The following is a 231,895-nucleotide window of genomic DNA, read 5'->3' as shown; positions in this document are numbered from 1 at the left end:
AAGTCTTGCAGTCTATCACAGTTGTAAGAGCAACAAATAATAACTTGACTTCTGGTTTATTATTTGGTAAAGTGGCAGAAGGTAGATTTTTCTGATGAATCTTCTGTTGAGTTGCATCCCAATCATCACAAATACTGCAGAAGACCTATTGGAACGTACATGGACCCAAGATTCTCACACAAATCAGTCGAGTTTGGTGAAGGAAAAATCATGGGGTTACATTCAGTATGGAGGTGTCCGAGAGATCAGCAGAGTGGATGGCAACATCAACAGCCTGAGGTATCAAGACATTTGTGCTGCCAGTTACATTACAAACCACAGAAGAGGGCAAATTCTTCAGCAGGATAGCGCTCCTCCTCATACTTCAGCCTCCACAGCAAAGTTCCTGAAAGCAAAAAGGTCAAGGTGCTCCAGGATTGGCCAGCCCAGTCACCAGACATGAACATTATTGAGCATGTCTGGGATAAGATGAAGGAGAAGGCATTGAAGATGAACCCTAAGAATCCTGATGAACTCTGGGAGTCCTGCAAGAACACTTTCTATGCCATTCCAGATGACTTTATTAATACAGTAAGTTATTTGAGCCATTGCAGAGATGTACTGTATGGATGTAGTCCTCCAAGTTCTTGGGAGTCATACAAAATATTCATTCATTTTCCACTGCACCATGACTTTATATTCTATACTGGACATTATTTCTGTTAAGTGACAAGACTTTTGCCTAAGTAAAGTCAAACCTTACCATCCTAATATAATTATTAATAATCAAGGCATGATCATATTTTATTTTAAGATAATAAGCGTAATTTAGAGGCCTTTGCCTTTCATATGAGCCACTTCTGATACCAAATGATCAACTAGAAGTCAAGTTATTATTTGCTGTTCCTAAAACTTGAATAGGCAAGACTTTTGTCTGGTAGTGTATGCTAATAATAGTGTATAGAATAGTCTTCAGATGTTCAATAATATTCAAACATATACATCACAGTGCTGTGCAAAACTGAGTAGCAATAAAAATAAAACTATCCTTATAAGCATAGATTCACCACACCTTTTCTGTGCTGAGAGAGGAGGGCGATGAATCATACATCTGTTAAAAACACTCACACATACACACATGCTAGAGAGGAAAGTTTTCTCACTATGTGACACACATTCATATATTTGTGAGAGTTTCTCCCAGGGCTCTTCAAATGTGTGCATGGAGAGTACGGTGAATGAATCCGTCTAATCTGGGCATTGGTATTCGCGGCTGTTTGTGCCGGCTGTGTGGCAGGATTTGGGAATGGCTGGAGGGGACGGAGCCCGTGAGAAGCTGCGGGTATTGTGTTGTCTTGAGGATAGCAGGCTGGAGAAGTGGTCTCCTCTGAGGAACTATAGAGAGCGAGGCAGTTCCCATGCTCCAATGCTCTGTGGAACACTGCGATGTGTGGCCCCTACTTCAGGCCAGCGATAAAGCCTCTCCAGACCTCTAATTACCCACAATTCTCTATCCCCTTCTGTTTGTCTCACCCCATTTAATTTGAACCAGTATCTCATCAGAAAGCCATTTTGAGAGCGAAGCATTGACACGTCGAGGTTTCAGACAGTGCGCGATTATTCAACTGAATACACAGGCTGAATATTTCCTCAGCGTATTTGGAGGACTGCCTTATTCACAAATGATTTGTTTATTTCTGGGTGAACGTGGGAATATTTGCTAAACGTGAAGTGAGCTTTTGATCCAGCATAATTCTAGCCAATGAATGCCATTACGCCACAGCCATATCAACCTGCAGCCCAAGACCGGTTACTTACTGAAGCTAAGTAGAGCTTAGCCTGGTCATTACCTGGATGGGAGACCACATGGGAAAACTAGGTTGCTATTGGAAGTGGTGCTAGTGAGGCCAGCAGGGGACGGTCAATCTACAGTCCTAATGCCCCATTATAGTGAAGGGGACACTATACGGCTAGTAAGCGCCGTCATTTGGATGAGACGTTAAACTAAGGTTCTGACTTACCATGGTAAATAGAAAAATCCCATGGCACTTCTTGTAAAGAGTAGGTGTGTAACCTCGGTGTCCCACTGCAAAAAAATGCTTTTCTTGCTTAGATTTTTTGTCTTGTTTCTAGTCTAAACATCTAAAATTTCTTATATCAAGAAGCATTTTCTAGACAAGCAAAACATATTATCCTGTTTTGAGAAATAATATACCAATATTAAGTGAGTTTTTCCTTTAAACAAGCAAAATAATCTGCCAATGGGGTAAGCAAAATAATCTTGTTTTTTCTTTTAACGTAAGATTATTTAGCTTACCCCATTGGCAGATTATTTTGCTTGTTTTAAGGAAAAAATTACTTAATATTAGCATATTATTTCCTAAAACAAAACAATATGTTTTTCTTGTCTAGAAAATTCTTCTTGATTTAGGAATTTTTAAATATTTGGACTAGAAACAAGACAAAAAATCTAAGTAAGAAAATGATTTTTTGCAGTGTGGTCAAATTCCCTCCATCGGCCAAATTCCCTCCATCAGCCTCCCTCCATGGCCTCCCTATCACCAAAATGGCTTTATCGCTGTCTCTCCCCTCCACCTATAGCTGGTGTATGGTGAGTGCACTGGCGCCATTGTCCTGTGGCTGCCGTCGCATTATCCAAGAAGATACAGCACACTGGTGGTAGTGTGAAGAGACCCCCCCCCCTCATGATTGTGAAGCTCTTTGGGTGTATCGCCATACACAATAAATGCACTATATAAGTACACATTACATTACAATTTTCAGCTTAAATAGAAAAGTCCGCCCCAAGTAAAACTTAGGCTTTTACTGAACTCAAGTCGGCCTAGTGGCAACTTCTTTTGCAAAAACACAATCAGAGTACCCATTTGCTCATTAGCCAACAGTTAATCTCAACTACTCACTAGTCCAGCGTTGCCTAAACCCGTTCCTGGAGGCACACCAACAGTACATATTTTGAATGTCTCCCTTTTGGAGTATCTTGTAATGTTCTGATAATTTGATTTAGGTGTTTTTGAATAGAAAGAGGTTGAAAATGTGTGTCTGTTGGGGTACCGTCAGGAACAGGGTTGGGAAACTTTACTAGTCAACAGACATATTAATCTACTCTAGTCTGTAGGCATCTTCACAGCAAAAAATGCTTTTCTTAGATTTTGTTTTTATCTTGTTTCTAGTCTAAATATGTAGAAATTCTTAAATCAAAAAGCACTTTTTAAGACGAGCAAAACATTGTGTTGTTTCAAGAACTAATGTGCCGAAATTAAGTGAGTTTTTTTTTTTTTTAAACAAGCTAAATAATCTGCCAAGACTTTTGTTTAAGCAAAGTCAGACCTACTGTTCTAATTAAATAATAAAAAAATCAAGGAAAGATCATATTTTGTTTTGGTAAATCTAGATCTAGATCGTAATCTAGATGCCTTTGATATGAGCCATTTCTGATACCAAGTGATCAACTAAGTCAAGTTATTATTTCTTGTGCCTAAAACTTGCACAGGCAACAAGACTTTTGCAAGGTAGTGTATAATTTTACTTATAAATTTAAATACAAGAAACACAAATAAACATGTGACACTGAAGGCTGAATTAATAATGCTAAAATGCAGGAATAAAATACATTTTAAAATATTTTACATTTGAAAAAAATATATATTATAGTAATGCTTTGCAATATTACTGTTTTAATTGCATTTTGTTATTAACTAAATGCAGCATTGAGTGCATTAGAGACATCTAAACCACAAATTAAACACAAACGACAATGTTTTGCTGAATTACCCAACAAAATTAGGATCCTGAATCTTAAAACCGCAAAATACAAGACAAAACACTATCATTATGCAAAAACTTCTCAGCCAAGAAGCTTATTAAGAAACAGAAGGGGAACAAAACAACAGCAGAGATCCAGAAAAACAAGGAGATTCTTCAAAAGTTGAACTAAAGTCTCCAGAGAAAGGCTATCACTGATTTCACATCACAAGTCAGCTTGTCGTGTGATAGCATGAATATTTAATGCGCAGCAGAAAAGATGAGACGTCGTCTTATCAAGAAATATGGATTTCCTTATTGGGCCTAATAAATATTTGACTTAATAAGCAGCTAGACAGATTAATGATTAGCTGAGTTTAAATAGTTAATAGAGGGCAGATATGAAGAGAGAAGTGTCATTATGTGCCCCCACTGCTGTCACTGTGACGTCAGACCAAGAGAACATGATAATGAAACTGCTCATCATACTGTCAGAGACATATTCCCAATGGCAAATCATATCAATACACATGCATTTATTTATGTATTAAATTAAAGCTCAAAATCTATGCAAACCCAAAAGCTACGTCGGTTAAATGTGATCTTTACTTGGAAGAAGTTGGCTGAAGAGCACCACCGTGCACTACATGCCGGCATAAATTAGACAAAAATGCTTAGACGCTTTGCATAAGTCATACAGAAATACTCGCACAGTGAGTCAAAAACAAAAAGGCAAAAATGAGTTTTGTAATCACCAGAGCTGTCTGTGTCACAGTTGGCTTCAGAACAATCATTTAAATCCAAGACATCTAGACAGAAGACAGTAAAAGAGTGATGACGACGGGAAGCTTGATCAAACTTGCTCGAACAAGCCCTCATCTATTTGACAACTTCCTATAACAGTAACAGGAAATTCATTTATTCACAATGACCTTAAAGACTGCTGCCCACATGAAAATTACTTCAGCAGAGCTCAGATACTTCTGTAATTTCTGCTCATGGTTTAATGAAAGCCTGTTTCCAGGAACGTTCAAGCTCTTCTGAAAGATGCATGATCTTTTATAGGCCTATATGTAATGTGCTGTTCTGGGAATTGTGTCCCATTCTTTCATTATCAAGCCTATGTAAACTACTTGTACCGAATACGCTTGTGACAACAGACTTAGATCAGTTGCTATTGAAGTGCTCAGCGGGAATTTAATTCCTTAATTAAAGTCATTGATTTGCAAATACTTGCATTGAGGGAGTTGCAAAGAAAACTCTGTAACTGCATAGCTAGACAGCATTTAAATGTAGGAGTATTCCCAGTGCAAAGTCTGTTCCTGAAGCCCAGTAACCACAAAATCAAAACAATTCAAAGAATTCCCACACTGCCCCTCAAAAATTGCTCCAATTAGTTATCAAAACTTAATATTTTGAGTTAACTTTTGTAGATTGGATGTTTTGACATAACTTAAATAGCATATATTATATCAGTTATATGACTTTAAAAAAAGAGGGTCACAATTTATTTTGATGATCCATTTGTTGAATTTAAGTTACATTGCATCTACATGTCATTATTTTCACAAGATTACAAGTAGACTGTTAGGTTAGGGTTAGTGCAAGTTTCTTAAAGTGGGTTAAATGTCTGTTGAGCAGAATCAACAGATATTAAACAGACAGTCTACTACTAATCAAATGGAGCATCAAAGTGTTACCAAAAAGATTCAGCTGAACACACATTAGTTAACTTAACTGCTTCAAATATCTGAGCTTTAAATAGCACAAATATATGGAGACAAATATATAGAGTGTTTGGAAAACAAGTTTTTGCGTTCCCTTGCAAAGATGTTTTGCATTTCCTTACAAAACAGTTTTTGTTTCCACAAATACTAACTGTTCCCTTCATACATGTCAAACCTTTTTGCTGGGAGTCTCCCGTTTTTTACCATTCTATCCCTCTATCATCCTATCATAAAATATTTTCCCATATTTCTCATATATTTTTTAACTTAAAAGCACACTGAAAATATTATAAAAATGTCTGCATTCACTTTATCTCCATTAAAGCTGTGCATCGATCATCACTCTTCATATGCAACCTCTGAATCTCGAAAGGATGTATAACTGCTGACTGACGAACGCGTTCAGTATAATAAACTGAACCCAGATCAGCTTCTGAACTAGTCGCTATTAATAAATTTGTGAAGAGTAAGCTTCTATTGTATCTTCTACCTCTGTGATTTAATTTGAAGATGAAGTCAAAATTAGCCCTGCTGTGAATTATTTTTTTTTTTTATATTTTCCAAATGATGTTTAAAGGTGCAGTATGTAAGCATGACACCCAGTGGTTGAACTAGGTATTGCATTCCTGAATTAAAACAAATGCAAATGCAGGTTGCCAGATTGAGAACCAAGGAGCGAGTCTGACGATCCAGCCTAAAGGCTGATTTAAATTGTGTTTCATATTAAAAGGAGTTTTGTTCAAACCAACACCTCCAAATGATATATTAGAAATGGCTTCTATTTCTTGCAGCTGAACAACAGAAAACTAACAATGATCACCTCATGTACACCTTGTGTGCTTTACTCAGTGTTAAATACTAACAATGTGAGTTTGAATGTCATTTTATATGACATTTATTTCCATACTACTGAAAAGAGCAGCAGATAGCACCTTGGATCTTAAAAATATAATAGAAACCATTTGAAACTGAACTTTAGAAATGTGACTCAAAACCAACACATATCAGTGATTTAGCATGTAAATTTAATAATGTTAAATAAGTTTAATATGTATTAAATTATAAATCTTATTTCATGAGTGAGTGCATATTCTGTGTTCTGAAAGGCTGTTTTTAAATTTCTGTTGTGTTTCGTCTGATGCACACCCAAATTGCTTGCGTGTTGTTAGGATAAGGGGTTACAATGTAACATGCTCACCCAATGTTTACGCTTGTAATATTTATATTATTTGCTAACTAATAACCTCATGTGGAACTCTGAATCTGCGTCTCATTTTGGAGTCTGCTTTGAGAGCCTTTCTGAATGAATGAAATACGTTGTTTTCCAACAAGGCAACCCAGGGTACTGAAATGTAATTGGCTAAAGTGGCATTAAAATAATTAAAACTACCAAAACAAAGCAAAAACAGCTTTTTCAGCACATAACTCACAATTTCAAAGCAGAATAACTGAGTTCAGCATTGTTTTTCAGATAAACAAGAATGTTCACTTGGCATGTTTCTTAACCTCTTAAGGCCCAAGGTGCTTTTTGACATGCATTTTTTTTATTTCTCTTAGCTATTTGGGCTTATTGGAACCTAATTAGAATAAACCTAAGTATCATCTTTTGATATAATGTGTTTCTAGAAAAAAAAAAAAACAATGTCCAAAAATGTGTACTTTTTTCCCATTTTAGACAGTTAAAAATAGTGTTTGGGACATTTCATATGCTGCAAAACAGTTGCATGATGACACTGTATGTCTGTAACAAAATATAAAAAAATTCTAAGTATTTTAAATAGCCACTTAAGAGCTAAAATGTGCTGTACAGGTATGTGGTCACTAAGCCCTAGAAGGGTAAATATCTGCAAACATATTATGGTATTTTTATGCTTTAGAAGAGTCAAAAACTTAAATACAACACCTTTAACAGAGCAAGGAATTTTTTTATAGTAGTTTCTATAATATTTATTTCTTCTGGAAAAAGTCTTGTGTTATTTCAGCTAGAATAAAAAAAAATTAAAACCATTTTAAGGTCAACATTATTAGCCCCTTTAAACAATATTATATTTTTATTGTTATACAATGACTATATCTACACTGTAAAAAATGTAGGGTTCTAGGGTTCTAGGCAGTTGTTATCACAGAATAAAGCCCAACATGCTTATTGGCAGGTTGTTGAATAAGCCAGTAGAGCTTTAGTGTGCAAAAACAACCACTTGGAAGTACTTTATCCTCTTATTATGCGTCTACTTGCCACAAAATGTTAAAATTATACACAAACATTGTCCTTAACTGTAACAGTAACAAAGCTGACAGAAACAAAAACAGCTGAATGGAGCATACATTAACATTTGTATTCGCCATCCACAAGATGGCACCAAACAGTCAGTAACAGCAGCATGACAGGCAAGCATATAGACAAACAACAATATAGATGTGAACGTATTCACTGACGGATTCAAAGTTCTTGAGATGAGTGATACTAGAAGTAACACAAGCGCAATGTGTTAGCAACTAGGCATAGAGAGAGTGTCTGTACTAGTTGCATATATCTGTGTATGAAAGTAAAACAGTGCAAAAATTCAAAGAAACTGGCCCCTAAATCACCACTTCAGCCAGTCCCCCTGAGATATAACATACAGATGTGTAGTGTTGCACATGAGTTCAGCAGGGTCACCCATGTCCCTCCGGCTGAAGCCCACTTCGGTTTCTGTATGTCAAGTGATGTGTGAGGATGATCCCTGGAGATCAAATGCACCAGAGTGAATGTGTGCATTTATATGTGCGTATAAGAGTGCTTTTTTTCCTCAAAAGAAGCAGCACAAAGACCAATCCACCCAATCTTATACAATCCTGCACTCTCACACACACAAATGCATGTAAGACAAACACACTCTCGCACACACAAACAGGCGAGAGAATGAAAATCAGGGTATGAGTTTCTCTCCTGACTCACTCATCTGCTATCAGTCACTCCCACACTGCTTCCACACAGCCAGAATAGCAGAGGAAGAAGAATAAACAAATATTTAGACATTTTCTGTAGCCAGGACTGCATGAGAAACCCAGAGATAAACTTGAATTGGATAGAGCTGTTATTGGCACACTCAGGCCTATTTTTCACATTTTGTCAATCCTTAAAGGAATAGTTTGCTCAAAATTGAGAATTACGGTAACATTATCCAAAATAAATATTTAAAGTAGCCTACAATGTCCAAACTACTCTATAACATTTCAGAATCATTACTTCAGCCTTCAGTGGAATGGATCTATTAAAATCATTAAAACATGCTGATTTGATGCTTAAAGGGCACCTATGAATCATCTTTTCTAAGCTGTTTGGACAGAACTGTCGGTAGATATAGTGTTAACAGTCAAACTGGTGTGATATAAAGACAATGAGTTCCTTTTTTTTTTCATTTCCTGACGTTAAAATAGGATCCAAATCCCTCCCATTTTGAGGCTGACCTCAACGTGATGTAGTACTGAGGTGTCCCCGCCTATTGAATTGATAGACAGCCACGTATTAAAATGTCTCTGTAGTAACACGTATAATCATATCAACAAGACAGGATGTGCACAAAACAACTAGGATTAAAAGATCTGTTCGACTCTTTGTGGTCGTCAATCATCATCAAATGTGATCAAGAATGAGTTTTACAAGTTTAAAACGTGTTTAAAAGAGTGCTTCTTTGTAATTACAGCGATATTACCATCTTTACTTTATCACCACAGCCGCATGTCAGTACAATTAAAAAAGAAGACGCTTCAATGTATGTTGGCGGACTTCAGACGCTGAAAGAAAAAGCATAGAAGGGTTTCAGAAAGCGGGTAAGACAAAAACAGAAGCCAAAAAATAAAATAAACAAGTAAATAGCAGGGTGAAAATGTGGTAAAATCTGAAAACCTGGTAAAAATCAGACGAGGGCTTTTCTTTTTCTGCATTGCTTTTTAAAACTGTTGGTTGGGTTTAGGGAAGTGAGCGGGTGGGTCAATCAGTGCTTTTTAAAAGACTGTCGGTTGGGTTTAGGGAAGGAGGAGGGTGGGTCAGTTGATTGGTCAGTCATTCAGTCAGTTAGTCAGTCTCTGGTGGATTTACACAAGAACAGCAGGCGTGTATGGCAATCGAAAGAGATATTTGATATCTCAAAAAGCATACACAGTGACCACTGGTGGATTTGCGGAAACAAAAACAAAAAGTAAAAAAAAAAATGCATATACAATTTCAGAATGAACCTGGGTTGCAATGTAACTATAGAATAGTTGAGATTTAAACAGGCAAATTATCAAAACTCTGTTTTGAATGTTATGAGTGAGATGCAAATGGTCTAATCTTATTCAATTATTTATGCTAAGCTAAGCTAAGTGTTCATGCCAGAGCTGGAGATCGGCTGAGTGGATAAAAAAAAAAACGTACATATCAAACATTCTCAGTGCTTTAATGAACAGAATGTTTAAAAAAAAAAACCACCATTTATTGGAAATGTAAACTCTTAGTAACACTGTAAATATCTTTAATGTCACTTGATCTATTTGATGTATCCTTACTGAATAAAAGGGAAAGGAAAAACTGTTCTGACCCCAAATGTTTGAATCTGGAATGACACACGTGTGAGTAAATGATGACAGAATTCGAGCTATTTCAGAAGCTATTTCTGGCTCCAGTACAAGTTAAGCTTTGGCATGGTGGCATAATGCAGATTATACCAGAGAAAATAATTGTGCGTCATCCCTCAATTTCAAAATAAACAAATAAATAAACATCAACAAATACAAGGCTGAAGTGCCGTTCTGCAGAGTTTAAAGGCAGAAATGTCGAAAAAAAAAATTCATGAATTATTCAGCAAAAACCTGTTTATTATTCAAGCTGTAGAGTTGCCTAAATCCTCCTTTTTTGAGGTAGGAATACTTTTCTAGGTGGATGAACTTTCTGGTTATGCGTAACCAATGTAATTTTTACAAGTGCTTTGTGGTCATTGCATCACATGCCTTTTCCTGATATCTTTGCATAAATTGTATGGAAATGAGCACTGAGTTCATGACACTGAAATTGATATATCACATAACTTTGCAGAGACAATATTAGCAGATGATCATCTCACACTAAAACATGTTTAGGTCCTGATTGTATACTTTTGAAAGAATGTGCATTTGTATTGCAATTCATTACCAAGCTTGTGGGCATCATGGTGGCACAGTGGCGGTTGCCTCACAGCAAGAAGGTCACAGGTTCAAGCCTCTGCATTGGCATTTCTGTGTGGAGTTTGCATGTTCTCCCTGTGTTGGTATGGGTTTCCTCCAAGTGCTCCGGTTTCCCCCATAAGTCCAAAGACGTGGTAAAGGTGAATTTGATAGGCAAAATTGTCCGTAGTGTATGAGTGTGAATGAGTGTGTATGGATATTTCCCAGGGATGGGTTGCAGCTGGAAGGCATCCGCAGCGTAAAACATGTGCTGGATAAGTATGCGGATCATTCCGCTGTGGCAACCCCGGATTAATAAAGGGACTAAGCCGAAAAAAAAAAATAATAAATTAATATATGTGTGTGAGTGAGAATATATGAATGCTTCCCAGTGTTGGGTTGCAGCTGGAAGGGCATCCGCAGCGTAAAACACATGCTGGAAAAGCTGGCGGTGCATTGCTCTGTGGCGACCACTGATTAAAAAAGGGACTAAGCCAAAAAAAAAAACGAATAAATGCATACCAGGCTTGTTATAGTATGTCCCTTGTTCTATAGTGTAACTTTTTGATGAGGATCGGTTAAAATAACTTTTGAATGCTGGGCAAATGTGCATTAAAAAAAGAAAAAAAGGAAAGAAAAAAAGAAAAAGACATAAAACGATATAGATATAAAAAATGTTTTAATTTCACTACGTTATTTTACTTATTGTAAATAATTTGTTATTGAAATGACAAAATAAAGCATTTTTTATATTTAAATGTTATAATATGAAAACTGCTCATATAAAAATTGATTGAATAAAATCACTCCATTTCCACAGTTATTTGTTATTTCAACCATAAACAAAATTAAATAAAATAATAAAATATTTGAAGAGTTCCGATGCAAAAACCTATAAATGCCATCTGACATTCTTCTTAAATGAGCATTTTTCTCAATATTTTTGGGCAGCTATTTCACTTTAAAGGCAATGCAAAGAACTATTTTTTTTTTGCCATAAAAGTGGATTTACTGAGCTTGCCAAAAATGCCAATTTTAGAAGAACACTTCAGATAGAGGTTCTTACATCTGAACTCTTCATTAGTTAATATTCAATCAATTAAAATAAATAATTCATATTTTTATATTGTTTTTACTTTCCACTATTTATCATCATTAAACCAACAAATAAGTAAATAAATAAATGTATATATTTTCTTTCGGCTCAGTCCCAGTCCACCACTGAGGGGGTCGGCACAGTGAAATGAACAACCTAACTAAATAAATAAATAAATAAAACATAATTTTTTTTTATTTTTATTAATTAATAAAGTAATTACACAGTATCTAACTGTAATATTAACTGTATTTTATTGTAGGACAGTTCTGCAGTTTTTTCCAAAAGACCTTTTAATTTGAACAGCATCTACGCTTATGTTGGTCTGTTTTTCATTATCTTGAGGTCTCCATAATCCTAGACCAGGCCGTATCATGAGCAGATGCTGTGGCAGTCATGGAGGAGTGGAGAGCATGAAACCAGTACCTAAAAAGTTTCCAGACGAGACAGACGAGTCTACGCATTGATCCCATGGCCCAGTTTGTACACATGACGGTGACCTACTCACACACATACTCTGCACAGAAAGTTGGAGAAATGGTCGTGTTCAACTGAGCTTGATTTTTCTCAAGGTTGTTTCCTTCACTTTCGTCAATCAGTGAAGTTTGTTCCTTGCTGCTGTCCCCACTGGCTTGCTTGGTTTGGGACTTGTGAAGCTGCGCATTCATGGATTTACTCTTAAGAGTTTCAGCAATGAAAATTAGACCCCACTGAACTGAACTAAACTGAACTTTAACTCTGAAAACTGGACTGACACAGTTTTAATTTACTAGAACTTCAATGTTAAGCTGCTTTGATGCAGTCTACATTGTAAAAGCGCTATAGAAATGAAGATGAATTGAATTGACAGCTTTGCAGTGTTACTGTATTTTAAAGCTGCACTGTGTATATTTTTCTGCAAAGCTGTATATTTTACAATAAAGATTTAAGTTCAATTCTGTAAATACATATACAGCAAGATGTAAAATGTCAATACAGTATTTTTGCTGTAATTTATTTACTGGCAAAATTCTGCCAGTTACTGTAGATTTGTGTCACACTGCACACATCAATAATGCAAATGATTCAACAACATTACGATATCCCTCATGCCAATAAAGCACACAAAACTAAACTGCACACAGTGAAATGTGAAATCAATCAATCGAGCGCGAGAAAGAGGGCAGGAGACTAAGATACATAAGAGAGCAGCTTACAGTGAGATAAGAAAAGACAAAGAGCTGCCTCGAAAAGGTGACGGCGTGCGAATGAAAGTGACATGCAGCGAGCCACTGTTCACATTCATGCCTTATTTTCATACCATTCACTCTCGCCCACTGCGGACTTTAAGAGCTGTTAGACCGGCTCTCCTGTGGGCGATTACACAAACACACACATGTCTGCTTATCAGAGGCTCGGTAAGCTTGAAGACACCCTCCACAGGCACATGAATAGATAGAGACTTAAAGTGTGTAGGGCCATGAAGAGATTTGTTGTTTTATACACTCAAGCCTGGCGAAAGCCCCCACGGTGTATTGATTAGTTACACACCCCCACACACACACGCACGCACACACACACTCACTCACTCCTCCCTCCATCCCAAATTCTCCATTATATTTGGGTAAACGCATGAGTGATTTTACTGCGCAGAACTGTATTTTCAGACTCCAACTCATTTCAGAGTCAGAATGACTTGTGAATCAGGGAGAGCGCATGTACCGTGAGTCAAGGCTTTTCATGTGGTGGCTGTCAGAAATTGGATGCTGAGCTGAACTGGACTCACTCAGGAACGAAACTGAAAAAAAAAAAAAAAGGCATCTAAGTGATGAAATGTGGACATGTTCCTTGATCAGCATCCTTAGTGATTCCTGTTTGATATTCCTCTATTAATCAGTCAGATTTAATAAGTTTATGTTTAAGATTTTGAATGGGGGTTCAGTAACTTTTTGATAATTTTCTACAACAAGAATAAAAATACCAATCTTGACCATGACCAATCTCGGGATTTAGTATGTTAATGAATATGTATAAGGCAATGTTGATGTATTGGGTCTTGATGAAATAAATCTGCTACGTTACTGCACTGATTATTATGGCAGAGCAAATACCAACACTCAATATATATATATATATATATATATATATATATATATATATATATATATATATATAATTTTTTTGCTTGTTCAACTTATAACTACTTAAAATGAGCTGAAACACACTTCTTGATATTTCATTGGGACAAGTTAATTCCTCCACATAAATTTGTTAAAAATATTAAGTTAACTTATTCAATTTGTGTTGGGACAACATGAATGAATTGTGTGAAACCCTGCATTTTTAACAGTAAAGACCTGCTACTGCCAGTATACACATAGACATACCGTCAAAGAATATAACACGCTGCTGCTACAAACATAATTTATATATAACCCTCATAGAAGATCTAAACACAGGTGGAGCTGGGGTGGAGGGTCTCCAAAAACAAGCCGCAGCTTAACTGTATAAAATTACGCACAGCATTTAAACTGATGAGGAGCAGGTTCATTGGCTACAAAGGTGACACCAATCTCCTGCAACATGTAGTTAATGACACGGGAGCAGATTAAATGACCTATCAGCCTGCGCACTGACTGAAAAATGCCGTAATTTTTTTTTTATTATAAAGGCATTTATTCATTCATTTCCCTTCAGTTTAGCCACTTATTTATCAGAGGGTGCCACAGCGGACTAAACTTCCAACTACTTCAGCATCTGTTTTTCGCAGCGGATGTCCTTCCAGGCAAAACCCAGTATTGGGAAACACCCATACACACTCATCCACTAATGACATTTTAGATTATTCAATTCACTTCACACATAAATGACAACTGGCCCAGCTGGGAGTTGAACCAGCAATTCTTGCTGTAAGGCAATAGTACTAACCACTGAGCCACTGTGCTGCCCCCTTTACAAAGGCAATTTTGTGGAACTATTACAAAGAACAACAAGCTCATACAGTAATGGGAAAAGACACAAAATATGCCCCCTTTTGAAAATTCATATTTTTTTATTTATTTCTTAATGAATATAATCATTATAGTTTGGTGTATTTTAACAAATCAGTTTTGTTAAACAGTGAATTCTCTTAAAACATAAGTTTGATCACCGAACATTCTTAAGAATATGAAGATATGTTTAAATTCTAATGAGTTAATGCAAAAAAAAAAAAAAAGTCAACAAAATTTTGGATTGTTTTTATGTTTTTCTAGATTTTATTTGTTTGTTAGATTTTTTTTTAATATCATTTAATACGTTTCCCAACATATTAATTTGGGTGTAATAATGTTTGGACTCTGGCGTTATACTTTTTTGTTATATTAGTTCCAGATTTGGCTTTCATTCATTCATGCATTTTCCTTCGGCTTAGTCTCTTTATTCATCAGGGGTCGCTACAGCAGAATGAACCGCCAACTTACTTAGCATACGTTGTACACAGTAAATGCCATTTCAGCTGTAACTCAGTACTGGGAAACAACCATACACATTCACACACACACCACAAACAATTTAGTTAATTCAATTCATCTATAGCATATGTCTTTGGACTGTGGGGAAAACCGGAGCACCAGGAGAAAACTCAAACGAACACAGAGAGAACATGCAAACTTCACACAGAAATGTGTACAGACTCGAACCAGTGACCTTCTTGCTGTAAGGCAAAAAGTGCTAACCACTAAGCCACTGTGTCGAGATTTGGCTTTGGTACAGACTAATCTAATGTACTACATGAACAAATATATTATTGCAAGAATCCTATAGAAAATACTCATTTAAAAGAGAGAGATCTTTGAGGGGTGTATGCTAAGCACTGTATATGTGACATGGTATTTTAGTTACGCACACACACACACAGACACTCACACTGAAAAACCCACAATGGAGTCACAAGTTTGACCATGTTCTAGTGTTTGATGATTGTTTCATACTGTAGCACACTGTAGAGTACATTAATCATGAGATTGAATAAATATATCATTTCCAAGGATACTTTTTTGTGGGTTTTGAGAAAAACTTGTAAGGACAGAAAGATAGAAGTTTAATGAATTAAATAAAAAAAAATAATAATAATAACAATATATATAAGACAAATAATATATAATATTATATATAAGACAAATTACTACTACTTCTACTACTACTACTACTATTAAAATATTATTATTATAATTATTATTATTATTATTATTATAACAATAAATAATATTATTATGACTTTTTAATATTATTATCACTTATATTACAATTATACACTTGTACTTGTATAATTATATTAAATGAAGTAATAATAATAATAATAATAATAATAATTTATTTTATATTATTAGAATATAAATAAATAATATTATTATAACCTTTAAATATTATCATTACTTATAATTTTACAAGTCCAAGTGTAAAATTGTAATATCAAGTAATAATAATAATAATAATAACAATAACAATAATAATTTGTTATTATTATTAGAACAATAATAAATAACATTATTATGACCTTTAAACATTATCATTACTTATATTACAATTATACACTTGGACTTTTATAATAATAATAATAATAATAATAATAATAATAATAAACAACAACAACAACAACAATAATAATGATAAACAAATATTTTTAACAATTATTATTATTATTATTATCATTTTTAAACTTACTAAAATTATGTACTGTATGTCGAAGTAACACTATGGCTCTTTATTTGTGAAAATGACCATTATATCTAAATATATGATAATCTAAAATTTATTTAATCAAACTACTAGCAATACATTAAATCTAATGGTAAATATGAACGCAAATGAGCTGCTGACTGCAGTAAATGAGCATCTATCCATCCATTAATCCATCAATCCATCTGTCCGTCTATTGAATGAATCACCAGGAATTGATCCAGGAACACATCCTGAAAAATCCACTTAGTGTTTATTCGCCCACTTCATCTTTTTTTCAAGCGGTATATTCATAAACGAATGCCATTTACACAACTGATGAGCAAATGGACTTGCAGCTTAAAAGTTTATATATATATAAAAAAAAAAACCAGGCTGTACATCAAGCCAAAATTACAGAACAACGATGGCGTGAAATACTCATAAATCTAAAGCCATCGCATTAATCAGGAAAGCATTTGCAATAAACGCCAAAATAGAGGCCAAGCACAGGCGTCGTAAACACTTCTGATGATCACATTAACCGGCTTTATTAATGGGACATTGAGTTTTGATCTGATTGGCCGTGCATTCCATTTATTTATGTAAATGATCGGCTCATGAGGGAAATGTGCCGTTCCGCAGCTGAATGCCGAGATGATTAATGTATGACGTCCCAGATAACATCACGGAGAGACTTAAGGCCCACTGCGTGCCTCGCGTAGCCGGCAGCGGAAACAGAATTAAACATGAACTAGGATGACAGGGAAACACTGGGGCTGATTGGACACGACAGCATGCTTTGATAGTTTCATTCAGAAACATATTCAACTTAAAGCTAGGACAAAAATAATGACAAAACAAATGCAGCTTGTTGGATGCAATGCATGCAGCCCGGGTCAGTATTTAAAAGGCAGTTTAGCCATAAAATGAAAATGCGCTCCTGATTTAATCACCTTCTGTCAATGCATGAAGGAGGTGACCTTTGTTAAGTAGAACATCAGTAGATTGTGGCTTAAATTGTGGTTCTTAGTAATTTATTATAATTAAAGTCAAAAACTTGTGTTAATTTAAAAGTAATATAAAAAATATATATTATTGCATTTTGTTTGGAAATGAAAACCGGGTTGATGTCAATGTCCAATGTCTAAGCTAAAATCAACCAAATATGTCTAAAGTACAGTTATTTTCTTGTTAGCAGAAAGTTGCTAAAACAGTTGTGCAACATAATAACAAAAACCTTTATTGTTGATGAGTACTGTTGGTATTGCAATATTGAGGTTCATCAACAGAATACATAAATGTTGTTTTTTGGGAGACACAATATTTCATTTTTGTTATAATAATTTAATAATATTACCTAATAAATCTCTAAAGCTGCAAAACAAATCTCTTACATTGTATCTGTACTTCATTGTTTATGATGAGAGGAGATGAAAGCATGCAGGAAAGCATACAAAAGTGGTGGTTTCACGGCTGACGAATCTAAATCAGGGTTTCTGCAGATATCACACTGTCAAATTTAAGACGTTTTAAGACCATTAATTATTAAATTTAAGAGCTATATCACAATACCAAAAACCTGCAAACACAAAGAGAAAATGCAAAAAAAAAAAAAAAAAAAAATCACAAAATTACTGGCAAAATAAATGTATTTAAATTGAACAGTATGAAGGCAGGTTAGATGCATCATTTAACCACATGATAAAACAAACAAACATCTTTAGGCTGATTTATACTCTTGCTTGGCGCCGTATCATGCACCTCCACTGACTGCGCGTGCCCCTCAAACAAACGAGGTTCTTTAAAACGGTAGGGGCAGTCAAAAGAAACCCACCATAAAGCCAGAAGCATAAACAGAGAAGTAGGACGTTTCCGGAACTACCTCATATCATTAAAATCATTCAATATTTTTATAATTATTTTGACTGTTTTTACAATTTATTATAATGATTATAAAGATTTTCATAACTATTCAAGATTTTTTAAAATCAAACTTTGATGCATCACTTGCTTTTGTTCATTTCTCGGACAGTTCTACCTATTAAAGTTAAATATTAATGACTACAGAACATGGGTTGCTCTTATATTATTTATTATGGAAATAATAAAAGCAAAAAAGTACTAAAAAATACTGCTGTTTTTTTTTTTTTTTTTTTTGCCCACTCAATAATTCACACATTACTGGCTGGTTAGTTTCTCTAATTACAAGCTAAAAAAATAATAATGGGCCAACATTCCTGACCATTATCGCCAATAAAGCCTAGAAAAACAGGCATCAGTATATAGTACAGCGATTCAAATTTTCTTTACCTGGGTCTCCACTTTTGCCATGTCCTCTTTTGGCTTTAACAAACTTATTCTTCAGGTTTTTCCTAACTTTAACAAAAACGTTCTTTCTTTCCTGCTGCTGTTGCAATTTCTAGCTAAGATTATTGTTCACCTGGTTATGCCTATGATCACGCATGGACTGATGATAAAGATGTCTGTACAGTCGTACCTGTTTCAGACAAAATCTCTTCAAAGTGATTCATATTCAACTCAAATGAAACATGGTGCTGTGCAAACGGTTTATTTGAGGCCTGGTTTAGTTTTAAAATATTTTGTGTACTCCGCCAGGGAAAATCATGTCGCGCGCACCCAAAGCGAACCTCCGCAAACTCTGCGATGACATCACATTAGCCATGTGCGCTTAGTTCAATGAAAGAAAGCTGATAGGCTATTGCATGTTGGTCTCATTTGTAGTTGTAATACCGCAAATTACATTTGGACTAGTGTAATAAAGAACTACAACACCACGAAAACCAAGCAACAACAGCAAAAAATATTTTAACTGAGCATTAGATGTAGCGTTACTCTGACATCGGAAAAATAAAACCAGTACAAAAATATTTAAGACCTAGAACAGGGAATTTAAGACTTTAAGGCCTAAAATTTAGATTTTTAAATTTATGACTTTAAGACTCTGTGGAAACCCTGTAAAAACAAACCATGCTCATTCTGAAAACGTACCGCTACATACATTTCTGGAAAGCACTAAATATGTCCCAGGGTCTACATTTTTTGCAGTGTACTTTTTTTGAGATCTTAAATATCTCTCTCGAGTGCCGTTTGCGCCTGCTGTTCTCACAAGACCTTTTTCGAGATCTAAAATATCTTTCTCGAATTCTGGTCTCATGTAAATACACCAGAGGCCGTTGTTGACTGACTGACAGATCGACTGACCCCTAAACTCAACCAATAGTGTTTTCAAAAGCAACGATTGACCCGCCCACCCACTTCCCTACACCTAAACGACAATTTCAAAAAAGCAATCCAGAAAATGAAAAGCCTTCGCATGATTTTTTTACCATGTTTTCAGATTTTACCACATTCTAACCCTGTCATTTACTTGTTTATTTAAATTTTTGGCTTTTGTTTTTGTATTAACCGCTTTTTAGAACCATTCGAACCCTGTTGTTGTGGTCAACTCTATGTCTCAAGCCTACATACATGGCAAGCTCCTGGAAGAACAGAAGGAAAGCCGTCCATGCGGAGGTAATCAGTCAGCTGGTATAAGTGCAAAAAGGAACAGCATCATACCGCCCCCATAGTATTTGTTTTAAGGATGAAATGCACCCATAGGTACTTCTAGCTACATAATTCACAATCTCCAGAAATCTAGGTGTACATTTTCAGAATAAGCCTATGTTGTCTAAATACCTGACTGGCCACAGAGTTCATAAGCTTAGCAGAATCGTACGACTGCTAATAAGTCTTTATTCCCACTTTTTTCCAGTTTTGTTCATTCTGGTGACATTCCAGCCACAAGCCCCTGCTAATTTTCAAACCCACATGCGGTGCGCCACACAATCTAAAGGTAAAACCATTTCAGAGACAGACTAGATAAACCGCTAAGACGATAAGCCAGAGGAAGGCCGTTTAAAGCCACTCACGAGTGCTGTATTCTGTTCACACAAGCACATGAATTCTTGTTTTGCCCTTGGCGTATGGTCGCATCACAACGGAAGTCATTGCAAAACAAACGCTCGCATTTTATCTCTAAATGTTTATGTGTGCAAAGTGTCTGTGCAGCCCAGTGTATCTAATCCAGTGTACGGTTTACTTATCTCACTTCTGTAGATCAATAAGTGTCTGAAACCAAAGCATCGCAGCTTTAATCCCGCTGTCTGACTGATTAAAACGACACCGTCACAACAATTAGATGCATTGACTTTTGGTTAGAGTAATAACTTTGACCTTAGCCTGCCTTATACGGTGTTCTGTTCGGAGCGTTTCACCTGCTTTTTCTTTCCCCTCACGTATCAAGTTTGCCTGCGTTAGCTCTTGGAGTTAATACCTGACCTATTTATGATTTTTTTTTTGGGAGATATCTTCAGATGAGATAACACTAATGAAGATTTCTTCCGCATCACAACAGATTTGCTAAACAGATTCTTGAGGACTCTCTTGTTATTTCGCGCTAATTTCAGCTGTGAAATGTTTTTTTTCTGGCAAGGCCGAGAGCGTGTGATTAGAATGTTATTAAATGCTTTTATGTCAGTGCTATTGAACTGACTGCCAAAGGAGACAGTGTGTGCCTTTGGCGTCTCAATCTGCCAGCACAGAACACACAGCCCACGGTTTCAAATGAGCGCCGAGCACTTGGAAAACAGAAGCGGCATCATGATCTGTGCCTCTGTTTCTTATGATTTCAGGAAGTTTTATTGCGGCAAACAATAATTATTCTTGGAGTAACATTTCCTAAACCTTTCAAAGACTTGGAAGACCATTTTTAAGAGCTATTTTAATAGAGATGTATCCTGTTTTTATTAGATATAAATATATGCTGTATTTTTATTATTGCAACCTATGGGAATGATAACTTAAATCATGTGTCTTGTTGAGTAGAGTTATGTCATTACTGTGTTTTAATGAGGTTTGCCTGGCAAAACAAATCCAATAGACTCAAACTGGTAAATAAACCATGACAGACACTAAGACCATGACAGAAAATGAGACGCCTAGGGAATTGAAGCAGCAAATGCTTAAAAAGCAACTACAATGAGCACTTTAACAAAATGTAAATATATAAGCAATCTGACACTGATGCATTTATGTAATATAAAATAATATTTTTACAGTTAAAATCAGAATTATGAAACCACCTTTAAATAATTTTTTTTATTATGATTTTCTATCATTGTTTATAAGCAAGGACATTTTCACAGTATGTCTTTGTGTTTGTGTGTGTGTGTGTGTGTGTGTGTATATATGTATATATATATATGTGTGTGTGTGTGTGTGTGTGTGTGTGTGTGTATGTCATTCATTCATTCATTCATTCATTCATATATATATATGTATGTATGTATATATGTATGTATATACAGTATATATACAGTATATATATATATATGAATGAATGAATGAATGAAATGTATATACAAATTTTTCTAAACTAGTAACCAATTAGTAATGACACACAATGTTTTATGGAAAGTGTTGAAAAAAAATCTAATTTACTAAATAAATAAATACATACATAAGTAAATTTAAATAGTAAGTAAATAAATACATAAAATACAAATAGATAAAAAAAGAGAAAAAAAAACCTTCATACTGATTGTAATTGGGGAAATAAAATGTAAATATAAACAAATAGAAACCAAATTAAATATATTTAAAATCTATAAACCAACAGTAAATAACTTTTAAATATCCTAGCAACAGTGTGGTGGTTCAGTGGTTAGAACTGTCAGCTCACAGCAAGAAGTTCACTGGTTCGAGCCCCGGCTGGGTCAGTTGGCATTTTTGTGTGGAGTTTGCATGTTCTCTCCGTGCTGGCGTGGGTTTTCACCGGGTGCTCTGGTTTGTCCTACAGTCCAAAGAAATGCGTTATTGGTCAATTTAATAAACTAAATTGGTCGTATTGTATGAGTGTTAATGTGAGAGTGTATGGGTATTCCCCAATACTGGGTTGCAGCTAGAAGGGCATTCACTGTGTAAAACATATGTTGGATAAGTTGGTGGTTTATTCCGCTGTGGCAACTTCTCATAAAGAAAGGGACTAAGCGGAAGGACAATGAATGAATGAATAAATGAATATCCTAGCACCTACATTACACCCATATTTTCTTACAACAACTGCAAACATGCATCATTACTATTATAATTGTATAATATTTCCTGCGGGACTTTGTTACCAAATTTGACCTAAGCATCAAATCAAAAGCCAGCTTTAAAAAACAAATCTACTGATCCCAGAACTTTCTCTCAATATAAATTCATTAAAACGTACCAGATCTGGCATTCACTTTCCCTTATCGCAGGAAATGAAAGCTTTCATATCACACGCTAAACCGATAATGAGACTTGGTTAAGTTTTATTAGAAATCAATCACTGTCAACTGTAAATTAATCCTTTACATAAGAAGAAAGATCTGTGTGTGTGTGTGTGTGTGTGTGTGTGTGTGTGTGTGTGTGTGTGTGTGTGTGTGTGTGTGTGTGTGTGTGTGTGTTTTCAAAGGAATGCTGACCACACAATAGTGCACAGCTTTAAACCTCTGTGCTTTAAACCTCTGTGTTTTTGACTGGGCCTATGTATTATAACAAATAAGTGAACAAATATGTGAACAAGCAGTTATCCATCATCCACTTAGAATTTGAGCCACTTTTGAGGGTCCGTTTACCATTATAAAGCCATTACGTCTCAGTCTGTGTGTCTGTGCGCATTTGACGCAGCCATGCAGAGTGTAAGTGGAACATCGAGGAGACATCTCCTGAGGAACAATACTGCTTTCTCTTCTGTGAACCTCCGCAGGGCACTGCTAGAGTCCAGCACTCGGAATTCGGGAGGCAGAGAGAAGGAGGGAATCAGCTTTTTTTCTTCACCTCTCTTCCGCAGTAGAGAGCCTCTTTTCATGGGGAGCAGCTTGACTCCTCACAAAGACATGAGAGGCCAGTGTGTCCGTCTAGAGAGCCTCAGTCTGTGAGTGAGTGTGAGTGTGTGAGTGTGTGTGTGTGTGTGTGTGTGGTGTTCTATAGCAAATAGAAAGTTAGTGCTGCCATGGCTTTGGGCAAAACTTTCTTTGTTGGACAAAATAAAGCCAACTAACAATGTGAAAAATGCCTCACTGTTTTGTTAGCTGCCATTTCTTTTCAACAAACACTGAACAAAATTCAACAATATTGTTTTGTTTTCAGAAATAAAGTCAAAGTTGAGGAAGTTGTTTATTTATTTATTTATTTATTTAATGTTTATGTAATGTCTATCTATCTATCTATCTATCTATCTATCTATCTATCTATCTATCTATCTATCTATCTATCTATCTATCTATCTATCTATCTATCTATCTATCTATCTATCTATCTATTCTTTTAAACCGGAGCACCCTGAGGAAACCAACACAAACACAGGGAGAACATGCAAACTCCACACAGAAATGCCAACTGGCACAGCCGAGGCTCAAACCAGCAACCTTCTTGCTGTGAGGCAACATCGTTACCCATTGCACCACCGTGGTTGGTTTAGTTGGTTTTCAAGAGGTTACACTTAGCTATTGCTTGGCACTCGAGAACCCTGACCTCAGAGATAATTGAGCCTCCCGCCTGGACAATTAGCATGTAAAGAGGTCCGAGATCAGGTGTGTCTCGAGAGCTGCCCCTGGTAAAGGAGGAAAAGGAGGAGATGAGGTTGAAGGGGGATTCTTCCAAAATGAAGATAAGGCAGTAGGGTGAAAGCGGTCTATTTATTTTAGGCTTGGATCAATCTTATTGGATTATTACAGATTACTGATGAGAGACCAAGTGTGATCAATCTTGTGCTTCTCTTGAAATTAGTTTATAAAACTACACTTAAGGACAAAAACCCACTCAGTCTTGACTTATTATTTCCAAAAATAAATCAATATTTTTGACTTTCAGTTGACTTTGTCTATATTAAGAGTTTTTTTTTCTCTTTAAAACGAGCTTAATTATCTGCCATCAAGGTAATATAAACTCAAGATTCCTTTGCTTGTTTTATGGAATTACTTGATTTTGACTTATTTATTCATACTTGTTATGAATCTCTGAAAATAAATGCTGCTTTCACACCAGACGTGGATGAAGCATCAAACATGAGTAATTTACATGTTAAGTCAATGCAAAGACACGAATAGACATCCTGCGGCATGATTCGCGCAAATGAATCGGCACTAGTTGAGCGTTTTGCACGTTTTAAATCGCTCGAGTTGGAAAATCTGAACAGTGGACATTCATGCCACGTAAACCAATCATGAGCTTGAGCTTGTAGAGGAGTATTTATGATGTAGTTCCTGTTGTTGGTGTCCCAAGCGGCTCTGCTGAAAGCTTCCATCATCCAGGTATAGTTTCTGGAGGAGTTGATGAACTTACAGAGCTGGGTCCACCTCTGAAAGGATCATAGTGGACTCGGACACGACGTCGAACAAATCTACGCTGTTTTTCAGCCTTCTTAAATCATAAACACAGCTATTATTTCAATAAAAAAAACATGTTAGCCATTTAACAATAAAGCTAGAGTCACCGGGCACATAGAAGCCCTGCACATGACGTGAATGCATGTGTATTGTGAAAAAAATTCGACACGCAGATGAAGCGAGTTTGACGTGCGAATTAAGCGAGTAAACTCAAAATGTTCACGCGTCTATTTACGTGCAGTTCATTCGTGCGTGCCACGTCTGGTCTGAACACAGCATAACAAATTCTTTTTGATTTAAAGATTGGTTTTGATGTCTGGGTTAAAAAAGGCAAACTTAATTTTGACATTATTTCTTAAAACTTAAAACATTATTTCTGTGTGTTTTTCACACAGTGTGCCTAAGCTTTTGAATGAACTCCCTATCAGCATTAGGAATGCTGCCTCTCTGGATTGTTTTAAAAAAACTTCTTAAGACTCACCTTTTTAGCATTGCTTTTAACTTAGGATGATCATTTTGTTTAACTTATTTTTATCCTATGGTTCATATATTTTTATTGTTTTATTGCATCTTTTATTGTTGTGCTGTTTTGCTTGCATTGTGTTTTAGTATTTTGCCTGTAGCGCTTTGAGTATAAGAAAAGCTCATTACAAATAAAATGTATTATTATTATTATTATTATTAAAACAAGACAATTATTTTCTTGTCTAGAAAATGCGCCTCGATTAAATAAATGTAAGATATTTGAACCATAGAAACAAGCTAAATTATCCAAGTAAGAAAATATATTTTTGCAGTGTTGTTTATGTTGAATGAAACAGAAAAGAGATTTAGGCTTATTCAGAAGGTCAAACTTAAGCTGTCCAACTCAAGAAATCACCATAAAGCTATGATAAAATTAGGTCATAATACATTTTGGACACAATAACAGTAACCATTACTTACTCCCAAGGCCATTTATTTATTTTCATAACATCTAGTTTTTATAAAGGTGAAGTTTACACTATGTGAAGTTTATTTATAAACTAGTTTCGAGAGGATCACGTGCTTATGAATGCTTGTGTTTGGTCCTGCATCATCCGATTTATGATTTACCAATCAGATGGTTCCTAAACCACTATAAATACCTTAAAGTTCCATATCACAGCCATCTTCATTTAAAAAAAATCCCCCCTTCCACCCTTACTCCTCCTCCTATCCTACATGGGTGGCACAGTGGGCCAGTGGTTAGCACTGTTGCCTCACAGCAAGAACGTCACTGGTTCTTGTCCTTACCAAGCCAGTCAACGTTTCTGTGCAGAGTTTACACGTTTTCCCCGTGCTCACGTGGGTTCACGGGTTCCTCTCACAGTCCAAAAACATGCAACTTAAGTTAATTGATTAATCCAAATTTGCACCATAGACATGCTCCTATAAGTAGTTATCTCCTAAGAGCAATCACTTCATTACCTGTTATCTGTTCATTAGTTTCTACACCAGGGGAGTTCTTTTGAGCTCAGGGCTCTCTCCCGGGACAGAATGCTAAACAAGCTTTATAAATCAATCATCAGCTAAGTGTGAACTCTTGAAGAACAATTTAGTTTATTCAATTCCTTTAACACATGGGTTTGGACAGTAGGGGAAACCCGGAGAACCCAGAGGAAACCCACGCAAACACGGGGAGAACATGCAAACTCCACACAGAAATGCCAACTGGTCCAGCAATGGCTGCTGTGAGGTGACAATGCTACCCACTGTGCCACCGTATTGCCCCAAAAGTAACCATTATAGATTTAAAATGAGCATTTTTGCATGTTAAAGTAGGTCCAATATCACGGACAACATCATGCATCACTGCATCTTTCATGAACACCATTAGGTTAAATACATGATCAAATTTTTATTCTGGAATGAACCATTTTATTTTAAATTATTCTTTGGATCACAGCAGGACAGCAGACTTAAAGTAAATAAAAGCACACACATAAACATGCACATAATCATATACTATAACAAACAGATGCTGACAGGCTCATTGGAGCGAACGGTCAACGATCCACCGACGATCCTCTTTCCAAACTTAAACAAACATGAATGCTACTTCACATGTGAAAGTTTTAACTACACAACCGCTCCCCTCCTGAACTGTACGGTGCTAACTTTAGGAGAGTACAATGCCAAGATTATGTTTACACCACAGACAGGCTTGGCACATCTTATTTTGGATGCCATCCGACTGATAAAGATGCCCGAAGATTGCTTAATACCTGAATCCCTAACAGCAGGGCTTGTAGACATAAAGAGTAGAGAACAAGCCAAGTTGGAGGAAGATAAGGAAAAATAAAATGAGTCTATTCTCATCACCATATCTCCAGATCAGCAGAGAGCCTTTCAAAGAGGAACAAGCTGAAACTTTTAGCTAAAGAGTGAGTTGAACGACCCCCCTTTTTCCCTTGAAGGGGAGATAAAGAAAAGGAAGGAGCGGATATGAAACGTCGGCCAGCATGTGAATATCAGAAGGTGAGGTGTATAATAATTAGCCCGTTTAATTAGCCGTCTGTGTCGGACTGTGCGCAAATGTCCCAAATGACAGCAAGCGGCTTTGACGACCGCAGAGTGGACATCTGAGCCCCTGAGAACAGCACCGCATGCTTTCTGACTCTCACATACAAGGACAGGCACACGCTCGCTGAGAATGAGCCATCCAAAAAGAGCTCATCAGCCAAGCCATATGCTTTAGCACACACACTTTAACACTTCTTTGGTCATGACTCCAATTTGAGGCACGCACACAGAAACAAAAAAACTAATGCAATAACAAGTGTATTAGCAGGTTTAAAAAGAATTGTGCATCACTGAAACAATTTAGGACTATAAACTATAATTGAAGTAACAATTATTGGCCCTCCTGTGAATTTCTTTCTTTTTTAAATATTTCCCAAATAATGTTGAACGGAGCAAAGAAATATTCACAGTATTTCTTATTTATATATATATATATATATATATATATATATATATATATATATATATATATATATTTTTTTTTTTTTTTTTTTTTTCTTCTGGAGAAAGTCTTATTTGTTTTATTTCGGCCAAAATAAAAGCTGTTTTTATTTTTTCAAAAATTTTAAGGTACATATTATTAGCCCTCTTAGGCAATATTTTTTTGATTGTCTACAGAACAAACCACTATTAATGACTTGCCTAATTACCCTATAACTTGCCTAATTAACCTAGTTAAGTCTTTAAAATGTGTTTTAAGCTGAATAGTAGTATCTTAAAAAATATCTAGCAAACAATTATGTATTATCATCACGGCAACTATGAAATAAATCCGTTATTAGAAAGGAGTTATTAAAACTATTGTGTTTAGAAATGTGGGGGGAAAAAATCTATCCATTAAACAGAAATTGGGGGGAGGGGGGATCTGGGGCTAATAAATCAGCATGGCTAATGATTCTGACTTCAACGGTATATCCCTTTTAAAAGTAACTTTTAAATTGTGCCCATCTTGTGCCCAATCATAAGCCTGGTGCAATGTGTTAAAATAGCAAAAGTGGATTTGAACATGCCACAGAGTGCACCCGTAACATGCACTTTCGAAAAAAATAAAAAATAAAAATCATTTCAGGACCGATTGGTACCAAACTAGATACTTTTGACAAACCTAGTCTGAAGCACATAGCATCATATGAAACTTGACCTAAAACATAACAAAACAACTATATTACATTGTAATTGTGCACATTATATGTGCACAGTGCACACAGTATTTTGGTAATAGCACAGTACTCTTTGACTCCATATACTTATCGTTTTAAATACCATGCCAAAAAGTGTATGGAAATATTGTCAGTACCCATCTTAATAAACATTTATAATTACTTTTTTTGCATAATTTTAAATTGTATTGACTGATTGTATTGATTCAAAAAACAGTTTAAAAATGTTTACTGTAATATGTCTCTTACATGTAGTAAAGTAACTTAGTTTAAGTACCAATTCCCACTATTAACTACTGGTTTAGTAAAGTACCTGCATGTCTTTTATTCATGTATTGGCTGTTTATTAGTGCTTATAAAGTACATATTTAGCCTGATCCTATTTTACATCATCTTAACCTACCTACAGTCATACCTAAACCTTTTATTTTATTATAAATTGCGATATGAATACAATTTCACCAGATGACCTAATATCTCTATTTGGAAAGAATTTGTGATGTGCAATGTTAATGTTAGAGTGCATCTCCATAAAATCTAATAAACAATCTATAAACTTTTTGGGGTCCCCAGACAAATTTCCATTGTGGTCTGTGCTTTTTGCAGTGCATTTCAGTATTTGCATGTGTTGTAAGTATTTTCATGCATAGCAATATATAAATACAGTCAAGAAAATAAACAATTAAAATAAAGTGTTTAATCATATCTCGTGTCTAACAGTATTCTAGTAAAGTAACTGAATGATAAATAATTCGTTAGGTCATAAATGGTACAATTTCTTATACCTGAATACTTTAGTCATTATTCATTTCAAGATAATAAAAATGCATGCAAATGATAAATTATAATGAAAAATCTACATTGCATATCCTGCAACGTGACAATTGCGAATGATCACATTGCGATATCGATGCTGAAACGATATTTTGTGCATCCCTAGTGAGAACTGTATCTTATAATAAAGTGCAACATAAATTAAAACTAGTGAAACGTTATTACAATTTAAAGTTACACTACTATAGTGTAATAATAGTGTGTATTCTTGTGTGATGCAAAGTTCAGTTTTCAGCAGGTGTTATCCCAGTCTTCAGTGTCACATAATTCAGAAAGAATTGTTTCAGTAATGATTTGAGTAAAAATGTTCATGTGTTTCACTGTATAAATATATGATGATTGTTCTTGCAAAGTTCAAATTTAGAAATGTGTGTGTGTGTGTGTGTGTGTGTGTGTGTGTGTGTGTGTGTGAGTGCATTTGTGTATGGGTGTGTGTTCAAGAGAGATACGAACCAAACACGATTTTTGTGGCACATGAGTCTCTTTGACCCGAGGGAAGCCACCGCAGATGAAATGAATGTGACTGTGTTACAATGAGATAGATGGCATCATAAATGTTGGATCATTTTTTATCAAATCGCTGAATTAAATATTAAAAGGCTGGCTAATGAACTGCGCTATCCCCTGATCGCAGCCCAGAACACTTTTCAACACTTCTGACAGAGAGCAAGTCACCATGACACAATGGAGCTGCCGCAATAATCCTGGCTTCAAACCAATTGCTAAATCTCCCAAACGATATCAACCTTCATTTTCCAGAATCATGTTTTACGGCTTGCGAGGGCTGCCAATGATAAACATAAAAATGTTCATGTTTGTAAAGTTGAATGAGAACTTTGACTTATTTCAGTCAGAGCTTGAAGCTTATATTATAAAACACGCCAGCAGTTCTTTTTATTGCTAACAAAGGCTCGGTAGAGAAGCTGAAAAGAGTCTAGAAGCTTCTTCTCCTGTGTGACATTTTCCCCATTACGGCTATGTCTGTGGCGCGCTATTGAGGTTGTATCTGTGGCACAGATCTTAGGCAGTGCTCACAGAAAGAGAGAAGAGTGACACTATCAAAGAGACGAGGCAGTCAGGAGCCCAACCTGGGGAATTAACTTCCTCTTTCTGACCTACAGGAGAACTCAGAGACATACTCTACACCCACTCAAGCACACACACACACACACACACACACACACACACACACACACACACACACACACACACACACACAAAGCTGTTTCATAACGCTGAGGTAAATGTAACCCTCCAGCTTTATGTTTCTGCTCATATGAGCTTTACAGAAAAACTATGGTTCCACGTTACCGTAATGGTATTAGATCATATAGTACTTTGAGAACTAAAATTTTAAAAGCAATCTTGTTATTTTAATACTACCATGTCCTAAAATTACTTATTACCATTGTATTTTTGTTGGAGGGCTCACAGACAGACAGACAGAAAGATGGATAGACAGATGGATGGACAGAATGACCGATGGATGGATGGACATAACGACTGACATATGCAAAGAATGACAGACCGATCGACGGATGGACAGATGGATGGATTGAACAATGATGATGGATGGATAGAACGTCCGACCAATGGATGGATTGATAGAATGACCAACCAATGGATGCATAGAACGATGGATGGATGGATGGAACGACCAATGGATAGATTGACCAACCAATGGATGGATAGAACAATCGATCGATGATTGGATGGATGGGTGGATAGAATGACCAGCTGATGAATGGATAGAACAACCGACCGATGGATGAATAGAAAGATGGACGGACCGATGGACAGAACTAGATAACAGTATTTAGAACAATAGATAGAATGATATATTGAATAGTAGATAGAAAGATAGACAGATAGATGGATGAATGGATGGAACTAAATAACAGTAGTTAGAACAATTAGTAGAACAATAAAAAACTGACAAAGATAGATTGAATGATAGATAGAAAGACAGACAGATGGGCAGATGGATGGATAGATGGATGGATGGAACATAAAAGACAGATAGATAGATAGATAGATAGATAGATAGATAGATAGATAGATAGATAGATAGATAGATAGATAGATAGATAGATAGATAGATAGATAGATAGATAGATAGATAGATAGATAGATAGATAGATAGATAGAATGAGACAGACAGACAGACAGACAGACAGACAGACAGACAGATATATAGATAGATAGATAGATAGATAGATAGATAGATAGATAGATAGATAGATAGATAGATAGATAGATAGATAGATAGATAGATAGATAGATAGATAGATAGATAGATAGATAGATGGGTGGGTGGATGGATAGAATGAGACAGACAGACAGACAGACAGACAGACAGACAGATAGATGGGCGGGTGGATGGATAGAATGAGACAGACAGACAGACAGACAGATCTAATTAACACATACATTACAGGTTGTGTTAAAGTGAAGAAAAAGAACACAGCCCGGGTGGCAGATGTCTCCTCCATAGGCATCTGAGGAACAGAGGCAGCCGTGCAAACCCAGCAACAGCACACTCTCTCCAGGCTTGAGCATCCAGCGCAGGCCTCCACACTGTGGGTCACCTCCAGAAGTTAATGACCCTCTCTGGGTCTGAACCGCTCCACCACAGGTGGCACATTAACCCTGCGGCACGGAAGAAGTGGCCTGTAAACTCCTCACAGCACGAGGACAAATTCATCAGATCCGTGTGAGCAAAGAACATCGACAAGTTGGACAGCTAGACAAATCTCCTCAATTCAGCCTCAAAGCCCTCCGCTCGTGTTAAGCCAGTCAGCACATCTCTAACTCTTACCTGCAGACAGGTAAGCACGCTCGCATCCCAGCAGAAATCACAAACTCACACCTCTGAGCACTGGCAACCAATCAAAGGAGTTGACTGAATGTCTTTGTGTACATTCTCTCGATGCCTCTCATTGTAGCAGAGCACAGCTGCTGTATCAGAGCTGCTGATTAATCAATAATTCAGTACGGATAGTTAATGTTTGATGAGCAGAGCTCCTGTGGTCAAGTGCTAATGAATGGTGGCCGTGCCGGTTAGCTGGGAAGGATTGTTTCGATCGGGATGAAGCAAAAGACGGAAAACGAACTGCAAACACACACTTACATACTCCTGAAACATATAAAGTACTAGAACCTGTTTTGCAAAACATACATAAAGAGCACAGAGTTTTGAAGTACATCTACATCTTTCTTACGCAAGGCAATTGGGAGTACTGTAAAACACCCGTATTGGCCTATTTTTAACAGTGAAGTATAACTTCTGTTTACAGAATTTAAGAGGATGTTCTCCAACAATGTATCAGCCTTATGGCTATTGTAAGTAATTATCTGAACAGTGCACAGTTGCTTAGTTAATTAAAAGTCCCTATTCTTTTAGTAAACAGAAATAGTTCACCCAAGTGAAATCTTAGTCATCAACTACTCACCCACATGTTGTTTAAAACCCTTATTATTTTATTATGTGGTAAACAAAAGAAAATAATAGACACCTCTTGATTATTCATTCAAACAAAGTCATAAAATTTATTTAGTCTTAAATTACCGAAATTACAATGTATTTAATGTAGATGATGGTCCAGGATCAACACTAGTGAATTTACACTGTATTTAGGTGATGATGATGATGATGGTCCAGGATCAACACTAGTGAATTTACACTGTATTAAATGATGATGAACTAGTGAATTTAAATTGTATTTAGATGATGATGATCATGATGATCATCATCTAAATACAGTGTAAATTCACTAATGTTGATCTTGGACCGGGGCAACGCTGTGGCGAAGTAGGTAGTGCTGTCACCTCATAGCAAGAAGGCTACTGGTTCGAGCCTCGGCTGGGTCACTTGGCGTTTCTGTGTGGAGTTTGCATGTTCTCCCCGCGTTCACGTGGGTTTCCTCTGGGTTCCTCTCGGTTTCCCCCACAGTCCAAAGACATAGTCTATGAGTGTGAATGAGTGTGTATGGATGATTCCCAGAGATGGGTTGCAGCTAGAAGGACATCCGCAGTGTAAAACATATGATGGATAAGTTAGCAGTTCATTCTGCTGTGCCAACCCTAGATTTATAAAGGGACTACGCCGAAAAGAAAATTATTGAATGAATGATCTTGGACCATCTTCATCATCTAAATACAGTGTAATTTCACTAATGTTGATCTTGGACCATCATCATCATCATCATCATCATCATTATCAGGGGTGGACTGGCCATCTGGCAAACCGGGCACTTTCCCGGTGGGCCGATGTACTTTTTAGGCCGGGCTGATCATCGTCTTATGATCTGATCGGCCCATAAAAGGCTTTGCAGCCTATCGTTTTTTTTCTGCCTTATTAATTGACGCTGCTGTGATCTGTGACTCTCTGAAAGTAAGATGCTTTTTTTCCCGGACAGACAGACCGGGCCGGCTCATGTGACACTCTGCAGCCCATTGGTTCTTTTCTTTACTGACATTGGGCTGGCCCAATCACAAACTCCTATTTTGGACTCTGTGTGAGCGTGCGTCGTCTGTGTGTATTTGTCAAAATAGTCGAGAGTCAGAGAGAAGAAACGCAAGGGAGGCGCAGAGAAATCGCGGGAAATACACCGGCGTTTCATTTAGCGATTCTGAAAAGATCTCTGTTCATTCTAGTACACGGCTAAAAGTGCAAATCACGTGACCACACACTCTCTGCCCAGACCTTCTGCCAGTAGTTCAGCGGGTGAGCATAAACCCCAGGTGAGAGTATAGTGCATGTCAGACAGTTCATCTGCTGGATCTGATCTCACTATAGTTGTTAAACATGATATTCATCATGTTGTCTCTATCTAACAACTCTTATGTCTTTTGAATCACTTGTTCTCAGTTAACTGTTTTGGCTGAGTGCAAAGATAAGGTAATATATTAATTTATGTAACCACACACACTGATTCTGCACATTGACTGATTGCTTACCTTTATCGTTTAAATTTAATGTACGTTATACTGTCATAATGGCCATTATTGATTATTAAAACTGATATTCTGCAAAAGAGACGGGGTAAAGTTCATTCTTTTCAATGGAAACGAAAGGAGGCAGTTATATTTAAGCCCTGTTTAGTTATAAATATGCAGAGTGAAGATGACGCTCATATAAATGTGTAGCTACACGCTACAGGCTGTTTGGTGTCTGTTAATCATAATATCAAAATGAAACAAATTTGACTTATATTATGTTTTCATTGTTTAGATAGTGAAACAGCAAGCCGGATGAGGTGAAAGAGGTTATAAAGTACACTGTTCCCTTTGAAGATTTAGCCATGCATTAGCAGGCGGTTTTTGTTATGTTTGTTATTGAATATAGGCTGAGTGAATTGTGTATTGAATAAGCTAAATTGGCTGTAGTGTATGAGTGTGTGTGAATGAGTGTGTATGGGTGATTTGCAATATTGGGTTGTGGCTGGAAAGGCATCTGCTGCATAAAACATGCTGGAATAGTTGGCAGTTCATTCCACTGCGGCAACCCCTGATAAATAAGGGACTTATGCGAAGAAAAATAAATGAATGAATAGTGTATTTTTTAGAACTCAACAAATATCTTTATGGACAGTATACAGAAATTAAATTGAGATTAAAGTTTGCTTTTATGTATTTCATATATATGGCTTTTGTGTTTTATAGAATATGAGTTGATAAAAATATTGGACGTGCATAGATAGATAGCATTTTGATTGAATGTAGTGGGCCGCTCTGGCCCAAAATGCCAGGGCCGATTTTTTGCCCCAGTCCAGCCCTGATCATTATCATCATCATCTAAATACAGTGGAAATTCACTAATGTTAATCCTTGACCCTCATCTTCATCTAAATACAGTGTAAATTCACTAATATTGATCCTGAACCGTCATCATCATCATCATCATTATCATTTAAATACAGTGTAAATTCACTAATGTTGATCCTGGACCATCCTCATCATCATCATCATCATCATCATCATCATTTAAATACAGTATAGATTCACTAATGTTGATCCTGGACCACCATCATCATCATCATCATCATCATCATCATTTAAATACAGTGTAGATTCACTAATATTGATCCTGGACCATTATCATCATCATCATCATCTAAATACAGTATAAATTTACTAATGTTGATTCTGGACCATCATCATCATCATCATTTAAATACAGTATAGATTCACTAATGTTGATCCTGGACCATCATCATCATCATCATCATCATCATCATCATCATCATCTAAATAGTGTAAATTCACTTGTGTTGATCCTGGACCATCATCATCATCTAAATACAATCTCAATATTATCAAAATTTTATCAGTTGTTAGTTCAATTCAATTCACCTTTATTTGTCAATTCACCTTCATTTGTCTAGCGCTTTTACAGTGTAGATTGTGTCAAAGCAGCTTCGCATAAACGATCACATAAGTAAATTGGAACAGTGTAGTTCAGTTTTAAATGTTCAGTTCAGTGTGGTTTAATAATCACTACTGAGAGTCCAAACACTGAAGAGCAAATCCATCGATGCGTAGCTCTATCGATCCCGAACCATGCAAGCTTGTGGCGAGAGCAGCGAGGAGAAAAAAAAAAAGAAAAAAAAAAAACTTCACCAATTGGCGAATTGGCAAAAAAAAAAACTCTGTTGGGCACGATCATTTCAATTTATCATCAAAATTATTATTGTATGCTCTAGGATCCAAATTTAAAAACGCTAATAAATTTACATAAATATAAGTAACAATAATAATAATAATAATAATAATAATAATAATACTTAAATCACATATTGTTCAACAGAATACAAAATTAGCTTTTTTTTATACAAGTTCCTCTAACACTTCTTCTGCTATTCTCATATAAGACTGAGCTGGAGGATTGACATGTCTGACCGGCTTATACTGTGTATATATAGTAGGTGTTTTTGTACATTAACCTGTAAGAGCAGAAAGTACTTCAACGTCAGTGCAATTACACTTCACCTTTTATAATGTTGTTTTAAATGGCATTGCATGAAAGCATATTCTATGCATTCCTGGCAGCGAGCTTCTGAGAGAAGCACAGTATCAGAAGACACAGTTAAGCTGACATCTTAGCTTTTGGCGGAAAGAGGGAAAGAAGGAGAGAGAGAGAGAGAGAGAGAGAGAGAGAGAGAGAGATGCTATGGCACGAAAGACCATATTAACACTCATTGAAGCGTGTCTGGTGGTTCTGTTTAAATGAGGCCCTTCACACTCCACTTCCCCATTTTCAGAAACACTGGAATCACCTTCATTAAAAAGGGAACAACATTCTTTGAATAATCCTAATCCAACTTTGAAGGATTTTGGGACCTTGGATTCAGTCGTGCTTTTATTAAAAAGCAGCCGCGTGGACGACCAGCGACACATAAAGAGGATGTCGCTCTGTTTGCAATGAAAGAACAAAAGTCTTGCTACACATCAAGTGTTATTTTACAGCTTGACAATGACAACTTTCAGTATGATTGCAAGCCATATTCCTATGATTTGCTAAGGTGTTCCAGCAACTATATGTGGCCGATAACTGTGGCCTGCCAATCACCCACAAAACACTTAGTTGCTAGATTGCCAGGCACTGCTATGTGGTTAACGTTATGGTGGGTTGCCCTAGCGAAAACTAAAAAGTGTTTTGTGGAAGATTGTTAATGCATTTCTACAAAGTTGTTTAGGTTATTTTAGTTATTTAATGCATTGCAATGCAGTCCTTAAAGTGTTCTATGTTGATGGGAAAAATACAAAGTGGTTTCTCAAGTGTTTTGGGTGGTTGCCTTAGATATGCCTACACAGATGCCACGTTCAATCATTGATGCATCCGCAGTCAGGATATTCAGGATAATAATAATGATAATGACAACAATAATAACAATATCTTCACAACAAAATCTGTTTGTCTGTCTGTCTATCTGTCTATGTTATAAATGTACATAGAAGTCATGGTTCAGTATGTACCTTGGTTTTGGGGTCACGAGTTTGTTGCTATAGTAATAAGCAACAAAACCCGAGTTTTTGGCAATTTTAGGCAGAAGTGTTGACACTATAAAAGCTACAAAACTGAAAGATAAGAAAGAATAAAATAAATAAAATAATCAAAATAAAACTCAGATTTAGTAGACCATATTAGAAGCCATACACTCTCTTAAACAACAGGAAAAAAAATGCTAATTGTGCGTTATACTAGAAACAATGCAGGCGAAAAAGATGGACATCCACATGCAGGTTTATTTAGTGAATGATCAGGCAGAGAGGGGTCAAAACAGGGATGAAACATAAACAGAAATAGCTATCCAAAAAGAGTAGTCTACGAAACGGGCAAAGGTTGAGGCAGGCAGAAAATTATCACAATCCAAGTCCAAGAATCAAAAATTAGACAGAGCAAACAATAAAGCAAGAAACATGCAACAGCACTGCAAGGAATGAATGTCTGTGTGGTTCTTAAATCTCTAAGTTATTAGTGAGAATGGTAATTTAGTAACCATTCTCGAGTACATGAACCAAACCGTGACAGCTGTACCAGCTCAGGACAAATATGTGTGTTGTTAAACCCCCAAAATCCATCTACCTAGACCTAGTAAAGGTAAAAGACATTAAAATAATGCGACCTGCCTTCCAACTCTGATTAAAACTAAAATCACAATGCAACACAAACAAAATCTGCACTGTAAAATCTAAACTGTTCATTAAGTACACTAATATACTCTGAAAGCTGCTTTACAGGCTCAGTCTGGTGTCCATGCCTTCGTTATAAAAACTAATTATAATTCAGCCCTGCAGTCCTTGCCCTAAAAAGTCCCCAAATTAGCAGACGCACAATGTCTCACCTTCACACACTCCTGTTACTGACAACTAAGCACAGCATGCAACAAGTGTATGTACATGTGATGCTTATGGAGCAGTCTACTCCATTCAGTCATAGTTAAATTGCACCAAAATAGTGTGCATTTTCAGAAACATTACTTCAAAGATCTTATCAAGTCAAGGTGACTCTTGATGTTGTCACCTCTTCAGTTGGCAGGCCATCATGTAACAGTCTTTGGAGAAAAAAAAAAAAAAACGGCACACACTTGAATATTTTGTCAGCATCTTCAAAAGCTATTTACGTCTTTTAGGTTTCTATGACATTGATAGGATAGTTATGCTGGGTCTGATGTTCTGAAGGCCTCAGTGACTGTGTTGGAGCGTATGTGTGTGCATGAACTGAACAGTAATCAATCAGTAGAGCATGGCTGCCATTGTGCAGCTGATAAATGAGCCATTGATAATCGTATTAATACGTGGACTGCGCTGAACATTAAGGCCATGCATGTCTACAGAGGGGGAACAGATGGACTCACCCTATGTGGGGGAAGTGTTAAACTCTCTCCTTCACTGTCTTGCTCTCTCTCTCTCTCTCTCTCTCTCTCTCTCTTTCTCCATTTCTCACACTGACTAACTCACTGCACATCAAAACGTCGGTGAGGTGACGTGTAAAAGGGGTGGGCTTCTCTCTTTCATTTTTCTTCACATCAATTTACCTTCCTTTATATTCTTTAATTGTCTTGCTTCCTATGTTTTATTTTAGCATTCCTCAATTTCCTTTACATAGTCGATTCATTCCATTCTTTTTCCTGTTTTCATTTTTTTTTAAATTTTCCATCTTTCCTGCTTCTTACCTTTCCTTTCGTTTTATTCTTTCCTTTCTTGGTCTTTTTTCTTCATTAAATTATCTCTTTTGTATATTTTTTCTTCATTTTATCACATTTTAAGTTTCCTTTTTTTCCCTTCTTCTTTTGTTCGTTCCTTCATACCTTTCATAACTTTGTTTTCCTTCTACCTTACTTCCTTATAGCTCTTTCTTTTTACTTAACTTCACTTTCCTTCCTATTCCCTGCCTTTATTTCCATCCCTCATTTTATACCATCCTTTTTAGCTTTGCTTTTCTACCTCACTTCATTTCTTTATTCTTTTTTCTATCCTTTCTTTCTTCGTGCATAGATCTGCTTTCCCACTTTTTCCCTTCACATTATTTATTCCTTTTCTCATTCTTCCTGTTTTACATAACTTCTCTATCCTCCCTTCCTCTTTTTATTTCCATTCATTTTTTTCTTTTATATCACTTTTATATGCTTCCTCATATCTTTCCTTCGTTTCCTTTAAACCCTTTTCAATTTTTATTGCTTGCTTCAGTTGATTCTTCCTTTTTATTTGTTTCCATTCTTCATCCTTCATTATATTTTAATGTATATTAAATGTATATTAAATTCTACTTTCCCACTTTTCCCCTCCACTTTGTTTATTCCTTTGCTATTCTTCTTTCCTCCTTTTTATTTCCTTCCTTCCTTTCTTTTCTTCTTTTACACAACTTTGCTTCCTCGCTCCTTTTATTTCCTTCCATCATTTCCCTTTAATCCTCCATTTTATTGCTCGTTTCAGTTGCTCATTCCTTCCCTTTTCCTTTTTATTTGTTTCCATTCTTCATCCTTCAGTATTTTCTCCCTCCTTTCAATTCCCTTTCATTTCTTCATTCATTTTTAAATTCTTTCTGCTTTCACACTTTATCCTTTCATTTCATTCTTTCCTCATTCATCCTGTTTTACATAACTTCATTATCATTTCTTTCTTCTTTTTATTTCCTTTTCTTTTCTTTATTCCCTTTAACATAACTTTTGCTTTATTTCCTCACTCATGTTATTTCCTTCCTTCTTTGCTTTCTTCCTTCCTTTGTGTTTCCATTCTTCATCCTTCATTATATCCTCCCTCCTTTCCATTGCCCTTCATTTCTTTATTAATTTTTAAATTCTCTGTACATAATTCCACTTTCTCGCTCCACTTTATTTAATTCTTTCTTTGTTCATTCTGTTTTACAGAATTTCATTCCTTCCTTTCCTCCTCTTTTTATCTCCTTCCCTTACTTTATTTCCCTTAACATAACTTTTGCTTTATTTCCTCACTCATTTTAATTTCCTTCCTTCCTTCCTTTTTGATTCTCCATCCTTCATTATATTCTTCCTCCTTTCATTTCTACATTCATTTTTAAATTTTTTGTTCATAATTCTTTTTTCACTCTTTCTCCCTCCCCTTCATTTCATTCTTTTTGTCCTTTTATCATGTTTTACATTACTTCATAATCCTTTCTTCCTCATTTATTTTATGTTTACCATAAAATAAATTTATTTTCTTTACCATTCTTTATTTACCTTTACATAACTTTTCCTTTACTTCACTCGTTTTAATTTCGCTAAATTTCTTCAGTTTCATCATTTATGCTCCTTCCTTCCTTCATTCCTTCCTTCCTAATTTAATCTGCCCATTCCTATTCCTAATAAATTTTCCTTTCACATGTTGTCCATTTTTTTCTGTTTTACCCTTTTTTTGCCTTATTTCTATTCCCTAATGTTCTTACCTCCTCCCTTTCCTTCTACTCCATCCCACATTCATTTTCAGTTTATTTTCACTTCCTTTTCTCAACTCTGTTCTCTATATAACTCCTCTCTCTTTCTAATCCCACACACATCACTTTTTACTTCCTCTTCCCTCCTCTCCTTTACCAGCAACTCATCTGGACAATGTGGAGAGGCACTCGGCACAAAAAGATCTGCCTTTACTGTGTATGGGTGTGTGTGTGTGTGTGTGTGTGTGTGTGTGTGTGTGTGTGTGTGTGTGTTTGTGTGTGAGGCATTTGGCCAAACAAAGCAGTTCTGTCCAGCATACATGCATGCAAACGTACAAAGCCTCTATTCTTCAGAGGCCCAGTGTGGAGAGGAGACTGTTGCTTTAGAGGCATCCATCAAAGCTGCGGTACCAGCAGCAGGGCTCTGAGAAACTACACTGGGAAACAGCTTTGATTGACAGGCTGATCATAACACTCCCTCCTATTCAGATGAAGAAAGGAGAGGTCAAGGGCAATCCTGTTAGGAAGTGATTGCTGGGATTTTTTATTTTTTTTTAGATGTTCTGATACTTCCTTTCAACTCTCACTATGTTATGTTTACATCATAAGCAAAATGAAGTGCAAATAATGTTTGTATTAAGAAAATTAGATAATTTTGACCAAATAAGAAAAATAGTAAGTGAAGTTTATTGATAAACTAATTTTGAGAAGATCACATGCTTATGATTGACCACAGCTGGTCCTAAAATATTCATTTTCCGTCGACTTAGTCCCTTATTTATCAGAGGACGCCACAGTGGAACGAATCGCCAGCTATTCCAGCATGTTTTAAAACCCATGCGAACACAGGGAGAACATGCATTTCCACTCAGAAATGCCAACTGGCCCAGCCAGGACTCGAACCAGCAAGCTTTTTGCTGTGAGATGACAGTGCTAACCACTAAGCCACTATGCCACACTCATTCATTCATTTTCCTTTGTCTTAGTCCCTTTATTTATTAGGGGTCGCCACAGAGGAATGAACCACAAACTTATCCAGCATGTTTTACACAGTGGATGCCCTTCCAGCTGCAACCCTGTACTGGGAAACATCCATACACACTCATTCACACACTACAGGAAAGAAAGTTTATTCAGTTCACCTTTAGTGCATGTCTTTGAACTGTTGGGGAAACCGGAGCACCCGAAGAAAATCCACGCCAACATGGGAAAAACATGGAAACTTCAAACAGTAATGCCAACTGAAGCAGCTGGGACTCAAACCAGCAACCTTCTTGCTGTAAGGCGACAGTACTTACCATTGAGCCATCATGCCACAAATACACATACAGTTTAAAAGCATATATTATCTACTTTCAAAATTGTCAACTTCAAGGAGACCACCAGCAAACAGACCCCAAAGCTAATGGACTTTAATTAATGAGCTACAAAAACTCCACATTTAATGTAATGAGGTCTTAGATGAAACATGTTCATTAGTCACAGTAATATGCACTGTGTTATTAGTAATGCTTTGCCCGGAGACCTATTTATAGATCGTTATGCATGTCTCCACATATCCATTTGTATTAAAACAACATATTCCACCTCGGAACACCCAACGAGGACTTATAAAATTGTCGATTACATGCCTCAATAGAGATATTAAGCAATGACAAAGAGGTTACATAATTCACATCGGTAGGCGACTCATAAAAGTCTTCCATCTGGAAGTCACTACTCATTCCCAACAACACGCATCCCCATGCAATAACACTGGCACATTTGTAAATCTCATATGTATAGCTGTAAACGGCCCGCTAGATTATCTGTCACTTTTAGAGGACAGAACCAGAGAATGAAGGATAGAAAAGAGAGAGGGAAATGGAGGGGGTCTCACAGCAAACCCCAGAGGGTCCCTGCTCAAATAATTCCTCTCAACTCTCATTTGTTTAGCGGCAGACCCGACCTGGTATTAATAAATGCTGCCTATTCTCTTTCCCCTTGATGCACATTACTCATCTAAAAAAATACTCTATTGGAGGTCACCATTAAAATGATATAAACCTTGTTTCAAGATTGGACTCCACCTACTTTTATAACATGAAAATGCTATGTATTAATCATGTATGATTATAATGCATGAATGCACACTAGGAAACATCACTAATCAAGTGCATCAAACAGGCATAAAGCTAAAAATGGAAAGCTTTAGAAATATACGGATTCATTCATTCATTTTTTTTCGGCTTAGACCCTTTATTTGTCAGGCGTCATTACAGCGGAATAAAGAGCCAACTTTTCCAGCATATGTTTTACGCAGCGAATGCCCTTCTAGCTGCAACCCATCTCTGTGAAACATCCATAAACAGTCATTCACACATACACTATGAACAACTTAGCCTACCCAATTCACCTATAGCACATGTCACTGGACTGTGGGAGAGAACGGAGGACCCAGAGGAAACACTCGCCAGCACGGGCAGAACATGCATACTCTACACAGAAATGCCATTTGACTCAGCCGAGGCTCGAACTAGTGACCTTCTTGCTGTGAGTCAATTGTGCTACACCCTGCGCCACCATGCTACCCAAATATACTGATTGGTTAATTTAATTATTACAGACAAACATGCTTAAAATAATATTTATGTTATATATGTTAAATTTACTTTTTTCTTTAGGAATCAAACCCACAAACTTAGCAAGTTAGTGACATGCTCTACTTGAGCTGCAGATGTGTAGATAATTTGAAACGTATGCTAAATAACTTACATAGTTAATTTCTCACTATGATTTATAAATATTGATATAAATAGATAAACTTAAAATAAACAAAAATCACAGTATATCATTCAACAATTCTTAAAAGAATTACAATATAAAAGGGTGGGAAATGATGAAATAATTGATATTTCTAATAAAATATACATGTATCTATCTATCTATCTATCTATCTATCTATCTATCTATCTATCTATCTATCTATCTATCTATCTATCTATCCATCCATACATACATACATACATACATACATACAAACTCACTGGCCACTTTATTAGGTCCACCTTTCTAGTACAGCATTGGACCCTCTTTTGCCTTCAGAATTGCCTTAATCCTTTGTGGCACAGATTCAACAAGATACTAGAAATATTCCTCAGAGATTTTGCACCATATTGACATGATAGCATCACCACTAGTCTGAATCGTTGATACAAGACGGGATGGATCTATGCTTTCAAGTTGTTGATGCCAAATTCTGACCCTACCATACAAATGTTGCAGCAGAAATCAAGACTCAGACCAGGCAATTTTTTTCTAATGTTTCATCGTCCAATTTTGGGGATTCTGTGCTAATTGTAGCCTCAGTTGCTAGTTCTTAGGTGATAGGAGTGGCACCTGGCGTGGTCTGCTATGGCTGTAGCCCATCTGCCTCAAGGTTGATCGTGGTGTGCGTTCAGAGATGCTCTTCTACCTTGGTTGTAACGAGTGGCTATTTAAGTTACTGTTGCCTTTTTATCAGTTCGAACCAGTCTGGCCATTCTCCTCTGACCCCTGACATCATCAACAAGGCATTTGGATATTTTCTCTTTTTCTGACCATTCTCTGTTAACCATAGAGACGGTTGTGTGTGAAAATACCAGTAGACCAGCAGTTTCTGAAATACTCAGACCAGCCTGTCTGGCACCAACAACCATGCCACATTTAATGTCATATAAATCATCTTTCTTCCCCATTCTGATGCTTGGTTTGAACTGCAGCAGATCGTCTTGACCGTGTCTACATGCCTAAATGCATTAAGTTGCTGCCATGTGTTTGGCTGATTAGAAATTTGCATTAACGAGCAGTTGGACAGGTGTACCTAATAAAGTGGCCGGTAAGTGTACATGCACATGCAATTATTTATTTTGATATAGTCTAACAATTCATTCTTATTTTTAAAATGTTGTTAAATTAGCAATATCGCTAATTGTGTGTGTGTGTGTGTGTGTGTGTGTGTGTGTGTGTGTTTTGTACATATCCAGTGGTCTGATCCAGAATTATTTGTCTCTATTTAGCTGGTAAATGTGTGTGATCGGTGAGCATTAATGGATCGCAACATTAGTTAAACATCACACTGTGCATACCAACTAGTTTAATACACACACACACACACACAGAAATGAAACACACATTTCTAAAATCCCCTCCACACTTCACCGGCTTAAAAAAAAAGCTTTAAATAATTAAAAGTGAATCAATTATTACCTTCCACCCCCCTGACCACCCCCCGAAAATGAACATTTTGTATATTTCATGCAGTTAAGTGTGTGGACAAAGCAGAGCACCGCACACACACAAGTGCAACCATGCATGCGCCTTTCCTCCGTCCAATTGCAGCCCATTCGAGGGGAACCACAGGCTTAAATACTTGCATTTTAATAACACCCAGCAGACCTGGCGTCGACATCACGTCTGACACAGAATGGATTAGCACTGAAGGACAGGAATCTAACAGCACATCTACCATTGTAAAGCACGAGTGTTTACAAGTATACCCGGACATTTCAATAAAGGTCAGCGTAATGAGACATGAGTACAGCCAAGCACAATAAGGATGACAGATTGTGGATGTTAAATTGGTTATCTAAACAATTACCTTCAATTGAAATGACCATGGTCTCACTGTGCATAATTAATACTCTGGGAGATGTGTTTGTATGCAGAATGAAAATGATCTGGCTGCATATCTAACATTCACTGCGCACTGCTGTCGGTGGGCTGAGCTCATTTCACACTCATAACAGATCAAGGTTTCATTGCGTTTCCATGTGCAATTGAAAAATATGCAACTCATAATGTTGATCTGTGCATTAACACCCCATTATGACTGATGTGACAAGGGATAGAATCGTAGCACACCTGAGACCCTGACCGTGTGCTCCTGAAGGTAATGTTTGAAGATCTCCCTCTCTCTCTCTCCTTCTCTCTCGCTCTCTATACCTCCCACCCTCCCAAATGCATTATCTAGCTAGCTGATCTTTATCCGTTTGAGCGTGCAACTCGTATTAATTGTTTAAAGGTGAGTTTTCTCTCTTTGGCCAATAAAAAATGCATCCTCTCTAGATCGATTGTTGTTGCTAGGAGACAGAAGCATCCTGAGGCGAGGCAGCATCCCGAACGCCAGACGTGTGTGTTTTCTACTACAGCAACGGCACTATTTCTCCCTCTCTCTCCCTTTCTCTCTCTCTCACTTGCTCTCTCTCGGTCGCTCGCTCTCTGATGAGTGAGGGCAGTGTTGTCAGCCGCTTCCCGCGTGTGGACCCACACAAACGGAGTTAAGGAACAGTTTGAAATACGACAAAGAGGAGGAAAAAAATGCAAGATTGCCAACAAAAGGAATATTTACCAGAGGTAATGCATTTTTTTGTACACACTGAATTTTAAATGAGCATTGCTGCCGTTTTATAATACTGAAGAGATGGAATCGGATTGAATGCAGAAAAATAGAACTATTTAAAAATGATACTGTACATGAGGAAAAGTGCAGAGGTGGGCTACATATAATCAAGGCTGACTTGACATCATTTATTTATGATTATACGGCGATGCATAGAAATGTGGGCAAAACAACAAATGTTTCAAACTTACATGTGGGGTTTAAAGGGACACTTCCTCACATGAGGATGGCACGTGTAAACTTTGCATGGTCCTAAACAAATCCTGAGCATGTCTGTGATGGATTTTACTTCACACTAATGCCATTAACATGAGTCATTGAACCACTTTGCATTTCAAAGTAAATCAAAACCTAGTTATTTGCAGGCATATATACAATTAAAGTTAGAATTTTTACCCCCATTTTTTTTTAACATTTGTCAAATGTGTTTAACAGAGCAAGGACACTTTCACAGTATGTCTGATAATATTTTTTCTTCTGAATGAAGTCTTTTGTTTTATTTAGGCTAGAATAAATAATTTTATTCATTTTAAATTCATTTTAAATTTTAAAAGTCAAAATTATTAGCCCCTTTAAGCTATTTTTTTTAATAGTCTACAGACAAACCATTGGTGTAAAATAACTTAATTACCCTAACCTAACCTCATTAACCTAGTTAAGCCTTTAAATGTCACTTTAAGCTGTATAGAAGTGTCTTGAAAAATATCTAGTAAAGTATTATTTATTTTCATCATGGCAAAGATAAAATAAATCAGTTATTAGAAAGGAGTTGTTAAAACTATTATTTTTTAGAAATGTGTTGAAAACTCTTCTCTCTGTTAAACGGAAATTGGGGGAAAAATAAACAGCTGGGCTATTAATTTAGAGTTCAACTGTATGTTTGATTCTACAAATAAAAAAAACTGACCAAGGAAATACCTCAATATTTTAAAAAAGACATGTTAGGAAGTTTTGTAGGACCTCTAAATCTTGCATTTGTTGTTGTAAAAACATTTAATTTACATGCAGTTGTTCAGGAAGCCTGAAAAGAGTGTTGCTGTTTACTAGTGCTTAAAGACTCTCACTTTGATAACTTAAGAAATTGTTGCTGCTGTTGACTGAAAGGTTTCAGGTGAATAATTAAACCTGAATTGTTATGGCTTTGATTAAGACACACAATCGCTGGTGTTATCTACAGGAAAGCAATCCCCCATTAATACACCTGTAAGATTCTTTATAGCCAAAAACATTAAACAACAGACTCATTTGTATATAGTCTCCTTTTTTTTGCATTCTTTCATTCATCGGCTTCAGCACTGGTGTGGCAACTGTGCTTTAGACTTCACCTGGATCTGTAAGATAACCAGAGAAAAGACGAGGATGATTCATAATTTATTGCGTCGGGGGTCTGCGCTGAATTTTAATATCTCTGTTGCGTTAGGGTTGAAGCAATGAATGTTATAGTGAGATGTGAGGTTGTAAAGCCTGATGATAATCCGATATTCTGCACGCAACAGAGGTGTGGCTTTAACTTGTTCAGAATGATAATTAGCAGGAGTTTGTTAACCTAGAGAACACTATAGAATAGAGTACACAAATGTGGAGGGACTTTAAATGTAGCGCAACCACTCAAAAAAGGCAAAGGCGGTCCGTGTCGTACAGGGCAGTGTTAAAAAATGCATTTTTAAAGGGATGTATGAATGTAATGAATGATGCCCGCACAATTCATACAGTACATATTTTGTATCGATATATTGAACAGAAGAATTTAACAAGAAAAACAACAACTTCACTATCTATATATTTACAGTGCTCAGCATATACAAGCACACCCCTCACAGATCTATCTTTTAAATTCATATTTTTTAAAGGAAGCTATACAATATTATATTTGTGCATATGCATTAGATTAGTCTGTATGAAGCCCAAATTACACCCAAATTTATATGTTATAGAAAAATATTAAATACCAATTTTAAAAAAATGGGGGGGGGAGGGGGGGGGGGAGAACCAAAAAATTTGAAAACTTGTTGAATTATGTAGGTTGTCATTTTATTTATTTTATTTGTATATTTTATTATTTTATTTATTTGTATTATCTTTCAATTTCTAAATATGTTTGGTGACTAAATATTATTTTAATAAATATATCTGGTTAATAAATGTGTTTTGTTTAAATGCACCAAAATATATCCACTGAGAAATTGATAAAAAAATATTAATTTTCAAAATGGGGTGTACTCCATTATGCTCAGCACTGTAGATAGTGTAGTTGTTGTTTTATACATACATACATGCATACACACACTGCAAAAATTTGCAGACATAATTTATTCAAACAGTTTGTGTTGAATTTAAACAAACAAATTTCATTTAGTAATTTTCAACTTAATTTGTTTGTTTAAATTCAGCCCAATTAAATTGTTTACAACCACTTAAAAGAATTTAGAAGATCCATGGATCCATGAATCCTATTTGAATCTTTTTTTTTTTTCAGTGCACACAGGGGCTGATTAACCAATAAGCAAGATAAGCGTCCGCTTAGGGCCCCAATAAATCTGAGGGCCCCAGATAAATACCTAGAAGTATAAAGTATACCTATAAACTATATAAAACATCATGTTCTATCATATTTTGTATGAAGAGTGTCTTTAAAAAAAAAGTTTAATGTTTATTACATCTGCGCAAATGTATTCCCCACCCTCAATTATTAAGATTAAGTTTAAAAAACTAAATATTTTATAAATAATTTTTAGTTGTGAATTCATTTTAAGAAAACAAATAATTAAAAAAAAAGTTTTACAAGATGCTCTACATGTTGTTTTTATTATATTGCATCAAGACAAATGTAGAAAAGGAGTGATTGAGTGAAATAAAAAACCATTAAAATAAACATAGGAAAAAATGTGCATTTTAGAACTTTTGGCTGGAATTGTTTAGGGCTCCCAAATAATAAAATCTACCCCTGAACGTACATGTATACATACATACAATTTTCAGTTTTCCTTGATTGTCTATGTTTGAGTTTGATACAAAAGTTAATATTTGTTTAATTATATAAAAAAAGTCTGATTTTTTTTTCCTTCCCATTTTAAATATTATTTAAAAATGTTGTCATTTGAAGCTTTTATTTTTGGGAACTGGTCAAAATGTTTTTATTTGTTGTGATTGAAAATCAGGTTTATTCAACCAAAGATGGATTTCTTAATTAATCTGTAAAAAAAGTGAATATAAACATGTTTATTATATATAATTTTTATTATATAAATAATAAAATAAATAAATAATCAAACATGTTTATATTCATGTACAGTTGAAGTCAGAATTTCCCCCCTTTGAATTTTTTTTCTCTTTTAAATATTCACCAAATTATATTTAACAGAGCAAGGAAATTTTCACAGTATATCTGATAATATTATTTCTTCTTGAGAAAGTCTTATTTGTTTTATTTCAGTTAGAATGAAAGCAGTTTTTATTTTTTTAAAAACCATTTAAAGTCAATTATTAGCCCCTTTAAGCTATATATTTTTTGATATTGTATAACAATGGTTTGTTCTGTAGACTAACTTGCCTAATCACCCTAACCTGCCTAGTTAACCTCAGTAACCTAGTTAATCCTTTAAATGTCACTTTAAGCTGTATAGAAGTCTCTTGAAAAATATCTAGTCAAATATTATTTACTATCATCATGACAAAGATAAAAGGAATCAGTTATCTGAAATGAGTTATTAAAATTATGTTAAGAAATGTGTTATGTTAAAATTTTAATTATGTTAAGAACTATATATATTATAAAATTATATATAATTTTATAAAACAATTCAAAAGGCTCAACCTCAAATTGACAAAATATTCAATATTTATTTAGATTAGAAAGAAATGCCACCAATAATTTACAGTATCAATAAAAATTGTTTCTCAAACACATAACTATTGTAAATTCGTACATACACAAACACGCATGTTCTGCACATACAGTTTAGTGCATTTGCATATTTCTTCAGTACGATCAACATTTTGCGGTATATATTATTCGGATGTTTGGATGTGATGACTGAACATCAGCTGAGTATATGTGGATTGTGTGAAAATGTGGGTGTGCTAAAGAAATCATTGTTATTGGTCTGGAGGAGTTGGCCTTGAACACAGCGGATCAACTAGTTAAAATGCCTCAGAGTGTGCTGTGTGTAAAGATTACACTGCATACGTTCTATGACCATGCATGCGTGTGTGGAATGTACAGCTTATAATAAAACTACACATGTTCATGAGCACATAATAGGGTTTCCTAATTAGCATGCGTCAAAGTTATTATTCAAAGTGTCTGCTGGGACTAGAGCTTTTATGCATGTGTGCACAGGCGCGCATCTTTCCATCAGCATGCATGTTTGTGCATTGGGCCGTTTTGTACACGTGTGCTTGTGTGGGAGTTTGAATTAGTAAGATGCAAGACGACCTTGTATAAGACTGGATGGGCCTACATTTACTGAATATGATGCGGTAAAGTGCTGTGCACTAATAATTAGCCTTTCAACAGTGTGGTCCACTCAGCGCATGTAAATAAGTTCCTCCACAGCTCAGCGCGCTATAACTAGACTTGCACATATGCTGGCTATCAGTCAGCCAGATGAGCGTTAAATGAGACTGAGAGCTCTAGCTCTATTACAAACCCATTAGGAATTACTTTTAAATGATGATGATCATGATGATGATAATGATATAAAAAAGTAGCTACGGATTTCTTGATTTCAGAAGTTTCACCTTTCGGACAATGTCAGCAACAGTATGTATTTCTGAACAACTCACAACACCCAAGGAACAAGTCCAAGTCCAAAACGGCAGCCATGTAAACCACTGCGAACACAGCTGAAGTATTTGTGAGCTCACTGATGCGGATGCTGTTTATCTCCATAAGCGTTAAAGCATCCTGAGTGCTTATATTTTTCTTCCTCCTACGCATGTGTTCTCTCTCCGCTTAGGAAGTCTACCTTTGTTAGACTGCGTTTTTCCCTGCGACGAAGCCCATGGGTGCAGAGCTCTGTTAGAAATTCTGCTTTAGTAAGAGACTCCAAGGCCCCATCAAGCTTTCAAAAGCCTTGCCTTCATATTCATTAATATGGAAAGAGTATGGAGCTGAAAACTAAAGATGGCATCACTGCGCTGTAATATTCATACATATGCATCACAGGTATGCTGCATGGTTGCACATGCTTGCATACATGCATGCAAACGCACTCTTCCAAAGTGCAATGGCATTTGCTTTGAAAAGCGTAATTGTGAAAGAGTAAAAGAGTAGCGTCAGATCATAATGAGAAGAATGAGCATGTCAAAATGCATCACGCGGCGGCTGCCAGAGTGTGGCGTTCCCACTGAAAGTGATTTTATAAAGTAGGCTAGCCTCTTCAGGCTCCATCAAAACAGCAATTCTGTTGCATAAGTCATGCATCAAATCAATAAAGAGATGTTTGAGTGTGTCTGTCTGTGTGCATGCAGAGAGAAAGAGAAAGTGATATGCAGAGATTTCAGCAGTCTGGCAGTCCCACTCGCTGCCAAGTAAATCCATTTCTGAGCAAAAAAGAACAGCTTTGTAGTTTTTTTTTCCTGTTTTGGAGGAGCAGTGTTGCTGCAGAGCACTTCTACACTCTACAGAGCTCTACAATCTCACATTTACAAAGCAAACAGAGTCTCAAACCAGATGCTAACAAATTATTATGATAAAACATTCAAGTACAGAAATGTTTCTTTTTTGCTAGCGCAGCCCAACACTACAGGGTGTCAATTCTGCCAATTAGGTTTAGGCTCAAATTCAGCAACAGGTTATTTTGGTTGAGGGAGGTACAAGGCTGGTATAATAACAAAAAGGTAACAACCTTCAATATAAGAACATTTGATCCTTCCTTTGGGTCAGATTATGTCTTGAAGGGGCAGTTCATCAAAATTTGATTTGAAATTCTTTCATAGTTCACCCACTCTCATGTCTTTCCTCACCTAATTGACAGCCACTTTTCTGAAAACAATAACTACTGGGGATGTCAAGCACCAACAGTAAAAAAAAATGAAAGAAATTGCATTAAAAAGGCCCATTTAACATGTGTCTTGAAAGTCTTAATTCTGTTGGCGCTGATCTTTTAATGAATCAGTTCACTGGGTGAATCTGAATGATTCATTCACAAGTCAGACTGGTCCAGCTCTCAAGTTTAACTCAATGTCTAGCTGCACAGTCATTTCAAATAGTTACTTTTCTATATCATATATTATTTACAATTTGTATTTTTGTCTTACATCAGGGTGGTTAGAGGATAAATCAATGTTTATTTTTGATTGAACAATTATTTTAAGAAAAACAGGTAAAAGAAAAACAGATCATAGTTCTCTGTATTGTAAATAATGTTGAACAAACTAAAACTATATGAACCATAACTAAAGACAGATAGATCTCTGATTATTTACTTACCAATTTGTATTCGTATGATCACCTTATCATCCCTGAAAAAAAAAGAGCCATACGGTTACTCTGTTAAAACAGATAAAATGTTAAGAATTCAATCATTTGTCATGTTTGACGTCATTTACAGATTTAAAAATTTTCACTATGTGTATTGAATTGCAATGAAGTATTACGTAAAGTATTACAATTATGCAGAATCAACACTGAGAATAATTACAGATTAAACTAATAATTAACTAATCAAATATATAAATTAATACATAAAAAATATACCAATAAGACAAATGCCAATTGCAAAAATCTTTAAAGATCACCTTAAACTAAAAATGCACTTGTTCCAAATCTGTTTGGGTTTATGAGTTATGAGTTTTCTTCAAAATATTTTCTCTTGTGTTAAGCAGAAAAAAAGAAAGTCAAAGGTTTGAAACCACTTGAGGCTGAGTAAAATGTAATTTTTGGGTGAACTAGCCCTTTAAGAGATCTAAAAGCAGGCTTCATTACCTTTATAGTTTTTTTTTTTTTCAACAAAATTAAATTAAATTCAATTCAGCTTTATTTGTATAGCGCTTTTACAATGTAGATTGTGTCAACGCAGCTTCACATAAATGGTCCTAGTAACTGGATAGATAACTGGAAAATTAAGACACCTTCACCTTCACCAATTTGTATTCATATTATTACTTTATCATCTCTGAAACAAAAGGAGGCATCCGATAAGTCTGCTTAAGTTTTTATATAAAAGTTTTAAATTATGACTGTTTAAGTAATTTAAAGAATGACTTTTAAATAATGGCTTACACACACACCATTGTTAAAAAAATAAAAAATTTAAAATCTTGTTGCACTACTACACTAGTTTTATTGTGGAAAAAAATGAAAAAGAACATTTTAATTGACAATCTAAAATATTTAACGGCATATATTAAAAAATAAAGATAATTTAGTATTCAAAAATGTTTTATTTTGATTATGTTTTTAAAGTAGGTAGTAGTAGGTAGTTCTGTCGCCTCACAGCAAGAAGGTCGCTGGTTCAAGCCTCTGCATTTCTGTGTGGAGTTTGCATGTTCTCTCTGCGTTTGCGTGGGTTTTCTCCAGGTGCTCCGGTTTCCCCACAGTCCAAAGACATGCGGTACAGGTGAACTAAGTCAGCTAAATTGTCCGTAGTGTGTGTGTGTGTGTGTGTGTGTGTGTGTGTGTGTGTTTCCCAGAGATGGGTTGTGGCTGGAAGGGCATCTGCTGCATAAAAACGCGCTGGATAAGTTGGTGGTTCATTCCACTGTAGCGACCCCGGATTAATAAACGGCTAAGCCGAAAGGAAAATGAATGAATAAATTGGTCACACTTCATATTTTCTGATTTTCATAGTATGTATCATTATTACTTTTTAATTAAGTAATTTTACCATAAACATCTAGTTGGATAATTCATCTAGGTTGATATTTTAAAATAAAAAAAATGCATTGAGTGTGTAAACTACCGACATTAGGAGTTAAGAAAAGCAAAACCCAAACATTTTTGTTTTCGTGGTGGGGCAGTTAGTTAAAGGGATTAAGAAATTCAGAGGTTTGCTCATTTTTTTTGCCTTGCAAAATCACACAGCCCTGATACACTGAAAGTGAAAATCATTATTTTTCTTAAATTAAAAAAAAAAAGTATTAAAGCATTTATCGTGTTGGACTTTACAGGGTTTTTTTATTTTATCAATATTAAATTATTGCAATGACAATAATGCAGAATCAAATGCTGAAAATAATTACAAACTAAACTTGAAATTAACTAAAGGAAATATTTACGTAAATGAATACATTTTAAAAATCAAATGTACATAGTCAACCTGTCAACAAACATCACAAATCAAAAAATCCACCTACAAAGTTCAACTAAAACTGAACATTCACTTGCTCCAAACCTGTTTGGGTTTCATTCTGTTAAACACGAAAGTAGATATTTTGAAGAATGCTGGAAGCCTTCCATAGATTCATTAATCCTACTGTGGAAGTCATGGGTTACAGCCTTCTTCAAAATATCTTATTTTGTGTTTAACAGAATAAAGGAACTCTTGAACCACTTGAGGGTGAGTAGTGAGTGAATTTTCATTTTTGAGTGAACTGTCCCTTTAAAATCATTCATCATTTCCTTTATAGTTTTATTTTAACAAAATTTTGATTCACCAAGTAGGTTCAGGTTCGGGGCACCAATGAACAGATTTGGTGTCTGCCTTAAAATTCCCTTTCAGCATGCGCTGAGTGACTGAAGCGGTCTACATCTGAAACGACTGAGATGTTAAACATAGCGTAACGCACATCTCTCCTAGACTGGAATGAAGACTTTCTAATGATAGTAATTACTGACAGCGACGGAGGCCTGGCAGGAGGGATCACAGTTTGACTGGAAAAGTTTGGGCACGTAGCCCAAAACGAAACTAACTGCTTTGTGTTTTCAGGAGTACACTGCTGATTGTGTCAGTAGATTGATCTATTTTGTGAGTGTGTGTGTGTGACTAAATAAATGATGTGTTTTATCAGCTTTAGTCTATGGCTCCTGACAGCGCTTCTCTAAGTCGCTACTGCAGGGCCACTTTCCCCGCTGAGTCACAGCATCCTGACATACACTTTATCTCTCTGCTCTCTCCAGCTTCTCGAAAATCTTAATCCATAGAATGCGATTAATGGCAAACTCACACAAACCCATTTCATATCTCAGGAAATTGCAAGTTACTTTGGAGTCGAGCAAAAGTCTCAATAAAACACATTGTTGAGGTCACTTTGTCTTGCAGGACTCATCCCCGAGCTTGAATCTTTGGATTTTGCTGCGTTTGTAGTTTTTCCAGCTATACCACAGTGTCGTGTTTATGGATCAGTGGCCTTACAGCTGTTAGAGGAGCACTTTTAATATTTAATTGAGCCTTTCCGCTATAGCTGCTCAAAGGGCTTTCTTTAATCTGCAACACATTTATTATAGTCAAACACTCCTCTGAATCATGGAAATAAAGATGCAGTAATATACTATAGTAGCCTACACAGAATATTGTGTATCAAATTGATGAACTCATTAAATTAAAATAGATTTGTATTTATTTAGATAGTATAATTTCATGGTAAAATAGGGATTTTGTTATTCAAAAAAAAGGCCTTAAACTAGTTAAGAGGGCGACAATGAAATTTGTCCATGCATCTTATGTAATTAATTAAAATCCTGTCATAATACCATACAGCAGACCATAATAAAAAGGTTATCAACTGTTGTGCCATGAAAATGTGATACCCATAAAGAGTATTATGCTTCATATTTATTCGTTAGTAATAAAAAGATAACTAAACTCATATGAAGTTGCATACTTAAAAAAACAACACACATTTAAAACACTACATCAGGAACTTAACCCTTTGCACTACATGGGTCTAAAGTGACCCGTCTAAGTTTTTTTTTTCTACATCTATTTTATAGCTTGTGCATCAAAGTGTTAAATAGTATAAGCCTTAAAATCGTTAGCATTATTCATTAATTTTCTTTTCAGCTCAGTCCCTTTATTAATCTGGGGTCGCCACAGCGGAAAGAACCGCCAACTTATCCAGCATATGTTTTACACAGCAGATGCCCTTCCAGCCGCAACCCTTTTCAGGAAAACATCCATACGCAGCCATTTACACACATACACTACGGACAATTTACCTACACCACATGTCTTTGGACTTGTGGGGGAAACTGGAGCACTGTTAGCATTAAATACATTTCAATTGTGGCTATAGCTATCAAAACATACAAACATTATCCCTTGGCAGATAAATATATACTACATCCAAAAGAACACATACATTTGCCAATATTCGCCATTGTTTTTCTATTCAACAAGAGACAGCTACAGACATTAACGGCTTTGCTGAGGTTTTTTTATGCAAGAAAGAACATTTGCAAAGATACAATATAAACAGAGACAAGAGGCTACATAAATAAAATTCCAGCAATTAAATTTAAATGATTTACACCAAGAAATAGTTTTTACACACAATATAATTGTTAAAGTCTTTTAAGAAGTTGAAATTTAGCACAAAAAAAGCAATAAATTAATAATAAATTTACAATAAGAAGGGTTTACATTCAGAGAGTAACCAAAGAATAACATTTTTTGGAGAAATACAAAAGTTTGGAAATAATTATTTTTTAATGAAATCAAAAAAGTCAACACAAAACACTTTACAGTAAGTGCACTCCCAAAATAAATTATTTAGTGCTTCATCATATTGAGCATTTAGGGGAAATATTGTTATTAAATTTAGCTAGTTTTATATCCATTGGGTAGCAATAATGAATGATTTTGATTGAGGGGGAATGGGGGGGGGGGAATGGGGGGGGGGGGGCAGGAAAAGAAGACTGATGCATAAATTGTTCATATGAGAAAGGGACACCAGAGTCATTAAGAGCTGACTAACTAAAAAGTATATTTTTGTTAAACCAGTTATTTAAAAAAAAAAATAGATTTATTTTTATATCTAATAGTTTTATTATTCCAAATAAAATATAAACATAATTATAAATGTAAGGGACCAACATAATAAAGCTTGTTTATGAAAACTAGAAGTTTTAAAAAAAATTTAAACCTCCAACTGAGCTAAAAATTTAATTTGGAATAAAATTCCGAAATGACTTTGGGTGGTTTAAAAACGTCTTTAACCACTTAATATTAAACAAATTATTAAATGTGGAAAAAAACTAAATCAAATCCTCCCATGGCCCGATCAGTGGCTGAGGACTTGTAAACATTACAGTAGGCAACATGACTTATTGTTCACAAGCTCCTTGCACAATGTCCTCATGCACCTAACATCCACAAGACTATATATTTCGACATACCTTCTGATGTTTATCCAAGTTTGTTTTGAGCCATAATTTGAAGTGAAAAGACATGTCCGCGTGCACTCCACGGGGCTGTCTGCAGATCTGAGACTATGTTGCAGTACTTACACTTCACATTTAAAAGCGCCAAAACGGCTAATTTCGTTATAAAGAAGGCTGCGCCATCTTAGAAGAGAAACTAAACAAAAACAAACAAAAAAAAAAAAACAAGAAAACAAGTAACAAAGCTGACTGAGAGTACTAATAAAAAAAACGTAAAGTTGTTTCATTCATGCTTGTATTAACGGACCTCCATTCCTGATTTCTGCTTCTGGAAGACCTGAATAGGCCTAGTTAGCTTCTACCTAATTAAACACACCTGAACAAGCTAATCAAATGCCAAGAGTAATAATAAAGCTAATTTTCCTCCAAAAATAAATTGTTACTGTACAAGTCTTGAAAGCGGTGTTTTCTTGATAAAGTGGACTTTTTTTTGCAGTTATTCACTTATTGTTTATTTATTTATGCATTTTAGTGATATTTTAAGGACTATTTTTTTGTCTGCATTAGCTTGTCGGATGGTCATTATAAGCACACTTTGTGATGTACCAAAAACATTTCCTAAAGATTTAGAATAAAGAAATATGGGGGGAAAACTTTATAATATTTATTATTTTTAAAATATAAATTTGACACCGCATATATCATTAGGGAAAAATGTATTTTATAATGGACCCATTTCACATTGACGTGTTTAACGGTCATCATCATCTTAAATCCTAGAAAGTTTTTAATGTTTAGATTTTTTTAAAACGTATAAACATTTATATTTATTTATGTATGATATATCATCCTTGCTTCAAATTATAAAAAACAAATTACAGCTTGTGTAAGGTGTTTCTAATGCAGCGTCTATGGAACAGAATAGTAAATTTGACGTTATTCTCTCCTCTGGTTGCCGTCATCAGTCCCACACAATTTTTTTCCTTTTTCTAAAAGTTTTTATAACACATTGTGGAGTTTTTATTTTATTATTTGAGCAAGTAAGATTGTAAAAAATGTATTTGTTGTACTCTCCCATTCACTGCGCTTCCCAACTGTGACGACTTCCGCCACTTAGAAACCCAGAATTGTGAAAAGGCTGTATTAAAATTAAAATAGGAATCTGTTATAGTTTTAAATTGAAACTGTAGTCTAGTGTCATTTATTAAGCAAATAACAAACTGGCCAGCACATTCAACTTCTCTCAGTCAGAATTTGACCATTTAAAAACCAAAAACTAAAACATAAATAATAATAATAATAATAATAATAATAATAATAATAATGTAGAGCTTCCCAATTTTTCTAGCCTCTCTTGTAATTAAATTTGAAAATAACAACTTCAGCCAAAAACAGCCAAAAAATTAACTTTAATGTGCTTCAAAATTAACTTTTGATGCTACACACCTTTTTATTGGTAATTTTTCTTTCAAGAATAAGGTCCAAGATTTAGAATAAAAGTTACTTGTCAAATGTTTTTTTTCTATTTAACGACAATAGTCACGCAGTAGTGAAAGACGACTTGACTTACATCAGATTTCCGTCTTAAAGCATTCATCGATGGGTTATTTTTACTATTTATGTTGGCATAGCAGTCAAAATAGGACAAATGAGCACATGTATGGGACACATTCTGGACATTTGCCTGTGGAGGGTGGGCCTTAATTTTTGCAACAAATATGAGGAGGCTGAGTAGCATTTAATTTGGCATTGTGCATAGACTCAAAAGGTTATCAATTATAATAATCATTGTTTGAATCCCTTCCCACTGTTATGGGAAAATGCATTCATTTTACTGACCATACTTATGAGACAGATGATGAAAACAACACCAGCATGCTTTTATTTTTAAATTAATATTATTATCAAAAATTTGGCATTCAAATACACATACAATATGCCGACAGACAACATGTTTGAATTGAGTTTTTATATTCACAGATTTTAGCAGGAACAGTTTGCACGCCCTGCTGGATATATGTGACTTTTGCTCAATTTTTCTGCATTGCAAAAATCATATAGCCCTGGTAAAAACATTATGTTGACCACTTTGTAAATGTAGCACACTTTTACTCAAGCAGCACCGTTATAAGTATCATTCAAGTCTGTAGCAGATGACAAGCATGACAACTTACATATGGTAATTTGCTAAAGTGATTGAACAAACAATCCCAAAGTTGTTTTAACGCCAGCTTTTAGCCTTGATGTACAAAAATAAAATAATTTACAAATTCTAGAGATCATCCTGCAGACCATTTCACACACCATCTTTAAAAGATTTAAAACTGAACCTGCAGTATTTTAATAAGTAGCCCAGAACCAAGCCACAAACATTGTGAACTAAACAGAGATTGTGTTAAAGAATGGGAAACAAATGAAGAGCTCTCTGGCTTTGAATAGCTTCTTACTTCAGCCGAGGTTGTTGGTCCATCGGGCATGTGTGTGTGTGTGCTGTGGTGCCAGTTCACTACAGAAACAATATCAAACTATGGTATAAACACAGCACTATACATATAAGAGACAGAAAGCGACATATAAAGTCACTTATCTGTTTATAATGATTTGATCAGCTGTAGTTTGAAATTACGCTTAGTTTTTCTCCTCTAAGCACTTATTATGTGGTCTCTGTCGCCATCTTGTGGATGGACAGAATCAACTGTCTTTGCTCTGCAAAGTATGAGAAGCTGATGGATGCAATTTTACAATCTCTGAAATGATAAATATTTAAAATAGGCATTATCGTTATAAATAAATTGCATAGTTGCAATTTAAACAACTACATTCTTGCCTTAAAAAGCCTTGAAAGTACATTCTATTATCCAATAGCTGCAATATTTGTCAAACTGCAGTGAGTTTTGTGTTCTGCTGTCAGTCTGTGTGGGCGGAATAATACAGAAGGGTGAAGAGGCTGTATGAGTGCGGTTATTGCAGAATATTGCATGGCTATCAGCCAATCAGATTTAAAAACCAGACAGAACTGTTGTATATATACTGCTGGTCATACTTTGAATTGAACAAACAATTCCAAGGTTGCTTTAACATCACCTTTTAGCCTTGATGTTTACAGTAAAATCCTTTACAAATTCTAGATTTTCTCTCGCAGACCATTTTATACACCATCTTCAAATGATTTAAAACTGAACCTGCCGTATTTTAATAAGCAGCCCAGAACCATTAAGCCATAAACAATGTAAACACAACAGAGATTGAGTTAAAGAATGGGAAACAAATGAAAAGCTCTCTGGCTCTCAATAGCTTCTTACTTTAGCAGGGGTTGTTGGTCCATCGGGCATGTGTGTGTGTTGTGGTGCCAGTTTTCAAGCTTAGTGCCACCCCCCTCTATGAAGAACTCAAGTGGATCTTTTTAGTCCTTCTTAAAGATACGCTTCAATAGTGGGAAAGCTTTCCTACAGAAACTCTCATAACATACACACTGTGATACGGAGCACAAACACGTACTTGAGAAATGAATAAACTCTGTTTGAACCTAACCTTAATTATTAAACCACTGCGTGTAACTCACACGTTTACCATTCCGTCTGTCAAGTTTAGCTTGGAGAGTGATAAAACAGGTTTTAAAAAATATATCAGTGATGTAGACATCAGAATAGCACATACTTTAACTACCCAGAATAACTAGAAATCATCGTGCCATAGCAACTACCATAGTAACATGATAAAAAGGGAATTAGAATGACTGAGAATATGTTTTAGTGATTTATTTTTCAAAGATCAATATGTATAGATTTTTCATGTGTAAACAGCTTTCATATTGACAGTTTTTTTTGTTGTTTTGTTTTGTTTTTTGCCAAATGTTTGCTTTAAAGCTGCAGTCTTTAAGTTTTTTTCTCTTTGTCGCCATCTCTGTTTGAAACCTGCAATTGCAGTTAATTGAAGAGTTATAGGCCCAATCCCATTTCTAGCCCTTCTCCTTACACCTACCCCTCGTTTGGCACGTTCATGTGAAAGGATAGGGGGTGTCCCAATTCTCTCTAACTTAAAAGTGTAGGGTTAAAGGGAAGGGCTAGATACCCCTTCAAACTGACATTTTTCAGGACCACACTTAAAATCAAGGGGTAAGAAAATTTTTTTCTTGTCATTATTTAAATTTTTTACAACAAACAAGCACGTTTTAAGACATTCATAACCGTGTTGGTGTTTGACTGTCATGCTTAAAAAAATAAATAAATAAAAAACACTAAAAGAAAACCTGCTAAATGTTGCTATCTATAATCCCTAATGTTAACTCCTGTATTGTAGTCCCATAACATTCTGACACACGATGACACTCAAATACCCTGTCAGAAAAGTCTAGTGGCTGTACAATGACTACATTTACATGGACACCAATAATTTGATTTTAATATGATTAAGACATTACTCTTGATTATTGAGTCTACCATGATTAAGATTATGATTAAGAGTCTACCATGTAAACAGCGATTTTCGAAGGTCATAACAGAAATCGAATTAAGATATGTGGAGAATGCTGGTCTTAGTCACATTATTAAAGGGCATCACAGACATGTAAACACCTTAATCAAACTATAACCGTCATGTACTTGTCGCTGCATATTGTGACAGGATAGTTTGACTGAACATTATGAAGCTGCATCCACTAAATCAGTGAAGGACCACAGACACACACATCACGAAATGTGGAGGTTTTATTCTTTCCATTGTGCGTCCAGTATCAAATTCCATTAAAACAACATTCTTCCAGCAGTCCTTACTCCATACTCACATCCAATATCTTGTCACGCAGGGGGATGAGTAAAGGGTTCCCTGAATTAAAGTAAAACTGCAGGACTGCAGTTAAAAGTCGAACAATAAATAATGAAACACCCGAAATTACATGAAACTCCGGAGGAAACGTGGATAGTGCAATAAAACTATGTGTTATAACATGTAAAAAGGGTCATGAAAGGAACATTCAAAAAGCAACTCATGTAATTGCTTAATCATATAATTGTCTTACTCAGATTGACAAATAATTTGATTACTGATGTTCATGTAAACATAGTCAGTGTCTGCTTTAATGTTAATGTTGTTTAATGTATGTTTAAAACACTAAAAACTTAAAAAGTGAACTATTCATTCATTCTCCTTCAGCTTAGTCTTTATTTCAGAGGTTGCCACAGTGGAATGAACCAACAACTACTTTAGCATATGTTTTACACATTGGATGCCCTTCCAGCTGCAACCCAGTATTGAAAAACACATACACATTCATTCAAACACACACACACACACACACACACACACACACACACACACACACACACACACACACACACACACACACACACACACACATACACACATACATCAAGGACAATTTAGTTTATCCAATTAACTTATCCAGCATATATTTGGACTGTGGGGAAAACTGGAGCAGCCGGAGGAAACCCACACGAACACGGGGAAACCACCCAAACTCCACCCAGAAATACCAACTGGCCCAGCCTGGACTCGAACTAGTGACCTTTGTGCTGTGAGGCAACAGTGCTAACCACTGAGCCACTGTGCCACCCTTATTAAATTATATTAGTTGAATTAAATATTGTGGTTTTACTGATGCTTGTTTACTATATATGTATTAAACAAACCTTTTTGATAGTCAATTAATAATTCACACACTGGAAACCACTCAACATACTCTAATGCTAAAAGAACTAAGGTCAAAGGTGAGCCTGAAGAGTCTGCCATGACAATGATGACCATTCAATATCAACCCAGAACCTCTTCAGAAAACGCAGACCTAACAGACAGATTGTATTTGACCTCAGCTAGATCAACACGCCGTGACTTTAAAGAGATTTAGATGAAAACAGAGGTTCTTAATGAGCTGTATCTGGTATCAGACACACCAGCGAGTGATACGTCCTCCATGCGTAATTTGTCTTCCACTCCATTTCTCAAACCATGCGCTAGCTTAATGTAGTGCACCGTGGTAATGTCCTCCCTTGATCTGCTTTGCTGATTGGCAGATGAATCGATTGGCATGCTGGTTAAGACTCTCCGGCGCCTCTTTTGGTGTGTTTCATCATCAGAGGAGTTGCTCACAAAAGAGGAAGAGTCATCAAAGGCTCTACTTCACATTTACAACTTTGCAAATGCAAGTTCTGACGAATGATTGGACCATGTCAAATGTCTCGGCCAATCACAAGCTCTCATTTTGCTGCAGTAAAATGGTTTAGCGTGTACAACATGCTTAAGCGTATGTCTGAAATATATGATTTGATGAGAAAGTCGTGTTTTGTTGGTACAGCTTTGAATTGGTGTTAGTGACATTCTTGGCCTGTAGTTCCAATTTGTACCTGTGTCTTGTTCTTGTGGTTCAGTGAGTGATTGTTAGGAAAGGCACATTGAAAAATAGGACCCAGCTATTCAGAGAAAATAAATATAGACAGTAGCTTTATATGACAGAATAGCATACTACATTCATTCTTTTTCCTTTGGCAGAGTCTTATATTTATCAGGGGTCACCACAGCGGAATGAACTGCCAACTAATCCGGCATTAGTTGGCATGTTTTATGCAGCAGATGCCTTACCAGCCACAACCCAGTACTGGGAAACACCCATACACCCATACACCCATACACTCTCACATTCACACACACACACACACACACACACACACACACACACACACACACACACACACACACACACACACACACACACACACACACACACACACACACACACACACACACACACACACACACATACATACACTATGGACAATTTCATTCATTCATTCATTTTCTTTCCGGCTTAGTCCCTTTATTAATCAAGAGTCATCACAGTTGAATGAACCGCTAACTTATCCAGCATTTGTTTTACGCAGCGGATGCCCTTCCAGCTGCAACCAATCTCTGGGAAACATCCATACACACTCAAACACTATGGACAATTTAGTTTATTCAATTCACTTTCTGTATACTGCATGTCTTTGGACTGTGGGGAAACCGGAGTACCTGAAGGAAACCCACGCCAACAAGGGGAGAACTTGCAAACTTCACACAGAAATGCCAACTGGTCCAACTGGGACTCGAACCGGCAATCTTTCTGCTATGAGGCGATAGTGCTAACCACTGAGCATCCGTGCATACTACATATCAGCATAAATTACATACATATTTTTGCAACTTTAAGAAAAGTCTTATTAGTTCACATTTGTGCCTACATACAGTTGAAGGCAGAATTATTAGCCCCCCTTTGATTTTTTTTTTTTATATATTTCCCAAATTATGTTTAACAGGGCATAGAAATCTTCACAGTATGTCTAATAATATTTTTTATTCTGGAGAAAGTCTTATTTGTTTTATTTTGGCAAGAGTAAAAGCAGTTTTTAATTTTTTTAAAAACCATTTTAAGGTCAAAATTATTAGCCCCTTTAAGCTATATATTTTTTCGATAGTCTACAGAGCAAACCATCATTATACAATAACTTGCCTAATTACCCTAACCTGCCTAGTTAACCTAATTAACCCAGTTAAGCCTTTACATGTCCCTCTAAGCTGTATATAAGTGTCTTGAAAAATATCTAGTCAAATATTATTTACTGTCAGAAAAATGAGCTATCAAAACTACCATGTTTAGAAATTTGTCTCGCTGTTAAACAGAAATTGGGGAAAAAATAAACAGGGGGCCTAATAATTCAAGGGGGCTTCAACTGTATATTTACAACAATGGGAATATTCACAGTATCTCAGTGTCAGAGTTGTTTGGTTTGGGTTTGAGTAAAATGTTAATATTGATTTTTATTCTAGATTTGATAACATTTCTTCCAAAATTAGATTACAAATATTGTCAATGGGAGTTTTTATTTATCAGAAAATGACAATTGGTCAAAATAACAAAGGTGTTTTATTTGATGTAATTAAAAATCAGGGTTATTTCACCAATTATTTTTTATGATTTTTAAACTGTTCTAAAATGAAAACGTTGGTATCATTGTGACCAAAAATGAATTAAAATTGGCATAATTTTAGTCATTTTGACCAATAGTTACTTTATTATATAAATGACAATATTTTTATTTAAATTTGGAGATTTTTTTTCTCTAGTTCCATGCTGTGAAAATACTGGAATAGGCCAAATCTTTACAACTAACTAATCTTCCCTAGTTTCCCAGTGATGGGTTTCAGCTGGAAGGGCATCAGCTGCGTAAAGCATATGTTGGATAAGTTGGCGGTTCATTCCGCTGTGGCGATCCCAGTTTAATAAAAGGACTACGACAAAAAGAAAACAAATGAATGAATAATCTGCCCTAGTCATACAAAACAAAAGTATATAACAAAGCTGCATACATTATTGTTAACTAAAAGTGCATTTAAAACATCATAAAATAATTGACTAAATTTTGTTTGATAAATTAGTTAGCAATTAACCATCGCAGTAACTCAAAAAAAGGAAATGTTTTACATTTACAAACAATTTTTGAGAAAAACTATGGTTTACAGCGGTGTTTTTTAACCCTGTATCTGTCAGCACACCAACAGTACACATTTTCAACCTCTTTCTATTCAAACACACCAATCAAATCATCAGAACATTAGAAGAGACTCAAAAACCTGAAATGAATGGGTAAGATTAAGGGGGGCATCCAAAATATGTACTGTTGGCGTACCAGCAAGCGTTTTTTTTATTTTTTTGTCCTTAAATGATGTCTATCAGATGTCTAATAGTCATCTAAACATAGTCGTCTTGGCTAAAACAAGGCTAAATTTGCAGTCAGTGTTTCCCTGTTTGTCAGTGAAAATTTTATAGACGTCTAAGAACAGGTCAAAACTACACTAGTCATCAAATAAACAGAAATGAATGACTACACATATGAAGTCTGTCTAATCTGTCAATTTGATGACTAATCTAGTTTTGGGCTATTCTTAGATGTCTATTAGATGTTCACTGACAGCCCAAGTTCAGCCTTGTTTTACCCAAGCTTTCTACATTTAGATGTCTATTAGATGACTATTAAACATAAAATTGTTTGCTGGTGTGCCTCCAGGAACAGGCTTGGGAAACACTGGTTTACAGTATATGCATTTAAGAATTTTTAACCCATCCTTCCACTATGTATAGTACCATAAATCATTCTCACAATTTCAACAAAGCCTCATCTGCACAAGCGAGCTGCATAATGTTACAGTGATGCTCAGTGACATATTTAATTTGCCAGAACAATGCTACAATACATCACTGAAAACCAAATGTTTAAGCTTGAAACGAATAAAGCATGCACATAATAAACAAACATAACAGGCAGTGACAACGCAACACTGGCAAGTGACAGTTCTGTCAACTGGTCTGAAACGCTCTTACTCTGGCCCCAGGCCATCCTTACCGCCGAGCCCTGCTGTTATTCCTGAATTCTCATAAAAGCACAAGTATGCAATTTAATAGAAAGTATTCTGTCCCAGGAGGATCCAGTCTCCCTCCAATAAAGACAATTTCCAAATAATTGCACCGTAACAAAAGAGTTCTTCTTTACACTTTGCAACTACTTTCTTTGTGGCCCTTGAAGCAAGAAAAACAAATTTATTCGTTTTCACGGATGAAGAGTATTGTTGTTTGGAAAAAGGGATAACTTTAGTATTATTATTTTTTCTATTCCTTTTTTTTTTGGCACAGGAATTTGGAATTGATTTTTCGAGCTGGCTGTTTGATTTAAGCATGCTGTTAAGGAACTGCCTGCAAGCAAAATCCAATTAATTCCTGAGCCTCTCTGTACCCAAAAACGCCCCGTACCATTATTCCATCCTACCCTTCTTAACTAATTAACATTATTAGCCAAGAGGAACTGCTTAAATATTGGCTACAGTAGGGAAGGAACAAAATACCTGACTTCCCACATTTGAGGGAGATGTGTCAAAATCAGACCAAGCTGGCAGCTTTGATAATGCGCGTCTTCATATAATTATTTTTAAGATATTCAGGGATTGATTTGAACTCCGAGTTTTCTCCGTGTTGAGTTATTACATTTACGGGAGAATAGCCAGATTAAGCACTATTTAAAAATACAATATTTTATTCATTCATTTTCTTTCAGCTTAGTCCCTTTATTCATCAGGAGTTGCCACAACAGAATGAACCGCCAACTTATTCAGTTTTACACAGCGGATGCTCTTCCAGTTGCAACCCAGTTCTGGGAAACATGCATTCACACACATACACTACGGCAGGCCTGGACTGGCTAATCGGGAGCACCGGGAGAATTCCCTGTTTTATGTTGAATCAACACAATTCTTGAGGTTTTATAAGAGTCAACTTACAATTCTTGAGGTTTTATAAGAGTCAACTAATTGTTTTATGTTTAATCTAATTAATATTAATACTAGGTTAATATTAAGTTAATTTAATCGATTTGGTGTTAGGACATCTCATTTTAAATAATCAACGTCTTTCGATAGATTTGCTATTTTAAAGCTTGACCCTTTTGATCTCATTGATTGTCATACATTGTTTCTCCAGTTCCATGCAGTGAAAATATTGGTAGGCCAGGCACAAATCATAAAAATAATTTACTAGAGTTTGTTTGAGAAATTAGTTAGAAATTAACAATTGCAGTAAGTTCTAAAAACAAATGTTTTACAAACAACTTTTGAGAAAAACAGTGGTTTACAGCAGTGGTTCCCAACCCTGTTCCTGATGGCACATCAACAGTACATATTTTCAGCATCTCCCTATTCAAACACACCTGAATAAAATCATCAGAAGTAAATCAATGATGTGCAAAATTATAAAAAGGTAGTCAGCTTAATGGTTGCAATGGGTTTACTTATTACTTAAGAAATACACACCCCTAGAGTTAAAAAAAAGCTGAGTTTTACCAGTATTATCCATTAAGCCAATCTAAGAGTCTAGCTGGGGCCCTTTTACCTTAGCTTAGCATACATCATTAAGTCAGATTAGAACGTTAGCATCACACTCAAAATGACCAATTTGTCTCGATAGTTTTCCTATTTAAAGCTTGACTCTTGATCTGCATAATTTCATTCTGCCTTTTCCAGCCATAATACTGCATCAAAGACTGGAATAAGAGTCTAGCCGTATCAACCTAGAAAATACCAACTTTTCATTTTCCGTTATTATTAGTAAACAATGTAACTACATAAGTGTCAAGCTTCAGTCAGTCATTCATTCTTTTTCCTTCGGATTAGTCTAGGATTTATCAGAGCTTGCCACAGTGGAATGAACCAGCATACAACTCTGTATTGAGAAAAGTGTCCAGCTTTAAATAAAAAAATTATCCAAATTATTTTTTGAGTGAGATGCTAATGGTCTAGTCCGATTCAGTGATCTATGCTACGCTAAGCTAAAAGTGCTCTTGAGGTTGGCTGATGGTTTGAAAAATGGTAAAATGGAGTTGTAAAATGAGCATAGTGTAGTGTTCCTTTAGAAAAAGTCAACTTGTTGCATTTAAGGAAACTGCTCTACTCACTTTCCTAAGAATTTAATGACCTTTTTTTTTTTTTACATTGTAATAAGCAAAACTGTAAATTTAAACTCATTATCTGACTATAATTAAAAAAATAAGATATGAAATGGACTTTTTTTTTTACTTCACATGCTAACACCTGTTCTTTAAATTACATTCCAGCCTTAGCTCAGAATGTAAATAATTCATTAGCACAAATTATGCACAGAGGCTCCCTTTGTAGATACAATAGCATATAGCTGGTTATTAAATTTCCACAGATTAAAGATCTACATATTTATAAGAGCAATACATAATAATGGTTTACCTTCTATGATCTTTCTGAACACTATATGATAAAGTATGCGTGTCATGACTACAAGCATCACAGAGCAAGATTTCAAAGCCGTTTTACCTGTGCAGTCGGATACATTTCTGAGAGAAGCAGGACATTCAAAGAGAAAATAATGCAGGACTTTTATCCATCGGGAATTGATTGAATCATGAAGCTGCTTTCCATATGAGAGGTGGTCTGAGGAAAGGGACTAGGTAAAAAAACAGAGTGACGTCAACCAAAAAGGAACGTTTTTTTCTGAGGCATGCAGACATCATTACATTTTTATGTTTTACTTTGTATTAATGTGCATACTGTATATGAAGCATGCATATGTTCTTATACCTTTGTTGCATTTGTGTATGCTTTTCTGTATTATTTCTTAAATTATGTTTTCTTTATTTCATTTTACCCCCTTTACACATGACAATATAATGATTGTATGCTCTGACATTATTTTCTAGTGTAGCAGAATTGTGTGACTTAATTGCCTTTTAAATTGCAATTCTTAACTGGAGAAAGGTGAAATGGCAATGAATGTAAACTGGTTAAATAAACCTTAAATGTACACAACAAAGACAAGTTTAGTCAAGTTAAGATTTTTAAAGTTGACAGACTGAGGGTTGGATAAAACAATATAAAAATTATAGAATGACGCATGATTGGATGGATGGATGGATGATAGAAAGAGTAATATGGATGGATAAATAAATAGAATAATAGAGGGACAGAAGAAAAAACTGATTAACAATGAATGGATGAAAAGATGGATGAAGCAACAATAAAATAATCCTACATTCTAAATAAATAATTAACACTGGATGGATGAATGGATGGATTGATGTAAAGAACGACAGACAGAATGATAGAGATGAGACAGTTTAAGAACAAATTAATGGATTGATGGTTGGAATGAATAAATGGATCCAAGGATAGAAAAAATGTAGTTTGATAGATTCTATTTGATGGACTGGTGGATGGACGGATGGACAGACGGACGGATGGATGGATGGACAGATGGAAGGATGGAAGGAAGGATGGACGGACGGATGTATGGATGGATGAAAAATTGGAATGATGGAAAGATGGATGGATAGATTGATGGTTGGAATGATAAATGGATAAAACAGATGAATGGATAGATAGATTGATGGTTGGAATGATAAATGGACAGATGGAGGAATAAATGATTATAGAATGGATGGATGGACAGTTAGAACGACAGAACAATACAAAATTGGATGGATGGATGGATGGATGGATAATAGAATGATAGAAAGTAATATGGATGGATAAATAAAAGAATGATAGAATAATAGATGGACAGAAGCAAAACAGATTATATAGAACTGAATAGATGAATGAAAAGATTGATGAACGGATGAAGCAAAAATAAAATAATACTACAGTCTAAAAATGCTAAGTTATTTCTATCCAGGTAAAATATAGATATACCCAAATATTGGGTTAAGTTTGGTCCTATAAATTAAAACTTTTATTGAAAAAAAAATTACTTGGCAGTTGGTTTTGTCCATATTTTACAGAAAACTGAGCTAAAATAGCCCAGAATTTTTAGAGTTTGTATTTGCAAGAATGGATGGATGATAGAAAGAATGTTCAGATAGAAAGGATTAATTGAAAACAATAGAATGACAAAATGATGGATGGATGGATGGATGGATGGATGGATGGATGATAGCACAATTGATAGATAGAAGGAAAGAATGATCTAACAAGTGATAGATGGATGGATGGATAATTATATAACAGTGGACGAATGGTAGATGGATGGATGACTTTAGGATGGATGGTGGTTGGAACAAATAATAATACAATTCTATATAACAATAGACGAAAAGATAGATTGATGAAAGAACGGATGGATGGACAGACAGATCGATAAAACAATATAACATGATAGATGGATGGATGGATTGATGGATGGATGGATGGATGGATGGACGGACAGACGGACGGATGGATGGACCGACGGACGAATGCATGGATGGAAAGATTGACAGAATAATGGATGGATGGCTGGATGCAACAGATTAATGTGTGGATGGATGGAAAGAATGAAAAAAATATTGCTGGACAAATGGATAAAAAAGATGAATGCACAGACAGACAGGATAGATCAAAATCATAGCAAATAGAGATGGATGTATGGATGGTCAGACAGATTGACAGATGCATAGATTCCAAAGAAATCTTCTAATGAGTTTGGCCAATTGAATTCAAATTCCTATTCGGTTCTTGAAAGTACAGCCCTGTTGTCTCCTCGTGGCGTTTGTCAGTTTTAAACTGGTGGATGTTGTCTGACTGCTGGCCGCTCTCACTTTCTCCTCGCATTCTCACTCACTCTGCTCAGCGTCAGGGTGTGAGGGAGGGAAGCGCTCATGAATTTCCTCTCAGCCGGTGTGGCCACAGAGACTCAGTGTGCTAAAACAACACCGGTCCACTTCTGAAGAGTCCAAGAGTCTGTCATCAAAGCAGAAAGCGCTCTCCCTCCCCTCTCCAGATCTCCCGCTGACCCCTCAGGAGAGAGAGGAAGAGTATGAGCAAGCGGCGGCAGCATAGCTTTTGCCCAGCGAGAGCAGGATTGTCGCTGTTCGACTGGCAGACTGACTCACGGTGGAAGAAGATAATGAGAAAAGCTGCCGTCGGTGTGATGCTGCCAGAGGCCTGCGTGTTGTGCTTTGTGTTGCATTGCATGGTGGAGATAGCATCACTGCGGTTGAGTGTTATCCAGCCTTGGAGCCATCTCCGGGCCAGGCTGTGAGCCTTTGTATAGCTGCCAGAGCCGTGGAAACCCAGCAAGCCATCTCGCACACCTCATAAATCCACCCCCCGCCGCCGCCGCCTGCACTCGCCCACCCTTCTGCAAGGAAAAGTGGAAGAGGAAATCAGATTAGGGATGTTTAGTTTTTTTTTTCCCCAAGCCCTAAGATCAAAACCCAGGCTTAGATATCAAGGCTGCCTTTTGCACGGTTTCACCACTTTACTGCAAATGAATACACACACACACACACACACACATGCCATCAAATTGACAATTAGCTCCATTCACTGAGCGTGTCTGACGAGCTATTTATTGGCCAGCTAAATTAGTAGCATTATCGAAGAAGTTGTAGGTTCAGGATTTAATTAGTATTTCATACTTCTGTCATCCAAGCTCCATAAACAAGGCTGAAAAATCAACTCTAAAATAAACATTGAAGCTTATTTGCTTGACTAGGAAAAACAGCATTTTAAGGGATCCAACCCACTCCAGCCATAGTCTGCTCATGCTCATGCCATCAGGCAGGTGGTACTAAAGTCTGAGGAGCAGATCAGATCAGTTTCATGACAGTTTTTATTCTGTTGTAAGACTTTTAACAAACTGTGCAATAAGTATTTGTTCATTCCTTTTTGTGATAAATTGGTTTATACACTACCTGACTAAAGTCTTGTCGTAGATCCCAGTTGTAGGAGCAACAAATAATAACTTGATTCATAGTTAATCATTTGGAAAAGTGGCAGAAATGTATATTAACATGTAAATGTATAATAAATGTATAATAACTGCATCCCAATCATCACAAATACTGCAGATGATCTATTGGAACCTGCATGGACTAACGATTTTCACAGAAATCAGTTTGGTGAAGTCTGATGAAGGAAAAATCATGATTTGGGGTTACATTCAGTATGGAGGCGTGCAAGATATCTGCATTGTTGATGGAAAGATAAACAGCTTGAGGTATCAAGACATCTGTGCTGCCCTTTACATTAAAAACCACAAGTGAGGGCAAATTCCTTAGCAGGATAGCACTCCTCATACTTCGCATGCCTCCACATCAAAGTTCCTGAAAGCAAAGACGGTCAAGGTGCTCCAGGATTGGCCAGCCCAGTCACCATACAATAACATTATTGAGCATGTTTGGGGTAAGATGGAGGAGGTGTTGAAGATGAATCCAAAGAATATTGATGAACTCTGGGAGTCCTGCAAGAACGCTTTCTTTGCCATTCCAGATGACTTTATTAATAAGTTACTTGAGTCATTGCAGAGATGTATGGATGCAGTCCTCCAAGCTCATGGGATACACAATATTTATTATTTTCCCAATGCACCATGACTTTATATTCTATACTGTACATTATTTCTGTTAAGTGACAAGACTTTTTTAGGACCTTACTGTCCGAATTAATTAAAAATTAAAGCATGATCATATTTTATTTTGGTAAAATAAATGTAATCTAGAGGCCTTTGCCTTTCATATAAGCCACTTCTGATACCAAATGATCAACTAGAAGTCAGGTTATTATTGATTATTGAATGTTGATCCTAAAACTTGGAAAGGTTGGATAAACAAGACTTTTCTCAGGTAGTGTATTTCGAAAGATCATGCACCCTTTGGTGTAAATTCTCCATTAGTTAAGCTAGAAAGCAAGTTACTGGCTAAAAGCAAGAAAGCATATGCAGAACATCAAAACACTCGACTGCTCTGGTTGGATTTTATTAACTTTGACTTTTTTATCAGTTTGTGGTCTCATTTTATGTGTAACACTGACATCATCTTTCTTTTTACTACAAAGACATCATTTTTGCATGTAAATAACATAGTAAATGTAAAAAACAGGTCTCCAGCATAAATGGTAACATAAACAAAGAATCAATAATTCAACACTATTATGTCAATGGACTAAACATATTTGATGAGATGATGTTCTGAGGATTCTTAGCTTTCAAAATAAGCCGTGATGTACAGCAAAGAATATGTTTTAACTTTTTATTAAGTATGTTCTCCATATCTAAGCATGTTCTGTACAACTTACACAAATTTAGCAAATACATTCTTTATAAGCTTCCCATTGAAAAACAGCAAGCTACAATAGCTGCTTGAGGGGTGTAGCTTTAGACCGATGTATAGTTTGTCAAGATCACTGGTGTTCTTTTGATGTGATCTGTTCGTAAACATTGAAATGTTAAAAAACACCACCCCAGTGTGTCCATGTCCTGATGCTGGTTAATTAAATAGGCTTAAACTAGGCTGATTAGCAGCTCATGTAAATTTAAATTCAGCAATTTAGCATAAAAATTGTTAAATGGTCTTGAACCAAAACTATGACATCTGCCATATTGATGCAGTTTAAAGGATTGATCCAAACTGAAATGTAAATCTAGTTTGAGACCACAAATTCAAAATTCTGGCTTCTTGTTTAATTTTAGTTCACAAACGTCTGTGAAATTGGGTAAACCCCAAAATGTTTTACTATTATGAATATCTGCTCCAAAGAAAAGCCTGTGTATAGTAATTCAAAATATGCTAATGATTTTATCCAATTGCCAGCTCATTGTGATACATTAAGGTTAAAAAGGAAGACTGATGGAAAAAAATATAACAATTTCAGCAGACACAAAGTTTTTTTTTTCTTTTCATTTCTTGTCAGCTCAACTGTTGCATCTTCTGTCTGAGCTTCTGTGCTGACTAATTTATGTTCCTCATGTGTTTTCCATCCTTGAAAATCTGTTTTGACAAATGCATTTGTAAGAGTACGGAAGGCGCGGAGGAGTTGGCGTTGGGTGAATTTGTTGCTATTTGTTTTTGTGTGTGTGTGACTCTTGTATAACTGGCAGGTTGGTTTTGCAGACAATCTTCTATCAGTTCTAAACAAAACACTGTGATTATAGAGAATGAAATGACCCTGCAAATTGTGCAAAACACAGGAGAGCTCTGAAATGTGTAATGATGAAGTCTGAGTCTCTTCACTCGACTTTCACAAGTCTGTTTAATTCAGCAGAGGGAGAAGCTGTCTCAGTAATGCCGCCGGACAGAGATTTTCTATGCAGGTAACTGAAGTGTTCAGGTGTTACTCCAAACGCCTGGAAGAGAAAAGGCATTTCTGACCCAGAAGTTCCCTAAGGATTTCCTTTGGCTCTTTATAGGGGCTGTTTTGGATTTCTGAGCAAAATAAAGCCTGTGATAACCACTGTGCTAAAGAAGATACCAGGACATTTTGTTCGATGGAAAGTGCACACAGTGCACTCAAACAACACACTCCTTGACAAGATGGACTACTTTTTTTGTATATTTTGGGAACACTTTATTTTTTATTATATTTTTATTACATACAACTGACTATAAGTACTTCAATACCAATTATACTGTAATATAAGAGTAGAGTATTGACCTTGTTCTTCACATACAAGCAGGTGCATGCATTGGAATCTTTTTGGCTCGAGACTTCCGGTCTTATTCACATCGATTGACTTTTAGACATTAAAAATGGCTAACTGTCTTTATATCTTAATGTGAATATCATTATCATTAACTCGTTATTAACACTCATGAACTTCTGTGTTTAAACGTAATGGTCATCAAGTACATTAAAAACCAATAGAAGTGTTCTGTCTACATCAAAATAAACTGTTTAAATAAAGGATTTCATCAGTAGTTAAGAATGAGTTAATAATAATGTGTTCCTTCAAGTCATGACATAAGGGTACATTAACAGCTCATGAGTTCATGTTAGTTACATTTAGCTTAAATGAAAGAGTTAATTAATACATTAATTGACAAACATGAACTGACAATTAAGCTAGCCATTATTCACACATGAATTAATGTGACTCATATTGTAGTGAAAGTTAGTCTTTGATTAGTACATGCCTTAACTCAGGGGCTCGCAACCCTTTTCACTGCGGGGCCCACTTTCTCCAATATGTCTAAAATAAAATTCTCTAAAATAAAATGTGTAAAAATTGCTCATTTAAACCTTTATTTATTAACAAATTATACATTCTATTATATTATTATAACAAAAATATTAAACATTTGTTGTGCCTTCAATTATTTTCTATTATCAGCATTTTATAAAAAATATAATTTATTTAAATGTAATTATATATAAAACTAAAAATATAATATATATAATTTTATTTATTTTTATTTATTTTTTAAATATACACATAGTTTGTGAATGAACAGACATGCAGACAGATGCCTTCATAAGGCTGTTTTTGCACTGAGTTGGAAGTAATCAATCAGAGAACAGGAAAAAAGTAAATTACTTCGATAATTTTAACATATCAAATATTATGTCGCAATCCAAAAATTATAGTATAATATTGAGAGTTAATTTTAATCTCACGGCCCACCTGCAGGATTGCTGAGGCCAGCTAGTGGGCTGTGGCCGAACGATTGAGAATTCCTGCCTTAACTCATTAAGGTCTTAATGAAGTAATGTTTAGTTGTCATATTAGTACCAATTCATACTTCAACCCTGAAAACTGTACTGACACAGCTTCAATGTACTAGAACTTCTGTGTTAAGCTGCCTTACACAATCTGCATTGTAAAAGCGCTATAGAAATAAAGATGAATTGAATTGAATTAAATCAGCATCTTACGTTGCCTCTTTCTCTCCTGTTTGTCTGCAGTTGAACAGCTGAACCCACTGCTGTGGATCTCCATGAGTAACCCGACAGAGCTCCCTGCTGCCCCTTCATGCCTCTCTCGGTTCCTTGACACCTACCCTCTTTCACCCTCGTTCTCCCCGCCCAACCGTAACACGTCCTCAGTCTTCTGTCCTTAAACGATGTGGTCAGCTGTCCGTGCTCTGCTCCTGCTGTCTGCCGGACTCCTGCAGTCCAGAGGAGACTCTCCCCGCAAGGAAATCAAGATCGACGGAGACCTGGTTCTGGGAGGCCTGTTCCCCATTCACGAGAAGGGCATGGGCATGGACGAGTGCGGCCGGATCAATGAAGACCGAGGCATCCAGAGGCTTGAGGCAATGCTCTTCGCTATCGATCAGATCAATCAGGACGTGGCGCTGCTGCCGGGTGTGGTTTTGGGAGTCCATATTTTGGACACGTGCTCGAGGGACACCTATGCTCTCGAACAGGCATTGGAGTTCGTCAGGGCGTCCCTTACGAAAGTGGATGATACGGAGTTCATCTGTCCCGACGGGTCTTACGCTCTTCAGGAGGACAGTCCACTGGCTATAGCAGGAGTCATTGGTGGATCTTTTAGCAGTGTCTCTATACAGGTTAGAAACTGTCGGTTTGATCTTAAATCTAGATAAAGCTTACACAATTTAGCAATATTCATTCATTTATTTTCCTTCGGCTTAGTCCCTTTATTCATCAGGGGTCGCCACACTGGAATGAACCGCAAACTTATCCAGCATAGGTTTTACACAGCAGATTGACCTTCCAGCTGCAACCCAGTACTGGGAAACATCCATACACACTCATTAACACTAATACACTACAGCCAATTAAGTTTATTCAATTCTATATCACATGTGTTTAGACTGTGGGAGAAAACTGGAGCACCCTAAGGAAACCTACGCCAACACGTGAAGAACATGCAAACTCCACACAGAAATGGCAACTGGTCCAGCAGGGACTCGAACCAGCAACCTTCTTGCTGTGGGGCGACAGAGCTAACCACTTAGCCACAGCGTCACCCCGAATTTAATCTAATTTTAAAACATCTGAAATGCTAAGTATATAAATAAATGACCAACCGACTAAACAAACAAACAAAGGAAAGAAATTAGTTATTAATTTTAGCCATTTATTTATTTATTTATTTATTTATTTATTTCTGTTTGATGTTTTTTTATTATTATTATTATTAATTGTTAACAAAACATACAGGCTGAAAAACCTATATAATGAAACATATCAATTAAAAAAAAAGAAAAAAAAACCCACGCTCCTCCCCTGCGGTCTCTTGAAACTGGGCTTTACAATGAATAGAAGTTAAGATAAAAACAAAAACAGAATACAGTATCAAATATCAATTATACAAACCAAGGCAATCATTCTGAATCCTGATCATTTCTTTTTGCAATAAACAAGGAGATTTTGTCAGCAGCTAAAGTCCAGATCTGTAATGTACTCATTTGTACCAAGTTCACTCACGCTGTGGATAACTCCAACATTATAATGTCTTGAAGTTGTACCAACCACTTGTACATGTCCAAATTATGTGGAGGCAGCCAATGTTGGGCTAGTTTGCCATTTGTTTTATAAAGTCTCAACATTTAAATTTGGGTCTCAAACTCAAGATTACTGGAGACTATTAAGCAGGTGAGTAGGAGGTGGTTGGAGCTAAATTATGAAGAGGCGTGGCACTCCAGGAATTGAGTTTGAGACCACTGATTTCAGGTATATAGTTGTGTAATTTATGTAATAAATCCAATTTTCCAAATATCTAAATAAATGAATACATACATACATGCATAAGTAAACAAAGTAAACATGGTAAAGTAATTTAACACAGAAATTATTAGTCAATTTTTGTTGTTGTGCAGAAAATTAACCAGTTACTATAATCATTTTAGTAATAGTTACTAATCAATTATAATTAATTGTGGAAAAATAAAGTTTTTGCAACTTAAAATTCACAGTTAAAATATTATTTAATGTATTATGATCTATCTGTCTATCTATCTATCTATCTATCTATCTATCTATCTATCTATCTATCTATCTATCTATCTATCTATCTATCTATCTATCTATCTATCTATCTATCTATCTATCTATCTATCTATCTATCTATCTATCTGTCTGTCTGTCTGTCTGTCTGTCTGTCTATCTATCTATCTATCTATCTATCTATCTATCTAAATAAAAACAAGCATTAAAAAATATTTTTAAAAATATATAGTAAATAACTATCTTTGGGGTCGCCTACAAAACTATACTGCTATTTGAACATTTATACAGATTATAAACCTTAAAATAAAAACTTCATGAAATAAATTATGGACCAATACAAGAATGTAATGTAAATATAGATAAATAAACAAACAAATAGAAAACAAAACAACTCAATTGGTTTAAACAAATTTAGATTTTACATATTTCAAATGATTGCATGCAATACAGTCGAAATCAGACATTCAAGAGCCGAGTTTAATTAGCCCTATTTAATGAACTACACATGAACGAAGCAGAAAACCCCCTCTTTGTAGTGTAACCTCCCTTGAGATCCTCGAGTACACATTTTCAGCACAGTCACCTAAATAAACCTCTTTTATTAGTGTACAGTTTGGATGAATTCATTATTTCTCACTGAATTATTTGCCGGTTCGTCTTTGTGAATCACAAATTTGTTCTTCACCCTCCAGAAATCTACTTGGCAAAACAACAACACAGCTCTTTTTTCCCTAACAAACTATGAAAAGCCCAATTCATTATTTAAGGCAAGACACTGCAGGTGAATATGAACCAATATATATCACCATACTTCCCCAGCTGATACATTACATTAAGAAACAATACAAGTGTTCTAAAATGTTATGCTTTAATATGAAAATGAGCCTTTATTTAATTCAATATGTGCTAATTTGCATCTATTTTTAGCACAGCAATCTGAACATTGGAAGAAGCCAGCTTCCTTTTTTTCAGAAATATTAAGAGTCAAAGGTTTTTTCTGAAGGGATTTTGAGTATTTATTTTTATTCATTCATTCGTTTTCCTTTCAGAGGTCGCCACAGCAGAATGAACTGCCAACTATTCCGGCATATGTTTTTTGTAGCGAATGCCATCCAGCAGCAACCCAGTACAGGGAAACATCCATACACACGTTCACAAACACACTCATACACTATGGCAAATTCAACTCTACTATAGCACATGTCTTTGGACTGTGGGGAAAACCGGAGCACCTGGAGTAAACCCACACGACCTGCTAGAGAACATGCAAACTCCACACTGAAATGACAACTGGCCCAGCCGGGACTCGAATCAGCAACCTTCGTTCTGTAAGGCGACAGTGCTAACTACTGAGCCACCATGCCACCTGTATCTCTTTTTATCACTCTGTAAATTCTCGCACAATGTTTGAATCACTGGGTGCACATTGCCCTCCAGAATGATTCGCTAGTCCTTTGCAGTGACGTGCTCATCTAGCACAAGTATTAGACTTAGGGAATACCAATATATTGCAGACCAAACCATCACTGATCCACCTCCATGCTTCACTCTGAGCATGCAACAGTATGGGTGGTACACTTCTTTGGGGCTTCTCCACACCATAACTCTCCTGGATGTGGGGAAGACAGTGTAGATGGACTCATCAGAAAACAATACGTTTCACATTGTCCATAGCCCAAGATTTTCATTGCTGGCACTATTGAAACCGACGTTTGGCATTGGCACAAGTAACCAAAGGTTTGGCTATAGCAGCCTGGCCATGTATATTGACACTGTGGAACTCTGCTAATTAAACCTTCAACCTTCATCACGTTTGTGATGTGATTTCGCAGGTCAGAGTTCAACAAAGTTAAAATGCAGTGACAAAATTGTCACATAATCTTGCATTTCTAGTCTGCTGCATCTATATGAATGGAAGTCTATAGAGCGAAAAGTGCAGTGTGGAAGCTGCTTTAGTTGTGGAGTTTGCAATTAGTGAAGATTGGCTACCAGGCTTGTCAAATTTAGCCATGAAACCTCCAACACTAAATTGGTTGTTTCAGTTTTGCAGCATTGCCTAACCCCTATATATTCAGGAAAATTATGTATACATATCCCTCTTTAAAAACCTTCAGAAGATATAAAAAAAACTTTGTGTGGTGCAAGTGTTGCTGAAGTGAATATTTTAAGAAAAAAATAATTTTACAAAAAGTGTATTGATCAAGGCAGCATAGTGGTGCAGTGGGTAGCGCTCTCGCCTCAAAGCAAGAAGGTCGCAGGTTCGAGCCTCGGCTGGGTTAGTTGGCATTTCTCAGTGGAGTTTGCATGTTCTTCCTGTATTCGCATGGGTTCCCTCTGGGTGCTCTGGTTTCCCTGACAAGTCCAAAGACATGCGATAAAGGTGAATTGGGTAGGCTAAATTTTCTGTAGTGTATGAGTATGAATAACAGTGTATGGGTGTTTCCCAGTGATAGGTTGCAGCTGGAAGGGTATTTGCTGTGTAAAACATGTGCTGGATAAGTTGGCGGTTTATTCCGCTGTGGCAACCCTAGATTAATAAAGGGACTAAGCTAAAAAAGAAAATGAATGAATGTATTAAGTGTGACAAATTAAACATTTAATGTCTGTGTGAACTGGAAGTTGCTGAGTCTTTTATTCCAGTATGTTGATGCCCTTCTAACTGAAATGAAATATGAGTAGGGGGCGGAGCTTTTTTTGCAAGCCTTTCCCTCGTTGCAAATTAACAATATGACAGGCTTAGTTAAAAATATTGTGTGAAAACATGCGGAAGCAAAACATCCGACTTTGAATAGTACCAAATAAACATTTTTTTCCAGTGAATTAACTTTGAAGGATTAATTGTTCATCTAAAGCAGGGGTGCCCAAACTTTTATCTAAAGCAAACTTGATTGAGGACTGTTGGCCAAATAAATACCAAACCGTATATATTACATTTGCCATGGGTAATTTTATAATTTATTTGGTAATATTTCAAAATAATTAGAAAACATTGCTTTAATCATATTGACTAATGCAGTATCATTTTTATTCATTCATACATTTTCTTTTCAGCTTAGTCCCTTTATTTATCTGAGGTCTCCACAACGGAATGAACCAATACCATTTTTAACATTTTATAGTGATCTTATTCCGTCACGGTGGCTGGTTCGAGCCTCGGCTGAGTCAGTTGGCATTTCAGTGTGGAGTTTGCATGTTCTCCCCACGTTGTTACTCCAGTTTCCACTACAAGTCCAAAGAGATGTGTCACAGGTGAATTGGGTAGGCTAAATTGTCCAAAGTGTATGTGTGTGAATGGGAGTTTATGGGTGTTTCCCAGTGATCGGGTACGCCTGAAAGGGTATCCGCTGCTTAAAATATATGTTGGATAAGTTGGCAGTTTATTCCGCTGTGGCGACCCCAGATCAATAAAGGGACTAAGCCGAAAAGAAAATGAATGAATGAACTGATTAAAGTAAAACATAAACAGTCCCATTTATAACACAAGTTCGATGCTGAATACACTAATCGAGCTTGCTTCGATTTGCTTGCAGAGGTCTTGTGCAGTTTGCTGACAGTATTTATATTTAAAGTCTGATTTACACTATTTAATTGAATTTCAGTGACTGTTTTTGTAGCTCAGAAATAAAACCAGGGGTTATACGTTAAATTCAAAATGGCGATCACTTTTAAAGGCTTTTGCCCCAACCACCTCCCCATCTTTCCGGATGGGATGGTGGGCCAAATTAAAGGTTACCATTTGCCAACTTTGTCAATTGACCCCTACTTTGTGCATCTCTGATCTAGAAAACCAAATAAACATTGCAAATTTTTTATTTACACTGACTTTAAAAGTGTATTTCAGAGGTTTCCTTTGCATCAGACTGAACTAGAATTGTTTATGAAAAGCCAAAAATCTTAAAAAATGGCAGATGCATGAAAAAATGGCGTTGCCTGCATTGTCTCGTCCTAAACACCTGCCTACATATAAAACTGCGCCACCCCCATTTCCATTCTTCGCCCCTGTAAATCCAGTTTTCTTTTTGCATTCCTCTTGTACGTGCAAGGATTAGCACTGCGGCTATGCTATTGTGTGTTGCGCGTTGTTGCTTTCTAGTAGCACTGGTGACAGAGCCATGGAAATTTGCATAATTTTGCATAACCCTCTATCCATTTGTGGCTCAGTTAAAGCTGACTTCCTCTATCAGTTCCAAAGTCCGTAATCTGTCTAACCCTCCTTCCCTCTCCATCTTTTTCTTGTTCCCCATCAGTCTTTTCCCCCCGTGGTCTCCCTGCAGTTTTATTTAGTGATATTGCCTGTTTCTGCCAAAGAGCTTGGAGAATTGTGACCTCGCTGTGGTCTCTCGTTAGATAACCATTGTTATCCATCGCTCTGCTTTCATCGCCAGCGACTGGCCATTGTTTTTCTGTCACGACACCGGCTGTTGTTTGACAATCCCGCCTCTCTCCCTCTGGCAGAGTCACTCCTGAGAGCCAGTGTACACTTCTGTCCCTCATTCCTGCAGATTCTTTTAAGTTGCATCATATCTCTGCGTTCACAGGGATGCAGGTTTACTCTCCATTGAATGGGGGGAAAACTGTATAAATATTTTTTTTTCTAAAGAAACAAAAAGTTCAGGTATTTTTGTTGCACTCTGAGATATTTAGATACACTTCAACCCATTTCTTGACTCATTTTACTTTTAAAATTTGTTGAATTTTCCACATGAAGTGTCAACAGGGTAGAGAAAAGTCCCATAATGCAATTCATAACTTTAAAATCCTAAAATATGGATACTGTTAATTAAGTTATATTTTTTACAGTGTACAAAGGTCTGATAAACATTTTAACATTATCACTTGTTCTATCTATCAAGTTACAAATGAAAATTAAAAATCATAATGAAGACAGACATAATGCAAACTTGGCAAAACACTACCTAAATAGTTAGTTCTGTATTTGTTAACATTAGCCAATAGCACCCAACAGGCACAGGACGTCAACATGACATCATTGCATTTTGTTTGAAAATGAAAATCGGGTTGACGTAAGAACCCAATGTCAGGCCGACATCAATGTACAGTGTCAGACAGATGTTGTATTTTAGTTACTTTCCAACGCAACCTAAAAACAACAAAATTTATTCATTCATTTTCTTTTCGGCTTCTTCCCTATATTAATCAGCAGTCACCAAAACTAAACTAAAACTAAAAATATCAACGTCGAATGATGTTACAGCTTGACGTTGTGTGGACGTTACCAATATGATGTCTATCAGACTTTGGATTTTGGTTGTCATACCTGATAAATAAATGTCAGTATTTGACATTAATATGACGTTGTTTTAAGATGTTAGCTCGACGTTGGTTTTTGGTCACTTTCCAAAGCAACCTAAAATCAACCAAATATCAACATATGATGTTACAGCTTGACATAGTGCAGACGTTACCAATATGACGTTTATCAGACGTTGAATTTTGGTCGTCGTATACCTGACAAATAAATGTCAGTATCTGATGTCAAGATGTTGGTTTAAGATGTTGGCTCGACGTTGGATTTTGGTCACTTTCTAACACAACCTAAAATCAACCAAATATCAACGTCTAATGATGTTACGGCTTGGCCATGTATGGATGTTAACAATATGATGTTTATCAGACGTTGAATTTTGGTTGCCATACCTGACAAATAAATCAACACAACCTAAAATCACCCAAATCAACGTCTAATGATGTTACAGCTGGGCGATGCAGTGGCACAGTACGTAGTGTTGTCACCTCACAGCAAGAAGGTTGCTGGTTTGAGCCTCGGCTGGGTCAGTTGGCATTTCTGTGTGGAGTTTGCATGTTCTCCCTGTGTTCGCGAGGGTTTCCTCCGGGTGCTCCGGTTTCACCCACAGTACAAAGACATGTGGTATAGGTCAATTGAGTAGACTAAATTGTCCGTAATGTATAAGTGTGATTGAGTGTGTACGGATGTTTTCCAGAGATGGGATTGCAGTTGGCAGTTCATTCCGCTGTGGTGACCCCTGATGAGGGATTTAGCCAAAAAGAAAATGAATGAATGAATGATGTTACAGCTTCACATTGTGCAGACGTTACCACTATAACATTGATCAGACATTGGATTTTGGTTGCCATACCTGACAAATAAATGTCAGTATTTGACATCAATATGTGATATGATATGTTGGTTTAAGACGTTGGTAGGACGTTGAATTTTGATCACTTTTCAACACAACCTAAAATCATCCAAATCAAAGTCATTTGACGGCAAAATAACATTGTCCTTAGATACTGGTGACCTAAATCTAACCTAATATTAGCATCTTATGATGTCGAATGTCTGCTGAGCACAATGTCCTCAGTGACATTTTTTATTTTACATTATTAAAGCAATTTATTCATGAATAGCACACTGATGAACCAGAGTCAAACTTTACAATAGTATGTTATATAATACACACAACATGTAAGCCTTGAAGGAATAGTTCCCCCAAAAGTAACCTCATAATTTACTCTCCCTCATGTGGTTTTAAACCCTTATGGTGTTTCTTTCTTCTGGTAAACACAAAAGAATATATATTGAAGAATGCTGGTTGCTGGCACACATCAACTTCCATATTAGAAATTAAATAACTATGAGTGTTAATGTGTGCCAACAACCAGCAGTATTCAAATTATCTTTGTTTGTGTTCGATAAAAGAGAAGAAACTCAAAATAGGTTTTGAGCAAGGGTGAGTACAGAATTAAAATTTTTGGGTGAACCATCCCTTTAATGTAAATGAGTTGTGTGACATTTACACTGACCCCACAAATACACAAATGTGGATGTTTACCCTAGGATTTTACCATGTGAAACATAAACAAAATGATTACCCTGTATCAATTGTTAAATTTGGCTAAATTGTGTGAAACATGAAGCAGCATTCCTGGTTATCCAGTATTCGGTTTACCTGTGATTTACAATGACCTGATTTAATTTAGTGTAGAAGTCTAAAAACACAGGACGTTCCTAATAGGCTTTTTCCAACTACACATTTTGTTGAATCAATAAAAAGAAGCATGCAAGCAAAAGTTAGATCATCAATTTAGATGTCATGTTGACTTTAAGCTCTTCTTACACCTGAACATCAATATAGCAGCAGGACAATAAGCACTATTGAGAATTCATTACACAAAATAATGATTGCACAATAAAGAAGCTGCAAGCTGTCTTAGCTTTGACGTAAAGACTTGAATCATTGTACGCACCAGTGTCAGTGTTATGCAGGAATGGAGATGTTTTCCTGTGCATTCCTGCGCACTTAGCGTGGGATGTGTGATATGGAGGAGCCAAGCTGCATCTCACCAAAGAGAAACGTTTTCACGCTGCTCAGCCCTGCTGAGACTGCATGCGTCCTCTTAATTGGGCTAATGTGGCTTGATCCAATCAAATGACTAAAAAAAGAATATTTTATGTATCATAGACTCTGGATGATTATTTAATAGGGTGCTGACTTATTGATTAAAACAGAGTTTGTAATGCATCGCTCTATATGTTTGTGTTTTTCTCTCAGGTTGCAAACCTGCTGCGGTTGTTTCAGATCCCTCAGATCAGCTATGCTAGTACCAGTGCCAAACTCAGCGACAAATCCCGCTATGACTACTTTGCACGAACCGTCCCTCCAGATTTCTACCAGGCCAAGGCCATGGCGGAGATCTTACGGGCCTTCAACTGGACCTACGTTTCCACCGTGGCCTCAGAGGGAGACTATGGAGAAACAGGAATCGAAGCCTTCGAGCAACAAGCGCGTTTGAGAAACATCTGCATCGCTACTTCGGAAAAAGTAGGACGATCTAGCGCAAAGCGTTCTTCATATGAGGCCGTGGTCCGCCAGCTCCTCCAGAAGCCCACAGCTCGCGTCGCTGTTCTTTTTCTACGTAGCGACGACGCAAGAGAACTAATCGCCGCTGCCGCCCGCCTCAACGCATCTTTCCTCTGGGTGGCCAGCGACGGATGGGGGGCGCAAGAGAGCATCGTCAAAGGGAACGAATTCACAGCAGATGGTGCAATCACGCTGGAGCTAGCGGCTCATCCCATACCAGATTTCAACCGTTACTTCCAGACCCTCACGCCCCAAATTAACCATCGCAACCCCTGGTTCAAAGACTTCTGGGAGCAAAAGTTTCAGTGTTCATTGGGTGGGACGTCAGCAACAGGGGCAGGAACCCCAAAGCCACCTTGTGACCAGGAACTGGTTATCGACAAGTCCAATTTTGAGCCAGAATCAAAGATTATGTTTGTGGTAAATGCAGTGTATGCCATGGCGCATGCTTTGCATCGCATGCAACGGACTTTGTGTGCCAACACTACACGTTTGTGTGATGCCATGCGCAGTCTTGATGGCAGGAAACTCTACCGGGACTTTCTGCTGCACGTCAACTTTAGAGGTAACCTGCTCTGTTTTGTTTTGTCTTTCTCCTCGCGGTTTTTCTTAGACTAGTACTGTATGAGTTTACGGCATATCTGTGTCAGTCTGTGGTTGTGAAGCGATGGGTTTACAGGCTCTGTAATTAGAGACTCTGTGTGTCTTGATTGCGACTGGGAGAATGAGGCACCTTCTGTCAGCGCCGCTGAGAACTCGGCATTGACTGACAGCTGAAGGAGAGAAAGCCAGGTAAAAATAAACTATGTTAAAGTGCTCAGCATGCTCAGGTTTGCCGCGGCAAGTAGATGGGATTATGCCACACTTATCTGTGACTCTGCACAAACACATTCAAAGGCAAACTCACAGAGGGAGAGAGCAAATGATAGCTAGAAGTTTTGAGAGAGGAAACGATGCAGAAAACTCCAAACGGGGATGATAGAAAAGGCAGCATAATTATAACGAATGCTTTAAGAATAATGTGGAGATGCAAAATAAACCTCGTAAGGGTAATCAAAACCCTCACTTGAAACAGAGAGGTCTTATTTGATACTGGAGGGGCTTATTTTGCAAAAATGACCAACAGACTGTGCATAATTTAGTTGATTACACGAGTACTCATAAAATAAATAAAAAATGCACATTAAATATTGATTTGAGTTGAAATTTTATAATGTAAGAAGAGGCTCCAGAATTATGTAAGTAAATGTCATGATGCATAGTAAAGGACTACTAAGGCTACTAAGTTAGTATCAGGTGGTGATAGAATATATTAGCAATATCACACGAGAAGCAGTGTGATATGGCTGCATATACAAAAATACCCCACTGCTACGAGAGTAATACTGCATTTATACAAAAGTTTAAGGGCATGATCGTGTATATACAAATGAAAATCAAACACGGAGAGTCTCAAAAACCTTTTTTGTAAGAGGAACTACTTTCTTCCACCTCTTATTCACATCTGCAGCTGACGGTCAGAACAGTAGAAACTGTTGCCAGTACACAAACATCACTTTAGAGCTAGAATTTGAATGATTTTCTAGCATAATGTCTAAAAAACAGGTGACTTTGCTCACATTTAAGATTATACGGCTGAAAGGCATGATCAGTCTAGACTCTAGAGATTAGGTTAGGCTGCCCAGTATTTCTCTGTTGCAATCGGGAGATCACATTAATTAACCCCGAAAAAACCAAACTACCAGATTACTGTGGTATAATACAGCACTACAAAAAAAAGAGATCGACTCAGAATGCCATTTACCAGTTCTATAATCATTTGGTCAGCTGTTTGAAATACGAAAACAAAACGCTGAGTTTTTCTCCTCTAAGCACTTATGCAGTCTCTGTCGCCATCTTGCGGCGGTCAAAAACATGCTCTCCAAAATTATAAATATTTTAAAATAGGCACCATACTTATAATTAACTGCAGTTTCAATCGAATTAACTACATTTCCGCCTAAAAAAGGCATTAAAAATACATTACGTTGTCCAACAGTTACAATATTTGTCAAACTGTAATGTTAGTGAGTTTATTGTCGTGTGGGCGGAGTAATACACAAGAGTGAAGAAGCTGTTGGAGAGCTGTTTTGTAGGAAGCTGAGGAGTGCAGAATTTCGCACGGCTATCAGCCAATCAGATTCGATAACCAGACAGAACCGTTGTATATTAATAGTGATAATAATAATAAATCGTTCACTCACTCATTCATTTGCATCCGCTTTTCCGACCGCGTCGTGGTGGCAGCAATCTTAGAAGAGAACCCCAGACTTCCCTCTTCCGGGGGAATCCGGAGGCGTTCCCAGGCCAGTCGAGATACATAGTCCCTTTAATAAATAATAATAATAATAATAATAATACTAGTAATGTTTAATGTTATGCTTGCTATTTAATTGTACAAAATTAAACAGTAATTTTTGCAATTATTATTTATATATATATATATATATATATATATATATATATATATATATATATATATATATATATATATATATATATATATATATATATATTAAAATCTCATTTAATACTGTGAATTTTAAGCATCGTTACATCAGACATAAGTGTTACATTTTTTATAGAATGCATGCATTATTCTAATATGCGACTATTATGCTTGATGAAAACAGCTGCTTAATATTTATAAAATATGTCTACAATAATCTGGTTAATTAAAAAAAATTATATATATATATATATATATATATATATATATATATATATATATATATATATATATATATATATATATATATATATAGTTAAAAATATCCCCACATAGTAAAAACAAGTATAGTAAAAAGTATAGTAAAACAATACTACCTGGGCATATTCTCAGTAAAAAAACTAAATGAAACTTTATGCCACACAACATGTTCTGAATAACAATACCATGGTATCCATACCCACTGTACCACCACAATATTATCTCTAAGCATCATTGTGTGCATGTATATGTATGAAAGACAGAGGAAGATAGAACAAGTTTCACACGCAGAAAAGAGAGAAACAGACACAAAGACAGATGGAAAGAGTGAGCGAGGGAGAAAGATGGGGCAGATAAAATGACGGCAGAGAGGTTGAGTGGGCTGGTTCGCATCAGCAGAAGAACATTCTCTTTGAAGTTCACCATCTTCATTTTTCAAGCGCAGAATCAAAGACGTGTGGGGTTTGCTGTCTGGGGCGATTGAGAGGGAGGCAGGAGGCAAAGCCATGCTGGAGAACAGGAGGGGGGAAAGCGTCATCATCACGCAGAGGGAGGAAATGCTGAGAGAGAGGGAAAGAATTTTAAAAATACATTTTATTACAATCAACATTTTAAACTATTACAATTCTTAAACAAACAAAAAAACTCAGTATGTTCTTATACATAAATATATACAGTAAAAGTCTGAACTATTAGCTCTCCTAAATTATTATTTATATAATATTATAATTATATAATTATATTTTCCCTCAGTTTCTGTTAAATGGAAAAAAGATATATATATTTTTTCTGAACATAATAGTTTTAATAACCCATTTCTAATAACTGATTTCTTTTATGTCTGCCGTGATGACAGTACATAATACTTTCCTTGATATTTTTCAAGATACTAGTATTCAGTTTAAAGTGATATTAAAAGGCTTAACTAGGTATCAAAAAAAGAAAAAGAAATATTGCTAATAATATATGTATATGTAATAATATTGGCTAATAATATTGACCTTAAAATGGTTTTAAAAAAATAAAAACTGCTTTTTTTCTAGCCGAAATAAAATAAGACTTCCTCCAGAAGAAAAAATATTAAAGGAAATACTATGAAAAATTCCTTGCTCTGTTAAACATAATTTGGGAAATATGATAATAATAATAATAATAATAATAATAATAATAATAATAATAATAATAATAATTCCCTACATTTATATAGAGCTTTTCAGGACACTCAAAGCGCTTTACACATTGAGGGAATCTCCCCATCCACCACCACCATATTGCGCCAGACTGCAAAACAGCTGATTGGTGGAGAGGAGAGTGATGAAGCCAATTCTGATGTGGGGATGGTTCGGAGGCCATGATGGCCAGAGACGAGTGGGCAAATTTGGGTTAAACCAGAGTTAAACCCTGACACTTTCCAAAGGACATCCTGGGATTATTAATGACCACAGAGAGTCAGGACCTCCCTGAGCAGTATAAAATCCCCATCAATATACTAGGGTGTTAGGAACCACACAGACCGCATCTGCGATTACCCTAAATTTTATCAAATTTATAAAAACATCAATTTAACAGACTTTATTTTATTTTTTTTATGTTTACATCCCTTTATTTAAATTATTACTTTAAATTATTAAATTATTACTTTAAATTATTAATTAAAACTTCATCAACAGCATACAAAATGTTCTCAGGGTCTGAAAAATAAAAAGCCAAGTTATTCGTCAATTTATAAAAAGTGTGTGTGTGTGTGTGTGTGTGTGTGTGTGTGTGTGTGTGTGTGTGTGTGTGTGAGAGAGAGAGAGAGAGAGAGAGAGAGAGAGAGAATGAAAAGACCAAATTAGATTTCACAAAAACATTTTCATTCATTAATTTTCCTTTGGATTAGTCCCTTCATTCATCAGTGGTCGCCACAGTGGAATGAACTGCCAACTTATCCAGCAAATGTTTTAAACAGCGAATGCCCTTCCAGCTGCAACCCAGGCCAATTAATATTATATTTAAGTCACCCATAGCGCATGTCTTTGGGGGAAACTGGAGCACCCTGAGGAAACCTACGCCAGCACGGGGAGAACATGCAAACTCCACACAGAAATGCCAACTGGTCCAGCCGGGACTCGAACCAGCAACCTTCTTGCTGTGAGGCGACAGTGCTAAACACTGAGCCACCGTGCTGCCCACAAAAACATTTGATCAAATATTTTTTTCCACTTAAAATATAAGTGACCGGATCTGGGGGAAGATCAATCCATTCAAAATTGACCCAAAACAAAGCATTACAATTGACTAAGATTGGCAATGAAAATTCAGAAAACTGGCATACCAAGATCCGCAGAAATTTTAAAAATTACAATAATTGCAAGTGATCAAAATTTTGCAGAACAAAATAAAGAAAATACAAAAACAGCAGCTTATTTCCCATCAAGTAATGACAATAAAACTATTTCCAGACACATTAAAGTACAACCATATAAATCAAGTCCTTGTTTAAAAAAATAAATAAAAAAATTGTTCTCCTTAAAAAACACAACATATCACTTTCTAGGTAACGTCACATATTTCAAAGGTTAACTCATTGGCTAAAGTGCAAAATCAATCAACACTCTTGCTTTAAAAATCATTCAAAACAACAAACCTAAAAATCTTTTTTTTTTCTTCCACTGCTTTTCCAGCTTAAATTGAGTTGAAGTCAAAATTATTAGCCCTCTTGTTAAATTTTAATCCTTTTATATTTTTTCCCAAATGTCTGTTTAGTGGAGAGATTTGTTTCAACATATGTCTAAACATAATAGTTTTATTAACTCATTTCTAATTATTAATTTCTTTTAAATTTGCTATGATGACAGTACATAATGGCTGTTTCTCAATTCCACGAATGCAGAGAACAGACTCGAGTTCTTGTGAAGACCGGTCTTGCCAAGTTACCTCAGAAGAACCGTGGTGCGTGCCCTGCGGGCCTGTCCGCTACGCCACTGCTCTAAACTTTAACAATAAATCTAGTTAAAATGCTGTGTTTCCCTCCCCCTTTATTCAGCCGAAATGACTTCTGGGACTTTTCAAGCGAGCTTTGCACTCAAGTCTGAGTCGATGCGTCCTCAATATCAAGAACACATGCGGGAACTTTCACACGTCCTCCGTTCTTGCAATCTTGAGTTTTGGAACTGAACTTTGATGTTTGATGATGATGTTACATGAGAACATGCTGACGCGAGAACAATGAAGAAAGCATATTGAGAAACAGCCATAATTTTATTTATCAAGACACTAGTATTTAGCATTAAGTGCAATTAAAAGGCTTAACTAGGTTAATTAGGTAAGTTAGGCAAGTCATTGTATAACAGTGGTTTGTTCTGTAGACAATTGAAGAAAAATGCTTATATAATATAATATATTATATTATTATAACTTATAAATATATAATATATATAATATAACTAAATATGACTTTACAATTTTTTTATTATTTCCCAAATTATGTTTAACAAAGGGCGACGCGGTGGCGGAGTAGGTAGTGCTATCGCCTCACAGCAAGAAGGTCACTGGTTCGAGCCTTGGCTGGGTCAGTTGGCATAATATAATATAATATAATATAATATAATATAATATAATATAATATAATATAATATTGATTTTAAAATGTTTTCAAAAAATGTAAAAACTGCTTTTAATCCAGATAAAATAAAGCAAATAAGACTTTCTACAGATGAAAAAATATTAGCATAAATGCTCTAAAAATTTCCTCTCTCCATTAAGTATAACTTAAGAAACAATTGAAAAAATAAATATATTTCAAGGGAGGACTAATAATTTTGCCCTCAACTGTACAGTATATAGACATCTCAGCTTGAAAGCCAGAATGGAGGAGCTTGTGGAGTGATGATGACTGTAGATGTGCTCTGAATCAAAAGAAGGGTGTTGCTACTGTATAGATGATCTGCCATGGAGAAAGAGAGAAAAGATGGAAAAGATGTGAACAAGCCCATGAAGGATTTTCGGTTCACATTCTCCTCCCTCTGGTGGAGAATTAAGTCCCTCTGTGCTTCTAACTCAAAGTTCACACAGCTGCCCCGGCTCTGGCTTTCTCTCTGTCTGTGAAGAGTTTATTATCACTGCAGTCCAGTCTTTTGTCATTTGTTTGCTTGGTTTTCAGAAGACTGCACGTTTTCAGGATTTTTGGATGACCAGTGGCAACTTTCATATTAAGATTTGCTCATTTCAGAAACCTAGTGAGCTTGGGATCTATTCATTTCTTAAAGAGACTACCCTCATTTCTAAAGAGTCAACTACACTGTACTGTGTCAACTTTATCAAATGAAATGAGTGTAGTTAACTCAAATTTGCTGAAAGTTAATTCTACTCATTTGAAGTTTTAAACTCAGTGTTGAAGGTAATGAGTTAAATACCTCATTACTTCAACTAAAATGGAGTAAGTTCACAGTACTCATATAGATTAGTTTTTTTTTAACTCAAATAGTGTGTTGCAATCGGTTTCCTCAAAAGGTTTGGCTTGTCTTAACTTATTGGGTTTAACAGTACTCTGTTGGTTTGAGTTTTTTTTTTTCATTTATTGGGTTTTACAGTACTCAGTTGGTTTGAGTTTTTTTCATTTATTGGGTTTTACAGTACTCAGTTGGTTTAAGTTTTCTTCATTTATTGGGTTTTGCTGTGATCAAATTGCTTTGTTTACTCAAATGGATTAAGTTCACAGCACTCATTAGAGTTAGTTTTTGAACTTAAATGGTTTGTTGCAATCGGTTTCCTCAAGTGTTTGAGTTACCTTAACTTTTTGGGTTTTACAGTATGAACAAACTGCTTCACAAATTAGCATATTATATCACATTATTATATCTTACTTGAGCACTGCAGTTTGCATTATAGTAATACGAATACATTTTTATCTAAATTAAAAAGAAAAGTCCAATAAATTATTAATATTACCAAATTTTTTTATTTACTTCTGATTGTAAATCAGATACATAGATACAAAAAAGTAAATATATATATATATATATATATATATATATATATATATATATATATATATATATATATATATATATATATATATATATATATATATATATATATATATATACTGTGTGGAGTTTACATGCTCTCGCCGCGTTCACGTGGGTTTCCTCCGGGTGCTCCAGTTTCCCCAAAACAGCCCAAAAACATGCGGTACAGGTGAATTGGGTAAGCTAAATTGACCATACTTTATGTGTGTGAATTAGTGTGTATGGTTGTTTCCCAGTGATATGTTGCAGCTGGAAGGGCATCTGCTGCATAAAAACATGCTGGATGAGTTGGCGATTCATTGAGCTGTGGCGACCCCAGTGTTCACACTTCTGCCTTTGGATGTCTCTGGGATAAAAGCAGCTGTATAAATACTTAAGCTTTGAATAAGAGTGAAACCATCAACAAATGCCCGACCCCGATTATGTTTACAAATTATATTAAATTATATTCAAGCACAACCATTTATAGGCCATGGTTAATGATGTTAGAATTTACTGGTATTTTGGAATGGATGTGTGAATGGTCTTTCCTGGAAAAATTCCATAATGTTCTTGCCTGTGTGAACAGCACTTTTTTGAACTTACTGGTAAAGTAACTTCAAAAAGTTTCGGAAATTTTCTGTATATATTCTGGTAAATTTTTTGAATTAGCAATAGAACAAACTACTGTTGTCTAATGAATTGACTAATTAACCTAAATTAAATAGCATAAGGGCATCATGGTGGCACAGTGGGTTCAAGCCTCGACTGGGATAGTTGGCATTTCTGTGTGGAGTTTGCATGTTCTCCCTGTGTTGGCATGGGTTTCCCCTGGGTGCTCCGGTTTCGTCCACAGTCCAAACACATGCGCTATAGGTGAATTGGGTTAGGTAAATTGTCAGTAGTGTATGTGTGCGAATGCAAGAGTGTATGGGTGTTTCCCAGTGTTGGATTGTGGCTGGAAGGACATCAGCTGCGTAAGACATATGCTGGATAAGTTAGAGGTTCATTCTGCTGTGGTGTATGAATAAATGGACTACGCCGAAAAGAAAATGAATGAATGAATAAATAGCATAACATAGTTATTGCACTTTTAGCTGAGCACAAGTATTTTCTAAGAAATTACTAATAAAATATGATGTAATGTAATAACGGAAAATATATTTTAAAAAACGGTTTTTAAAAATATTATGTTTAAAAATGCTTTGAAAAAACAGCACTTGGGAAACGTGGAAAAATAATTAAAATTTCACAGGATAGCTACTAATTTTGCCTTTAACTGTGTGTGAGTGTGTGTGTTTGTGTGTGTGTGTGTGTGTGTGTGTGTGTGTGTGTGTGTGTRTATATATATATATATATATATATATATATATATATATATATATATATATACACATGCATACAGTAGCTATGCATAGTCCCATATTGACTTTCTAATTGAATTATCATGACACTTAATTTTTATGAGCTCTTCTGTCAACATGATATCTGTGAATTGAAAATTGCATGCAAACATATTCATATCACTATAATCAGAAGCTTTCTTTGCCATTTCTCACCATTTTGTCACATATATTTAAATAGTCATCTAAGTGCCACTTTCAGCAGTTGTAGATTGTCTTGATGTTTCTGCTATAGTATTATTCTGCCATTTAAAATGTCAACCTATTTTTACATATTAAAAAAAATAGAAAAGTTTTGTTATGAGTATATGAGACCAATCTAATGAGTTTTTTGTATATTTGTACATTTCAATTACATACAGTATAATGTCAGCCAATATCTAAAGGTGACTTAAATGGATATTTCACCTAAAATTAAAAAAAAATGCCATTCTCTTGTTCCAATACAAAAGAAGATATTCTGATGGAAAAAAGCTGAATACCTGTAACCATTAAATTCCATAGCATTTGTTTTTCTACCATGGAAGTCAATGGTAACAGCTTCCCTAAAAAGATCTCACTTTGTGTTCAACAGAAGAAAGAAACTCATAACGATTTATATTTTTGTGCGAACTATGCCTTAAACATCCAACAGTGTCCCTAATAGCAAGTATTTCTTCATCTCTACATTGCATACATCTACATCTAAATTGTACATCAACTGTAGCCCCATTCAACATCAGTCATACTATCTATTAAAGACTTCCTCCTCCTCACAGATCGTTTCTCCAGCAACAGGAACTGTTCATGGCTCACTGTATGTTAAAAGTGTCAAAAGTGGTTTGTTGGATGTCACAAAGTGCTATTCACAGGCAGCTCTCCGTGTCAGTGGTGTTGTGTTAAAACCTTACCCTCGGCGTCAGAGCGTTTCTGTGCCTGTCACATCTCCAATACCCCCAACACACTGTGCCAACAAGCCGTCGCTATAGCAATCAGGTCGCCACAAGCGGTGAGGTAATCTAGTAGGTTTACATGGAGGGGGGTTTCTGTCAACAGAGAGAAAACGAAAACAAAAAGATAGAAGGATTCAGAGCTTCCATTGAGGCACTCTCATTTACACAACTACACTGCAAACAAATACTGGTTGCCTTAAAGATGCTGTGTTCTTCTTATGCATAAAAATACCATAATATGTTTGCAGATATTTAAGAAACGTGCTAAGTGAACATTCTTGTTTATCTGAAACGCAATGCTGAAGTCAGATGTTCTGCTCTTAAAATGTGCGTTACATGCCGGAATAGCTGTCTTTGTTTTGGTTCTTTTAACCCACCCACTGCCACTTCAGCCAATTATACAGTAGTTCAGCATACCGGGTTGCCTTGCTGGAAAACAGCGTATTTCATTCAGTCAGTCAGGAAGGCTCTCAAAGTATGTGTCTGTGACCAAAGTGAAGTTTATAAACTAATGTGGAGAGGAGCACGTGATATGATTGAGCATGGCTGGATTCTCATCCGTAATTAGTAATAATCCTATCAAATTAATCCAAGTTTACAATAAATAGACCAATTTCACCCTACGTCCTTATCTTTGTTTTGAAAGAATCCCGCCTTCCACCCCATCTCCTCCTTTTCCTCCCTTTTCTATGGGGAGCTTTCAAGACCTACCTTATCTCGGACCCCCTTTAAATGCTTATAGACCAGATGGGAGCCTTGAGCTCAATTATCTCCAAGCTCAGGGTCCTCTTCAGGGACAGACCTGCTATTAATGCCAAGCATATTTAAGTGTGAACTCTTGAAATGCAACCTCCGGTGGACAGTAGCCGAAATTATTTTGATTAAGGTAACTCAAAGGGGTAATCCACAGTGTTTATATATATATATATATATATATATATATATATATATATATATATATATATATATATATATATATATATATATATATAGTTGGTTGTGTTTGTAAGATGCAAAGCAATGTGTGCTCATGCTTGTTGAAAATCACCTTTGTTTTTTCATATATCTTACTTTAATTATATACAGCTACTCAGCTAACATGAAAATGACTGTCATATTTCCCAGTTCCTCAAGAGGTTCTGATTGGTCAGCTAACATAATATGCTGTGATTCGCGTATTAGCTCTATGTCACCACGTCACGCTCCTACAAGCAAACGCTTTGCGCTGTGTAAACAGCTGTATCAGTTGCCTGAATCAGACTGAAAATGAAGAGGACAAAGCTGAACTGAATGTGAAAAGCTGCATGTGTAAGTAAAATGAAACGTATCTTTTGCGAGTTTGTTATTTGAGATGTTTAATGCATGGAAAGCAGCCGCATAGAGAGACACTGAAAGCGTCCGCAAAGAGAGACTGCAGCGCTGCTCAAGATTGTGGGTGTTGTTAGAGGTGCCAAACAGCATTTCCCATTGTTTACATTCTTGCTTATGTCCTCGCTACAACATTCCCGTTAACGCTAGACACTATGCATGTAATTGATCAATTTTAACAAATAAAAACACTTGCAGATTGTGGCTCACAATCCACAGCTGCAGCAGTTGAAGGGGTTTTAGCCAAATCCGGCACGAAACTGGGAGAGATTCTGGACGTTCTCCTTTGTCAAATGCTAGCTATATTGTTTTATAATTCTCTGGAACATAATTAAAATAAAACAGTAAGCTCTTCTCTCTTTGTGTTGTGTCCTTTGGAAGCCCAAATACAGAAACAGAACAAGCTCAGTGGAAATAGCAGCTTTAGGACGGCATTTTAGCTATCTCTACTGCAACATTACAGTGCCTCTGGCCATGCCCCTTTGCTGCATGTGGTAAATACGTGTAACTGGAAACACCTTTGTGATCTCACTAGCCTGGATGTATTTTTTTTTGTAGCCCCCAAAGTTCATTCGTTGTAGGCTTTGCTAAGTTGAACTTTAAACGTATTGCATTTAGAGATGTTGTCACACAGCTACATTACACATCAATTAAAGTTTAACATGTGATATCATAGTGGACCACCCTATTAATGCTTTTTACAACTTTAAGTGGACTTGACACGGAGTTAGGTTGTCCCTAGAAACCCAGACAACTGTGTTGTTTCAGCTTATTTTAAATAGGAAGTTGGAAAGTTTGAACAAGCAGCAAAATATATATTTTTGAGTGTAGTGTATGTTATCCTAAAGAACAGTTTATTTCTTTCCAAAAACGTAACTTTTGAGCTGAAGTACACTCGAAGTACAATTACAATAAATTCAAACAACATAATTTTTCAGTTTTTTGGGGGACAACTTAATAGTGAAACAACTAATAAGTTAACTTAATTCCTTTATGTTGTCCCAACACAAAGTGATTGTGGGGAAGCCAGCATTTTTAACAGTGTACATGCAAATGTAACGGAGGCCAGCTAGTGTGTCCTCTGACCTCTAAAGGTGCTCTAGTGACAGACACTAGAGGCCATGGTCTTTAGCCTCCTTGGTAGAGCACCCGACTCCCATGCGGAAAGTCGCTGGATCAATACCAGCTCGGAGCGGGTTGGGTGGCGTAGGACCGGTGTGGTTACATTGGTGCCATGACCTGGATGGGAGTGAGGTTTAGGGGGGTGAGTGTTACAGAGGCCAGCTAGTCTGTGCTGTGCAGGTAAACCCCACTCCTCTGACCTCTAAAGGTGCTCTAGCGACAGACGCTAGAGGCCAGGGTCTTTAGCCTCCTTGTTAGAGCAACCGACTCCCATGCGGAAGGTCGCCAGTTCGATAGCAGGTTGGGTGGTTGTAGGACTGGTGGGGTTACACATATAGGGCAGCAAATTCTACTTACCTTTTGGAAAAGTCTTCCTCGTTTCGGAAACACCTATGACGCTTCAAAATGCTGTCTAGGTAGGCAGCGCACTAGATTTTGGAAATGAGCAAGACACACAAGTGCACACACACACACACTCATCCACAGAGAGACACAATGGGATATTTGTGTTTTTCCTTTTCTCAGACACTTTCAACCCACACACCATGAAACAAAACAATTGCTCGTCCGCCCACATTCGCCACACAAACACACACATGCACACACACACACACGCGCGCATTGAGAGCTGAGATTTAACAATCGCCTCCATCCGCAGCCACTAGATCACTTACAACTAATTAACCGCCTCTCAAATTCACAGATCTGGAGTAAATATTTATCATGCCTCACAACAATAGATTATTATTTTAGCGATGGCGTATTTTGGGGAGCAGCGAGATGCGTGTGACACTGAGCAGATGCAGAAGAGTTTTCACCTTGCTTACATTCTTAACGCATACACACACACACACACACACACACACACACACACACAGCGAGATTATAATTCACTATGAAACAAAGCGATCGCTCATCCACCCACCATTAGCGCACACACACACACATGCACGCACACACACACACACACACACACACACACACACATTGAACAGGCAGCAAAGAAAGAAGAGTGTGTGTGTGTGTGTGTGTGTGTGTGTGTGTGTGTGTGTGTGTGTGTGTGTGTGTGTGTGTGTGTGTGCATGTGTGTGTGTGTGTGTGTGTGTGTGTGTGTGTGTGTGTGTGTGTGTGTGTGTGTGTGTGTTTGTTGCAGTATGGAAGATTTATTGTCATGTAAACAGCGATGTGGGGAAAGTCAGGCATGGATAGCATCTCTACGCTCATTCGGCACACTGTTTTACAGCACTATCCAAACTGCTGTACATTTATATAGCTGGAAAGAGTTGTGCTTGTGTATCTAGCAGAGGCGGTAAACCAAAAGCGAGCCAGGAGTCTTTACAGTAGTACACTGGGTTTGATTAAGTTAACTTCATTGTTTTTGCTAATTTAAGTGGATTGAACATAAAACAGTTAAGAAAAAAAAAACTAAACAATTGTGTTGATTCAGCTCATTTTAAATAAGTAGTTTGAACAAGCAGCAAAAATCCTTTTTGGAGTGTTCACAAATGTCAAGTCAGTGGCTCATCTTGTGCAGTCACACAAGTCAGGTTATGGTGCAAAAAGGGCTTTATATTACTTATTTATTTCCCTTCAGGAAATGAACTTTTGGATTTATGAATTATAAATATGCGAAGAAGAAAAAAACATGCTTAATCTACATTAATATCTAAAAACTGATTTTGTCAGCTGTAGTTAACCTGGGTTTAAAAAAAAAAAAAAGAGTTTGCAAAAAAATGTAGTAGCCTAAATAGATAACAAATGAATTTATAAAGATTTAGATGGATGCTTATAATCTGAAAAAATATTACAAATATATTTTAAAAATTATTATATTAAAAACGGTTGAAATGTGACCGTAATTACAAAGCAATGAACCAATTGCTCAATACCTCTAATTTTGAACTTTCTATTGCTCAGATTGCTTAAAAATAATAATAATAACACAATAATGTTCACCCACTGAACTGTTATTAATTTTCATATAGATTTATTACTGTTATTATGTTATATATATATATGTGATTCAGGTTTTTTATAGGACCTTAATCTTTCCTCCAAAAGGTTTTGTGGTTAAAAAGTAAAAAAGTGACTTTTATTGACATTTTTAATAGCTTGATGTGACATATTGTTTGATGTTGGTGTTGTATATTATGGTACAAACACGGTACATTACGGTACATTACATCCATATATATATATTGATTTGTGTTTTTGCAAGTGTTTTACGGTTTTGAATTGCATTATGGGATGTTGATCTCTGCTTTGTTGACTTTTGATATTGAAAATTCAACAGAATTAAAAGTGGCTTTTACTGACATTTTAGTTGGTTGAGACAAGATATTGTTTAAGAAATAATATATAGAGAACCTAGTTTGTAAAGTAACAGAAATGTACTGGCAGTTTATTACAAGGATGTTATGTACCGTAATTTACCGTGTTTGTACCATAATATACAACACCAACATCAGACAATATATCACATCAAACTATTAAAAATGTCAATAAAAGTCACTTTTTTGACTTTTTAACCACAAAACCTTTTGGAGGAAAGATTAAGGTCCTATAAAAAACATGAATCACAAAAGAGCAAAACTGTTAATTAAACTGTAAAATATTTTAAATACAAAAAGGTCACTGGTCCCAGCCCCATCATTTCTGTGTGGAGTTTGCATGTTCTCCCTGTGTTGGCGTGGGTTTCCTCCGGGTGCTCCGGTTTCCCCCATATGTCTAAAACATGTGGTATAGGTGAATTGGGTTAGCTAAAATTGTCTGTCGTGTATGAGTGTGAATGACTGTGTGTGGATGTTTCCCAGTGATGGGTTGCAGCTGGAAGGGCATCGGCTGCGTAAAACATGTGCTGGATAAGTTGGTGGTTCATTCCACTGTGGTGACCCTGGATTAATAAAGGGACTAAGCCGAAAAGAAAATGAATGAATGAATGTATACTGTACACTAATACATGATAGGTGTTCAAAACCCAACTTTGGGTCAAATATGGACAAATCCAAGGTTTGGTTAATTTTTCCAATTAATTTGAAATTAAAGTTTTTAACTCAATGGTTTGTCCATATCAGACCAAACGTTAGGTTACCACCCAGCATTTTTTTCAAGTGTACAAACTATCAGTAACATCATGAGTAGAAGACAGAACAGACAGACAGAATCCAGACAGAATCTGCAGACTTTTTTTTTGCTGTTTCTGTGCAGTATTTTGTAAAAAAAAATCTGCAGATTTATGCGGAATGATATTAGGAGAATCGTAACTAAATACATCATATATGAAATAAAAATAATACCTTTTTTAACTTTCTTTAATGTTTAAAATGCAAATCCATATAGATCCACTTATTTGGTAAACTAAGGCAAGTCTCTCATATAATATATCTACCAAAAGACAAAAAATATGACTTTACAAACTGTATTGTAAATAAATCAAATGAACATTTTCATATTAGACAATAATATTACTGAAATTAATTCAAAAACTGAACAATTATAAATTTACACACATTAACACAAGCAAATAAATAGACCCAATGACGGACTAAAAATCTGCTGATTTCTGCACGCTCAAATTCCATCTGGGACTCCTCAGTCATAATTAATTTGGACACTCGATGTATAAGTCAAGTCAAAAATATAAGTGTATTTAAAATTGTAAAATGCCTTTCTGTTAGATGCAGATACTAGCATGTTTTTAATAGACTCTGATCAGCAGTTCTGTGGCTTTCATGTATTGTTATTATAACATTGTTGAGTCATCTGCCACAAGTCTAACAGAGTCCTGCGTCATTATATTCATTTAGTCAAGTCCAAACAAATCCTTAAAAACGCAACTCCAGTGAAATCATTTAACAGTAGTCATCCACCTCTATCTACTCATGACACACCTCTTTATCATGCCTTTCCTCTCTCCTTTTCTCTGCGTAGAAACACAACTGTCAAACTGTGTGTGTGTGTGCATTTTCTTGACTGGGATTCTGTATCTGAATGGCGACTGTCAGTCGAATAGGTGTGCACGGCAGAGATACGTTGTGTTTTATGTCGTGAATGTTTTTTGGAATTGTCTCGGTTGCCAGATTGACATGTTGTGGTACCTCAGAGTCAAGTGGATCATGCGCAGAGGTGATGTCACATCGCCAGCTCTCTGTGTCTCTGTCAGGATGGAAAATAACGCTAACATGAAGCTCAAGCTGGAATTGACAAGCGTGTATCACCTGAGGGACAGACAGAAAAGACAGACTGCACAAGTTACTACAATAAGGAAAACTGAAGCTATTGTGGCATTTTCTGAGCATAAAAGTATTTCACTTACAAGTCAAAAGTGCATGATCCGCATGTGAGATTCCAACAACGCGTTAGAACAATTATACTTTAGACATTAGTTTGTTTGTATTAATTATTTTGTAAATATGCATAAACTTGTGTTTGAGTGAAACTGTTTTTTATTTTATATGGGGTACTAATGATGACATTTCCTTCAAGTTTAATTCTTTTTAAAAAGGTACATTTATTTATATATATATATATATATATATATATATATATATATATATATATATATATATATATATATATATATATATATATATATATATATATATATATATACACATACACACACACACACACACATATATATATATATATATATATATATATATATATATATATATATATATATATATATATATATATATATATATATATATATATATATAAAAAAATATATAAGAATGATATCGCACTGGTGAGAGGTGTGTTGACTCGAGGCCACGGTCCGAGTGCCTTAGTGTCCCACAAGTGATGATATACAGCCATATTGCACTGCTACGAATGTGATATTGCACTTATACGACAGTTTGTACACGGAACTACTTTCTTACGCCATTCATTCACATCTGCAGCTGACGTCAGAACAGCAGAAACTGTTGCTACTTAACAAACATCACTTTAAAGCTAGCGCTTAAATAAATGTCTAGCGTAAAATTAATAATTAAATAATATAAATTATAAAAATAGTACAAAATAATATTTAATAATTTATAATTATATAATAATCATATACTTGAATAATTTCTCTAGCCTTTATCTAAAGTGATGACAAAACCAGTGATTTGGCTGACATTTTAAGATTATAAGGCTGAACGGCATGAAATGTCATCATTCTGCAGAGATTTCCCAGTATTTCCCTTGCAATCGGGATTTCACAATAATTAACCCCACAAAAGTCAAAGCAAAGCAAACACTATCAGACTGCTGTGGTATAAATACAGCACTAAAAATAAATAAATATAGAAAAGCACGCACATAATTTTTAACTGGGTGCTCAGCCAAAACGCAAAAATGCTGTTTCTCCCCTAAGAACTTATTATGCGGTCTCTGTCGCCATCTTGTGGCCGAATGTCAACCGCCTTTGCTCTGCTCAGTATGACAGGTTGGCCACCAACCCGCTGAATGTCTGAAATGATGAATATTTTAAAACAGACTCTCTCCTTATAAATATACTGCATAGTTGCAATCTAAACAACTAAACCCTCACCTAAAAAGCCTCAAAAGTACATTATGTTTTCTAACAGCTACATTATTTGTCAAACTGTAGTCTTCTGCTTGCCACTAGTGTGAGCAGAGTATACACAAGAGGCTGTATGAGTACTGATATTACTTTAAAATCTCACGGGAGTCACGGCTTTCAGCCAATCAGATTCGAGAACAAGACAGAACTGTTCTGTCATATTCAAAACATTATCAGCCATCCCTATAACATTTTGAACCCCTATAAGTGTGGATTATTTGTGTAACCAAAAATGTTTCTATGACATCATTAATGTAATGTAATTTTAGGAGTTTTCATTATACAACAGTGAAAAAACTAATGTAGCATCTTGCATTAAGTACTATTGAGCTATTAAAGGTGTTCTTCTTCAAAAAGTACATTACAGCCCTGACCTGCATTTCCACATTCATAGTCAGCTGCATATAGAGAAATGCTCTTTATGCCTTAATGTGTCATAATATGTAAACAACTTCTCCTACAGTAAAGCGAAAGAGAGGTAAATTATATATTGATGTTCATCCTCAGTTGGCCTGTGAGTGTTGATGTCCCTCCGCTTCACGAGTCTGAGTGATTTGTGTCGAGCTGTAATAGATGGAAGCACTCTCCTCAGGTTAAACTGCTCTTGCTGGATGCTCAGATCAATAGAGTTATTTTAAGGCACTGTCACATACTACAAGCCTGATTTGTTGATTTACTGTACCTGTGTCTAAAGCATCCCATGACAGAACATGCAAACATCTGTCAGGGATCCGCTCCGAGATTTCTGACTGACACTGATAACCTGTTATTTTAATGGTGGCAGGTAAATAATGTGATATAAATACCCTATTGTTTGTGCATGACTGAACATCAGCTGTAGTGAGATAAGGCATGGTTAAAAAAAACTGGTTTGTAGCCTATTAAAAACAACAGATTTTGAAATTGGTTTGAGGATTAAGTCAAAGTTTGACTAATTTAAGCTACTTTTTAAATCAATCTCACATATTTTCTTTAATATATGATCCTCTTATTTCTTAAATACACACTGTAAAAGAACAGCTGTAGCTTTAATAACAAGTATTTTGTGATTCGTGTTTTTATTTTTCCTTTTGTACACTAACTGTAAAATATTGTCGTCAATCTCAGTTGTAAGAGCAACTAATAATAACTTGACTTCTAGTTGATCATTTGGTAGTTCTAGTTGATCAAGTGGCAGAAGGTAGATTTTTCTGATGAATTCTCTGCTGAGCTGCATCCCAATCATCACAAATACTGCAGAAGACCTACTGGAACCTGCATGAACCAAGATTTTCACAAAAATCAATCAAGTTTGGTAAATGAAAAATCATAGTTTGGGGTTACATTCAGTATGGGGGCATGTGAGAAATCTGCAGAGCAGATGGCAACATCGACAACCTAAGGTATCTAGACATTTGTGCTGCCCTTTACATTACAAAACAGAGGAGAGGCAAATTCTTCAGCTGGATAAAGCTCCTTCTCATACTTCAGCCTCCACATCAAAGCTCCTGAAAGCAAAGAAGGTCAAGGTGCTTCAGAATTGGCCAGCTCAGTCACCAGATAGGAACATCATTGAGCATGTCTGGGATAGGATGAAGGAGAAGTCATTGAATACAAAGAATCTTGATGAACTCATAATTTGCCATTCCATTGACTCAAAATATCTGAGACACTGCAAAGATGTATGGATGCAGTCATCCAAGCACATTAGAGTCATACACAAAATTGCCTCTTTTCCCACTGCACCATCACTTTATATTTTATACTGGACATTATTTCTGTTAAGTGACAAGGCTTTTGTCTAAGCAAAGTCAGACCTTACTGTCTTAATTAAATAATTAAAAATCAAGGCATGATCATATTTTATTTTGGTAAAATAAGCATAATCTAGAGGTCTTTGCCTTTCATATAAGCCACTACTACTGACATCAAATGATCAAATAAAAGTCAAGTTATTTGTTTTTTCTAAAACCTGGATAGGTGACAAACTTTTGTCAGGTAGCGTATATAGTCTTTTGAATTGCATTATGTGATCTTGATCTTTCTTCCAACATTTTATAACCTTTAAAAGTTTGAAAAAGTGATATATATTTACGTTTTTATTAGTTTGAAGTAATATATTGTCTGGGTGGGTGTTGTATATAATGTTACAAAAAGCTTGTAATAAACTGCCAGTATTTTTTTTTTTCAAATTTATTTCTTTATATATTATTTCTTATACATTATATTATTTCAGATTACTAAAATGTCAACAAAAGTCACTTTGTTAAACTGTAGAGTTGAATTTTCAACATCAAAAATCGACAGAGCACAGACCTAACTTTTTTTTTTACATAACACTTGTGAATCACAAAATGTGGAAACTGTTAATCAACAAATACTTTTTTACAGTGCATCTGCACAAAAATCTATGATATATTGTTAGAAAAATAGAGCAATATGCAGAAAAAATGATAAAACAGTGGACAGACAGACACAGATAGACAAACAGGATAGATAGATAGATAGATAGATAGATAGATAGATAGATAGATAGATAGATAGATAGATAGATAGACAGACAGACAGACAGACAGACAGACAGACAGACAGACAGACAGACAGACTAGATAAAACAATATATATATCCATTCATACATCCATCGGACTGTCTCTGTCCACTGAACCGCATGGAAAGCATTTACCCAAAACGTATGTCCATATCCTTGGAGTCTCAGCGCAAAGCTAATTAACTGCAATTAGTGTTTGTAACGGGTAATTATATTACAGTTAATTATCCTGTTACCAGATGCTGATTATTTAATACAGGGGTGTGTTTGGCATCTGCTGCCAATGAGGGATGATTACACGCTATAGAGCGTTGCATGCCATCAAATCGCTGGACGAACAGACGAGCTCTGAAAAAAATGAACTACGGGGCACAGAAGGTTAATTTGATCCAGCACACGATGAAGTTCTCCGATTCAACAAGACCGGTGTGCATTTCTTTGCACCTCAGCTGCATACATATGTGTGTGTGTGAAGTGGGTGTGTGAGTGCATGGGTGTTGACATTGACGTTATTTTTGTGAATGATGGGGTTCATAACTTCTAACCTGCTTTCCTTATCTGATGAATCATCATCCAGCAGCGAGCTCCCAGAGACCCTCTGAGCAATTACACTGTCAGCAGAAAACGCACCGCTCCAGGTTTGGATGTAGCATACTGCTTGTGTGTCTGCATGTAGTTAACATGGCCAAAATAAGTAAATACTTAACATGCAAATTCCTGACAGTACAGAGTGACTATGTGTATGTGATCAGAAAAATAAAACAACGCTATTTTATACGGATGGATTAAACAATGCTATTTTCAGAGATAGATTGATGAATGGATGGATAGACAGAACAACAGATGCAGATGGATGGATGGATGGATAGATGGATAGATAGATAGATAGATAGATAGATAGATAGATAGATAGATAGATAGATAGATAGATAGATAGATAGATAGATAGATAGATAGATAGATAGATAGATAGATAGATAGATAGATAGATAGATAGATAGATGGACTGAACAAATGATAGAACAATAGACAGACGAATTGATGGATGGGTGGATATATTGATGGACTGAACAAACATTAGAATGATAAAACGATAGATGATTGACGGATGGACGGACACACAGATAGATAGAACAATTGACAAACAGATGGACGGACGGAAAGACAGACAGACAGACAGACAGACAGACAGACAGAGAGACAGACAGACAGACAGACAGACAGATAGATAGATAGATAGATAGATAGATAGACAGATAGATAGATAGATAGATGATAGATAGATAGATAGATAGATAGATAGATAGATAGATAGATAGATAGATAGATAGATAGATAGATAGATAGATGATAGATAGATAGATAGATAGATAGATAGATAGATAGATAGATAGATAGATAGATAGATAGATAGATAGATAGATAGATAGATAGATAGATAGATAGATAGATAGATAGATAGACTGAACAAATGATTGAACAATAGACAGACGGATTGATGGATGGGTGGATATATTGATGGACTTAACAAACATTAGAATGATAAAACGATAGATGATTGACGGATGGACAGACAGACAGATAGATAGAACAATTGACAAACAGATGGACGGATGGACGGACGGAAAGACAGACAGACAGACAGACAGACAGACAGACAGACAGACAGACAGACAGACAGACAGACAGACAGACAGACAGACAGATAGATAGATAGATAGATAGATAGATAGATAGATAGATAGATAGATAGATAGATAGATAGATAGATAGATAGATAGATAGGCAAAACAATGTGAATTTCATATTAAAAAATTTTCCTAATACATTTTCCTGCCAACTCATCAACAACCCTGCACCTTCAATTCGCACTCTTTCTCTCGCCACTATAGAAAAATAATCACTTGCACAAACAGTAGTGACAGTTTCACCATCATCCCTAGAGGGACATTTTCTTCTCGTCTTTTCTCTCGGTTCACAATATATCATTCTCCCTTAGGCCAAAATGAGAGACAGAAGCATCAGCTCCTCTGTGCTCATTTGCCCGTGTCTTATTTTTGCAATGTGCTGACCAAGGACGCTTACTCCCAGAGCCCCGAGCTACAGTACAGAAGTGTGTGGGAGACTTCATATGAGCGATAAAACCAATACCTAGCACATAAACTCTGACAGAAAGACGCCCGATTCCTCATCACACACTCAGTACGTTCTCCGCTCCGATGCCATTGTGTAGTCATTCTGTTTAGAGGCTTGATGATACTTTTCTTTACCTACCATAATTGCTTCATGAGCCCGCTGCCGTTTACTTTCTTACTGATAACAACCAAAGACAGTCATAAAGGGAACTATCTGTTCTTGAGTTAATAATGTGTTTCGTCCCGCTTGAAATGTGTGAATTAACTTCTCCCCCCTCTTTCTCGTACTCTCTCCAGCTCCATTCTCCCCTGCCGGCTTAGAGAGTCAAGTCAAGTTTGATGCGTATGGAGATGGAGTGGGCCGCTACAACATCTTCAATTACCAGAGCGTGCCAGGAAGTGACAAGTTTGCTTATGTACAAGTAGGAGAATGGGCAGAGAGTCTATCCCTAAATGAAGGCTTGATTGGCTGGCCAAGGGGAGCTGATGTGCCCACTTCTCAATGCAGCGACCCTTGTGCTCCAAACGAAATGAAGAAGATGCAAGCAGGTGAATACTGTTGCTGGATTTGTACTCCCTGCGAGCCTTACGAATACCTTCCGGATGAGTTTACCTGCATGCCCTGTGCACCAGGTCAGTGGCCCCGTCCTGATCTGACTGGGTGCTATGACCTTCCGGAGGACTACATCATGTGGGAGGATGCTTGGGCCATTGGACCAATCTCGATTGCATGCGTTGGCTTCATCTGTACTTTAATGGTGTTCATCGTCTTCATTCGGCACAATGACACACCACTGGTCAAGGCGTCCGGTCGTGAACTGTGCTATATCCTTCTGCTGGGAGTCTTCATGTCCTACGTCATGACTTTCATATTCATTGCAAAGCCATCACCTATTGTGTGCACATTGCGAAGGTTAGGCCTCGGTACCTCATTTGCAGTGTGTTACTCTGCCTTGCTTACGAAAACCAATCGAATCGCTCGAATCTTCAGCGGTGTGAAGGAGGGTGGGGCTCAGCGACCACGCTTCATCAGTCCCAGCTCACAGGTTTTCATCTGTCTGTCGCTGATATCTGTTCAGCTCCTGCTGGTGTCGGTATGGCTGCTGGTGGAAGTGCCCGGTACGCGGCGGTTCACCACGCCAGAGAAACGCCAGACTGTCATTTTGAAGTGCAATGTAAGGGACTCTAGCATGCTGATGTCGCTGAGCTACGATGTGGTTCTGGTGGTACTCTGCACAGTCTATGCCTTCAAGACCCGCAAGTGTCCGGAGAACTTCAATGAGGCTAAGTTCATCGGGTTCACCATGTACACCACATGCATCATCTGGCTGGCCTTCCTGCCAATCTTCTACGTCACGTCCAGTGACTACAGGGTACGTCTGACACTATAAATTAAATTTATTTTTGGCATTATTTACAGAGAGGGGGGCCAAGGTGGGGAAAGGGCCAGGAGCCAGGTTCACATATTACACCTTTTGCATGCTCAATTTCATTAATTCTAATGAAAACTTGTGGCAATGATGCACACTCACTTTTTCAGACTCAACTTTTTAGATATTTAGAAGCACACCACACATCATGACAAGAACCAATCAATCAGCTTCACATTTTGTATGAAAAATACACATCTCAGTAATGATGGTAAACAAATTACCTAAACGCAGAGCATCTAAACACTGGAAGCGTAGTACCTTCCACACACGTGATATGTGAATGGCCTCCAATAGTATTTAGATGCAGACTTGGTTTTGTTATCTCAGACATGTAATGTCAGACACAATTCACTAAATGGAATTAGTGACCTCACTGTGAGGGGTAGGATTAGGGGCGGGGTTGTGTGTGCATTAAAGCATTACATGCAGTTCACCTTGCAACTGCACTTGGTCTGCATCTAGACCCCTCTCCAATGGCCCCTTAAAAAGTTCATATAATTGCAATTCAAGAGTTCAAACTTAGTTGATGATTGATTATAAAGCATGTTTGGCATGCTGTCCTGGGAAAGTGCCCTGATCTCATAAGATCCTCGAGGCCAGGGCTCCCTCCCGTTGCAGAGCGAGAGGGGAGTTTGAGCTCAGGTTGATCTTGAAACTCCCCTGCTGTTGTAGTTAATGAAAAAATAGGGATTGCTATAAAGAGATAACTACTTACTAGTAGCATGCTTATGGTGCTCATTTGAATTAGTCAATTAGCTTAAGTTGCATGTTTCTGGACGGTGGGAGGAAGCCGGGGTACCCGGGGGAAACCCGTGCGAGCATTGGGAGAATATGTAAACTCTGCACAGAAACGTTGACTAGCTTGAACCAGTGACGTTCTTGCTGTAAGGCAACAGTGCTAACCACTGGGCCACTATGCCATCCGTCTAGGAAAGGAGGAGGAGTAGGGGTGGAAGGGGGGATTCTTCAAAACGAAGATGGCTGTGGTATGGGTCGTCTGATTGGTGAATCATGAATTGGCTAATGCCGGTCCAGCTGCGTTCAATTAAAAGCATGTGATCCTCTCAAAATTAGTTTATAAATAAACTTCACTAAGTGTAACTTTAAAAAGATATTAACTACCCCAAAATACAATTCCTTCACCATTTTCAAACCTTCATGTTGTTCCAAACTTGTATGACCTACACTTTCTGTCAAACACAAAAGAAGGTCATTTGAAAATTGTTTCAGTGTTTTGTTTGTCTGTTTTTTGGTCTATACACTGAAGTCAGAGGGTTCAAATATAGTTTAGGCAACAGTTCTTCAGATTTTAGCTCTAACCAGCTCCAAAACTCTTTCCTCTAAGGGTGCACCCACACTATGCTATCCGAACCATGCCCAGGCACATTTCCTGGTTAGATTGAAAAGTGTGAGAGTGAATTGGGCCCGGGCACGGTTCAGTTGGATGAAGTGTGGCAAAGCGCGGTTCGGTTGGGCTTTGGCACGGTACGATTGTAGTGTGAGTGGAAAGTGCGCCTAAGCCTGAAACTGAAAATGCAACGTCACTATTAAGGGACAGTTTGCTGTGGACTTATTAATCATACTTACTTTTCAATGAAGACAAGCTGTCAGTTTATTATAGACGCAAACCGCTCGCTGTACATCAGCTGCACCTTCAGCAAAGCATCCTAATACATGCAGCACGATGACTTATGATAATTTATAAGCGTCAAAAGTTGTGGATCTGTTCTGCAAAATATTTAAATGTGTGTCACTGCATCCCAAATGACTAAAACGTTATAAAGCAATCCCCACTGTGCTGAGCGAGATCGCTTCTCATCCACCTAAACTGAACAGTCGATGGAGCGTGCTCAGGGTCAGAAGGAAAATGCAGTGTGAGTGCAGGCCATCAGAGGAGAGGGAAGGGGATACAATTGTGCATCAGCATGGTTCATGGCAACTAAACCTAGTGTGAATACACCTAAGGATCTAGTGATTAACTGGCTCAAGTTTGTACGATTAGGGTTGAATTAGCTAAATGCAAAAAAAGGGTCTAGTCACTTCGGGTTTTCCTAGAGGCACACCAACACTACACATTTCCCAGCTCCTCCTTTTCAAAACATCTGAATCAACTCATCAGTTTATTATTAGATATTCCAAGACCAGACATAAATGGGTCAGATAAAGAGAAAAACCTAAATGTCGACATTAATGTGTTCTGCAGTGAAATAATGCCAGAATTTACCTAATAATACTTGTCACTGTACAAATTATTATGAATGAGTCTCCCTTTGGGGTGTGGATAAATCAATAAAACTTCCAACTCTTGTAACCAGTTCTTCACAATTTTGCCCAGTACTGTTTGACGTAAACAGAAACACCGCTCAGATCAAATTACAGTACCTGAAGCTAAATGAAGATTTAATCTATTTGTGCGAAAACGAATCAAAGTGATCTGAGCTGAAGAGTGGAACCAGAAAAAAAGCCATTAACATGCAAAACAGACAATGTTGTCTTGTATCCGTGCTTGTGGGAATGCGAGACGCCTGCTGTTCGGATAGCTGTTACGTGTATTAGGAATTACACCAAGTAAGCAGAACTGTCAGATAGAAATCTGTTGACAAATTTAAATCTTCAGCAAACACATAGCCTCAACAGACAACTTCTCAATAGCTCATTGATGCAGCAAATATATCGCATAGAGTGATTCAGTGTGACAGTGCCTGAGCATCTCTTTAACTGAGTTTGTCATTCACCACACCCAGCGAATCCATCTCAAAGCTGAAGTACTCAAACAGCGCTGTAGGACCAGACTGGTTAGAGGCACATACATGGCCCGCTGACGCAAGGAGGAATTCTTGCCGGGAGAGTGACGAAAATGAGTCTTACCAGGCCACAGTCAATGAAGTGCGAACAGAGGCTCTTTGCTCAAGAGACCCGGCCCTCAGAGACCACTCGCTCAGAATGCTGATGCCTGTAGAACCGCAGGATAGTGGAAAGATATAGAAACCCAAGTGAAACGCTTGCAGAGCCACGAACCAACCAAGCAGAACACAATTGAATAAGGACAGCTTTGTAGATGGCTCACACTGATTCCATTGCAGAAATATATGAGCAAGACTAATAGAAAAGCTTATCAGTCTGCATATTTTTATCAGTACATGTGCATACACACGGGAAACTTATTTAAACCTGACGATAAAGCATAATGGGATAAAGGTCTGAAACTGATCACACGGTTAATTTGGCTCTCTGTGAAATCATGCTTTAAGCGGATCATCCTTGAGTTGTTTGTAAAGGTCTAGGTTCCCTTGGGGTTGAGATATTCCTGTTCTGTTTAGCGTTATATCTGTCCTCTTATCCATTGGCTCACAGCAGCGTGCCTTGACGGGGGACCATAGGGAGCAACATGAAGATCTAAAACTAGAGGGAGGAAAATTACGTTCCTAATGGGAGACATTCAGCTACTTCTAATCAAATGCTATTTACGCAGCACTTCGCTAAATGTCACTGTTATTATACCCCCTTGCTCTACCTCTTTATTAGCCAAGGGGATCTTGATAGTTACGACTAATAGCTTCTGATTATCGGAATGAATGGGAGTCACTGTAGAGACAATGAAGGATAAGAAATGAATTGTGTTTTTCTCTCTGTCTCTCTTTCTCAGGTTCAAACCACAACCATGTGTATATCTGTTAGTCTGAGCGGATTTGTGGTGTTGGGCTGCATGTTTGCCCCCAAGGTCCACATCATCATGTTCCAGCCTCAGAAGAACGTCACCAGTCATCGGTTAAACATGAACCGGTTCAGCGTGAGCGGGCCAGCAACTAGCTATGCGTCCCATGGTGAGATCTACAGTCAAACAAACAGATAAATTAGATATAAAGATTTAAAAAGTGAATTTTGAAAAAAGTGAAAAAAAGTGTTCAAAATGTATTGATGTTTTGATGAATAGACGGATGGAAGAAAATAACAGTGGATGGATGGATGGATGGATGGATGGATGGATGGATGGATGGATGGATGGATGGATGGATGGATGGATGGATGGATGGATGGATGGATGGATGGAAGAAAAGAACTGTAGATGGATGGATGGATGAATGGATGGATGGAAAGTACCAAAGAAAAAGAAATAGTTGTTCATTTGTTTCCCACTATAAATATACAAATTATATTAATCATATGATTGATGGATGGTAGAAAGGTGAAAGAAAAGAACAGCAGATAGATGGATTGAAAAAACCAAAGAAACTGGTAAATGGAAATAACTAATGAAGCGAAAGAGTTTTTCATGTTTCCACTATAAATATACAAATAATGAATAATATGAATGGTTGGATGGATAGATGGATGGATGGAAAGAACCAAATAGAGACTGATGAATGGATATCTATCTTACCTTTTAAATGGATAAATGGATCAATAGATGGATGGATGGATGGATGGATGGATGGATGGATGGATGGATGGATGGATGGATGAATGTATGGAAGAAAATATTTATGGATGCATGGATGGATGGATGATGGATGGATGGATGGATGGATGGATGGATGGATGGATGGATGGATGGATGGATGGATGGATGGATGGATGGATGGATGGATGGATGGATGGATGGATGGATGGATGGAAAAAATAGAGACTGATGAATAGATATCTATTTTACTTTCTAAATTGATACATTGATAAATAGATGGATGGATGGATGGATGGATGGATGGATGGGAAAAAAATAGAGACTGATGAATAGATATCTATTTTACTTTCTAGATTGATACATTGGTCAATAGATGGATGGATGGATGGATGATGGATGGATGGAAAAAATAGGGACTGATGAATAGATATCTATTTTACTTTCTAGATTGATACATTGGTCAATAGATGGATGGATGGATGGATGATGGATGGATGGAAAAAATAGGGACTGATGAATAGATATCTATTTTACTTTCTAGATTGATACATTGGTCAATAGATGGATGGATGGATGTATGGATGGATGGATGGATGGATGGAAAAAATAGAGACTGATGAATAGATATCTATTTCATTTTCTAAATTGATACATTGGTAAATAGATGGATGGATGGATGGATGGATGGATGGATGGATGGATGGATGATGGATGGAAAAAATTGGGATTGATGAATAGATATCTATTTTATTTTCTAAATTGATACATTGGTCAATAGATGGATGGATGGCAGAAAAGAACAGTAGATGAATGGATGTATAGATGATGGATAGAAGGGGGAAGAAAAAACAGCAGATGGATGGATTAAAAGAACCAAAGAAAAATGAATGAATGGAAATCACTATTGAAGCGAACAAGTTTTTCATGTTTCCCATTATAAACATGCAAATAATGGATGGATGGATGGATGGATAGAAGAAAAGATGAATAGATGAGGAATGTACGAATATAAGATCAGCAAATGGATAGATGGCTGTGTAAACGGATGAAGGGAAAAAACCAAACAGAGATTAATGAATAAAAATAAAAAATGGATAAAAAAGAAACATAGATAGATGGAAACAACAACTGACGGAAGTACAGGTACTTGGATGCATAATTGGATGATGGGAAAGAACCAAATAGAGACTGATGAATAAGAATAACAATTGGATAAAAAATATAGATAGATGGAAACAACACTTGACAGATGTATCAACAGATGGATAGATGGATGGGTAAAAAGAAAAATGGTTGAATGGATGGACGAATGGATGCATGGAACAAGAGAACAGTGAATGTTGACTAGAGAGCGGTATAGTTTGAATAATAAATAAATTGATAGATACAATATTGGATGGAATCTAAACTACATGACTAAAGTCTTGTCCCCTATCCAAGTTATAGGAACAACAAATAATAACTTGACGTCTAGTTGATCATTTGGTATCAGAAGTGGCTTACATGAAAGGCAAAGGCCTCTAGATTACACTCATTTCACCAAAATAAAATATGATATTATTTTTAATTATTTAATTAGGACAGTAAGGTCTGACTTTGCTTAGACAAAAGTCTTGTAACTTAACAGAAATAATGTCCAGTATAAAATATAAAGTCATGGTGCAGTGGAAAAAGAATGAATATTGTGTATGACTCCCATGAGCTTGGAGGACTGCATCCATACATCTCTGCAATGACTCAAATAACTTAATAAAGTCATATGGAATGGCAAAGAAAGCGTTCTTGCAGGACTCTCAGAGTTCATCAAGATTTTTTGGATTCATCTTTAATGCCTCCTACTTCATCTTTCGCTCAATAATGTTTAAATCTGGTGACTGGGCTGGCCAATCCTTGAGCACCTTGATCTCCTTTGCTTTCAAGGGCTAGATGTAGAGGCTGAAGTATGAGAAGGAGCGCTATCCTGCTGAAGAATTTGCCCTCTTCTGTGGTTTGTAATGTAACGGGCAGCACAGAATGTCTTGATACCTCAGGCTGTTGATGTTGCCATCCACTCTGTAGATCTCTCGCACGCCCTCATACTGAATGTAACCCCTTCGCCCTTTTTCCTTCACTAAACTTGACTGATTTCTGTGAGAATCTTGGATCCATGCTGGTTCCCATACATCTTCTGCAGTGTTTGTGATGATTGGGAAGCAGCTCAGCAGAGGATTCATCAGAAAAATCTACCTTCTGCCACTTTTCCAAATGATCAACTACAAATCAAGTTACTATTTGTTGCTCTTACAACTGAGATTGACGACAAGACTTTTGCCAGGTAGTGTATGTAAATAGGGTTTATTTATAGAATTGAACATTTCAGATGGCATTCTAGTGCCAAATCAACCTCTCAATCACCTTACAACGCCATAGCAACCCTTTCACAACACTTAAGCAACCATCAATGCATCACCATTACGGCTGTGTCTTTCACATTGCATCTTCAGGGTTATGGTAAAATGGGACTCTAATGTGATGATAAACTATATTACATACTTGCTTCATAAGCATGCAAAACTGCAAGCCATAATGGCACGAGTCGCAAAAAACACTGAAAACAGCACAAATTGAAAAACACCCTGCAAAGCAGTTCACTTGTGCTCTGAATACATGTGACACGCAAGGCCAACTGGATGTCAATGCTGAACTTTCTGCAGTGCTTACACAGGCGGTTTGCAGTGATTACAGCCCTTTGATATGCCAATTTACACAGAGGATTTTAATGTCAGCATTGTCACACAGAGCAGTTGTGTAAGAGCCCAGAGGAAAAGTGCGGCCGTTCTAATAAGCCCATGTGTGCACAGAAACCCGCTTCTGCTCTGATGCATTATTCACGAGCACAAAAACAGATCAGGTAAACAGTTTCATCTTTATTTACATTTTATCCATCTAATAAATAACATGACAGACACTGCAAAGAAGAGAAGACACAGCAGAGCAGAGATCACATACAGTCACTCGCTAGCAGAGAAACCAGGGGGAGGAAGGTGATGAGAGGAGAATCAAATCGGGGGGAAAGCATGTCTGGGAACTTTTTGAAAAGTTTGTGCTGCCTTTTAAGTCAAGTTGGCCACATGTAACCCTGGCTGTGTTCTCTGTCACATTCTAACAACTGTTATTATCGCTGCAGTATAAAGCTTGCATACTGCATGTAGTATTTATTTGTTTTTATTATTATTATGCACAGAATAGCTTGATAAATGATGTGTACTGCCTACTATATGTCAAAATGAGCAATTTGGATTTTAAAAGATGTTCTAAAAGGTCTTAACCTGACAGTTTAGTTTATGAATATTTAGTAAAATTGAAACAAATAAAGTGTTGTGGAAAGTTACTTTAGAAAGTAATGCATGACAATATTGAGTTTCTCAGTTACTTTTTATGGCTAGTAAGGCCTTACCTTACTTTTAAGTTACTTTTGTGTTACTTTTTATTATCTAGCTGAGGCTTGCAATTAACATAAAAAAAGTCATTTACCTTTGAAATAATATTTGGGGATAAAGGTATCTGAGAGCTTTCTGACCCCAGAGCTATACATGCCGAATATAGAATATTGCAAGTTTAAAGCCATGTGTTTGCTACTTTTGTACTTTTTGTCATAAGTAAAATCATTGTTCATAGAGACGATAATCCCCTTTTCCTTTTCTTCCATGCGTTCCAAAATAATGGATACATTCTCATTGACTGCATGATTCATAGTGATGATCACTTAAATTAATTGAGAAATGTATTTTTTAAAAGCGAATTAATCAAACTAAAAACTAACTCGTGTTACAGTTTTTAAAAAGTAACTCAAATATGATTACTTACTTTTTTAAATGCGTTACTTCACATCTTACTTAGAAAAGTAATATTATTACATAACGCGCGTGCTTGTTAATGCAATACTGTTAACAACTTCATAATATTTGTTATATTTGACAACGGTATTCTATGTTATTGTTACTTGACTAGTTAAAAATACAATATCAATAAAATAAAACAATTAAAATACTAAAATAAATACTTCTGAATTACATTTAATTTGATTAATTTATAAATTTACAAATATCTTTCTTAAATAAGTAATTTTAAATTAAATAAACTAATAATATTTTTTTTAGTTTTCAATAGAATTTTTGTAAAGGTTTTTGTAATTTTAGTGCAGATTCCAATTTAACGACAAAACAAACTTTTTCCAATGCAACTAGCTTTCAGTCACAGAACATCTTTAGAAATAGATACTACATTTGAATTCATGCAAAATATTGCAAAAAAAATTACAAACTACAACATTTCAACAATTGTTTTCTATATATATTTTTGTTTCTCTTGATTGTTGCTGTTTTTAAAAATGTTATTTAATATTTTTCCCTAACATATAAATTTGGCCTTCTAATATTTAAGCTATTATTATAAGTTATTTTGTTAGATAACCTTCAGATTTGGCTTCAGTACTGACTAATCTACTGTACAGTAAATACATATATTAATGTAAATGAGAGATTTGTGGAGGGTGTCCTCATATATGCTGAGTACTTTATATATGTACAGTTAAAGTCAGAATTATTTACCACCCCTTTGATTATATATATATTTTTTAAGGTCAATATTATTAGCCCTTTTAAGCTATATATATTGTTTTGATAGTCTACAAAACAAACCATCGTTATCCAATAACCTGGCTAACTACCCTAACCTGCCTAGTAACCTAATTAAACTAGTTAAGCCTTTAAATGTCACTTTAAGCAGTATAGAAGTGTCTTGAAAATATCTAGTTAAATATTATTTACTGTCAACATGGCAAATACTGTTTGTAGTATGTTAATAATATTTAACCATACTTATTCAACCTTATTATGATATTTTACTAATAAATGTATATTTTTTTTACATGGGTAATCTAAAAAACATTAACTGTATTACAATAGTATTTACTATATTGATTTAGATATTTATTTTAATAAAAAAAACTATATATGTATGGTCTGTGGTGATTTTGGGGCCCCTGTTTTGACATGCCCCGATATTTGTGCTTATTTCAGCTACTTATTACATAGTATTGGCCAACATGGAATTTTTTGTATTTGTATTTTTTTGTATTCAGCACAAACTGTGCTACAATGATATGTAAGAAATATTGATGTACATGCTTCCATTTTTTTTAGAAAAAAAATATTTGCGAGGTTAGTAGGTGAAATAAGGTCTAAAAAAATAATAATAATACTGAAATGGCCGGAATAAGACTTTTGAGTAACCAGTCTTGTAAGCTAAAATATTTATTTCACGATTATGTAAAAATTAATTTGTTTTCTCAAATCAAAGAAAATATTTCAGTAATTTACATTTTGAAAAGTCTGTTTAAAGAATTCTATGTAAATAATTTAAAAAGAAGCATGAGATAAAATGCTATAACTTTTTAACATCCATCTAATTACTCTTTTGCCGTTTCTTTTCAAAGCATCTGTGAGTGCCCACTACGTTCCAACGGTCTGCAACGGGAGAGAGATCGTCGACTCCACCACCTCCTCTCTGTGACCCCGCCCCTTCCTCCAGACTCCTCCTCCTTAGCGACTGTTAGCCAATCAGCACACATTGTGCTCTGCCCAAGAACTAGGTCTGCCTACATTGTGTAGAAAGCGTGTATGATTACGATGAATATTAAATTATTTTTAGGGCTTGTTGTAAATATTAACTGACATTGTTGTAGAGAAACAAAAGAACAAAAAAATCCTTTATAGAAAGATTTTGGAACCTTTTGTTTTGATAGCTTTATTATGTATGTTGTAAACGGCCATGATGTGATGATGTAAGACGCAAAGCAGTTTCTGATTGGGCCATGGTTGATAGAAACTGATAGAGACGGCTCCGCCTGCAATACTGGACACAATTTGTGGTCGTTTTTATTTTGTAGGCCTCATTGTAATAATCTAAACTCTATGTATTTCTATGTTGTACATTTTGTACAGAATCTTAACCGATGGTTTTAACAGCACAAGTCGACAGTATTAGAGTCTTCGCGAGGTCCAGAGGAGGAAAACCATCGAGTGACTTCACGTCGTCTCATCACAGGCAGTGTCTTGATGCCAGAGGTTAAAACATCGTTTTTAGTAAACTGTCATGACACCTGAAAGCATATTACATTGACTGCATCTCATAAGCTTCGTTTGCGGATGATTGATGTTGCAACACAGATATATGCAGTGTTGAGATGGTATAAATATATATATATATATATATATATATATATATATATATATATATATATATATATATATATATATATATATATATATATATATTTATATATATATATATATATATATATATATATATATATATATATATACACACATGTTATAAATGTTTACATTGCCTGTGATTATTAGAATTTTTCAGGGACAGAGAGTCTTGAAGATGAGCATGTAAGGTACTGTGAATCTTGCAAAGTCAACATATCCTTCTTTTCCACCATCATGGTGCCGCTGCCAGTGTTGTCACATTCTTTGATAATTTGATGAAACACAAAGGCATTTTATAAGGACAGTTAACTTCAAATCAAACAGGTTGGGCTGTTTGTTCACTCACCCTCAGGTCATCCAAGATTTAGGTGACTTTTTTCTTCAGTGGAGCATTAAAGGAGATTGTTTTAGCTTAAATAGTGGGGCTTGATTTTTGACAATCCAAGTCAATGGCTATTGGCATTAAGAGAATTAAAAAGATGATGTGACGTTGCATTTTGAATTAATTCAAAAATGAATATAATTAGTACTGTCATCATTTCAAATGCAGTAAATGGTTAAACATTTCTTTATATTCCATGGACCTCTTTTTATTAAAACTGCTGTAATAAAATTTCTAGTTAAATCTCAAAACTGTCCTATGGTGTGACTGTCTCAAGGATAGTTTGTAAAATCCTAAAATCATTAATAAATACCTCAGGCCTAATTTTACAAGTGGCTGTTTTAGTAAATGGCATTTCTCTATCCATATATGTCTTCAAGAGTTAACACTTAGATATTGCTTGACAACTGTTAGCAGGTTAGGCATGCTGTCCCGGGAGAGAACCCTGAGCTTGGAGATAGTTGAGCCCAGGGCTCCCGCCAGGTCCATAGAGCATGTGAGGGGAGTACGAGATCAGGTGGTTCTCGAGAGCTCCCCTTTTTTAAAGGAGGAAAGGAGGAGAAAGGGGTGGATGGGGGTTTCTTTGGAAAACGAAGATAAGGGAGTAAATCTAGCTAGGCTACTTATAGTGAGTTAGGATAGATCTGATTGACTAACTAATGAGTGTAGATGGGAGGCCAGCTGCAGTCAATCAAATCACGTGCTGACACTTTAGGTTGATTTCAAATCAGCCTATTCCACTGAAAACTTGAATTCAAGAGCTCACACTTAGATATTGCTTGCTAATAACAGCAGCAGGTTTGGCATGTTGTCCTAGGAGAGACCCATGAGCTCGGAGATTATTAAGCCCAGGGCTCCCGCCTGGTCAATGACCATGTAAGAGGAAACAAAAAAATGTTGTTCTTAAGAGCTTCCCCTGGTAAAGGAGGAAAAGGGGGAGGATGAGGGGGATTCATCAAAAAATGAAGATAAGGGAGAAATGCTAGATGGGCTACTTATAGTGAGTTTGGAATAATTCGGTTGGTTTACTAATGATTAAAGATGAGAGACCAGCCGCTATCAACCATATTACGTGCTCCTCTCAAAATTAGGGTGTGAAACTTCACTTCCATTCAAAATCATGTGACTGAAGCCCCCTGTTAAGCCCATGATGTGCACCTGTTAAGTTTTTATCCCAGAACTGTTTATGCATTTTTCTTTTATGTAACCACTATAAAATTGTTAAGCTTTGTTGACCTTTGGTTTAACAACCTTGTTTACTGAAAATGTCTAACAAGTCATAGCGAAAACAATCCTATTTTTTAAATAAAAATTAAATAAATAAAATTTAAATAAAAATTAAATAAAATAAAAAAATTTTGCTCCGTCACACCATAGGACATTTTTACGGTATTGACTGTATTCTTCAATGAGGAAATGTGCTTGTTTTTTGATTGTTTTAGATCTTCCGATTAAGTTGCCTATGGGAGAAATTACTAGAATTAATAAACGCAAGGTCTTAGAAAGGACATGGATGGAGGGTGTCTCCACCAATATACACCAATTACTGAAATGTCCCCACCCATAATTTAAAAGCCTTCAAAATAAAATAATGCTCTGTCAACCCTTATGACCTAGATGTGCTCAAAGGGTTAAATCCATAGACACGTAGAATATATAGCAGGGATAAAACTTGCATCACATGCCTCTCTAAATTTCTGTATATTCATACCTCCTCAGAGCCAAATTGCAGAAAAATCATGTAAATTTACTTGCAGCCGGAGGTGCTTCATTAAGTGGTACTTGTATTATTATGCGTTTAAAACCTTTTTGGGGATGTACATCCCCACCAATATCAAGAGCAAACCTACACCCTTAAATAAACAGCAGAAAACAGTCAAATTACTTGCTCTATAAACAAGTGTTCATGACTATCCAGACAAAGTAGAATAACATAATAAGAAAACATCAAGCAGCAGAAAGAGCTGATTTTAACATCAAGAAATGAATGGAAGTGAATGGAACGGGAAGTCTCAAGCTAAAAAGAATCAAATGGCCATATCCGCTTGTACCTGAGGAATAAGGGCAATAGTAAAAAAAAAAAAAAAAACTAAGTGAAAGAAATGACCCATTATAAATTCTCAAACATCAGAATCTTTTCATCAAAAATTGTTTTACCAAAAAAAAGAGATAATAATTTACTGGCTATTTGTCAACTACTCATGGCTCCTTATGAAACATTGAGGTCTTAGAACATTGCTCAATCTTTAATCCACTGCCCATTGACACGCTCAGGACTGTTTTCCCATGGATGATGTTATATAATAGCAAAAGTTGAATTTTCAGAATAATTACGGCAGACTTCAGTGTCATAGGATCCTTCAGAAATCATTCCATACACTGATTTGGTGCTCAAGAAACATTTCTTATCATCACCACTGCTGAAAACAGTGAATATTTTGTGGGAAAACTCTGGCACCGGCACCATTTCAGTGGAAAGCTATTGATAATTGGTTGCATTTTTGATGTGTGAAATGCTTTGTGATGCAGTGAATGTAAAATGTATTCTGTTGTTCAATATCGGCTTGTTGTGCCTTATCATTTGTCCTATAGTTTTAATAAGAGAGGTTCCTCAGAGTCTTTGGGCTGGAAGGGGCCGGGCCATTTTTTACAGATGTCTTTTTTTACATTTCAGAGGTTTTATACATTTCTATGTTTTTTCGGTTGGTTCGAGAGAGGGATGCTTGGTTTCTTTGACAAGCTGACGATTTACAGTACGGAGAGTTAAAATGTTAAAAGTTTGTTTGCTTGTTACTAGCTTGCGGCAGTCGTGCTGCCCCAAGAGATTTCTGTACAATATCGCGTTACCTAATGCAAGTGTCAGACTGTATTCATGTCATTGTAGGATCACCCATTGGTGGCCCATCATAAAGAGACATAGTAAACAAACATGTAACAGTAACCCAAGAAATGCTACAGCATTCATAATTCATTGGCATGGCAGCAAAGGAAATCATTTGTGTGTCGGGTTAACAGTACCGAGAGGTGAGCGTGCACAGCAGGAATGATTCAATCAGATGACGGACAAACATAAATCATAAATCAGTTTTAGTCTTCCAATGGAGACGGAGTTGATTACAGGAACACAAAATATGTAGTATAACTACAAAACCATACAATCAATATGCAGTCCATATTTATGATTTGCTCCCCCAGATTTTCTTCAACAAATTAGTCATTTCTCTAGCTGAAAAATGGAATTAGAGATTTCAACAAACCCATAACCCTGATGAAATGCTGTTCCAAAAATAAATTAAAGTATAAGGATTCAAGCCATGTTTGACATTCAGTAATACTGATTAAAACATCCAAGTAACTGAATAATAACAATCTTAAAAATAAAAATAATGAAATGAAATATTGCATAGAAATTGTTCACACTGATCAACTAACCATTTTAACAGCTGCAAAGCACCACCCTGAAAACCACCTTAGCCACTGCAGTAATGTAAAACATATTTAAATAAATCAATGCACTCTATCAAATACACAGCAATATGTGGGAAACAAACATCCCAGAACATCCCAGACACTAGATAGTAAATATTACATTTATAAATAATACAATAATAATTAAAAACCCACTCAGAAAACTACAGGATCTACAGAGCAACATGCTAGAAATACTTTCTAGCAAATGCAAATCAACACTCACCGACCCACATATAAACATGCTCGAAAACAGCAACAGCACCACCATGACTTGGAAACCATAACACCCCATCAATTGTACAGTACATTTTTAAAACTCATACCATAGCAACTGCTTAGCAACACCCTGGAAACTCCCAACAACTAGCAACTGGATATTGTAATTAAGTGGAGGGGGGACGCAGATGAAACACCCTGGAAAACACCCACAACTCCCTAGCAACTGCATAATGAAATGTGGATGGAAAGGCAAGCTGCTGCATGATAACATTGTTAAAAAACAACTCCTAACACCCCAGCCTAAAAACTGAAAAGCAAAATTCGGACCTGATCAACAACATATTATCTATAGGACCAAATCAACACCTCAACACTGGTATAGCAATGCCTTAGAAACCACAGGACCAAATCAATTGTACTGTAAAATTTTAAAATTAACACAGAACACCATAGCAAAGTCATACACTCCAGCACCAAGAATATTCGAGTGGTTCCATAGTAAAATAAAAAGCGCAGGACACTGCTCTTTTAGAAAGTCAGTAAAAAGGCAGTGCAGTGTGCCTTGCGTTTTCACACCTGAAAAACACATATGGTGTGATCAGGGCCTGAAACCACTTATCAATTGCTTAGCAACACCCTAGAAACCCCCCAACAACACATTAGCTAACAACTACATACCCTAGTAAAATAGAGGGAAAAGCAGATGGATCACTCTGAAAAACTGCCTAACAGTTGCATAATAAAATGTGGGGGAAAGCCAAGCTGCTACTTAATAACATTGTTTAAAAAACAATTCATACCACCTTGGCCTAGCAACTGCAAAGCAGAATTCTGAAAAATATATTAGCAAATGAATAGCAACACCCTGGAAACCACTAACAATACCTCTACAGAGTAACAAAAAACACCAACTATAGTAAATACACAATAATATGTTCAGAAACATTCTAGTTGCTAGATCTGAACAAATAAATAAATAAATAAAACATTCAGAAAACTATAGGACCTGAAGTCAAAAACTCAACCACTGCATAGCAATGCCTTAGAAACCACAAGATCAAATCAATAGTACCGTACAACTCTACAATCAACACAGAACACCACATTAAAATCATACCTGTACAAATCAGCACCATTAGAGTGGCTGCATGCTCTAAGAGGCAGTGCAGTGTGCCTTGCATTTTCAGACCTGAAAAACACATCTGGTGTGATCGGGGCCTAAAACCACATATCAACTGCTTAGCAACACCCTGGAAACACCTCAACCAACACCCCTAGCCACGGCATACTGTAGTAACATGGTGAAAAAGCAGGAGGAATGCCTTGGAAAACATCCACTACACCCTAGCAATTTCATAGCCATAAGATGCTGTGTAGCAACTAAAAATATATTAGCAAATTAATATGAACATTCTGGAAACCACTAAAATACACCCAATTAACTTACAACATGCCTTAGCAGCTGCACAGTCGCATCTTAAAGGCATCTTCGCAACATCTTTCACAACAACTGCATTTAGAACTAAGCAACTGCATAGCATTGCCCTGGAAACCAGTACTGTGGTGGTCACTTTTAACCAGGATTTTAGACTATATAAAACCCATTCACGACCTACAAAACAAAGGGTAGCAGCAGAAACAGTCTGTATGTAATCTGGACAGAAAGTTAATAAGTAAGTGCATGCAGGGAGAAAAACAGCATGAGGTTATGTAAAGCAGTTCGCTGCCCCATAAACTCCAGCACGATGCTCAGCAACTCTGTGCTTTTGTGGCAAGGCTTACACGACACCCTCCAAAAATCTGCACACATCCTCTTTCCTCACGATAAGTTGCTACAGGTCCTCGTTCCAGCCTTAGCCTCTTTAAGAATGTTTTTGAGGGAAGAAAAAGTCAAATGTGGCGGTTTCGTCTGAGTGGCTTAGAAACGGTTTAGGAGGGGGACGAGACTGCAGTCTGCGCAGAAACACAAATGGAGAGCGAGCCTCCCTCACCCCACTGCAGCAATCTCATTCAAGTCAGAGTGAGGATCCAGGGTCTTACTGCAAAATCAGCCGTCTGTGTCTAAACGCGTCACTGCGTGAGGAGGAAGTTTAAAGCCAACTTTCAGAGATCTGCTCATGTGACAGAAATCTTTACACCACAGTGTGAAATGCTTATCATGTCTGTTTGGAGTGCTACAGTAAATATGGTATGGTTTATAAAGACTTTGGTAGTTAAAGAAAGTGACAACCACATCCTTTAACAGGAGTGACTACTTTACACTTTACAAGAATCACGCGTGAATTTGAAGGGCATGTTTGGTGGATTGGGAAAAAAACTACAAGACAAGACTCTTATAGAAAAATGAAGTAATTCACCCAAAATTAAACTGTCATCATTTACTCACCATCATGTCATGCCAAACCTGCACAGCTTTATTTTCTGAAACTCAAGAAGATATTTTAAAAGTATCCCTTCTTTTTTTATTACACTGAAGGTCAGTGGTTCTGTTGTTGTTTAGGTCACCCCACCAGTTCTACTCACACTGCTCCAAGCAGGTTTTGACTTGGTGACTCCAGTATGGAGCACCTCTAAGGGGTTAGTCACACCGAATACAATTTCCCATTCTGAGAACACGAGGTGCACCGCGCTGCCTTTTTGTTAACAAGAAAAAAAGAAGTGCGCTGTCCTTTTAATGTTGCTAGGAAACCACTGGATCAGCTGCATATTGTGCGCTAGCCCTGATGTTGACATTGTTAGAATTGAAATATATTACTTAGTTCCTTACTAAAATATAGTACTTTGTTACTTACTTCCAGGTCAATGATATTTAGTCGCACTATGTTGGCATTTTCTGACATCTCATTTTTACGAGATGGGTCGTTAGCTCACCACTCAATCCCCAACCTGCAGGACCAGGACATGCACACATACACTATGGACAATTTAGCATACCCAATTCACTTAGGTCTTTGGACAAGTGAGGGAAACCAGAACACATGAACACAGGGAGAACATGCAAACTCCACAAAGAGATGCCAACAGCCGGCAGCTAGCTCTCTGCAACTCTCACATGGTCGCCCACTGAATCTAACCAGGGCTGCGCCTGGTCAAAACCTGGATGGGAGACCACATGGGAAAGCTAGGTCGCTGACGGAAGTGGTGTTAGTGAGGCCAGCAGGGGGCGCCCAACCTGCAATCTGTGTGGGTCCTAATGCCCCAGTATAGTGACGGGGACTCTATACCTCTCAGTGAGCACCGTCTTTCAGATGAGACGTTAAACCTAGGTCCTAACTCTCTGTGGTCATTAAAAATCCCAGGATGTCCTCTGAAAAGAGTAGGGGTTTAACCCCGGCATCCTGGCCAATTCTGCCCACTGGCCTCTGTCCATCATGGTCTCCTAACCCTCCCCATATCATAATTGACTTCATCACTCTGTCTCCTCTCCACAAATCAGCTGGTGTGTGGAGTGGGGTCTGGTGCAAAATGGCTGCCGTCGCATCATCCAGGTTGATAAGGAGATTACCCCCTATGTGTAAAGCGCTTTGAGTGCCCAGAAAAGTGCTATATAAATGTAAGGAATTATTATTATGATTATTATTATTATTATTATTACTGACCCAGCCAGGGCTCGAACCAGTGACTCTCTTGCTGTGAGGCAACAGCGCTACTTACTGCATCACCATGCCACCAAAAATATATTGAACAATATTGTAAAAATCCAGATTTGTGAAGACGTACATCTCTGGATAACCCAGATCAGCAACTGCAATTCCCTCCTCCATCTTTAAAAGTCTCTGTAGGACCTGCTGTCACCTCAACAGAAACCTCATCCCTGTTTTCATTTGATTGGAGGATGAAAAAGACACGACTGATGTAGTGTGCTTTTTCCACTAAGAGTTGACTTTTGTCAACTGCAGGCACAATGGTTAAAACGCGAGACTTGCGAGGTGTATACACAGTGCGCAAAATGCTCACGGCCATTAGTAAACCCTTCTAAAGATACACCTCTCAATGCAAAGAGTGTTCAGTGTGATCAGGGCGTAATGCACCTCTTGAGGTCTCACTCCCATTCGGGTAACAGCACCTTTGTAACCCCTCCAATTCTAGAAACAGCGTTTAAAGTAGGATTTGAATGGGAGAATATGCTTCATGAGGCCTCAATTGAATCCAGGTTTAAACCCTCTGATTCTACTTGCACATAAGTGGGATTCAAACCTGTATATCAGACATGGTTGATCTCTGTTGCACATTTTTAATCCTCACTTCTATCTTGTAACAGTCTCACTGAAACTAATTCGACCATTTGAACTAGGATGTGAACCAGTACATATGGAATGAGGCACATCTAAAACACCACCTGTGTCACACTTTCATGCAGCAACAATTTAATCTCTCTGGTTCTACTCACAGAACTCTAAGATTTAAACCTCTGTCTCAGTAATGGGGCACCTCTGAAGCACTTTGTAACCTCACTCCCATTCAGGCAATACTGTTACCCCTCTGGTTCATTTTGCACAGTTCCTGTGAGAAAGCCATCTTCATCATGGGGCATCTTTAATGCACCTCAAGGCCTCACTCCCATATGGGTACCGGCCTCTCTGTATCCCCTCAGGTTCTGCATCTACCAATTCCAGGTGGAGTGCAAATCAACATCTCTGCCATTGGAGGCAAGCATGCCAACAAGGACACTAACTAGCCTCTAGTTCACATTTCGAGGCCTGGGGAGTGAGGTGTGCTTCCATAACTCATTCAAGCTGGCCTCAGTTTAGACCTTGCAACAATCTTCATTCTATCCCCTTTTGGAGTCATCATAATAAAAGAAGATCATGCAGGTTTGAATTAGCATTGGGGTGAGAAAGTAATGACATGATTAATTTTTGGGTCAACTATCCCTTTAAATGTCCTGGCAACAGCAGTAGTTGCCAAATAGGTAATAAATAAATTAATAAAATAGTATAAGTCTTTTAATGTGGATACATGCATGCCTGAAGAGAAGGCCTCCTGTATATGGAATGTGCCCATTTATACAGTTTTTTTTTTTTTTTTTTGGAAGTGTGTAAGAATGTGTTAAATAGAGCTGAGAGTATTGCAGTATTACTGAAAGCATTATCAAATTAAACAGTTAAACACGATGGTTATGTATAAAACCATGTCCACACCAAAAATTCCAACTGATGAAAACATGTTTACAATAAATGTGCATTCAAGTGTTTAGTCTGCCTCTTTAAATGCGCAATGAACCTCAGAATACATTTTCTGAAGTAGTTTCTAACAATAATGTTCCCATATAAGATTCCTTATTAGTTGTAGTAGGGAGTTCCTTTATAATTGGGATTATTATGGTTGCCATTTTTGGTGTGAACAGGTCTTAACTATATAGGAGAGGCATTCAATTTCGTACAAAACTGACCCCAAGTGGCATTGGGAGTTTGGGAATGAGACCATTTATTTTTCTGTTTTATGTACAGGACAATTTACAGTCACATCTGTTTGTAAATAGAGTACTGTTGTTAATCCTAAATACTGAATGTGTGACTGGAGAAAAGGTATGTTGGATGTATCAAAAACAACTTGGGATGATTACAAGGTTGTGTTTAGATTTCTTTAAAAATAAAAAACTCCTTCAAATCTGTCATAGAGGTACACATATGTGGGACATGTACAACAGGAAGGCACTGAACTTCTCGATTTGAACACAAGCAATAGAACAGTACTCATGGTGCAGTGTGCAATAAAAAAGGACATTATTACATCATAATAAACAAATTATATGATGAATTGTGCATTGCTTATTCATTTGGAGTTTGTTGTATCACCCTGAATCTACACTCAAAAACACTGAATCTACACTCAGGATAAATGGAGATTGGAGCAATGGGTTGGACTTCAGTTTTTAGGAGGCTATTCAAACATCCTTAGCCTTGTGATTTATTAATTTGATGTATTCTACATCCTATTGTATTTTTTTAATATCACCTTCAACTCTAAACCTACCCCATACAATAACCTATTGTGTGTGTGTGTGTGTTTTTTTTTGTTTTGTTTTTTTGACATGTACACCTACCCAACCCTAAACCTACCCTTTACAGTAATGCAAAAACCTAATTATGTTAAGTTATTTAATTAAGCACGTTCAGCAGCCGCAGCAGTAAAGCCCCCTTCACACGACCAGTGACCAAATGACTGATGAAGTGAAAATTCATAAAATTTTACCTTCTGGCACTCTGATAGAGCACATGCAACAGTATCTTGACCACTTGATACAACCAAGGTCTGTAGAAGAGCATTACTGAACACAAAACACATCCAACCTTGAAGCAGATGAGCTACAGCAGCAGAAGAGCACTCCAGAAGCACTGCTGTAAGAAAAGAGCAGCAAACTGAAGCAAACACTGGACAATTGAAGATTGGAAAAAGGTAACTTGGTCTGATGAGTCTTGATTTTTGCTGCATCATTCAAATGGTAGGGCCTGAAATTTAGTTTTCAGTGTAATGTGTCGACTTTGCGCATTTGGGTACCAACTGAGTATTGTATAAACACCACAGCCGACACGAGTACTAGTCCTGACTATGTCCATCAAACAGTATCCATATTTTGATGGCAATTTTATGCCATCCCACACAGCTCAAGTAATTTCAAACTGGTTTCTTGAATTTGATTATGAGTTTACTACTCAAATGACCTACAGCAGGGGTGGCCAATCCTGTTCCTGGAGATCTGCCTTCCTGCAGATTTCAGTTGCAACCCTTATCAAACACACCTGTCTGTAATTATCAAGTGGATTTCAGGTCCTAATTAATTGGTTGAGGTGGGTTTGATCAGGGTAGGAGCTAAACTGTACAGGAGGGTAGATCTCCAGGAACAGGATTGAGCACCCCTGACCTACAGAGTCAACAGATAAATCCAATAGAGCACATCTATGGCAAGTGGTAGAATGGGAGTTTTCCATCATGTGTAGCAGTCATGCTATTATATCAATATGAACCAAAATCTTTGCAAAATATTTCCTTTACAAAATATTACTTGCTGAAACTATGCCATGTAAGGAGTGAAGTACATACAGGCAGTTATCATCACATAATACTGGCAGGCCGAAAAGCTTAATTCTGCTAAAACAACCACATGGTTGTATTTTATCTAGCTTATTACATGGCTACTTGCCACAAAATGTAAAATTAGTCACAAAACATAGCTCTGAAGCTGTAATATATAATTATTTACGCACAAAAGTTACTGAAACAAAAATTTCTAAATTAAAATGATGGAGCTTACACTAACGTGTTATTCAGTCACAAGATGGTGCCAAACAGTCAAAAACAATGGAGTAACAGAAAAATTTTAATATGGAAATATAAATATGGATGTAAATGTATTGATTGAGTGGCGGCACGATGGCTTACTGGTTAGCACAATCGCCTCACAGCAAGAAGGTCGCTGGTTTGAGTCCCAGAGTTTGCAAATTCTCCCCATGTTTGCGTAGGTTTCCTACGGGTGCTCCAGTTTCCCCAACAGTCCAAAGACATGCCCTATAGGTGAATTGGGTAAGCTAAATTGTCCGTAGTGTATGAGTGTGTGTGTGTGGATGGGTGTTTTCCAGTGCTGGGTTGAGGCTGGAAGTGCCTAAGGGACTAAGCTGAAGGCTGAAGAATGAATGAATGAATTAATTAATTAATGGTTAAAAGAATTCAAAGTACCCACAAGTGCCTGTGTTATTAAGTTTCAAGGGTTTTCTGGGAATAACATACCTTGGAGGGTGGATACTGACCAGAATCAGAATCAAGGATTCCAAAGAGCTCCAAAGGTGAAAAGTGGTCTAACCCACTAACACAAGGCATACTTAATAAAGTTGCACAGCATACATGCAAAAACACCCCAGCACACCTTCTCCACACTTTCCAGTCACCATGACCGTGATGGATTCAGATGTCTTACAAGGACGAAGCAGGTTAGCATTTCTTCACTGCAATAAAATAACTTCCCCGGGTGTTCTCTCTTCCACTAAATTATTCTGCTGACATCCAATCAGCTGGCTTCTGGCTTTCTAAAGAGGACCAAGCAGCGGAGATTATGAGCGAGGAAAATGGAATGCAATTTTTGCCAGGGATTTTCTGGCCAGAATAATACATCGGAAGTGCTGAAGTGCTGAAGCCTTTGAAAACCCTTTCCTTTTATCAGCCACATGAGTTCGTCTAAGAGAGAGAGAGAGAGAGAGAGAGCGAGAGAGGACAGGTGAGAGAACAGCATGAATGAGAGCGGTAAAGTGATGGCTGAGGGATAGAGATAGTGGAGTTTTTTTTTTTTTTTTTGGTGAATTGTGCACATCACACTTCCTCCGTCCTCAGTGGAATTCTAATGGCTGTGGCACGGAGTCAAGGCTTTCATGAGAGATATCAGAACCGCTGCACTTTTCCAGGTTAGACACGACCTCCTCCACCTACAACCACAATATTTCTGAAGCCCTGAGAGACGAGGTGGCATGGGAACGAGTGAGAGTCGGAATAAAAGATAGTGAGATGTGACATTCAGAGAGAGCGAGAACTAATGAGGAACGTACAAAGCTTTTGCAACACTGCTGCAGCATTACTTAAAGCAATACTTCACCCACAAATGACAGATCTGTCATCATCTACTCACCGTCATGTTGATCTATGCAGTTATTTTTTGTCTGTGCAGCACACACACACACACACACACACACACACACACACACACACACACACACACACACACACACACACACACACACAAAGATTCAGAAAAATCTTCAGCTTGTCTAACTCATTTTAGGCATGTTTAAAACAATAACAGCAATTCAGTACCACTACAGCTATGGCTATTGAGGGGAATATATAGTATATGTGATCCTGGAGCACAATACCATGTGATAATGTTGCTCTAGTATATTTTCGGCAAGAACCAAAAATTCACTTTTTCATTATTATTTTTTTTTTATGTTAAAGTATTATTCCAAAATGGAATAAATTAATTTCCCGAAAATTCTATACACAATATCCCATAATGACAATGTGAAATATTATTTTGAAACTGTTGAAAATTTAATAAAAATAAAAAACCTGAAAAATCATATGTACATAAGTATTGACAGATTTTGCAGTGAAGCTCTAAATTGAGCTCGGGTACATTCTGTTTCCACTGATCATTCTTGAGATGTTTCTGCAGCTTAATTGGAGATCACCTGTGGTAAATTCAGTTGATTGGACATGATTTGAAAAGGCATTCACCTGTTTATATAAGCTCCCAGGGTTGACAGTGCATGTCAAAGCACAAACCAAGCATGAAGACAAAGGAATTGTCTGTAGACCACCAAGACTGGATTGTCTCGAGGCACAAGGCTGGGGAAGGTTACATAAGAATTTCTGCTGCTCTGAAAGTTTCACAGCACAGTGGCCTCCATCATCTGTAAGTGGAAGATGTTTGGAACCAACAGGACTCTTCCTAGAGCTGGCCGGCCATCTAAGCTGAGTGATCTGGAGAGAAGGGCCTTAGTCATGGAGGTGATCAATAACCCGATGGTCACTCTGTCTGAGCTCCAGCATTCTTCTGTGGACAGAAGAGAACCTTACAGAAGGACAACCATCTGTGCAGCAATCCACCAATCAGGCCGGTATGGTAGAGTGGCCAGAAGTAAGCCACTCCCCACCTGGAATTGGCCAAAAGGCATCAGAAGGACTCTCACACTATAAGAAACAAAATTCTCTAGTCTGATGAGACTAAAATTAAACTGTTTGTAGTGAATGCCTGGCGTTACATTTGGAGAATTTTTTTTTTAATATAATTATATAAAAATATAATTCCCAAAGACAGGAGTGCCACGCTTGTGGCATCGTATTCAAAAGGACTTGAGGCTGGAATTTCTGCCAAAGATGCATCAACTAAGTATTGAGCAAAGGCTGTGAATACTTCTGTACATGTGAGTTTTCAGTTTTTTTTTTATAAATTTGTAACAACTTAAAAAAAAAAATCTTTTCGCACATTGTCATTATGGGGTATTGTGTGGAGAATTTTGAGGAAATAAATGAATTGAATACAATTACCAAATAAAACTGTAACATAAAAAAATGTGGAAAAAGTGAAACGCTATGAATACTTTCCGGATGCTATTGTGATTGGGTGAAAGGCGTGAGGAAGCCACCAAACACACTTTTGTTAAAATATTCAATGGCAGTTAATCATCACTGCACTGTTACCTGCCTAAGGCTCCAATGTGATCTTACCTTCCTCTGTGACACATTTGCTATACTCAGGAGTAAAACTAAACATCATGAACTCCTTTATTTCTTGTGCGCTAAATTTGTTATAGATAACTTTAATTTATGGTGTTAGATGTTTTTAATGATTGTTTTTACTTTGCTTTCTACTGTTATATAGTAGTATTTTTATAAGTCAAATATTGATTCTAGTGCGTGTTTGATGCATTTTAGGTAATTGTGCTTCAAATTTTAAATGAACTAAACTGAACTTAATAAAATACAAAAAAATAAAAATTAAATTAAATTTGAGACCGAAAAACAATCATTTATAACATTTTTATTACCCACATCAATAACAGTATATCAGTAATTGACATCAGTTGGACAGAGCGGCTGGTTGATTTCACTGTAAAAAAAAATATGCAAAAAAACAAAATCAATCAAATAATTACTGATATAATAATAGTGCCTATTAAACACGCCAGAGTGGAGTAGTGAACCAAACAGAACAACAAAATGCCAGCAGCACAGCAACTGTAGGTTTACACTTGGATCCAGAATCAATACAAGCCTCAACAGATGATTTCCCCAGAATTTATATTGACAGGTCTTAGAACTTCATGAATTAAATCCCACCGGCAGTTCAGTGGGTTCATTAATTAGACAGCAAAGGTTTCATCAGCTCAGTCTGCCTCCGATGTTCTGGAGGAAAACAGTTTCTCCTTAATCTCCCGTGTTTGTCTTGAAAATGACACAGAGGTATGTCAAACAAAAAAACAAATCATAAAAATAGCTGCGCAGAAATGTCTCCTGCTTTGCCGTAATCTCTTTATTCATAGACTTTAATCATGTCTTATTTCATTCGGAACGTCACAGTCACAGTCAAATAGGTTACTCAAGTAAAAGGAAACGCACACACTATTTTGGCCTCGCTCAAACAACACACTTTACATGGTTTTCCAGTGCCGGGATTGGAAGCGTCTGTCAGTAAAGCTTAATGTCTGGGTGTATTTGTGTGTTTCACCCTGACCCTCGGCTACATTTGCTCTGACAAGCAGGACTCATGTAAGTCGTGCCTGACGCTCTATAAAGCTTCCTAGGCGCTGGAGGGATAGGGAAATTTTCACGGATTTACAATAGGAAAGCACACACACTCACACGCATGCATGCATGCATACATACATACATACATAAATACAAACACAATCATAGATGCACACACAAACATGTAAATACAGACACACACACACACACACACACATACATACATATACACCGACGTGCAAAAGCACAATCATAGATACACACATACATACACACACACACACACACACACACACACACACACACACACATATACATAATCATAGATGTGTGCATACATAGACAAACTACATACAGACACGCACATACGCACACACAACGCAATCATAGATATAAACACACACACACACATTCATATACACATACAGTACACACACATACATACACAAACATACATACTGTACACAAACAAACACACAACACGCATATATACGTACACACACACACAAACTACATACAGACACGCATACATACACATACATACATAAATATAAACGTACACATATACATACGCACACACATACAATCATGGATACACACATACACACATGCATACATACAATCTGATACACACACTAACACACACACTCAAAACACACACACACACACACACACACACACACACAATCATAGATAGACACATACACACGAATACATACAAATAATCTGCTACGCGCACACACACACACATATACACACACACACACGTACACATACGCGCACACACACACGTACATAAATACACACATCCATGATACATAACTGCATAGTGACAGAAATATTCAACGAGTAAGTCCGTGCAGGTTCCTGAGGCGTCAATTTAACCCTGTTTCTTCATCGGACACTTGTGCCCTTGTATTCTTAAGGCCACTGCGTGTGATATGGAACTTCCATCCATTCATCCTTCTCTCCGCTCGTCTTTTATCCCCACACAGACTTGTCTGTATTGGAGAATTTCAGCTGGACGGCTTCAGTGCTCATCTTGTTGCCCTAGAAACAGGAACACGGTTTTTGAAAACGCAGCTGAAACAGGAGCAAATCATTGAACGCGAGCGCAACAAATGTACACAAACAGACAGCAGAATCGGCCTCCGCGTCAAGGTCGCCTCGCTTTGAAAAGCCTGCCCTGCGAAGGCCAAGGACTGTCATTACCAGGACAACCAGTGTGCAAATCAAACAGCGCATTGAGGTGAGCTGGGCCTGTTAAACAGAAAGACAAATGACCCGCGACTCGAGCTGCAAAGCAGAGATTGAGGAGCGCTAAAGAGTTTTTCACATGTTCGTTTGGTAACACAACATAGTTGCCGACATATAATAGTAAAAGAAAGTTTTCAAAGTGTGCTCACTATACGTGAAAGGATGACTTTAAAGGGTCACAAAACACCAAAACACATTTTTGACAGTCATATACATCTCCCAGGCTGCTAAAAACACTAATAGGATACATATATTTCAGAACAAATGAAAATGTTCCGTTGTTTTGAGCAAATTCGTTCTTCCGGGTTTGAAAAGAAATTTTAAAGCTACATCATGGCAATGAAATCATTGCGTAAATACCAGCGTGTAGACTGGCTGTCTGTACCAGCGAGTACAATATGACATATTTGATGGATGGATGGTCTCAGCGTCTATTAAGCTGTAACGCCCCTTTCACATTGGGTGTCAGCGTCAATGCTTCCGATTCACTTTGAATGGGTGACGTCAGGCATTGCCTAACTGCATTGTGGATCTGTCTGCGCCGTTTTAGAGCCGTTGCTCGCTGCAGAAGTTGGGACAAGCTCAACTTTAAACGCCGACGGGAGCGTCAGCCAATCAGATCGCTGTATGCAAATACACCAGCTAGGCAGTGGCCTATTGCTGGCTGAATTTCATTGGCTGACGCTGCTATGACGATTGCGTTAGCCCCAACTTCAGACACACCTTCAGTCAAGCGTTGATGCTGAAGCCCCGTGTGAATGGGGCGTAAGAGCGCTGTGATTTGCAGCAATTTGTATTATCCAAGATCAAACTTGATGCAAATGTAGTAGGTTATTAAATACATTTTTTTACATCAGCTGAAAGGTTATTAAATACGTTTCGATATGGTTAAATATAAAAGTAATATATTCTATATAAATAAACAACACTGACGCACCCCCATGTGGTAGTATTGTGTATCAGCAATCTCACAGTGGGGCGATATGCCAATCTGAAAATTTCATATATCGCTCAACACTTGTGAATGAAAAAGAATTGTTAGGAGACATGGGTCGTCAGTGTTGTGTTTACAAATGTGCTGCAATGAAGGTTTTGTTTCCATTTCCCCGTGATGAAAGCATCGCTCGTATGTGGATCCACGTAAGTGGAATACAGTGGTTTGCTAACACACAACAAAAATATGTGTGAAAAAAATAGTGAAATACGGATTTGCTACTTGTCTTCTTTTAAAAAAAAATGCGGTTCCAGTTCGTGTTGATCGTCCTGTCTCTATGGATTTGGTAAGTGTGTGATCAGTGGTCTTTGTTTTTGTTTATTCAGAGACAAAGTTAGTATCATCAGCAGTGCGCCTTTAGTTTTTAAAGACAAACCTAAGACAAAATTATTTAGTTAATATCACTACATTATTATGGGCTGAAAGATGCGTTGTAAATGCTGCTCTGCGAATGTAAACATCTTAATCCAACCATTACCGTCGTGTAGGATTTTCACAGCGTATCATTTTCAGCGTATATTTTTTGACGCATTTTGTGACAGGACAGTCTATACACACATAGCGGTTTGATGCTATTCTCTGCCCCGACCAAGTCTTTGCATCGACCGAGAAATGCCAAAGTATTTTTTTTTTATCGAACTCCATTAAAACAACACTCTCCTGGCAGTTCATACTCGCATCCAATATCTTGTTTGTCACTGCGGGCATGCATAAAAATGTTCCTGAATGAAAGCGAAAGTGCCAAACTACAGTTAAAGTTGACAAATTAAAAATGAAACGCCCAAAATTACATGAAACTATGGACGAAATGTGAATAGTGCGATGACGGAATGACGTTAATCGAATTATGTGCTATACCATGTAAAATGGGATCATTCAAAAAACAACTCAGGTAAACACCTAATCATATTATTGTCTTACTGTATATCATAATATATGTGAAAATCAGCTGTTGAGCACGTACTGAAACTACACTTTTCATGCAAACCCTTCACTCTTTCGCCACTCAACACTCCCACCTAAACAAAGCTGGACTCGCCCACTTTCCTGACTTTTCAAAGTTGAGGGGTGAAAACACCCTGCTGAGACGGGGGGTTACATGGCCCTTTAAAGTACAAATGAAATCAAAACTAACCATATAGCTTACATTTCTAGCTTTGTGGTGAACTATCTGTGCACGTCATTAATAATATAAAATAATAAAGTTTGCCATTCTAATCTTTAATTGAAATCTGAAAATTCACTTCCTGTTTGATTTCAATTAAAATCTCAGATTAGGCTTGTCTGAGGTTTTTGGGTGTGGCTAACATACAAAACCACGCCCCTCCATCTGTCAGTTTTGACAACAGAAATGGTGAGCAGGAGGAGTCTGTTAGGTTGTAATAACTCTTCTAAAACCCACTTCCTGATCTACGGTTGTACAGATGGTGGTTCACTTCCTAATTTTGGTACGATTGCATTCATTCCAGAATCGGACCAGAGTTTGCGTGAACCATACCCAAGACTACCTCTTTTAGGCGGACTCTGATATGGTTTGCAGGTGAGCTCCTGAGTTCGTAAGACATCATTTACACTAGCTAAACGCACAGAACTGACGTCAAACGAATTCTGGTGTGGATCGAAAGGGCTAGTGTCAAAGCATGCTAAGTGTCATTTGCTCAGTTATGTCATTTTAAAAACAAAGATGATATTGTTGGTTTTGAAAACTTAACATTACCAAGACTACAGAACTTGTCATAAATCTGTCATAAACATGACTGTCAAGAGGCAATATAACCGTGTCATAAAATATTTTGCTTTGTGTAATTTGTAACCCATTATTTCACTAATGTTAGCTGAACTGCTCTCCTTGGCATTTAGTAGGTGGTTCAGCTAGACTGTGCTTTAAAACCAGGCTAAAAGATTTACAAAAGTTTTATTCAGGGTTTATCTAAGGCAAACCAGTCACCAGGAACATGACTGATCAATTCCTCTTGATCAGGAGAGAGAATTTATTTAATTAACTTCTCTGTTAAATACAAGAGCAAACCGGACTGCATATACTGCAGCAAAGCTCCACTGGGAGGTCCAAACTGCATCTATCAGGAGCGAACGCTGGAGACTTTCAGTGAAAAAAAACAGTTCTGAAGAGTGATGTCTGAAAACAACGCTCTTCCTCTTAAACTCGCTTCTAATTGGCTGTGAACACAGTGTGACACACAGCATATGCTGATGCAGCTCCATAGTCTTTAATCTTACAGATGTTTCTAGAGGTCCCTCAGCGGCTCCTTCAACTGCCCCGAGTTAAACATCAAGGCACACACACACACACACACACACACACACACACACACACACACACACACACACACACACACACACACACACACACACACACACACACACACACACACACACACACACACACTGAATTTTCTGAGAGCTAGCGCAGGGTAAGAGAGAAACAGACAAAAAAAAAAAAAGACAACTGGGTTGAACTGAGGTCATTTTTAAAAGCAACGCTGTGGAGAATTTGCATATTTTTTTTATAATTAATTAACAACTTGCATATTTTCAAAAAACCCTATGTTGATAAACTGTACAGGCCATGCATTTGAAAGGCACTTTTACATTGTCCACCCCAAATATTTAGCAAGTAACTTCGTAAGTAACAGGGAAGCTCAAACAAAATAAACAGTTATTTTGAAGTGCTGTTGGGTTTGGTGCCACTAGAGGCATATAAAATAAACGGCACTTTAAAAAGCAACTATTTCATGTCATTTCAATGTCTTCATTTCATTAGACATTAGTTCATGTTGGGTTTAGTTAGCATGATAAATTTAAACGAAACTAAAATGGTATAATGGATTTAAAAATTACCAAGACTGCAATTAATTAAACAAAAATACACACTATGTTTTATAGTGAAGCGTGACACTTTGTTTTTAGACATTGGCAGCTTATTTGCGCTTTTTGGTATATATAAATATACACACTCAACGGCCACTTTATTAGGTACACCTGTCCAACTTCTTGTTAACACAAATATCTAATCAGACAAACACATGGCAGCAACTCAAAGCATTTTGGCATGTAGACAAGGTCAAGACGATCTGCTGCAGTTCAAACAGAGCATCAGAATGGGGAAGAAAGGTGATTTAAGTGACTTTGAATGTGGCATGGTTGTTGGTGCCAGACGGGCTGATCTGAGTATTTCAAAAACTGCTGATCTACTGGGATTTTCATGCACAACCATCTCTAGGATTTACTGAGAATGGTCAAAAAAAGATAAAATATCTATTGAGCGCCAGTTCTGTGGACATCCAACCTTGAGGCAGATGGGCTACAGCAGCAGCAGAAGATTAAATGGATGCCACTTCTGTCAGCTAACAGGAAACTGAGGCTACAATATGCACAGGCTCACCAAAATTGGACAACTGAAAATTGGAAAAAGGTTGCCTGATCTGATGAGTCTCGATTTCTGCTGGTACATTTGAATGGTAGGGTCAGAATTTGGCGTCAACAACATGAAAGTATGGATCCATCCTGCCTTGCACCATTAGTTCAGGCTGGTGGTATAATAGTGTGGGGGGTTGTTTCTTGGCACACTTTTGGCCCATTAGCACCAGCTGAGCATCGTGTCAACACCACAGCCTACCTAAATATTGTTGATGAGCATGCCCATCCCTTTATGACCACAGTGTACCCATCTTCTGATAGCTACTTCCAGCAGGATAACATGCCATGTCATAAAGTGCAAATGATCTCAGACTGGTTTCTTAAACATAACAAGGAGTTCTTTGTACTCAAATGGCCTCCACAGTCACCAGAACTCAATCCAATAGAGCACCTTTGGGATGTAGTGAAACAGTAGATTTGCATCATGGATGAGCAGCCAACAAATCTGCAGCAACTGCATGATGCTATAATATCAATATGGACCAAAATCTGAGGAACATTTCCAGTACATTGTTGAATCTATGCCACGACGGATTAAGGCAGTTCTGAAGGCAAAAGGGGGTCCAACCCAGTACTAGGTGTATCTAATAAAGTGGCTGTCTGTGCACACTCTGTACACACACACACACACACACACACACACACACACACACACACACACACACACACTACAACTATTAATACTCAACTTTTACAGTGAAATTGTTTTTACTTTTGTTTATTTTATTGTTTATTTTGTTCATTTTTGTTTACTTTCGTTATTTTATTTATTATTATTTTTATTTTTTCAATTATAATTATCATCATTAAATAAAAAATAAGCATACAAATAAACTTTTTCTTACGAGTGAATCAATCAATCAACCAATCAACCAACTAGTGCAGTTTAGCTAACCTTAGTAGCAGCAGCCTTTAGCTTAGCCAGAAGGGATGACTTCTTGGCATAAACCGCTTCCTCTTCCTCCTCTGCTTCTCCCTCCATAATGGCACAGCTGTCGGCCGCCGGTAACTCGCACTCTTTATTGGCAGACATCACTAGTTTGGAATATTTATACTCCAGCCTATCAGAGCTCAAAGATAAATTAGCATAAATAAAGAAAAATGGGCAAACGTTTGCAAAACTCAAATAGTAACACACATCATACTTTTTGTTTTTCTTCCAAAAGTAGCAGGTCAGGGAGACGAGCAGAGCAGCACAAAACGCCCCGAGCCCAGCGCCCACCTTCAGCCAGAAATCAATGGCCTCACATGGAGACGTTCTCTTCAGAGGGAGAGTCAGGCCACTGGTGCACAGCCGAGGTTCAGTCCACACATAAATTGTGTCCTTAAAAATGGAAACACGCATGCATACCATTACACAAACAAAAATAAAAGCAGGGTACGAATTATGCATTGAAAACCCAGGAGTGAGGGGTCAACTTTTCCGGTAATGTTAGTTTGTGTAATACAAACTTCAGTATTTTGTTAAATTAGATCTAATGTATTAATAAAACACATTTAAGTTTTGATTTGTGGTTCGTAAACTTAAACGTAGTTAAGTGTTGAGGGATATTTAGTGTATTCTGACTACAGTATCCTCTGATTAGCTATTTTAGAGGTTACTGTAGGTCAACACTGCAGATCTTGATGGTCAATTCCGATTTTGTGACTGTATCCGACTGTTTTGCTGACGATTTTTAATAATGCGTGACAGGTGAAAATCCGATCTAGCTGCTTACACTGCAGACACGAGAGCACTGATCCGATTCATATCGGACAAATTTCCACATATTCCACAAGACCTGAATCTGATTTGAGCAAATCGGAATCCATGTGATTTGTTCCTGCTTACACGATTTACATGGGCTATATCCGATCTGTGCCACATGGAAGAAAAAAAAAAATTCGCAATTGAGTCACTTGAACAGTGCAGTGTAAATGCGGCCTATGTGTCTAATTTGACTTTACTTTTAGGCTATATGTACAAACAAATGGTCTTACATGGCTCTAGATCTACCAGTTTCAGACTGATGAATGAATATTTTCTTGCATAGACTGGCAGGCGCGATTATGCATCCCCAATGGTATGAACCGTTAAAGGGGTGGTCAAATGTATATTTATATTACATATTTTTTAAAATAATTATCATTTAAAATCAGAAATAGCCATTTCTCACAATAAAAGGGCTGATCCCACCATGCAAATCATTTTAACATCCTTCAGGGGGAATCAAGCGTTAATTAGGGGGGTTTTAATTCCCCCTTTTTGAGTCCAAAAAGTTGCTGTTAGAGCATAAAAAAAAGATCTACGCTTTTTCTGAACTCCCCTTTCTGAGTTTTCTTCCATGAACGAACATGTCAAATTACCAAGAAATTAAATTAAATATTCAAATGAAGCTCCAAGAACATTTTTGTACACCAAAAAAAAAAAAAAGACTATTTTCACCCATGTCTTACACATTAGGTCAGGGAAGACATATGCTGTATCCAAAATAGCCAACTCTACCCTCGTTTACTTTTCCTTACAATAGTCCACTAATATAGTCCTCTTAAAGGAGTGGATTAAATGAGCATTAATTAATCTGCATTACAAAAGTATTTATAGATTACACATTAGTATTACCTATTTGTAAAGTATTATTTAAAAAATAAATCTTATTAAGGCTAAATTTGAACAGCAGTGTACTTAATTTGTATTATTCCTTTTTACATTAGTGACAAACAAGCTGACAAGTGTTTTGTTTCATCAAGTATGGTATCATGGCTCAAACAGCACCTGTCACAAACACGTGAACACACACTGTGATTTTTGTTTTGGTGCTTCTTTAATGTGAGGAATATTCCACATATGCATTGCCACATGGAGTTCTGCAGAAAACAAACTTACCCCAGATAAACTCCTGATGATAAACATGAGTCACGACAGACGCTTCCAGACTAATCGGAGTAGTTTGTATTTTTTACATCAGCAAGCCTAGTATTCCTACTGTTTGATTAATATTGTGCATTAAATTGCAATTCCACATCAAAACCAGTTTTTCATAGCATTTAGGTCCTGCAAATGCACACGCACAGTCATCATAACTAATTTCTCAGTCATTTATATAAATACATAGTCACTCTTCAACAGGCATATGCAATAACTGCTGAAATTCAGGTGTGTATTATTTTCTAATATTTTGAGTTACCACGTCTAAAGACATTGTTCACGGTTGACATTGTTAAAACAGCAGACTGTATTAATATAGCCAGTGAAAACAGGCACCTGCACTCCAGCTTTACAGGCTCCCTCAATGGCGTGGTAGTCAGCCTCAGTACAGCGTGGACACACACTGGAGCTTTCCCACAGAAAGAGAAACGTACAGCCGTCGCAGGTGCCTGCAGGACACGCACTGACAGACACAGACAGAGAAACTAAAACACAGCCAGAGCACAGCAGACTGCAGACACTGGCTAGAAAAGGAGATTCAAAGCAAATGTTTTGAAAGAATTCAGATGATAAAACTGTTGAGGCATATTAAATGATTTCATCTTTTGGATGGATGGATGGATGGATGGATGGATGGATGGATGGATGGATGGATGGATGGATGGATGGATGGATGGATGGATGGATGGATGGATGGATGGATGGATGGATGGATGGATGGATGGATGGATGGATGGATGGATGGATGGATGGATTACAAAAATTAAAAAAGAAATAAATGACTGACACATGTTGTTTATTTGTAAAATTGTAAAATTACTTGTATTTTATTCTCATTTTATTTTTGCATTAATTTTAATTTAAGGTATGGTTGTTTTTTGCCTTTATTCTTTTTAATTAATTTATTTATTCAGTTTAATATTTTAATATATAATACAATAATATTATTTAAATAAATACTATAACACAAGAAACCAATATTTTGCAGTAAACTTGAATTAAAGTGCAAAGTTTATTCAATTTAATTATTAGCCGGTTAAAATGTGGTGGCACAGTGGCTCAGTGGTTGGTACAGTTGCCTCACAGCAAGAAGATTGCCGTTTCAAGTCCTAGTTGGGTCAGTTTGCATTTTTTGTGGAGTTTGCATGTCCTCCCTGTGTTCGCACGAGTTTCCCTCTCAGTCCAAAGACATGCGCTACAGGTAATTAGGTAAAACAAATTGGCTGTGGTGTATGAGTGCGAGAGTGAGTGTTTCCCAGTCCTGGGTTGTGACTGGAAGGGCAATCGCTGTGTAAAATTTATGCTGGAGAAGTTGGTGGTTCATTCCGCTGTGGCGCTCTGATAAATAAGTGACTAAGTCGAATAAAAATGAATGAATGAAATTAATTAAAATCAACTCTACATCATGGTATCAAGTGATTTGATATGACATGATGGGATGCCCTGTGCCACATTTAGACTGCATTAACAGCAGTGTTTGTTTGTGTGGTTGTGTGTGTTTGTATATGTGTGTGTACCTGGGCACAGATATCTCTCCCCTCTCAGTTTTCTCTGGGTTACAGCGCAGCGAGACCACTGCATTTCTGCCTCTCTGACACGAGGCTGTGACCTGTGGAGATCTTTACAAACAAAAGGAGGCCATTAAACCCATCCTGGATGACAGCAGGCAAAGAACAAACCGCACACCTCATTACAAAAAGCCCTAAAACAAAAACCCCAGACAGGCATGAGAGAGAAGCACTTTAAGGGTCTGATGACGTATATCTGGCAGTACCGGTAGAAGAAGTGGACGTCTGGGATCTTCTCGGATGATGGAGATGGGAATAGTTCTGGTCTAGCGGTCACTCCGTTAAGTGATTTTTCCACAGTGGCTCCTGGAGTACAAACACACACACACACACACACCCTTAGGGAGCGACACACAGCAGGTACCAGCCGCAGATTGAAGAAATTAATCAAATTGATCAGTAAACAAGAAGTTGTTTTAGATTTAGAAATGCTCGCTGGGGTTTATAACCAAGAATGTTAATATATATATAAATTTTTTTTTTCTGGTGGTGCAAGTCTGTGCGTTCACACCAAAGGTGGCAAGAGCGTCAAAGTTTGCTTTGGCCGCCCTGGTTACAACGCTTTCTGCCTTTACAAGTCCACTGACAAGAGCGTCAAAATTCACTACATTGTTTCACATATTTAAAGGGGCAGTTGCAGCATATCCAATGCAATCTCACAGCAATTCGTATAACGTATCGATTTAGTAGCTAGCTCAAGTGAATTAGCACGATTTAATTCATAACAATTTAAATGATACTATACCAGCTGAAGTATCATGATACCAAGTAGTATTGTGATACCGTAATTCATAACCAAAATTATAAAGAAAATTGTCATAAATACTGTATTTTGCTATTATAGGCCTACTTGATTTTAGTTCATAATTCTTGAAAAAGGTTTTGCACGTAACTTCACCAAAATGTTTTCGATTCTTTTTTTTTTATTTTGTAGATAACTGACCAACAAAAAAAACATTAAAATAAAGACACAAATTATACCAAATAAAAGTTATTAAAGAAAGAACATTTTCTTCCAACAAAATTAGACTATATGAAGTGGTCAAAAATGTTTCAATGTTTCCTGTTGCTATTTTGGGTTTTTCATACATTGTTTTTTTTCCCAGTCTTATTAAGTAACAATCCAAATTTAAAATTTTACTTTGTGAGTCATTATTTTCAAAAGATTTTCACAGTTGTTGTAGCTACTAAATCATATTGACAGGAACACAAATGAACTGATTCAGATGTTTGTTCGAACTGAAGTGCTGGAAAAAATTCAATAGGCTCCCATAAAAGGTGTGAATTCTACACACTTTTGCAACCTTAAAAAGCTCCACAGATAATTAAAATAAAAAACATTGTAAATAAATAACTGAAAATCCAGCGGCCGCAATATTAAAACCCTTGGGAACAATTGTGTTCAGAACCACAGTTCACAGGACTGTGTTCACAGGAATCGTCACAAGTGGTGGACATCTGCATTCCAATTGTTTGCTGCCGAAATGAGTCATAGCTCATTACCATGAAGTTGACTTGATTTCAGCTCTCCTCAATGCCCACACCAGTGAAGATGTGCCAAGCCCGGCACTTATTGAATATGAACGACTCCCGGTTACTTTAACATCCACGCCGCCTTTGGTGTGAACGCACAGTAACACTGTAAAACATGTAAAACATGCTGGGTTCCACACAATTCCTTAATGTCGTCCTAACACAAATTGATTAAGTGAACTTAATTGTTTCAGCAAATTTAATTGGACTGAAGATAAAACAATTAAGTTGTCCCAAAAACCCACAAGAATCATGTTGCAGCTCATTTTAATTAAGTTGTTTAAACAAGCAGCAAAAATCATGAGTTAAGTGAATATTAGTACTTACAAGTGAAACTGAGTTTTTGAATACATTTTAAGTATGTTTCACTTAAAATATCAGAAAATCATGAAAACAAATAAAAAAGTATGCTCTAAATGACTACATACAGATAACGGATGCAAAACAAACTAAAATTGATGAATTAATATGTTACATAACTGCCACAGTCCCCTGGTGATCTTCTCATTAACATTAGCAGCACTCTTACTGTGGTTTGCTCATAGGTGATATTTCATACTTATTGAGCTCTGGTGATTAAACTGCAAATTACTTCAGTTAAAAGTCCCGTCGGGATTTCATTTATAATTAAATCTATTATGGATGTTTTTCTTCATTATTTACTGATAACAGAAAGTCTAATCTCTCAGGTTAGAACAGAAAGACTGATCTCACAGGTTACAGATTTCATTTTGGCATTCTTTAGGAACCACTTCAAATGGATTTAATATGGACATGCACAGTGAGGAGGGCACAAATTAGCACGTGTGTTTTAAACATTTAAACATTTTCTAGTATAACAAAACTGATAGTATTATCCTACCAGCCATTTTAACACTATACAGTTGAAAACTAAATGTTATTATTATTATTATTATTCAATTATCATTATTAGTGACATTTAAATTCTTTTAATTCATTTTATTTCCTAAGTGCTGTTAAATGAAGACGATTTTTCAACACATTTTTTTTTACTTTTGTCTTTGCCGCGATGACAGCACTTAATATTTTATTAGTTATTTTTGCATGATACTAGTCTTCAGCTTAAAGTGCAATTTAAAGGCTTAACTTGGTTAATAAGGTTAACTAGATATGTTAGATTAATTAGGCAGCTCATTGGAAAACAATTGTTTGTCCTGTAGTAATTGAAAAATATATACATCTTAGCAGTTTTTTTTTTTTTTTACATTTTTTAAATTATTATTATTATTTTTAAGTGCTCTGTTCTTCTCTATACTTTGAAGCAGTAATGCTTTTTTAGGTTTGAAATTACAAGTTAATCTCTTTTACCTTGAAAAGTGTCCGCCAGGCTGATGGACTGCGAGGAAAGGGCTGTTCTTAAGCCCCGCCCATCTGATGGTATAATGGTTGATTGACAGAGGAAAGCGTCCACTGAACTGCCACTCTGACCACCCTCTGTGTCCTCATTAGATAGTTCTGTGACATTATCTCTGCAAACTGCTTTATGGCCCTGACAAAAGACAGATTCAAGAATAAATCATACTATTTGATGTGGATTTAGTTTATTTCTGGTGTGAACATTGTTGTACCTCAGCTCCACACAGGCTGATATTAAAGAGGTGGTAGTATTTTGTGCCTTTGGCAGTGAAACTGGGCCCGTTCATGATGAAGCCAGCAGATGCCAGAGCGCTGAAGTCAAACTGAAGGGTCTGATTGTGGTCAGTGTGTGTGAACGAGCAGTCATTGAAACACACGCTGTGCTCCTGTGAAATTAAACATTCAAGACAGTACAGTCCCGATTACTATTCAATTACCACTATCAAAAATGTTTTTTTTTTTTTTTGACTCACTAAGTAATTAGAATGAAGCACATTACGTTTCTCTATTTTACCATGTTTAAATACAATTTTTTTAATGTGAATAAATAACATTGCATCCATTTATATTGAACAGGATGTAGTTTCTCTTTATATAATTATATTTTTTATTTATTTTTTTCCAATAAAGTTTGGTCACCTAAAATCTTTTGGAACAGAAAGAGAAAACATTTGTGTGGTACTAAATATTGCGCTGTGATTTTAAGTTCTTTTTTTTTTATTAGTTCTAAGTTTGGCTTTGTAACTGACTAATCTTATGTACAGAGCATCCGTAAAGCATTCATAGTGCTTTATTTTTTCCGCATTTTTTATGTTACAGCCTTATTCCAAAATAAATTTAATTCATTGATTTCCTCAACATTCAATCATTCATTTATTTTTTCGGCTTAGTTCCTTTATTAAGCGATCATCCTGCTGTGAGGCAACAGCACTACCTACTGCGCCACCCAGTTGCCTTCCTTAAAAATTCTCCACATAATACCTCATAATGACAATGTGATAAAAGATATTTTGAAATTGTTGCAAATTTACTAAAAAATAATAAATAAATAAAAAAAACATGAAAAATCACATGTACATCAGTATTCACATCCTTTGCTAAATACTTTGTTGATGCACCTTTGGCAGCAATTACAGCCTCAAGTCTTTTTGAATATGATGCCACAAGCTTGACACTCCTGTATTTGGGAATTTTTGCCCATTCCACTTTGTAGTACCTCTTAAGCTCAGGTTGGATGGGAAGCGATGTGTACAGGCATTTTCAGATCTCTCAAGAGATTTTCAATAGGATTTAGGTCTGGGCTCTGGCTGGGACACTCAAGGACATTGACAGAGTTGTTGTAAAGCCACTCCATTGATTTTTAGCATTGTCCTTTGGGTCATTGTCCTGATGGAAGATGAACCGTCATCCAAGTCTGAGGTCAAGAGCACTCTGAAGCAAGTTTTCATTCAGGATGTCTCTGTACATTGCTGCATTCATCTTTCACTTTATCCTGACTAGTCCTTCAGTTCCTGCTGCTGAAAAACATTCCCACAGTATGATGCTGCCACCACCATTCTTCACTGTAGGGATGGTTATAGCCTGGTGATGAGCGGTGCCTGGTATTCTCCAAACATAACGCCTGGCAATTACTCTAAAGATTTAAATTTTAGTCTCATCAGACCAGAATCCTTCTGATGCCTTTTGGCCAATTCCAGGCGGGGAGTGGCTTACTTCTGGCCACTCTACCATACAGGCCTGATTGGTGGATTGCTGCACAGATGGTTGTCCTTCTGTAAGGTTCTCCTCTCTCCACAGAAGAATGAGTTATTGATCACCTCCATGACTAAGGCCCTTCTCCCCCGATCACTCAGCTTAGATGGCGGGCCAGCTCTAGGAAGAGTCCTGGTGGTTCCAAACATCTTCCACTTATGAATGATGGAGGCCACTGTGCTGTGGAACTTTCAGAGCAGCAGAAATTTTTATGTAACCTTCCCCAGCCTTGTGCCTCGAGACAATCCTGTCTCGGAGGTCTACAGACAATTCCTTTGTCTTCATGCTTGGTTTGTGCTTTGCCATGCACTGTAAACTCTGGGACCTTATATAGACAGGTGAATGCCTTTTCAAATCATGTCCATAAGCTGCTGAAACAACTTATAAATGATCAATGGAAACAGAATGTACCTGAGCTCAATTTAGAGCTATTTGGCAAAGGCTGAGAATACTTCTGTACATGTGATTTTTCAGCTTTTTAATTTTTATGTCATTAATGTCATTATGGGGTATTGTGTGTAGTATTTTGAGGAAATAAATTAATTGAATCCATTTTGAAATAAGACTATAACATAAAAAAACGTGAAAAAAGTTAGGCGCTTTCCAGATGCACTGTAAATTACATATAGGAATAAATTAAATTTTAAAACGCATTAATACAGAAAACAGCTCTTTTTAATTAAATAAATATATCTATCAAATAAAATGCAGCCCTTATAAGCAAAAACTCTTATTAAATTTAAATTTTGACCTGTATAGCACAAAATCACACACACAAAGAAAACTAGAATATTAGGTAATAATAATAATAATAATAATAATAATAATAGCAACCTCATCTGGAATGTAAAACTAGACAAACAGCATTTGAAATACCTTATTGCTTTTGCTTCCAGGCCCACACGGCTGGCACATTTCTTTGCCATAAATGTGGTGCCCAGAAAGGACGGTATTAGGAGGGCACTCGTGGCACTGGTTGGTCTCTTTATCAATGTAGTGTCCAGCTGGGCATGGCACACAGGAGGAACCAGCCTGCTGAGACTGCAGGGCACAGGCCCGACATGCAGACGCCACTCCATCCATAGCATTGCTCACAGTTATGGAGTAAATCTTCACAACGTCATTTGCATACTGACGCACCTTATGGATATAAGGAACAAACAACACATTCATACAACTGTTCTCAAATTTGATTGGCTGAAAGCCATGTCATATTCTGTAATATCAGCACTCGTACTGCCTTCACACCCTTGTGTATTTCTCCACCCACACAAATGCAAAGCAGATGACTGAACTCATGCAGTTAGACAACGATGTACTTTTAAGGCTTTTTAGGCAAGAATGTAGTTGTTTAGATTGCAACTACGCAGTTTATTTATAGGGATGGTTCCTTATCTAAAAATATGTTTGCTGCGCATTAATGGCTATCAGCCTGTCATATTGAGCAGAGCAAAGAAATTGACGGTTGACACACAGATAAATCGCGCTATTCGAGCCTAAATACCCGCACGAACATTTGAGTTTACTCGCTTCATTCACGTGTCAAAATCCACTTCATTCGCACGTCAAATCTGCTTCAGAACAGACACTGATTCGCGTGATGGGCAGGGCTTCTGTCTGCCCGGTGATTCTAGCTTTGTGGCTAATAGGCTAAAATGTATTTTATTGAGAAAATAACTTTATGTGCTTTATGAAGGCTGAAAACAGCATCGAATCATTGAGGCTTTTTTAGCGATGCTTCTGACTGAGCAGAGGCCATTCACTCAATTCGCATCATTCGCGCGTATCGTGCTGCAGGATGTCTTTTCGCTCCTTTGCATTGAGAGAAAAACTTTTAACAGCGCAAGTTTAAAGCTATAGCTGAACAAATCATAAGAGTACAGGTAAGCGACATTCACATCGATCTCTTTTGTTTTTTTTACCATAATTATCGAGTAGTGATTGCTTTGCTATGGCTTTTTTAGGATTCATTTTTGTAAAAAAAAAATCTGTTTGCGACCACAGGTGTAAATCCCAGGGGGGACAGAGAGAACATATGCACCCAAAAATAAAAACAAAATCAATAAATAAAAAACGCATTCTCTATTGTGAAAAATATATGCATGCATACCTAAAGTAATCGTGTAAGTAGGAAAAAAAAAAAAAAAAAAAGCAAAATAAAATGCATTTAGAAACATTTGAGTTCCCCCTCCCTCACAGTGGTTTGATCCACTGCCTGCTTTCCTAGCTCATCTCACCTACCACCCACATGGCTCAATTAATGTTGAACTAGAGTAGGGTGTTTTATTCCCTTTAAATAAACCAATTCTCTTTAAGGTAGCTGATGCAGACTCATTTATAAATTAGTTGTGGCAAAAATGCTGATCACCCAGGTAATTTTCCATGATTCTGCTTTATTTGCGATTTAAATATTACTTATCTAGTTAACGTTAGCTTGTTTGCAATAGCTAGTGCACTGCAACTAACACGAAAAGCCACGCCCCATGATACGTTTTATTTGTAACGACTTGGCATAATGTTAACTTGACATTAGCGGTAAAAATTAGCATATTGCTTAGCTGTGCATTTACTAAATGATCACTGAGCTACATCCAAACTGACCCCAATGTTTGATTTTTTACAATCAATTTATATTCTGTTCTTAAGTGTCTTAATTAATGTGGACACTTTGTATATATTGAAATACATTTATACATGTATAATTTAACTGTATTATTTGTGTTCCCTTTAAAAATTGCTCATGAGAAAATTATATATTTATTGTCCCCCCTCTCCTACTGTTAAATTGAATACACGCCCATGGTTGCAACAGAGAAATACTGGGAGATCTTTGTAGACTGAAGCTATTTCAGGTCGGTCAGCCTTATAATCTTAAAATGTAAGCAAACTCACCCGTTTTGTCATCACTTAGACATTACAATGCTCTACATTAGGCAGGAGAATCATTCAAACACTGGCTCTAAAGTAACGTGAGTGAATGAGCAACGGTTTCTGCTGTTCTGACCATCAGCTGCAGATGTGAATGAATGTGGAAAGAAAGTAGTTACTAATACAAAAGGTTTTTTGAGACTCTCCGTGTTTGATCTTTTAATATATATACACATGATTATGCCATTAAACTGTTGTATACATGCTATATCACACTCATAGCAGTGCAATATAGCTGTATATCGGCACTGATGGGGCACTCAAGCCAATGCACGCCTACCAACTGTGCTGATATACAAGCATATTGCGCTGCTACTCGTGTGATATTGCTTATTTATTATTATACAACTGTTCTGTCTGGTTCTCGAATCTGATTGGCTGATAGTCATGATATATTTAAGTAATATCAGCACCCGTACAGCCCCTTTACCCTTTGTGTATTACTCCGCCCAGATACAGCCAGAAACAAGCAGACACTACAGATCTAAAGTGTCAATAGAATCTTTAAAAGATGCTTGCTCAGCTGTTTAACTGTCAGCTAATGATTTGAATCTAACGCTGAAGAAAGTAGTTCCTCATACAATAGGGTTTTTGAGACTCTCCATGTTTGATTTTGTTTTTATATACACAATTATGCTACTCGTAGCAGTGCAATATGGCTGTATATTGGCACTGGTGGGGGCACTAAGCCTCCCACCATTGCTGATATACAGCCATATCACACTGCTACTCGTGTGACATTGCTCATGTGTGGCATTGCATGCATTTGTACTGACATCACTGGCCTGACTGGTTCGCTGGAAAGCCCAGGTGAAGGAAGCCGAAGTGTTTTCAGTCATGATGTGCGTGTAACTTTGCTTGGCTTTACTCCCTTCCCATGATTCGACCACATTCGTGATTCTTTTGTTTACATCCTGGAATGAGAACAAAAATCAATAACACAAGCAATTAAGTGTTTGACCTTACTGTATCAGTGTTTGTTTCTGCATACGTTTCAATTGGTCATGAAAGTGCATGATTAAGAACATTCCACCTGGTCTCAGGAGAAAGTGTAACGCATTGTGTGAAATTATTTATAGCAAAACTGCAACTCTCAGTATCTAAATCTAATGATAAAGCACAATCCTTCACCTGAACCACGGTTTTTAAAATATAAAGATCTGTCATTCTGTCTATCTATCATCATCATTTTTAACTGTAACTTGCTTAATTATTTTAGTGGGGAAAAAAAAGTGTTAAAACAGAGATAACATTAATTTGTTAATGTAATAAACTGCCTGTGGGCTTTCTATGATTTTAAGATTTCCTTTTTTATGCTTTCTTTGAAAAAAACCTCATATTCATTTTCATTTATGTTTGACATTTTTTAGCAGAGTTAAGGTGGGGAGAAATTACATTTTATTTTGGATTTATGCTTTTTGTAAAGTTGCCTTGCTTTTAGATTTATTTGTTCTGCTTTGTTTTAGTGAAAGGGATTAAAGTAAATCTTTTATTATTATTATTATGACCTTCATGTAACACCATATTGTTACGATGTTAGCTTTTTATTAAATTTTCTTAATACTATTCTGGACACCTTTTAAAACAATTTTTCTACTACTCATGTTATATTATGAACAACTAATCTTTATTTGTAATAATTTGTAAAATGAATAACTTATTACAGACTGTCATGAAAGTGTGTTGACATGTCAAAATAACCCTTATGTATGTTTAATGTAGGGATGGCTATAGATTTTCTAGACAATAACATAATGAAAACACTATATATGGAAGCCAATAACCATATAAACCAATAAATGAAAATTCTGATATAATTATTTTGAGCCTGACTACAAAAATTAAACAATTCCAAATGAAATGGACCACTAATTTTATTTTAAAACTACAGAAAACAAAATGGCAGGGAAGGAACTGAACAACTCCCACACTGGACAACATCTTGTCTTTCTTAGAATAAAGCATCATTTATCAGCTAAAAATGTATTTTTATCAGACTGAAAATTATAACATTCAAAAATTAAATATGTTATTTGTTTGCCAATATTGTTATAGGCATGATATATAAATGACTAGTCACACATATAGTTGAAGTCAGAATTATTAGCCCCCCTGTATGTAATTATCCCCATTTTCGGTTTAACAGAAAATTAACATTTCTAAACATCATAGTTTTAATAACTAATTTCTAATATCCGATTTATTTTATCTTCAACATGTTGACAGTAAATAACATTTTACTAGTTATTTTGAAAGATGATAGTATTCGACTTAAACTGACATTTAAAGACTTAACGAGATTAATTCGATTAACTAGGCAAGTTAGGGTAATTAGGCAAGTCATTGTATAAAGATGCTTTGTTCAAAAACAATTATAGCTTAAGGGGGCTAATAATATTGACCATAAATTGATTAAAAAAAATAATAATAATCTTATTTTTTTTTCCAGAAGAAAAAATATTATCAAAAATACTGTGAAAAATTCCATACTTTGTAAAACATAATTTGGGAAATAAAAAAATAAAAAACTTTTGATTTCAACTCTATATCCATATACATTAATAGTTTCACAATCCCATATGAACACACTCACCATCATAAAGTAAAACTCGCAGTCGGCTTTACAGCTGGTTTCAAACTCAAACGTGATCCGGCCAAACTCGCTGCCGGACGCGGCTCGAACTGACAAGGGCAACCTGATATTATAAACCACACAGATTCCTCTTTACACAGAGAGACGTGGGTAATGATAAACAAGTCTAACGTACTATTCAATTAATATATTCTTTTAATACCATCGCAAGCAGCAGAAGAGGTGATGTACAAGGCTTAACCATGCTAAACATACAAGGCTTTAATGAGCTTTAATGAGCACTTGAACGGTGTAGTTGTGAGGAGGTGGACAAGTGCTTGAAGACTCACTTGAAACCGGGCACTCTGAGAGTTAATATGAGATAATCATTATCCGAACGACCTGCTCCTGATTGGATGTGATCACCGGCTACTTCCCAACCTAAAACGCACAAGATGTACAAGATATGAAGATCTTTAACACAAATGTGCACCGAAGCTGAAACCACATCTTAAATATTTTTGGTGGGGATTTAAGGTAATGAAAAATAAAACAAACAAAAAAATAATAAGAGATGAGAGGCTCAAGAAAAAAAAATGTGCAGAAAAACAAAATGGATTCAATTGTATTCCATTAGGTGACGTAGGATTTACGCTATACATTTAATGTTAAACTGCATCACAAAAGTTGTCAGTGTTTTAAAATGTCCATGATATAAAGCCGCTCTAAAATATTACATATTTGCTACCATAATTCAATTTGAGCTTCTATGTGATCGCTAAAGCGCCTTCATTTGATTGGTCATCTCAGTTATTTTAACATTGTCAGACTATTAAGGCAAAGCAATTCTAAAATAATAATTCTAACAACAAGTTCTCTATAAGCAATATCAGATATTGGTGTGGATAATTTTCAGTTTCAGATAAAAATTTCCCCTCATGATGTTCAAATCACAGGAATGTGTAAAAAGCAATGTAGAAAAAGCCAATTTGTTTATCAGTGACGCAACAGCGACATCTGGCAGCAACAAGATGATAAGATTCGAAGGCTAAATATGTTTGATTGGGAAAATAAATAACAAAAATGACTGAACAGTCGACAGAATGATAGAACAATAGAACGATATATAGAACAATAGAGAGAATGGCAGATAGATAGAACAATATAAGTTCAATAGAACAAATAGAACGATGAATAGAATGAAAGAATGAAAAAAAACAGATATAACAATGGAAAATAAACAATAGATATACAGAATGAAAGAACGATAGATAGAATGAAAGAACGACAGATATAATGAAAAAACGATAGATAGAATTAAAGAACAATAGATAGAACGACAGAACAAGAATGATAGAACAAAATAAAGACAGAACAATAGAAAGATAAAACAATAGATAGGTAGAAGGATAGACAGAATGATAGAATGAAATAATCATAGATATGGCAACAGATGGAATGACAGAACGATAGATGGAATGAAATTATAGATAGAACAATAGATTGATAGACAGATAGAAAGATAGAATGAAATGACAGATGAAATGAAAGAATGATAGATAGAAAAAACGATCGATGGATTGATAGATAAAATGAAGGATGGATGGATTGACAGACAGAACGATAGATTGAACACAGAACAATTGACAGAACGATGGATGGATGGATGGATGGATGGATGGATGGATGGATGGATGGACAGAATGATAAATAGACCACAGAACTATGGAACGATAAATATAACGATAGATAGAACAAGATAGAATAAAAGATAGATAGAACAATAGATGGAATGATTAATAGAATGAAACAATGATAGATTGATAGGTAGAATGAAATTATAGATATAAATTATAGATAGATCAATAGATTGATAGACAGATAGAATGATGAATAGAATGAAATAATGACAGATGGAATGAAAGAATGTTTTATAGAAAGAAAGAATGATAGATAAAATAAAAGAATGATAGATAGAAAAATGGATGGATGGACAGACAGAACGATAGATAGAACACAGAAAGATTAACGAAACAAAATGATGGAATGATAAATAGAATGATAGATAAAATGATAGAACGATGGCTGGATGGATAGATGTATGGATACACAGACAGATAGACAGAACGATAGATAGAAATCAGAACAATTGACCGAATGATACATAGAATGATGAATGAATGGATGGATGGAACTACAGTAAGTGCACTGCTAGCATGCTAACATTCTCTAGCTAGAGAAAGCTAGTTTTATTTCATAGGCAGCATGTTCGGTCACTGCAGCAGAGAAGTTTAAAATGTTACGCGAGCCTCAAACTGAGCAGCATTAATATCAGATATTGGGATGAACATTTTGACTTTTCTACTTGTCCTCCTCAAGGTCCATAAGTGAATATACGGCTGTGATGTACACATAAAAAGAGAACATGTACTGTCTATTTTAGTTCATCATTAAAGCAACAGCGACATCTAGCATTAAAACCAAGCATTACAGCCATATGCTGCAACATAATCCCACAGCGTTCTTCTTGTGTAATCTCTCACCATTCAAGCCATCACAATTGTTGTTGGCCACGTTGAAGCAGGATGTCTTCATGTTGGCAGGCAACACATTCCACCACTTGTACTCATACCCGAGGACAGGCTCCGTGCCAGCTGGACAAGGCTGGCATGCTACAGATGCCACACAATCCGTTTAATATCTTGGCAATTTATTTTAAAATTATGTTTGTGCTTCTGAAATAATCACGGTTTAAACGTCTTCAGGTGATTTATTACCTTTGACTCCGTCAGAGTAAGATCCGGGTGGGCACGGAGAACAAGTGGCAGTGTCGTTGTTATAAAAACCAGGATTACATGGTGGACATGGCTTGCGTTGACCAGAAGGTGGCAGTGTTACTGCATCAGGAGCAGAATCCAAACAGATCTGAGGTTCTACCCACTTATATATGGCCCGAGTCTATAAGAAATACAAAGTTTATACATTCAGTTATTTCATTGATAACTTGAGTACAGATGTGGTTGTTTGGTATGTACTTTTAATTATTTGTTTACCTTTCCATCACTATCACAGGTGCTGTAGGTCTGAATGTAGTCTTTCTCGGTGCACGGAGGTCTAGTTTTGCACATGGCAGAGCCTTCTGCTGTTTATTGTCAGAAACGGAAGAGTCAAACATCACACACATAGCAGAGACTGAAAGACAAGATTAATAAAAGGGTTTTGCTTAAAGAATTGTTTATCATACTTGGTAAAAACTTGTGTTGAACTTTATAGCCTCTAATAAATATATGCAAATATTCAAGCAAGCAAAATGAAATATGATTTTATTTAGCATTTATTTATCATTTTTCTAATTACAATTATTTATTAAGGAAGAAATACCCATAAAAGTCCTAAGAGGCCACTCATTAAAATATTTTTTCTCTTGTTTTCTCGTGATAACAAACTAGTAATTTTAGTATTGTCAACAAAACGTGTTTCTCGTAATCATGACTTTTAAATTCTTGTGATCTCAACATAACAAAAAGTTGTTTCTAGTTACCACAACTTATTTTTTGCTTTTAATAATAATAATAATAATTATTATTATTATTATTATTATTATTATTATTATTATTATTATTATTATTATTATTATTACATTACCTGCCCAACTTTCTGTTATGTCAAGATCACAAGCAAATTAAGTCGTTATTATGAGGAAACAATAAAGAAAAACGAAAAACATTTTATTGCATGGCCTCTTAGGACTTCCATAAAAAAACTGGTAATTAAATAAAAATAAATTTAAAATGTGATCCTGGGCCACAAAACCAGGGTTATGCTGCACAAGTATGTGTTTTTGCAATATCCAAAAATGCATTGTATGGGTCAAATTTATAGATTTTTTTTTTCATGCAAAAATAAATAAATAAATAAATAGAATATTTAGTAAAGATTAAGTTCCATGAAGGTATTTTGTTAATTTCCTACTCTAAATATATAAAAACTATTTTATTAGTTATAAGAATAGCTACAAACTTGATTTAGACTGCTTTTATTGGAAAGTCATAGTTGGTCAGCTTTTGTATGATTTGGAAATGTTAATTTCCAAAAGTTGACAACTCTGATTGGTTTTGGTGTCCAGGGTCAGATATAAACTTTGAAAAATAAAATTTAAGTATTAAGTATTGATAGAATGACATGAACATAACTCGAATAAAGATTGAAGGGTAGATTGATGGAATGACAGATGGATGGATGGATAAAATGATAAATAAAACGACAGATCGATGGATGAAATGATAGATAGATGAAAGGACAGATCAATGGATGAAATGATAAACAGAACAACACATGGATGGATGAAATGACAAATGGATAGAAGGATTAAAGGATAGACGGATAAAACGATGGATGGATGGATGAAATGACTGATGGATGAATGGATGGACTGATGTAACGACAGATAGATGGATGGATGGATAAAACGGCGGATGAATGAAATGGCAAATAATGGATAAAATGATAGATGAATGAAATGACGGACAGGCGAACGAATGGATAAAACACAGTTGGACGAATGGATAAAACAATAATACGATAGATGGATGGATGGATGGATGGATGGATAGATAGATAGATAGATAGATAGAACAACAGATAGATAAATAATATATAGAACGACAGATGTCTGTGTGGTTTTCATAAGCATAAGCTTTATGCACTTACAGGCGTAGTGTGTTTTTGTGTTGCAGGGTGTACAGGAGCTTGCCCCACGGCCAGAGTATGTGTCCCGTTGACAGGAATCACACGAGGACGAGCCTGGGCTGTGACTGAAAGTACCAGGCTTACATGGGAAACACTCTGATGTGTACGCCACACCTGAAAGAGAGAAAAATCACCCCGTTGTATAACCTTCTATGAACATTTTCAGATTAGAATGTAGCAGAATGAATAGAATGTCCTCACCTTCAATCCAGATGTTCTTCAAAAGCACAGGTTTGACTGCTTTAGAGCCGAGCAAGATTCTAGTAGTTCTCCAGTACAGGATATTAGTGCCAGATTTAAGATTCACCTGATCATACGAGGAAGAAAACGTCAATTCAATCCATCTGTATTTCTATAGCACTTTTACAAATGTAGACTGTGTCAAAGCAGCTTAACATAAAAGTTCTAGTAAATTGAAACTGTCAGTCCAGTTTTCAGAGTTGAAGTTCAGTTTAGTTCAGTTCAGTGTAGTTTAATTTTCACTGCTGAAAGTCCAAACACTGAAAGACAAATCCATCAATGCGCAGCTCCACAAGTCCCAAACCAAGAAAGCCAGTGGCGACAGTGAAGAGAAACAAAACTTCACCAATTGACAAAAGTGAAGGGCGAAAAAACTTACAGAAATGACTCAATAACAGCACTGAGAAACTGAAAATAACCCTGTTAATTTACAAGTTTAAAGAAAGGAAATATTGCATAATGTTAAAAGGCAATTCAATTTTAAATATGTTGTGTTGAGCATTCTCTTGCCACTTTCATTTAAAGAAATTTGATAAAAATGCATCAGAATTTCCACAAAAAAATACTCAACAGCACAACTGAGTTAAGAAAAGTGCAAATCATCATAATACAATGATTTCCTGTGGATTATGAATAATTGAAAACAGTGGAATAAATGCTACTTTAGTTTCAGGGGGGAAAAAAAAGATTTCAATCTATTAGTTATAATTAAAGACAGAATATCTGAGGACATTTTCTGCTAATTCTGCACAAAAAAAAAACAAAAAAAAAACAGGTGGATTTATGTGGAAAAACAGCAGATTTATGTGGAATGATTTTTTGTAGTAAATAAAAACTTTATATATTACAGTTTAGCCAATTATATTTCAGCAACCCGGGTTGCCTTACTGGAAAACTGTGTATTTGAATGATTCAGTCAGAAAAGCTCTCAAAGTGTGAGTCTGTGACTGAAATGAGACCCCCGGTGGACAGTAGCAGACTCCGAAATGAGATGCAGATTCACAGTTCCACATGAGGTGGTTATTAATTAGCAAATAATATAAATATTTTAGGTGAGCAGGTGACAATGTAATCCCGTGTCCTAACAACCCGCTATGTGACATTTGCGGTAATAAGCAATTTGGCTGTTTGCACCAGACAAAACACGACCGAAATGTAAATTAAGCCATTCAGAAGCACAGAATATGCACTCGCTCATGAAACGGTAAGGTTAATAATTTAATTAATACACATTAAATCTCTTTGACATTATTATTTTTACATGCTGAATGATTGATATTTGTTTAGTAACTCAAGTCACAGGTCTAAAGTTTAATTTAAACAGTTTATTGTATTTTCAAGATCTGAGGTGAACTATCTGCTGCTGCAACCAGTAGTATGGCAATAAATGTCATATAAAATGGCATTCAAATTCACAATATTAGCATTTAACACAAAGTACATGAGGTGTACCTGAGGTGATCATAGTTCATCCTGTTTTCAACGCTGAGAAATAGCTGTTTCTAAAATACGATTTCAGGTCTTGGTTAGGGACAAAAACTCCTTTTAGTATGAAAAATATTCCTTTTATCGTGTGCCGTTGCTTTTAGATAGAAAATGGTTTAAATCAGCCTTTAGACTCGATAGTCAGGCACACTCGCATAAATCTGGCAACCTACACTTGCATGTGTTTTGATCCAGAAGTGCAACACCTAGTTTATCCACTAGGTGTCAAACTTACATACTTAACCTTCAGATAAACACCACACATTCATTTAAAAATATTTTTATAAATCTGACAGAATTCAAACTTTTGACAACAAGTATGCAATTTGCAAGCATGAGTGCACACAAAACTAAAATTATACATCAAATAAATAAGATTTTTTTTTTACTTACACTATGTGCTCCCCACTCTCCATGATTGGTCAATTTGATCCATTTATTACTTGAATCCTGGTCCATCTCTTGACACTGATCGTTCTGAATCTGTCCAAAAAAATGTTCATTTGAAGGGGACATATTATGCAAAAATTCAATTCAATTCAGCTTTATTTGTATAGCGCTTTTACATTGTAGATTAGGTCAAAGCAGCTTCACATAAATGGTCATAGTAACTGGATTGGGGTATCCATTTTTAAACATGATTTAAATTTGTCTATAAAAGATATATTTCTGTATTTCTCGGATGATGGTCATGCTCTCGATCTTATTGTAAATTTTTTGTGTTACACTGTAAATTTTTTATACACAAAAATAAGTTTCTAAAAACAAACCCTGTTTTTAATACTTTCCTTGTTGAAATTTCGTATAATATTGAATCTCTTAAGCTTATTAATAATAAGAAAAATAATAAGTTTCTTAAAGCTTATGACAATCTTTTTTGTTAATGTTTGAGGCTGTGTATTTATTTATTTTTCTCTTTGTCTTCTTTCTTATTTTTTGTTATTGTATTTTTTCTTCAATGCAGTGATGTTATTATTCTTCTACTCAATAAAAAAATAAAATAAAAAAAAAATAGTAACTGGATTAGGGTGGTTCAGTTTTTAGTGTTTAAGTTCAGTTCAGTTTAGCTCAGTTCAGTGTAATTTAAAATCATTACTGAGAGTCCAAACACGGAAGAGCAAATTCATCGATGCGCAGCTCTACCGATCCTGAACCATGCAAGCCAGTGGCGACAGTGGAGAGGGAAAAAAAAACTTCACTGATGGGAGAGTGAAGAAAAATAGGGAAGTGAAGAAAAAAATCCCTTTCATAAGGAGTTTAAACAGTTGTGTGGCCACAATCTGTGAATATAACCAGCTTCTAATGGTAAAAATGTATTCATTTCATTTTTTTTTTTAAATCACACCGCAGAAACACTTTGATTGATATCACCCGTTGTATGTGTCATCAGAGGAAGAAAGCCCCGCCTATTAGTGAAGATCTCTCCCTCATTAGCATAGTAAATTAAGCTTGTTTTTGAATTTGCCACTATGCTGACACACAGGCATTTGTAACTCCGCCCTCTTTTGAAAAAGAGCACAATTTTATTTGAATTTAAAGCGACGGCCCCCAAAATGGCACAATTAGGATCAAAGCCTAAAATAGGCGGTTTTAAAGAGTTATAAAACATTATACAGGTAATATTTTGAGCTGAAACGTCACATACGCACTCTAGGGACATCAGAGACTTATTTTAGATTGTGTAAAAAGAGGTATAACAGGTCCCCTTTAAAGTACACAACACTGATGTAGCATTTAATGCCTTAAAATAGCTTCCGCACTAAAAAACATCAAAGGCATAATGAGATCCAAACTTACAAAGAACTCAAAGAAGATGCTGTTATCCACATACTGGTAGTCAAAGGACACTGAGCCCGGCTTCTTCAAGTGTACAGTGTAGATCAGAGAAACTGTACACTCATCCCTGTTGGATTCCAGATATGAGCCCTGAGCAGCCCACTTTGCACTAAAAGCACACAAATACACAAGACACATAAAAAACAGTGGTGACTGAGCTTTGAATTGCATAACAGGATAAAAATAAATGATCGCTTTAATACTTCTATTGTTTCATATCCCTAGAAGTGCATGTGTCATTTAATCTGAATGTGTGCTGATTTGATATTAAATAAATAAAGGCATAGGGTAAAATACAGTGTTTGTTGCAAATACTTTGAGGGGGGGGGGGGACTTGAATTCAAGACATTTCACACATTTCTGACTGCCTTTAAATAAATGTAATTCTGATATCATCAACATTGTCCTATATGACTTTAGGATTACTTTAGTATTTAGAATTTCACACTGTTTTAAATGCAGTTTCATCAATAAGTGTTGAAGAATTTGGCAACATAACTAACCAATTAATTAAAACCAACTAACATTCTCAACAAAATAACTAACCAATTAACTGATCAATCATACAATTAAAAATGAGAACTTAAAAGGGAATGGTCATTTCAGACATATCTCATAGGCTATGTCAAACTTAATCAGATGTGTTCTTTATGATTGTAGTATTACTCTATTTGGTGTTGCCCAAAAGAGCCAAACCTTGTTAAACAATTCAAGCAAAGCAATTTGTTTGAAAAATGTAAATTAATTCAAGTAACAAACTTAACTATTTACTTTATAACCAATTAACCAACCAACCAGCAAACGAACACTCCAACTAATTTAACTAATCAATTGAACTAACAAACTTAACCAGCCAATAAGTCAACGAGTTATCCTAACTATACAATTATTCAACTAACCAACTCAACAAAGAGCTAACTTAAATATGCCACTAATTCAACTAACCAACTGAACTAGCCAACTAATTAACCAAGTAGAAATCTTAACTAGCCAATTGAACTAATCACACGGCCAATTCAACCATCCAACTTTTGTCCCCATAGACTTCTATTCATACGCACGCAAATGCGCCAGATCAAAAATGCAAGCTCATGCGTTAATTTCAGAATTCGCTGCGTTACAAAGTTCATGCATGGTGAACTTTGACCTGCGAAATCGCATCACTTAACTGCATTGGACTAACCAAGGATCAACACATGACCTCTCTGGACAGAATTTTAACATATGGACCAATTTTTAAAATGTCTAATCACCTTGTTTAATTCCACCCCTTCTCGCAGCACCGTACTACAGAATTTTGCAAGCTCAAACTCTAGTTTGACCTCAGCTTAAATCAACCAACCAATTAACAAACCAGGGGCCTGTTCCATGAAACTGGATAAGCTGGCAAGCCAGTTAAACTGCAGTTTAGCTTGCATCAGTCTTGGGTTTTAGGTAACATGAAGGTAGTTTGACTTTAATCAATCTTTGTTGCCATGATGTTATTGAGCAGCTGATCTGAGCTATACTACAATACATGAAACACAGAATTTGTGCAAACTAAACTGAAACATAACTGGCTAGCCAGCTAATCTGGCTTTATGGTACAGGCAACAGGAATCTTAACTATCCAACTAATTTAACTAACTGACTAAACTAAACATCCAGCTAAAGTAACTATCCAGCTAACTAAACTATCCAACTAATTTAACCAACCACTGAACTAACATTACTAACCAACCTACCAGCTAACCTGACTCAAATTATTTCACAAAATTTAACTAACCAACTAAACTTACAAACTAACGTAACTATTCAACTTAACTAAACTATAAAACAAAAAAGGGTTTGACACACTTCATGTTATCCCACCACAGATTGATAAAGTTAAAGTAGATTAAACATAAAACAATTAGGTTAATAATCTCAAGAATTGTGTTGTTTCGGCTCATTTTAAATCAGTAGTTTGTACAAGCAGCATTTTTTTTTTGGAGTACAACAAACTGACTAGCTTAACCAATGAACCAACTTAACTCTCTAATTAATTTAACTAACCAACTAACTTAACCAACCAACCAGCTAACTTAACCATCCAAATCATTTAACCCGACTTAACTAACAACGCACACTAACTAGTCTAACTAATCAGCCTAACTAGCAAACTGATTAGATGAACTAGCTAATCGACTAATTTACAAACCCCCTTAACCTACCAACCATCTTAACCACTACCAACTAAACAACTTCAGCCTAAATTAGCTAGCTGAACTAACCAACTAATAAGTAATCAACCAGTGTTACTAATCAACCAACAAGATAAATTTATACAGACAGACAGACAGACAGGCAGACAGACAAACATATCCACCTGCTGCAGGAGGTTGAGTTGTCTTCATTGGCTGAGTTATCAGGGTTGGTGGCTAGACTGCTGAATCCAGAAGGAATGTCATCCCACTCATCAAAGCGTAGGCCGCTGCCCAGAGAATAAGTGCCAGCAGCACACTGAGTGCACTCCTGAGCAGACATCTCCAGAAACTCCCCCGCCTTGCAGGAGAATGCTGAATGACAGTTCAGTCAAATGCCATTAGAAAATTACACTGATCAGATCCTTCACAAATCCACACATCCATAATAGATACAGATAACATGAAATATGTTTGCCAATACAATTATCTCATATCCAGGCCACTGATGTACACCTTAAATATATGCATTTGATTTTTATATGCTGTCAGATTTTAAAGATTTCATAAATAAATAGTTGCTTTTAAAACACCATCATGCGACTTTTTCTATTTAAATAAATAAAAACAAGTTGGTTGTGTAATACCATCATGCCAGCTTCTTTTACAACTTACAAAAAAATAATACAAAAAAAGAAAAAAAAATTAACACCACCATGCCAATTATTAAGTAACTTTAACACCAACATGCCAGCTTTGGCTATTTAAAATTAAATAAAATCAAGTTTTTTATGCCATGCCAAGTTATTTGGCTTAGGCTAGTTAAATAAATATGTTTGCTTATGCCAGTATCTTTGATTATTTAAAAAAAAAAAAAACTTGTAATTCCATGCTAGCTTAAGTTACAGTATATACTGTAGGTAGACAGGTAGAACATAATATTCATCCTGAAAACAGGTGATAAGTAATTGTATATGATTCCAGTCTGAGTCAAGTTGATCAACCAACAATAATAATTGTAGTCATTCTGGAATACAAAAATTGTTTTAAACAACATTTACCAAGCTTTTCGTTTTCATGCTGAAACCATTTCCCAAAATAACATTCAGACATAGTTAATGGATCTATTTTATTTGCAAATATCATTTTCCTGGCTGAAGAGGCAGATAATTGATATGTATGATATGCATGTATTAATGTCCTGACCTATAATGAAAAACAGCACCCATTTTGATTTCAGATTTCCTTTAGCTGCTGAGAACTATGTAAGGTTGGGAACGGTTAGTAAGAGGCCATTGCACATGTTCTGTCGAAGAGGAAATTCCACTGTGCTGATAAGGAGCGTAAAGTATGCTGTTCAAATACACACACTTGCCATTTAAAAATGCACCGATTCATATTAGTGCATGAACATCCACATCACCACACATGACAGTTCATCCCAAAACTTCTTTCCTATTTACACTAAACTTAAACGTCCCATGAAGTGCTTTAAAATGTGCATTTTTTTTATGTAACGTTTGACAATCTTAACTACAACATGAAGACAGGGCAGGTCATGTTGTAGCCCCTCCCCTTTTTAAAAACAGCCAATAGCAGTTTGTTTTTATCACTGCTCTGCGCATCTAATCAAGCGCATCAAATTCAAAGCGTCTTCAAGGGGCGGGGCATGTTAGATACTAGAAAGCATTTGATTGGTCAGAAGATTTATTTAGAAACTGAAGTATGAGGTGATCAGGAGACAGGAAAAAAACCTCCAGCACAACAACACCATGTTACCAACATGAAAAGGCATGGTTTGAGTAGCAGAGCTGGTACAGATGTAAAGTATTTGGATCTTTATGATTGCTCGCGGAAAGACTCAGAGGCCTTCACACACCCGACGAGAACCACAATCTCGTCACACCACATCTAATAAAGTTCTAAACATTTGGTGTCTGTCCACAGCATATATAAAGCAATGTGGCGCTTCTCGCATGGAAGGCTGTTTGCCAGATGTTTATGAAACAGCCATCATTGTTGTGTTTAGCAGTACACTAAAGCAGGACAGCACATTTAAAACCCTGCCTACTGCAGTGCGGGCTGTCAGAATGTTCAGAAACAGTATACCATCACTCAATTTTTTCTAACTTATTTTTCCCTTAAAGGGATGATCCAGAGTGCATCTTTAATGCTAAGCAATTTCATGCTAAGCAATGTGTGCTAATGCTTCATTTGTAAAAAAAAAAAAAAAAAAAAAAATTACGTTATTTTTTTTTTATATAATTTACTTATCTGATTATATACATTTACTCAGCTAACATGAAAATGAGTCATATTTCCTGGTTCCTCCGAAAGGCCCGCCCTCAAGAGGCTCTGATTGGTCAGCTATCATACTGTGCTGTGATTTGTGGATCACACAGCTTTGTCTATTATGGCTGGAGCTGCTCCTTTGAAGAGTTTTTAGCCAAATCCAGCACTGAACTGGGAGAGATTCTGGAAGCTGTCCTTTGTCAAATGCTAGCTATATTTTTATAATTCTCTGAACTGTAAAATTAAACTGTAAGCACTTCTCTCTTTGTGTCATGCCCTTTGGAAGCCTAAATACAGAAACAGAACAAGCTCTGTGGAAAAGCAGCATTTGGACGCCATTTTAGCTATCTATGAGCATTACAGCGCCTCTGGCAACGTCCCTTTGCTGCGCGGGGTGTGTGCACGTAGTGAATGCATTTAACCTGTAGCCCTTGTTATCTCATTAACCCGAATGTATTTTTGTGTAGTTCCTAAACTTTGTTTGCTGTAGGCTTTGCTAAGCTAACTCCATAAAAGCCAATGTCTCTCCTTGCATTGAACTTTGAGTGTCTAACATTCAGAGATGTTTGGTTCACACAGCTACATTACACATCAACTAAAGTTTAAAATATGGTATCGTAGTGGACCATCCCTTTAAACAAAGAACTTTTGCTTTAGCATGCTGATAATAACATCAGTAAATATATATTATGATTTCACAGGATCTTTAAACCTAAATTAGTAATAACAAGCACACTGTGTGAACCTACTGCAGTCGGTGCCCTTCACAGGGTCTGGTAATCCTGTACATTCTCCTGGATTGAGAGGAATGGCCACCCTCCACCTGGAGCCAGTGCTGTCACACTCGGTGTACTGAAAGTAGTAGTCCGTCTGCAAAAACAAGCAATGCATCTAAATTTAACAAGGCCCCTGCGGATTCTTAGTGGGTGTGGATGTGTGAAGTTTGACTGTAAGAAATGTAAAACACATGGACATTTGAGTATTGTGAGGCTTTATTGCCGAGAACAGTAAAACAAGTCGTAACAGAACTCTAATAATACATGAGTCAGTCAGTCATCTGTCCTCAGTCTGCTGCCGCCGCACCCTTTCCTCTCCAAACGTCGGCCTCAGTACACTTTTAAATGCAAACTATAGGATGTTGTCTGTTGTCTTTCACATTCATGCACTTCTCGTAGCCAAACAAAAAGAAAATGTTAATTTCTTGGGTGCTACATTCCAGAATGCAAAGTTAACTTACAGTACCATCTGCTAAACCTTAAGGTTGATTAACCCTAAATCTGCTTACTCAAGGTACGTCAGTTCCAGAACTGCCCCTGGGATTAAGTTCAGTCAACTCGCAGTACATTAACCCTGAACACATTAGACCCTCTCAATAAAAGAAGAAACCATGAGTCACAATGGAAACAGATGCCAAAAAAGCATGCCACCTCTCTTCTTTCTTGTTGTGTTTAACGGCGAGTTGCAAGCTTATTGCACCCTACTGGTATTGTACATTATTCTATAATATTAAATCTTTAATTTTCTTTATTATTGTGAACAAGAATTATAAATGCTTGTAAGATGCTAGCTAATCATTAAATGGATGACTAACTGATGCTTGGATGCTTGGCGTAATGGTGTGAGACACTTTGGGTCCATTAGTATCAATTGAGCATTGTGTCAATGAAACAGCCTACCCGAGTATTGTTGCGGACCATGTCCATCCCTTTATGACCACAGTGTACCCCTCTTCTGATAGCTACTTCCAGCAGGATAACACGCCATGTCATAAAGCGTGAATCATCTCATACTGGTTTCTTGAACATGACTATTGAGTTCACTATACTTAAATGAATATGGCCTCCACAGTCACCAGATCTCAAATCAATAGAGCACCTTCGGGATGTAGTGGATTGGGAGATTCGCATCATGAATGTGCAGCCGACAAATCTGCATCAACTACATGATGATATACCACAATGAATTAAGCCAGTTCTGAAGGCAAAAGAGGGTTCAACCTAATATTTTCAACTACAACAACAACAACAACAAATGTTCCTTTAATGTGAAACAATTAAATACACAAATAAATTGTACACAAATACAGTACATCTTCAATGACTACAATAAGCTGCAAATTATTGCAGATTTATTGATTTTGCTGAAATCATGTTGAATTTTCCTGTAATGTTTGGCCAGAAAACTGTTCAGTAATTTCTTTACTGCAGCTCCTCCAGCACAGACTGAGTGATCGGGAAGGAAAGAAAGCCATCAGGAGGAAGCTGATAATAAAACCCAGAATGCCCTGCGGGTCAACACACTGTACGGCAGGGCAAAGACACAGAATAAAACAAGAACTAGACTCAGATTTAACACGCATTACAACACAAAACCCTAGTCAAAGCATGTAGTAAATCCATTGCTATTTAACTTGACCACAATTAGTCGATCACAAATATTCAATATTTTAAGACTGTCAAATCTTGTCTAATGAGAAATCAAATGTGCACAGTAAACACAAAACGTAGATGTACTGTATGTAATTTCCTAAAACCTATTAAGAAACTCATATTAATATATTTCGGCTTGTTAGCATTTTATAATTGACTTGTTTTTTTATTCCCATGCCATTTTGAACCACCTTTGAAAGAACGGTCATCTCATTTTTTATATATTCCTGAGCCAAATAGATCCAATTCTGCAATAGACAGACACTGTAGTCAATCTTTTGCTTTATGGGACACACAATGATTTCACAGTCACAGTTTTTCCATGCACAAAGTCCAGAGGAGGTGCTGAGCGCTCGGTGAAAGCCATTTCAGAGCGGCTATTCTTAGCATCATATCACCAGGCTCTTGAGATGGGCATGCAGGGCTCACCATCTCTGAGAAAAGCGCCACTCAGCACTCCACTGGAACCTCGTTGAGCCCTTAGCATAGCATTAGAGATTAAACACACACCCTGGGTGGATTCTGGCACACTATTTAAGAGATGAGAAATGCATATTTTAAATGGGATGCCCAACAGCAATCTGACACCAATCAATATACCCAGACAAAAAGCATATCAGCTGCTAAATCAATATGCAAGTTGGAGAGCTTGGAAAAACATGTTACAATCAAACACAAAAGAATAGACTTGTATTTAAAACTGCTGGGGGCCTGAATAATGGGGTATAGCAATGACAATACACGTATACCAAGACATGTTTAGCAGAAAAAGTTTAAATTAAAATCTAACAAAACATAAATATTATCAAATCAATAATAACTCATCTGCTATTAAAATAATAATAAATCATTCACCATGAGATGTGATGTACCAGAAGGCCATTAATTTGATACATCATGCAAAAATGTGAACATGGATATTTAATACAAGTATTGTTTTTCTTATTAAAATCTTAACATGTTTGTGACTCTAAAACAGTTTGAAACAGTTTCATTTAGGTCATTTATCCTCTACACAACATAGATTTGGATACATTGATTTATGAAAATCTAATCTTCAGCGATAAGCTCCATATATCCAAAAGTGACTATGATTTAAACTCTTTGAGAAGACTCTTGCAGTACCGTCTTTTATCAAAAGATGTTTAGAAGTTCTCCAGAGAGATTTCGTTTTAAATGACAAAGGGATACAGTACACAAATAGCAACTGAATATATTAATATTCCTATTAAAGAATTCTTCTTAATTCAGACACATACAAGAAAAAAAACTAACTTAATTTAATTGAAGGCAGGGTTTCCATCCAATTCATACAATATATATTTTTCATTTAAATGAAACCTTTTTATTTTGCTAAAAGTAAAATATTTAATCTAATAATAATTTTTTTTTTTAAAAACAGCAACTTATTGGTACACTCTTATAATATGTTTTTAAAGGTGTCAGTGGTTTCAAATAAAAAGTATTTTGGGTATATAAGTTTTTATATATATATATATATATATATATATATATATATATATATATATATATATATATATATATATATATATATATATAAATTCTTCAATAAAAACATTTTTTAACTACTAGAACTAAAAGGTCATAATCTAAAGAACCATTTACCACAGTAAAGTAGTTTTTGTAGAAATAAATTGTAAACTTCTCGATGCTCTCTTAAAAATATAATTTAAAAAAGTGTTAGTGATTTCATACAAGAACCATTTTTACTTACTTTTAAATAAAGCAAAAAACCCATTATATTTTTTACACACCATTTGATTTCAAAACCAGCAGGTCAACCTAAAGAACCATTTTCTATGTAAACTACCTTTTGTAGAATTAAATTGTAAACTTGTAAACTCAATTTTCTCTTAAAATATATTTTTTAAAGTAAGTGGTTTTATAAGAAACTTTTTTGTTCCTCGAAGAACTATTTTCTTAAAAAAAATAATAATAATAAATCTAAAAATAGGCTCTTCAATAAAGTTGTACATACTTTTAAATTAACCAAAAATGTCATATAAAATGTTTTACATAGCCTAGAATTAAATGTCAAAACCAAAATGTCAATCTAAAGTACCATTTTCGCTGTATCTTTGTAGAATTAAATGGTAAACTTCTTGATGTACTCTTAAAATATACTCAAAAGGTGTTTGTGATTTCATATAAGAACCTTTTTTGTTACTCAAAGAACCATTTTCTCAAAAGAAATACCTAAAATTAAGTTCTTCACATTTTTACATACTATTAAATAAACCAAAAACGTCACTGTAAAATGTTTTTACATAATATTAAATGTCAAACCCAAAATGTAAATCTAAATAACATTTTTTCACTATAAACTACATTTTGTTTAATTAAATTCCATGTATGGCAAACATTAATTATTGGATCATAGCTTATTGAGGTGAAGTTGGTTTTATATTCGGACATTAGTTCATTTTAGACAACTTGTGACACGCTCGCTATATTTTACACGCTATTCTGAATATTGGGTCTAAAATAGTATAAGTACGACTTCAAAACATTAGCACAATTAATTGACTGTTGTACTTTGATAGTCATTGGCTGATAATAAGATTTGACCATTTAGAATAGTTTTCTGAAATTATATTATGAAGGAAAAAGTCCAAATGTGCGAATATAAAACCAAATTTTCCTCAATTCATAGTTTGACCCTCTATGGTTAAGTGATCACCTGGCGCACCTGTTACTTTGGAAATTATGAGTGTCAGCACGTGTCAACAACCAGATTGACCCCAAAAGTACAAATAAACGCATGTCAAACAACTCAGACCCTTTAAACACAGAAACGTGTGCTAAAACAGTTATACAAACTGCATGAGTGAATCAAACACAATGAACGTCAACAATAAACGCAGCAGCAGGAATGATCTCTCACCTCTTTACACTGACGCAGGTTAACCGAAGACGCCACGAACGCGTTCAGGATGAAAACCCAAAATATCCATCCTAAACAATTACGTATAAAACGCTCTCTGTGGCGGACGATGATGCTCCTCGTGCGCTCCATTGCTTGCCGAACGGATTAACGGGACCGTCCCATCAAATCAGAGAGCGACGTCAACACGGAACGTCATCTGACGGAGCCTGTTTGAAGGCTTAGAAATTACGTCACAGCTGTTTTACCCAAAACATGACCAAAGGAGTAGCATAACAATAAAAGCCTTCATATCTTCAGCAGATTTAATAGCTTACTTTAAGTGGGTGATCATTAAATAAATTGCATGACTCAAACGCACTGATATGCACAGTAATAATATATCATGATAAATTAGTGTAGCACAAAACAATTACAGGATATTGCTTTTGCATTCACTTAAAAAGATAGAAACGGGTTGCAAATGTTAATCATCTACACACCACTAGATGTCAGTCGTTACAGAGAAATATGAAGGAATATCAATAATTAATTGTTAATAATTAAATAATATCCTAAAATCTTTCAAATCATTTAATAAATATTATGCATATTCCCAAAAAAATATGCCATGAGAAATAAACATATGACATAAACCTAAAATTAAACAATTTCAATTTAAAAAAAAAACTAAAATCACAGTGAAAACTTAACATGTAATTTTAATCACATAGTGAAAACTTGAAGTGTTTATTTTAAAACTTAAAAATAATTAATATGCTACATTCTTTCTAACCCCCAAATAAATATTATGCATTGTTTCCATTACATGAAATGCCATAAGATATAAACATATGATATTAAGCTAAAATTAAATCATTCCATAAAAAAGTGCTGGCGTTACAAAGTGGAAACTTAAAATGTAATTATTTCAAAACTTTTACAATTACAATAATTATTGCAAAACGTAAAATATATTAATATCTTACATTCTTTCCAAACCTTAAATAAATATTATTTGCCTTGAGAAATAAACATAATATAAACCTCAAATTAAATCATTTCTATTTAAAAGGCTAAAATCACATTGGAAACTTAAATTGTAATTAATTTAAAGCTTAATAATGATTAATATCCTAAATCCTTTCTAATCCTTAAATAAATATTATGCATATCGTTTCCATTAAAATATACAAAACATAGGAAATAAACATATGATATAAAGCTAAAATTAAACAATTTCATATAAAAGTGCTGCAATCCCAAAATGGGAACTTAAAAATGTAATCATTTCAAACCTTAAAAAATAATAAATATCCTAAATTCTTTCTAATCCTGAAATATTATATTCCATAGGAAATTAACATCATATAAATCTAAAATTAAACAATTTCTATGTAAAAAGCTAAAACTCACAGTGAAATCTTAAAATGTATATATTTCAAAACTTAAAAATGATAATTATCCTAAATTATTTCTATACTTCAATATTATGCATATTATTCCCATTAAAATATTTGCCATAAGAAATGAACATATGATATAAGCCTATTTTATATAAAAATGCTACAATCACATAAAAGAAAATCAAAATGTAATTATTACAAAACGTAACAATTATGAATATGCTAAATACTTTCTATCCCTTAAATGAATAGTATGCATATTATTTACATAAACATATATGCCATAAGAAATAAACATATGATATCAACCTAAAATTAAATATTCAAAATTAATTATAAAATGAAGTGGAAACTTAAAATCTAATAATATCAGCATAAAAATGCTAAGCTTGTATGGTGAAAACTTAAAATCAATGTCTAATTTCAGCACATAAATGTTCGCTTTTACTTAGATATTCATTAACAAAAATTATTTGTGAATCATTCGGTCACAAGGCATGTATAAATCAGACTATTGCAAATTTGGTTTAATTGGTCAATGTTTTTTCTTATTTATTTTAATTCTTAAAAACTCATTTGCAAACTCAGGCCCATCACAATAGTCACAAATAGCCCTCATTAAACAGAACTTCAGTTTCACATAGATTTTATTTATTAACAGGATTTAGATATTTGGCACCAGCATTGTTCATAGAACAAAACTCACAATATAATTTAATACAACCAAACATTGAAATAGGCTACATTTGCATGTCAAAAAATAATGCACAAAAAGTATTTAGCACATAAACATTGATATTTAGAAAATTACAACAATGACAAATGTACATCGTCTAAATATCAATGAAAAAAACTAAAAGATTTGAACAAACAAAACATTTGTAAAATCATTTTATTCTTGTGAGATTTGCTTATTTAAAGTGGTCTGCTGGAATAATTTTATCTGCCGACATCATGGAAGTACAGATTGGCACATAAACAGAGAAGGACAACGAGACCTGTGGAATAATAAATCAGACCACGGAACTTTGGATCCAGGTCACCTTGACGATACCAGAATATCTGCAACAAACAGAGAAGCCATCTTTTCTGATCAGATCAACAACAGTTTTTCATGAACGACACAGACGTAAATAGGAGAACTAACCAGCACCAATACAGAGGAGCAGATCATTATGATGCAGACCACAAAGAAGATGTTTAAAGCTATTGGAGGAGGTGTAGGAAAGACGAACGAACTGATGACAGTTACCTGTAAAGGAAATATGTTTATTTTAAAAATCTATTCTGATTTCAGGTACAACTTTCATCAATTTGGATTTTTAGTAATAGTAAAGTCATGTTTTAAATACACCGTAAAACCCAACAGTCAACTTTATCAAATGAAATGAGAGTAGATAACTCAAAATTGACTAAAAGTTAATTCAACTCATTTGAAAAGAGTTTTGAAATCAGTGTTGAAGGTAATGAGTTAATTAAACACCTCATAGGGTCAGACAGAATTTGCGGATGTTTTTTGTTATTTCTGCTGAGAATTTTTGAAAAAGTCTGCAGATTTCTGCGGAATTATTTTGGGAGTATCATAACTAAACCCTTAATATATGAAATAAAAATAATATCTTTTTAACTTTTATTTAATGTTTAAAATGCATATCCAATTAGATTCACTTAATTTGGTAAATAAAGCAAGTTTGTTATATATTAGAAAATATATAACAAATATAGTCAGAAATATTACTGTACAAACTGCATTGTACATAAATCAGATGAACATTTTCACATTAGTCAATAATATTACTGAAATTAATTAAAAAACTGAATAAATATAGATTTACACACATTTACTCAAGTAAATAAACAGAATTAATTATGGGCTAAAAATCTGCAGAAAATCTGCGGAATTCTGCGCGCCCAGATTCCGGGTGGGCCTACTCATTACTTCAACTTAAATGGAGTAAGTTCACCATACTCGTATAGATTACTTTTTGAACCCATGGTTTGTTGCAATTGGTTTTCTCAAACAGTTTGAGTTGCCTTAACTTATTGGGTTTTACAGTACTCAGTTGATTTGAGTTCTCTTCATTTATTGGATTTTACTGTGCTCAAATTGCTTCCTTTATTCAAATGGAATAAGTTTTTTCTTTTTGTGATTTTACATTGGTTTATATTTTATATAAAACTATATTTTATATATATTTATAAAAATTACAAAGCTTATTTATTATGTTAGGGCTTTGTCAAAATAAAACTTACTCTGCACTATTAGAATGATTAAAATAAACAATGATCATATTATTAGGCTACTATATTTTATTAAAAATATGATTGCTGACAAATGGATATAATTATTAGAAAGTAGCAGCAAAGTACTGTATACCTATTTAAAATGAATAAATGATATTACATAATGATTTAGTATTTTGAGGTTGCACTGTGATCACTTAAATATTTTTTACTTGTCTTCAAATGATTGCCTGTTGTTTTTTGAGGTACATAAAATACACTACACTGAATGACATTTTGTTTGATATCCTCAGTAAATCATAGTAAAATAAAACAAATTAAAAATTTATATATATTAGGCTTAGTAAAAAAGCAAATATATAGGGAGCACATTATAAAGCTGTGTTTTATTTGATGCTTGAAAACTCATTTTTGTCTTTAGTCCTGAACAACAAACGTCTATGCAACATCCTCCTTTATACGTCAAGCCAAAATTTGAATGTGGTGAATAGTAGATACTCACAAGGACCAACAAAGATGTGAGTCCACCAATTGCCAGGTTAGCAATTGTTTGCTGAAAGAGAATAAAAACATTTAAGACAATTTTATTTCATTCAAACTATCCATATTTCCAAACTTACATGCTACATTACTTTTCTTAAAAAATAAAATAAATAAAAAGTTTGCTCCATTAAATACAGTTGAGGTCAAAACTGTTAGCCCTCCTGTGTTTTTCATTCTTTTTAAAATATTTCATAAATGATGTTTAACAGATCAAGGAATTTTTCCCAATAATTCCTATAAAAAAAATTCTTCAGGAAAACGTCCTATTTGTTTTATTTCGGCAAGAATAAAAGTAGTTTTCAATTTTTTAAAACCATTTTAAGGTCAATATTATTAGCACCTTAAGCAATATTTTTATTGTCTAAAAAACAAACCATCATTATGCAATGACTTCCCTAATAAACCCTAACTTGCAAAGTTAACTATAAGCTTTTAAATGTCACTTTAAGCTACACATATCTTGAAAAACATCTAGTATAATATAATGTGCTGTCATCATGGCAAAGATAAAATAAATGAGTTATTAAAACTAATATGTTTAGAAATGTGTTGAAAAAAACGTCTTAACAGAAGATGGGGAAAATATCTGACTTCAAGTGTATTTATCTGGAACCTTTAGCCGATATTTAAAGCACTAGAAAATGTAAACAAAATTATATCTTAAATATAATCACAGACGTTGTAATAAAACCAAAAAGGACTTTTAAATTCTGCTCTCACCCGTGTGAAAGTCTCTCCGAGCAGCGTGTTGTGTGTCCCACTGGAGCGCGTCCTGAAATCATCCATGTTTCTGGATTAAGGTAAAGTTGGTTTTATATTTCACACATTCAGACTTTATCCTTAATAATATATATTTTTAAAAGGTGAACTCATATTAGCAGCCAACGACTATCAAAGTAGCTATAACACTGTAAACGGTTAATTATTAAATAGCGCTGTTGTTTTCCAAGTGAGATTTCCGACCCAACATATAAAGTACCATGGTAAACGATAAAGGGAGTGTGTCACAAGCTGTCACCGAACGAATGTGCGAATATAAAACCAGCTTTACCTCAATGGTCTGAGAGGGGTTTTGGTCATGAGGAGCGGATCATCAACGCCTCCTGCACTCATGATCATCTCTGAAAGGACTTTCTCATTCCTCCACATGCGTAAAGCAACACTCATGCCTCTGGCCGAAACACAGCTCTCACAAGCACAAAGGGGGTATTTTTACAGTGTTTATTTTATAATCTACAGAAACGCATGAAAACTGTCACGGTCAAGAAGTTATATTAAAGAAAGCTAACTGCTAAGCTAACATTATTTCATTAACAATGGAATTAATAGTTTATCCCGAACTCAAATGATTAAAATGCAGCTAGAAGTGTTCTGAAACTAATTATTTCGATTGCCCCCTGGTGGCTGTAGGTCGTTAAATAAAGCGCTCTGCATAATGCTACTTCAAGCAATCTTAAAGATGGTTTCGTAGTTTGTTTATTATCGTTATCATTAAGTTCAAGTATCTGTATCTATTTGTTTTAAGTTATATACATGATTAGGCTATATTAATATAGGATTCAGCCGAATTTAGATGGCCATGCTCCAGCTCATGATCACTAACTCAGGCTCCAAATGACGTCATCCGCGCAATATGTCCGCAAAAACCCAGGAAATTTTGGCTTCACCCTTCTCCAGAGATATAAAGTGTACAGCGTTGTTGTTGTTTTTCTTCTCTTACAAAGTCAGCTACAAATATATGTGTTTCCCCATGTTTTCAATTTTAATATTCAAGTACAAGTAATTGTTCAGACAGTGAGAAGTGACTATTAGAAAAGCATTGTCATGAGGCATTTGAGATTACTGGATCATAATGATTTAAAATCAATTTACCAAGTTCAATTTCACTTTGTTTTGTTAATAAAAATCATTGTAAAATGATTGTTTAAGACAATGTAACCATTTTAAACGATTACAGAATTAGCCTAAAATGTCTTCAACTACAGCTCAATAAGGATTCAGTTTTTGAATCTTCAAGCACCATTGAAAAATCAAGTAATTTAATTCAAATTTTATCATATTGTACTTTTAGTTTCACCTTATATTAACATTTTTCCAGTCATAGAAAATGTTCATTATTGCATAAACAAATAAAGCACAATATTATGTCATTTGATCATGTCTCTGTTTTGAAATTTAAAATGTCAAATGGCTTAAGTAGAGAAGACCTAAGAGCCGTTGGATTATACTTATTTTATAATTGTCATTTTATTATGTTGCAATTATGACAAAAACCTGGGGCCTTTACTATGAAGTCAGGTTAGCTAGCCACCAATGAGGTATATGCACTTGGACTTTTAATTTCAATCAGCCAGCCCAAGGGCTTTTAGTTCATTTTCATCCCATACAAAATCGCTGCGTTTAAGATCTGATTTTCTAAAAAAAAAAAAAAAAAAAAAAAAAAAAACATCCTATTTCACTGCCTGGCTGAGATACGATATAAAGTGGGTTTTAGACCAAACAAGAAGCACTGCATTAAATTATGTTTCACCGCGCCATGTCTTCAAAATATGGAAATTTATTTTACCCCGGTAGTTTCAATGGAGTTTAAACTATCTTAGGTCTCTTTTTACGCTTTAACAACCAAATGAATGCCTAAGTCTATTTAACTGATTATATTTGAATTACATCAAAGCATCAATGCTGTTAAAGGAACCTTAAAAGTCACATTAAGCTTTCACCAATAGTGCATAATTGGCTGAAAACACTAGCTGTGTATATAGCCCATTCTGGTTTTAAGGTGCCATGAACTAAGCTCAGGTCATCTGCTCGGCAACATAGAGTGATTAAAGTCAAGCTGCCTTCATGATACCTAAAGCCCAAGACTGGTGCTGAACTTAACTGGCTAGCCGGTTAATCCAGCTTCATGGTACAGACCCTTGTCGAGAGTAAAATAAAACAAACAAAAATTGTTATTGTGAGTTTTTTTTTTCATTTTATACGATTTCTTTTACAGCATCGATGTTGTAATGTAATTACAATACAATCAGTTAAACAGACTTTGGCATTTATTTAGTTGCTCAAGCGTAAAACGACACAAAAAGCCATTTACTCGCACGCGCCCGTCAGGATCGGCAGGCTAGCGCAGAAGCTTCATTGAATATAGTGGGGTATAATAAATGCTCATTTTGTAGACATGGCGAGGAAAATGTAATTCAATGAATCTTGTACAATCCGAGACCCACTTTATTTCAGATATCACTCAGCCAGTGGAGATCGCTGATTTTTAAAGAAAAAAGACCTTAAACGCGCCGATTTTGCATTGCCATACAGTTCACCGGAAGCGCTTAACCCAGGCTACTGGCAAATTAAAAGTCCTATTAGCATGCTTCGGCATATGCTGTACCCTATAGGATTTTAAAATATCATATCCATTAAACTATACAGAACAAAAACATAGAAATATGTAATACAAAAGGAGTCTCACCTAACTTGTATTCACCATATCTTCTAGCTAAAAACATTACAGTTAGGATTTAACAGTGATATTAACAACATGAAAAATATATTAAATATTTAATTCAGATTGGTGAAGAATATAAACTATATTAAAAATGCATCATTGAAAACCTGAACAAGCATTTGGGTGGTTGTTCTTTTGAGGAAAACAATGCATTCAGATGAACAAACTAGATATTAAACATCATTTCAAGTATTTGTGTGTATGTGTGTGTGTGTGTGTGTGTGTGTGTGTGTGTGTGTGTGTATATAATATGATTTACTACTGTATTACCCAAAGATCTGCTAGACATTTTAAATGTGTAAATGCTTTAAGTGCTTATCATGTATCTCATATATACACACATACAAACACCCACACACACACATAACAAAACATTGGAGCACCCAAGGAGCTGTAGTGCAATAAACCAAACTGGTCAGGCAGATTGTAAAGGGTACTTCACATCCTCAACAGATTGTTTGCAGTGTTTCACAGTCTTCCATCCCTCCAGCAGCATGATCTCAGAGAGAAAAAAAACTCTTTTCACTCTTCTTCTGGACTAGCTGTGAATATTTTTTGGCAGAAAAAAAAAACAGATTTGATGTAGTCAACAGATTGAAGCCAAATACATGAGAATGTCTATATAAAACCAGGCACTTTAGATAACTTCTGATGATTAAGGAAACAGGAGATGACCAGTCACATTTTGGCCTTCAATGGCACTATATTGAGAGACTGCACAAAGTTGTCCAGGGTGGAGAGGTATTCCTGAGGATGTGTGCGCAGATGACCTGCATGAATGGACTCTTTCCACTTCTTGCTCTCGACAGTCAAACCTCGGCTTCTCCAGAGCTCCACCACCTTCTCCAAACTCTTGTAATCACACAGTGCATCGTTCTCAGAGTAGAAGAAAAGTGACGGTGCATTTACAGGAGTGTTCCAGAAGACATCGATCGCAGAGTTGAAGTAGTCGACCGTCTGATGTTTAAACGCACGGAAGTACAGAAGGCTAACAGCCCTCACCAGACTTTCCATCCGTGGCATCATGGTTTTACCAAGACCTGAACAACAAACGAAACAATCAAAATAATTCAAATGAAAGTTAATCAGGTCAACATTTCAAGACATAGTGGGGAAAACAAGTATTGAACATAGGGCTGTGCAAAAATATTGAAATATCTAACTATCGATATATCTATCTATCGATAATTTATTTCACGATAGTGTATCGATAGTCCAACCTGAAGTATCAACTCATGTTGTGCCAAACAACCTCCTCCTTTGCTCCAGTAGATGTCGCTAACTCGCTATTAACAAAACGCTAAAGGCTGATTTATACTTCTGCGTCAAACGCTGGCGTATGTACAGTATGTACGTCGGCGTAGCTGACGTGCACCTCTCAAAAAATGTAACTACACATCACAACGACGCGTAGCGCAAGCTCTGTGATTGGTCGGCTTGGTAGCGCTGACGAGTCTGGGCGGGGCCGAGAGCCGCGTTAAAGGTGCGAGCCTAATGGAGTGATTGTTTACAAGTGTGGAGTGCCGTGAAGGAGCTCCGGATGGAAAGTTTTGTTTTGTGTTTACCTTATAGTTAAAGTTGTTGCACGTCCGCCAGACAGAGACAGCGCGCAGAAGTATAAATGCACAGCTACGCACGTTGCATGCGCCGTGGGTTACGCCGGTCACTTGACGCAGAAGTATAAACCAGGCTTGAGTAGTATGGTATCAGCAGTAAGCAATGTGAGCATAGTGGAAAATATAAAGGAGCCTCCAGCTTTTAGAGCTGACGTGTGGCTGCACTATGGCTTTAACACTATACCAGAGTACTGAATTAGACAAAAAATGCCATTTGCAAGCTTTGCAAATCTATCTTAAAATATTTGGGAAACACTACGAACTTGTGTTATCACTTAACAAGACACGACGCAGATGACTTAGCAGCACTGTGGCCTCAACTGAAACCTCTTGATTCAAGGCAAACTACACTGGATAACATCATCAACAAGCTTCTGTTTGCCTTAACTAACATAGCAGAGTTACTGAAAACTGCATAGGAAGAATGGGACATCAATTGGAATTACCTGTCGTTGTAACAGACAACGCGTCAAACATGACCATGGCAGCAAAGCTGGCCAGCATGTGGCATGTAAAATGTTTCGTGCAAGCCATCAATTTATCTATGTGCGACCAGTTTTCACAGCAAAATGTTCACGATGCTGTCAGTCGCACTGTCAGTTTCTAATAGCCTAGTTTACTGCATATTAGAGCACTGTGTTCCAGTTTTAAGTTTACTTGATGCGTTTTAATTTTTTTTAACTTGCTTAATAAATTGTTTATTTAATTTATATGTGACTTTAGTGGCATATTCATTTAGTTCAGTGTTAAATAACAATATGCATTTAATACAGTTCAGTGAGTTCTCTGTTCGATAACACTGTGCAGTTCTAATGAATTGAAATGGATAGAAAATAAATTGGAATTGGAATTTTATTTGTCTGCTGACTTCATTGTATCGTGACCCATGTATCGCCCTTGCCAATACACAGCCCTACACGTATTTTTTTTACAGCTTTAACATTTGACAGTTAAAAATTAAGAGTTCCAGCACATTACTTAGATAATACACAAGCATTCTGAGCACACACAGAAAGAAAACTGTAAATAAACACTGTACATACCAATGGCCATATGTTCCAGTGACCCTATGACCAAGCTGTCGTAGATGTGACCCCTGATCCTGTTTGTCAGGCTCTGATAACGCTGGGTGTCTTTGGCCACATGAACAAGAACCTGAGTAAATGTATATCCCCCTATTGAGAAAGCATGGACCAGTAGGGGGCGTTGTGAGAAGCGCTCGCTCTCTAACAAGTCCAGTAAATGGCCACCAAATTCCAAACCCCAGCGGGGCCACAAAAACTGGCTCACCTCGCTTTCCACAACAAGCACATCAAAACCCGTGCGAAAGTAAATCTCACAGTATTTGGCAATGGCCTGAGGTCTGGAGCCCAACCAAGGCAGCAAAATCAATACCGGTTTTGGGTGACCAGGTGAAAAGTTACCCGTAGGAGTCCCAGACAGGAGGGTGATGTGTTTACTGATCTTGTTCGCAGTGACCCCAGCCATAGCGATCGCTCTGGAAAGCATGACAGCAGGTGAGCTATAAAAAAAGCACAGTGGGAAAAATAGTGGTTAATACCTCAAAGGCACAGCTGGTTTAGACTTACTCTGGTGTCTGTCGGTGGCCAAGAAATCTGCTCAATGCTGCTTGAACTCTGGCAATCTGGCGCTTGCAGAAATATCTAACCTTCTGGATTATTGACATGCTGTATTGCTTTTGAATTCGGGTAAATGAATCTGATCAGAATTAAAAGGCGTGTTTCTCAGCTCCGCTCCTGTGAAACTGCACATTTCAGATCTCTTTATATCTGAATGACTCAGTTCAGGCCGTGGTGAAGCAACTCCGTCTTGACAAACACATATTTTAGTGTTGCACCATTAAATTTGATCAAGCTATAATGCAATATTTCATTTTTTTTAAAAGCCTAAAGTCTCTGAACAGAAGAGATTTTTGGAATACAGCAGACACCATTGCATCAGTGGTGTGTTATGAAATAAGTCTGAAGCCTTCGACAGTCTTTCAATCCTGATATTAACATATTTTAAGTCAGCATGACATCAAAATTTACTCTTCTCATTTTAAATGTTTAATTTAGTAGAAATCTTTCAAAAGATGTATCTGTGCACTTCTGTGAAAATAGATTTAATCCTAATCTTTTTTTAGGGGCTTTTCACCTTTATTGATAGGACAGTGAAGTTAAGACGGGAAAGCATTGGGAGCAAACAGAGAAGAGAGAAATCGAGCTGGAAATTGAACTCGGGCTGCTGTGAGCTAGAGCTGAACGATTCATCGGAAAAAAGATTGTGATCTCGATTTGACCCCTGAACGACCTTAATCCAGCATCTCCCCAATTCTGTCAATTATATTTTCAAGTTCGGAAAAAGCATAAATGTGGTTGCAAGTCTTAACTGACAGTAGACCTACACATAGGCATGGGCCGGTATAAGATTCTGATGGTTTGATAACCTTGGATAAAAATATAAAAAACAGGGTTTCTGCAGGTTTCATCATGTCAAATTAAAACTTTTTAAGACCGTTTTAAGACCCTTATCAATGAAATTTCCAACCATCACAGGGCAAAAATGCTAATAATTTTCTGTAATTACCAGTGGATTTTTTTTAACTTGCCCAATTTAGTTAAAAAATTAAAGTAAAATTTTTTTTTTTTTTTTTAACCACATATTTTAAATAATGTTTTAAAACAAGCAAACTCTAGTTAAATACATACATTTTTATTAGCACCTTTCTCATATGCTATGGCCAATTTAGTTCATCCAATTTACCTATAGCATGTCTTTGGACTGTGGGGGAAAGCGAAGCACCCAGAGCAAACCTACACAAACACGGGGAGAACATGCAAACTCCAGCAACCTTCTAGCTCTGAGGTGACAGTGCTAACCACTTTTTATTAATTAAAGTATGAATTCTTTTTTATTTTGCTTTACACTATAATTATTAAAAATGTTCTGCATCATCACGTCTACAATGGTTTAATTTATTTGTTTACATTTTTGAGGAAAAAGACTTTTGTCTATGTGAAATGTAAGATTTTTCAACAACGCGTTTACAAATTTGAGGACTTATTTTTGGATCAGAGGAAAACAATCCATTCAGATGTACTTTTACGTAGGGCTTACAACCTGATAGTCGAGTCTTATCTTTCAAACTAACAGTGCAACCAAATCAAAAAGTTGAAGAGCTAGTATAACCAGTTGAATACAAATACAAACCACTTAGAAAACACTTCATTTCCAATATAACCAAGAAACCTTTAATAAGACCAATTGTTGTCCTGCATTAATCAAGTAATAAAAAAATCAAATAATTTGCTTGCCTTGCACCTTTTTTAGCATGTTTGTTATATAATTGAAGATATTATGACTGCAGCTGACTGAAATAAACCCAAAGTGGCCCTTTAATTGCTGTCTCACTGTCTCACTAACTCTGTGTCAAAGACTTTGCAATTTTCTTCTTATCAAAAAGGATTTGTGTCACAGAGGACAGATAAAATATACTAGGTTGGGCACCTCCAGAGGCAGGATTGAGAAATACAGACAAATGCTATCTAAGATATACAGATAAATGCATGTCATCTAGTGGATGTTCTCTATTATGTTATCTAAGGTCAAAGAACATACACTTCTACATTTGTAAACAAACACACGTGGATAATGATGCAGTGGTGTGTTTGTTCAATGATGCAACCACTATCAATCTAGCACTGCACTCTCAGTGTATGTGAGAGCAAAACATATATTTAAAAATTTCTCACAAAGCTGATTTACAATTCTTTGGTTATTGATAGTTTCCATTCTAGCTCTAGATTTGTGTCGCTTCAGTATTATACACTTTATATTAATTTGTAGTGCTGATTATCTTTCCTTTTCAGCACATTAAAAGTTATTTAATTCTGGTGAGCAGACAAAGCCAGTCAATTGAAATCCTGTTTAGGATTCTGCTTTGTTTGAGACAAAATTTTAACAATCTCGTCTGAGAGCTTTCACACTAAAGAATCTATTGCTTCCAAAGTATAGCGACCAGCCAAGTGCAAGCATCATTATAAAACTTGCTAACAATGTGGTGGTAAAACATCACAGAAATATATACTAGATATCGCATACAGACCCTAAGCATGCGTCAAAATACTGCCACCACATTTGTATAGTGCTCCCACAAATGTCACTCAACCGCACTAGTCAAGACTAAAGCCAATCTGAATATGCTAGACTTCTGCACTGCGTACAGGTGTAGTGACGAGCAAATAAAGCAAAATGGCAGAACATTTCATAGGTAAGATTTTGTTTTTTAAGTTTTTGTATGTTACGAACTTTTGTACAAAAGTCTAAGTGAATTAACAGCTAGTTTTTTAAGTAACTTATGAAGGTGGCTGATAACATAACAGTACTTACACCTCAATTTAGATACTTTCCATACTAAATTACTGAATATTACAAATGTTATACCATTTAGATCAGGGGTGGCCAATCCTGTTCCTGGAGAGCCACCTTCCTGCAGATTTCAGTTGCAACCCATATCAAACACACCTGCCTGTAATTATCACATGGTGTTCAGGCCCTAATAATTGGTTCAGGTGTGTTTGATATAGGTAGCAACTGAAATCTGCAGGAAGGTAGCTCTCTAGGAACAGGATTGGCCACCCCTGATTTAGATCACAAAGGTGGATATGCACACTGAGACGCATGGAACTCACGCGAGTCGTTCATAACAGAGATTCATTCTCAAACTAACTGCTCTCAGTTAGAATTAGAAGTGAAAGTGGGAGAGGAGGGTGTTTCAGGACATGGATTAGATCTTTTTAAGAGAGAGGGTGGATAGTATATATCAGTCCTCCACTGGTCCTTGGTCCCACATTCATTTAAAGGAGCGTTACCCTGTACTAAAGTGGAAGCTCTATTGACGCATTCCCATAGAGATTTACATTATCCATTTCAGAAGAATGTTAATTCATGTTAGCATGCTAAAATGTACTAATAAAACATGTTAAAGCATGCTTATCTCTTCTCATCTTTATTTTATTTAACTTTTAGACCTGGCTTTGTCAAGACAACACCAGCATTTATGTTTAAGATCATTACTGTGGGGTGACACGGTGGCTCAGTGGTTAGCACTGTCACCTCACAGCAAGAAGGCTGCTGGTTCGAGTCTCGGCAGGGTCAGTTGGCATTTCTGTGTGGAGTATGCATGGTCTCCCTGTGTTGGCGTGGGTTTCCTCCAGGTGCTCTGGTGTTTCCCACAGTCCAAAGACATTCGCTATAGGTGAATTGGATACACTAAATTGGCCATAGTGGATGTGTGTGAATGAGTGTGTATGGATGTTTCCTAATTCTGGGTTGCAGCTGGAAGGGCATCCACAGTGTAAAACGTGCTGGATACGTTGTATTTCATTCCGCTGTGGTGACTGTAAAAATTATTACGTTATTATTATTATTTCTATATTTTATAAGGGATTATTTTATTGCTTTATCATGATTGCTAAGTGATTATAAATATAAAGAGCAGTGCAAATTCATTTGACTTGTAAACTTGACTCATTAGTCAATAATAAATATAAAAAAATATGTTTTGTGTTATTGTGACATGTTTCTGTCCGATATTACATGTCTCGTGCATACTGCCTCTATAAATAAAAGTTATTTTTTAAGGATTTGACATGTGGCCCTTCACTTAGTTTGCAAAACTTACTGTGGCCCTCAGGTCTATAAAGTTTGCCCACCACTGGACTATGCCAAAGGAAAATGAAAGGAAAAAAAGAATCGTTACTGTGTATTATACCTAAAAATGCAATTAGAAACAGCAACTAGCCTAAAGTTCCATAAGATTTATTTGACTAATTCATTATGTCTTGCTTGTGTCATTCCATATGTTAAGATTATGTGGTCAAAGACAAAACATTCACTGACGTAAAGTTGGTTTTATATTCGGACATTCATTCATTTTTGAACAGTGACAACTTGTAACACTGTCCTTATCAACACTGTTTTAAAAATTGGGTCTAAAATAGATGCCAGTGTGACTTCAAAACAACATTCGCACTATTTGATTGACTGTAAACAGTGTTGTACTTTGACAGTCACTGACTGCTAATATGATTTACCTATTCAGAGTTTGCAAAGAATACTTTTCTAAAATATTATTAAGAAGAAATCTTAATATTATTAAGAGGAAATGTACACTAAAACCAACTTTACCTCAATATGCAATTCAAGGTCAAATATGCTACTCGTGTTTTGATCAATAACAAAACCCAGGTCTAATAATAAACTCAGATCTCCTGGTCTGATCATCCCCATTGTCTAGTGATGATGATTTCATGTGATGCTGCATAATATCATGTTAAATAACGCCCATGCATTTATTTAAACTATGCTATCATTAGCCGCAATAGCGCAACTGTCTTAACTGTTTCAACTGTTTAATGACACAAATATATTTGGAAGCTAAATCTTGTACTTTGCTCCACATTATAATTACATATTCAGTCATGATTAGCAGCTTCGAGCAGTTTAGAAGAGCAGTTTGTTACTTGTTGTCAAAACTGTTAACGTTAACTTAGCTGTCAAGTTAGCAACGCCAAACTAAAAGGGGAAAACACAACAATTCGCTTCGCTACTTGTTAGCCCAAATGTAAAAGTTTACTCGTTTAACACAATTATCCTCCAAAACACGCTAGTATTACAGATATCGATTTGTTCTTACCTGCTGCTAGCTACAAACTCGCAAACTGGGGTTGATGCTGACGTGCACGAGCACCTGTGAATCGGCGACGCGCTGCGCGTGACACCTGCATGCACGCTAGCATGTAAGCGAGCAAATAATTACGAAAATAATATACATTTTTGTTTATTTCTTCGTCCTGACAAAGGGCTGCAGTTAATTAACTAACTAAATAAATTATAATGCATAGATAGCGCATTAAGATCAGTGTATTATTTAATAATCTACGAAATAGGCACATATGTGCAATATTATGTGTCACCAGCTGGTGGAGTACGAGCACTGTGGTTTTTCATCAAGCGCATTAAAAAAATGAATAAAACTTCAGGAAAGTTCGAATCATTTCCCTGAACCGATTCCTGTGGTCAGTTCAATTTTGTCATTTCATTTTTCCAGTTATTTTTGTCACAGGCAAGTCTTCACTATTTTTAAAGTGTTGAATTTGTTTTTTTAATCGACCCTCCCTTTATCGTTTACAGTACATTACAGTTCCACAATCATTTGTTTGTTATTATAAGGGAATATGTCTTGACAATCCACACAGACGTGACTTAGTAAAGCGTGAAGTCATAGCATTAGTCTGAATGTAAATCCCCTTGTCAGGCAGCGCTGGAGCAGCGCGACAGAGTGGATCAAAGCGTGTTTGATGCAAAGGTATTAACAAAAGAAAAATACACAACTTAACTTATTTGTTGTATTTGCACCAATGCTGCGATGCATGCCCACAACTTCATGCATTGGGTTAAATTAACCTGTCCAGTCTCTGTGTTCAGTCCGTCACTACCATGATTGAAACCCAGATAGGCAGATCAGGCAGAGTAATACAGAGAGTGTATGGAGACAGATTAGACTCAATAATAATTCACGCAAAAGACACGATGTACACATGCATTCACAAAAAATGTTCACATGCACAAAATAAAAATACATTTTCATAAAATACGTTTCACAAATGCAAAACACGATTTGCAAATTAATACAAAACTTTTGTACAAAAAGTTTTGAATGTTTAAAACTTGCGAGTTCATCCCGAATGAGAATGTGCTAATCCTCTTTCACGTACGACTCCCTCTGGATACGTGTGTGTGTATTTTTGAGACTTTCCTGCCAGAGTCAGGGCAAGTCGTACCTTTCAGCCAATCAGATGAGAGCTGTAGTCAATGACACCAACTCTGCGCTTCATTTGCGCAGACTGTTTCTCTCCAGCATGGCGAACGGAGAAAACAGCAGTCGCAGTTGCACTTTTTTTCATTTATTGAATTATTTGTCCATAGCCTCACTCTTTTTATCCATTATTTTGCCGCAGCTCCGCTCTTCTTATATATTTTTCTCGCAGCCTTATGAGCAGAATGTAGCCTGCAGAATGATGGATTGTCATTCCGGCAATTTGAGCATAGCAGTACTGCTGTGGTCTAGCGGTCAGCACGTTGCGTTATCAAGCTGCCGACCCGTGTTCGATCCGCACCTGAGTTGAACTTTTTTTTTTTTCATTTTTATTGTTAAGACATATAAAACTGTAAGGTTGTTGAACATTTGAAGTTCTAAAGCAGCTGTTTTCTTTAAAAAGACTTGATAGTGTAATTAGAAACTGAATTGGAAATGACCTTATTTTAATATAGTCAGTCGTGAACTGAGGTAGGCCGGTCGAAGGCTTGAAACTCCAGGGCTGAAAAGGAGTCCCACTCCGGCCCTGATTATACCCAATGAATTTAAACAAGCTGCTGTTGTGCTTTAGTTTTAAATTTATAAGAGTGTACAAAAAGCTTTGAATGTTTAAAACTTGCGAGTTCATCCCGAATGAGAATGTGCTAATCCTCTTTCACGTACGACTCCCCCTGGATACGTGTGTGTGTATTTTTGAGACTTTCCTGCCAGAGTCAGGGCAAGTCGTACCTTTCAGCCAATCAGATGAGAGCTGTAGTCAATGACACCAACTCTGCGCTTCATATGCATGTGTACATCGTGTCTTTTGCGTGAATTTCTTTTGAGACTAATCTGGTTCCATAAGAGTGAACCAAAGCGCATTGGTGCAATTATAATGTATCTAATTTTTTTTTTTTTTTAAATTGCGATACCTCGATTTCATATAAAATTAAATCGCCTTAAAACGTAAATTTGAATTAATCTAAAATAATCGCCCAGCCCTAGACGTGGGGAAACAATATTCAAAAGTTATATTGAAGTTCACAATAAATAGTAAAAACTCTCAAATGACAACGTCAAGCATAAGGTCACAATAGCCATAAAACCAATGGCAGCAATATAATAGTAAATGGACACAAAAAAGTCATTGGTTGTGGTTGTTCAGTGGCTGGGGTAAGCTAGTTTAAGTGGAAATAAAAGTTAAACACTCATGCATACCACCACAAGCACACACCCTCACAAAGTGTGAAACTTGAATCCACAGAGCACTGCAATCCACAATCTTTTCTCGTTGCCAGTAAAAGGGACCAGCTAGCCTCCAAGCAGTAGCAGAGCTACATTTTTTTACATGGGGTGTCCACTGCTATTTTAGGGGGTAATCACACACACACACACATACACACACACACATACACACACACATACACACACACACTGTACTCAAATACAAAGATACACACACACACACACACACACATGAGAATAAGGTGAATAGACAAAAATAAACAAATTATTTTATATTTTTCAGCTCAGCCTGTGATCATGGGATTGCTACAAGACCATCCATCACCACCATTAAGAAGATCAGCGTTCATGGTTATCGAGGTTTTCTGGTGTGTGAAGATTGTTTCCATCTTAATTCGGCTTATTTTTTAATTCCGACATTATCACATTATTTTCATTAACTTGTTTTGATTGTATGACCTTTCTTCTGCGTGCCCCTGCAGATGTTTGAAAGAAACTTGGCTGACGTGAATGTGGTAGTACTTATTGAAATCCATATTGTTTTTATTTCATCTTGTTACTTTGAATACTTTGTAACACTGTTTCTGTTACTTTGATCTGTGCAGAGGGTCGAACTATTCAGCAGATTGGAAGGCATTAAGGTATTTTTCAACACTGGCCACATGATCAAAGTTGGTAACAATTCCGGAAGAAGATCTACAGACGGATTTATATTTGATGACAATGATAAAATTAATGCAGCAACAATGTGGCAAGAAAATAGATATTTTGATGGATTCACATTTGAGGTCGCCAACAGTAATGGTACAGTAAAAACATATTCTGCCAAGTGTACGGATCTGTCTGAGCCTGTGAAGATTGATGTGAAGTCTGGAAAATGTTACGGCATTACAGCAAGATGTGGAGAAAAATGTACTCCAAGCGCTCGGATTCTACTTCATTTAGATTCTCAGTAATGAAAGTAATAATGCAGAGATGAAAATATAGCATAGTGTGAGATTTGAATCAATAAATAATACTTGTACATGTTTTCAAGCACACACAGAATCAAAAATTTGAGATTTATTGTAATGTAACAATGGTGGTTGTTAAAAAGGTGAAAAGCAATTGATATTTGATGTGTTTAATGTGTTGTTTTTAATTCATTAATTTAATGGTTTCATTTAATCAAATAATCATGTGTATTTATTAGTCATTTATATATGTTTATTTGATTATTTTTGGAATGTAATTATTTAGATCAATTATTTTGGTTATTTAAAGTCTACATAAACTGGAAGTTGTTGATGCTTTTCAGTGTGTTGATGTACTTCAGACTAAAACAGAATATTGAGTAGGGGCAGGGCTTTCTTTTTGCAAATAATTTGAATTTTACGGTATCACCCTATGAAAGGGGCTAGTCTCTTTAAGCAAACTAACAGTAAGAGTGGTGCGGTTAAGAATATTGTAGGGGGAAAAAATCAGAGAATTAACTTGTTCACATAAATAACATAATAATGTGTGGTTGCAAAATAAGCATTGTTAATTTTGATTTCAGATGACTTTGCACAATGTACAATGTAATGTAATGTCAATGGACAATGTTGCAAAGCAATAATTGTCCATTGCTATTGCTTATGGTATAATAAAACTACTGATCAAAGGGAAACATAAAGGCTAACCAAGATTTAATAAACACTTTTTTAATCATCATTACAATCATCAGTCAATATTTATTTATTTGTTTATTTATTTATTGACATATAATGCAGTTTTGGTACTACAGGTACCAATTTATAACAGGCTCGTGGGTTTAAAAAGCTGTGCTGCCTGGTTGTTCTGATACCAAACAAACTGATATTTCCTGAAAGTATCTGGTGTCCAGAGTTGGACAATTATTATATGTTTGATGTTCAGAAACAAGTTACTACGATAATATAAAAGAAAACTGCATGGATCACATCAGTTTCTGTTAAATCTATAATTTGTGTATTGTTTGTTTGAGTCATGATTTTCTTCTGCGTTGTTTGTTCTTTTTTTGTAACAAAAATTACAAAATAATCTGAATACCATGACCACAAAGAACAAACTCTCTTGCTGCTTTTAAATTATATTCAATAGTTTGTGTTCACAATAAAAAGAAACTAGTAGATTATAATAAGCTTATAAAAATTAATGTACAGCTACAAGTAGGGGGCAATATTTGACAATATTTTTGTATTTGATAAAACATATATAGTTACATTACATAACATTAAGAATTGCAAGCTTTTATGTAATACACGTTCTATACAACACCATGGTTAAACATGCAAAATAGGTGTATAATATATTACAGTTTTTTTTCCAATTGTTTACACACATTTTTTGAAAGCAGATCTCATATTGTCAGAACTATACACACAAATCACAAAACACACACACATTGGGCAAAACTCTTCAATTCTTCTCCAAAATGAAACTCTACGTTCAAAACAGTGTGATTTCTTTTCAAAATGGTCTTTTGTTTTCAAATGACACACACAAGCCATCACATCAATAGACAATTATAAGAACAGTTGAACACTGATGTGCTGAATGTAAAACACAATGACCATTCATCATAATGACTTACTGTCAGCCTTTTTTGTTCAGTGTTACACTTACTACAGACAGACAGTACATAGGCCTACAGAAGTGCACTGTAAAATATTTCAGAATATTGTTTTATACAAAACACACAAATACCAAATATTTGTTACTGTATTTTCCCCACAAAAACTGTGTACACAGTGTTCGTCCCAACCAACACAAAGTTGCAGATAACGTGGTCTACATGTATCATCAACAGAAGTATTTACAGAACACAGCTACAGGAAAAAAAAAAAAAAAAAACAGCTATACTGCATCCTCTTTTCTGTTTTGTTCTGGCCAAGCAGCGGGGGGAATGTCACCTCGCATGGTGAATCCAGCCATGAAAAGCATCAACTGCTATAGCTTGGAGAAGGGGTATACGTGTGTGTGGATTTCGGTCATACACTTTACATCTCCAGGCAGAAAAACAATTCCTCAATAGGTTTGAGGAATGGAGAATATGGAGGGAGATAAAGCACAAAAAATTATGGGTGGGCAGTAAACCAGTTATGATCCAGATGAGCTCTGATTTCTAAATTGAAATTCAGTGAGACAAGTGTTTACTCATGTAATGAGTTAGTATGCAAAGTAAGGCAACTGACTTTACAATTGTGAATGACAGTGTGTTCCTTGTGAAAAGAAAAGATTTTCTGCATGAAAATTGTGTAAAATGCAGAGAATTGTGTGTAGTGTTTTGAAAAGTTTGTTGTAAACCTGCAATTTGAGTGTAAAGCAGGAATTGTGCTTGTAGTTTAGCAGAATTGGTTCAGGGGGTTGGTGCATCAGTTACATGTTGTAGAAATTGTGTCTGTAGTCAGGGCTGGACTGGGGCAAAAAATCGGCCCTGGCATTTTGGGCCAGAGCGGCCCACTACATTCAATCAAAATGCTATCTATCTATGCACGTTCAACATTTTTATCAACTCATAATTTATAAAACACAAAAGCCATATATATGAAATAAATAAATAAAAACAAACTTTAATCTCAATTTAATTTCTGTATACTGTCCATAAAGATATTTGTTGAGTTCTAAAAAATACACTATTCATTCATTTATTTTTCTTCGCATTAGTCTCTTATTTATCAGGGGTTGCCGCAGTGGAATGAACTTCCAACTATTCCAGCGACTTTTATGCAGCAGATGCCTTTCCAGCCCCAACCCAATATTGGAAATCACCCATACACACTCATTCACACACACTCATACACTACAGCCAATTTAGCTTATTCAATACACTATTCACTCAGCCTATATTCAATAATAAACATACCAAAAACTCCCTGCTGATGCATGGGTAAATCTTCAAAGGGAACAGTGTACTTTATAACCTCTGTCACCTCATCCGGCTTGCTGTTTCACTATCTAAACAATGAAAACATAATATAAGGAAATTTGTTACATTTTGATATTATGATTAACAGACACCAAACAGCCTGTAGCGTGTAGCTACACATTTATATGAGCGTCATCTTCACTCTGCATATTTATAACTAAACAGGGCTTAAATATAACTGCCTCCTTTCATTTTCTTTGAAAATAACAAACTTTACACCGTCTCTTTTGCAGAATATCAGTTTTAATAATCAATAATGGCCATTATGACAGTATAACGTACAATACATTTATACGATAAAGGTAAGCAATCAGTCAGTGTGCAGAATCAGTGTGTGTGGTTACATAAATTAATATATTACCTTATCTTTGCACTCAGCCAAAACAACAAGATGAATTCAATATCACGTTTAACAACTATAGTGAGATGAGATCATCCAGCAGATAAACTGTCTGACATGCACTATACTCTCACCTGGGGCTAAATGAAACGCCGGTGTATTTCCCGCGATTTCTCTGCGCCTCCCTTGCTTTTTTTCTCTCTGACTCTCGACTATTTTGACAAATACACACAGACGACGCACGCTCACACCGAGTCCAAAATTGGAGTTTGTGATTGGGCCAGCCCAATGTCAATACCGAAAAGAGCTAATGGGCTGCAGAGTGTCACACGGGCCGGCCCGGTCTGTCTGTCCGGAAAAAAAAGCATCTTACTTTCAGAGAGTCACAGATCACAGCAGCGTCAATTAATAAGACAGAAAAAAAACGATAGGCTGCAAAGCCTTTTATGGGCCGATCAGATCATAAGACGATGATCAGCCCGGCCCAAAAAGTACGTCGGCCCAACGGGAAAGTGCCCGGTGTGCCAGATGGCCAGTCCGCCCCTGTCTGTAGTACAAGTAATTGTGTGTAAACAACTAAGAAAAACTGTAATTCATTTTCATAAAAAATTTGACTTTCAGAATTCTCCCAGCAGGCTCAGGACATCAACAGACTAACACACCCCAGCACCGTGGGACATTGCATATTGTTTGGAAATGAATATTGGGTTGACATCAACTCGGACTTCAACTTCGGGCCCCTGCCCCTCAAAGGTCTCTGCACACCACTGCTTGAAACCTGCAGGTAAATGTATAGAAGGAGGTTTGGGACTATACTATGCAGGGCTGTGGCCCTCCAGGAGATGAGTTTGACACATTTTTTTATTATCTCTTAAAATGAATATGCCATCTTAAAATGAAAATGCCCCCTCTTTTGCACCACTTCAACTTTGCATACAAACCCATCCACCGCACTCCCCCTTCCTCCGATCTTCAACTTTGCATACAAACCCATCCACCGCACTCCCCCTTCCTCCGATCTTCAACTTTGCATACAAACCCATCCACCGCACTCCCCCTTCCTCCGATCTTCAACTTTGCATACAAACCCATCCACCGCACTCCCCCTTCCTCCGATCTTCAACTTTGCACACAGATAAACAACCAACCCCACCTGTTGGAATTCAACTTCGAGCCCCTGCCCCTCGAAAGTTCTCTGCACACAACTGCTTGAAACCTGCAGCTACATGTGTTGAAGCAGATTTGGGACTAAACTATGCAAGGCTGTAATCCCCCAGGAACTGAGTTTGACACATTTTTTTCTCTTGAAGAGAAAGTTCTTCAAGCTCAAAATAAAAAAGCCCACTTTTTCATCCATGCAATCACCCCACTGCTCTTTAACTTTACGCGCAGATCCTACCAACACAACACACCAAAGACCACACACCCACCCTCTTCAACTTCGTGCACAGATCGCATTCCCTCCCCAATATACCCCCCCCCCTCCCCATGTTGAAGCAGGTTTGGAACTAAACTATGCAGAACCATGCTAAACGATGCTAAACTAAATAGAACCATTTTAAGGGTTCATTAAATAGAACCCCAAATGGTTCTTTCACTCTTAAAAAAAAGGTTCTATATAGAACCAAAAATGGTTCTATCAAGCGCTTCATATATGGAACCCCAAAAAGGTTCTAAATAGATCCATTTTAAGGGTTCATTAAATAGAACCTCAAATGGTTCTTTGAATTCAAGTTACATGGTTATATTTAGAACCATTTGAGGGTTCTTTATTTATTTTTGAATTAATGTTATTTATTATTGAATAAAAAATAAAACCAATGCAGAAAATTCAAATTGTTTAAATTTATTCAATTTATTTAACAAAATAATTTTTAAATAATATTTAAAATTGCACCTCTGCAATTTTACTTTGTATAAGATCTACCTCTAAACATTATACATTATACATTTTACTATTTAATTAGTAAACATAATTAACAGCTTAATGGCATTCAACAATCTAATTCTAATGATCTCACTTTTTAATAAACATTTGTAAGCTTGTTTACTGATTGAACAAATACAATACTTAACTTTCAAACATCTGTAAAATGTAGAAAAATATATTACAATGCAGATAGAAACAATACACAAACATCTATTGAATAACACTACAATTTCAACAAGTTGACGGTACATGTATGTATTGGTCATGGCAACATCCATGTTTATACATCATTTTCAATGAAAGTTATTGAAGAAAGTGCTTAATGGCATACAAAACATCGCAAAATGATTAGACAAAACACTGAGAACAGCCATTCCACAACCTGTAGCATGTCCATATTTGCCGGCCTCTCTTAAAACAAAAATAGTTTTGTCAATGGGTGGCACAGTGGCTCACTGGTTAGAACTGTCACATCACAGCAAGAAGGTCACTGGTTCGAGTCCCGACTGGGTCAGTTGGTGTTTCTGTGTGAAGTTTGCAAGTTCTCCCAGTGTTTGTGTGGGTTTCCTCTGGGTGCTCCAGTTGTCCATACAGTCCAAAGGCATGCGTATGGTATTGGTGAATTGGCCACAGTGAGTGAATGTGTGCAGGTGTATGAGAGAGTGTATAGGTGTTTCCCAGAGCTGGGTTGCGGCTGGAAAGTGAAAAGTAATTGCTAATTCATTCTACTGTGGTGCCTCTGATAAATGAGGGAGCGGAAGGCAAGTGAGGGAGTGTAGGCCAACGTAATGCTGACACTTCAAGCCTTGACGGAATCAGGAGAGCTGTTAGGACCTTTGGATTTCTGTAAAACAATATTATAATGCTGCGTACTTTTAACCAATGAACATAAGTCAAATAGAAATACAGTTATAATTAATACAATTAAAGTGTGTTTTTATGGGGGGTTATGTCTAGTGTAGTTACCTTCTGTGGTTTCCTCTGCTGGTCCAATGAGACTAGCATAGAGCACTTCCTTCTTTCCTTCCCTTCTTTTGGGCCATTTCTTTTAAAGATGTTTCTGTGTTCTTCACTAAGTCCTTATATGCAGCATCCTAAATTAAAACATTTTGTTTACTTTGTGTCAGTTTCGAAGTGACACATTTTCAGCAGTACAAGTACTTTAAAGTCATCAAAAATACATAAATACAGAGTAGACAGCTGTAATATATTTTCTATTTAATCTGCATTTCATTTGTTACAGAATTTAATGAAATTGACATTTCTGAGTGACCTCAATTCAGTATGTACATTAAACAAAGCAATAAAATTAGAATAAGAACAAAATAACTGTATATCAAATAACATACATCACAGGTGTCAAACTAAGTTTCAAAATGGCCGCAGCTCTGCACAGTTTAGTTCCAACCCTAATTAAACACACCTGATCAAACTAATTGAGTCTTTCAGGCTTGTTTGAAACCTACAGGTAAGTGTGTTGGAGCAGGGTTGGAACTGAACTGTGCAGTGCTTCGGCCCTTTTGGAGCTGAGTTTGACACCCCTGACATACATCATATTTAGCAGATACTTTTATCCAAAGGGGCTTAGATTGTGTTTAATCAATACATTTATTAATATATGAGACCTGTAACACATTAGGCATTGCTAATGCATTGCTTTACCAAATGAGCTTTAAAACGTCATATACACAGATTTTTCATATCTATTTGGCACACAATATAACAGTGTTTGGTTACTCACAAGCTGTGGCACTCCAAGAAGAAGAAACTGCTCCATTAGTTTTGCAGACCCTTCCATAATCTGCGCTCTGGAAAATAGTGTTTCATTTGGTTCTTGACTTATTCGTAAACGGTGTTGCATTCTAGGTCCATCACAATCTGAGGTAGGAAGACAGCATTTGTAGAGTGTGTAAATATGAATTTAAATCTCATAATGAATCTTGACATAAAATCTATTGAAATGAACTTACCTTGTGTTAAGTTCCTCAGAGTCCAGTTCACTTCCTTTTGATCCCATCATTATGAGCTCACCACTTTAATGCTTTCATTTTTACATTTGTTTTGAAGACATTGCAACAAGGAATCCTGTAGGCAAATTTACACCTTTCAATACATATTTCTTCTCTGCAGGACTTTTTATTTAGCAACGACCTTAATATTCTCACTGTATTAAAACAGCAGTAGTAAGTAATAGAATATTTTTGGGATAAATATATTACTTCAGTACACAACAACCAACAAGTCTGAAATATGCATGTTATAAAATACAATACTTTACCAGGTGTGCTTGAAGATGATGTCAAACAATTATGGATGTGACACGTGTTTTTATTTAAGCTGGAATCCTTCTTCTGCAAAGCTACTTGTGTCAAGCAAATCAAAGTTGGGTACTTAATATGGGTCCCATGACACTTTTCTGTAAGGATAAATACAATCTTGAAGTCTTTTATAATATTCATTTCATTTTACTGACCACAATACAGTTTGTTTGGATTTTAAAACAATGATACATACCAAGCACAAGTTTTATGATGCAGTTCAGTTTTCAGGCTGTTTAAAGAAAAATAAAATATACATTAAAATATTTATTTTAAACTTATTTAGCACCTGATCTTAAGACCTTTGCTTTAAGACCTGATCTTTCGTCTATGGATTGTTAAAATATGTTTGGCTTTTTAAAGGTTTCAATAATATTCAGGGGCGGACTGGCCATAGGGAGAACTTGCCACCGTGACTGGCCTCCCGCGCGTGCACAGACTCAAGGCACGAATCTGCCCGTGCGGGCACGAGCGTAGCACTGCTACCTTGCGGTTTTACGGCTACACGGACCGTCTCAACCGCGGGCAGTTATGTCCACTACTTTGCAGAGTTTAGGTCAATTCCTGATAAAACACACATGAACCAAGCTAAAAGTGAGCGTTTGTTCAAGGTTGGAGCTAAAAACAACACGAAAAACACGATGAAATCGGCTCATATCAAGTTACTTTTAAAATCACGTGCACATGCTTCATTCACGCTCTCTCGAAGCTCGCCTTGAAATAACACAGCTGTATATTGTTATCGGTAATTTAATTAGTAGTACTGGCAAACAAGTATAGCGATATTGTAACTTATTTCGAATAAAAAGCAGAACAAATTACACTTAACAGATTTCTGAACAGAAGGGTGACGACCAAGGTCATCACAAGCACAGTGTTTATCCATATTAACGCTACCCCCATTCAGTCTGTATCCCCATAAAACACGAGGGATTTTCTATCAAATAGATACATTACTTCATAATACAAAATATTTCACTATATATATTAAATGTACTTACATACCTGAATGATGAAGCTAAAATAGAGGACTTCTCCTTTCGAAAAATTAACATTCACTCTCGAGGCTCTTTACCGCCGGTCCATAACGATGTTCTTGTCAATGACTGACGTCACCAGAGGGCTTTTTATGATTATTAGTTTAAAATTAATTATTAAACCATAACAACATGTTACTGCACAGTCTAAATAAATTGGTCATTTTATGTATTTCACTAAATAATTTGTCAAAAATGTTAAACATTGAATATATATAAACTAGGCCTATAAGTTATATGCTATTGTACAAACCTGCATGAAAAAAAATCCCATCATACTGTACACTGATTAAGTTTCTGACCACAGCATTCATTTTATTAGGTTTTGACTCAAAAAGCTTTGTCTCTCTGTGTTGTAGCTTATAATTATTTTATAATCTTTGCTACATAATTATGTTATGATTCAAAAATTATAGAACCATTTTATTCAAAAAGGTTCTTTGCAGTCAAAGGGTTCTAAATGGAACCATTTTTTGGGTAAAAGGTTCTACTGGCCAAGTATAAACCCAAGGTTCTATATAGAACCTCAAGGAACCTTTTTTTTAAGAGTGCACTCTCCCTCCACCACTCTTCAAGTTTGCACACAAATTAACCACCAACCCCGCCCCCTTCGGAATTTAACTAAGTTCTCTGGAAACCACTGTTTGAAACCTGCAGGTATATGTGTTGAAGCAGGTTTGGAATTAAACTTTGTAGGGCTGTGGAGACTGACACATTTTTTTCTCCTAGAGAGAAAGTGCCCCCTCCTTCGCACATGCAATCGCCACACCCCATCAACCCCCCAACCCCTGCTTGCACTGGCTCTGCGAGACGGGTTTTTGCTTTTTCATTGATTTCGAGTCTTGCGTACAGTCATCTCCTTTTCACTGGTCTTCAGGCAGTCATTCAACCAAGTCATCTCTGATTCAGTTCATCCGAGCCTCCTTTGCTACAGACTGGTAAACTGTTACTTTAACTGTGCAGATCATAACACAATGTTGTCATTTTAATTCAAAGAGCAGTTTGCTTATTTTGATTCAGTTAAGATGTTTGCATGGCATATTAATGTAATGTATGTGGTGTAGACTACAAACTTATTGTAAGAATTTTTTCAAGTTGTAAACGGTACAGAATTTTTTAAAGATAGAATATGAAATATACAAGTAAAAGTGAGCATTTAAAATGCGCCCCAATACTTAATTTGTCATTTTGTATTTTTTAAATGTCACTGGCTGCATGCAGTGATGTGTTTTATATGACTAAACATATTTGTGCTATTTCTGTCCACAGGACTTAATATGTATAAATTGGTTTGGCTCATGTCTTGAAACAGAAATTACATTCTCTAAACAACATGGACAAACCTCCAAACCACTTTGAAATTGTTCACAACAGAATTGAATTTCTCATTCAGTATTTCATTTATATCATTTGCAAATGATTAAGTACAGATAGCCTACATTTGGCACATTTTCCAAGTGATTAGATCTTGTTGATCTAAACTGATAAGACAATAGTTTGTTCCATTGACAAAATTAGTCAAGACCATAATACCATGAATACCATACAGTAGGTGAATCCTTGGAACAATTGATTATTGTGGAGGATAGTTGCGACATTCACACCGTTTCTTTCCTTGTTGCATCGCAAGGGAGAATATACGCTGTGATGTGGACAAGAATCTGTGGCCACACAGACTGCAGCGTGTGGATGGTCAGAAGGGTGAGGGCAGCAGGCAGTAAAGAACTGTTATGAAACTCAAGCTTTATTTATAGCACTCTAGTTTTTTGTTTGTGTGTTTATATTACAGTTTATTATGCTGTATACAGTTTCTGTTTGCTCTGATATATGGAAGTTACTTTGTGTGTGGTTGATCATCATTATAATAAAAAAAAGGACTTACCATTTTCTTGGCAGTATGAGTGCAATGAGTGACGTCAATCCTAGGAGGCTACTCTTACCCTAAAATCCTATTTCTTTTTTTTTTCTTCACTTTTATACACAATTGTATTCTGTTAGCTAGACAGAAACAGTACAGTAACCATTGTCAATGAAGGACTGGGCTGAGACTGTAAAGTGGACATGAGGGATATTTTAGTGGTCCTTTGCCATAGTGACAGAACATCTAAATGTTTTGACTTGCACAATGATAAAGGGATGAAGCATTTTGGGGGGCACTGACTGTTTAAATGAGAAGGAAATTTAGTTTTGACACATGAGTGAACTGTTTTGGGAAAGGTATGAGCTGTTGCAGGTGAACCATGGTGGTGTGCCGAACCATTCACATTATTTTAGCAAAAGCACTAAGAGTTTTGAGAATGCCTGGTCCGTTTCAAGAAATGAGCCAAAGCAATTGAGAAGGATATTTGCCATTTTTGTGGCATTGACTTTTTATATGGGAAAGCAATTTAGTGTTGATGCATGAGTGAACTTTTTTGGGAAAGATATGAGCTTTTGCAAGTGAGCTATAGTGTTGTGCTAAACTGAAACACTGTTTTGCCAAATGATTTTAGAATTTTGAGAATGTAATTTCTGTTTCAAGAAATGATCAAACCCATAGAGAAAAACTGTAAGTGCCCTTTATACTGTTTAAACTACTAATTTAATCTATAACGTTAAAAGGTTAGTTAAAAACAGCTTAAAACACAGAAAAGTTGCATTTTCAGCTTGCACACACTCTTTAACCCTGCATTTCACTGTAAAATATAATCATTAAAATCTTTTTTGTGCATTGTTGTGTAACCCCATATCTTGTCTTTGCCTCAAAAACATTTATTTAAAGACATACATAATACTTTAGATAAAAGAAAAGTAGTCGTGTCTCCTATTTTTCTCTAAGTCCTGTTATTCAAACTGTACACTCACACAGAATTTCGCGAGACTGTCAAAGTAGCAGAAAGTTATTAGTTTTCAATGGGAGCCAGCGGCAATAAGTGGTCAGAATCAGCGCATCTTCGCCGGTGCGGGCGTTGAGGAGAGTTGTAATCAAGTCAACTTTATGGTAATGAGATATGACGCGATTCGGTGGCAAGCAATCAGAATGTAGAAGTCCACCGCTTGGGAGGATTCCAGTGAACACAGTCCTGTGACCTTTAGTTCTGACTACAGTTCCTCCAAGAGATTTGAATATTGTGGTCACCAGATATACAGTTATTTACAATGTTATCTTTCAGGGACAAACATTTATAACAAGTTACTGGCGAGTTACTGATGTGCATTCATGATTTGATGCTTCACAAAAGTTAAAGACACTTTTACCATTATCAAAATGCTTTTGTGATGCAAAATTAAATTGAACATCCAGTTATTCTTTACATCAATTAAGAAACCGGCTACAATAATACTACTATGGTTACTATAATAAAGAAAATCCTGTAAAAGTAACTAAATTGCTAAATACTCTTGACACATGAAAATGTAAAGCAAGCAGCCCACAACAAAGTTGGAAAGTTATTTCCATCATATTTAACAAACCGTTTACTATGAATTTTATGTAATTTTGCTCACATGGATAATTGAATATTAATCAGATGATGTCAGCCAATCGCTGCATTGCTGATCATGATTTTGAGGATTGATAGATCAGTCCTTCTCAACACACACAGCGATCTAAGATCAGTTCATCCAGACATTTTAATCTGACTCGCAAACTTGTTTGAAGAACCAAATAAACCAAAGATCAGTTATCAAGATTACAAGATCCAGGATCTGCCAAATCATCTCAGATCATTTAAGTGAGGTACGAAAAGCGGACCCCAGATCTTCAGTTTAGTTTGTCCAGTGGGCCAGCACTAGGGAGAGTCCTTGTTATCCCAAACTTCATCCTTTTAGGGTACATGGACATGTAACCATTCACAAATCAAATAATTGTAACACATTTGACTGCAAAGTCAGCTATTCAGCCGTTTTTTTCTTGTTGTTTTGTTTTTACTTTTTTTTGTTTCTGGTAAATAAATATTGTAATCATAAATTTCAGATCTACACCACCTTTTCTAATTTGACTGTAAACTTAATTTGGATAAAGCTTAATGATATTGATGGTCTTGTTTAAAGACAGATTTCGAGTTGACAGAGCATTAATCCAATTATTATAGAATATGTTGTTTTTTTGTGTATGTAGCTTGTGAGAACTTTCTTTATACTGTTTGGACTTTAACAGCATTGTAACAATGATTTTAGGATTTTTTTTTTTACTTTAATATTACAAATAATGTGTTTATTTATATTTACTTACTATAGATATGGCATCAGATTATATTGTTGTGGCAGCTCTTGGAAGACCTCTGTTTCCTGGAATGCTGTATGATTGCCGCAAAGATTCCTTCATTCCAGGTGGTGTGCCTAGTCTTATGAAAAGATTTTTACTCAGTTTCACCCATTTGTCAATAAACAAACAGTACTTGTGGAATTTAGTTAATAGTCATGAAATACATGAGCTGGACATTTACTTCAACAGTTAATTACATCTGTTCATCTGCCACATCTCTCCTCAGGTGTAACTCTGTGGAATAAGAATTCACTGTCTGAAAATTTGGACAGTCATCCACAGCCCCAGACAGATTTGAAGTTCAGTAGCTCTGACTCTTTTGCTAGTAAGTCCAGTCTCCTGGATGTGAGTGCTTCGTTGAAGGCCAGCTTCTTGGGAGGACTGGTGGAGGTGGGAGGATCTGCCAAGTTTCTGCATGACACCAAATCTTCAAACAGACAGTCCAGAGTTACAATGTACTACAGTGAAACCACCAAATTTGAACAGCTTACTATGAACCATCTGGACAACATTACCTACCCTCAGGTGTTTGAGCAGAAAACTGCAACTCATGTGGTCACAGCTGTACTGTATGGCGCTCAGGCCATTATGGTGTTTGATCGGACATTTTCAGAAGAGGAGAACAAGCAGAAGATTGCGGGGGAACTGAATCTAATGGTGAAGAAGATACCCACATTGTCAATTGAAGGAAGTGGAGCTGTAAATATGACAGATGATGACACAAATATGGTTGAGAACATCTCCTGCACATTTTACGGTGACTTTCATCTTGAGCAAAGTCCAACTTCTTACATCGAGGCCCTTGATTTGTACAAGAAGCTCCCCTCTTTGCTGAATAATTCAAAGAATGCAGTTCCAGTTAAAGTGTGGCTTTATCCTCTTAATTTACTGGATTCAAAGGCAGCTCAATTACAGGCAAACATAAGCACAGGTCTGCTTTCCTCCATTGAATTTATGATGGAGGATCTAGAAAAAGTAGAGAGGACATGTAATGACCTGTCCCAAAATACACTGGTAAATGATTTCAGCGACATCCAAGAGAGGCTGCAGTCATTTCAGAAAACCTTTAATAAATATAAGGCAAAGATGCTGAAAGAAGTTGGCAGAATTGTGTCTGCTATTCGAGGAGGAGAAATAAAGGAAACATCAATAGAAGAAATGTTGATCTACCATGACTTTCTTGGCATGTTTAGGCAGTGGTTGAAAGATGCAAAGTCTGAATTTAACCTCTTGAGTTCTTACATTAAGGGGATCAAGATTGAAGATTCAGACAATCTCAACACTGTCCTCTTTGATCCTAATGTTGACTTTGTGGTGTGCTTGATGCTCACATCTCTGAATGAAGACCCATATCTTGAAAGCCTGAAGAAGCTTCTAAAATCTGACAAGTCTAATAAGTTAGATGAAGAACAAAACAAAGTTTCAGTGACCTGTGAGACAAAGTGGTTCAATGATCCTGATGTCAAAACAAAGATGAGAGATAACTTGTCCCTTTTCAAAGGCTTGTCAGTGGCAAATAAAGATGAAAATGGAATCTGCTTCATTATTTCTGCAATATCTAATACACTCAGCCCAGGATCCTCCATCTATCTGTATGAAAAAGGGAAACTGAAAAGCACAGATTTCCAGCCAGTGTCCAAACCTCCACCACTGATAGTGAAGGATGTCCATGAACAAACCATGTCCCTGAAACTGCAGAAGTCCCCAACTGGAGAAACAGAGCAGTACAGAGTGGAGTACAAGCAGGTAAAAGAAGAATCTAAAGCTGAAGAACAGTGGCTTGTCATAAACACAACTGATGAAGACTTTACTCTATCTGGACTGGAGTCTGGAAAGCAGTGCATGATCCGCTACAGGATAGTGAGTAGAGTGGGAGTGAGTGAAGCCAGTGAGACCGTCAAATCTATAACATCACCAGGTAAATGCCAATTTTTGTGATCATTTAGAGAAACAGTATTGATGTTGAAATATCATTAATATAAATATTGCAATCAATGCATTACTTTTATATAGATTAGTGAATTCATTGTCCCCAGCTATATCATGCATTGAATGAAATGATGAAATAACAACTCAGTAGAATATTAATAAATGAATGCAAATGTGCAATGCATTATATTGTTAAAAGAAAATAACTTTTATGTGAATCTGTTGAAATAATTAGAAAATTTAGATGAAAATAGCCATTTTTAATAATTGAGACCACTAATGAGAGACAAGCATGACACAGCCTAAAATTTCTCCATGTGATCATGAGTGGAAGAAGCAGTGCTGCTTTACCATTGTAAATACATTTTAGGCTGTTGTTATAACACATCTCTGTTTACCCAGTCTAATAGAACACAACATATTCATAGCTCTGTTAAACTCTGACACATTTGTGCGTGCTATAGGTAAGCTTTTGAGACATTTCTTTAGGTCCTAGTGTTGTTAGAAATGTTGTTATGTAAACTCTTAGGTCCCCATCGGGCCTAAGCTGAAGAACAAAAATGGGCCAATGAGCTGGCGGCATCAGCATGCAAAGCTGGCATCAATAACAATCAAGCTTGTCATAAAAGCGTTGCACGTGCCAAGCTAAGGCAACCTTTTTACTCCAGAGCTTTTCAAAAAACGTCTGAGAGAGTGGTTGAGGGTTTTCTCCGACTGTCTACAGAGAGAGAACGAGAAAGCAGCTGGCTTCTCTCGGTCTAGAGTGTGTTTTTACACGCAGTGGCAGACGGTCAACCTGGGTTTCTCCCTTGCCTGACATTCTTTGGGTCCGTCCTCCAGAGCGGTAAGTTTTTCTGAAAGACCAACATGGTTGTGCAGCACGTCTTTTTCAAGATGTCACTCCGTGCGTTTCCCGGGCTGCTTTGGCCATGGGTCTGGGGATGGGCTATCCCCCAGTCCCGCGGCCAGACCAACTAGATGGGTGCTATGTGGAGGATATAAAGAAGGCAAGACCTTCCAAGCCTTTCATCCCCTTCTTCCCGGAAGTGCATAGTAAGCTCACACAGTCTTGGAGGGCACCTTTTTCTGCCTGATCTGCGTGCGCTTTGGTCCTCACTATCCTTGGAGTGTGGGCTGTCAATGTCCAATGAGGATTCGAACCCGCTCCCTCCCTCCGGGGTGATGAGCGCGACGTCGGATCTAGAGGCAGACTTGGTGGCCGTGCTTTTCCAGGCTGCTTTGGCAATGGGCCTGGAGATGGTTTATCCCCCAGCCCCATGGCCGGACCGACTAGAGGGGTGTTATGTGGAGGATGTAAAGAAGGCAAGACCTTCTAATCCTCCCATCCCCTTCTTCCCAGAAATGCACAGTAAGCTCACGCACTGCGTGCACCTTCGCCCTCATCAGCTATGGTCACCTACCAGTGCTACCAAGCGCACGCGCTGGCCCAGCTGCACGAGGATGGTTCTGACCCAGGACTGAGCATGAGCTTTGCACCGCAACCGACTATGCTCTGCGTACCACCAAGTTGGCTGCATGTGACCTAGGAAGGACAATGGTCACATTAGTGGCCCAGGAATGCCACCTCTGTCTAAACCTGGCTCATATGCGTGATGTTGATAAAGTTTGCTTTCTCAATACACCCATATCCCAGGCTGGCCTTTTTCACGTCAGTGAAGAAGCAGTCGGAGGCGATGGGTGAGGTCATCTATCGGCGGGATCCGAGATCTTCTCCGCCACCTGCACCTCTATCCCAGTGGGCCGCTAAGTCCGGTAGACAGACCACAAAGCATCCCTGAGACGGGCCATCTGGAAAAGAGGGAATTTGCTCTTTCCCCGAGGGCCGGGCTCTTAAATCAACAGCGTTAAAAAAAAAAAAAACGGCATCAAATCCTTAGAGAAAGAGATGAGACAGCCCAAACACTGTCAATCTGGGACGCTATGGCTTCCAGCTCACAGGATTGGTTCACTTCGCCAGTGGCTCGCGGAATGCAGGAGAAAGGTCTCCTTTGTCTCACACTCCCAGCCTCTCCTCCGGAGTTTGGGTGCAAGACGAGAGTGAATCTCTCATCTCCTGCTGTCCCGTGGGACCCCAGCACTACCAGGTTGAACCGGCCCACTACGCGCTGCACTACCGCTGGTGCATCAATGATCGTGCAAGTTAAGCCATCAGCGGGGGCGCTGCCTGCCTAGTTAACGCTGACCAGCGCATCACAACAGGTCATTCGCACAATCAGGCTCGGCTGTGTGATTCAATTTGCAAAACGGCCTCCCAAGTTCACGGGCGTGTATTTCAACAGGGTCAGCCCTGTGTCTACCCCTGTCTTGCGAGAACAGATTGCTGTCCTCCTGGTGAAATATGCTGTCAAACCGGTCACTCCAGCCGAGATGGAGAGCGGGTTTTACAGCCTGTACTTCATTGTATTTAATGTCTCCATACTTCCACGCCATCGTCAGTTTCTGCGTTTTGCGTTGGAAGGTCTAGCCTGGCAGTACAAGTCCTCCACTTTGGGGTCTCTCTGTCTCAACTGGTTTTCACCAAACTCGCGGAGGGTGCCCCAGCGCCCCTTCGGCTCGCGGGCATCCGCATAATCAATTATCTCAATGACTGGCTGATTTCAGAGGACTCGCAATATCAGTTGATTATGCACAAAGACAGGGTGCTTCGGCACTTTGACCTATTGGTGCTTTAGGTCAACCGAGAAGAGAGCAAGCTCGCCCCTGTGCAGAGCAACTCTTTTCTCGGGTTGGAGCTGGACTCAATCACCATGATTACGCGCCTCCCCCAAGAGCTCGCCGAGCTGATACTGACCTGTCTGAAAGAGTTCGACAGGAAAACTGTGGTGTCATTGATATTATTTCAGAGGCTCCTGGAGCATATGGCATCTGCAGCCGGTGAATAGCCACTCGGGTGCTCCATATGAGACTGCTTCAGCATTGGCTTCACAATCGGCTGTCACTCCGCTGTGTGGCCGTGCCCTTAGCCACTGGATGGACCCTGCATTTCTACAGGCCTGCGGGCCACTAGAACCAGTGTCCAGGCATGTCGTCGTTTCGACGGATGCTTCCAGTACGCGTCCATGGTAGGAACCTGGTTGCATTGCCATTTTAACTGCCTGGAGCTGTTGGCAGTGTATCTCGTGCATGCTGGTCAGAACGGACAGCACGGCAATGATGGCATATATCAATCGCACGTGGGGTATCTGCTTTCGCAGCATATCTCAACTAGCTCGCGGTCTGCTCCTCCAGAGTCATATACGGCAAAATCGCTGCATCCCATTCTTCCCCACCGAGCTCAACCATGCAGCCGATGCGCTCTCATGGCAGTTCACCTGGGGAAATGGAGACTTACCAGCTGCTATGGGTGCGTTCTAGTGCACTGGCTGTACAGCTGACCCCGGAGCGTGCATAATATGCATTTCTCCAGTGAGCCTACTAACACAAATACTGTGTAAAGTCAGGGAGGATGAGGAACAGGTCTATGTATTGTCTATGTATCTCTGGCTCAATCTGACCTGTTTTTCAGCTCTCTACTTGTGATGGCCCCTCCCTGGTGCATCCCCTGGAAGAAGCTTCTTCTCTGGGACAGGCACCATTTGGCACCCGCGCCCAGATCTATAGAACCTCACGTGTGGTCCATAGATGGAGCGCGGAGGACTTAGGTGACCTATCGATTAGGTGGTTAACGCTGTCACCCTCTACGAGGCATGCCTCAGCCCTGAAGTAGAGTCAATTCGCTGTGTGGTATACTTCTCTCCGAGAAGAACCCCCGAACATGCCAGATCACTGTCCCCTCTGCACTTAGGGTCAGGATTATGATCATACCCGCTCTGATGACGCGGCGATGGCGGCGCACTGGGAAAGCATTGCCTCATCATCTAGGAGGTGCGAGACGTGGATATTAATTCTATCCTGCCCCCCTCTCATACCCATTTGGAGATCTCTCTTAGGAGAGCATTTTCCCAGCCCTTATCACATCAACATAATAGTAATAGCATTGGTCAAATTAAGTATTGGGGTCAGCAAGGTTAACAACATTTTCCCAGCCCTGACCTCATCAAGTTTATCAACAAAAGGGTTGCTTTGGCCTGAAAGCATCACCCGAACACAAGGGCACAGTTGTTAAGACTCTGCCTATATCATCTGTATCACTTTGGCTCAGCCTGTGCTCAGGAAACAAAATGTTTAATGTCACAACCTAACTAGAGTTTTAAATGAAATGGGCTAATTAAAAACCAAAGAATAAAAACATTTTTATTATATATAGATTATTGTTAATTTAGAACAAGTTTATGAAAATATATATATTCCCACACTACCCGAATACGGCAATGAGCAGGTTGTAGCAATGGGATGCGACATGCCTAACATCCACATACTTTAACTCATACCTCAATGTCTGAAACTGGTGAAGCCTCATGTTGATGTAAATACTGTGAAAAAGGCCTGTGCCATGCTGGCCAAAGAGCTCCCAGTAGAAGCAAATGTTCATACCCAATACTCTAGGCACTTGAGTACACATGCCACCAGGAGGGTCCCTGACAACCAGCACACCACAGTCTTAAACTACTCACCCACAAAGCTCTACACATAATTTTGAATTACCAATATAAGGAATTGAAAGGCCATTTGCAGCTTGATACTGTAATCATGACATGATCTAAGATGTTCCCACAGATCAAAATTAATGGTGCACGGATGGTGCACAGACTCTCGCTAACCACAACAATCTCAGATATCTTTTACAAATGATTGCATTAGGTTTATGTCATTGCAAATTGCACAGATAATTGTGAAACAAGGCCATACTCTTGGCTAACTGATTCAGTTTCTGTTGCTGCTTCAGCAACATATGCCGCAATTCACTAATTTCTGACCTAGCCCCACCACCATTTATGCTCTGATGTCCCTGCACCCTATACTGAATGCCATATGTTCAGTGACAGACTGACTTCGACCCTGTGCTCTCCCAGGCATGCCCTCTCGTTCCCAAGAAAGAGCTTTGAACATCATACAAAACACCCTAGAACAGTGTCATAAAGCAAACTTTCAAATTGGCCCATTCAGTTGAGTTAAAAATCATGTTGTAAAACATGACGTTAATTGACGTATTGACGTTAATCAATTTAAGTACTGAAACATGTAAAACAGGAACATAAAAAGAACATTTTAAAAGGAACTCAGATAAACTCAGAAATAGTGGAACTCAGGAAGATCAGATGGTGGAATCCTGACAGCATCCCCTTCTCCAGGGGTAGCTTCTCACACCATTTTATGAAGCTGGGGGCATCGTATTTACAGTTCTTAGATTCAGGGAGAGGGGGGGGGAGCGGGGGGGGGTAGTTAAGATATCACATAGATTAATTGTGTGAAAAGGAAAGTTAAGGGTAGAGCCGGGTGATAAAATAGTCATAAAATAATAACATAATGTTTCATATAATTCAGTATCGATAATTGTTGAATATTACTGAAATCTTTTTTTAGCAATATTGACAGTGGTGTAGGTGAATAAATACAGATACCGATTTATTGCCCAGAATTAGTTAGGGGTCTAGATGTTGTAGAAGGGAGCCATATTACATTTCTTTTTTAACTGGAGAAAGGCTTCAGGTGTCCAGGAGAGGGTTTCAGCTTGCCTTTTAGGAGATACAATAAGATGGCTCTGATAAGTATCAATGTACAATATGAAAAAGCAATGGAGGAACTCCTGGAAACCTCGTTCAGAAAAGTCTGGAAAACTGTTGATGAGATGGACACTCACCTGGCAACACCCAGCATTCTTAGTGGTTGGAAGGACTAAGGAAGGCATCCACTGATCTCCTTTTTCTTAATACAAATGAGATTGTACGTGTTCTGCATATCCAGTATGAAGTAGATGCATGTCCCGCAGTTATTCCAGAGCTGGTGGGACCAGGAGAAGTAGATAGGGTATCTGTACGATCTGAAACTTCATCAGATGATAATCGATGCAGGTCCAAAAAACATGTCTTTCTTTACACACAAAAAAGAAGCTCAAAGCATTTAGTAAAGATGATGAAGTGATAAATCCTTGATGTAATGCTTTCTGCACATACACCTCCATAGCCTTGCTCTTCAGAATGGACAGGAGATAAATTCTTTGCTCTAGGTAGTTTGACACCAGATAGCAGATTGATGGCATAGTTCCATGTCTGATGAGACGGAAGTTGGGAGGCTTACTACTTATTAAAAATGTCCTGGATTGCACAGTATTAAGTTTCTAGTTCCTTTTGAGTCCCAGGAATTTCAGTTAGCATGAATGCTGCTGGAACAGGTAAGGATAGTAAATGTTTACTAAGTTATCATAATTATAATCATAACCAGTAACCATAATCATGGTTTTACTGGAACTGGTTTAGGCAGTATTGGGAAAATTAATTTTCCAAAAATGCTAAAATCAATTTGAACAGCTGAGAGCAGTTGATAGTTGAGTAGTTTTTGTAGTAAAACAGACAATTGCTCACATTAAATTTGTGACTAATAATTAACTCTTAATTCTTTATAATTTATCATTAATTAATAGTTTGAAAATCTTAGGCCAATTATATTCAGTAATTTATTCATTATCTACAATTACTTATACTTATTGCAAATTATTACTTATTATATTATACTTATTGCAAATGACTATTTTAAAAAGTCTAACTGCACAATTTATTTCTTCATTAATTCTATTTATTTAGTTTGTCCTGATCCTGCACAACAAACTTTCCTGTATGATGCTCCTGAAGAAAAACCAAGAGTGCTTGTGAGATGTTTTACTCTTCTTAAATTTGAACATAAATGTATTTTACACAGTTTGAATGCCTAGTTTTAAATGTTGTGTATATTTTTGTTTCTGTTGCAAGACTGTGCCATGTGAATACCTACTAGACAATGGAGTCTATAACATGATGATCATTACCATCAATGGAAAAGTCAATGCTGATGCAAACCAGTAAGAGAAAAGCACACACCAGTATGGGTCAAAGTAAATATATTCCACCAAAAATGTGATTTAGTGTAACTTGTTTAGAACAAAAATCAGTTGATGATAAATTAAAAGACTCTAAAATGATTGTAATCAGTATTACCACTTAATATTTTTCAGATTTTAGTAATCACAGTACAGAATAATAATTTCCCTACACAAGATTAACAATGATCTGTAATTAATCATTTAATACTCAGAAAGAATGTATGTAAAATATATACATTTGATTCACACGAAAAAAAAGTTTATCCATTTGGATTGCAGTTAAACTATTAAAACAGGCTTATGTTCGCAAATTAGATTGAATATGTAAAACAGGTAAGATTTCAAGCATACATTCTAATAATTTTCAGGTATTTCATTTTCATTAATAGTTTTTTGTTAAAGCATTATTGCTGACTATCAGTATTAATGTGTTAATTGTGTACAACATATCCGATTTTAAATCTGGAGCCTCGCTAACAACCCCGTATGGTGGCAGTGGGTCCGGATCATCATCAGAGCATGTTAGCCGGCCCTCCGATGCAGCGATGGACATCTGGTCCCTGGTGTCATCTAATGAGAGCACAGCCATCCCAGATGATGAACCAGCGCCCTCACTCGAAGCTCAAACAGAGCACACTGAGGAGGAATGACGGCAACGGATTCGCCCCCACTGTAATCCTCAGGCCTGCCATTGTGCTAACCGACTTGCAGGGAACAACAGGGGTGGCGCACCCTAATGCTAGAGTACGATCAATTCGACCACCGCTGTTACATCTTCACCCGCACTGGTGAGGAAACTAGTTTCTTGGAGAAATCAGGATGCAGATCAGGAGCTCTTATTTCTCAGTCAGAATGTTTACACGGACACCAATAATTTGATTTTAATGTGATTAAGACAAAGCAATTTTTAATTAATTTAATCCGATTAAGGTCATAATCGAATTAAAGAGAAATCGAATTAAGACAAATGGAGTATGACGATATTAGACGCATTATTGAAGTGCAGTATAGACATGTATACACCTTAATCAAATTATTACCATAATGTAGGACTTTTTGCCGCGATTTGTTACAAAAAAGTCCACACACACACACACACACGGCTATTTGACTATTCTATGCACCTACCGAGTCAGTGCAGACCACAGACACCTGCATCGTGAAATGCTGAGGTTTTTTCTACCATTCAGCATGCAGTATGAACTTCCATTAAAACAACACTCTTCCAGCAGTTCATAGTTGCATCCAATATCTCGTTTTTCATGGGGGGCATGCATGAAATGTTCCTGAATGATAGCGAAAGTGCCAAACTGCAGTTAAAGTCGACAAATTAAAGATGAAACATCTGAAATTATATGAAACTCCGGAGGAAATTCGGATAGCGTGGTGACGCATTGAATTATGTGTTATACCATGTAAAACGGGATCATGAAAGGAACATTCAAAAAGCAATTCATGTAAACACCCTAATCATATTATTGCCTTGTCTTAATTAAATCAAGGCAAATATTTTGATTGCTGATGTCCATGTAAACGTAGTCAGTGAGAGGTCTAAAGCAAAGAATCTGATGCTTGCTCCGCAGACGCTACTGGTATATCTCACTTACGACTAAACACTCGCACCTGCAGAGCCGAGCTCTGCTAACTCATTTGGCATTCATTGGCCCTTTTTCTTTCTTCTCAGAGTGATTGATCATCTAGCCAGACGCACGTTGGAGTTCCCATGAAGGGGAACTTCTAAGCAGCTCCTCATTTGTTTTGGTGGTTGGCAAAAGAGAAGCGCCATATCCAAACAGAGGTTGGCTCAATAGATTGTGGATGCAATCACCCTTGCATTCTAAACTCAGGGGAAGCCATGTCCCCAGGGGTGAGAGTGCACTCAACAAGGAGTGTAGTCTTCTTCTGAGCATTAGCACACAGTACTTCAATTCATTGGCAGTTTTCATACATTTTAGTGATTGGTCTTCTAAATGAACCCCAATACTGTCATTCTGACATAACGTCTTCATTCCCTCTTTTGGGGAACAAGGGTACATATACCGGAATGTTTTAAAAACTATTAATCAAATCATAGGTGTATGACTGACACATATTACAATTTAATATTTACAATGGATGGACAAGAAACTGAAACACTGGTCAACTTAGTGTTGGAGGTTTGATGGCTAAATTTGACCAGCCATTGATTGAAAATTCCACCAGTAGGAGCAGAGTGTGAAGGTTTAATCAGCGGAGTAATAGCATTGTTTTGCTCTAAATATTGCAATGCAAAGACCATTAAAAGTAACATATCAGCGTTCAAAAGAGGACACATTGTTGGTGTGTCTCAATGTGACCAAGACAGCAAGTCTTGTGATGTATCAAGAGCCCACTATTCTGCAAGAAAGTTTGGCTCAAAATACCTCTGGCCACTGTGTTGGATCTGTCATTTTATGCTGTCAAAATTAATGCTGTATTGGCTGCAAAAGAAGGTCCTATACTTTGAAATACACTGCCCGAATAATAAATTATTGTGGTTTAAATCCTTTGCTTTAAAAGCAAAGTGGTTTGCTTCCTTTTTAAGTCAAGTGAAATATTAAAAAGACACATCTTTTTGCCCATAATGTCAACTATCATTTCACAAGACCATGGATGTCCGAACATGGTGTATTACTGTCCGGATCCTACCTTTTCTCATTATTAAATTCAATTGCACTTTATTGGTCAATAAACAACAATGCTGTGCACTACCCCATGTCTGTTGTCTTTGGAGTATCATGACAATTCTATTGTGATATATAAAACAATGAACATGGCCTGATTTTTTATCATCAATAATTTATGTAAGTCTTCTTCTTTATCACCCCTGTGTATTTCAGGCATCTAATCACATGTTTTGTCTTCTAAATAGGTTTGTTGTTGATTTAAGTAAAGGCCCAGACATTGCATGTCATGTAAACTTTAGCTTCAGTGAAGATGGAAATCCAAGGATTGGGTGTAACAGTCTGATTGGATCCATCTGGGGCAAAGAAGAGCGTGGGGTTTCCTCCTTCCATTTTTTCCGAGGAATGCCTTTTGAGGTGAGTATGACACCAAACATTTCTTTTATTTTATATTTTACTAGTTTTATTTTGACCCAAAAGTGAAAAGTCTGTAATTAATCACCCACCCGTATGTCATTCCAATGCTGAGATCTTCATTCCTATTTATAACACAAATTAAGATATTTTGTATGAAATTCGAAAGCTCCCTCAAGTTCAGAAAAGGAGCCAAACATTGTCAAAACATTCCTTGTAACTTCGGTGGTTCAACTGTAGTCATACAAAGCTCACACACTTGAACACTTTTGTGAATCAAACACAATTACTATGGGAAACAATATCAGATAGCTGGATGTCAGTGTGGAAACAGAGGTAAAAGAATTCCTGAAACAGCATCAATAAAACAAATATATTTTGAGACAAAGCTCTTTTGAAAGGGGTTGCATTTGACATCTGCCATGTTTGCTAAGTTTGTATATGCAATTGATAGCATCTGTTTTTAATTTCAGATGAAAATCTTATGCACCAACACTGAATTTCAAGTGACAGTAAACGGATCACACCTTATGAATTTCAAGCATCGGATCCAAGAGCTCGACCAGATCAGAGGCATTGGCATCTACCGTGATGTGACCCTCAGCTCTTTAAATGTGGGGAAACTGCAGTGAGATGATGTTGCTAATGCAGTTTTAGTTTGATCTCTTGACATCTATGCAAGCATGTTATTTCCTTTAGTAATCATAATATGTTTTAAAATACTATGTAGCAGTGGAGTGCATGTCCTTTTTTTCTGCAGCACCTGATCAAGAAGTTTTTCTATTCATTTTTTTCCAATAAGGTTTTTAGAAATATGCTTAAATTTCTTCATCATTTACTCACCCTCAAGTGGTGCTAAACATTTATGACTTTCTTTCATGTGCTGAACACAAAAGCTGAAATACTGACTACTGTACCTCAAACATGTGTTAAGTAAAAAGTATCAGTACAATTTCATATTTTAATTTCACACTGGTAATAGCCTCACATTATATTGATCCATTTCTAGAATAAGCTTACATTTCTATTTTTTATCTAAAACATTGTGTTGCCTTATCTTGTGTAGCCAAGCAAAATTACTCCTTTTTTTAATCAACACTCATAAAAGTCCTGTTTTTGTTACAGCATGTAGTCTTAAATTTAGCACTTCGTTTTGTCCCAAACGTATACAAGTTTGTCTTTTTTTTTCGCTGAAATATATACTTAATGCATATGAGTACAATTTTAAAGTCCTGTTTTTGTTACAGCATGTAGGCCTATATTTCTATAAATAATAAAAGTCTTCAATTTAAAACTTAATTTTGTCCAAAATGTATATACGCTTGTTTTTTCTTTTGCTAAAATATATACTTAATGCATATGAGTGCTATTTTAAGAAGTCCTGTTTTGTAGTCCTATATTTCTATAAATAATAAATGTCTTCAATTTAACACTTAACACTTAATAATAATGTCTTCAATTTAACACTTAACACTTCACTTCTCCACTTCACTTCCTAATCTGCAATTGCCTCTGGATATACCACAAACTGTACTCAAAAAAATAAAATAAATAAAATAAAAAATTACTAATACTTTCCTTCTTAGACTTTACAGACCTGAAACTTGCCTATAGCACTTATTCATTGTTTCTCCAAATGATGTTTAACATAGCAAGGACATTTTTACAGTTTGTCTGATAATGTTTTTTTTTTCTGGGGAAAGTCTTATTTGATTTATTTTAGCTAGAATAAAAGTAGGTTTTATTTTTTAAACACCATTTTAGGGACACAATTATTAGCCCCTTTAAGCTATATTTTTTCTAGATAATCTACAGATCAAACCACTGTTATACAATAACTTGCCTAATTACCCTTACCTGCCTAGGTAACCTAAGCTGTAAGCTGTATAGCAGTGTCTTAAAAAAATATTATTTACTGCCATCATGGCAAAGATAAAATAAATCAGTTGTTAGAGATGAGTTATTAAACTATCATGTTTAGAAATGTGTTGAAAAAATCTTCTCTCCGTTAAACAGAAATTGGGGGGAAAATAATCAGGGGGGGCTAATAATTCTGACTTTAAGTCAGATAATTTCAACTGTAAGTTTGTTTTTTTCTTTTGCTAAAATATATACTTAAAGGGTCATGAAACACCAAAACAATTTTTTTGAGCTGTTGACAGTCGTATTTGTGTCCCACACTGCTAAAAACACTATTAGGACACATATATCTCCCTAATAGTGAAAATTGGTTGTTTTTCATAATTTCGAGCAAATTCGTACATCCGGTTTGAAACAAATTTTTGAAGCTGCGTCACGGCCATGAGATCTTAGCGTGTATTCCACCATGTAGACTGGACGTCTGTAACTATTACGTGTCTGAGTGTGCTGCATTAATGCATGAGTAACGCTTGGTTCAAGCCAATCAGCGCGCTTTATGGACTCACGTGTGGATTACAGTGCACGCAACGCGCCATAGAAATACATGTCTAAGGAGCATTGTTTACCCGAGAGCTTTTCTCGTCTGCAAATGGTGAGATGCGGATTTGCTGCTCGTCTCTTAATAAAAACGCGGCTCTAAAGTTAGTTGCTGGTGATTGCCCTCTCTACAAATTTGGTAAGTGAGCGACCAGTGATATTTGTTTATTCAGATGGCAAAGTTAGTTCGTATAGTATCATGTGTAAACATGTTAGCACCACAACCAAACTATTACCTTAGAGCAGTTCCTCGAATCAAATATCTCGTTTGTCACGAGGGGCATGAATAAAATTCCTGAATGAAAGAGCCAAACTGCAGTTAAAGTCCACCATTTAATTTGTCAAATAATTCAATTACTGATGTCCAAGTAAACACAGTCACTTTGTCACCGACTCGGTCCCAGTCATTCCCCTCGCTGGCCAGCAGAGGTCACCATTAGCGGACTTCTAACATTACATCACCCTCATACACTGATTGCAACACACTTGCAGCACATCTCACTGATCACCCACGCACACACTTATAAGCAGCCCAAACACTTACTACAGTGCGAAGTCTTGTTCTGCCCTAGCTGACATTACTGAGGGTTCATATCCTTGCCTGATCTCCCCGTTATTACCTGGACTGTCCCTTGACCTTGCCTTGCCTTGCCTTGCCTTGCCTGCCCTGAACCCTGCCTTGTACCTCGACTTTGATCCACGCAGTCTGCCTCGAACCAGGGGCGTTGCTAGGGTCGAAAAGGGATAAGGGGCTTAGCCCCAAAGAATATAGGAAATAGGTAGAAAAAAAACATTGATAAATTAACCCACTTCTCATTTACTAGTCTGTTATGAGCCATATCATACCTCTTGAGCCTCCTATCTCTTCCTGATTTGCAGTTTCTGTTTGTTTTTTTGAAAATGGTATTTTCTGCATGTCTTTAAATCTAAAAATATAATTTATTTTATAGTGTGAGTTGTTATCCAATGTAATACAAAGCTACAGACATGTTCATTTGGACAGAGTGATTAACTGAGGTGTCGTGTTGTCAAGATACTGGAATTTCTAAATTTAATACCTTGCAAAATATTGATATTCAATAGGCTACTATTTTTATATAATAACAATTCTATCAAAAATAGTTGACTACAAAAATAAAAATAAAGATCTATATGCTAGAAATATGTTTACTTTAAATTTCTTCAGAGGGAATGTTTTTCAGTTTTCCTCAAAATAGGGTGATGTGGGCATTGTAGCACTTTAAATGCATGTAATGCCTGTTTTATTCATACTTGAGCAGAAATTCCATATATGCCTCACAAAAGTAGTAGAACATTCTAGGAAATCCCTAATATGGGTGAAGGCATCCAGCTGTTGCTGTAGTAGAATGAAAATTAGATCTGAATAAACATAAAAAGGCTTTAACTGACCATTTACTCGACTGCAACAATAAATGTTTTATACAGTTGAAGTCAGAAATATTAGCCCTCCTTTGAATTTTATTTTCTTTTTTTAAAATTTCCCAAATGATGTTTAACAGAGCAAGGACATTTTCACAGTAGCCTATGTCTGATAATATTTCACTTTTTAAGAAAGTCTTATTTGTTTTATTTCAGCTAGAATAAAAGCAGTTTTACATTAAAAAAAAAAAAACATTTTAGGGTCAAAATTATTAGCCCCTTTAAGATATATTTTTTACAATAATTTTATTTTAAACAATAACTTGCCTAATTACCCTACCCTGCCTTTAAAGCCTTTAAATGTCACTTTAAGCTGTGTAGAAGTGTCTTAAAATGTCTAGTCAAATATTATTTACTGTCATCATGGCAAAGATAAAATAAATCAGTTAGAGTTGAGTTATTAAAACTATTATGATTAGAAATGTGCTGAAAACAATCTTCTTTCTGTTAAACAGAATTTGGGGAAAAAATAAACGGGGGCTAATAATTCAGACTTCAACTGTATGTGTTCTTCCAACCATTTTAGGTATTTTCATAAGAAAGTCGATTTATAATTCGATGCTAACTGACATAGCATTTTACAGTAGAATATAGCTATATAACAATAAGCTAGATGCATAAACTCACTGTGCTTTAACTATTACAGAAACAGATGTGACTTGCAATATCATATAAATATGCTTAGATATCTATATCATATCTAGAAAGCTAGTACAATTTACGTTTTTTGACTACCTCGCATGTATTTACATTGATATGATGCACATTTGACTGATTATAGTTATTTTATTTCACCAAAACTACACACATTTTATACTGTGGAAACAAATAAGCTTCATCAGTAGTTAAAACTATTCAGTTTCGCGAAAGAGTTGTATTATTAAGTTACCTCATTAGCTTCAGCTCCTCAAAATAATGAATGAATGAAGTGCAGTGGCGGGATTTTCTTAACACCATGTGACAACAGAGCCACTCCCACCTGCCGGTAGAAACAGGTACTGCTGAACAGCTGACGATTTAATTACCCGACACAAACGCTGCGTTAGGTGGAATGTTCGTAATGTATGTGGTAATTTTCAGTACTTAGATAACAAAATTAATGTTATACAACATAATTTTATTTAAGTGCAACATATTACAAGAGATCAGGGGTTTTTGACAATACATCTGGGGCTTAAGCTTGAAATCTTGGTGTGTTCTGCAGCTGCACAATTTAGCATACTGGGGGGTAGATGCTGACGTGCAGGAGCACCGGTGAATCGGCGACGCTCTGCGCGTGACACCCAGTCAGAGGCACTTGCAAGCAAGCAAATAATAACAAAATTAATTTTCTTTTATTTAGTCTTGACAATGAACTCAAGATGACTAATAAAATAATATTAACAAGATTATTATTATTATTATTAATAAATAACTTTTCGTTTAGTCCATTTAGTCTTGCCAAAGGACTGTTTATTAATTAATCTACGAAATATTGTTATATCAGAGTACACAAAAAATGCAGTATTATAAGTCACCAGCTGGTGGCGTAAGAGAATTGTATTTTCTCAAGCACGTTCAGAAAAAAAATCTTGAAACTTCAAGGTCGAATCTCTGAACCGATTCCTTTAGAAGGTTCATTTTTGGCATTTAATTATTTTTCAGTTATTTTTGTCATCAGACAAGTCTAAATGACATTCTTTAACTGAATGACAAGTACATAAAATATAGCAGACATTTGTCCCAAATATGAGAGATCTACATCATAAAAAAGTAATGCATCAAATACAGAAATGTTAATAATAATAAGCATTTAGAGGATTAGAGTTTTAATATTCTAATCATCATTAATTGAGACCAAATTAGTAGCTAAACATGTCTGTGTTCACTATTTGCTTTTTATCTCATGATTCAGTTTATTCCAATTATATGCTTTTGATTAAAACACAGTCAAATAAAAAAAAATCCTAAAAAATTGTTATGAAATTTTTAATGTTTTAATTTAACATTGAATTTGAAAATGAATTTGAATGAAATTTCACAGAGGTGGCACCACCTTTAAGGTGGCACACAAGACTTGGACCGAATATCCATTATAGTATTTGGCCCAGATGTTAACAATTTTTATGTGGGCCACACAATCTTGACCCACATTTAAAATACATTTAAATTATTTTTGAGTAAAGAAAAAATTCTACCAATCAGGTTACAAGTCTATTTCAGTCATGACACGCATATCTGGCCCAGTTATGGGTTATTAACTTGACTGAAACTTGGCAGATATGGTCCATGTTTAGCCCTTGAATAGAAGCCAGAATTGGTCAATTCATGGACCATAATTCACTGTGGCATGTGGGCCAAGCAAAAGCTGATTGTGTGGGCCAGATCTGGGCAAGAAAAAATTTGTTTGTAGTAAATCAGCAGTCTGCTTAGTAATGGGAAGATCATTCCACCAGTGAGGAACACTGAATGAAAAGGTTTTGGAAAGTGACTTTTTGCGATGGTAGCAGCGGCGCTTGCTCCCCAACCAGGCTTCTGAAGGGGATGTAGACTGATCAATAGAACAAGCATCATTGGAATGCTTAACTTGATAAAAGCCTCAACTGGTAACCAATAAAGAGGGATAAAGCAGTGGTTCTCAAAGTGGGGGTCGGGACCCCCCGAGGGGTCACGGGACAATGAAGGTGGGTCGTCTGGTGATTTCCAAAAATCAATTTTTTTATTTAACCATGAGAATTACCATATTTTTCCAAGAGATGGGTTGCGGCTGGAAGGGCATCCGCTGCGTATAAACCTGCTGAATTAGTTGGCGGTTCATTCCGCTGTGGCGACCCCAGATTAATAAAGGGACTAAGCTGACAAGAAGATGAATGAATGAATGAATGAATAAATAACCAGTTTCCCCCACAGTCCAAAGACATGCGGTACAGGTGAATTGGGTAGGCTAAATTGTCCGTAGTGTGTATGTGTTTGGATGTTTCCCAGAGATGGGTTGCGGCTGGAAGGGCATCCGCTGCGTAAAAAACTTGCTGGATAAGTTGGTGGTTCATTCCGCTGTGGCGACCCCAGATTAATAAAGGGACTAAGCCGACAAGAAAATGAATGAATAACCATATTTTATCCATAAGAGAAAAAATAGTCATTTATACCTACTATAATATACTATATAGTTACTATAGTAGCTTATAGTTACTAGTTCTATTGGATTGCGACCCCTGGGGTAATTACATTATATTAAAGACACAGCAATAGCGTCAGATGCAGCAGATTGATTTAATAACAGCAGGTTAAACTTTCTGGCTCATTTACAGCATTCACATACGTAAAAAATAATTAAACGAACAATAGACTTAAGTCTATTGGTGTGTGTGCGCCATTGCATGCAAAGTTTCTGTATTTATAACCACTTTAGAGGATATTGTGTGTGTGTGTGTGTGTGTGTGTGTGTGTGTGTTTGTGTTTGTGTGTGTGTGTGTGTGTGTGTGTGTTGCAAATGGCAATTGTGAGACTCATCATTTCAGAAAGGCTTGAATAAACTTAATCACAAATACATCAAATAAAATTACCTAAAAATTTTGACTAATGAGCTGTATTTCAGCTTCATCTGTGTCTTTATCACTGACTGCTGTTTATCTAATATAAATCTGTAAAATCTGATGGGTATTTTAAGCTGAAACTTTACAGACTCATTCTGGAGACACCAAAGGCTTATCCTACATCTTGTAAAAGGTGTAATATAGATGTCCTTATAGTTTTTTATAGGCCACTGTGCTCCTGAAAACAGCAAATGTAACACATATAAGCTGAAGGTTGTTCTCTAATTCTGCTTTTCGCTGTACATGCATTTGAACAGTTTCTACAGACCGTGTGTTATATGTGAATGCTGTAGTCACTGCTGTCTTGTTTGCTGGGTTCAACTCAACAATCCCTCTTCTCAGCAGCACTGATGCAGATGATTGTTAGGGCAGTAAAAGCAGCCCCTACGCTCGGGGGGATCTGGCTGTGGACCACGCTGATGTCATATGTTTGATCAGCTCATCTGGGTCATTGTTCTAAAGCAAACCCCCCTTTAGTTCCAGCTCAATTGGTGCCTTCCTGTATACACACTAAATGCAATGCGCAATGCTTTGACAGTACTTGTGCATCTGTGAAAACAATTGAAAAACGAACAAGTCACCTTTTCCATAATGAACTATGACATCAAATGTTTTAGGTATTGTAAAATCATTATGTGATACTCAGCTTGCTAATACATCTATTTAAGGTCCCTAACTAGTCCTCTCACAACTAGCTTTTTATGTGCCTGGCCCAGTTTGCGTTCTCTCGGGGTCTGTTTTAATAAGGATTGATCTACATCCTGTTCATTCTGTCTGACCACACACACTGGTGCGTCCCAGTAGACCATCCATCCTGGATTCACCGAAGGGGAACGGCTTTAAATATGGATTGAGTGTTTACATGCTCTGAATATGGAGGTGGAGAGTTTGCCCATGCTTTGCCCACTCATCCATTTACCCATATATACATTTACATCCAAGATCAGCCAATAAAAGTGATATCTAAGATAAAGTGTACATTTTTTAGTATGATTCAGGTTGGTAAGATGCATTTATGTTTATAAGGGTTATTATCCATGCAAAAGATTGTGTGTTAATCAAATATTGTTAAAATATTTAACTGTTTTCATTTTAATTTAATTTCTGTACGCTTTTCCGGGGCAAGGACACAGGGGCAGCAGTCTCAGGAGAGAACCCAGGACTTCCCTGACACTTCCTTTAGCTCCTCCGGGGGGATCTCGAGGCATTCCCATGCCAGTTGAGAGACATAGTCTCTGGCTCAGCATGTCCTGGGTCATCCCCGAGGCCTCCTACTGGTGGGACATGTCTGGAACACCTCCCTAGGTAGGCGTTCAGGAGGCATCCGAAACAGATGCCAAAGCCACCTCAGCTGACTTCTCTCGATATGGAGGAGCTGCAGCTCTACTCCGAGCTCCTCACCCTATTTATAAGGGTGCATCCCTGCTATTCTGCGAAAGGAACTTATTTCGGCCGCTTGTATCCAAGATCTTGTCCTTTCGGTCATGACCCAAAGCTCATGACTATAGGTGAGAGTAGGAACGTAGATTAACCGGTAAATCGAAAGCTTTTCCTTTCGGTTTAGCTCCTTCTTTACCACGACGGACTGAGACATTGACTGCATTACTGCTGCCCCTGCACCAATCTGCCTGTCAATCATACGCTCCATCCCTCCCTCACTCATGAACAAAACCCCAAGATACTTGAACTCCTCCACCGGGACTTTTCTCCAACTTGGAGATGGCAAACCCCCTTTTTCCGGTGGAGCACCATGACCTTGGACTTGGAGGTGCTGATTCTCATCCCATCACACTCTGCAGCAAACCAACCCAGTGCATTAAGAATCACGTAACATCATGTTATTAAAAAAATATTTAATTAATTGATCAATTCTAAAACTTACTGCCCCATGTGATCATTTTAAAATCTTCATAAAGTGCTGTTTTTTGTGCAAAAGATAAAATTGTTATCATTAGCAAATTTGAAAATAGTTTCATTCTTAATTTTTGTAAAGCTAGACTGTTGTAATACATTTATTTAAGAGAATTGCATTTATTTTAAAAATAGATCTTTTGTAAATGTTGTGGAAAGTATATTAATGTAAATTAAAGAAAAATGTCTACTTTAATAATATGATATTATTTTTTACTTTTCATTTATTCCCGATTGGTTTGTACTGTTTACTGCTGCCTTAGTGTAACCTCATGTAACCGGTGATCAATTATTATACATGTTGTTTTGCGGGTGAAGCCAGTTAACCAATCTAGCCTTGCTAGTTTTACTGATATGCTTTAGCTCAATGACCCATAATGAAAAATAGAGCAGTAGTAGCCACTCGTGCAGTCTTTTAACCCTCTGATTTATTGCTACACATTGATTTCTAACTCTCTCAGAAAATTAGTTCAATATTGTACATTGATTTGCTGAACCGAAACAGGAGGATAGGCTCGCCATTTGAAGCAGTGAAAGTACTATATTCAGGAGCATCACTGCAGTACAGATGCACTGATCCACTGGCCAGAAATCAGAACCAGCAGGTGTTTTCCCCAAACGTGTGGTCACTGGTTTAATTTAGTTTTAATTTGAGAATTAAATCTTTGTTCCAGACTTACAATTAAATTGTGCTGCAATAATTATATAGTGCAAAGTGTGGAAAATGAGTATTAAAAGGGATAGTTCACACAAAGTAAAAAAAATTGTCATCATACCTTTGGCTTGTATGACTTTCTTTCTGCTGTTGAACACAAAAGAAGATATTTTGAAGAATGTTGAAAACCTGGAACCATTGACTTCCACAGTATTTGTTTTTCCTACTATGGATGTCAATGATTTCAGATGCATAGGCATAGTCTGATAATAGAAGCTCAAAACATAGAAATAACATATTGTTTGCTTTAAACACCAGTGCTTCTTCAAATGCAAAATGCAGGATATACGGAATGTAAATTTATTCAGCGTGCTTTGAAACGACAAAAGGGCACTTTTTTGTTAGTTTAATGTGTATATTGTAAAAGTTGCCATACGTGTTTATAATGCAATAAACACATGAAAACTGCTGAGTATTTGTCTGTGTGTTCTTTCTATATGTTATGTGTCATGGCATGTGTGTTGTCGTGTGCGAGGGTGTGTGTTTGTTTACCTTTTGTGCTGACAGTGTGCTCTCAAATCAGCTGACTTAATCAGCATCCTCCAGCTGATCTCTGTTTCACTGGCTATATATTCAGTCGGTGGTAACTGCTGGTTATCAGTCCGTTGTTTGTTCTTGTTCCTGTCTGTTTGTCTCTCAGGAATCTCCACTGTCTGTTCGTCGGATGACAACTTAGTTTGGCCAGGTGGCACGCTTTGTTTTTGAACTTTGCTGTTTTCCAGCCATTTTGTATCCTCTGATATATATATTTTCTGTTCACAACATAAATATTACTCGCTATTGGATCCTCTCTGTCTGGTGTTGTGACAGTATCAATGCAGGTTTATGCATTATTTAGCTCTTACTGTGATTTTTCTGTAAAAAGGACGCAAATAAACTTTATAAATCTCATTTGTTTATGCAGATATTAATTCCTGCCTTAGTTTTCAAATGTTCAAACTTCAAAATACAACAATAAATACATCACTGTCTGTCCCGTTTGTTTCCATCTTAGTCTGACTAGTCTCTATCAAACTAAGGCCAAGACGTGTTTGGTGCAGTTTGTTGCAATTTTCAGACCGGCGCAACTAATTTTCCTGTTTGCACCTTGTTGTTTAAACAGCAAATCCATTTGCGCCACTTTGTGAACTCAAGGGGTGTGCTGTCTAAAAAGGAGCTGTGTTAAGGCGCATTGTTGGCGTGTTGCAATTTTGAAGATCTGAAATAGACCGTGCCATTGACCAACTAAAAGCAGGTCTAAAGCCAAGCGCAGAGCGAGTAAGTTATGTAGGATTAAACGCTTAAAAGCTTGCTTAATACACACAGAATGTACAGCAATACACAAATATCTTTACATATAAAAAAAATTAAGAATAGAATGTTACAAAATTATTATTTTCTACATAAACATTAAAACCACTGCCTCCATGCCATTTTCATCTCGGGGGGCTTTTTCAGTCAATTCATGACAATTTGCATTTGTGTAATGTAACTATTATAAGCAGTATTATTTATTATATGCATATTTATATTTGTTTTAATAAAAAAAAAAAATTAGATTTGTCCACCTTTTAAGTTTTGGAGAAGTATGCATCACCATATAGGGCATAAGAATAGGATGTGTGTTTAGAAATAACTCAGTATTTTTGACCACACTTAGTTATTATTGTTTATTTATTAGTTTGCTGTAACTTAGAACTGAATTTAGAAATAGTTTTGAAACAATTCTTAGCCCTTAACAAACAAAATTAAATATGTAGACTAATGGATGTCTTCAGTGGAATGAGTTTCCACCATTTCCTTTTCCACAAGCGTAAAGAGTAAAAGCAAAATAAAGAGGCTGAATGAAGGAGGCTCGTTCTTTATCCTCATGTTGCAGATGATCTGTTTAACTGTATTCTCGCTAGCAAAGCGTTCAGTTTTTCCACCTACAAAGTCCGCCATGTAAATAGCAAATGCGCCATGGTGTGATGCAACTGACTCTTAAAGGGAATGGGGGATGAGAGATTTTTCAATCCTTAAAATAGCAAAAGTGGATTCGAACATGCCTTTAATGCTTTAGACTTTGCGCCTAGATTGTTAAAATAGAGCCCATGGTGAGGTATCACTTCGAAATCGGGTTTGAGGACATTTCTCGACCCTACCTTCTCTCTCTCTCCTACTTTGCTTCCTGTTTGATTACTGTCCTATGAGTCTCGTCATTTAAAGTGGAGCTGAATAAATGAGTACATTTATAATCCATATATTCGATTTTTCGCCTAAAAATAGGGTTGCTATTCAAAACCAAAAATTATGGTCAAAACCATGGGTAATGGGATCATATAAAACCATTTCTGGGTCATTTCTGACCTTACCTAAAACACGTACCTATTATGTAGATGATAAATAATCAAGGCACTCTATTATGCACATTTAAAATGATTAAAATTATTTTTTATATTAAATATAAAATAAAAAAAATCGGAAGTCGGTATCAGAATCGGTCAATTTGCTTGTACAAAAAAATCGGCAA

At 36.5% G+C, this 231,895-nt stretch overlaps 5 protein-coding genes and 2 long non-coding RNA genes across 26 annotated transcripts; 3 read left to right on the top strand and 4 right to left on the bottom strand.

Annotated features, from left to right (window-relative positions):
* Positions 1–46,009: 46,009 nt before the first annotated feature.
* Positions 46,010–121,328, top strand: grm3 (glutamate receptor, metabotropic 3). Of its 2 annotated transcripts, XM_005159017.6 has the most exons (6): positions 46,010–46,133; positions 76,664–77,271; positions 86,212–87,085; positions 109,621–110,696; positions 114,403–114,580; positions 120,635–121,328. In XM_005159017.6, the coding sequence occupies exons 2-6, from the start codon at positions 76,822–76,824 to the stop codon at positions 120,709–120,711; spliced, it is 2,655 nt and encodes an 884-aa protein (XP_005159074.1). In that variant the 5' UTR covers positions 46,010–46,133; positions 76,664–76,821; the 3' UTR covers positions 120,712–121,328.
* On the bottom strand, positions 68,966–175,359 carry elapor2a (endosome-lysosome associated apoptosis and autophagy regulator family member 2a). 11 transcript variants are annotated; one of them, XM_073929290.1, is made up of 24 exons: positions 175,151–175,339; positions 170,566–170,686; positions 167,710–167,899; positions 165,324–165,471; positions 163,920–164,009; positions 162,003–162,108; positions 161,763–161,915; positions 160,106–160,194; positions 159,830–160,010; positions 159,596–159,724; positions 157,403–157,493; positions 157,074–157,176; positions 155,257–155,394; positions 152,429–152,692; positions 150,013–150,186; positions 149,753–149,933; positions 147,097–147,196; positions 146,840–146,941; positions 145,659–145,785; positions 143,560–143,738; positions 143,310–143,475; positions 96,554–96,688; positions 88,764–88,886; positions 68,966–72,122 (listed from the first exon to the last, which is right to left on the bottom strand). In XM_073929290.1, exons 1-22 carry the CDS (start codon positions 175,280–175,282, stop codon positions 96,671–96,673), a joined length of 2,982 nt encoding a protein of 993 aa, XP_073785391.1. In that variant the 5' UTR covers positions 175,283–175,339; the 3' UTR covers positions 68,966–72,122; positions 88,764–88,886; positions 96,554–96,670. The 11 variants fall into 11 exon arrangements, with proteins under 11 accessions (XP_073785391.1, XP_073785390.1, XP_073785392.1 ...); XM_073929289.1 differs by lacking the exons at positions 68,966–72,122; positions 88,764–88,886 and adding exons at positions 89,372–89,829; positions 103,183–103,302; XM_073929288.1 differs by lacking the exons at positions 68,966–72,122; positions 88,764–88,886 and adding exons at positions 89,693–89,829; positions 103,183–103,302 and having other exon boundaries at positions 143,310–143,484.
* A 1,702-nt stretch (positions 175,360–177,061) lies between these two features.
* tmem243a (transmembrane protein 243, mitochondrial a) lies at positions 177,062–180,521 on the bottom strand. 3 transcript variants are annotated; one of them, XM_005159012.5, is made up of 5 exons: positions 180,374–180,521; positions 180,043–180,112; positions 179,282–179,332; positions 177,683–177,787; positions 177,165–177,597 (listed from the first exon to the last, which is right to left on the bottom strand). In XM_005159012.5, the coding sequence occupies exons 1-5, from the start codon at positions 180,487–180,489 to the stop codon at positions 177,475–177,477; spliced, it is 465 nt and encodes a 154-aa protein (XP_005159069.1). In that variant the 5' UTR covers positions 180,490–180,521; the 3' UTR covers positions 177,165–177,474.
* On the top strand, positions 180,035–195,590 carry LOC110438083 (uncharacterized). Its single transcript, XR_002456022.3, has 4 exons — positions 180,035–180,122; positions 193,830–193,914; positions 194,029–194,061; positions 194,152–195,590. It is a non-coding gene; the product is annotated as an uncharacterized lncRNA (long non-coding RNA).
* On the bottom strand, positions 180,965–191,216 carry si:dkey-5i3.5. 6 transcript variants are annotated; one of them, XM_068214802.2, is made up of 4 exons: positions 191,141–191,216; positions 185,865–185,962; positions 185,484–185,615; positions 180,965–183,864 (listed from the first exon to the last, which is right to left on the bottom strand). In XM_068214802.2, the coding sequence occupies exons 2-4, from the start codon at positions 185,947–185,949 to the stop codon at positions 183,503–183,505; spliced, it is 579 nt and encodes a 192-aa protein (XP_068070903.1). In that variant the 5' UTR covers positions 185,950–185,962; positions 191,141–191,216; the 3' UTR covers positions 180,965–183,502. The 6 variants fall into 6 exon arrangements, with proteins under 6 accessions (XP_068070903.1, XP_073785386.1, XP_073785388.1 ...); XM_073929285.1 differs by lacking the exon at positions 191,141–191,216 and adding an exon at positions 186,030–186,227 and having other exon boundaries at positions 185,865–185,938; XM_073929287.1 differs by lacking the exon at positions 185,484–185,615.
* Positions 195,591–199,985: 4,395 nt separating the features above from the next.
* Positions 199,986–203,185, bottom strand: LOC108179997 (uncharacterized). The gene is made up of 7 exons (XR_002456083.3): positions 203,068–203,185; positions 202,259–202,294; positions 202,023–202,160; positions 201,715–201,829; positions 201,486–201,622; positions 200,711–200,838; positions 199,986–200,588 (listed from the first exon to the last, which is right to left on the bottom strand). It is a non-coding gene; the product is annotated as an uncharacterized lncRNA (long non-coding RNA).
* Positions 203,186–203,927: 742 nt separating this feature from the next.
* On the top strand, positions 203,928–220,743 carry si:dkey-95h12.1. Of its 2 annotated transcripts, XM_001334261.7 has the most exons (7): positions 203,928–204,037; positions 207,318–207,410; positions 207,572–209,263; positions 215,976–216,040; positions 216,141–216,229; positions 219,141–219,309; positions 219,780–220,743. In XM_001334261.7, the coding sequence occupies exons 2-7, from the start codon at positions 207,320–207,322 to the stop codon at positions 219,936–219,938; spliced, it is 2,265 nt and encodes a 754-aa protein (XP_001334297.2). In that variant the 5' UTR covers positions 203,928–204,037; positions 207,318–207,319; the 3' UTR covers positions 219,939–220,743. The 2 variants fall into 2 exon arrangements, with proteins under 2 accessions (XP_001334297.2, XP_021323432.1); XM_021467757.3 differs by lacking the exons at positions 219,141–219,309; positions 219,780–220,743 and adding an exon at positions 216,747–218,978.
* Positions 220,744–231,895: the final 11,152 nt, after the last annotated feature.

The sequence above is a fragment of the Danio rerio genome, chromosome 18 (genome assembly GCF_049306965.1).
Source record: "Danio rerio strain Tuebingen ecotype United States chromosome 18, GRCz12tu, whole genome shotgun sequence".
NCBI lineage: Eukaryota > Metazoa > Chordata > Actinopteri > Cypriniformes > Danionidae > Danio > Danio rerio.
The sequence above is the reverse complement of the archived record's forward strand: the minus strand, read 5'-3'. Positions and strand labels throughout refer to the sequence as shown.

Bases quoted from the DNA above. Each gene is read 5' to 3' on its own strand.
- elapor2a (XM_068214803.2), bottom strand. From the start codon at position 175,282: ATGGAGCGCACGAGGAGCATCATCGTCCGCCACAGAGAGCGTTTTATA. The intron at 159,725-159,829 runs GTAATAAATCAC...TGGCATCTGTAG, and splicing joins TTACTCTGACGGAGTCAAAG to CATGCCAGCCTTGTCCAGCT. The intron at 103,303-143,309 runs GTTAGCTAAACT...TCTGTCCCTCAG, and splicing joins TAAAGGCTGCTGCTACTAAG to GTGATACACGCTTGTCAATT.
- tmem243a (XM_005159012.5), bottom strand. From the start codon at position 180,489: ATGAGTGTTGCTTTACGCATGTGGAGGAATGAGAAAGTCCTTTCAGAG. The intron at 177,788-179,281 runs GTGAGTATCTAC...TTTCCTTTACAG, and splicing joins TCACATCTTTGTTGGTCCTT to GTAACTGTCATCAGTTCGTT. The intron at 177,598-177,682 runs GTTAGTTCTCCT...TGTTTGTTGCAG, and splicing joins GCTCCTCTGTATTGGTGCTG to ATATTCTGGTATCGTCAAGG.
- si:dkey-95h12.1 (XM_001334261.7), top strand. From the start codon at position 207,320: ATGGCATCAGATTATATTGTTGTGGCAGCTCTTGGAAGACCTCTGTTT. The intron at 216,041-216,140 runs GTGAGATGTTTT...TTCTGTTGCAAG, and splicing joins AAGAAAAACCAAGAGTGCTT to ACTGTGCCATGTGAATACCT. The intron at 216,230-219,140 runs GTAAGAGAAAAG...TCTTCTAAATAG, and splicing joins GTCAATGCTGATGCAAACCA to GTTTGTTGTTGATTTAAGTA.
- si:dkey-5i3.5 (XM_073929284.1), bottom strand. From the start codon at position 186,127: ATGTCAATAATCCAGAAGGTTAGATATTTCTGCAAGCGCCAGATTGCC. The intron at 185,939-186,029 runs GTAAGTCTAAAC...CATGCTTTCCAG, and splicing joins GGCCACCGACAGACACCAGA to AGCGATCGCTATGGCTGGGG. The intron at 183,865-185,483 runs GTATGTACAGTG...TTTGTTGTTCAG, and splicing joins ACTGGAACATATGGCCATTG to GTCTTGGTAAAACCATGATG.
- grm3 (XM_005159017.6), top strand. From the start codon at position 76,822: ATGTGGTCAGCTGTCCGTGCTCTGCTCCTGCTGTCTGCCGGACTCCTG. The intron at 77,272-86,211 runs GTTAGAAACTGT...TTTTTCTCTCAG, and splicing joins TTAGCAGTGTCTCTATACAG to GTTGCAAACCTGCTGCGGTT. The intron at 110,697-114,402 runs GTACGTCTGACA...TCTCTTTCTCAG, and splicing joins TCACGTCCAGTGACTACAGG to GTTCAAACCACAACCATGTG.